We start from the raw sequence: 288,358 nt of genomic DNA on the forward strand, positions 1-288,358 counted from the left end.
GTAACAAGGATTCTACTTTTTGCGCAAGTACCTGTATACAAGTGCATTAGAGCTGAACCTGTGTGTGCTCCTTTACATGCTCATCTGCCACCTGACACTCCACCTGTAAGGATATACCTACACCCCATCTTCACTTGAGCCCACATCCACATATACAACATGTGGGTTGGCTTGAATTAGTGTATAGTGTCTCAGGTATACATGTAGAACTGCATTGTGGAACAAATGTGTCAGTGCAGTGGTGATGGCCTGTTTTTTGTTGTTTAATGTCACTGAACCGTTTTATTAGGTCATCAGAATACAATTTTTTTCAAATGGTGCTCTACATTTCACAGTATGTTATTTTTTATTTGGTTCATACAATGAACTCCAAAAGGGTCAACAAATATTGATTTACTTTCACAGGACAAGGTCCTCCACAGGCTTGCTGTTCAAATACACGACCATTGTAATTTAGTTTCAGCATTATATTACGGATGCTGAGATGAGAGTGAAATCACCAGAAATTGGGTGATAGAGAGTCATAGTAAGAGAGATACTGAAAGAGAATAATGCTTCTCAGAAGCATCACTTCTTGCCTCCCATCTTCGGCAACAATACAGAACATGTTCTCAGTTGCCAGGGCAGGTGGCTTGGTTCCTGATATCTCTCTAGATGACACACTGCTCAGCTTCCTATCCCTGGACTCAAGTGCTGCTCTCGACCAACAGCATGCATCCATTCAGCAACACCTTCCTGCTGAACAACTTACTGTTTTCAACCAGGACCTGATGTCTGCATTGGGAGGGAGCACAAAGGTGGCTTTGGGGGGTGTGGGTGTTGTGGCACTAGTCCTGTCCCTACCCTTTGATGTCTTAGCCCACAAGGTAAAAGGGCAGGGGGACAACGAGAATGCTATGAACCCTACAAAGATGATCTTTGGAATCAGCAATTCCTCAAGAATTGGGTCCCACATACAGTGGGGAAAAAAAGTATTTAGTCAGCCAACAGTTGTGCAAGTTCTCCCACTTAAAAAGATGAGAGATGCCTGTAATTTTCATCATAGGTACACGTCAACTATGACAGAAAAATGGAGGGGAAAAAATCCAGAAAATCACATTGTAGGATTTTTTATGAATTTATTTGCAAATAAATTATGGTGGAAAATAAGTATTTGGTCACCTACAAACAAGCAAGATTTCTGGCTCTCACAGACCTGTAACTTCTTCTTTAAGAGGCTCCTCTGTCCTCCACTCGTTACCTGTATTAATGACACCTGTTTGAACTTGTTATCAGTATAAAAGACACCTGTCCACAACCTCAAACAGTCACACTCCAAACTCCACTATGGCCAAGACCAAAGAGCTGTCAAAGGACACCAGAAACAAAATTGTAGACCTGCACCAGGCTGGGAAGACTGAATCTGCAATAGGTAAGCAGCTTGGTTTGAAGAAATCAACTGTGGGAGCAATTATTAGGAAATGGAAGACATACAAGACCACTGATAATCTCCCTCGATCTGGGGTTCCACGCAAGTTCTTACCCTGTGGGGTCAAAATGATCACAAGAACGGTGAGCAAAAATCCCAGAACCACACGGGGGGACCTAGTGAATGACCTGCAGAGAGCTGGGACCAAAGTAACAAAGCCTACCATCAGTAACACACTACGCCGCCAGGGACTCAAATCCTGCAGTGCCAGACGTGTCCCCCTGCTTAAGCCAGTACATGTTCAGGCCCGTCTGAAGTTTGCTAGAGTGCATTTGGATGATCCAGAAGAGGATTGGGAGAACGTCATATGGTCAGATGAAACCAAAATATAACTTTTTGGTAAAAACTCAAAGAATGCTGAGTTGCATCCAAAGAACACCATACCTACTGTGAAGCATGGGGGTGGAAACATCATGCTTTGGGGCTGTTTTTCTGCAAAGGGACCAGGACGACTGATCCGTGTAAAGGAAAGAATGAATGGGGCCATGTATCGTGAGATTTTGAGTGAAAACCTCCTTCCATCAGCAAGGGCATTGAAGATGAAACGTGGCTGGGTCTTTCAGCATGACAATGATCCCAAACACACCGCCCGGGCAACGCAGGAGTGGCTTCGTAAGAAGCATTTCAAGGTCCTGGAGTGGCCTAGCCAGTCTCCAGATCTCAACCCCATGGAAAATCTTTGGAGGGAGTTGAAAGTCCGTGTTGCCCAGCGACAGCCCCAAAACATCACTGCTCTAGAGGAGATCTGCATGGAGGAATGGGCCAAAATACCAGCAACAGTGTGTGAAAACCTTGTGAAGACTTACAGAAAACGTTTGACCTGTGTCATTGCCAACAAAGGGTTTATAACAAAGTATTGAGAAACTTTTGTTATTGACCAAATACTTATTTTCCACCATAATTTGCAAATAAATTCATAAAAAATCCTACAATGTGATTTTCTGGAAAGAAAATTCTCATTTTGTCTGTCATAGTTGACGTGTACCTATGATGAAAATTACAGGCCTCTCTCATCTTTTTAAGTGGGAGAACTTGCACAATTGGTGGCTGACTAAATACTTTTTTTCCCCACTGTAAGTGAATACCTGAAGCTGGTCCCTGAGAAATCCATTGACATGGACAAGATGGCGGAGGTGACAGAGCTCTATGACCAGTACCTGAAATATGAGCTGATTGACCATTTTGTGAGGATGACCAACAAGAGATGTATGGGGTCAGTGGCCATGAAACAGTGGCTGTGTGGGGCAGCTTTCCACCTGCGTCTCTCCTACAAGACTGCGTTCACCAGCCTGGTCAAGCTCTATACAGCCTAAGTTAGCAAAAATATCCAGGAGACACCACCAGTGCCAGGAGCCGACAGTATGCTAGGGCTCCTGGTCATTGAGCCCTACACAGAGTTCACACACAGAGTTCAACACAGTCTCTGTGAGTCCAAGGTCATTGGAGATGCTCTGCTGACTCTGATCATTGCTGCTCAGGACATTGAAGACAGCAAAGACTTATTTCTGCTGTCTGAATGTGACTTTTATAAACTGATCGACCAACGGGAAGGTTTTAAATTGCAGAAAATAATATGAGAGTGAAACTACAGTTGAAGTCGGAAGTTTAATACACTTAGGTTGGAGTCATTAAAGCTCGTTTTTCAAAATGATGTCATGGCTTTAGAAGCTTCTGATAGGCTAATTGACATCATTTGAGTCAATTGGAGGTGTACCTGAAGATGTATTTCAAGGCCTACCTTCAAACTCAGTGCCTCTTTGCTTGACATCATGGGAAAATCAAAAGAAATCAGTCAAGACCTCAGAAAAATAATTGTATATTTCCAAATGCCTGAAGGTACCACGTTCATCTGTACAAACAATAGTACGCAAGTATAAACACCATGGGACCATGCAGCCGTCATACCGCTCAGGAAGGAGACGCATTCTGTCTCTTAGAGATGAACGTACTTTGGTGCGAAAAGTGCAAATCAAACCCAGAACAACAGCAAAGGACCTTGTGAAGTTGCTGGAGGAAACAGGTACAAAAGTATCTATATCCACAGTAAAACGAGACCTATATCGACATAACCTGAAAAGCCGCTCAGCAAGGAAGAAGCCACTGGTCCAAAACCGCCATAAAAAAGACAGACTACGGTTTGCAACTGCACATGGGGACAAAGATCGTACTTTTTTGAGAAATGTCCTCTGGTCTGATGAAACAAAAATAGAACTGTTTGGCCATAATGACCATTGTTATGTTTGGAGGAAAAAGGGGATACTTGCAAGCCGAAGAACACCATCCCAACCGTGAAGCACGGGGTGGCATCATCATGCTGTGGGGGTGCTTTGCTGCAGGAGGGACTGGTGCACTTCACAAAATAGATGGCATCATGAGGAAGGAAAATTATGTGGATATATTGAAGCAACATCTCAAGACATCAGTCAGGAAGTTAAAGCTTGGTCGCAAATGGGTCTTCCAAATGGACAATGACCCCAAGAAATGCTTCCAAAGTTGTGGCAAAATGGCTTAAGGACAACAAAGTCAAGGTATTGGAGTGGCCATCACAAAGCCCTGACCTCAATCCTATAGAAAATGTGTGGGCAGAACTGAAAAAGCGTGTGCGAGCAAGGAGGCCTACAAACCTGACTCAGTTACACCAGCTCTGTCAGGAGGAATGGGCCAAAATTCACCCAACTTATTGTGGGAAGCTTGTGGAAGGCTACCCGAAACGTTTGACCCAAGTTAAACCATTTAAAGGCAATGCTACCAAATACTAATTGAGTGTATGTAAACTTCTGACCCACAGGGAATGTGATGAAAGAAATAAAAGCTGAAATAAATAATTCTCTCTACTATTATTCTGACATTTCACATTCTTAAAATAAAGTGGTGATCCTAACTGACCTAAGACAGGGAATTTTTACTAGGATTAAATGTCAGGAATTGTGAAAAACTGAGTTTAAATGTATTTGGCTAAGGTGTATGTAAACTTCCGACTTCAACTGTAAGTATGTCAGTGAAATCCATGTTAGTTGTATTTTGATTTCAAACAAGTCAATGCATTACACATGGATTTTTGTAACACATGCGAACACAAACACAGGATATTGTGTCAATAATAGTCTATCATGATTGTAATTAATGTTAGCTGCAATCTGGAAAGGAATGGAGGAAAAGTTCCTTTAAAAGGTGTAGTGGTAGTCTCAAAGGTGATGGTAATATTGCATCATTTGATATGGTAATTTTTGTATTTTAGAATGGCTAGATAAAGAGTGCATTAACAAGGCACTGAGTCTGTGTCAACAACAATGCATGTACTGTTTGTGTCTGCTCTAAAGTCTGCATCAGTCAATGACCTGTTTTTTCATTGGCTGAAAGATTTGCAAACCTTTTCCATTGGATGATGATAATGATAGTTTTTTGCAAGTGGTGTCCTACATTCCGCTGTTTGGTTATTAGATGTTTGTCCTAGCTGGGACAATGTCCTTCAGACTCAGCCCATCATGTTTTTAAATACATAGGTAGTATTTGACAAAGTCTTAGGAAAGAGGAGCGCGTGAGACAGACACCGCAGCCCAAACATGGGTAACAAAGCTTGCAGTCCATCTTCAGAAACCATTAACTGTCTGTTTGATGTAGCCAGCCATGCAGGCATCATTCCAGACATCTCACTGGACAGAACCCTCAACAAATTCCTATCCCTGAACTCGTCTGCTGCTCTGGAACATCAATATGCAGCCATCCAGCAGAATATGTCGGCTGAGCAACTAACATCATTTAACCAGGACCTGAGGTCTGCATTTGGAGGGAGCACCAAGGTGAGCCTGGGAGGTCTGGGGATTGTGGCGCTGGCGCTGTCACTACTCTTTGAGGTCTTGGCTCACCAGATCCAAGGACAAAGGTCGTACATGGATCCCATACAGAGGATTTTTGGAGCGGATCACTCCTCAGAAATCGGCCCTATCATCAGTGAGTACATAAAGCAAGTTCCTAGTATAGCCAATGATAAGAAGAGGATGGCAGAGCTCCTGGAATATTACGACCGGAAGCTTAAACATGAGCTTGAGGACTTCTATGAGAGGTTGGTAATAGAGAGAAGCATGAACTCTGCTGGCGTGAAACAGTGGCTGAATGGGGCAGCTTTCCACATGCACATGCGGATCCATAGGTTTCGTCTAACTGCCTCACCAGAAGGTGCTGTAGATGTGCTGAGCCAGTACTATCAACTCCGTGTCCCTGGCTTGATAAAGACTTATACAGAGTTTCTACAGAGAAATATCCAGGAGACCCCCCCGTTGGCAAAATCCAACAGCATGCCAGGGCTCCTGGTCATTGAGCCCTACAGGAACGTCACACACAGAGTTCAACACCGTCCCTGTGAGTCCAAGGTCATTGGAGATGCTCTGCTGACCCGGATCATTGCTGCTCAGGACATTGAGCAGGGTAAATACTTCTTTCTGCAGACTGAAAGTGAATTTGATGATCTGATCAAGCAACGGGGAGATTTTGAGCTGAAGATATGAAAGACTGAAAGAATATTCATCTGCTTAATGCATAGTGGTAGAAATAATGATGTACAATGAGTATACAAAACATTAGGAACACCTTCCTAATATTGAGTTGCACCCCTTTTGCCCTCAGAACAGCCTCAATTCATCTGGGCATGGACAAGGTGTCAAAAGCGTTCCACAGGGATGCTGGCCAATGTTGACTCCAATGCTTCCCACAGATGTGTCAAGTTGGCTTAATGACCTTTGGGTGGTGGACCATTCTTGATACATACAGGAAACTGTTGAGGGTGAAAAACCCAGCAACATTGCAGTTCTTGTCACACTCAAACCGGTGCGCCTGGCACCTACTACCACACCCTGTTCAAATGCACTTCAATCTTTTGTCTTGCCCATTCACCCTCTGAATGGCACACACACAATCCATGTCTCAATTGTCTCAAGGCTTAAAAATCATTATTTAACCTGTCTCCTCCCCTTCATCTACACTGATTGAAGTGGATTTAACAGGTGACATCAATAAGGGATCATAGCTTTCACCTGGTCAGTCTGTCATAGAAAGAGCAGCTGTTCCTAATGTTTTGTGCACTCAGTGTATACGCTTATAGTTGGCTTATGGCCTGTAATTAATGTATACTCATGTTATAAACATAAAGGATAATTTAATTACCAAAGAATAAAGTAACATAAACATTTAGATAAACCAGCATTCATAATGTTCTCTAGTGATAAAAAAATAAATAACAGAATAGAGCTAAGCACAGGCAAAATCCTAGAGGAAAATCTGAATTCACCTTTCAGCAGGACAATAACCTAAAACACAAGGCCAAATCTACACTGGAGTTGCTTATCAAGAAGACAGTGAATGTTCCTGAGTGGTCGAGTTACCGTTTTGACTTACATCTGCTTGAAATTTATGGCAAGACTTGAAAATGGTTGTCTAGCAATGATCAACAACCAATTTGAAAGAATTTTGAAAAGAATAATTTGCAAATATTGTACTATCCAGGTGTGCAAAGCTCTTAGAGACTCACAGCTGTAATCGCTGCCAAAGGTGATTATAACATATATTGACTCAGATATTTCTCTATTTAATTGTCAATACATTTGCAAACATTTCTACAAACATGTTTTCACTTTGTCATTATGGGGTATTGTGTGTAGATGGGTGAGAAAAATAAATCAATTTAATCGATTTTAAATTCAGGCTGTAACACAACAAAATGTGGAAAAAGTCAAGGGGAATTAATACTTTCTGAAGGCACTGTACAGAGCTTCTGTCCCTGTGCCTCCTTTATCCTTGGTTAGCCACATTGGTTAGCTCCTGCTCAGCCCAGTCAAAGCTCTTCTCTGTCCTGGCACCCCAATGATGTAACCAGCTTCCCCCTGAGGTAGGGTTTCAGATGTTTTCAGAAGATGGGCAGGGACTCTCCCATCTTCTGAAAACATCTGAAACCCTACCTCTTCAAATAGTATCTTAAATAATCCCACAGCACCCCCTCATAAATTGCCTTTTGTGAAATTACACTCACACTTGACCCCCCCCCCCCCCTCTTCTTGCACTGACTTTGCTGATAGCTACTTTGTTGAGAAAAAATGTACTTACTATGACTGAGATATGTGGTTGTCCCACCTAACTATCTTAAGATGAACGCACTAACTGAAAGTCGCTCTGGGTAAGAGCGTCTGCTAAATAACTAAAATGTAAATGTAAATGTTGGGCTGACAGCTATATAAAGTGTGTGTGTGTGCGTGTACAGGGGTGTGGTAAGTACATGCGTGTGTATTTCTGTTTAGGGGGTGCATCCCTGTGTGTTTACATGTAGCTTTGTTTAGGACTGGGCGTATAAATGTTTTTCATTTCTGCCATCCAAAGATGTCTGCGCGGCAGGTCAGCCAGCTCCAGAGAGTCGGCACAGGGCTGTAATTGAAAGTAGAGCAGGTGAGCGGAGCTGCTGTATTGATGAGTGTATCAGGCTCCGTCAGCAGGCCCTGTGTCCACCACGCGTCCCTGGGGAGGGGAGGATGAGCTGTGAGTCTGCCATCTGTTGGAGCAGGCGCCTCACTATGGGGAGGCAGGGAGGCATGGGGTGGGTGGTGCAGGCAGTCTGCAAATATATAAATGTACATGTATTAGCTGCAGATCTGGCCACCAATTAAGGTAGAAATGTAATGGGAGCATGTGTGAGGAGTGCTAATGAAGACAAGTGGGCAAACTAATATAGCAACACGTGTGTGTGTGAGAGAGACAGATCTAGAGTGTGTGTGGAGGGGAGAGGGGGAGGGTTTCGCTACCTAGTGCCAGTAGTACAGCTCTTCAGTGCCACACAGTGGGGTGTGAGGGGGCAGAGCAGCGACTGTTGGCACACACCCTGCCTATATTATTGTGTGTCCTGTCTGTCTGGGGCCTTCTTGGGCTGCTGAGTCTCAGGCTCTTGACTTCTCCACCCTCATTTAGGCAGACCGTAATATTAGTATTTCATTAGTGAGGGTAGCAAAGTTATTGTATATTCCATGTAATGGGAGATATAATTTTGTACATAAGATGTACATGGGAACTAAGTGGAGCCACAATTGAATATAAAATTGTGAATACACATTATGTAAACATTAAATGCAACACTAGTAGCCTATGCATTTAGACACAATTTCTTCATACTACCCAAATTACTATTACAACATCTGAAATGTACTACATTTTACCAAAAACATATTACCATATTAATTTAATTTGATTCTAGAACACAGCAGCAAGTACAGTGAATGAAGTGCAACACAATGAATATTCATACTGACAACAAACGACTTTCAAGGTGTTAGTATAGAGGACATCAATCCAAACCATTTCATAGGCTTACAGTGTGTCACTTCAATGCACATGTTTAAAATTCTTATGCAGTGCCATGATGACACAGTAATGGTCTCAGTTGTTGGAATAGACTGTTAAATCTGCCATAGGCTCCTGCAGAACATAAACCATTCATAAATCTACGAGTCTACTTAATCAACTAGGTGGTCTATCATAAATGATGGCAGATATACGTTTTTTGATTCTTTCGTTGACCTGCATGTGATGGGTTTAATTCCCAGCAAATAGAGATATTACAGGTGACAATTCAGTATATCACCATGGGATATGGAAATAGCTTTCGTGACTATGTATAGCCATAAAACACCATGGACTGCTTAGATTTATGGAATAGCGTGAGAAATAAATGGTAAAATGCAATCACATTATTGCCGTAGTGAAATTCATCTGATAAGAAACCCCTATCAGGTGAAGCTGTGCATGCAGTGCTTTATCTGGACCACTAGTCGTTGCTCTTTCCCTGCAGCAGAGCGGATGGCAAAGCAGGGGGCTTTTCAGTAGTTTAAAAATGTTGGTAGGATTCTGAGCGGGTGCTCTGTTGCGATTGGTTTGAGATCCGCTTTCCGTGATTGGCCACGAGGTGTTAAAGGGGAGTGAGAAGTGCTGTTGAGGGAAGGGGGGCCAAGGTCTATCTCTCATCCCGATTCACTTATCACGTCCATGCCTCATCCTCCAAGTAACCTACTAGGTTTTCAAACATTGCGTACAGTACGGTTTGAAATGTGATTCAACATACGCACTGCTGGAATACTATTCTGTGGCAGCTGAAGGATTTGTGTTTACACCTTTTTAAAAGGCAGAGGAAAGGCAGACCACCTTTGCCATGCCAGTGGATTTGTTAGCGATTTTATGCGTGATTACTACGGTTTACGCAGTGGAAGGTAAATTATTTGAGTTTCTCTCTTTTTAGCTGTGATATTCTATTGCTATGTCTGCGCATTTTAACGCAATGTGGTGCATTAACATTGTTATTGTAAGCGCATGGATGTATTCGTTTCTAAAGGTATGGAAAGCTATTAGGATCTTGGATGGGAACTTTGGAACTGGTTCCGTGGCGCCTCTGATTGATTCAGGCAGAGGTACCCAGGGTCGAGGGTGGGTGTACCACTGCTACTAGACGATGGTGGATGTGTAGTTTTGGGTCACGTATTCCCATCAATCATATACCTTCAATAATTAGACTACAAGATGAGCACTGAATCAATGTATTATTGATTCATATTATAGATCGTCGTTGCTTTATGACGCGTTCATGTCATGTAGAAACTTGGGACCTCCGAGTTAAAAGGAACTTAAGTTATTTGTGTAGAGCTTCCTATTGGTTGATTCTGATACCTCTCAAGTGGGGGGTACTCGGAGCCGACTCTTTCGCCTAGGTTAGCAAGTCCGACATTTCTGAGATTCCGACATGACCTAAACGCTGCATTAGGTTAATTGCTTAAATTAATAGATATTCCACTGGACAATTAAATGCTAATTCAACTACACATAGGCCTAGTGCCCCAATTATTTACACCAATATTATTTGATAGGACATTACCTCCAAAAAATATAGGCTAGTGGAGATGAGGGGAGCCTGCGACACCCAGTCCCCGGCACCCTGGTGTATACAGTCAGTCAGTGCGCCACATAATATTTATTTCAGGTCATGTTTTAGATATCAGGTGACAGACAATGAACCTATACTAATTTATTTTTCCATATCCTCCTAAACCTCCATAAATTATGACTTAATTGAATCTCTTTTTACTTGATGTGAAGCTGTCCATCTCTCTCCTAAATGTTGTCTATTCGAAATAATATGAGAGAAGTTCTGTATGGAGGTTTGTTCCTCTCATGTCCATTATTCTCTCCGGTTTTCAACTAAATAATTGAAAGGTGGATTTTGTCTGTATGGATCTTTTTGAATAGGCTACTCGGACAGAATCCACAGGTTGACTGGTCTCACGAGGTGTATTGATATCATATACCCAGACGCGCTGCATAACGCGTCCTCTGCTATGGATGCGGTGAATAGACTAGCCAAAGTGCGTCAGTGGTGCGCCCAATGACAGTCCGTTAATCAAATGCCCTTGTTTCATGTTTTCTTACTGAGGTTTCTTCTCATGATGAGAAAAAAAACCCTGTATCAAATATTTAATATTTGATTTGACCAGCTTGTTGGTGATGATGAGATACAATATTTCAGGGCAGGTACCAAGGTTTTGGAAAGGCAAAATGGTTACCTATTAAACCTGTACTTGGTATTATAATAATAATAATAATACATGGTATTTAAAGCGCCTTTCAAGAAACCCAAGGACAGTGTACAGCAAAAGAGTAAAAAACAAAACAAGGATAAAACAATAAAAATAAATGAAGCTACAAACCCCCATAGTATGTGGACTAGGGTAGACTGGTCATTTAGTGAGGACCTGGCTAATCAAATCAAATTTTATTCGCCACATGCTTCGTAAACAACAGGTGTAGACCAACAGTGAAATGTTTACTTATGGGCCCTTCCCAACAATGCAGAGAGAAAGAAAATAGATAAATAATAGAAAAGTAAAACACGTAATAATAAAAGTAATAATAAATACACAATGTGTAACGATAACTTTCCTCTATACACAGGGTACTCGTAACGACTCGATGTGCAGGGGTACGAGGTAGTTGAGGTAGATATGTACATATAACTAGGACTAAAAGGACAGATAATAAACAGTAGCAGCAGCGTATGTGATGAGTCAAAAAAGCACTAGAAGATAAAGCAGATTGCATTCTTCATTTCACTTGTTATATTATGAATTTTACCATAGTTCCCCAGAACAGTTGAGCCAGTCACGCGTTTGTTTGTAAATAGCACCACGGGAGAAAGCGGGAGCTGGTGAGTCCATAAAGTTCTATATATATCGGCGAGACTCTGCGCACATGAGGTGATGAAGTTACACTTGTATGCAATTCACTACTAAATGTTTTCCATCAGATATGTTATAATAGCTTTCTGCCAGAAGTGAAAGAGCTCTGGATGAGATATCTCAACAGTTGCCATTATTTCCCTGTTAGCGTCTTTTTCTTCTCCCCGCTGCGCCATGTACACATGCTGCTCTTCCTTCTGAAAAGCATGCATCACAACTCAATTGCACAATTTCTCTCTTTCACTTTCGATTGTAAATGTCCACACTCACAAAAAATGACATTCTGTAGATACTAGCTATGCTTGTATTTATGAGTCTTTGCAATTAGTTTGTTAGTTTCCGCTAGTTAGTATTTAGCTAACAGCGTCTATGTTATTTCACTATCAGTTTGTGCAAATTTTGTTAGCAGTCTGGTAATAGAGGCTCAATGGGATTTTCTTTCTTTTTTAGCGCCCCCCTGTGTGCTATGCCGGTAATACCATAAATCGCGTAATGAGAGAAGAACCATATGACGATTTGAAAATCTGGATACCACCCAAGCCTAGTGTTGGTGTGTTTGGACCAGTGGCAGTCGGTGCCGTTACATTTTTTTAAATGAACATGGCCTTATTTCTATTACAGCATATTGGATGACTGACGTTCATATTCCATTCACTCAGCTCAATGTAACATCGATAGGTTTAGGCTACCACATGATACTCACATTTTCCCTGTACCCGTCATGGTTGCTACAACCTAGCCTATGAATGAAAGTTTACAATGTAGGTGCACAGGTCGAGATAATTTTTAGTAATCAAGGTGACACATTCAATACCGCCTTGCACACTCTTGCCTGCATCTAGCTGATCTAGGATGTAATCATTAGTCCAACAGTTGCAAACGAGAGTTTCTATTGAACAAATTCAGGTATGTATCCCCGTTTCGTTCCATTTAAGACATTTTTTCAACAGAATCGTCGCAATTAATACATCCCTGATCACACGCAAACAGTTCACTTTCATACCAGACACATACAAACAGCTTGTTGTATATATAATTCCTTCTAGCATTTATCTACGCGCTCTCCTCCTCTCACCTTTTCCCTTCGCTTGTAGACTTCAGTGCACAACACATCAGCTGTCTGTAACCAGGCGAACAAACCTTTCCAAGCCAAACCTTCATATCATGGCCGCTAACCGCTACACACAGTCTACATCGTTGTCATGTCATAGTCAACATAGTTAGTAGAACTAATGCGTTAGTAAACCCGCTACAGTGTAGTCAGCAGCAATCAGTTTAGCAGTTACGCTGGATGCAATAAATTAATCAAACCAAAAGCTTACCTTGACTCGGAGGAGTTCCAGTGTTGGATAGCCATAGCCAGCTAGCTAACATAGCATCCCTCTGTTTGAGCCAGGTGTTTGAGTAGGCTAAACTAGCTAACTGAATTTGTCACTAGCTAAGAAAAAATATATACTAAGAAATATCTCTCTCTCTCTCTTACTTCTCCTTACTTTTGAAATAAATTAATTAGTTTAAACGGTTCAACGATTGTCTTTCTTTGAGTCAACTGGATCCTTTCACAGCATTATAAGGCTGCGTTGAGACAATGACTTATCAATGACCCAAGCCCTGCTCAGCTAATCCCTACCATTGTGACGCGGAGTTGTCATAATGCTTCAGCAAATGTACATTACACCAGGGGCGTCGGTAGACACAATATAAGTAACCTAATTTATGTCCCTCTAACTGCCCTGAATGCCTCTGCTGATCCTACAGCTATTGTATGCCGTAATCATGTGCCTAAGAACCAGAATTATACTGTTAGCACTGAGCCGATGTGCCCTAGGAGGAAGTCCACTGTGTGCAGCTCACCCTGTACTAACATAAAGAACATTAGCACATCTACTGCTGCTAAGCTTCCCAGTAAAGCAATAAAAACAAGTAAGCATCCCAGAAGAAAAGTGCTCAAAATAGCCTACATTAACATATGTAGCTTAAGAAACAAGGTTCATGAAATCAATAATTTGCTAGTAACAGATTACGTTCATATTCTCTGAAACTCACTTAGATAATACATTTGATGATACAGTGGTAGCAATACAAGGTTATAACATTTACAGAAATATAGAAATGCCAATGGTGGAGGTGTTGCTGTTTTATATTCAGAACCACATTCCTGTGAAGATTAGAGTGGATCTCATGTTAAATACTGTTGAAGTAATATGGCTACAGGTTCATCTGCCTCACCTATAGCCCATTCTGGTGGGAAGCTGCTATAGACCACCAAGTGCTAACAGTCAGTATCTGGATAACGTGTGAAATGCTTGATAATGTATGTGATATCAATAGAGAGGTATACTTTCTGGGTGATTTTAAATATTGACTGGCTTTCATCAGGCTGCCCGCTCAAGAGAAAGCTTCAAACTGTAACCAGTGCCTGCAACCTAGTTCAGGTTATCAGTCAACCTACCACGGTAGTTAGAAACAGTACAGGAATGAAATCCTCAACATGTATTGATCATATCTTTACTAATGCTGCAGAGATTTGTTTGAAAGCAGTATCCAAATCCATTGGATGTAGTGATCGCAATATAGTAGCCATATCTTGGAAAACCAAAGTTCCAAAGGCTGGGCCTAATATTGTGTATAAGAGGTCATACAATACGTTTTGTAGTGATTCCTATGTTGTTGATGTAAAGAATATATGTTGGTCCGTGGTGTGTAATGAGAAGCAAACAGACACTGCACATGACACATTTATGAAATTGCTTATTCCAGTTACTAATAAGCATGCACCCTGTAAAAACTGTTAAATCCCCGTGGATTGATGAAGAATTGAAAAATTGTATGGTTGAGAGGGATGAGGCAAAAGGAATGGCAAATAAGTCTGGCTGCACAACCGATTAGCAAACGTATTGCAAATTGAGAAATCATGTGACTAAACTGAATAAAAAGAAGAATGAACTACACTATGAAACAAAGATAAATGACAAAGAATGATAGTAAAAAGCTTTGGAGCACCTTAAATGAAATTCATTGAATCAGATGGCTCATTCATTACATAACCAACTGATATTGCCAACTACTTTAATGATTTTTTCATTGGCAAGATTAGCAAACTTAGACATGACATGCCAGCAACAATTGCTGACACTACACATCCAAGTATATCTGACCAAACTATGAGTATATCTGACCAAAAGTGAGTGTGGAAGAGGTGAAAAAATTATTGTTGTCTATCAACAATGACAAGCCACCGGGGTCTGACAACTTGGATGGAAAATTACTGTGGATAATAGCGGATGATATTGCCACTCCTATTTGCCATATTTTCAATTTAAGCCTACTAGAATGTGTGTGCCCCCAGGCAAAGAGGGAAGCAAAAATCATTCCGCTATCTTAGAATAGTAAAGCCCCCTTTACCAACCCTTAGTAAACTATTGTAAAAAATGATGTTTTACCAGATACAATGCTATTTTACAGTAAACCAATTGACAACAAACTTTCAGCATGCTTATAGAGGACATTCAACAAGCACAGCACTTACACAAATGACTGATGATTGGCTGAGAGAAATTGATGATACAAATATTGTGGGGGCTGTTTTGTTAGACTTCAGTGCGGCTTTTGACATTATCGATCATAGTCTGCTGCTGGAAAAACGTATGTGTTATGGTTTTACTCCCCCTGATATATTGTGGATACAGAGTTACCTGTCTAACAGAACACAGAGGGTGTTCTTTAATGGAAGCCGCTCCAACATAATCCAGGTAGAATCAGAAATTCCCCAGGGTAGCTGTCTAGGCCCATTACTTTTTTCAATCTTTACTAATGACATGCCACTGGCTTTGAGTAAAGCCAGAGTGTCTATGTATGCGGATGACTCAACACTATACATGTCAGATACTACAGCGACTGAAATGACTGCAACACTTAACAAAGAGTTGCAGTTAGTTTCAGAGTGGGTGGCAAGGAATAAGTTAGTCCTAAATATTTCTAAAACTAAAACCATTGTATTTGGGACAAATCATTCACTAAACCCTAAACCCCAACTAAATCTTGTAATAAATAATGTGGAAATTGAGCAAGTTGAGGTGACTAAACTGCTTGGAGTAACCCTGGATTGTAGATAGTCATGGTCAAAACATATTGATACAACAGTAGCTAAGATGGGGAGAAGTATGTCCATAATAAAACGCTGCTCTACCTTCTTAACAGCACTATCAACAAGGCAGGGCCTACAGGCCCTAGTTTTGTCGCACCTGGACTACTGTTCAGTCGTGTGGTCAGGTGCCACAAAAAAGGACTTAGGAAAATTGCAATTGGCTCAGAACAGGGCAGCACGGCTGTCCCTTGGCTGTACACAGAGAGCTAATATTAATAATATGCATGTCAATCTCTCCTGGCTCAAAGTGGAGAGATTGACTTCATCACTACTTGTATTTATGAGAGGTATTGACATGTTGAATGCTCCGAGCTGTCTGTTTGAACTACTGGCGCACTGCTTGGACACCCATGTATACCCCACAAGACATGCCACCAGAGGTCTCTTCACAGTCCCCAAGTCCAGAACAGACTATGGGAGGCGCATAGTACTACATAGAGCCATGACTACATGGAACTCTATTCCACATCAAGTAACTGATGCAAGTAGTAAAATTAGATTTAAAAAACAGATTAAAAAAACACCTTATGGAACAGCGGGGACTGTGAAGCAACACAAACATAGGCACAGACACATGCCTACACACACACGATAACATACGCACTATACACACACATACACATGGATTTTGTACTGTAGATATGTGGTAGTGGTGGAGTAGGGGCCTGAGGGCACACAGTAAATTGTGAAATCTATGAATGTATTGTAATGTTTTTAAAATTGTATGAACTGCCTTAATTTTGCTGGACCCCAGGAAGAGTAACTGCTGCCTTGGCAGCAGCTAATGGGGATCCATAATAAATACAAATACAAACTACTCACCACATTCTATGCACTGTAGTGCTAGCTAGCTGTAGCTTATGCTTTCAGTACTAGATTCATTCTCTGATCCTTTGATTGGGTGGAAAACATGTCAGTTCATGCTGCAAGAGCTCTGATAGGTTGGAGGAAGTCTATGGAAGAGGGTGAGAACCATTAGCCTCCTAGGTTTTGTGTTAAAGTCAATGTACCCATAGGAGGACAGAAGCTAGACCATCGCGCTACCCTACAGAGTGCTGCTGAGGCTACTGTAGACCTTCATTGCAAAACAGTGTGTTTTAGTACATTATTTGGTGACATTAATATATTTAGGATAGTTTTATCTAAAAAGGATAACTTTTTTAATGTTTCACTATTTAGATTTTTATTAAATTCACTGAGGAGGATTGTCCTCCCCTTCCTCCTCTGTGGAGCCTCCACTGGTTTGGACCATGATAGTGATGTCGACACAGAGGAGCTTGAAGCTCTCGACCTGCTCCACTACAGCCCCGTCGATGTGGAGGGGGGCGTGCTTGGCCCTCCGTATCCTGCAGTCCACGATCAGCTCCTTTGTCTTGCTCAGGTTGAGGGAGAGGTTGTTGTCCTGACACCACACTGCCAGGTCTCTGACCTCCTCCCTAAAGGCCAGCGGTTCCCAAACTAGGGGTCCCAAACTTGGGGTCGTCTGATATGAAAATAGGGTCGCGGGAGAATTTCCAAAATCCTGGAGAAAAATATATATACAAAAAAAATATATATACTAATATTGTCTTTGTATCTCAATCATGGATAACCTTAAAAATCTAAAAAAATATATATAATAATAATTTATACTATTGCTAGCAATCAAGAGGAAACTGACTGAACGACTCAAAAACTCCCCAGCTTATGCTCTCCAAATGGATGTTAGCTGTGAGGGCCGAGATGTCCATGCATTTACTTTTGTTCGCTATACATGTCAGGGGATGCTGTTCACGAGGACATATTGTTCCTTCTCACGATTCCCGAGCTTGAAACGGCACAGGGGATGTTCAGTGTGTTGTGTGGCTATATTGACGAATAACAGATTCCATGGGATCGAATCGTGGGGTTTTGCACAGATGGGGCTCCATCTGTGGCGGGACGGCGGGCAGGCCTCTGCACTCTAGTTATGAATGTGTCTCCCTCTGCCATATGGACACATTGTATGATACACCGAGAGCAACTGGCGGCAAAGGAGCTAAGCACAGAACTCAGAGATATACTGCAGCGGGTAATTTTGATTGAAAACTACATCAAACCACATCCACTGCGCACACCTGTTCGCAAAACTATGTGGAGATATGGAATCAGAGCATGACAATGTTCTATGTCACACCGAGGCCTGGTGGTTTTCGAGGGGGAGTGTTGGAAATATTTTTCGCATGGAGAGAGGAATTGTTGTCATTCACAATGGATGTAAAAAAAAACAGACTTGGTTGACTTTGTGTAATGAAAAGAAAATGTCTCCTTGCATATGTAACAGATACATTTTGGAAACTGAACGAACTGAACGCAAGCATGCAGGGGAAATACAAAAACATTGTGACCAAATCAGTGGATTCAGAGGAAAGAATTCTTATTGTAGAGAGTGTCTTTCAAAAGCGAACCATGCCCCCTTCCCTTGGCTGTGCATCAGTAAGTGTCCCACACAAGTGATGACTGCTTACCTCCAACGCTTGGAAGAGCACTTTGGGACCTACTTCCCAATCCATTTGACTGTGATCCTGGCTCAGTTGATATGCCGGTAAGTGAAATCGAACACCTACGGAGGAGTTTTGGTTCCTGACTCAAAGGGAATACCTGCCGTCTCCCTCTGGGCATTAATGCCGCGTTCAAAACAACTGGGAACTTGGAACTGGGAAATCTCAGACTTCTGACTTCAGTGCGTTCAAGACAACTGGGATTTATGAAGCCGGTGATTGATGTGATAAACTCCTCAATGCCATCAGATGAATTCCGGAACATATTCCAGTCTGTGCTAGCTAAACAGTCCTGTAGCTTAGCATCCGCTTCATCCATGAGCCAGCCACGATAGAGGACTGCTTAGCTCGCCTATTAGTGGCCAGGCCCTATGAATGAGTTGACCCATGTTTAGGCAGGCATTGTCAAGAAATATCCACAGCTATCCATAAACAATAATAATAATAAAAATAATATGCCATTTAGCAGACGCTTTTATCCAAAGCGACTTACAGTCATGCGTGCATACATTTTTTTTGTGTATGGGTGGTCCCGGGGATCGAACCCACTACCTTGGCGTTACAAGCGCCGTGCTCTACCAGCTGAGCTACAGGGGACCACGCTTTGGCCCATGCCAAATCAGTAAATTGCCTTGGCCTTATTAATGAGCTGGCCCATGCTTTGGCCTTGCCCAACATTGGGTATGGTGTGGCCAATCCTTCAGAAGGACTTCCTCTAACCCAGCCTCTCAGTGCCCTAATTGAAAGTAGGGTCTGTTGCAGGTAAATTGCTGCCTAATGAACTGGGCGATTAAGTCATTAAACGAGGCTCTGTTTATGGGAAACAACTTTATAGTGATGATTAGAGGCCAGAGCATTCCTCTCACAACCTTACAACAGCCGGAGTGCTGCTCTCTGCTTCACTTCATTCTCTCCTTACCATACAATTAGGTATTCATTTCTCTTCTCTCTCCCTGTCTGCTCTTCCTTCATTCTCTCTGCACAGCTAATTGTGTGAATATTTCAACTGTCCTCTGAATTCAGACCGAGACCAAAAACCCAAACATTCAAGTGCTCTGATCTAATCAGCAGTGTGTTTTAATGAGTATTCTCCTTGTCATCTTTCTTCATTTCTCTTTTCATATTTTTCTCTACTCATCCCCCCCTCCTTTTCCCTTTCATTGTATCCACATATTTCTCCCACTAACTGTCCATTTCTATTGTCCTAATTTTCCCATTTTCTCTCATGGTCCCTCTATCACCCTGCGTTTTAATGAGCTCGCATGTAAGTTGTTCATTATTACCAAAATTATTAAATAAATTGACGATATCCCCTAGCCTGTTAATGCAGCCTCTAACTCCCAGGCCTAGCCTTATCTTGACTCTCTCTGAAAAACTCTAACCCTTCACCCAAGCCTGAGAAGATGGATAGGGGGGGGGCGAGAGGATTAGGTAGAAAAATAATTGTGGTGTCGGCTGTTGGAAAAGGGATAGAGAGGAGAGAATGAAAGAGGGAGAGAGGTAGTGAGGGATGTGGAGTATGTAAGTTACTGAGTGAATGGTAGTGGCTATGGTGGCGGTGCTAGGGTGGCATTTGGGGCCCCTCACTTCCTCCCCTAATGAAAGAGGACCCATAGGCCTGGTTGCCATTGGAAAGAGTGGGGTTAGCATAAGGGTAAATGGGCCTCATGTCCGTACAAAGAATCATTGTTATGTCTGCGTGGACCTGCTCCAGGGCCTGTTTCCTCTCTCTCTCTGCCTGTTTCCTCTCTCTCTCTCTCTCTCTCTCTCGCTCTCATATTCAATTAATATTAAACTCAATTAATATTCAATATGCTTTATTGACATGGAGGACAAGGTCAATGTTGCCAAAGCGAAGTGATACACATAAAAAATATGAAAACAATAGGAATAGTAGATATGATGCTCATGGAAAAAAATATACACTATATATACAAAAGTATGTGGACACCCCTTCAAATTAGTGGATTTAGCTATTTCAGCCACACCCGTTGCTGACAGGTGTATAACATTTATCACACAGCCATGCGATCTCCATAGACAAACATTGGCAGTAGAATGGCCTTACTGAAGAGCTCAGTGACATTCAACGTGGCACCGTCATAGGATGCCACCTTTCCAACAAGTCAGTTCGTCAAATTTCTGCCCTGCTAGAGCTACCCCGGTCAACTGTAAGTGCTGTTATTGTGAAGTGGAAACGTCCAGGAGCAACAACGGCTCAGCCGCAAAGTGGTAGGCCACACAAGCTCACAGAACAGGACTGCCGAGTGCTGAAGCACCTAGTGTGTACAAATCGTCTGTCCTCGGTTGCAACACTCACTACAGAGTTCCAAACTGCCTCTGGAAGCAATGTCCGCGGAATAACTGTTCGTCGGGAGTTTCATGAAATGGGTTTTCATGGCCGAGCAGCCGCACACAAGCCTTAGATCACAATATGCAATGCTGAGCGTCGGGTGGAGTGGTGTTAAGCTCTCCGCCATTGGACTCTGGAGCAGTGGAAACGTGTTCTCTGCAGTGATTAATCACGCTTCACCACCTGGCAGTCCGACGGATGAATCTGGGTTTGGCGGATGCCAGGAGAACGCTCCCTGCCCCAATGCATAGTGCAAACTGTAAAGTTTGGTGGGGGAGGAATAATGGTCTGGGGCTGTTTGTCATGGTTCGGGCTAGGCCCCTTAGTTCCAGTAAAGGGAAATTGTAACGCTACAGCATACAATGACATTCTAGATGATTCTGTGCTTCCAACTTTGTGGCAACAGTTTGGGAAGGCCCTTTCCTGTTTCAGCATAACAATGCCCCCTTGCACAAAGCGAGGTCCATACAGAAATGGTTTGTCGATATCGGTGTGGAAGAACTTGACTGGCCTGCGCAGAGCCCTGACCTCAACCCCATCGAACACCTTTGGGATGAATTGGAACGCCGACTGCGAGCCAGGCCTAATCGCCCAACATCAGTGGCCGACCTCACTAATGCTCTTGTGGCTGAATGGAAGCAAGTCCCCGCAGCAATTTTCAACATCTAGTGGAAAGCCTTCCCAGAAGAGTGGAGGCTGTTATAGCAGCAAAGGGGGCACCAACTCCATATTAATGCCCATGATTTTGGAATGCGATGTTTGACGAGCAGGTGTCTACATACTTTTGGTCATGTAGTGTATATAACAAATAAATATACAATTCAGAAATGTAATAATGGTCAAATTTTGGAAGATCATAATTTTTGTTTTGCTAATGCTCACGGTCAGTGCCCAGTTTTTGCAGTAGGCATCTAACACTGACAGGCTATGCTGTAACCCTTGTTCTGTTGGAGACAACAAGACCGGGTCATCTGCATAGAGAAGGAGCTTTGTTTCTTTGTTGTCTAGGAGAAGCCCAGGAGCTGTATATTGCTCCAACTGTTTTGCAAATTCATCAATATAGATATTAAACAATGTTGGGCTCAGATTTGCTGCCCTGGGTGATCCCTTGCCCCTGTCAGATTATTATTTTTTTTAAACAAATTTTAACACAACATATTTTTTCATTGTTAATAACGTCATAGGTTTTTCTCCAATTCCACTTTGGATGAGTTTCAGGAAGAGTCCTTTATGCCAGATTGAAGTAAAAAAAGCAGGCAAATATTTTACCCTTGGTGGATTGATAAACATGTTTTTTGATAAGGGTGTAGATGTAGGAGTTCAGGAGGCCAAAAAAAAAAAGGGTGTAGATGTAGAAGTTCAGGAGCAAAAAAAAAAAAAAAAGTATATATATATATATATATATATATATATATAATATAATTATTGTAAAATTAACTGTGTCCATAAGGTGTAGATAGTAAGTATAGACTGGAAGTAGAGGCCTGGGCATTGTTGTTCACTAATTTACTCCAAGTAGGGAAAGGATGGCGGGGTTGAAAAGTAATAAAGGGGAGTATATATATAAAAAACATGGGGGATTGGAAGTGATGCAGACAATTACATTGATAGAAGATACAATCTATCTGCAATATTAAGCTGATCCATCCCCCCCCCCAAAAAAAGGGTGTAGATGTGGTCAGATGTTTCGGTAGGAAGCCAATTTGACCTGCACTTTTCACCATATTCATCATTTCCAGCACCACCCCAACATCAATGTATGTGAAAATTGCGCGTTTCTATGTTTTGAAGTAAAAAAGATAGAGGAAGATAAGTGTTTCCAATGACATCATCAGTGTGCATTGTGTGATTTTAACCAATTATGACTAGGAATTGCCTCCTAATTGCCAACTAATTGTCTACTAATTGATTGATGATGTCATTGGAAATATTATCTTCCTCTATCTTTTTCACTACAAAACATAGAAATGCGCCATTTTCACACATGTTGATGTTGGGGTGGTGCTGGAGAGGATGAATATGAAAATTTGTAAACACTGTTTTTGTTGAGGAAAGTCTGTATTCTCGTATTTATTATGCTGCAGAAAACCTTCCCTAGATTATTGGTTACGCAGATACCGTGATAATTATTAGGGTCATATTTGTCTTTTGAATATGGACGTTATTATGCCTTTATTCCATATTTCTGGAAAGTATCCCACATTCAGCACCAGATTGAAGTGCTTGAGTATGGCTTTCTACAGCTTAGGCCTGTTTTTCTTCAGCATGACATTGCAGATACTGTCTGGCCCACAGGCTTTACCACACTTGAAGGCTTTGATTTTCTCTTTCATCTCTGTTATTGTGATGGTTATCTAATGGGTTTTGTTGGTCTTTAATGATTGTTTGCCCATTTTTTAATTTATCAACCAATTTGGTCTGAGTCTCGGGTTAATTTCTGGCATTCTGGATTTTCAAATAGTGTTTCAAAGTAGTTTTTCCAGATGCCATTTCAAATAGGGATGTTTTTCTTATTATGTGAGGCATTACTCTCTCTCTCTCTCTCTCTCTCTCTCTCTCTCTCTCTCTCTCTCTCTCTCTCTCTCTCTCTCTCTCTCTCTCTCTCTCTCTCTCTCTCTCTCTCTCTCTCTCTCTCTCTGTGTGTGTCATTCATTCACTCTCCTGGTAATTAAAGTCTTCAGCAGCAGCTCCTGGTGATAGGCGAAGCAGAGCTCTCTATGTGCCTCACAGCCCCCCGGCTAAAATACTAATTGGTTTTTGTTTTGATATTGTGCTTGAAGTTTGAATGTATATGATTATGGGCTTAGCTTTGTGTTTTTTAAACATTCCATTATTACATGGATTATGAGTCAATAGCCATGTTTACAAAGGGACAACGGAGGAGAGTGTTAGGCCAAAGTAGGAAGGAGAAAAGGCAGGCGCGGATTATGTAGGTAGGTAGGGTAGGTGAGTTGCTAAGTGTATTTATTATCTCTCTCTCTCTCTCTCTCTCTCTCTCTCTCTCTCTCTCTCTCTCTCTCTCTCCTAAATACATTGGTGTTTCATAGCATCTTATTTCTGTCCTTTCCCTAGAGGCACCCTTCAAGACAGGGGCACCTCATCTCTAATGTCACGCTAATCTTGGTCCATAAGGTCATAGGTCACATGATGTCTTGCTATGTGGATGTCCATGTGACTAGTTGTGTGTATCTGCAAGTGCCATAAAACAGAAACTATGACCCATCCAGAGCACATTATACAGCAGAATTTGCTTAGCTGCTTTTCAGGACCGTTCAGGCACTGTTCTGTTCTCATATTCTATCTGTGGTGTTCTCTGTTCAGCATGCCCTTATCCCCTCTCATAGTAATGAGAGAAAAACAAGGGACAGGAGTTTTAAGGTAGAAAGCGAGTGAGGAAAAGTTTTTGACTGGCTGTCAATCTGGGCCAGCCTAGTGGGGAAGAGAGAGGGTTCAGCAACTAGTGATGCAAAGCCTGGTGTAGACCAAGTCATACGTTCTCCCTGAGAAAGAAAAGTGTATTTTTGCCGCTGCTCAGTCCAGTTGGATATACACGTATGCCTGCGTCCCAATTGTTATGTGGGCAGCTTGACTCTCCCTTTTCTGTTTCCCTTCCTCCTTGTTTTGTCCCCTCTTTGTCTGTTGTATCTGTATGTGTGTTTGTCCCCATTATGTTGGTGCGTCTGCCGGTGTGTGTCTGGAGTGGATCGGGGGGCGTGCTCAGGATCTGCCTCTCCTGTGCAGCTGCGGGTTGTTTCCAGTGATTCCTGCCTACGCAGCTGCATCCTATTCTCTCATCAACCTGCACTTCTAATTTCTGGGCATGGCTCTCCACCGGCGCCAGATCGTTGTTCTTACTAGAGCGGTAACTTGGCTCACCAGTAGAGTTAAATTGTCTTTGTCTTCAGCCTGGCTCTTTACTCTCCTTAACCTGTCGTTTGTTTTGTCTTCAGTTCAGACATACCTCCCAACCTGCCTGCCTGCCTTCCTGCCTGCCTGCCTGCCTGCCTCAGCCTCTCCTTCCTCCGGAGCTGACTAGCCCACTCTGTTCCTTTTCTTCAGTTGTTTTTGGACTAAGACAAATTGAACTTTTATTAAAATAATTTTTGTTTCTTCCACTCCCTTAGTCGTGTTTTGTTTCTCTGAGTGCTGGGTTTAACCATAGCTTAACAGAACGATCTGGCCATGGACCCAACAGAGAAACAGCACGGGGCAAACAAAGACAGCTTCCAACAAGCTATCCAGGCTCAAGGAACGTTGCTAGGACAGCATGACCAATTGATTCGGACTCTTTTGGAAAATAATCATCAACTGCTGAACCAGGTGACTCAGTTAACAATACAAGTCTCTAAATTGTCTGTTATCAGTTCTCCATCTCTCTCTGACCCCCAGTTTGATGCACCCCAAGTGGTTTCCTCGGACATTATGCAGGCTTCGTTCCATCGGGAACCCCCTGTCACGTCGCCTGAACCGTTCAATGGAGAATTGGACAAGTGCCGGGGATTTTTGCTTCAGTTTGACTTGATTTTTCGGCAGAGACCACTGTCGTTTTCTACTGATTCCTCTAAGGTACATTATGTTCTGGGGCTGTTAAGAGGGAGAGCTCTGGTTTGGGCTGAGGCTGTGTGCTCAAATCAAACTTTGACTGGATTGACTTTTGCTGATTTTTCTGCTAAATTGAAGACTGTTTTTGACCATCCTGACCATGTGGGTGATTCCTCCAAGATACTTTTTAATTTGAGGCAGGGTTCTAACAGTGTGGCTGAGTACTCTATTGAGTTCTGGACTTTGGCAGCGGACTCCAAGTGGTACAATGTGGCACTTCAAGGAGCATTTCTAAACGGTTTGAATGAACGAGCCACATGATTTACATTCTCTCGTTTCCCTGTCCATTAAGCTAGACAACCAGTTGCGGGAGAGGCGTCGGGAGAGAGGCGGTCGGCCACATCTAGGAGGACGAGTTCCCCAGCCTTCAACCACTCGAGTCTCGCCTCCCCGGAGCCGGCAGCTTCTTGTTCCTGATCCCATCCTGAGCACAGAGGAGGAACCAATGCAAGTGGGTCGAGCTCGACTACCTCCAGCAGAGCGGCAACGGCGCCTCCAGGCGGGTGAGTGCCTGTACTGTGGAGACGCCACACACATTCTGGCTACATGCCCTAAGCGACCAAAAGACAAGGCTCGCTCGTAACGGTGGGTCTACTTGCGAGCCCAGAGTTAGATCCTGAACCCATCATTCCCCGATTACAAGTACCTGTAACCTTACGTTTCCAGAGTCATTCCCTGCCACTCTCAGCTCTCATAGACTCAGGTGCAGAAGACAACTTTATTAGCCACCAGTTCGTTACACAAGCTCGTATCCCCGTGGAGCCACTACCTACCCCCATTCGAGTCACAGCCCTTGATGGGCGCCTCCTCGCGGAGATAACTCATCAAACCACCCCCGTTTCCCTAGTGATTTCTGGCAATCATTGTGAAAGCATTCAGTTAAGAGTTATGTCTGGCTCAGCTACCCCCCTAATCCTTGGCTTCCCCTGGTTGGCTCTTCACAACCCACAAATTGATTGGACACGTCACACCATTCTCAGTTGGAGCACTAACTGCCATTCAGAGTGCCTTAGGTCAGCGGTTCCCCCCACTAAGTGTAACCCAACTCATCCCTCAGCTCCTCCCGATCTGTCATCTGTCCCCAAAGAATACCATGACTTAGCTGAGGTTTTCAGTAAGGACAAGGCTCTGTCTCTACCACCACATAGGCCTTATGATTGCCCTATTGAACTGCTTCCTGGTGCTCCCTTGCCCTCTAGTCGCTTATACAATCTGTCCCGACCGGAAAGAGAGGCAATGGAGCAGTATATTGGTGATTCTCTGGCCTCGGGCATAATCCGTCCCTCGTCGTCTCCTTTGGGTGCAGGTTTCTTTTTCGTTGAAAAGAAAGACAAGTCGTTACGCCCCTGTATCGATTTCAGAGGTTTAAACAACATAACTGTTAAAAACAAGTATCCCCTTCCACTCATCAACTCAGCTTTTGAACCTCTGCATGGCGCCACAGTTTTCTCCAAGCTCGACCTCAGGAGCGCTTATCACCTTGTCAGAATCCGAAAGGGAGATGAGTGGAAAACCGCTTTCAACACTCCACTGGGGCATTTTGAGTATTTGGTCATGCCCTTTGGGCTCTCAAACGCCCCTGCTGTATTCCAAGCCATGGTGAACAATGTTCTTAGGGATTTTTTGAACCGTTTTGTCTTTGTATACCTGGATGATATTCTTGTTTTTTCCAAGTCACCCGAGGAGCATGAGTCACACGTCCGTCAAGTCCTTCAACAGCTCTTGGAGAATAAGCTGTACGTCAAAGCAGAAAAGTGTGAGTTCCACAAACAGTCTACATCGTTCCTTGGTTTCATCATTGAGAGCGGGCAGGTGAAGGCGGACCCCGAGAAGATCCGGGCAGTGACGGAATGGCCCACACCCACCACCCGTAAGCAGCTTCAACGATTTTTGGGCTTTGCTAACTTCTACCGTAGATTCATTAAGGGTTTTAGTAAAGTGGTGGCACCCCTTACTAGACTCACATCCCCAAAAGTCCCTTTTCTGTGGTCCCCTGAGGCGGAGCAGGCGGTAGGGGTTTTGAAGGAACTGTTTTCCACCTCCCCCGTGTTGATACACCCCAATACCTCTCTGCAGTTTATTGTGGAGGTGGACGCGTCTGACTCAGGTGTGGGAGCAGTCCTCTCCCAGCGCTCCCACACTGACCAAAAGCTTCACCCCTGTGCTTTTTTCTCCAAGAAATTGTCACCCACAGAACGGAATTACGACGTTGGAAACCGGGACAGACCACAAAAACTTGGCTTACATCCAAGCCACTAAGAGACTCAACTCACGCCAAGCCAGATGGGCCCTGTTTTTTAGTAGGTTAAACTTTATTCTAACATACAGACCGGGGTCAAGAAATGTTAAACCAGATGCTTTGTCCCGCCAGTTTGCTGACCCTTCGGAGACCAGCGAGCCTGAGGCAGTCCTACCTTCCTCATGCGTCGTGGCGGCAGTACAGGGGAGATCGAGTCTCTTGTGAAGACTGCACTTGCCACGGACCCGGGACCGGGTGATGGACCTCCCAACCTACTCTTTGTTCCCGAGACGGTCCGGTCTCAGGTGTTGCAGTGGATTCACACCTCCCGTTTTGCTGGTCACCCTGGAATGAGACGCACGTTGACGCTGTTTAAGAGACATTTTTGGTGGCCTTCAATGGAAACTGACGTTCAGGCTTTTGTGGCAGCCTGTTCATCCTGTGCTCGGGGCAAAGCCTCCCATCAGTCCCCTTCGGGGCTGCTGCTACCCCTCCCAGTTCCCAGCCGTCCCTGGTCCCACATAGCCATGGATTTTGTCACCGGCCTACCCAAGTCTGAAGGTAATGATACTATACTTACCATTGTGGACAGATTCTCTAAATCTGTTCACTATATAGCATTACCAAAATACCGTCTGCCAGTGAGACAGCGGACCTCCTAGTCCAACATGTATTCCGTCCCCATGGAATACCTGTGGACATCGTATCTGATAGAGGCCCACAGTTTACTTCCCGTGTTTGGAAGGTTTTCTGTTCTGCTTTGGGTGCTTCCGTTAGTCTGTCCTCAGGGTTTCATCCCCAGACCAACGGTCAAACAGAAAGAGCCAATCAAGACCTCGAAGCAACCCTTCGTTGTGTGGCTGCTCAACATCCATCATCCTGGGCCAAACATCTGCCTTGGATAGAGTACGCCCACAACTCCCTCACCACCTCTGCCACCGGCCTTTCACCCTTCGAAGTAACCATGGGTTATCAACCCCCTCTGTTTCCTGCTCAGGAGAAGGAATTGGCTGTTCCTTCGGTTCAGGAGAACCTCCGCCGCTGCCAGAGAGTGTGGAGCGACGCTCGGGAAGCGTTGCTTCGGACCACCGACAGGAACAAGACGACAGCGGATAGGAGCAGGACTCCCGCACCTGTGTTTCATCCCGGTCAAGAAGTTTGGCTGTCATCAAAGAACGTACCTCTTCGTACCAAATCACGCAAGCTGTCTCCTCGGTACCTGGGTCCATTTGTGGTGGAGTCCATCGTTAACCCCGCTGCGGTTCGTTTGAAGTTGCCTTCAGCCATGAAGATACACCCTACTTTCCACGTCTCCCAACTGAAACCTGTGTCCTCCAGCCTTTTGTGTCCGCCGGCAGATCCACCTCCACCTGTTCGCCTCATTGACGACCATCCGGCCTACACCGTCAGTAGGCTCCTGGACTCTCGGAGGCGGGGTAGGGGTCTCCAATACCTAGTCGATTGGGAAGGTTATGGACCAGAGGAGAGGTCTTGGGTCCCTAAGCGTTTTGTGTTGGATCCTCAGCTGATCACGGACTTCCATCACGACAACCCTGACAGGCCTGGTGGGTCGCCAGGTGGCGACCATTGAGGGGAGGGGTACTGTTATGTGGGCAGCTTGTCTCTCCCTTTTCTGTTTCCCTTCCTCCTTGTTTTGTCCCCTCTTTGTCTGTTGTATCTGTATGTGTGTTTGTCCCCATTATGTTGGTGCGTCTGCCGGTGTGTGTCTGGAGTGGATCGGGGGGCGTGCTCAGGATCTACCTCTCCTGTGCAGCTCCGGGTTGTTTCCAGTGATTCCTGCCTACGCAGCTGCATCCTATTCTCTCATCAACCTGCACTACTAATTCCTGGGCATGGCTCTCCACCGGCGCCAGATCGTTGTTCTTACTAGAGCGGTAACTTGGCTCACCAGTAGAGTTAAATTGTCTTTGTCTTCAGCCTGGCTCTTTACTCTCCTTAACCTGTCGTTTGTTTTGTCTTCAGTTCAGACATACCTCCCAACCTGCCTTCCTGCCTGCCTGCCTGCCTGCCTGCCTGCCTGCCTCAGCCTCTCCTTCCTCCGGAGCTGACTAGCCCACTCTGTTCCTTTTCTTCAGTTGTTTTTGGACTAAGACAAATTGAACTTTTATTAAAATAATTTTTGTTTCTTCCACTCCCTTAGTCGTGTTTTGTTTCTCTGAGTGCTGGGTTTAACCATAGCTTAACACCAATAGAACAAGCTGATTTGGGGGCAGATAAATACAGAAAAAGGACAGAACTGTACATTTATGAAATTATTTCATTTGGCAGGTGATGTATGGAGTCAAAGTGTTCCCATCTGGGTGAGAGTCTAACCAGGTGCTAGTGCAGTGGAGGGCCAATCTGTAGTTCTGTCATTGTCCTATTTCATTCAGATGTCTAATAATGTAGATGAACAGGAATGAAATGCTTGGTCATCGCTGTTTGGTGGACAATTATGCTGATCATGTGATTTTCAGCCTGCATGTCTTGTAAGGATAGAGACCCTGTGGGTGTGAAAAGATGGACTCACTCTGCCTCCCAGTTCCTTCCCTCCTGATTCACAGCCTCATTATTTTAATATGTGCATCGAAGTTGCAGCCCTTATTTCCTTTTTAAACCCAGGAAACAATGCCATAAAGCTGTTACGTACCTCGTGAATCTTCCTGAGCGGCCATTTTAGATCCCTGTTAGAGCCTTATACGCTTTGTCTTGAGTTTATGACCTCAGGAGTGGACTTATTTTGACTTGAGAGAGAGGAAAGTTGTCATAATTCTGTCATGTTGTTGATGTCTCTTATCAGTCTGTGTATGGAACAACACAGGAATTAACAGTTTAATTAACATTAAACACATGAATTAACAGCCCAATCTTTGATGCATTTCTTATCCTATTGCAAATCCACAAGGCAATAGGGTGATTTGACTGTTTGGGCACTTGGTGATCAGTAAGCTATAGGGGAGATATTGGGGTCGCAATTACCTTGTTGTCAGGGTTGATTTAACAACATCAGGATTAAATTAAATTCCCTCAAGGATAGATATCACATCAATGTTGAAAATGGATTGATAGATGTGCAGACACACACCACCCTGCCTCTCAACGTGCAACATCACTTGTCAGCTCATGTTTAATATAGTCTGGTCATTACTCATTTACCTGACAGCTGACCTCATCATGGGTACTGCTTCTAGCTTATAATCATGTGTGACATTAGTTATTATTGATGAGGAGAGGTCTTTGCTAAAAAAGCATGATCTTGGGTTAAATGGTGCTGGCTGTAACCTAACCAAGGGTTTAAGCACTTACTCTATCACTTAAACCTCCACTGCATGATGTTGTGGTAAACATGGTTAGAAGAGTTGAGCTGTCTTGATTTCACGCCCAAGAGCACACAACACCAAGTTAGTGTGTGGAATTATAAACGAAAGCCTACTTTCTTTCACCGAATTATTTTTTCAGTGTGCACCTTGCTTTGCTGCAGTTGACAGCAATACAAAACAAAGACCATCTAGGAGATCATGAAAGTGTCTTTGGAGCTGATGTTTTTCTGCAGTGAAAAATTGAAAACACAATTAGAGACAAAAGCGATCTGAAGAGCTGAACCACCCAACCTCCCTTTGCAATTTACATAACGAACAGAATTTGATGGCTTTGATTTTAGAAATAGATGATTGTGTTTGAAGAAAAAAAGGCTAATGGGCATTTTGAAGAAAGGGTTCTTTGTTTCTAGTATAAGGCATCATCAGTTTTCTTTTTTTTTCTTTTTGGTATTTCTTTGACTTATTAATATGCTGGATAAGCAGTGCTAGCCAACTGTCACCAGCATACTACACAGCAGGCATGATGTGGGCTCCTTTAGAAATGTTTGAATGTGGCGTTTATTACAGAATACTAATGCGTTATATTTTATGAAAAAAGTTCATTTACGCTTCATTTCACACAGTATTTTGAAACAAAATAGCTCTCCCACAGAGTCAGAGACAAAGACAAATGTTGCTTTTAATGAATATCAAATGCCCCACCAGACCTCAAGGGCCTTTTCACAAGCACTAAATACTGTGTGAGTTGGTTGAGAAAATGGGCCTCAGATTTGCCCGTGTACTATATCAAATCACATTTTACGAGGTCTGTATAAGGTCTGGGTCCTCTCCCTTGCAGCAGGGAGGGACATTACTCCTCTCAGGTTCTTGCTTCATCTGTTACCTGGCCACTGACACAGGAGCATTAGCTGACATAATGGGGAATTATTAGTGGAAGAGCAGGTACTGTATTTAAGGGCAGGCAGTGTGCCAGCCACCTAAGGAGTCTCTCTCTCTGGGCGTATGGCTCCATAAGCAGGTATGACAGATGTTTCAGGAGGATTATCCCAGCAGGGAAGACAGATAGTGAAAGGCAACCAAAGAGAGAGGGAGGATTGTGAAAAGCGTAAAAGCATGGCAAATAACTTAAAAGTGTACGCCCCTCTGTGGTAATGGAGGTTTTTAGTGTGTGTGTTTTTGAAGAAATCTTCCAAGAAGTCTTCAGAAGGATAGTAAAACAAGGAAAATTCGGACAAGAAGGGACATACAAGGAAATAGGCTATTTTAGGTTTAGGGGTTAGGGTTAGGGTTACAATTAGGGTTAAAATTAGGGTTAGGGTTTGTGGTTAAGGTTAAGGTTAGGGTTAGGTTAGGGGTTAGGTAGCGGACTGAACTCTACTCCATGGTGAAGGAAGTTTCTGATGAACTTCACCAACGGCGTGGAGCCAAGACCAGGCTTTGTGGAATCTAGCTCCGACTAGCTCCGATTCTCCCAAGGTCAATACTTAAAATGTTTTTAATTATGAAGCGCCCACCATGTACCTACAGTATGTTTGGCCTCTGTAGTTGCATACCTTTCTTTGTTAGCTAAAATCCATACGTTAATCAAACGCAACTACAGAGGAAAAACATAGGTACAAGGTGGGCGTTTCATAATTTAATATTGACCTTGGGCGAATCGACATAGTCGGAGCTAGATTCCACAAAGCCTGGTCTTGGCTCCACACCGTTGGTGAAGTTCATCAGAAATGTCCTTCTCCATGGAGTGGAATTTAGTCCACAAGGGATTAGGGAAAACAGGATTTTGAATGGGAATCAATTGTTTGGTACAGACAAAGATAGTAAAACAAACGTGTGTGTCAGGTAGGGACAAAGGAAGTATTGTCACGGTTTCGGCCGAGGCTGCTCCTCCTCCTTGTTCGGGCAGGCTTCGGCGGTCGTCGTCTCCGGAGTACTAGCTGCCACCGTTCGTTGTTTTCGATGTTTGTTTGGTTAGGTCTGTTTCGTACACCTGTTCATGTTTAGTGTTGATTATGTGTCCTATAAGTTCTCGTTGTTTCTGTCATGTGTTGTGTGTAATTGTTTTCACCTGTCTGTTGGTGCTCTTCATTTGTTTGGACAGACGCTAGAGTGTACCGTCGCACTTTTATTTTCGTGCGTAGTCGGTTTTGGTATTTTACGCACTGCTGCGTATTGTTCGCCTCCGGGTTAGTTGGACCCGTTTGTACTTGTTTCATTTTTTCAGTAAAGTCAGGTTTGACTGAGCTCCTGTGTCCTGCACTTGATTCCACACTACATTCGCATCAGAACCCTTGACAAGTATTGGCTGATCCAATTAGTGATAATGACCTTTCAATATCTGTTTATTCAGTGGCACTATGATGGATGTAGGGATGGATGAATAGATTATTTAATAAAAATGAGTGCTATTTGTACAGTGAGGGAAAAAACTTATTTGATCCCCTGCTGATTTTGTACGTTTGCCCACTGACAAAGAAATGATCAGTCTATAATTTTTATGGTAGGTTTATTTGAACAGCGAGAGACAGAATAACAACAACAAAATCCAGAAAAACGCATGTCAAAAATGTTATAAATTGATTTGCATTTTAATGAGGGAAATAAGTATTTGACCCCCTCTCAATCAGAAAGATTTCTGGCTCCCATGTGTCTTTTATACAGGTAACGAGCTGAGATTAGGAGCACACTCTTAAATGGAGTGCTCCTAATCTCAGCTTGTTACCTGTATAAAAGACACCTGTCCACAGAAGCAATCAATCAATCAATCAGATTCCAAACTCTCCACCATGGCCAAGACCAAAGAGCTCTCCAAGGATGTCAGGGACAAGATTGTAGACCTACACAAGGCTGGAATGGGCTACAAGACCATCGTCAAGCAGCTTGGTGAGAAGGTAACAACAGTTGGTGCGATTATTCGCAAATGGAAGAAACACAAAATAACTGTCGATCTCCCTCGGCCTGGGGCTCCATGCAAGATCTCACCTCGTGGAGTTGCAATGATCATGAGAACGGTGAGGAATCAGCCCAGAACTACACGGGAGGATCTTGTCAATGATCTCAATGCAGCTGGGACCATAGTCACCAAGAAAACAATTGGTAACACACTACGCTGTGAAGGACTGAAATCCTGCAGCGCCTGCAAGGTCCCCCTGCTCAAGAAAGCACATATACAGGCCCGTCTGAAGTTTGCCAATGAACATCTGAATGATTCAGAGGAGAACTGGGTGAAAGTGTTGTGGTCAGATGAGACCAAAATCGAGCTCTTTGGCATCAACTCAACTCGCCATGTTTGGAGGAGGAGGAATGCTGCCTATGACCCCAAGAACACCATCCCCACCGTCAAACATGGAGGTGGAAACATTATGCTTTGGGGGTGTTTTTCTGCTAAAAGGACAGGACAACTTCACCGCATCAAAGGGACGATGGACGGGGCCATGTACCGTCAAATCTTGGGTGAGAACCTCCTTCCCTCAGCCAGGGCATTGAAAATGGGTCGTGGATGTGTATTCCAGCATGACAATGACCCAAAACACACGGCCAAGGCAACAAAGGAGTGGCTCAAGAAGAAGCACATTAAGGTCTTGGAGTGGCCTAGCCAGTCTCCAGACCTTAATCCCATAGAAAATCTGTGGAGGGAGCTGAAGGTTCGAGTTGCCAAACGTCAGCCTCAAACCCTAATGACTTGGAGAAGATCTGCAAAGAGGAGTGGGACAAAATCCCTCCTGAGATGTGTGCAAACCTGGTGGCCAACTACAAGAAACGTCTGACCTCTGTGATTGCCAACAAGGGTTTTGCCACCGAGTACTAAGTCATGTTTTGCAGAGGGGTCAAATACTTATTTCCCTAATTAAAATGCAAATACATTTTTAACATTTTTGACATGCGTTTTTCTGGATTTTTGTTGTTGTTATTCTGTCTCTCACTGTTCAAATAAACCTACCATTAAAATTATAGACTGATCATGTCTTTGTCAGTGGGCAAACGTACAAAATCAGCAGGGGATCAAATACGTTTTTCCCTCAATGTATATATTGTTTTATTGTTCTGATGAGGAAAATAAAAATATGGATATATCTGTACTTATGTCAAGAAATGTTTATTTTTCTTATTAGAACAAGACTAACAGAAAAAAAACAAGAAAAAACATACAATATGAAAATAATATTTAAAACAAATTAGCCCACCACTCATAGCTGAGGTACACCTCATAGCTAATCAGTCTGTCAAATGACTATATCATTTAATCACTGCTAGAGGTGGCTGAGTGGTTGAACCAGAATCTGTAATGCCAGTATTTGTATGTGTGGTGGTGGATGTTATAGTGCTCAGACTGTACAATCAAAGGGGATCAATCACTGTAAAGAGGGATATGATATGTGAGGACTGGACATGTGTTTTAGGAGTTAAACATCTGGTCCTGACAGGTAGATTTATTGATATGGACGGGGGCGTATTGTTGAGGAGAGTAGCCTAAGCCTACCGGTAATTGAAACTGTGTGTATGTAGCCAACTCTCTGTAACTCAGCGTTAATGGTTGACCATACAGTAGCCCCCCTAATGCAACCCATGCCTTACATCACAGGAGCAGTTCTAACGCCAGCTCTGGTGACAATCCTTTCTTAGAACGCAGGCAGAGAAAGATCAAGTAAAAGAGAACAGGAAAGAGAGAGAGAACAGGAAAGAGAGAGAGAACAGGAAAGAGAGAGAGAACAGGAAGAGAGAGAGAGAGAGAGAGAGAGAGAGAGAGAGAGAGAGAGAGAGAGAGAGAGAGAGAGAGAGAGAGAGAGAGAGAGAGAGAGAGAGAGAGAGAGAGAGAGAGAGAGAGAGAGAGAGAGAGAGAGATTGATTAAAAGAGGATGAGTGTCAAGGGGTGCTGAAGGTGGGTGTGGTGCATGAATCAAGCGCAGGACGCAGAAGCTCAGTCCAAAAGACTTTAGTGCAATATTCACGTAGAAAATAAGCACAATAAGCCCGAAGGCGAAATAACGGCGCGCACAGGCGTCAAACAAACGGCGCACTAACATGTGCGAAAAACCTCTCCAAAACACTGGAGGGAAGTACATAGCTCCAACACGAAACAGAAGAGCAATCACACACAAAGACAAACACACACAACGAGAACTAAATAGGACACTAACGAGGACTAACAAGACACAGGTGTACAACATCAAGACAAAACCAAACGAACATGAAACATAGATCAGTGGCAGCTAGTACTCCGGGGACGACGACCGCCGAAGCCTGCCCGAACCAGGAGGAGGAGCAGCCTCGGCCGAAACCGTGACAATGAGGCACTGAGTGTGCAGTCTCACACTTTTTTGCAACACCTGTCTCTGTCCATTGTCCTCTTGTCTCTGTCCATTGAGCAAGAATGGATTCGGTCTTTTCCTCGTTAAACTGGTTATTTTTTGCCACCCCTGTTTATTTCAGTTCCCTCTCTCCTTATTGAGGTTAGGCCAGTGTTTGGGTATTTTAGAAATGGCTATTACATTGCTCATTGGCTGCGGTGGATTTGGTGCTTATTCTGGCCCCCAGGTTGGTTATGTTGCTTATTAGCACATTTTCCAGCGTGCTGCCATGGAAATGGACAGGGGAGAAAAGTATTGACTTTGGAACTTTCCTGTCATGTGAGGCTGTGATCAGGGATGACAAGCATCTGTCATTTCCTTTCTCCTCACACTCTGAATCAGAGAGAGTGAGTTCTCTATGACAGGACACATATAAAAATAATAAATATAACATATGCCGTTTAGGAGATGCTTTTATCCAAAGCGACTTACAGTCATGTGTGTATCCATTTTACATATGGGTGGCCCCGGGGAATCAAACCCACAATCCTGGCATTGCAAGTGCCATGCTCTACCAACTGAGCAATACAGGACCACATATCACCAACTGACTGACACTGTACTTTCTTTAACAACTTTTAGTTACAGTAGCTACTATTACGTATTAGATATGAAAGAAATCCGATTTTGTACTCCAGCAAAAAGGAAGAAGATTTGACCCAGTGTCTTCTCCCCTACCAGGATGTGATTGATAGACAAAGGATCAAGTAACTGTCTTCAAAGTCTTTCTACAAGCTCTGTTAATGTAGCCTCAGCACTTCATTGGTTCTTAACAAACACGTAAAGCAAACCAATGGGGACCTTTTCCAAAACCTTCTCCATGACCGCTGTTAAGCACGTTTTGACTAATTCAACCTCATTGTCAAAGGTAATTGAATATATCCTTATCTGGTTTCACACTTTATACACATTTATTGAGTAATAGATAACTCAGAATACCTGTAGTGTGTCTAATTAGTTGTTTATTAAGAAAAACCAAAAAGTTTAAAAATTCCATCAATATGTTGCAAAAAAACAAAGCAAGTAGCAATTTTTTTTTTACTGGAATAGTAGGAGATGAGCAAAAGAGCTAAGGTAGACAGACCAAAAAAATCAATCAAATGTTCTGCTGGCGGACACGAGACAAGGGCAGTAGGACCCAACACGGATTTCATCTCACCATTACAACATTTCTTCAATCTTTTCAAAGGTTATGAAACCCAAAAAACACAAGCACACACTCACTCACTCACTTTCTCTGAATGTGTTGGTTTGTGAATGAGATACAGTATGAATGTGTTTGTATTTGCAGTTGCAATTGTGTTTGCAGGTTGTTTGGGGTGGGTGTGCAGTATGCTTGTACTTTTGGGCGATGTGTTTGTGTGTTTGTGCTGTAGGGATGTATGCGTCTGTAAATCTGTGACTATTTTGTGGAGCTCAGTGAGTGACAGTGGCTGTGTAGTCTCTGTGAGGAGCTCAGTCAGGTTTAAATCACTGGACAGACGCGTCTCTGGCAGGATGCCCAATCCTTCTGATTTACACAGATGTGAGTGGATAGGCCCTTCAATCAGAAAGGCCATTCACAAAATCTATGGCAACAAGAGTCTTGCCTTCTCAGTCACCAGTGACATACATTTTCCACCTAAACACACTGTAATTTTTCTCCCTAACTTAGACAGACCCCCTTGCACGCACACACACACACACACGCACACACACACTCCCTTAGCCAGCTGTCTGCCGGGAGGAAGCTATTACAGTCAATAAAACATAGCTCCTTGGCCACGGTCCCAGCACGCTGAACTGCCAGCACGGTCCTTCCCCTGTGGTCATGGAGCTCAATGGTGTCTGCGAGCAGAGCGACCAGAAACTAAAAGCCAGAGGGGAAATGACTCCATTCAGCCTACTGTTAAGGGATGCTGTGTTTGTACATCTACAGTACATATTCTGCTGATAAACACGTCTCAGACCCAGTGGCTACATGCAAGGTAATTGTGGCCGTTTTCTTACTACTGTACTGTTTGTGCAAAATGAGGGTTACGTTGTGCCCTCACCCATGTGTTCTTCTGTAATAGTTTCAGCTTGCTAATTACGTGTGCATACATACACACTACACAGTAATTTCCTCTTTCCCTATTTCCTTTCCTCTCGTTTCCTAATCTGTATTTTATTTCAAATTTCCAAGACACAAACATACACACAAAAGGATTCTTTCCCCTTTTCAATCCTGTAGGATAACTTGAGATCAGGGCATTTACCTGGGAAAACGGAAAGCAATTTGCTTCACCTGGCAAAAACCCATCACAGATTGCTTCAGTACCTGGCCTCCTTGGACTTTCATTAAGATGCTGCTGAACTTTGGGGAGCCCCTGGTAACTGAAAGCAATTCCAGCCATCTCACCAGGCTGCTGAATGAAATGGAGGGCACTGTTTTGGGGAGAAGAGGGGAAAATGGACAGAGATGGAATTTTTACGAAAAGCTATTAAAACGAGCGTCCCTTTTACCATGGGAGGGTTTAAGGTGGGGACGGAGGGAACCCATGGCAGGAGGAGGGGAGATGGACAGAACTGGAGAGTGGAGTTGACGGAGAGAGAAAGGGAGAGTGAAGTGGGCTGTAAAAGGACTAGGTAGATAGGGAAAGATAATATACCATTGGACCAGTCAGACTTTCTACCTCCCTTCTTTCTATCCATCTTTCCACAGAAGCAGTATAGGATTCTCTGTTTGAGTTCTTTCTCCAATAAAAGTACTATTGGACTACTGTGATATTAGAGAAGCTGTGTGCTCCGTGTATCAGATGGTGCGGTGTGTTTAGTTGTGGAGTCTGTGGGCTGACGCCGAGCACTGTCACATGGACTCTATGGCTGTGTCTCAGCTCTCCGTGTATCAGATGGTGCGGTGTGTTTAGTTGTGGAGTCTGTGGGCTGACGCCGAGCACTGTCACATGGACTCTATGGCTGTGTCTCAGCTCTCCGTGTATCAGATGGTGCGGTGTGTTTAGTTGTGGAGTCTGTGGGCTGACGTCGAGCACTGTCACATGGACTCTATGGCTGTGTCTCAGCTCTCCGTGTATCAGATGGTGCGGTGTGTTTAGTTGTGGAGTCTGTGGGCTGACGCCGAGCACTGTCACATGGACTCTATGGCTGTGTCTCAGCTGCTGAGGCTGCTGCTGCAGTGCAGTCCTCCCGCTCTACCCTGCTCTGCCCTGTGGCCTGATCCTTATGAAAGAGGAGCTCTTGTGGGAGGAAGAGAAGTGTGTGCGCCGGCTCTTGACTTGCTCGCCCTCAGAGGGAGGTGCCCTCCTTTTTCCTGCTCCCCCCGTTCAATCATGTTAGATTTATGTTGCTGGCTAAACCCCCCACCCCCCGCCCCCCACCCCCACACCCTCAGTTTGTGGTTGAGTGAGTACCCAAGAGGACGGGTGACGAGCTCTGTTCCTGTCAAAGTGACACTTTGTGTGGTTTACAGACAGTGCTGTCCTTAGCCAAACTCCAATTCCTGGTAGAACAATCCAGAATGTGTCAGTTTGCGGTAAGCATCAGTTCCCCCATATAGGCATGAACACGATGAGATTCATCCAGAGGATGGACCAAGAAAGCAGAAAACGGCAAACAGCTAAATGCATTCGAGCATCATCTGTGCCATTTAGAGAGAATATGGCTTTGTACAGATGAACCTCTTCTCAAGTGGCATAGCTTGTGTGTCTGTTTGCCAGGATTGGAAATAACATTGAAATAATTACCATGTGTTCATTATTCATTAAACCTAATCGAGCAAATGAATGTACCCTGCGGGCCATTGAGAAAATGAATGCATTATCAGACAGACAAAAAAGACGAATGCAATCACTCTATTTTAGATTTGCTGCACAAAACACTAAATTGTGAATGTTACTGATGTGGGATGATCATCTTTGGAGTACCTGGTTGGCATTCTATTTGTTATCTTGAAGGTATACACACACAGAGGATAAGTAAGTGCTTGATTGCAGTCTGCATTGAAAAATCTATTTACATGTGTTTTTTGGGGAATTTACATTTGTTTTTTGGAGCTGCAAATTGGTCTCTGAATTTGTCTGTCTCTTTTCACTGTCACCTGTAGTTTGTTGCTTATCGACTGTGGTGATTATTCCCTTCTCCGAAGAGCAGAGATACAGAAAATGACACCCAACAAATACTACTACTAATAATAATAATATGCCATTTAGCAGATGCTTTTATCCAAAGCGACTTACAGTCATGCGTGAATAACATTTACTCTAGTAATCCAGACAACTCTAGTAACCAACGTTACTACCTCTTCAAAGACCTCCCACTGTAATAGACTCTCCTAATGATTGTGTTGTGTATTACTGCACCATTCATACGGAAGGGAAGTCAAGTCAAGCCATGTAGTAAAGAGCAGGGTCCCAGGGTGTGAGAGTGGATTAGTACTGGCCAGGCTAGCAGCTGATGGCTAACACAGTCCAGTGAGACTTGTCCCCAGCCCAGCCGCCGGCCATCTTTCAGCCACCTGATGGTGGTGGTTTTAAGAGGCTTGATGTTCTGAGGGTGGAAGGTCACTCCTGGAATGTGTGAGAGTGGATCAGGTCAGTCAGAGCAGTTATCCAGAGCCTGTTTGAAGGCTCCACAGCTTTATCTCTATTGTCCCAAATTGCCAAAAGAAGCTTAAGAGGTAATCGGTTCAGGGCTGTGGACAGGGCCCTGGGCTAACCTGTCCCTATGGGCCCTGTCGCCCAGAGGCGCCCGACCCTGATAGGCCCCCCTAAAGGGGTTCAGAGAGAGAGAGAAGGAGGCCACTGAGTTCCAAATGATCAGGGATTACAGCACATAAACCTGTGTTTACCATGGCTCTCCCACAGCCTATGGCCTAATTGCCTTCCCAGACAGCAGTGGGAGGGAGGCTGAGGGAGCAGAGGAAAAGAGATGGAGAGAAAGACTGTTTTGGATGTGATGATGGATGATACTAAGTTAGATTAGGGAGGTACTGTTAATGACACACTCATTCACCCAGATAAAGCTATACAGCTTTCACACCAGCACAACCAGTGCTGTTATCAGGAGTAGCTGGAATGATGTTTCGGTCTATTTTGGTGTCACTGAAGTTCAAGCGATGCAAAGGTATGCTCAGTACCTGGCCTCAGACAGACAGATATAATATGTATTGTGCTTCAGTACTGTGTGTATGTGTGGGGCCCCCATAGAGGGTAATCTCCTCTTTCCTGTTGTTCTGTAATGTCTACACCTGTTGTATTCGGCGCATGTGGCAAATACGATTTGATTTGATTTGAAATCTAGGGATTATGTTTTAAGGTGATTGCTCAAAAGGCAGTCATTGGGAACACCCAAAAGTGTGTACTAAATAATGATTTCAAAACCATTTTGGCACCAAACCCAATAGACTACGTTTAAGGAAAGTCAAATTATCTTGATTTCAGGAAAATATTATTCACGCAACACGTTCTCCAAAACACACCAATTTTAGTGTAATCAAGTGCTTATTACTTTTTGTCAGGCTCTCTTTTGAGGCCCATTTGTAATACTAACCTCATTGTTGTCCCGGTGGTTGAATTCAACCTTGCCTTACTTCCATCAAGTTATTTCAGTCTTTCTGTGTGGAGAGAAAGTGAGGGAGAGATCTAAAGAAAGTGGGTAAGTAAAAAGAGAGAGAGAGTGAGGGAGACTGGTTGTCTGTGTGCTGTATCTTTCTGGGCCGTAGCCGTTGGGAGCCCAGGAGAAGAATGTACCACAGGCCAGGGGCCATTTCACCACTTATATCTACAGCGCCTAACACAACACTCTATAAGCAGTACCCTCATCCACCGACTCTCCCGCTGACCACATAGCTGTATGTCTGCCAGCAACCTCAATTCCCATATCTGTCATAAACACAATTTTCTCTCTTTCTCTCTTTGTTTCTTATTCAAACAACACTGAAATTATAGCTTTGGGGTTTGCCATATGTGGTGTTGAAGTACTCTCTGCTTTCTGTGCCTAGAGCCTATAGTGTTGTTTGATGCAGTACTTCCATAGTAAGGGCTTGTTCTCCCTTAGAGTTGCTTTTCATCATTAGTTCTTTGGAAACCTAGTAGGCCCACTTGTAGCCTATACTCTTAGAAAAAAAGTTGCTAAGTAGAACCATATATTGTTCTTCGGTTTGTCCCCATAGGGGAACCCTTTTTGGTGCTAGGTAATAGAGGGTTCTCCCTAGAACCCTGTATGTAGGGTTCTTCATAGAACCCCCTGTATATGATTCTACCTATAACCCTCTATGAAGGGTTCTGCCTAGAACCCCCTGTGAAGGGTTCTACCAATAACCATTTTATCATCTAAAGGTTCTTCCTAGAACCCTCTGAACAGTTCCACCAGCCTTATTAGCCTTTAAAATTAAATTATTTATAACAATACATTACATATATCATAAGGCTTTTCTTTGAGGGCCCAGTTATACCCTAACACAGATAGGAAACTCCTGGTTTGAAGGCCACATCAGGCCTGCAAGTCACACTATGCTAGCTTGCAAAGTTATGTTTAAATCCTATTGGAATCCAGCCAGAGTTAGGATATCCAACAAGTGGAGTTTTTTTTAGCACCCGCAACCTGCATTCAGAATGACTGCCAGGCTATGGAAGATTGAATACTGAGACTACCTCAATCATCTAAACTCGAACAACCATCTCAGTAACGGGTGCAATAAGTCCAACTACTAACGGATTGGATTAGTTTAGAAAAATGTATGCTATTTATCTCTGTGTAGCATAAAATGTATAAATTAATCAATCAATGTACATGCAAAAACACAGATATTAAAACACACAATTCTGAAAATCACCCTGCAGTAGAGCATGCTGGGAAATATGATATATGGTTCTATGTAGAACCCTTCTTGCCTTCCAAAGAATCTTTCTTGCCTTCCAAAGAATCATCAAAGAACCATTTCTTCTAAAAATGGTTCTTAGGATGTTAAAGTTATTAGGTAGAACCCTTTGCCTTACAAAGAACACTTGTCTTCCAAAATGGGTTCTTCAGATCAAAATGGTTCTTAGTAGAATCCTATCTCTCCGCAAAGAACCCCTTTGGAACTATTTTTGCTAAGAGCGTAGGGTCAGTCAGACATAGTTGACAGGAAGCATAAAGAGAAACACTTTAGTTGACATAACTGCAAAACAATGTTTAAATGTTACCATAGCCTACAGCTCACAAACTCAACTCTGGATCTTGAAGCCAGTTCCACTGTGTTTTTTCATTGTTCCCCCCTAATCAGGGACTGATTTAGACCTGGGACACCAGGTGGGTGCAATTAATTATCCGGGAGAACAGAAAACCAGAAGGCTCCAGATTTCGTAGGGTAAGAGTTGAATACGCCTATAGCGATACACTGAAAAACGATCTGCCAATGCCAAACCAGACTAATTAGCCATAAAGGTGTTCCTGTGAGGAGTGGTGCAGGGTGGTTGATGATCTGATGAGTGAAATAGGGAGTTTGTATTTCATGAATAGTGTACAGCCGCACTTAAAACCCTTCATTATTTCTATTTTAGTGAGTAGCTGCCCTCGAGGCACCTGAGCTGTGCAGTGAATGTTTAAAGGGCCAAAGATTGTACACCAATTTATTCCGGTAGTTACCACCGTTCCCTCAATGCCCCGAGTTTCACTCCTATCAACGAGAGACAAGATACCAGGACTTGCAGGTAATTTAAAACACCATCTGCAGATCGCTGTTGAAGTCGGGGGGAAAGATTGCTGTATCAGCAAGAAGGTGTTACTCAGGGGGAATGAATTAATCGCCGCGTGAGGGGTCACAGGGGAGCATGTGAGGAAACGCACAGCAAATCCTTTATGTGCTGCTGCACTCTAAAGGAACTTTGCTCATGACTGCTGTACAGGAAACCTGTCTTTGTCACAGTTCATTATATTGCTTTTCCATTCAATACCACACAGTCATGCTAGGAGAAGGGGGACTGCTGTTGGTGAATGGCTTAATCAATGAAATAGCCATTGATGTAGTAACAATACACAGGTGACTGGTACTGTGTATTGAACAGCAATAAAAGGCAGTCACCCCTACTGAGAAAAACAACCGTAGAAGAAATATAGCTGTACAGAAACAGGGATCAATTTGCTCAAATTGACTTCAAAATACTCAACTTTTTGCTCCAATGGCTTCAATTTCTTACCGATATATTTCCACTGTATATTAAAAATAAATGCTTTAGTAAAATCACATGTAACCTATCATAACCATACATAAGGAGAAATAACAGATATCAGAAAGCAGTCTGTACCAAACTTTCAGGGTCCTGATAAGAGATCAGTAGAAGTAAGATCACACACCAGCCCCAGGTTCTTAACCTGATTTTATTTTAGAACGCTGTTCTCTGTTCTGTTCCGCTCCACATCCCTGCCTCTCCTGGCTTGGCCTGCTTCCAAAGTAAACAGTCCTGCTTCTGCTTTAAGCCAGTAAACTGATAAAAACCGTTAAAAAACACTCCTGTAGCGTTCAGATTTAGTGAGAATTTGAGAGAGAGATTTTGGGAGGTTGGAATATTCACACCGTCTAAAGGTTAATGTGCCAATAACTCCTGGCTAATGCAGGTGATGTATGTCTATTATGCCACTGACATTCAGGTGGGGAATTACAGCACCAGATTTATACTCAGTAAAGGGCAGAGGTGGTTAGTTAATCTGCAAAGCTTTTCCCATAACATGTATTTTCACAGGCTGCCTCTGTTAGATAATGTTGTTTTTGCTGAGGTCATGTTCGGTGGAGATAAACCACCGTTTTGGGAGAAGAATACCAGTGAGGATAAAAACAAAGAAATGAACAAACAAGCATAGAATGGAATTTACAATTTGACCCAGTTACACATTAGATTTTCACCTCATTCTATCAGAATAACTACATGTGGAAGTATTACGACCTAGTATTATCTAGTCCAGTTGTTCATGTTTCCAGGGTTTGAGTTCCATCTTGTTTGCCCTTGAAGAGTCCTTCGTCAGAGAGCCACAGGGCTACAGTAGGTAAAGATTGTCTGTTGCTCAGGACACATAGTGGAACTCAACCTGAGGGGAATATGAGTGTCAGGATGATCCTGAGTGCAGTTTAGTGCTGCTGCATTATGACAGACAACCTTAGACAATGTCACAATGCAGCGGGTACAGTCTAACCATGCCATGGCCTAACCATGCCATGACCAGTGTTGGGGAAGCTACTCAGAAAATATAGTTTACCATGCTACCAATTACTTCACACTGGAAGAAGTTAAGCTACACTAAAGCTACCCTTAAGAAAAATATAGTTTACTTAACTAAAGTTACTTAGACTACAAATTGCAAGAACAGATCACTCTGGAGTCAGATGTTACCAGAATGTGTAATTTAGCCTATTAACCATAAAACTATGTTTCAAGTAAAAATTAGGCTGATCTGATGCCGAAAAAGAATGGAAATTCTTGCCTACTTTTATTTTATTTTAGCAAAAGAAGTAGTGTGTAGTTCCAGTAGATAGCTACACCGCTACTAAAAACAGTACCACAAGTTGAATTTAGTTCAACTACCACCAAGCTACTGCAAAATGTAGTTACATTTCTAGCTGAACTACATGTAGTTCACTACTCCCCAACACTGTTGTAGACACACCTTGATTCTCTGGGGTGCAGGTTTACCCCTCACTGCTACGAGGGTAGAGAGAGGGTGCCATGAGATCATCTGACTGTAGAGAGGAGAGTGTCCTGTGTGAAGTAATGGAATGAGAGCGAGAGAGAGCGAGAGAGAGAAAATTGAATATAAGTGGAAAGAACAAGGGGGAAAACATCCCCCACCATGCATTTACTGTACATTTAAAATCACCTCTTATCCTCTATTCGGACATTAAGTACACTACCGTTGAAAAGTTTGGGGTCACTTAGAAATTTAGAAATGTCCTTGTTTTCGAAAGAAAGCAATTTTTTTGTCCATTAAAATAACATCAAATTGATCAGAAATACAATGTAGACAATGTTAATGTTGTAAATGGCTATTGTAGCTGGAAACGGCTGATTTTTTTATGGAATATCTATATAGGCGTACAGAGGCCATTATCAGCAACCATCAGTCCTGTGTTCCAATGCCACGTTGTGTTTGCTAATTCAAGTTTATCATTTTAAAAGGCTAATTGATCATTAGAAAACCCTTTTACAATTATGTTAGCACAGCTGAAAACTGTTGTGCTGATTAAATAAGCAATAAATCTGGCCTTCTTGAAACTAGTTGAGTATCTGGAGCATCAGCAATTGTGGGTTCGATTTGTTAAGTTGCGTCAATTCAAATCTGGTATAGGAACAAAAAGAGGTCAATACACGTCTTCTAAAATAGACTAGTATTTTAATTAATGCAAACACTTGAATGGTAAATATGATGTTCATATATACGGGCCCACTGAAAAACCATGCAGGGCAGTCAGAGAACTAACACCGCTGGGTGTGAACCCAAAATAAGAAATTTCAGGGAAATTTAGGATTCCCCCTTTTGACACCCACTAGGGTGTCACTCATTAAAATACAATACAAACAAAAAGAATCACACTTTTATTAATAGGCAATAATGATAATAAAAAATTTAAACCCTCAGTCCTTCCATCTACACCTAACTTGTACTAGGTTGGCTACCAGCCACCCAGGAACTTCAAACCTTCACATAAGGAAAGACAAACATTCACAATGGTTAACTTGATTAATAAAGCATAAAACATAAACAGGGAAGTAAACTTTGGCCCCCTTTAGACACCCACTAGGGTGTCACTTCACCACCTCACCAATAGCAAACCAAGGATCATCCTTTGTCAACCCCAGTTTCTTCCGAAAGCTAGACTCAGTGTCTGCATCCCCTTCTTGAGCCCCTAGGAGGGGCATCATACCAGCCGCATGCACGACATCTGTAACAGACTTTCTCAGACAAGGAATTACACAGGCAGCACAGCACATTAATATTAGAAACACAACTACTAGGGTCAGAAATCCAGTAACCACCAGTGCAGCATACTTACCAAACCACTCCCCCAACCAGGAGAACAGTCCGTTTCCCTCCATTCCAGCCATGCTCTTCATCTCAGCTGATAGTTTATCTAAACTAACCAGGGCTTTAGAGATACTCCCGTCAGGACTGGTATTGTTAGGGATAAACGTACAACAATGGCTTACCATTCTATAGACACCACCCCTTTCTGCCTGATCTAGAGCCAACCTCTTTTTACTAAGTCATAAGAGTGAGATGGCGGATAATTGTTCAAAGATCCCTTCTGTTGCATCCCTAGTCCAGCCAATAAATCGTTGTTGGTTGTAATAGATATAATTAATCCAATTCACAATTTTGTTTATTGTCACCCACCAAAAGAAAGTGGTAGTAAACCCTTCCCCTAATTGTTTCATAGCTCGGTATCCATCCGATACCCCCCTTGGTATCCCAATTGCATCCATCTAAATAGGGCTATTCTCCTTCTTGTTAAAACTCCTCCTACATCTGTTTAATCCTTGGTTCCTGGTGACTAATTCTAACTAGCTGAATCAGTAGAACCAGGGCGCACGTATCTAGCCACCCTTTTGGAATTCTCTGCCTTACACTGCCTTTACTGGCACACGCCCACCACACATCGGTTACAGGGGCTGTAAGGTTCAAAATTCTCTCCTGTGCTTCCGAACTTAAGTCCGTCACATTACTACTATCTCCAATTGATAATTGGTGATGTCTTTGTTTCTCTTTACCCCCCATCCGGATGTTCAGTCCCCCTTGTAAATGTCATATTTCATTTTTTAGCCAATACAATCACGGTTACATCAAATGTTCCCTCCTTTGGCCATTTAGTTACTATCTTTCTGGTCCTTTTTCTCATTTGTTAGAGATATTACCAATATCTTCACTATTTTCTGGGAACCTTCTCTTCATGATTGCTACTGGTGATCCTGCCATCTCTACTTCTGGTGTGGTCTAATGTCTATATTAGGGTGTAAGGTAAATTATTCCTGTTGTCTTTTTCAGCTAAACGTTTTATATCCCTCAGTTAATGGTATTTTCTCCCTAATATATCTTCATACTCTTCCTCTTTCCCTAAATGAGATTTAATCCCTTGCCTTTCCTCTACTATCCTTCTATCATTACTGGATCAATGATAATAACTGTAATAACTATTAATAATAATTGTAATAACTATTTCACATTAAATTGTGCCTTTTTCTGATAATGTTATAATTGTAGCCAATTGCATTACTTTAAAATATAAGTTTGTTTATTTAACAAATCTAGAACCCACTATAGGTTGGTGCTATTCCCTCAGCATAATAGCTAAAGCTACTTGCATCCCCTGGTCCCCGTAACGAAAATAAATTATCGTTCTAGAATTCACCAACTATTTGCATACACCACTGGTGTTAAGCAACCTATCGAATAAAGTAATAACAATTAGAATTTATTAAAGCACTGCCTTCCAGTCAAGTATTTAGACATCTACTTGAAATCTTACAGCTCAATCTAACTCGCTGGACTGTCTCTATTTTTTTTCTCCCGCTAACCAGAGCCATAAATTATTCTCCTTTGTCCTCAACTCAATTTTCACAGCTCTATCGCCATTTCAGTTCGCTATTCAATTTCTTTAACTGTTCTCTCTGATTAGGACCTACTTAATAAAACAAATACTTGCTATCGTTGATAAGCATACATTTAATCCCCTTGCTCCTTCCTACACAACGGGGGAGGCGCGGGGACCTTGTAACATATTTTCATAGACCTTTCTAGAATACTTCTACTTAAGCTATCTAATTCAACCTTTCACATTTCTCAATCCACGTAGTAATCTAGGTCTATAGCCCCAATGCGAGAGATTTACCCACTGTCCCTACCTGGGTTCGAACCAGGGACCCTCTACATACATTGCCAGTCACCCCACACATTCTGCGATCCTTTCAAAGTATATACTTCCAGTTCATAGAGCAAGTGACGTCACCAAATGAAAACCGCACTAGCTCTCACCTCATTCTAAGGTTGCTGGGGCCTCTTTCATTCCCCGCCAATAGATTAGGGAAGGCTATCAGTGGGTACTGGCCCCCTCCTACTCTCTCTCTCTCTCTCTCTCTCTCTCTCTCTCTCTCTCTCTCTCTCTCTCTCTCTCTCTCTCTCTCTCTCTCTCTCTCTCTCTCTCTCTCTCTCTCTCTCTCTCTCTCTCTCTCTCTCTCACTGCTTCTTTAAATTTACCCCTACGCGGTTCTCCCTCCTGTTTCCACTCCCAACAGGTTTTGTCAGTTTTTCGTTTTAACGTAATATTCGTCCGTTATTTAAAGTACGTTAGTCTATTTATTTAAATCAAATTATTCCCACCTAATTAGTTAAAGTCTAAAGTGCATATTTATATTTCAACGATAAACCAAATTATTTCAGTCTAATTATTTAACCAGTATTTTGCAGGGTCAAACATCAAACGTTAAATTAAATAATAAACCAAATTGCTTCAACTTAATTATTTAAAACCAGTATTATGCTATGTCAAACATTAAACGTTACAGTTCAGTTATATCAGTTCAAACGTTTCAGTTTAGTCATACTAGTTATTCATTATTTTTACCTTTATATTCCCAATTGTTATTAACGGGTTATACGGTTTAAGCAACCACAGACTTCTTTAACTCCTAATTAGTTTTCTATCAAGGTAAACAGGTTTATTAATTTTAATAACCCGCATTCACTATTTTATTACGCTGGGATCATTCGCACTCTCATTCATACAACACCCTATACTTTAAAGTGCTCCTCCGATCTGGGCTGTACCCCCAAGTACAACTCCCTGCCGAAGCGCAACACTATAGTGTACTTTAAAGTGCTCCTACGATCCTAGCCGTACTAGTTACGGACCTTGCCGATAGCGCAACACTATCTAAAATTGTAAGTGTCCCTCTGATCCTAGCCGTACCCTCGTAGTTACGATCCTTGCCAGTAGCGCAACACTTTTAATCCAATAATTCCCTATACCCCCAGTTCCCACCCCTGGTGGTCCTAGCCTGAGGATTTCAGTATTTTCCCCGATCCTAGCCGTACCCTCGTAGTTACGGACCTTGCCGGTGGAACAATACTCTATGGTACCATGGTTTAACATCACATTCACCACAGGTTTGCATGTCACAATATGGTGCTTATCTACTCATAATAACTCGTATTATAATTCATAATTTAGTTCACTTACATCAAACAGGTGTTTCACAAAATTGATTTGGATAAAGCCAATGTGCACAACTTTAGTTATATAACAATAGGTGTCTGCTTACCTGTTTTTAGTTGTCCGGACTCTTTGTGAAACACACCGTCCAACGACAGCGATGTCCAATCGGCCGGACAAATACATTAGTGTCTAGTTTGAGAAACAGGTGCCTCACAGGTCCTCAACTGGCAGCTTCATTAAATAGTACCTGCAAAACACCAGTCTCAATGTCAACAGTAATGAGGCGACTCCGGGATGCTGACCTTCAGCCGTTTCCAGCTACAATAGCCATTTACAACATTAACAATGTCTACACTGTATTTCTGATCAATTTGATGTTATTTTAATGGGCAAAAAAATTGCTTTCTTTCGAAAACAAGGACATTTCTAAGTTACCCCAAACTTTTGAACGGTAGTGTACTTTATGTCCGAATAGAGGATAAGAGGTGATTTTAAATGTACAGTAAATGCATGGTGGGGGATGTTTTCCCCCTTGTTCTTTCCACTTACAGTGGGGAAAAAAAAGTATTTAGTCAGCCACCAATTGTGCAAGTTCTCCCACTTAAAAAGATGAGAGAGGCCTGTAATTTTCATCATAGGTACACGTCAACTATGACAGACAAAATGAGATTTTTTTTCTCCAGAAATACACATTGTAGGATTTTTAATGAATTTATTTGCAAATTATGGTGGAAAATAAGTATTTGGTCAATAACAAAAGTTTCTCAATACTTTTTTATATACCCTTGACACAGGTCAATGACACAGGTCAAACGTTTTCTGTAAGTCTTCACAAGGTTTTCACACACTGTTGCTGGTATTTTGGCCCATTCCTCCATGCAGATCTCCTCTAGAGCAGTGATGTTTTGGGGCTGTCGCTGGGCAACACAGACTTTCAACTCCCTCCAAAGATTTTCTATGGGGTTGAGATCTGGAGACTGGCTAGGCCACTCCAGGACCTTGAAATGCTTCTTACGAAGCCACTCCTTCGTTGCCCGGGCGGTGTGTTTGGGATCATTGTCATGCTGAAAGACCCAGCCACGTTTCATCTTCAATGCCCTTGCTGATGGAAGGAGGTTTTCACTCAAAATCTCACAATACATGGCCCCATTCATTCTTTCCTTTACACGGATCAGTCGTCCTGGTCCCTTAGCAGAAAAACATCCCCAAAGCATGATGTTTCCACCCCCATGCTTCACAGTAGGTATGGTGTTCTTTGGATGCAACTAAGCATTCTTTGTCCTCCAAACACGACAAGTTGAGTTTTTACCAAAAAGTTATATTTTGGTTTCATCTGACCATATGACATTCTCCCAATCCTCTTCTGGATCATCCAAATGCACTCTAGCAAACTTCAGACGGGCCTTGACATGTACTGGCTTAAGCAGGGGGACACGTCTGGCACTGCAGGATTTGAGTCCCTGGCGCCGTAGTGTGTTACTGATGGTAGGCTTTGTTACTTTGGTCCCAGCTCTCTGCAGGTCATTCACTAGGTCCCCCCGTGTGGTTCTGGGATTTTTGCTCACCGTTCTTGTGATCATTTTGACCCCACGGGGTGAGATCTTGCGTGTAGCCCCAGATCGAGGGAGATTATCAGTGGTCTTGTATGTCTTCCATTTCCTAATAATTGCTCCCACAGTTGATTTCTTCAAACCAAGCTGCTTACCTATTGCAGATTCAGTCTTCCCAGCCTGGTGCAGGTCTACAATTTTGTTTCTGGTGTCCTTTGACAGCTCTTTGGTCTTGGCCATAGTGGAGTTTGGAGTGTGACTGTTTGAGGTTGTGGACAGGTGTCTTTTATACTGATAACAAGTTCAAACAGGTGCCATTAATACAGGTAACGAGTGGAGGACAAAGGAGCCTCTTAATGAAGAAGTTACAGGTCTGTGAGAGCCAGAAATCTTGCTTGTTTGTAGGTGACCAAATACTTATTTTCCACCATAATTTGCAAATAAATTCATTAAAAATCCTACAATGTGATTTTCTGGATTTATTTTCTCAATTTGTCTGCAATAGTTGACGTGTACCTATGATGAAAATTACAGGCCTCTCTCATCTTTTTAAGTGGGAGAACTTGCACAATTGGTGGCTGACTAAATACTTTTTTCCCCCACTGTATTTTCAATTTTCTCTCTCTCGCTCTCTCTCGCTCTCTCTCACTCTCATTCTCTCACACATATATACATTCTGTAGTCTCCCTCTTGTTGGAATGGAGTCATATCCCTTTATTCAGAAAATAAGAAAATTGCCCCATTATACAGTGCATTCGGAAAGTATTCAGACCCCTTGACTTTTTCCACATTTTGTTATGGTACAGCCTTATTCTAAAATGTATTAAATAATTTTTCCCCCCTCATCAATCTACACACAATATCCCATAATAACAAAGTAAAAACAGGTTTTTAGAAATGTTTGCAAATGTATTAAAAATATTACATTTACATAAGTATTCAGACCCTTTACTCAGTACTTTGTTGAAGCACCTTTGGCAATGATTACAGCCTCGAGTCTTCTTGGGTATGATGCTACAAGCTTGGCAGACCTGTATTTGGGGAGTTTTTTCTCTGCAGATCCTCTCAAGCTCTGTCAGGTTGGATGGGGAGTGTCGCTGCACAGCTATTTTCAGGTCTCTGCAGAGATGTTCGATCGGGTTCAAGTCCGGGCTCTGGCTGGGCCTCCGAAGGATATTCCGAGTTCTTAGGGACCTTCAATGCTGCAGAAATGTTTTGGTACCCTTCCCCAGATCTGTGCCTCGACACAATCCTGTCTCGGAGCGCTATGGACAATTCTTTCGACCTCATGGCTTGGTTTTTGCTCTGACATGCACTGTCAACTGTGGGACCTTATATAGACAGGTGTGTGCCTTTCCAAATCATGTCCAATCAATTGAATTTACCATAGGTGGACTCCAATCAAGTTGTAGAAACATCTCAAGGATGATCAATGGAAACAGGATGCACCTGAGCTCATTTTCGAGTCTGAATACTTATGTAAATAAGGTATTTCTGTTTTAAAGGTTTTATAAATGTGCTAAAATGTCTAAAAACCTGTTTTCGCTTTGTCATTATGGGTTATTGTGTGTAGATTGATGAGGAACATTTTTTATTCAATCAATTTTAGAATAAGGCTGTAACGTAACAAAATGTGGAAAAAGTCAAGGGGTCTGAATACTTTCCGAATGCACTGTATCAATTATCATTCATTGAGGAAATCGCCCAGTTAAATCATGCCAATGCGCAGGTTTAGGTTAAGGCGGAGCAGCTAGTTTCCTAGCTATTGTCACATGATTGTTGATTTTTAATTAACTGATAAAATTGGCCCTTATCATAAGCAATTACTTTCATTGTTGAGCCATTCTTTCAATGGAGCCAAGCTGGATTCCCTATTATTTCATACAGTAGCACACTGTGGAAGTCCTGCTACAGTATATTTTGAGCGTTTGCACCTGCTCAAAGTGTTTGCCTTGAAAACCTTTTAGTCAAAATGTGTTTACCCACAGCAAGTGTGCAAACCGGACTGAAATCTGTTATCAAAAGAAAAACAATGCTCTGTGGACTAAGGAGTGGAATGGAAATGTTTTTCCATCTCTACTGTAAATAAGCTGGCTTACTTTCATGTTACCTTCTATGGCAAAATACAAATAAGTGTGATCTTCTGCTGTTATGTATCATGATTTCACCTGCATCATACAGGGCAGGCTACTGGCTTCATGAAACATGTCTTCCTATGCACATCACTTTCACACTGGGAAGGGGCTGATCTAAGGACTGAACACAACAGTACTAACCTGTTGGGTATCTTGACCACTTCATTTGTGGTGTATAGTATACGTGATGTTCGCCTATACACTAATCTTTTGGGAGTGGCAGAACTAATACACGATGGCTGATTTACATCAACAGTGTAGGTCTATATTATGATAACGTGAATCCATGACCTTAAAAAGTACATTAATCAAAGAGACATTATCAGTTAATAGGATGAGTGATTGACAGTAATAGTCTCCTTAATATCCTTCCAGAACATCAATTTTGCCATGAGGGAATGTCATAATACCTTTATCACAGCAGATTTAGGCTGCAGCTGGCGCTTTAAAGCCTTTCTCATTTTGGCAATACACAACCCTTTTAATTCAGCTTTGAATAGATGTTGTTTTATTGGTGCATAATGTTGTGTGAGAAGACAGGGATATTTCCCTGTGAATTATAGCTCTGTGTGTGATGGTATTGTGTGAAATGTCTGCTGGCAACCTATCACCTGAGATAAAAAGAGGGATTGGAGGCAGATGTCAACCTCAGAACTTGTTTACCTCAGTGGATTAATTGCGTCACTCACTCTGACCGGCAGTTCGAATTTCCTGTGTAAACAAATGCATGAGCATGATTGTGACCCCGTGCACAAATATCATGATGTGCACATGTGATCTTGTGCTACTGCACAATAAATACATGCAGATGTGCATGTGCGTGTGTGACACACACACACACACACACACACACACACACACACACACACACACACACACACACACACACACACACACACACACACACAGAGCACTTTCTCTCACACACCTATAATCCTGTTCAGTGGTCTGAACTCTCTCTCAACCTCTCTCTGTGTATTGTAAACAGAGGCAGCTCTTTATTGCTGATGGTGTGTTTACTGTGGTGTTATTAAAGTTGTCAGCAGCCAGGCCAGCAGCTTACAGAGCAGTGTATTGCCTTCTCAAGTTATGTCACATCTGATTGATGGCTGGCTGGATAGGGGCCCGTGGGGATCGCATCTAAATCGAGAAGAGAGAACAGGAGCACATGCCTCTTTCTCAGGGAAAGAAGAGAGGATAGATTTTAGAGTGGCCGAGTGAAAGAAGAGAGAGAGATAGAGAGGAGGAGTAGTTTTTGGAATGAGCCGCTGAATGAGCGTACGGGAGTATTGTCCCAGGGGACTCATTCTTCCTGAGTGGACGTGAAGTGTTTACAGAGGTATAAATATACCCCTTGCCGGGGGACCACGGCAGCCAGCTGCTCCGAGTCAAGTTTCCCCCAGAGATACTGATAGAGACGTACAGTTGCCTAGCCCTTCTCAGAGTCAGAGGGTTCATGCCTCGAGTCACGGGCCCCCCACCATTGGCCCTCAGTCATAAGGCCCATTGACAGGCCCCTACCTCACTTAACAGCTGCCCAGAGTCAGATTTCTCCCTGAGAGGGCCTATATCAGTACTCCATAACAGCTTGTCTTTTTAGGAAAGCATGGCTTTCCCAGTAGTGATAGACCTCTGAATCTTCAAGCAGCTGCCCTGAGTCAAGTTTCCCTCTACCCTTACGGTACCAAACATACGTCCTACACATCTCCACCTTCCTCTACCTCCATATTCCTTGAATCCCATTACTTCATCCCAACCATCAAATTCCTCAGCCCCTCCTTCTCACATAACACATGACTGGTGACCTTTTTACCTGCTCCCCAGTCCAAATACCTATGACACGCACAGGCACACATGCGTACACACCTGTCTCTGTCCATCTGCACCTGTCAGCCCATAGCCAGGTTAACCCAACGTGACAGGTAATGTAAATAAGCCACATCCATAGGGTAACATGAAATGCCTGTGGAATTTGGCCACCTGTCACTTACATTACATGCACACATGTAACACATGCCACAAGCACACACACACACACACATGATACACACATACATAAAACAGAGCTCAGAGTTCCAACACTCTCACTGCTGAGTTTAGTCTTAAAGGAGATCATACAAACACTGTCTTTATGAACATGAGGGATATTTTCCCCTCTAAACCACCTTTCTTCAAATCCCCCCAAACACTCAACACTCTGCCACTTCACCTGGAGTGTCCGTGAGGTGTTTTCCACAAGTGACCCAGCTTGCCCTTCTGCACTGCCACTCAAGTGGTCTGTGGCCCCTGGCCATATCGTATTTAAAATCCAGACGTTTTAACACAGGGTTAGCGCATGTCTGACAGTCACTTTTCAGGCTGTTCGGGCGGTGACATTTGGTCAGCACTTCTCTTCAGTAGCATTGGTAGCACGCAGAGCTGTCAGCACAGTGGAAGGAGCTCTGCTCAGGGCTCTGGATAGGACAGAGAGCCAATGTTGTTCAGTGGTGTCTACTCAACAGCCTGTCAACACTCTCCTTCACTCTTAGTCAACACACTGTATCAGAAATACATACAAGGACTTGGAGAATGTAGTTTGTCAGCTGGAATTGTTATTGGATAGTTGGATCGGATTTATTTTCTGTCCTCCCAATTTGAGAGAACATGGTTGATAAGTGAGAAGAACTAAACTGTTTTCTCTCGTTTTTTTGCGTTTCCCCACTCTATCACACTTCCCTCTTCCCTCTCAGTAACTCAGTGAAGAATTCCTCACAGGAGCTTAAGATCTGTGCCTATGGCCAAATGTCATTGTGTCTCCTATAGCAGGCAGGCATACTGTATTGAATTTATTTCTGTTGTATATTTACCCAGTGCCACCCTGGGGGTGTATGTTCTGTAGAGGTTTTGTTTCAGGTTACCACACCTCTAAAGATGCTTCTCTCCATGGTAACGGTGTTGTGTTTGATGTGGGTAGAATTATACCTATGTCCCTCTCACTGTTCCTTACCTTAGGAGTACCTTTCAGACTCATATTGTTCCTGTTCTTTAGGGCCATATCATCATGTGCCTCAGGAATCAATACATTCTCCAGACATATCTGTATGGTTGTGAATGGTCTCCTGCAGAAGGCCATACAAGTCGTTCTGTACACAGAGAGAGGGAATATGAAAGAGATGGAGTGAGACAAAGAGAAAGGCTCTCATCCCCTCAACTCAGAGATGGAAGTCATTTGCGGCTGGTTTTGTTCTGAGTCTTACTGATTCCTGGCTAACTACTCACAGCTTCCAGGTGGGGTATTTCAGCAGAGATGGATGCCTGCAATTAACTTTAATCCCATTTCTGTGAGCTACTATCTGAAGCCAGGCTTTTTAAATGACCAGTCAGAGTTATATACCCCATGCACAGGGGAGGACTTAGTCACATGAGTAACACTCCCTTCTATTGATATTTGGTGTAAGTGTAAGATATTAAAGGTTTTTGTCTCAATAGAGACCTTTGCTTTTTATCTCTCTCTCTCACCAGTAACATAGCATTACTTCTATCTGTTCAGAATGACTGTTCGCCTCCCCTGTAGAGGCGTTCACCAAAACTCTTCAGCCCTGCTCAGTGGATCAGCAGATAATTGAACTGTCATCTTCTCAAGTCAAATACGAGGCCGGCAGACTGACAGTATGAAATTCATGCATGTCTCACACAATATACTGAGCTGGAAGTCTGGAGAACTGACAGCAATTACAATGGAATCTAGGGTGTCAAATCTAAATGAATTCAGAATTGAACTATCTGGCATTCTATTCCAGTCTGTTCCAGAGTCCTGTGAGATAATGAAGTCTACACAGAGTTGTGAGGGAGCCAGTAACAGGCCTGTAATGGAGTCCATAATGTGTCGCAACTAAGAGCTGTATATGTATCCCAAGTCTCACTGGGCTCTGTACTGGTTAATGTCCAGTCTTCATGAAGCAGTAATAGGGTCTCTCCTCAGCTAATGTACAGCAGCCAGGTACTCAGGCACAGCTGTGTACAAACCGCCATAGTATAAAATCTGCTGCAGGACTCAATTTACCCAATGATGAGTCTGTAATGGCATGGACCAAAATAGAAAGAGCTATAACTAGAAAGTGTGATTCTGTGATGAAAGCAGATCTAAGGAGTTCACCTTCATCATTTTCGGTGAAATCATTGTAAAATGGACTCTATTTTGTGAATTCATAGGGATGGAGTCTTTCAGAAGGTGCTTTGTCTCATGCTTTGGGCAGTCTGGTCTGTCCTCCATGTTCTCTCATGGCATGTCTATCCACGGCCTGTTCAACTCAGTCAGAGCTCAGTCGCACAAGTCCTCCAATCACACTGATGACATCTATGGTGGGTGAGAGGTACTTAGTGGGTCACCCCCTCTTCACTCCATCATCTTGGGCAAGCAATCATTCAGTGCAACAGGAGAGCCAAGATCTAAGACGAGCTCCTCAGATCACTTTTCACTGTTCTCCACAAGGATGATTCATGTTTTAGGGTCTTATGGCAACATACGTTTTACTTATCTTGTCTTGAATGTGGTGCTGACCCTAATCATCCTTATACTCCTGATTCCTGTGGTGCTCTATGTTGGCGTTTTTATTTGCAGATGTCTCTCTGTCTTTCTCGGTCTGCCTGCTTGATGGCCAACCTACCGTAGAGGAAGGTAATGAATTATTGCCTGGAGAGCAGAAATGATTGCACTCCATCGCTCCCCAGGTTCTCTGCAGGGAGAACAGCAGACAGAGCCTGGCGTAAACTACATCCTGTGTGTGTGTGCGCATGTGCATATGTGTGTATGTGTGTGTAGGACAGTTTTGTGTAACTGTGTACCAGTGCCCTGGGCTGGGGAGGCTGGGTTATGGTGGAAAGGCTGACTGAGCTAATTAAACAATTATCCAGTCAGTGGTGACAAGGCTTCCTTGACCCTGATAGAATGTGTGCTAACATTTGTTTAGGTTTCCCAGTTACTCCCAGTCAAATGCCACTGGTGAAGACTGCGTACAAGAAACGACATCCCCTATACCATTCCAACTCAGTGTGGGTGACACATTTATAATACTGGAACTGTTCCAGTTGTATTTAGAGTGAAGACCAGGCTTTGCATGAACTCTGCAGGTTTTGCATGAACCCCCATGAATCTATCTGATGCGGTCTGGTCAAAAAGAGTACAATGTTGTTGCCGCCAATAGCACTGAATGCAGGGGAAGCCAGCAAGCATTTGGCCTCCCTTAATATTTTTTTCATACAATAATAGCCAATCAGCGTTGAGCTAAGATGAGTGAGCTCAACTGTGAATGGTCTTGGCACACCCCCCAAAAAAAGTGTTGAGAACCCAGTTTAGATTTGACTTTACACCAATCACATCAAAAGTCAAACGTCATTTTTTTTTTATTGTTGCATCTCGCTGTGTTGTTGTCCTCTGGTGGCTAGCTAGCTAACGAGCAAAAATTGGCCCTTTCCTAAATTAGCCATGGATGGAGATAGGGATTTGGACTTGTGGTTTTAGTTAATTCTCCGTACTGGCCAATGATTATAAAAGCGATTCTAATCCAACCATAAATTCATACATTGTGCCTCTGGCCTGAGAGGATGGAAGTTCAATATGTAGCTAGTTGTAGTAGGCTAATGTTAACTAATTGTTGCCCATGAAAGGAAGTTAGGCTCGCGAGCAAGCATAAAAGACCGTTTAGGCAATATGAAAGAGAGGAGGATGGCATTGGCGTTTCTCTACTTACTTACACACACACACAGTCTTGTATAACTAACCTTGTGGGGGGACACAATTCAGTCCCATTCATAATCCTATTTTCCCTAACCCTAACCCTTACCCTAACCCTAAACCTAATTCTAACACTAATTCTAACCTTAACCTTAAACCCCCTAGAAATAGTATTTGACCTTGTGGGGACTAACAAAATGTCCCCAGGTGACTTCTGGACCCCACAAGTATAGTTACACACACACACAGACACAGAAATCAGTAGCATGGACAGCCACATGATATTTAGCTTACGTTGATTGGACTAAATCGTTTTTGGAATAATTTACACTACTGGTCCAAAGTTTTAGAACACCTACTCATTCAAGGGTTTTTCTTTATTTTTTATAATTTTCTACATTGTAGAATAATAGTGAAGACATCAAAACAGTGAAATAACACAAATGGAATCATGTAGTAACCAAAACAGTGTTAAATATATCAAAATATATTTTATATTTGAGATTCTTCAAATAGCCACCCTTTGCCTTGATAACAACGTTGCACACTGTTGGCATTCTGTCAACCAGCTTCATGAGGTAGTCACCTGGAATGCATTTCAATTAACAGGTGTGCCTTGTTAAAAGTTAATTTGTGGAATTTATTTCCTTCTTAATGCGTTTGAGCCAATCAGTTGTGTTGTGACAAGGTAGGGGGGTATACCGAAGATAGCCCTATTTGGTAAAAGACCAAGTCCATATTATGGCAAGAACAGCTCAAATAAGCAAAGAGAAACAACAGTCCATAATTACTTTAAGACATGAAGGTCAGTCAATCCGGAAAATGTCAAGAACTTTGAAAGTTTCTTCAAGTGCAGTCGCAAAAACCATCAAGCGCTATGATGAAACTGGCTCTCATGAGGACCGCCACAGGAATGGAAGACCCAGAGTTACCTCTGCTGCAGAGGATAAGTTCATTAGAGTAACCAGCCCACATAAATGCTTCACAGAGTTCAAGTAACAGACACATCTCAACATCAACTGTTCAGAGGAGACTGTGTGAATCAGGCCTTCATGGTCGTATTGCTGCAAAGAAGCAACTAGTAAAGGACACCAATAATAAGAAGAGACTTGCTTGGGCCAAGAAACACGAGCAATGGACATTAGACTGATAGAAATGTGTCCTTTGGTCTGGAGTCCAAATTTGAGATTTTTGGTTCCAACCGCCGTGTCTTTGTGAGACGCGGTGTGGGTGAACGGATGATCTCTGCATGTGTTTTTCCCACCGTAAAGCATAGAGGAGGAGGTGTTAGGGTGTGGGGGTGCTTTGCTGGTGACACTGTCTGTGATTTATTTAGAATTCAAGGCACACTTAACCAGCATGGCTACCACAGCATTGTCCAGTGATACGCCATCCCATCTGGTTTGGGCTTAGTGGGACTATCATTTGTTTTTACACCTCCAGGCTGTGTAAGGGCTATTTTACCAAGAAGGAGAGTGATGGAGTGCTGCATCAGATGACCTGGCCTCCACAATCCCCCGACCTCAACCAAATTAAGATGATTTGGGATGAGTCGGACCGCAGAGTGAAGGAAAAGCAGCCAACAAGTGCTCAGCATATGTGGGAACTCCTTCAATACTGTTGGAAAAGCATTCCAGGTGAAGCTGGTTGAGAGAATGCCAAGAGTCTGCAAAGCTGTCATCAAGGCAAAGGGTGGCTATTTGAAGAATCTCAAATATAAAATATATTTTGATTTGTTTAACACTTTTTTGGTTACTACATGATTCCATATGCGTTATTTCATAGTTTTGATGTCTTCACTACAATGTAGAAAATAGTAAAAATAAAGAAAAACCCTAAAACTTTAGATCGGTAGTGTAGTTGTCGCTGTATTAGACTGAGCATAGGTGATTTGATGATGTTGAATTTGAAATGGTGCTTGAATAGTGGAGGCAGCTTCTGTTTTCTTTGCAACTTGCGGTAACTTTCCGGTGTTCTAAGTCAATAGTTGTTTAGTAGTCCGAAAATGTTGGAAACATTAACTTAATTGACCATGCTGTAAGTCTTGTAACTGTTTGTTACATGTAATATGCTTTGTGGACTTCACCGGACAGAGGTGGCTCTCTGGTTTTGGGATGAAACAAAGATGTGGTTGAATTTACTCTGCCACTGTGTCTTCTTATTGTCTCTGCCTTAGGCCTATATGCAGTATCACGGTGGCAAGGCATACGTATGAACTAACATGTTAAAGAGCAAACAATGCAATTATCACAGCACATACTGTAGGTTATATTATAGCTTTATTTTCCTGGCTTGGCTTCTCCAGTGATTTTACCCATGCACCGCTACTGGGCACATGTACACAATCCATGTCTCAATTGTCTTGAAGTGGATTTAACATGTGACATCAATAAGGGATCAGGTGTTCGTAATGTTTTGTATACTCAGTGTATATATTACGGTGACCGTGGCCATTTGGCTTACCAATTTCCGTCATCCAAAATCCCATGACCATCACTGTCTTATTTGAGTCGTTTAAACCATTTGTATCGATTGCGAGTGTATGGGGCTATACAGTCACAGCTTGAACGTGGGGTGAGACACTGTGTGAGTGTATTCTTTCACATTTCCCCTTCATGATCAATGCCTGTACCTCTCTGTGTTTGAATTGCACAAATCCATACTCTTGTGTGTTCCTATTGGGAGGAAAATAAGGTTATGATTGGCAGGGCATAAAGAGCGCTCTCTAGAGGCCTTTTAAGGACCCTTTCCGAAATGGACCTGGGGCTTTTCACCGGGACCCGATATGCATGAATAATAATATAGAGACCCGTTCCAAACGGACCCGATGACAACTAGACCCATTCCGTATAGACCTGGTCGGATCCAGGGAAGCAGCAGAAAAGGCAATTTTTAAGGTACTTTATTAACTGGAGCTGATAAAGCATGAGGTAGAGAGAGGTGCCGCTCTAGCAGGGGCCGTGCGTGCTTTGTGTAGGCTACTTTGAGTGAGCGAGTGACATTGGGAGCAGAAAGGAGGGGGGGGGGGGGGAGACGAGAAACAGCAACCAATCAAGCCGACTAACGCTATAGTATAATAACAGCTGCCATAGCTAGGTTATTTATCATCCAATATATTTACGTAGCACCTGTCTTGACTGCATCAAACCGGGAGAAGCTATTTAAGCTAGCTAGCTAGGCTAATTGAGGCTGCATGCGCTTTCTCGTCCTACACAGTTACAAAAAATAACAACTCCATTCAGAATATTAAGTAGCAGCCTACCTATTGGCTCTTGATCACTGTAGCTTTCCTTCTCCTTTAATTCTGTCATTTTAATTCCAATTTCCATTGATTAGATATATTTTAACTCTCGTGAAAAGCAAGAGCAGCAGCATAAATGATACAATTTCTCTCTCTCTTTCTCTCTCTTTTTCTCTCTCTCTCGTTCTACTGCAGCAGTCGCGTTCGGATCGGTACGGGTCTTTCAAATCAAATCAAATCAAATGTTATTTGCCATATGCGCCGAATAAAACATTTGTAGACATTACAGTGAAATGCTTACTTACAAGCCCCTTACCAATAATGCAGTTTAAATAGATAAGTAAAAAATTAAAAATAGCAAATCATTAAAGAGCAGCAGAAAAATAAAGTAACAGTAGATAGGCTATATACAGGGGGTATCGGTACAGAGTCAATGTGTGGGGGCACCAGTTAGTCGAGGTAATTGAGGTAATATGTACATGTGGGTAGAGTTAAAGTGACATAAATAATAAACAGAGTAGCAGCAGCGTAAAAGAGGGTGATGGGGTGGGGTGGCAATGCAAATAGTCCAGGTAGCCATTATTAGCTGTTCAGGAGTCTTATGGCTTGGGGGTAGAAGCTGTTAAGAAGCCTTTTGGACCTAGACCTGGCGCTCCGGTACCGCTTGCCGTGCGGTAGCAGAGAGAACGGTCTATGACTAGGGTGGCTGGAGTCTTTGATAATTTTTAGGGCCTTCCTCTGACACCCCCTGGTATAGAGGTCCTGGATGGCAGGAAGCTTGGCCCCAGTGATGTACTGGACCGTACGCACTACCTTCTGTAGTGCCTTGCGGTCGGTGGCCGAGCAGTTGCCATACCAGGCGGTGATGCAACCAGTCAGGATGCTCTCGATGGTGCAGCTGTAGAACTTTTTGAGGATCTGAGGACCCATGCCAAATTTCAGTCTCCTGAGGGGGAATAGGCTTTGTCGTGCCCTCTTCACGACTGTCTTGGTGATGTGGACACCAAGGAACTTGAAGCTCTCAACCTGTTCCACTACAGTCCCGTCGATGAGAATGGGGGCGTGCTCAGTCCTCTTTTTTTTTTCCTGTAGTCCACAATCATCTCCTTTGTCTTGATCACGTTGAGGGAGAGGTTGTTATCCTGGCACCACATGGCCAGGTCTCTGACTTGTCTTTCCGGACAAGTCAGATAAATTACACATACCCAAGACCCGTGACAATCATATCAGATCCGACCCAGACCCGTGACATTATTTAGAATTCTGGATCTGGACCCTTTCGGGTCGCGGATCGGGTCTCGGGTATTTCGGGTACAGGTGGATCCGTGAAGTCCTCTAGCACTCCCGCCCACAGTCTGTCTAAAGAAACCCCATCTCTGCCCTGAATCCATGGGCAGTCTCCCAAAACAAACCATGTTGATAAATATATTGGGAAAATATGCTTTCAGATAAAGTTGCACATGTGATGTGTTTTTAAAGTGCAATTCCGCCACTTTCCAACCTCATATTCATTATCTCCAGCACCATACCAGTGTCTACATACACTACATGACCAAAAATATGTGGACACCTGCTTGTCGAACATCTCTTTCCAAAATCATGTGCATTAAAATGGAGTTGGTCCCCCCTTTGCTGCTATAACAGCCTCCACTCTTCTGAGAAGGCTTTCCACTAGATGTTGGAACATTGCTGTGGGGACTTGCTTCCATTCAGCCACAAGAGCATTAGTGAGGTCGGGCACTGATGTTGGGCGATTAGGCCTGGCTCACAGTCGGCGTTCCAATTCATCCCAAAGATTGTTCGATGGGGTTGAGGTCAGGGCTATGTGCAGGCCAGTCAAGTTCTTCCACACCGATCTCGACAAACCATTTCTGTATGGACCTCGCTTTGTGCACAGAGGCATTGTCATGCTGAAACAGGAAATGTAATTGTATGCTGTAGCGTTGATTTCCTTCAACTGGAACTAAGGGGCCTAGCCCGAACCATGAAAAACAGCCCCAGACCATTATTCCTCCTCCACCAAACTTTACAGTTGGCACTATGCATTGGGGCAGGTAGCGTTCTCCTGGCATCCACCAAACCCAGATTCTTCCGTCGGACTGCCAGATGGTGAAGCGTGATTCATCACTCCAGAGAACGCGTTTCCACTGCTCCAGAGTCCAACGTTTTCTACCGCTCCAGCCGACGCTTGGCATTGCGCATGGTGATCTTAGGCTTGTGTGGGGCTGCTCGACCATGAAAACCCATTTCATGAAGCTTCCGACGAACAGTTCTTGTGCTGACGTTGCTTCCAGAGGCAGTTTGGTAGTGAGTGTTGCAACTGAGGATGGACGATTTTTATGCGCTACGTGCTTCAGCACTCGGTGGTCCCGTTCTGTGAGCTTGTGTGGCCTAGCACTTCGCGGCTGAGCTGTGGTAGCTCCTAGACGTTTCCACTTCACAATAACAGCACTTACAGTTGACCGGGGCAGCTCTAGCAGGGCAGAAATTTGACGAACTGTCTTGTTGGAAAGGTGGCATCCTATGACCATGCCACTTTGAAAGTCACTGAGCTCTTCAGTAAGGCCATTCTACTGCCAATGTTTGTCTATGGAGATTGCATGGCTGTGTGCTCGATTTTATACACCTGTCAGCAACGGGTGTGGCTGAAATAGCCGAATCCACTAATTTGAAGTGGTGTCCACATACTTTTGTATATATAGTGTATGTGGAAACAGCTTGTTTCTATGATCTGTGGTTAAAAATATAAGAAGAAAGGTCCTAAAAAATGCTTCTCTGTGACATCACAGGGTAGGATTTTAAAGTAAGAAGAACAAGGATTTTCAAAACCTTCAACCAGTTTCTAGAGGGATGGTATTTTCTTGCTCCCCACGTCACCGCAAATGACATAGTGTTTGAAATTCGCTGTTTTTAAAATGTTTTAACTTTTGATGATGCCATCGGGTAGAACTTTATGTTTTCTTTCTACAAAACATCAGTTTTCACATATGTAGACACTGGTTTTGTGCTGGAGATAATGAAAATGAGGTTGAAAAGTAGTGGAATTGCCCTTTAAGGCTATATCTGAGCTGAGGTGAAGGATAGTAGAGGCTGCTGGGTAATTAAAATAGTTCAAGGCCACACTTATTATGTTAGTTGTGGCCATACATATTACTTCAACACTCATCATTTTTCCTCACTGTGTTTATAGATAGAAACAGTTTTATGTAAAGATTTGAACTCACTGAGTGAGGACAATGGCCTACCATCGCTGAACAAAGAGTTATTGATATTGTATCCATATTAGCCTCAGTGTTTCAGTGGGTCAGGCTATTGAATCATGATCTCTACTATTGACTAGATTGTACAGATGTACAGCAACATGCATTGATTGTCCATTCTATAAATACTTTGGCCAAACATAGAATGATCTCTGGCCTTGTATGCTCTCTCTATTGCCATCTCTCCTTTTCCTATTTCAAGCTCCATAGTGGCTAAGGTTGGGGTTACATTTGTATTGAGAGATGATCATCTGGACCATTAGATCTGCCACAGTAGCTGGCCATTTTGGCCAACCATAACAATTAAAGTGTGTCATAGAAGGGTGTTATGTCTCTGCAATATGTTTATCACACTATCACCGAACATGTGCAAGTTTTGAACGTTTCCTGATAGCTGTCTTTACTTTGAACCTTCAGCCTTTCAACCTTTTGAAAGCACTCAAATCTGAGGAGACATACTGTACATAGTAAAAACAGACCATATTTAGATCTCTAGGAGAAAAAATATCTTCAGATCTTGTGTAAAAGAATGCCAGATATATCTATACTTGAAACATTCCTCCATCCTGACAGGTATGTCCAATGAGAATCACTGTATGATCACCTTGTTGTGATTAGAAGTGACAGTGCTTTCATGGTGTAACATGTCATCCAGAGAAGCTTGGCTCTATAAATAAGAACGCCTAGAAATAAATTGGGTCATGCTTGTCATTCTAAAAATAGATCCAGTGGCACACCTACAAAGCATTCACAGTGTAGCCTAGCTTTGGGACACAACATCAGGAGTCTGTGTATTGGTTGGACTCCCTGAGTTGTGCATCGTTCTGGTGGCTGGCGATGGAAAATAACCATACAATGATATAGCCGGCTTCAGCCCCCAAAACATTCCTGTCAACAAAGGCATATGTAGAATCTCTAGGAACTCAATTTAGCAGATGTAAAGTAAAATGTGACCCTCGCTATCAATTAAACATCTGAATCCAACTTTTGTCCGAACCGCACATTATTGCTGTTGTGTAGACGGTAGTAGATTCCACGGTAGGAAGTCTCGCATGAGGTATGTGGTCTAATGGCAGCCCGCTGTCTAACTCAACAGGAATATGGTGCTGTTAGGACAAAAGTTGGATTCAGATGTTTATTTTATAGCGAGGGAGTAGATTCCTAGGGATTCTACATATGCCTTCTACAAACTGATGCTGGCACTGAGACCACACTCAACGAGCTGTATAGGGCCATAAGCAAAAAAGAAAATGCTCATCCAGAGGTGGCGCTATTAGTGGCCAGTGATTTAAATGCAGGAAAACTTAAATCTGTTTTACCTCATTTCTACCAGCATGTCACCTGTGCAACTAGAAGGGGGAAAAACTCTAGATCACATTCACTCCACACACAGAGATGCATACAAAGCTATCCCTCACCCTCCATTTGGCAAATCTGACCATAACTCTATCCTCATGATTCCTGCTTACAAGCAAAAACTCAAACAGTAAGTACCAGTGACACGCTCAATATGTTTCCCTGGCACAAACTGGAATATGTTCTGTGATTCATCCGATGGCATTGAGGAGTTTACCACATCAGTGACCGGCTTCATTAATAAGTGCATCGACGACGTCGTCCCCACAGTGACCGTACTGTACGTACATATCCCAACCAGAAGCCATGGATTACAGGCAACATCCTCACTGAGCTAAAGGCTAGAGCTGCAGCTTTCAAGGAGTGGGACACTAATCCGGATGCTTCTAAGAAATCCTGCTACGCCCTCCGACGAACCATCAAACAGGCAAAGTGTCAATACAGGACTAATATTGAATCCTACTACACCGGCTCTGACACTCATCGGATGTGGCAGGGCTTGCAAACTATCACGGATTACAAAGGGAAACCCGGCCGAGAGCTGCCTAGTGACGTGAGCCTACCAGATGAGCTAAATGCCTTCTATGCTTGCTTCGAGGCAAGCAACACTGAACTATGCGTGAGAGCACCAGCTGTTCCCTGACGACTGTATGATCACGCTTTCCGTAGCCGATGGGAGTAAGACCTTTTAAACAGGTTAACATTCTCAAGGCCGCAGGTCCAGACGAATTACCAGGAGGCGTACTCAGAGCACACGCTGACAAGCTGGCAAGTATCTTCACTGACATTTTCAACCTCTCCCTGACCCAGTCTGTAATCCCTACATTTCAAGAAAACCACCATAGGCCCTGTGCCCAAGAACGCGAAGGTAACCTGTCTAAATGACTACCGCCACATAGCAATCACATCTGTAGCCATGAAATGCTTTGAAAGGCTGGTCATGGCTCACATCAACACCATTATCCCAGAAACCCTGGACCCACTCCTATTCGCATACCGCCCCAACAAATCCACAGATGACGCAATCTCTATTGCACTCCACACTGCCCTTTCCCAGCAGGACAAAAGGAACACCTACCTGAAAATGCTGTTCATTGACTACAGCTCAGCGTTCAACACCATAGTGCCCTCCAAGCTCATCACTAAGCTAAGAACCCTGGGACTGAACACCTCCCTCTGCAACTGGATCCTAGATTTCCTGATGGGCTGCCCCCAGGTGGTGAGGGTAGGCAACCACATCTGCCACTCTGACCCTCAACATGGGGTCCCCTCACAGGTGCGTACTCAGTCCCCTCTTGTACTCCCTGTTCACCCACGACAGCGTGGCCGCGCAACACCATCATTAAGTTTTCCCGACGACACGATGGTGGTAGGCCTATTCACCGACGACGATGAGACAGCCTATAGGGAGGAGGTCAGAGACCTGGTAGTGAGGTGCCAGGACAACAACCTCTCCCTCAATGTGGGCAAGACAAAGGAGCTGATCGTGGACTACAGGAAATGAAGGGCCGAACATGCCCCCATTCACATCGAAGGGGCTGTAGTGAAGCGGGTCGAGAACTTCAAGTTCCTTGCCGTCCACATCACCTAAGGACCTATCATGGTCCAAACACACCAACACAGTCGTGAAGAGGGCACGACAACGTTTCTTCCCCCTCAGGAGGCTGAAAAGATTTGGCATGGGCCTTCAGATCCTCAAAAAGTTCTACAGCTGCACCATTGTGACTGGCTGCGTCACCGCTTGGTATGGTAACTTCTCGGCATCCGACCGCTAGTGTAGTGCGTACGGCCCAGTACATCACTAGGGCCGAACTCCCTGCCATCCAGAACCTCTATACCATGCGGTGTCAGAAGAAGGCCCCAAAAATTGTCAAAGACTCCAGCCACCAAAGTCATAAACTGTTCACTCTGCTACTGCACAGCAAGCAGTACCGGAGCACCAAGTCTGGGACCAAAATGCTCCTGAACAGCTTCTACCCCCAAGCCATAAGTATTATTTATTTATTTATTTATTTATCTTATTAATTTTTTTATACTGACTCTCTTGCACTGGCTCTATGCACGCTCACTTGACTATACCCACGCACTCACACATACTACACTGCCACTCCAACACACACACATACATACACACACACACACACACACACACACACACACACACACACACACACACACACTACATAAGCTCTCACACAAAACACACACACACACACACATGCATATTGACTCCACACACTCACACATAGACACACTTTCACACTCTTCCCAGACACTGCTGCTACTTATTATCCTGATTGCCTAGCCACTTTTAACCCTACCTGCATGTACATACTGTATTATCTCAATTACCTCACTTACCTCATACTCCTGCAAATTGACTCAGTACTTGTACTTCTTGTATTTAGCCTCGTTATAGTTTTTTTGGTGCTACTGTCTCCTTTTTTATTTAGCAAATATTTTTCAGACTTTTTAACTTTTCACTGTTGGGGACGTGCTCGTAAGTAAGCATTTCGCTGTAAAGTCTACACTTCTTGTATTCGATGCATGTGACCAATAAAATTTGATTTGATTTGACACTAACAACATAGGATATTAAAACAGATAAGGAAGTAGGAACAACCAGTGTCCTAAAAATCATATTGAGATTATTATTTTTTATTTTATTTAACCAGGTAAGCCAGTTGAGAACAACTTCTCATTTACAACTGCGACCTGGCCAAGATAAAGCAAAGCAGTGCGATAAAAACAACAACACAGAGTTACATATGGGGTAAACAAAACAAAAGTCAAAAATACAAACAGAAAATATATATACAGTGTGTGCGAGTGTAGTAAGTTATGGAGGTAAGGCCATAGTGGAAAATAGTTAAAATTTCGTATTAACACTGGAATGATAGATGTGCAAAAGATGATGTGCAAATAGAGATACTGGATTACAAATTAGCAAAATAAATAACAATATGGGGATGAGGTAGTTGGGTGGGCTAATTTCAGAATGGCTGTGTACATGTGCAGTGATCGGTAAACTGCTCTGACAACTGACGCTTAAAGTTGGTGAGGGAGATAAGAGTCTCCAGCTTCAGAGATTTTTGCAGTTCGTTCCAGTCATTGGCAGCAGAGAACTGGAAGGAATGGCGGCCAAAGGAGGTGTTGGCTTTGGGGATGACCAAGGAGATATACCTGCTGGAGCGCAGACTACGTGTGGGTGTTGCTATGGTGACCAGTGAGCTAAGGTAAGACGGGGATTTGCCTAGCAGTGATTTATAGATGACCTGGAGCCAGTGGGTTTGGCGACGAATATGTAGTGGGGGCCAGCCAGCGAGAGCGTACAGGTCACAATGGTGGGTAGTATATGGGGCTTTGGTGACAAAACGGATGGTACTGTGATAGACTACATCCAATTTGCTGAGTAGAGTGTTGGAGGCTATTTTGTAAATGACATCGCCGAAGTCAAGGATCGGTAGGATAGTCAGTTTTACGAGGGCATGTTTGGCAGCATGAGTGAAGGAGGCTTTGTTGCGAAATAGGAAGCCGATTCTAGATCTAACTTTTGATTGGAGATGCTTAATGTGAGTCTGGAAGGAGAGTTTACAGTCTAACCAGACACGTAGGTATTTGTAGTTGTCCACATACTCTAGGTCAGACCCGCCGAGAGTAGTGATTCTAGTCAAGTGGGCGGGTGCAAGCAGCGTTCGGTTGAAGAGCATGCATTTAGTTTTACTAGTGTTTAAGAGCTGTTGGAGGCTACGGAAGGAGTGTTGTATGGCGTTGAAGCTCGTTTGGAGGTTTGTTAACACAGTGTCCAATGAAGGGCCAGATGTATACAAAATGGTGTCGTCCGCATAGAGGTGGATCTGAGCTTCACCAGCAGCAAGAGCGACATCATTGATATACACAGAGAATAGAGTCGGCCCGAGAATTGAACCCTGTGGCACCCCATAGAGACGGCCAGAGGTCCAGACAACAGGCCCTCCGATTTGACACATTGAACTCTATCTGAGAAGTAGTTGGTGAACCAGGCGAGGCAGTCATTAGAGAAACCAAGGCTATTTAGTCTGCCAATAAGAATACGGTGGTTGACAGAGTCGAAAGCCTTGGCCAGGTCGATGAAGACGGCTGCGCAGTACTGTCTTTTATCGATCGCGGTTATAATATCGTTTAGGACCTTGAGCGTGGCTGAGGTGCACCCATGACCAGCTCGGAAACCGGATTGCATAGCAGAAAAGGTACGGTGGGATTCGAAATGGTCGGTGATCTGTTTAACTTGGCTTTCAAATACATTCGAAAGGCAGGGCAGGATGGATATAGGTCTGTAACAGTTTGGATCTAGAGTGTCACCCCCTTTGAAGAGGGGGATGACCGCGGCAGCTTTCCAATCTCTGGGGATCTCAGACATTACGAAAGAGAGGTTGAACAGGCTAGTAAAAGGGGTTGCGATAATTTCGGCGGCTAATTTTAGAAAGAAAGGGTCCAGATTGTCTAGCCCAGCTGATTTGTAGGGGTCCAGATTTTTCAGGTCTTTCAGAACATCAGCTGTCTGAATTTGTGTGAAGGACACAAGTTGCAGCGGAGGGTGCAGAGCTGGTGGCCGGGGTAGTGGTAGCCAGGTGGAAAGCATGGCCAGCCGTAGCAAAATGCTTGTTGAAATTCTCGATTATTGTAGATTTATTGGTGATGACAAGATGCACATTTCTGTTTGAAAAAGCTAGCCTTTGCTTTCCTAACTGATTGTGTATATTGGTTCCTGACTTCCCTATAAAGTTGCATATCGCGGGGGCTGTTCGATGCTAATGCAGTACGCCACAGGATGTTTTTGTGCTGGTCAAGGGCAGTCAAGTCTGAGGAGAACCAGGGGCTATATCTGTTCTTAGTTCTGAATTTTTTGAATGGGGCATGCTTATTTAAGATTGAGAGGAAAGCACTTTTAAAGAACAACCAGGCATCCTCTACTGACGGAATGAGGTCAATATCCATCCAGGATACCCGGGCCAGGTCAATTAGAAAGGCCTGCTCGCTAAAGTGTTTTAGGGAGCGTTTGACAGTGATGAGGGGTGGTCGTTTGACCGCGGACCCATTACGGACGCAGGCAATAAGGCAGTGATCGCTGAGATCCTGGTTGAAGACAGCGGAGGTGTATTTAGAGGGTAAATTTGTCAGGATGATATCTATGAGGGTGCCCATGTTTACAGATTTAGGGTTGTACCTGGTAGGTTCGTTGATAATTTGTGTGAGATTGAGGGCATCTAGTTTAGATTGTAGGTTGTCCGGGGTGTTAAGCATATCCCAGTTTAGGTCACCAAGCAGTACGAACTCTGAGAATAGATGGGGGGCAATCAGTTCACATATGGTGTCAAGGGCACAGCTCGGGGCTGAGGGGGGTCTGTAGCAAGTGGCAACAGTGAGAGACTTATTTCTGGAAAGGTGGATTCTTAGAAGTAGAAGCTCAAAGAAAAAAAGGGGCAGGTTTCCGGGCATTGTAGAATAGATTCAGGGCATTATGTACAGAAAAGGATATGGAAGGATATGAGTACAGTGGAGGTAAACCTAAGCGTTGGGTAACGATGAAAGAGATAGCATCAATGGAGGCACCGATTGAGTCGGTCTCCGCGTGTATGGGGGGTGGGACAAAGGAGCTATCTATGGCAGGTTGAGCTGGGCTGGGGGATCTACAGTGAAATAGTACAATAAGAAATAACCGAAACCGCAATAAGCAAGGCATATTGACATGCGAGAGAGGCATAAAGCAATCACAGGTGTTATTCGAGAGAGCTAAGACAACAGCTGATAATGGCGACAAAGTTTGGGCTGAGGCTAAACATAAACAGGATGCGGTACCGTATAAAGGAACAGTCCAGCAGGCATCAGCTGTATAGCTGAGTTATCATAAGGTCCGGTGAACAGCAATAGGAGAGTTCGGAGGTAGTTCGGGGGCTGCTATAGCACTGGCGAGCAAGAGGCCACGGCTAGCGCGTGCTAGCGGGCCGGGGCTAGCAGACGGATCTTCGTGGTCGACGTCGTAACAGGAAACCTGTTGTAATCACTTCAGACGATTTCGTCGGCAGACCAGTCGTGTTGGATCGGTGGGGCTCCGTGTCAACACTAGGAGGTCCCGTCCGGTTGACAGAGAGGTAGATAGCCGGGAGAAGGGCCTGGCTCGCGGCTAGCTCAAGGCTGATTAGCCAACAACAATGTCCATTTGATTGCAACTATCTAGCTACGATGATCCGGTGTTAAAGGTCCAGTGAATCAGTGATTCCGGCAGAAAAAACGATATGTTCTGGGTCGATAACGTGCTGTGCAGACAGTGCAGACTGGCCTATAATAGTCCAGGCTAGAGCTGGCTGGTAGGTAGTGCAGGCCACGGACAATGGTGAGAAACCGCTAACGGTGGCTAATAGCAAGTAGCTAGTTAGCTGGCTACTCCCGTCCGGTAGACAGAAAGGTAGATAGCCGGGATATGGGCCTGGCTCAAGGCTAGCTCAAGGCTAACTGGTGCTTGCTTCAGGGGCATTGGTGATTAGCCAAACAGCAACATCCAATTCGGTTGCGGCTAGCTAGTTGCGATCCAGTGTTAATGTCCAGTGAAAATCCGATGTTCTGGGTGAAAACCGCTAACGGTGGCTAGCTGGTATCAACTGGAGATTCTAGATAAAAGGTAAGTCGATAATAGAATCCGTTCCACATTGAGTGAGGCGGGTTGCAGGAAAGTATATTTTGTAGAAAGATTAAAAGTGTGATAGGGGAATATGTACGAAAAATACAAAAAAATATACAAAAAAATGGCTATTTACACAGACACACAACAAAGACCACGACCGCACTGCTACGCCATCTTGGAACGATATGATTGGTTGTCCTGCCATACAACTGCGTTTTCTGTCAAATGTATCCTTACTCATTTTGTGATGTTGCATTGTGGAATTCATATACATTGTATTGTGTTACTTACTAGTTGGTATTGGGATGTTTTTAAGTATTTTTATAGAGTAGGAATAAATGATGTTGTGAAATTGTTCCGTGGTATTGTTGCTGGCTCATGATGTTGCTGTGTCATAATGTAACAGAGTAAGGTGTTACTCTGGTTTAGTGAAACTGTGTGATGCCATTATGCCACAAAATGAACTTGTAATCTTAAAGGTGCTACAATACCAACCTCTGAGACTACCTATCCCCCAGGTATTGATAGCTGGATGCTAAATAAGTGTGCCATCATTGGAAAGCACAGCTTGCACACTGCTGGGAAATGCAATTGATTTACTTCAACACTGAACACAGATGTTAACGTGTTCTGGCTCATTGCCTTCTCGTCACCCTCCCTCGCCTAACTGCAGAGGAGGGGTAGTGTGACTGTGGTGTGGCTTGTTCTGTGGGTCTCTGTAAAGACAGGCTCGGCATGGCTCCTTTCGTGCTAAAGCCCCAGAACGCTCGGCTGACTGATTGGGCAACTGGCTAGAGCTGTTCTGGAGGCTTCCGTTGTCCCCTGCCCCAGGGATTTTTACTACGCCTGCAGCAGCTTCACATGGTGAATGACAAGCAGATGCCAGGGACAGGCTAGGGATGCATCGCTTCACAGGACATGCTAATCAAAATGGCTATTTCCACTCTGTTTTGCCCCCGCCTAAGCTAACAGCAAATTACTTAAACATGAAAATACAGCTAGGCCCACACACCCTTGTTCCCACAGAAACATCCTGCTGTTACATGTTCTGTATGCTTTAGCTGGTCTTGGAGTGTCTTGTCTACAACGTCTATCCTGAGTGTCAATCTAAAGTGCCTATACTTCCATGCAAAAATCTGAGATTTCCTCTCTGATGATCTGCTAAGACTGAGGAAGTCCTAATAGGATTAATGTGAGGCTTTGAGCTCTGTGGGAGTGAAAGGCATACACCCTGTGGCTGGCCCTGGCCCTGGACCTGCTCGCATCTCCTCTGCCCTGCTCTCCTCTGCTGACTACAGAGAACACCCTCCACAGGCACTGACCTCAGATCAGTGGGCTCAACACTCATTCTGCCAGCCAGTAGTCAGTGTCTCAATGGGACTATGATGAACTGTAACCCTGAAAGAACCCACAACCACAATACAGTTATTGAATAGCATTATGGGTATTGCATTGAGACTAGGAATAAGTAGCTGTATACAGAGAAATAAAGAAATAGAAAAAATACAGGATGGCTTGATGCTACCCTGACCAGTTTGCAGATAAGTGGGAAGGGATCAATGATTTATATATACACTAGATGACTGATAAGGGGCGCTGTGTTGATGCCACCTCAATCTTGGCACTCCCTCACCACCGTAAAAAATATTTTAGAAGCTATAGAAATGCATTTATTAATGTCTACATTTGTTTTTGCCCCATTTATTATATTACAGACACCTTAATGCATACTTTTAAATTATATTATGTGAGCTAGACATACAAATACATTTTGTTAAAATATTAAAAATGTTCCTTAAATTCGAATTTTTTGAAATGACTAATGTTACTGACCCCACTACAACACTACAGAAAATACTTAAATATATGTAATTTTGTCCTTGAAACATTTAATTGAAATACTGTAGAATTTAATTCATTCCTATGGAGGACTGCTCCTACTGTGGAGTGCCAATATGGCCGTCAAGTGTCTCCAAAGCCTCTCAATGGCCAGTACATAGCATCAGGAATCCACGGTTTATATACATCATTGGAGGGGATTGGTTGAGAGCACTTGTAGGAAGATGAGTTGGGGTGAGGGCAATTTTATTTTTTTGCGTTCTGCATCGGGCTGTTGGTTGGCAGGTGATTGGACCAGACCCTCTCTGTAAAATGGCTGCTGTTATCGACTGATGATTTTCCCATGCTGTTGCTGCTGCCTTTCCACCCGCTGATTTTATCGACCCCCAGGAAAATTGTGAAGGAGGATGAGAGCTAGACAGACAGACAGTCAGACTGACAGATAGAGAGTTAGAGGGAGAGAGGTAGATAGTGAGAGACAAAAACATCACAAAGAGATAAGCGTCAATGCTTTGGGAAAAGGAGTCAATAGTCACATCCGAAAAAATATTGTTGTGGTGAAACGACACCAATAGACCAAAATGTGCTGTTTTGTGGCTCTGTGAGCTGTGTTAGTTTTTGTTGCATTTTTAAATAAAATAAAATAAAATCAACCCCTCTGCCTTCGAGCCAGGTGTGGCTGTTGGCATGCACCGGTGTTTGTATACCTGCTGATGCGTTATCACGGACATTATCAATATTTCCTGGGCCATCAATATTTAATGCACTCCTCTGCAGAAATCACCCACCATTACCTATTGATCAGTCCCAGCCCAGACTGTGTGAAAACCACCAGAGAGGGGCAGGAAAACAACAGACTCTTCCAAGGGCAGCAGTTTGCAGTGAAGTCCACAGAGAATGGTTTGTTATGTACTGTATATACTATACCTCTTATCCCAAGCAAAAGTGTTGGTTATCTCCCGCTTTCCCTCAAGAGTGTCAAGAGTGTGGCCTCTCTTCAGACCCAGAGCCTGTTAGAAGTGGAGAGGGGTGATAGATCACCCTAAGTCTCTCAGAGTCAGAGTTTGACAGTAGTGAAATGTGTAGATAAGGCTGTCATCCAGTAGGAACAGTCAAACATCTGTCTGATTCTGTCTGGACCATTGTTAAAGGGCTGATATGCATTTCCAGTAATGAGACATTGAAGCTTTAGCTCATATCAATGGTTTTCAATGGACTGAGAAAAAACAATTATATTACGCAAAAAGTGATGGGGTGAGGTGTTTCACTGTAACAGGTGTTTGCATTACATTGGTAGTAGCAGATGTGTATTAAATCTCTCTTTCTTTGTCTCTTCTACAGAGACAGTGATGGACACGCGGACGGCCACAGCGGAGCTGGGTTGGATAGCGTATCCTGCCTCTGGGGTAAGACCACTCCTCATCTAGACCTCCTTTAAACACTCACCAACCATCCTCTCCTTCCCTCTCCTTGACATCTAAACTTTTCCACAATCTCAAAAAGCATCCCTGAAAGTTGAGTGGTAGTGTATTGTTGATGCCACAGACCAAAGAAAGTGTTCAGATGCCCATAGTCTGCTCTCAGGGCCTAACAACACACTCACCAGCTAACGAGCTCACTTCATTCTGCTGCCCCATGACTGACTGGCTCACAGACAGCCATCTCTGGGAGATGTAGTGATTTGTGACCATGTTCTTCTTCCTCTTATAAATCTATTTGTCATTCATAGGCGCTGGCTGGCAGCTTGGTTCTGAGCTGTAGAACCAAGCACGTTAAGTGGAGAGACAGAATGTGCATCCCCTGTGTCTCATGCAATCAAGAGAAATAATGCATTGCACCGTCAGTGTGTGTACCCCAAGGGAATACTTTAGTTTGAGCACACTTAGATTCCAATTTCAAGCCTGCCAAAAGCTTAATTAAAACACTTAGATCTCGTTCTGAACAATTAAGTTCTACTTATGTGCTACAATAAGTGAAACATTAAACACCAGAGTTGGCCAAATCCAGAGGAGGAAAATAAATGCCAGAGGTCCTTATTTGCATGAACAGTTGTGAGAGCTTTAACGTGTCATCTTTTACACACAACATTAGATTTTGTTGAATGTATGTGCATGCCATTAAGATTCACAAGACAATGCCATATTCATATTGACAGATTGACATTGATAGTGAATTGATAGTGATTTAAATTTCAAGTTCAAACATAAAAAGTCTCATAGTTCGATGATTACAGAAACTGATTTTTTTTCTTTTCTTTTAGATACAAAGTATTTTTAACCAGTGTGTTTTACAAAATGGAAAATTTATAATTTTCTGCAAAATGAGACACATTTAGGCCCTTAAGATTTGGTGTTTATGGTAATGTAATTAATGAGATTAATTTCAATGAATGTAGATTATATGCAGCAATGTTGTATTCTATTGCAATTGTATGTGGTTTCAGGCTGCCCTCTGTCTATTAGTAATTTGTAAATAATGAGTAATTCTCTGAAAGCTGCCACAGGTCTTAGTCATGACAACAATTATTTCATTAGGATATTATGTTCATTTGACAGGCGGAAAATGGCACTAGAAATATGATAGGAAAGTCTGCTCTACGATATTGTCAACAGAAAGATAATATATAATAATGGGGTTCCAAGAGATTATTGAATGTGGGGTTGAATGTAGAATATGCACATGCAGAATGTATATTCAACAGGTAGGTCTGCACTGTTTGGCTCTGCATTAGCTTTGATCCTGTTGCAACCAGCACCTTGCATACAGACAAGCACTGTCTTTCTGTGCATAGATGACAAAATGTATTTGACATTACGATGACACAGTGTTTAGAAATCGTCCCTCTCTCTTTTTCATTAGAGAAAAAAACGTTTTTTGAATAGTCACTTACTCATATGGACACTGAGTCACTATTAATAATAGAGGGAGATGAGGAGATAACAAGGGCTTTCAAAACCAAGAAAAAGGAGGGTCAAAGTGAAGAACAGTGATGTTTCCTCCTTTAGATAGATAGTGTGTGGTGAAACATAGGCAAGTTCCCAGGGCTAGATGCTCTACTACATTAAGCGTTTATTGGGTCAGAGAGAAACAATGAATAGAGCGTGTGGGTGGAGAGGTTCAGATTCTTCTAGCCGTACATGTGAAGCTGAGACTCGTAAAGGTTTGATGATTTGGTAGACATCTGTCATTTATCTCATTCGACAAGGTTGAGAGATACAATTGTGGACTGCCCAGAAGGGAACCAAATTGTTATAGTTTAATGCTCGCCCATGTTATAGTTGTTAAAAAATAAACATGGTCGCGCTATGGAAGACATGCCAAAGTATCTGATGATGTTTAATGCAAAACTGGTCCTTCTGTGCAAATAAAACTCCATCATAACCATTAATTAACCTTTTGCTGAGTATCTATTTGATTGCATACCGTAAATGACTCCTGGATGTCTGATGATGCTATTACTGTAAGTTGCTATGGAGCTGGAGTCAGATTTCTCCTTTCAAATTGAGAGAGGCTATTCATTTCATGATGGCTTGTCATTGTAATTGAATTGTACACTTCTTGGAAATCACAGTGACATTATGAATTATTCAGTTCAAAGGAGAACACTCCCACATACAGTTGAAGTCGGAAGTTTACATACACTTAGGTTGGAGTCATTAAAACTCGTTTTTCAACCACTCCACAAATTTCTTGTTAACAAACTATAGTTTTGGCAAGTCGGTTAGGACATCTACTTTGTTCATGACACAAGTAATTTTTCCAACAATTGTTTACAGAGAGATTATTTCACTTATAATTCACTGTATCACAATTCCAGTAGGTCAGAAGTTTATAAGCTAAATGTAGTTGTATACACTATGGCAAGCCACAACACAAAGGGGAGTAAGAGAAAACAAGAGGATCTAAGAAATGTTGAGTCCGAACTTAAATCTAAAATGGAAGAGAAAACGGTGCGAGTAGGTTGGTAATTTTTTTTCTCATTTTCTAAGTTGACTGTGCCTTTAAACAGCTTGGAAAATTCCAGAAAATGATGCAATGGCTTTAGAAGCTTCTGATAGCCTAACTGACATCATTTGAGTCAATTGGAGGTGTACCTGTGGATGTATTTCAAGGCCTACCTTCAAACTCAGTGCCTCTTTGCTTGATATCATGGGGAAATCAAAAGAAATCAGCCAAGATCTCAGAAAACATGTGTAGACCTCCACAAGTCTGGTTCATCCTTGGGAGCAATTTCCAAACGCCTGAAGGTACCACGTTCATCTGTACAAACAATAGTATGCAAGTATAAGCACCATGGGACCACGCAGCCGTCATACCGCTCAGGATGGAGACTCGTTCTGTCTCCTAGAGATTAACGTACTTTGGTGTGAAAAGTGCAAATCAATCCCAGAACAACAGCAAAGGACCTTGTGAAGATGCTGGAGGAAACAGGTACAAAAGTATCTATATCCACAGTAAAACGAGTCCTATAGCGACATAACCTGAAAGGCCGCTCAGCAAGGAAGAAGCCACTGCTCCAAAACCGCCATAAAAAAGCCAGACTACGGTTTGCAACTGCACGTGGGGACAAAGATGGTACTTTTTGGAGAAATGTCCTCTGGTCTGATGAAACAAAAATAGAACTGTTTGGCCATAATGACCATCGTTATGTTTGGAGGAAAAAGGGGAACGCTTGCAAGCTGAAGAACACCATCCCAACCGTGAAGCACGGGGGTGGCAGCATCATACTGTGGGGGTGCTTTGCTGCAGGAGGGACTGGTGCATTTCACAAACTAGATGGCATCATGAGAAAGGAAAATTATGTGGATATACTGAAGCAACATCTCAAGACTTCAGTCAGGAAGTTAAAGCTTGGTCGCAAATGGGTCTTCCAAATGGACAATGACCCCAAGCAGACTTCCAAAGTTGTGGCGAAATGGCTTAAGGACAACAAAGGTCATAGGTGTATCATGACTGAAACATATCAAACCGTTTGTGGTTTTCAGTGAAAGAAGACCATATAAGAGGCTGAATTAGGCCCAGTACATTCTCCTGGTCAGGGCAGGGCTCTGTAGACACAACAGGTGTCTGGGGGTTACTTGGGTCCACAGTCTTTTCTCTGATCCATAATGGGCTGTGTTCCACATAGAGTCAGAGGCCTGCTGCTATTCTCATCCTCCCCTTCCAGAAACAATGAATATCTGACAGAGAATCCCTGCCCATTAATTCTCATGGAAATACTGGACTGCTCATGCGCCTGTTTAATTTACTATAGAGGAAATGAACTGGAAATGATTAAATTGAGAAGCTGTGTAAGTATATGTGTGCGTGCGTGCTCTCAAACGCATTCATGCATGCGCATGTACCTGTCCACGTGCATACAGGCTTGTTGGGTGTGTACGGGATGTACAGAGATTTGGGTGAGTGTGAGAAAGGAGTGGGAACAGAGGAGACCGCCTGTGGAGAGCCTGTATCATCCCTCCATCCTCTGATCCACCAGGAGGACTCCCTATGGAGTCGAGTTCATCCTCAATCACATTTCCCACCACACTCTCCTCCTCTGCACCTAGCTCTTGTTATGAAGTCTGCTCTCTGCCTCCCCAAAAACATGCACAACATGGATGTTGATCATTATGTGTTTAACCTGTAGACGTGTAATAAAATCAGAAGTTAGATCAGACAGAACTTCCAGCCTCTTTTAGCTATTGCTTATGTTACACAGACGTTTAGAGCCTGGTTCTAACTTTAGTCTAGAACCCATTGTAATTGTATGTAATATATTCTACCACTACATACATAATATACACTGAGTGTACAAAACATTAAGAACACCTTCCTAATATTGAGTTGCCCTCAGAACAGCCTCAAGTTCTTGACACAAACTACCATACCCCTTTCAAAGGCACTTAAATCTTTTGTCTTGCCCATTCACCCTTGAAATGGCACACATACACAATCCATGTCTGAATTGTCTCAAGGCTTAAAAATCCTTCTTTAACCGGTCTCCTCCCCTTCATCTACAATGATTCAAGTGGATTTAACAAGTGACATCAATAAGGGATCATGTCTTTCACATGTCTATGTCATGGAAAGAGCAGGTGATCATAATGATTTATACACTCTGCAATTACTGTTCTTTATGTGTTTTTCAGTAAAGCCAGCACATCTTTACAGATTTTCAGATCTGTAAAGACCATAGCATATTGAGGACTCTGTTTTGAGCTAGCTAATTTGAATCTTTGTGACTTTAAACTCTAACTCCTGCCTTTCTGTCTTTGAGCCCACACATTACCTCTCTGCTGTGATATGTTGCTGGCCCGTATGAGTGGGAACAAACTGTTCCAAAACCCTGCTGTGTTCAAATGTCTTTTTAGTGTTTCATCCATCATTCCTTATACAGCAATCTTCCTATTTATTATTAAAGACAGAACATCGAGAGGAACATATACTGTCTTCTCACTGAAGTAGAGATTAATTTCCAGCTTTTTCCAAACTATCTAATCACACCTACCCCATCCCAGCATGTCTAAAGCAGCCATTAATATCTATACTAAGATTCCCTTCAAGTCGCTCAAAGCAGTAACCACCTTCCACCTCCTAAACCACTTTTTTTTCTTTCATAGATAGCCCAGATTACAGTAATGAGGAGGTAGAGCACTCAAACAGAACCCTGGAGTTCTCTAATTGAAACTACTGGGCTCTCCTGAATATTCCCTTTATTTTGTCAGTCTAAAATAGACACCTGGCTTTTAATCAGCGTCTGGCTGGGTTGGGTTGGGGAGCAGTGGAGGCCTGGACTCTTTTCCCCTGCTGTTTCATTTATACACACTCTGTCTCCTCATTAGGGATGGTACAGGAGAGCCTGTTGATTCAGTGTGTGGCGCTGCCTGCCTGCCGCTGACGGTCTCATTATCACGTCTCTCCTCTTCTCTGCTTCTCCTCCACTCATAGTCACACAGACAGAGGAATCCTGGGAGAGAAGGTGGGGAAGGAGGAGAGGAGAGAGAACGTTAGGGAGGGAGGGCACTGTGACTAGAACGAGGATGAACACAGCGGCCAAGCGGAAAGACAGGGTCCAGTCTGATCATCCCATGTTCACTCACTATGAAACACACAGTACCATACATTAAAAACGTATCCTTTTAAGATAAAACTATACTAAATATATTCACGTCACCAAATAATTGATTAAAATACACTGTTTTGCAATGAAGGTCTACAGTAGCCTCAACAGCACTCTGTAGGGTAGCACCATGATGTAGCCGGAGGACAGCTAGCTTCCGTCCTCCTCTGGGTACATTCACTTCAATACAAAACCTAGGAGGCTCATGGTTCTCACTCCCTTCCATAGACTTACACAGTAATTATGACAACTTCCGGAGGACGTCCTCCAGCCTATTAGAGCTCTTGCAGCATTTAGAGCTCTTGCAGCATGAACTGACATGTTGTTCCCACAAGCAAAGGATCAGAGTACTGAAAGCATAAGCTACAGTGGGGAAAAAAAGTATTTAGTCAGCCACCAATTGTGCAAGTTCTCCCACTTAAAAAGATGAGAGAGGCCTGTAATTTTCATCATAGGTACACGTCAACTATGACAGACAAATTGAGAAAAAAATTCCAGAAAATCACATTGTAGGATTTTTAATGAATTTATTTGCAAATTATGGTGGAAAATAAGTATTTGGTCACCTACAAACAAGCAAGATTTCTGGCTCTCACAGACCTGTAACTTCTTCTTTAAGAGGCTCCTCTGTCCTCCACTCGTTACCTGTATTAATGGCACCTGTTTGAACTTGTTATCAGTATAAAAGACACCTGTCCACAACCTCAAACAGTCACACTCCAAACTCCACTATGGCCAAGACCAAAGAGCTGTCAAAGGACACCAGAAACAAAATTGTAGACCTGCACCAGGCTGGGAAGACTGAATCTGCAATAGGTAAGCAGCTTGGTTTGAAGAAATCAATTGTGGGAGCAATTATTAGGAAATGGAAGACATACAAGACCACTGATAATCTCCCTCGATCTGGGGCTCCACGCAAGATCTCACCCCGTGGGGTCAAAATGATCACAAGAACGGTGAGCAAAAATCCCAGAACCACACGGGGGGACCTAGTGAATGACCTGCAGAGAGCTGGGACCAAAGTAACAAAGCCTACCATCAGTAACACACTACGCCGCCAGGGACTCAAATCCTGCAGTGCCAGACGTGTCCCCCTGCTTAAGCCAGTACATGTCCAGGCCCGTCTGAAGTTTGCTAGAGTGCATTTGGATGATCCAGAAGAGGATTGGGAGAATGTCATATGGTCAGATGAAACCAAAATATAACTTTTTGGTAAAAACTCAACTCGTCGTGTTTGGAGGACAAAGAATGCTGAGTTGCATCCAAAGAACACCATACCTACTGTTAAGCATGGGGGTGGAAACATCATGCTTTGGGGCTGTTTTTCTGCAAAGGGACCAGGACGACTGATCCGTGTAAAGGAAAGAATGAATGGGGCCATGTATCGTGAGATTTTGAGTGAAAACCTCCTTCCATCAGCAAGGGCATTGAAGATGAAACGTGGCTGGGTCTTTCAGCATGACAATGATCCCAAACACACCGCCCGGGCAACGAAGGAGTGGCTTCGTAAGAAGCATTTCAAGGTCCTGGAGTGGCCTAGCCAGTCTCCAGATCTCAACCCCATAGAAAATCTTTGGAGGGAGTTGAAAGTCTGTGTTGCCCAGCGACAGCCCCAAAACATCACTGCTCTAGAGGAGATCTGCATGGAGGAATGGGCCAAAATACCAGCAGCAGTTTGTGAAAACCTTGTGAAGACTTACAGAAAACGTTTGACCTGTGTCATTGCCAACAAAGGGTATATAACAAAGTATTGAGAAACTTTTGTTATTGACCAAATACTTATTTTCCACCATAATTTGCAAATAAATTAATAAAAAATCCTACAATGTGATTTTCTGGATTTTTTTTCCTCATTTTGTCTGACGTGTACCTATGATGAAAATTACAGGCCTCTCTGTCACGCCCTGGCTCTGGGGACACTGTTATGTTGAGCCAGGGTGTGTAGATCTATGTGTTGTGTTTCTTTGTCAGGATTCTATGTATTGTATTTCTGTGTTGGCCAGAGTGGTTCCCAATCAGAGGCAACGAGTGTCAGCTGTTGCTGGTTGTCTCTGATTGGGAGCCATACTTATAGAGGCTGTTTTCCCACATTAGTTGTGGGATCTTGTTCTAGTTGGTTTGTGTTAGACCGTTGACTGTCACGTTATCGTTTTTGTTGTTTTGGTCGTGTATCACTATTAAAGAGTATGTTCGTCTGCAACGCTGCGCCTTGGTCCTCATCTGTTCCCAACGATCGTGACAGAAGATCCCACCAAAACTGGACCAAGCAGCGTGTCCAGGAGCCATCGCCAGGGGAATCGCTAGCAGATCTCCTTGGCAACCTCGACTGGGTCAAGCCTAGTGAAGAGCAGAGAGGGTGGACTTGGGAACAGTGGAGGAAGAGTCTCGACTGGGTCAAGCCAAATGAAGAGCAGAATGGCTGGAGTTGGAAGCAGAAGAGCGAGAGTTGGGCGAGAACTATAGAGGCCTGGCCCACGGGGAGGAGAGACCCCCAGAAATTTTTTAGGGGGGGGCTCACACCGTGGACGACGGGGCAGCAGGAGGCCGCGATGGAGCGGTCCAGCGGGTGTGCAGAGGAGGCCGCCAGGTTAAGGGGGCCACTGGTCACAGAGGAGAGGGAAAGTGTGGAGGCACGGCGAGAGGTACTGGGGTGTGTTACCAGTCCGGTCCGGCCCGTTCCTGATCCCTGCATAGGGCCAGTGGTGTGTGTCCCCAGTACGGTCCGGCCTGTTCCTGTTCCTCGCATCGAGCCTGTGGTGCGTGTCGTCAGCCCGGCCCGGCCTGTTCCTGCTCCCCGCACCGAGCCTATGGTGCGCGTCGCCAGCCCGGCCCGGCCTGTTCCTGCTCCCCGCACCAGGCCAATGGTGCGCGTCGTCAGCCCGGCCCGTCCTGTTCCTGCTCCCCGCACCAGGCCAATGGTGCGCGTCGTCAGCCCGGCCCGTCCTGTTCCTGCTCCCCGCACCAGGCCAATGGTGCGCGTCGCCAGCCCGGCCCGTCCTGTTCCTGCTCCCCGCACCAAGCCAATGGTGCGCGTCGCCAGCCCGGCCCGTCCTGTTCCTGCTCCCCGCACCAGGTCAATGGTGCGCGTCGCCAGCCCGGTCCGGCCCTTTCCTGCTCCCCGCACCAAGCCAATGGTGCGCGTCGCCAGCCCGGTCCGGCCCTTTCCTGCTCCCCGCACCAAGCCAATGGTGCGCGTCGCCAGCCCGGTCCGGCCCGCTATTGCTCCCCGCACCAAGCCAGTGGTGTGCGTCGTCAGTCCGGCACGGCCCGTGCCTGTTCCCCACACCAAGCCAGTGGTGTGCATCGTCAGTCCGGCACGTCCCGTGCCTGGTCCGGCACCGGTCAGATGCTTCACACCGGAGCTAGAGCAATCCGCTCCACCAGTGTGCAGTCCAGCTCCGGCCAGCGGGGTCAGACCGGACCAGGGGTACTTTGGGGGGTTGGAGAGGGAGCGGGGATCAGGCCCGGAGCCGGATCCGCCGCCTAGGCGGAGTGCCCACCCGGTCCCTCCCCTGTGGTATTTGGTTGACGCGGTCGGAGTCCGTGCCTTTAGGGGGGGGTACTGTCACGCCCTGGCTCTGGGGACACTGTTATGTTGAGCCAGGGTGTGTAGATCTATGTGTTGTGTTTCTTTGTCGGGATTCTATGTATTGTATTTCTGTGTTGGCCAGAGTGGTTCCCAATCAGAGGCAACGAGTGTCAGCTGTTGCTGGTTGTCTCTGATTGGGAGCCATACTTATAGAGGCTGTTTTCCCACATTAGTTGTGGGATCTTGTTCTAGTTGGTTTGTGTTAGACCGTTGACTGTCACGTTATCGTTTTTGTTGTTTTGGTCGTGTATCACTAATAAAGAGTATGTTCGTCTGCAACGCTGCGCCTTGGTCCTCATCTGTTCCCGACGATCGTGACACTCTCTCATCTTTTTAAGTGGGAGAACTTGCACAATTGGTGGCTGACTAAATACTTTTTTGCCCCACTGTATCTAGCACTGCAGTGCATAAAATGTGGTGAATAGTTGACTCAAAGAGAGAGAAAGACAATAGTTGAACAGTTTTGAACAAATTAATTTCTTCCAGAATGAAGCAGAAGCGAGAGATAGAGAGAGATTTAGTCTTTTTTTTCCTTCTATTTCACGTACTTAGCTAGCAAATGCAGCTAGCTAGTTTAGCCTACTCAAACACCCTGCTCAAACAGAGGGATGCTATGTTAGTTAGCTGGCTATGACTATCCAACACAACACTGGAACTCTTCCAAGTCAAGCTAAGCTTTTGGTTGTATTAATTTATTGCCACTGGGGCCCGCCGGTGTAAGTGCTAATCTGCTAACTGACTATACACTGTAACGTTACTGCATGATTGTAGCGCGTTTACTGACGCATTAGTTCTATTGGCTATGTTGACTATGACGTTACTTTAGCTAATATGGTGACAACGATGTAGGCTTTGTGTAATGGTATGATATGGTTTGGCTTGGAAAGTTTTTTTTGCCTGGTCACAAACAGCTGATGTGTTGTGCATTGAAGTCCAAAAGCAAAGGGAAAAGGTGAGAGGAGGAGAGCGCCTAGATGCGAGAAGGAATACAACATGGCTGCTATTAAAGTGAACCGTGTTTACTTGTGATCAGGGGTTTATCCATTCCGTGATTCTGTTGAAAAACGTTTCTTAAACAGAAGCAAACAGAACGAAACAGGGATAAACATACCTGAATTTGTCCAATAGAAACTCTTGTTTGCAACTGTTGGACTAATGATTATATCCTAGATCAGCTAGATGCAGGCAAGAGTGTGCAAGGCGGTATTGAATGTGTCACCGTCTGTCCATGTGTCACTGTCGTCACCTCAACATTTTCTCTCGACCTGTGTGCACCTACGTTGTAAACTTTCATTCGTAGGCTAGGTTGTAGCAACCTCATGATGGGTTTAGGGAAAATTTGAGTATCACATACAGTGTGGTCAAAGGTTTTGAGAATGACACAAGTATTGGTCTCCACAAAGTTTGCTGCCTCAGTGTTGATGATGGCAATTTGCATATACTCCAGAATGTCATGAAGAGTGATCAGATGAATTGCAATTAATTGCAAAGTCCCTCTTTGCCATGAAAATGAACTTAATCCCAAAAAAACATTTCCACTGCATTTCAGCCCTGCCACAAATGGACCAGCTGCCATCATGTCAGTGATTGTCTCATTAACACAGGTGAGAGTGTTGACGAGGACAAGGCTGGAGATCACTCTGTCATGCTGATTGAGTCAGAATAACAGACTGGAAGCTTTAAAAGGAGGGTGGTGCTTGAAATCATTGTTCTTCCTCTGTTAACCATGGTTACCTGCAAGGAAACACGTGCCGTCATCATTGCTTTGCACAAAAAGGAATTCACAGGCAAGGATATTGCTGCTAGTAAGATTGCACCTAAATCAACCATTTATCGGATCATCAAGAACTTCAAGGAGAGAGGTTCAATTGTTATGATGAAGGCGTCAGGGCGCCCAAGAAAGTCCAGCAAGCGCCAGGACCGTCTCCTAAAGTTGATTCAGCTGCGGGATCGGGGCACCACCAGTGCAGAGCTTGCTCAGGAATGGGAGCATGCAGGTGTGTGTGCATCTGCACACACAGTGAGGCGAAGACTTTGGATGGCCTGGTGTCAAGAAGGGCAGCAAAGAAGCCACTTCTCTCCAGGAAAAACATCAGGGACAGACTGATATTCTGCAAAAGGTACAGGGATTGGACTGCTGGGGACTGGGGTAGAGTCATTTTCTCGAATGAATCCCCTTTCCGATTGTATGGGCCATCTGGAAAACACCTTGTCCGGAGAAGACAAGGTGAGCGCTACCATCAGTCCTGTGTCTTGCCAACAGTAAAGCATCCTGAGACCATTCATGTGTGGAGTTGCTTCTCAGCCAAGGGAGTGGGCTCACTCACAATTTTTCCTAAGAACACAGCCATGAATAAAGAATGGTACCAACACATCCTCCGAGAGCAACTTCTCCCAACCATCCAAGAACAAATTGGTAAAGACCAATGCCTTTTCCAGCATGATGGAGCACCTTGTCATAAGGACAAAGTGATAACTAAGTGGCTCGGGGAACAAAACATCAACATTTTGGGTCCATGGCCAGGAAACTCCCCAGATCTTAATCCCATTGAGAACTTGTGGTCGATCCTCAAGAGGCGGGTGGACAAACAAAAACCCACAACTTCTGACAAACTCCAAGCATTGATTATGCAAGAATGGGCTGCCATTAGTCAGGATGTGGCCCAGAAGTTAATTTGACAGCATGCCAGGACGGATTGCAGAGGTCTTGAAAAAGAAGGGACAACACTGCAAATATTGACTCTTTGCATAAACTGAATGTCATTGTCATAAACTGAATGTCATTGTCACTTATGGAATACTTTTAATTATACTTCAGTGTACCATAGTAACTACTAACATAAAGATCTAAGAACACTGAAGCAGCAAACTTTGTGGAGACCAATACTTGTGTCATTCTCAAAACTTTTGACCACGACTGTAGTAGCCTAAACCTGTCGCTGTTATATTGAACTGGGCGAATGGAATATGAATGAGAGTCATCTGATATGCTGTAATAGAAATAACGACCTGAGTGGCGCAGCGGTCTAAGGCACTGCATCGCAGTGCTAGAGGCGTCACTACAGATCCGGGTTCAATCCCGGGCTGTGTCGCAGCCGGCCGCGACCGGGAGACCCATGAGGCGGCGCACAATTGGCCCAGTGTCATCCGGGTTAGGGGAGGGTTTGGCCGGCTGGGATGTCTTTGTCCCATTGCGCTCTATCGACTCCTTGTGGCGGCCGGGCGCATGCACGCTGACTTCGGTCGTCAGCTGTACAAGGTTTCCTCCGACATATTGGTGCGGCTGGCTTCCGGGTTAAGCGAGCAGTGTGTCAAGAAGCAGTGCGGCTTGGCGGGGTCGTGTTTCGGAGGACGCATGGCTCTCGACCTTCACCTCTCCGGAGTCCGTATAGGAGTTGCAGCAATGGGACAAGACTGTGTCATGACTCTCCTGGCTGAGGATCCAAAGGCCTCAGATCAGCTTGGCAAATGGCTGACAACAACCAGACCCTCTCATTCACAGAAGAGGAGAAGGGGGGCTGGGCCGGTTTTGACACCTTAACACTTGGTTGTAAATTAGGCAGGAGGGAATTTCTCTCCTGCTCTCCAGTATTGGTAAAGGAATGTGCTTTGTCTCCTGAAGACTTTTGCCACCAAAATGTTTACGTCCAAAAAGTAAACACTGGAACAATATTCCTAACATCCGTACAAAGGAAATAGAAGGTCTAACAGAACCGATAGATAGCAATAAAAACTGTAACATAGAGGCTCAGAATAAATTAGAGGAAAAATTTAAAGAAATTGAGAAAATTAATCAAGAAAGATCAAGTGTAATATATTATTAAAATAAAGCAAACTGGATGGAATATGGGGAAAAATGCACCAAATTCTTTTTTCATCTTCAACATAGAAATGCTACCAAAAAGAATTTACTGAACTGGTTACAAATGACGGAGTCACCCATGATTCACCAAATTATATTTTGAACGAGGAAGCACAGTACTTTTAAGCATATGTTTTTGTTTCAGTCACCTCCATCTCCTCTAACTGAAGCTAACTGTAGTGATTTTTTATTTATTGATAATGTAAAATTAACAGTCAAACAGAAAGACTCATGTGAATGTGAAATTACAGAGGAGGAACTTCTGGATGCAATTAAAGACTTTAAGTCCGGGAAAACTCCAGGGTTGGATGGCATACCAGTCGTGATATACCAAACCTTTTTTGATATACTCAGAGGACCGTTATTAGCATGTTCTAACCACTCCTATGTAAATGGTAGATTATCAGACACTCAAGAAGGTCTGATTTAATTATTACTGAAACAGGATACATGTGGGAAATATAAAGATCCAGTCCATTTAAAAAATTGGAGGCCCCTTACACTTCAGTGTTGTGATGCAAAAATTATAGCAAAATGTATAGCGCATAGAATTAAAAAGGTATTGTTGGACATTATTCATTCTAATCAGACAGGTTTTTTTTACATGGATGATACATTGGAGATAATATAAGGCAAGGATTGGAAAAAATAGAACACTATGAAAAATCTGGGAAACCAGGCCTGCTATTCATAGCAGACTTTGAAAAGGCATTTGATAAAGTACGACTGGAGTTTATATATAAATGCTTGGAGCATTTCAATTTTGGAGAATCTCTTATAAAATGGGTTAAAATCATGTATAGTAACCCTAGGTGTAAAATAGTAAATAATGGCTATTTCTCTGAAAGTTTTAAATTGTCAAGAGGAGTAAAACAAGGTTGTCCACTATCGGCATATCTATCTATTATGGCCATCGAAATGTTAGCTATTAAAATCAGATCCAACAATAATATCAAGGGATTAGAAATCCAGGGCTTAAAAACAAAGGTGTCATTGTATGCAGATGATTCATGGTTTCTTTTAAATCCACAATTGAATCCCTCCACAGCCTCATAGAGGATCTAGATACATTTTCTAAACTCTCTGGATTACAACCAAATTATGCTAAATTTACTATATTACATATTGGATCACTAAAAAATACAATTTTTATATTACCATGTAGTTTACCAATCAAATGGTCTGATGGTAATGTGGATATACTCAGAATACATATTCCAAATGAAATAAATGATCTCACTCCAATACATTTTTATAGAAAGTTAGCAAAAATAGATAAGATCTTGCTACCATGGAAAGGTAAATACCTGTCTATTTGTGGAAAAATCACCCTGATTAACTCTTTAGTATTATCCCAGTTTACCTATTTGCTTATGGACTTGCCTACGCCTAGCGAACAGTTTTTTAAATTATCTGAGAAAAAGAAATATTCCATTTTATTTGGAACGGCAAGCCAGACAAAATTAAGCGGGCCTATTTATATAATGAATATGAATGCAGAGGACAGAAATTATTAAATATTATAGCATTAGACCTATCACTAAAAGCTTCAGTCATACAAAAGTTATACTTAAATCCGAACTGGTTCTCTAGTAAAGTAGTAAGATTGTCTCACCCCATGTTCAAGAATGGCCTTTTTCCCTTTATTCAGATTACAACCTCTCACTTTCAGTTATTTGAAAAGGAAATAATCTCCCAAATATCACTATTTCTAAAACAAGCCGTAGAAAGTTGGTTGCAATTTCAATTTAATCCTCCAGAAACGACAGAACAAATAATGCAACAAATATTGTGGTTAAACTCAAACATACTAATTGATAAAAAAAAACATTATTTTTTGAAAAAATGTTTAAAAAAGGTATAATCTTCGTAAATGATAGCATACTTAGGACTGGTGGAGTTATGCAACTAACAAAAACATATGGAAAGGTCTGCTCTACCCAAAATTACAACCAAATAATTGCAGCATTACCGCAAAAGTGGAAGAGGAAAGTGGAAGGGGGAAAAAGTAAGGATCTTGTCTGTCGGCCCTGCATTAAAGAACATAATTGGGTAAAGAAAATTGTGATAAATAAAAAAGTATACCAGTTTCATTTAAGGACCAAAGGATTGACAGCCGTCCCATATAGATTGCAAGATAGTTGGGAAGAGATTTTTGACGTACTGATTCCATGGCATAGTGTTTATGAACAGATACGCAAAACGATGCCGGATTCAAAACGTATCATTTTTCTATTTAAATTATTATACAAAATTCTTGCTACCAATAGAATGTTATTTATATGGGGGATACAATCTTCCCAGCTCTGCAGATTTTGCTGCGAAGAGACAGAATCATTAGATCGTTTGTTTTGGTACTGTCCATTTGTAGCTTGTTTTTGGTCACAGGTCCAGGAATGGCTGACGGATTGCAATATTTGCCTGGAGCTATCCCTGCAGATAGCATTACTGGGTGATCTGAAAAGTCATAGTCAATCGATCAATAATATAATAATAGTTTTAGCAAAAATGTTTATTTTCAATTTATATTCTGTAGAAACAATGAGAATAGAAGGGTTCAGAACTTTTGTGAAACATCACAGTACATTAGAAAAATATATGGCAAATAGAAATCTAATATGGATGGTGTTAAGAGATAGATGGGAGGTGTTTAATGGAGCTGAAGGATGGGACTAATAACAACAACAAATAACAACACGATATCTAATGTAAAGCATACTGTGTCCATAATAAGTACACTGCTCAAAGAAATAAAGGGAACACTTAAACAACACAATGTAACTCCAAGTCAATCACACTTCTGTGAAATCAAACTGTCCACTTAGGAAGCAACACTGATTGACAATAAATTTCACATGCTGTTGTGCAAATGGAATAGACAACAGGTGGAAATTATAGGCAATTAGCAAGACACCCCCAATAAAGGACTGGTTTTGCAGGTGGTGACCACAGACCACTTCTCAGTTCCTATGCTTCCTGGCTGATGTTTTGGTCACTTTTGAATGCTGGCGGTGCTTTCACTCTAGTGGTAGCATGAGACGGAGTCTACAACCCACACAAGTGGCTCAGGTAGTGCAGCTCATCCAGGATGGCACATCAATGTGAGCTGTGGCAAGAAGGTTTGCTGTGTCTGTCAGCATAGTGTCCAGAGCATGGAGGCGCTACCAGGAGACAGGCCAGTACATCAGGAGACGTGGAGGAGGCCGTAGGAGGGCAACAACCCAGCAGCAGGACTGGTACCTCCGCCTTTGTGCAAGGAGGAGCAGGAGGAGCACTGCCAGAGCCCTGCAAAATGACCTCCAGCAGGCCACAAATGTGCATGTGTCTGCTCAAACGGTCAGAAACAGACTCCATGAGGGTGGTATGAGGGCCCGACGTCCACAGGTGGGGGTTGTGCTTACAGCCCAACACCGTGCAGGACGTTTGGCATTTGCCAGAGAACACCAAGATTGGCAAATTCGCCACTGGCGCCCTGTGCTCTTTACAGATGAAAGCAGGTTCACACTGAGCACATGTGACAGAGTCTGGAGACGCCGTGGAGAACGTTCTGCTGCCTACAACATCCTCCAGCATGACCGGTTTGGCGGTGGGTCAGTCATGGTGTGGGGTGGCATTTCTTTGGGGGGCCTCCATGTGCTCGCCAGAGGTAGCCTGACTGCCATTAGGTACCGAGATGAGATCCTCAGACCCCTTGTGAGACCATATGCTGGTGCGGTTGGCCCTGGGTTCCTCCTAATGCAAGACAATGCTAGACCGCATGTGGCTGGAGTGTGTCAGCAGTTCCTGCAAGAGGAAGGCATTGATGCTATGGACTGGCCCGCCCGTTCCCCAGACCTGAATCCAATTGAGCACATCTGGGACATCATGTCTCGCTCCATCCACCAACGCCACATTGCACCACAGACTGTACAGGAGTTGGCGGATGCTTTAGTCCAGGTCTGGGAGGAGATCCCTCAGGAGACCATCCGCCACCTCATCAGGAGCATGCCCAGGCGTTGTAGGGAGGTCATACAGGCACGTGGAGGCCACACACACTACTGAGCCTCATTTTGACTTGTTTTAAGGACATTACATCAAAGTTGGATCAGCCTGTAGTGTGATTTTCCACTTTAATTTTGAGGGTGACTCCAAATCCAGACCTCCATGGGTTGATAAATTTGATTTCCATTGATAATTTTTGTGTGATTTTGTTGTCAGCACATTCAACTATGTAAAGAAAAAAGTATTTAATAAGATTATTTCATTCATTCAGATCTAGGATGTGTTATTTTAGTGTTCCCTTTATTTTTTTGAGCAGGTTATAGGTGGAGAGCTTTTGTGAAAGAGCACAGTTAGAAAGATATGGCATATCTGGATGGACATCATGAAAATGATTGGAGAGGCTGAGGGTAGAGGAAGTTCAAACAAACAAAATATAATTATTGTAAAATTGACTGTGTCCATAAAATGTATATAGTATGTATAAGCTGGCAGTAGAGGCCTAAGCATTGTTGTTCCCTAGTTTACTCCAATTAGGGAAGGGGTGGTGGGGTTGGAAAGTAATAAAGGGAAATATATAAAAAAATGAATGAATAAAAAAATTCTGAATGTTTGGAATGGTCAGTGGGGATCTAAAGACTAATCATGTCATATTGTTTATTATTTTGTGATGTCATTAAGGATGGTATCAATAAATAACTGTAACTCGGAAAGTGTACACATTCTATCTGTCAAGGTTACACCCAAATGTTGTATAAAATATATGATTAAAGATTAGAGTATTTTTGTTAAGATAGGAATGTGATTTTAGTTTTCTAATGAGATAATTGTTTTTCATGTAAACTATGCACAGTGACTAGCCACGCCCCAAGTGAGCACAGACATCGTGTCGGCGTGATGGAATGCCCCCTTTTTATCAGAGTGCATAAAAAGCCTTGGTAACAAATACCATCAGAGCTGTGGCTATGAAATGGTTAGAACTTTGAATATCAACACGAGGTGAAGCAGATAATCTCACTAAACCAGAATATTGCCAGTCTGCAGCTGTGCGTGTAAAGTGGTCTAGAACTTTGACTAAAGACACGAGGTGGGAATTAGAAAATCCCATCTCAGACCATCATTGGTGCATCTGAAGTATCTGCTCTATTTGAACACTACACTCCAAGCCAGGACAACTAATATGAAGGACATTGTTACCTCTGGTGGACAATCAGAGCCTTACAGCCAGTGATTGGTTTCAACAGAGAGACGACGAACAAAGACATAGACACGTAAATGCATTCATGACTTCTCCGAATGGGCGGTGGTTAGGGTGTTAAGTATTCTGATTACTGTGAGCGTAGTTTCCAACTGTATGTATGATAAGTTTGATTCTCTTTGTCCCTCTCTCCCTCCTTCTTTATCTACCCCTCCCTTTCCTTTGATAACCAAGCAGTCATGTTGTTGTTAGTCCACAATGGACCTTTTCTCATGCATTAAGTATGTATGTATTCTGTGTTATTATTTAGTTTGCTAGTAAATAAATAATTAAGCCAATTTGTGTAGTGCTGAATCATAAGTAAAGCTGGGGTTCTTGCGGATCCAAGGAGTATGCGACGTTCAGAATGAGACTGATGTGAGGTAATGATTGATACGTGACTGTTATCAATATATAGCATATATACAGTGAGGGAAAAAAGTATTTGATCCCCTGCTGATTTTGTACGTTTGCCCACTGACAAAGACATGATCAGTCTATAATTTTAATGGTAGGTTTATTTGAACAGTGAGAGATAGAATAACAACAAAAAATCCAGAAAAACGAATGTCAAAATTTTTATACATTGATTTGCATTTGAATGAGGGAAATATGTATTTGACCCCTCTGCAAAACATGACTTAGTACTTGGTGGCAAAACCCTTGTTGGCAATCACAGAGGTCAGACATTTCTTGTAGTTGGCCACCAGGATTGCACACATCTCAGGAGGGATTTTGTCCCACTCCTCTTTGCAGATCTTCTCCAAGTCATTAAGGTTTTGAGCCTGACGTTTGGCAACTCGAACCTTCAGCTCCCTCCACAGATTTTCTATGGGATTAAGGTCTGGAGACTGGCTAGGCCACTCCAGGACCTTAATGTGCTTCTTCTTGAGCCACTCCTTTGTTGCCTTGGCCGTGTGTTTTGGGTCATTGTCATGCTGGAATACCCACGCACGACCCATTTTCAATGCCCTGGCTGAGGGAAGGAGGTTCTCACCCAAGATTTGACAGTTCATGGCCCTGTCCATCGTCCCTTTGATGCGGTGAAGTTGTCCTGTCCCTTTAGCAGAAAAACACCCCCAAAGCATAATGTTTCCACCTCCATGTTTGACGGTGGGGATAGTGTTCTTGGAGTCATAGGCAGCATTCCTCCTCCTCCAAACACGGCGAGTTGAGTTGATGCCAAAGAGCTCCATTTTGGTCTCATCTGACCACAACACTTTCACCCAGTTCTCCTCTGAATCATTCAGATGTTCATTGGCAAACTTCAGACAGGCATGTATATGTGCTTTCTTGAGCAGGGGGACCTTGCGGGCACTGCAGGATTTCAGTCCTTCACGGCGTAGTGTGTTACCAATTGTTTTCTTGGTGACTATGGTCCCAGCTGCCTTGAGATCATTGACAAGATGCTCCCGTGTAATTCTGGGCTGATTCCTCACCGTTCTCATGATCATTGCAACTCCACGAGGTGAGATCTTGCATGGAGCCCCAGGCCAAGGGAGATTGACAGTTATTTTGTGTTTCTTCCATTTGCGAATAATCGTACCAACTGTTGTCACCTTCTCACCAAGCTGCTTGTCGATGGTCTTGTAGCCCATTCCAGCCTTGTGCAGGTCTACAATCTTGTCCCTGATATCCTTGGAGAGCTCTTTGGTCTTGGCCATGGTGGAGAGTTTGGAATCTGATTGATTGATTGCTTCTGTGGACAGGTGTTTTTTATACAGGTAACAAACTGAGATTAGGAGCAGTCCCTTTAAGAGTGTGCTCCTAATCTCAGCTCGTTACCTGTATAAAAGACACCTGGGAGCCAGAAATCTTTCTGATTGAGAGGGGGTCAAATACTTATATTCCTCATTAAAATGCAAATCAATTTATAACATTTTTGACATGTGTTTTTCTGGATTTTGTTGTTGTTATTCTGTCTCTCACTGTTCAAATAACCCTACCATTAAAATTATAGCCTGATCATTTCTTTGTCAGTGGGCAAACGTACAAAATCAGCAGGGGATCAAATACTTTTTTCCCTCACTGTATCTTTTAGAGTTACATTTGGGAGATGGTAACTATAAACAACTTATTCCGTGGTGCCCCAAATCCTAATGAGTTAATTGTTACATGATTAATTTAATTGACTAACAATTAAACATAGTTAGTTGATTCGATAAATAACAGTAATCATATTAATGAAGGTCACGTCACGACAACTGTAAATACCAATTGGATATCACAAAATTGGGGAGAAAAAGGGGAAAAAGAATAAAAGCCCTCCCTCATCTTAAACGGCACCGACCACCACTGGTACCATCCCATAGTACTGTATGCTATATATGTATGGATTTTATTATAGTATATGTACATACCATAGTATCCCTGCTTAATGTAATATGTTTATATTATTCACTCTTATATGCATTTACACATTAGCTCTCAAAATAATCTCTGTGTGGGTCTTAGGCTTATATTTTGTAGAAATGAATACAGCAGTGGGACCAGATAAGTGAATTACCACTGAGGTGCGGCAGGATGCCCCATTATTTCCCTTATGGACCAGAACCAATGAGGTGCAGCTGAATGCTCTGTTATTTTTACCTGGTGAGGCCGAGGCAATGAGGTGCTCTCTTCTTCTCTATCTATCTAAGATGAGCACAGAGAGGAGGGGATATACACACACAACCACACACAGGTCGTTCCACCTCAAAAAGCCCAAGAAAGAGGATTTTGACAACCACCATCTCAGATTGTTCACCTAATAGCAGGAACAGCACCATCTAGTGGTCAGAACCTTGTAAAATCAGGATTTAGGATGGGACATAAACCTAACAACTTCTATGACTAATTTCTCTGAACAAGGGGGAAGAAAAATCACCAAATTCACTGAGAATACATTACATAGGATGAAGAAATAATACTCAGAGCCGCAGTTCCATACTACTTGTCAGACATTGAGAACTGATACTTTATACTTGTTAGGTTGGGATTGGTGTGGAGTGTGGGGGGTCTGTGGGTGGCTTTTGACCATTTCTTTGGATTCCTCATGTCTTACTCATTGTTAGAAAAAAGTTTTGTCCAAATTCGATGTTAAGTACTATATTAATTGAACATTATATGAATCATATAAATTAAAATCTCAGAGATCAAATTATATTTCAACAAAATAATGTTGCAGGAATGCTAATCTTATCTGTTTCTAACTACAGAAACGATTTAAGATAAATATGAGATGGTGGGTGTGATGGCTTGCTGAAATGACATAGAAACACACACACACACACACACACACACACACACACACACACACACACACAAACGCAAACACAAACAAACATAGAGCGAGAGAGACAGACACCGCATCTGCTCCCAGAGCTGCTTTGTTCTCTCTCAGAAGGACATCCATCCATCCCCACACTCTCTTTACCTATCTGCCTGGCTGGCTAAGAGGTGATGGGGATAATAAAATAGCAAGGCGGTGTTACATATACATAATATAGCCAGAGAGGAAACAGCCTAACTTAATCATCACCACTGATTGGGTTTGCTGGGACGCTCACGACAAGGACATGACAGGCTGTTATTAGAATCCCAAGGGACACTCTGCTTTCTGTTTGGGCTTCTGTTAAAGATAGAGGACCCGACAGCCTAGTTAGGAGGTTCCGGAGCAGCAACAGTTAATCAGTCTGTAGAGCCTAGATCAGGTGCAAAAATAGGTGGTATTTATTTACAGTGCAGGTAATGGAGAAGACTGGATCTAGAGATGTTGCCTATTTATAAAATCACAAACATTATGAGAAATAGTTGTTGACGATTTTCTATTTATTTTTTTACAGTTGGACAATAGCAATATTACTAGTGCTGAGAGATTAGTGCTTTTTGAGGTCGGTTTGATTTTGGTTCGATTATTAAAAAAGAATCATGTTCTTTTCGATTTCGGTTGATATATATATATATATATATATATTTTTTTTTTACATTAAATGCGCTATGCATTATGTGGGTTGAATGCTGTAACAAAAAATAAGAAATCATTGAATTAACATCCCATGATGGTAGTGACTGCCCATTACTGCTTATCACTTATTAACCAACATTTATTCACATTACTTTACTTTAATGAAATATTTGTTTTCCAAGTCATCATCTCATCTCTATAGAGCTGCTGCCAATGCCTGTCTGACAAAATCACAATAAGGAATACTATTATGACAATCAATCACTTAGATCATGTATTTTCAGGTAGAGATACCTCACAAAGCAACTGCTTTCTATCCCTCTCGCTCGTTCTCTCTTGTCTCTGTCGACGAGGTCTCCATGTCTGCTCCACACAGACCAGACAAGTAAGCGGGTGCGCAATGGATTAAACTCACGCCTCTAAGTGGCAGAGCTATATACCTACACAAGCAGCTCTCTATGAATGAGGAGAATGGCATTCTAAAAGGACCTGCCCTAACCTGGTATAAACCATTTAAGTTGTTTCAAGTTGTTTCAAGTTTGAATGTCACATGCACAAGTACTGTGAAATGCCTTTCTTGCAAACTCAAAACCCAACAATGCAATAATCAATAACAATGTAATACTAGAAAAAAACACACGAGAAATAAGAAGAAATATGAAGAACACAATAAGTAAGTAAGTAGGCATACTTTACCATATTTACAATGTGCAGGGATACTGGAGTGATGGAGGTAGATACACTATATATATACAGAAGTATGTGGACACCCCTTAAAATTAGTGGATTTGGCTATTTCAGCCACACCGTTGCTGACAGGTGTATAGAATCAAGCACACCGACATGCAATCTCTATAGACAAACATTGGCAGTAGAATGGCCTTACTGAAGAGCTTCAGTTTCCACTTCAACGTGGCACTGTCATAGGATGCGACCTTTCCAACAAGTCAGTTCGTCAAATTTCTGTCCTGCTATAGCTTCCCTGGTCAATTGTAAGTGCTGTTATTGTGAAGTGGAAATGTCTAGGACCAACAACGGCTCAGCCGTGAAGTGGTTGGCCACACAAGCTCACAGAACAGGACTACCGAGTGCTGAAGCGCATAGCGCGTAAAAATCGTCTGTCCTAGCGCGTAAAAATCATCTGTCCTCAGTTGCAATACTCTCTATCGAGTTCTAAACTGCCTCTGGAAGCAACGTCAGCACAATACTGTTAGTCGGGAGCTTCATAAAATGGGTTTCCATTGCCGAGCAGCCGCACACAAGCCTAAGATCACCATGCGCAATGCCAAGCATCGGCTGGAGTGGTGTAAAGCTAGCCACCATTGGCCTCTGGAGCAGTGGAAATGCGTTCTCTGGAGTGATGAATCACGCTTCACCATCTGGCAGCCCGACTGACAAATCTGGGTTTGGTGGATGCCAGGAGAACGCTACCTGCCCGAATGCATAGTGCCAACTGACCTCAACCCCATTCAACACCTTTGGGATGAATTGGAACGCCGACTGCGAGCCAGGCCTAATCGCCCAACATCAGTGCCCGACCTCACTAATGCTCTTGTGGCTGAATGGAAGAAAGTCCCCTCAGCATTGTTCCAACATCTAGTGGAAAGCCTTCACAGAAGAGTGGAGGCTGTTATAGCAGCAAAGGGGGGACCCTGTTGAAAAACAAATGATAGTCCCACTAATCCCAAACCAGATGGGAAGGCGTATCACTGTAGAATGCTGTGGTAGCCATGCTTGTTAAGTGTGCCTTGAATTCTAAATAAATCACAGACAGTGTCACCAGCAAAGCACCCCCACACCATAACACCTCCTCCTCCATGCTTTACGGTGGGAAATACACATGCAGAGATCATCCGTTCACCCACACTGCGTCTCACAAAGACACGACGGTTGGAACCAAAAATGTCAAATTTGGACTCCAAACCTAACCTGCTACGTTAATTCTCCTAATCTGGTACGTTAGTTCTCCTAACCTACTACGTAAACAAACCATCCGTCCCGACAAACCATCAGTATCTCCACACAGGAACTGACCAATGAAAACGCATTAAGAAACGAAAAAACAACAGTCTTAAATTACTACACACCTTTATAACATTATTCCCACATGGCCATATTTCAATGTTACAGCTTGTTTATGGAAGAGAGACACAAACACCTGTTCTAATTAGCTATCTAGTGTCTCCGAACACCTGTGTGTGGAACATTGTCAGGACAGTGGATACATGGCACAGTTGTTGTGGCACAGCACTTGAAATTAATGTTGATGTCAGACACATAGTCAGACATAGTCTGGGATGCTGTGTAAAATAGGTCATCTGTGGATGGTGGAAACATGGAGGGTCCCCTTAGCTTGGCTCTAGCTGCAATGAGCACCCCCCCCCCCCCCCCCCCCCCCCCCTCTCTCTCTCTCTCTCTCTCTCTCTCTCTCTCTCTCTCTCTCTCTCTCTCTCTCTCTCTCTCTCTCTCTCTCTCTCTGGCTGGAACCTGACTGTATTAATGTCTGCTTGGTGTTGAAAGGGACAGGTCGCTCTAATTCTGATGAATGGTCATCCCAAGGAAGAGGCGCAGAGCGAAGGAGAGACGCTGAGAAAAAAAGATAAGGTTTAATTTGTGTCAGGGCTCTCCGTAAACTCATTAATCATCTCAGCTCTCTGTGATCTGCTCCTCTTCCTGGCCACTGTTTCAACAGGATCTCCCACAATGCACTGCTCCAGTGCTCCCCAGTAGCCACAACTCACCACGTTACCTCCCGTTTCACACAACCCTCGTCTATCGCTTATACACACACACACACACACACACATACACACACACACACACACACACACACACACACACACACACATACACACACACACACACACACACACACACACACACACACACACATACGACAGTGTGTGTGTGTATCTATCTCACCTCCCTAAAGAAGTACTGGCTTGTTGGAGAAAACAATAGCTCTCAGGGATGATGGTGTGTCGGGTACTCTCCACTAGTGTTGCTGTATCCATGCATTCCATCATCTGCCAGACTGTGGGCTGCTATGGCCAATCCACATCCAGTGTGCCTTCTCTTGGTCCATGGTAATAAGGAGACTGTCCTGTGGAGAAGTGGCCGTTTCAACATCATACCATTAGTACATCATAATATTGCACATATACATTATCTCAAACTCGCACACGTATGCACGCACACACACACACACACACACACACACACACACACACACACACACACACACACACACACAAAACACACACTCACACACATTTCTGTTATGATTATAAAGAATTTACCAGTGGTGTTAATGCACAGTAGAAGTGCTCCTGGTCTGTCACATAGATGGTAATGTGTGAATTAATGGTGTAGGGAAAGCATTGACTGTGTTTAAGTCCAATCAGTGCTTTATGGCCGGCTCACAGCCCCCTAACGTGTGTGTGTGTACTGCTTTAAATGCTGACTCCATTAGCTAGGCAGCTGGTTCTGAGGCTATGGGCCATCCTTTCTCTCAGGCTTTAATTCAATACCTTGTATAATCCTGCGTCTGTAATGCACCAAATGTCCTAATGTGGTGAGGCCTTGCACAGTCATGCCTGCCCAAGATTGATTTCAGTTGGGCCACTTATCTGCGGTAGACTGGCTGTGTCTGAGTGGATTGTGGGCCACTAACAGGCAATACCAGCGTTCAGAGAGGTATATTAATACACTGGGAAACGGAGGGAAAACATATGCAGGGCCATACTCTCTGTCTCTCTCACTCTTACTAATCTCTCTCTCTCTCTCTCTCCGTGACTTGGACAGACGTGCTGATTGATTGAAGCCTTGCTCTAACTTGTTGTGTGTCCGTGTGTTCTCCACAGTGGGAGGAGGTGAGTGGCTACGATGAGAACCTCAACACCATCAGGACCTACCAGGTGTGTAACGTGTTCGAGCCCAGCCAGAACAACTGGCTCCTCACCACCTTCATCGACAGACGAGGGACTCAGCGTGTCTATGTGGAGATGCGTTTCACCGTACGTGACTGCAGCTCCATCCCTAGTGTCCCCGGCTCCTGTAAGGAGACTTTCAACCTCTACTACTACGAGACAGACTCGGTCATCGCCACCACCAAGGGAACCTCCTTCTGGATGGAAGCCCCCTACCTGAAGGTGGACACCATCGCGGCCGACGAGAGTTTCTCCCAGGTGGACTTTGGCGGACGATTGATGAAGGTCAACACGGAGGTGCGGAGCTTTGGCCCTCTCTCCCGTAATGGGTTCTACTTGGCCTTCCAGGACTACGGGGCCTGCATGTCCCTGCTGTCAGTACGTGTCTTCCATAAGAAGTGCCCCAGCGTGGTGCAGAACTTCGCCATCTTCCCAGAGACCATGACAGGCGCCGAGAGCACCTCGCTGGTCATCGCCAGAGGCACGTGCATCGCTAACTCAGAGGAGGTGGACGTTCCCATCAAGCTGTACTGCAACGGAGATGGGGAGTGGATGGTTCCCATCGGGAGCTGCACCTGCAAGGCTGGTTTTGAGCCGGACAACGGCAATGTCTGTAGAGGTGAGTTCAGTTCTCCTCACTCATAATAATCCCTATCACGCTTTGTGCTACTGTGTCTTACTGTTCTACTGGAAATTTTAAGGCATTGTGTCTCACTGTGTCTCACTGTGGTGATGATAAACAATGTAAGGGCAGACGCTGGAGCAGAAATTATTTTGTTTCGTCTGGCAATAAGTGCTGTCAGGAGATAGCTATGTGGGCGGCCAGACAATCAAAGACTGTACCGAGGGAAGACTGAATAGACCAGCAGCAGGCATATGATTTGAAAAGTTCATAATTGTAATAATTATTTCCCATCAAGGAACAGGAAAGGGAATGTTCTGTCTACCACCAGTCAGAAGCACAGGGGGAGCAAACTAACAGGTTTCTCTCATGCTGAGATAGCTCTGATTGTATATTATTTTGGAAAATTGGTTTTAAATGTTGGTTATTCTATAAAGAGTAATTTAATTATCATGCTAACAAAGTTATTCAAAGTTAGGTTTTCCATAAACGTTGTTCCGATAGATTTAGCTCTTTGGATTTTCCACTGCAGTATCTACAGTGAGCTACCTGTATGGAATGTTTTCCTCCCCCAGCACTATGTTCAGATTTGATCTTTGTCTCAGAGAAGGAGGATATCTGATGTGTTCCATTCTTTACATTACTTACAGTAGTGACCTCATTCAGGACACACACACACACTCCCTTTTAGACTCCTACCGTATCTTCTCTCACTGATGGTCTGTCTGCCTGTGTAGAGACCAGATAAGGTCGATCGGCAGCCATATGGGCTGATCAATAATATAGATATTAAACCTTTCCTTCTAATATGGAGTGGAGCCTGTTTCACAGATGACCTAGTGGAGTCCTTGACTTGGGAGTCGTTGACTTCGTTCTGCCTCTGAGGTGAGCATTTAGATCGGTTAAAGAGTGGTACAGCAAGAGCTGATTACTGTACTGACGGTCACATAGGTATGTGTCATCTAATAGTGAAGACGTTTATGAAAGTGTCACTATGTCTATAAGAGTGGATATACAGTGGGGGAAAAAAGTATTTAGTCAGCCACCAATTGTGCAAGTTCTCCCACTTAAAAAGATGAGAGAGGCCTGTAATTTTCATCATAGGTACACGTCAACTATGACAGACAAAATGAGGGAAAAAAATCCAGAAAATCACATTGTAGGATTTTTTATGAATTTATTTGCTAATTATGGTGGAAAATAAGTATTTGGTCAATAACAAAAGTTTCTCAATACTTTGTTATATACCCTTTGTTGGCAATGACACAGGTCAAATGTTTTCTGTAAGTCTTCACAAGGTTTTCACACACAGTTGCTGGTATTTTGGTCCATTCCTCCATGCAGATCTCCTCTAGAGCAGTGATGTTTTGGGGTTGTCGCTGGGCAACACAGACTTTCAACTCCCTCCAAAGATTTTCTATGGGGTTGAGATCTGGAGACTGGCTAGGCCACTCCAGGACCTTGAAATGCTTCTTACGAAGCCACTCCTTCGTTGCTCCTTCGTTGCCCCATTCATTCTTTCCTTTACACGGATCAGTCGTCCTGGTCCCTTTGCAGAAAAACAGCCCCAAAGCATGATGTTTCCACCCCCATGCTTCACAGTAGGTATGGTGTTCTTTGGATGCAGCTCAGCATTCTTTGTCCTCCAAACACGACGAGTTGAGTTTTTACCAAAAAGTTATATTTTGGTTTCATCTGACCATATGACATTCTCCCAATCCTCTTCTGGATCATCCAAATGCACTCTAGCAAACTTCAGACGGGCCTGGACATGTACTGGCTTAAGCAGGGGGACACGTCTTGCACTGCAGGATTTGAGTCCCTGGCGGCGTAGTGTGTTACTGATGGTAGGCTTTGTTACTTTGGTCCCAGCTCTCTGCAGGTCATTCACTAGGTCCCCCCGTGTGGTTCTGGGATTTTTGCTCACCGTTCTTGGGATCATTTTGACCCCACGGGGTGAGATCCTGCGTGGAGCCCCAGATCGAGGGAGATTATCAGTGGTCTTGTATGTCTTCCATTTCCTAATAATTGCTCCCACAGTTGATTTCTTCAAACCAAGCTGCTTACCTATTGCAGATTCTGTCTTCCCAGCCTGGTGCAGGTCTACAATTTTGTTTCTGGTGTCCTTTGACAGCTCTTTGGTCTTGGCCATAGTGGAGTTTGGAGTGTGACTGTTTGAGGTTGTGGACAGGTGTCTTTTATACTGATAACAAGTTCAAACAGGTGCCATTAATACAGGTAACGAGTGGAGGACAGAGGAGCCTCTTAAAGAAGAAGTTACAGGTCTGTGAGAGCCAGAAATCTTGCTTGTTTGTAGGTGACCAAATACTTATTTTCCACCATAATTTGCAAATAAATTCATTAAAAATCCTACAATGTGATTTTCTGGAAAAAAAATTCTCAATTTGTCTGTCATAGTTGACGTGTACCTATGATGAAAATTACAGGCCTCTCTCATCTTTTTAAGTGGGAGAACTTGCACAATTGGTGGCTGACTAAATACTTTTTTCCCCCACTGTATGTGACAATAAAGGATCAGATTTGTAATTTTAATACATCGGAATGTTTTCATAAGCTTGCCAGAACACACGTGTATCATTTGTGAGTGACAGATTCTAAAGGTGTTTATTTGGGTTACTGTGACATGTTGCTGCTCTAAAAGCGAGACTTGGCCCTGCTCTGCAATGTATTATTAGCAGCCTGATCCCTTTTTGTCTGGGATGGGTTCTGAAGATACTTCTTTCAGTCGATCTGCTCATACGCTCAATCATGCATCAGTATGTTAGCATTACCTACATGAAATATCTCTCTGATGTTTAGTTATTTGTCAGAAAGTTGAGACATTTCAGATTTTTTGTCACTGCCTACTGCTGGGGATATGTGTCTCATCTGCAAGTGCTTTGGGGCATAAACATGAATTAAACGTCTACAGTCCCCTTTTAACTTAAAGGACTGTGAGTAGTCCAACACATTGGAAAAGCTTTTGAGTGCTTGATGAATGTCTCATTTATCATTATCATTATAAAAAGCCTTGTGAATCCACCCCCAGAAGTGTTAATAAAGATGTGATGGCAGCTCATCAACACCTTGTGGCTGGCCAGAGAACAGTATGTAACTCTACACCCCCCCCCCACCAAACCTCAGGGCTTCCCGATGGTGTAGTGATAACTGCCGGCTTACTGTTGAAACCCTCACATCATAGTGCAAAAAGAAACTGCCACCTGTCACCAGTAGCCACACCTGTCAATCACTGGACCAAAGTGGCACTCTTGAGAAAATCTCTGTGTGAATAAAAAATATTATGAGGAAAGAGATGATGAAGGAAAGGGAGAATAGTGTAGAAGGAGAGGTAGGAGCAGAGAGGGACAGAAATATAGTGAAAAAAGGAGAGAGAGGAGAGAGAAATAGGGGAGAGCAGAGAGAAAGAAGGAGAACGAGAGAGGGAAAGACACAGAGAGAGAGGAAGCTAATTGCAGATGCTACAGTAAATATGTGTGGTGGCCCTATGCTGACACGTGGCCTCCACCAAGCTTGCGTCTGTCAGGTATTTAATAAGAATTTCACAGATCAGCTCAGCAGCATAATTAATCATGAAAATTGGCTCTGCTTGTCAGATTAAAAAGGCTAGTGCCCTCTGCCTCGGCACGTCATATAAGAATTCCTTTTTTCTTGTCCTCCTACGTTCTTTCCCATATTTTTTTCTTATTCTATCCTTTTCCTATAATGTCCCTTTGCTCAATTTTCTCGCGGTATCCAATCATTTCTTACCCTCGAGTCTCTAATCCGTTTTGTTCTCACACCCTTTTGCATCTCCCTCCTCCCTTTATCTGTGCAGCTGGGGCTGGAGGTGGTGGGTGGTGCACATGTGTATATGTCTTTGAATGATATTAAGTGTTCTTATTACATGTTAATTGGCCAAGTATGTTAAAACCAGATTACTTAGCTACAGGCTTAAATCCACCTCATATCTATTCAATGCACATGATTGGAGCGAGAGAGAGAGAAGAGGGGGAGAAAAAAGGAGTAAAAAAGAGTGGTCAAGGCCGCCCGCTATGGTTGGGCTGACTGAATATATTACACAGGAGAGATCATGAGAGAGGCCATATACTCAGAATATAAATGTGGTGACTTATATTCTGTGCAGTTCCTTTGTTCAATGACAGTTGATACTTTGTGCCACAGGGGCACTATAAAGTATAGATTCTGCAGAGGACAAATTCTATATAAATCAGTCCGGTTTCATTTACATTTTACATTTTAGTCATTTAGCAGACGCTCTTATCCAGAGCGACTTACAGTTAGTGAGTGCATACATTATTTTATTTTCAAACTGGCCCCCCTGTGGGAATTGAACCCATGACACATTGATGGATGATTATTTGCTGTGGAAGTGTTCTTAAATTGTGCCAAAGGGTCTACACAGTGGCTGGTGACATTAGCAGAAACTACTGTAAAGTTGAATTTTAAGTGTCAAGTAACCTAGTGTTCCTCATCCTGTGTGACTGTTTGCATCATCGGTACAGCACACATTCATTATTCATTAGATAGGTAGGGAACTCTCGTCTCACTACTGTGCATTATTTCAATGGCCAGATCCCTCGGTGTCTGACTCACTCCATAGCCCCTTTCTTAAGCCATCCCAGAATTCACCTCTCTCTTGCACCAGAGGCACCATACTACTGCTCTGCATATAGATACCAGGCAGGGACAGAATGAAGAGGAGCACCAGGTCTCTCTGGCTTCCAGACACATTGGCATTAATATTTCAAATATTCAAATAACGTTATTTAACATGCAATAGGCTGAAGCAGGGGATGCTAGATTCACTGACAACCTGATTGACTGCTCATACTCAGGACTGACTTATCAGGGGTTGTTATTTATGCAAGATGCCCGATTATCAGCTGGCAGGGCTGGCAGAGGTGGGCACACTGGCACCCCTGCCTGCTGTGGAGGGGACAGGACAGGGGATACAGAGAGAGGGCAAAGCCACTCAAGGGGATGAGGGCAGTTTGTCACAGGCAGAGAGACACTCTTCATTTGGCATTCTGCAGCAACCTCCTCAGAGCCTGGTCTCCAAATGGAACACAGAATTGGATGGAGCCACTCGATATTCCTCTCACTCACTCTTACTCTATGGAGAGGGAATCTGTAGGCATAGCACCACCGAGGGTGATAGGCTGGGAGGTCTGGTGGAGAATGGGGCTATGCCATTTATAAGTCCTGAGGGAAGATTAAGGTCAATCAGGGATGAGAGAATGAGAGAGATATGAAGGTTTAAGGGAGGGAAAATGGTGCCTTCAGAAAATATTCACACCCCTTTACTTTTTCTACATTTTGTTGTGTTACAAAGTGGGATTAAAAATTGATAAAATGTATTGTCAACGATTTATACAAAAGAATCTTTAATGTCAAAGTGGAAGAACAATTCATACAATGTATGAACTGAAACACTATCTGAAGAAGAAACGCCAGAATAATGAGTGCCTGGAAGGGGTGTGTGGGGGGGTGTGTGGGGGGGGGGGTGGAGTGGTTAACCGTGCCCGTAATTGATTTAGGCTTGTCCAAAATTGTTTATTTGCGGTATCAGGTTGATTGTGGAGGTCTGCACACTGCGAAATGTATAGTAATTTAGACAAAAAATGCATTGAGATACCGATCTGTCATTAACATACCACTCGCAACAAAAGCTCCAGCTGAAATGTCATTGCCAGATCCATAAATAAAATTGTGTAATGAGGCATATGTGTAATTGTATGTAGCAAAGGTCTTAAGTTAAAACATTCTACTGCAATGGTTTTACAAGTTGTATATCCAAATTTCAATCAGCTTAATATCCACATTTCAATCCTTTTATTATCCAAATTTCAATCAGCTTAAGACGTCCTTTCCACACTCACACAACTCTAACATCTACATTCACTTAGTACTATTCCCAAACACACTCAGTAATCTCCCTTATTACTCCATGTGCATCTCCAACGATTCTCTTGTCGTTACTTCCTATGCACCATATGTATCTTCAACGGTTCTCTTGCCGCTACTTGCTATACATATAAAATAACACCATGTGCTCAATAACACCTTGTGCTATTAGTAGTGGCTCCAGACCACGTAGAAACTTCAAATAAATGCCTACAGGCAGCTGTCAGCAGGGCTTTTCCATGGTACCTTTTTGCTCTCGCTCTAGCCTTCTCCTAAGACTAGTTCTAGCCTTCTTGTCAAGACTAGTGGTACCTTTTTATGTTTAGTTTTATATTTAATTTTTTATACAAATTAATTTAAATTGACTTACTGACATTCAGTCGCTGTGTCCCTCAATTGTTCGAGGATTATGTGTCTCCTCCTGGGCAGCTCACAGTAAGGGTCTGGTCTGGGCAGGTCCTCATCATCTAATTTCCCTCTCGCTTCATAAAATGCGCCACCGGTTTTCCTCGCAGACCCTCACTGGAAAGCTCCACAGGCAGAATCAATCATCCTCTTTGTGACACCAAATTGTCATGGAAATTCAACACCAGGCACACCAGAAGTCAATACTAAATGAATCATTCTTTATTATCCGCAAGCTGGAGAGGTTCCAACAAACTTAATGCACCTTAGTACACATCGGTCGGGAGCTCCCTCGGGGCAGTCCCGTTAGTTCTCTTATATACGGATATACAAAATAGTCATATAAGCATGATTTACCTTATTCATTATTACATTTACGTCATTTGGCAGACGCTCTTATCCAGAGCGACTTACAGTTAGTGAATGCATACATTATTATTTTATTTTTTTCATACTGGCCCCCCGTGGGAAACGAACCCACATCCCTGCTGGCCAAACCCTCCCCTACCTTGGATGACGCTGGACCAATTGTGCGCTGCCCATGAGTCTCCCGGTCGCGGCCGGCTGCGACAGAGCCTGGACTCGAACCAGGATCTCTTGTGGCACAGCTAGCACTGCGATGCAGTGCCTTAGGCCACTGCGCCACGTCATTAACTTTGATTCCTGCACGTGACTGACTAATACCTCATGAGGCTTCTTCTCTCCAAGCTGAAACCTTGAAACTGAGATACCCCTTTCAGTTCCCCCACAGCAATGTTCTGGGCGTACTGCCAAATTGCTTATACTGACAGTGAGGATTCCTCCATGCACGCTCAATCAGTCACTTGCATGAACCCATCTAATTGCTTATTAGAAAAGCAGCATTGATCTGATACACAAACATAACATTTTCCCTCACACAGGCTTCCTTCTTTTCACTCTGTCAATTAGGTTAGTATTTTGGAGTAACTACAATGTTGTTGATCCGTCCTCAGTTTTCTCCTATCACAGCCATTTAACTTTGTAACTGTTTTAAAGTCACCATTGGCCTCATAGTGAAGTCCCTGAGCGGTTTCCTTCCTCTCCGGCAGCTGAGTTAGGAAGGATGTCTGTATCTTTGTAGGTACTGGTTGTATTGATACGCCATCCAAAGTGTAATTAATAACTTTACCATGCTCAAAGGGATATTCAACGTCTGCTTTTTTTTTTCTTCCATGTAATAATAGGTGCCCTTCTTTGACGAGGCATTGGAAAACCTCCATGGTCTTTGTGGTTGAGTCTGTGTTTGAAATTCACTGCTCGACTGAGAGACCTTACAGATAATTGTATGTATGGGGTACAGAGATGAGGTAGTCATTCAAAAATCATGTTAAACAGTATTATTGCACACAGAGTGAGTCCAACTTATTTAGGCTTGCCATAACATAGAGGTTGAATACTAATTTTCCTTTTTTATTAATTTGTAAACATTTCTAAAAACATAGTTCCACTTTGACATTATGGGGTATTGTGAGTAGACCAGTGACAAAAAAAATCTCAATTTAATCCATTTTAAATTCAGGCTGTAACACAACAAAATGTGGAAAAAGTCAAGGGGTGTGAATACTTTTTGAAGGCACTGTATGTGTGCCTTTGTTTCTGTTTGCATGTGATAAAGAGGGACTTGGTATTTGCGTGAGTCAGACCTGGGTTCAAATGCTATTTAGGGTATTTCAATTACTTTCAAAGACATTTGGAAGTAAGTATTTGGATACTTTTTATTTGGAAACACAAGTAGTTGAATATTGGAATGTATTTGGAAATACACCTGGATTTTTTATTGTGTTCTTTTTTTTCTTTGTAGAGCTTTAATACTGCAGATAGATTGTAGCTTCCATCAATGTAATTGTCTGCATCATTTCCAATTGTCACGATCGTCAGGGAGAGACCAATGCGCAGCGTGATGAACGAACATACTTTAATTAGTTAAAGTGTCAACAAAATACAAAACAAGAAACGACTCGTGAAGTCCACGGTGACAATGACCGAACACGGAACAAAAACCCACAAACACAAAGGGAAAACATACAGTTTAAATATGGCTCCCAATCAGAGACAACCAGCCAACAGCTGACACTCGTTGCCTCTGATTGGGAGTCACTCAGGCAAAACATAGAAATAGACGAACTAGAACCCCCAACATAGAAACAAACACACCCTGGCTCAACAACTAGAGTCCCATAGCCAGGGTGTGACACCAATCCCCCATATATGTTTTGGTAAATATGTATACATACAGTACCAGTCAAAAGTTTGGACACACCTACTCATTCTTTATTTTTACTATTTTCTACATTGTAGAATAATAGTGAAGACATCAAAACTATGAAATAACTCATATGGAATAATGTAGTAACCAAAAAAGTGTTAAACAAATCAAAATATATTTTATATTTTATATTCTTCAAAGTAGCCACCCTTCGCTTTGATGACAGCTTTGCACACTCTTGGCATTCTCTCAACCAGTTCATGAGGAATGCTTTTCTAACAGTCTTGGAGGAGTTCCCACATATGCTGAGCACTTGTTGGCTGCTTTTCCTTCACTCTGTGGTCCAACTCATCCCAAACCATCTCAGTTGGGTTGAGGTTGGGGGATTGTGGAGGCCAGATCATCTAATGCAGCCATCCATCACTCTCCTTGGTCAAATAGCTCTTACATAGCCTGGAGGTGTGTTTTGGGTCATTGTCCTGATGAAAAACAAATGATAGTCCCACTAAGCGCAAATCAGATGGGATTGCGTATCCGCTGCAGAATGCTGTGGTAGCCATGCTGGTTAAGTGTGCCTTGAATTCTAAATGAATCACAGACAGTGTCACCAGCAAAGCACCATCACACCTCCTCCTCCATGCTTCACGGTGGGAACCACACATGCAGAGATCATCTGTTCACCTACTCGGTGTCTCAGAAAGACACAGTGGTTGGAACCAAAAATCTCAAATTTGGACTCATCAGACCAAAGGACAGATTTCCACCAGTCTAATGTCCATTGCTCGTGTTTCTTGGCTCAAACATGTCTCTTCTTCTTATTGGCGTCCTTTAGTAGTGGTTTCTTGCAGCAATTCGACCATGAAGGCCTGATTCACGCAGTCTCCTCTGAACAGTTGATGTTGATATGTGCCTGTTACTTGAACTCTGTGAAGCATTTATTTGGGCTGCAATCTGAGGTGCAGTTAACTCTAATGAACTTATCCTCTGCAGCAGAGGTAACTCTGGATCTTCCTTTCCTGTGGCTGTCCTCATGACAGCCAGTTTCATCATAGCGCTTGATAGTTTTTTGCAACTGCACTTGAAGAGACTTTCAAAGTTCTTGAAATGTTCCGTATTGACTGACCTTCATGTCTTAAAGTAATGATGGACTGTCATTTCTCTTTGTTTATTTGAGCTGTTCTTGCCATAATATGGCATAATATGTCTTTTACCATATAGGGCTATCTTCTGTATACCACCCTTACCTTGTCACAACACAACTGATTGGCTCAAATGTATTAAGAAGGAAATAAATTCCACAAATTAACAAGGCACACCTGTTAATTGAAATGGATTCCAGGTTGACTACTTCATGAAGCTGGTTAAAATATTTGTTCCTTTATTATTTTCCCATAACACTACCACCCCTGCCCTAATTGGAGTAAACTAATGGACAACAACACTTAGGCTTCTACTTCCAGCTTATACATACTATATACATTTTACAGACACAATGTGTTTTACAATAGTCTTTTGTTTGTTTTTAATCCCATCCTTCGGCTACCATCAACCCCTCCCTCTATCTCTGAAGACCATCCAGTTAGATTTCTATTTTGCCATATATTTGGAAAGTATTGGCATGTATTTGAAAACACTCAAATACTGTGTATTTTCAAATGCAAATATATTCTCCCATGCATTTGAAACCCAGGTCTGTTTGGTATTTGAAATAATGAATTTGGAAATAATATTTTCAAATATTTTCAAATTATCGGCTTTTTAGGAAATTATTAGAAAATACTTTCAAATACTTCCAATAGACATAGATAATTTGGGCGACATTATTTGAAAATACTCAAATACACAGAAAATAAGTATTTAAATAAGAAATAATGAAATACAGATATATTTGAACCAAGGTCTGGTGTGAGTGTTTGTCTTTGTGTCTTGCATGCAGACGGTGTCTGTGTGACTTGGCACAGAACATCCCTCTCACTGAGAGAGACAAATTATTGATCCGTCACTGCCCATGCTTTTCTTCCAGGACCACCTGGTGAGGCTGCCCACAAACATTGCCTGCTTGAAAAGATTCTCTTTGAACGAGCGAGTGCGCCAATGTTTCAGTTCAGGGAGAGGCCTGGGGAGAGAGGGGATGAGAGAAACAAAGGGGATGAGAGGGATGGGGTGGGTACGAAAAAATAAATAAATAAATAAAAGTAAGAAAAGAGAGCCAAACGTTGTTTTGTTACACAATTTGTCAGAGGGTGACACAAGACGGTTTCTAATCTAACTGTGACTTCTGAAGGCTCTAGCAAATCTGGCGAACAGCGGGGCGACTACAGAGAGAAATCAGAGCCTGGCCCAGGGAGACATGGATCTGAGACGTGTGAAGTTCCAGGCAGCTCAGCTTCACAGACCCTGGCAGCCTCGGTTCTGTTCTGTGGCTGTCCTCCTCAGTGTCATTCTGTGGCCTTGGCTGCCTGCTCCACAGAGAGCGTGGCCCTGACTTTAAAACCGCCTTGGCTCTGCTCTTCTATTCTAACAGACATTCTTCTCTCTCTCTGTCTCTCTCTCTTTCTGTCTCTCTCTCTCTCTCTCTCTGTCTATCTCTCTCTCTATCCCTCTCTCTTCTTTGATAGGGCCCTTTTAAATTGTGAATGTGCTGGCAGAACACTAGGGTTGGAAAAAGCAGACAGGTGCGTGCGTAGCATTCGCAGAGCGGCAAGGACGGATAATTGAAATGAGATCTGGAGTTCTTTCAGACAAAACAGATATTTTATATTTAAATGAGATGACAAGGTCAAGGTCATTTATTCAATCTGCCAGCACATAGACTGCTGTTTCACCATGGCAACAGTCTTGCTCTCTGCCCCCCACCCTCCCTCTCGCTCGCGGTTTGTCTCTGCCTTCACCCACTGTTCTTCTGTCCAACTGTCAAGGACTCCTCTTCAAACCCCTCTCGTCACTGTTTGTTTGCATTTGCGTGTCTGTGTCTGTCTCTGCAAATCAAATGTGTTCATTCAGTGTGCCGTGTGTGTCTGGGACTCAGGGACTGACTGATGGAGAGTTAGTATGAGCCGCAATATGACTGAAAGACAGAGCTCGACAGGGGCTGTAGTATGGTGGTGATGCGGAGCTCCGTCTCTCAGTGGCTGGCTCTGGTGGGCCATAGGCCTCGGAGGAGGCTCCCAGTCTGGGATGAGTGGATCCACACGTCCCTCTGTTGGTGTTGGACCTGGGAGGGGTGGATGAATGCACTGTGTCTCTCTGGGCCATCCATCTCAGCGTGAGTGTTTTTCCACTCCACCTACCAGGCGAGATAGAGCGCTCTAGGCACCACACTACTCTCCCCGCCCGCCTTCCCGTCAGGAGCCCAGCACAGATTGTCTCACTCGTGCTGGGTTTTCATAGCTTTTCCTTGACTATACAATGCAAAAAGTATTATAAAAGGGCTACTTTACCTTACTTAGATGTAAGTTGGATGTGTGGTATAGTTGGTATCCATTCATTGTACCTGGTGGGCTTCATTTAGCATTAGCATCATTGAATCCTATGTGAACTGTTTTATGATTCTGTAATCTACCACCCTGTCATTAGCACAGAGGAAGTAGATACAGTTAGAAAATATGACCCACTTCCGTGCATTCAGTTTGATGTGTAATGAGTATATGTGAAAGGTAAGGATGTGCATGGGGAGTACTATCCACAGGCGTGATGAAACACTGATAATGATGATCCACATGGGCTCAAACTGGGCTAGTGTTGAATAATTGAAGTTGTGTGTGGCACCCAGCTGAGCGCGGTTGCGTGTAGTGTAGTTGAGTAGTGGATAGCGTGTAGTGTAATGGAACGTGCCTGTATGTCTCGGAGCGTGCTAGCGGCTGCTAATATCCGCGGGGCATGTTTTTGAAGTGCAGGCCCGTGTTGTTGTTTGTTTGTGATTCAGTCCCCTACTGTGGACATCAACAAGACTGGGGCCCTCCTGGGGTTTGTGGATAGAGACAGTCCATTAACGATTCCTACCTCCCTATCTTGGGCACTTAATCAACCAATGAGCAGCAGCAGAGTGGAGTAGGTTTTTTGTCTCTACAAAATGCATTTGCTCATTCTTTCTGCTTATTGTGTCATAGCCTTGCACTACAGTAATTATGCATGGTCCAGCTGTAGTGTCAAATGGAGCACTGAGTTGTATAGCCTCTAAAAGTTGGGCCAGGCTCCCTGGGCTGATGGGGGTGGAGGGGTGCAAGTTATGTGGTGAGTATTTGTACAGATGTTTACTGTAAATGGGTCATAAGGCATGAGAGACAGAATTCCTTTGGTACTGATGGGTTCAGTAACGTAACCATGTACTTTCACCTATTTTAGTTCACAAAAAGTTCAATTGTAATTTGTAATTAGATAAACGAGCTTCATTTACATGGAGTGTTTACATTGTTTTCAGAAAAATCATTTTAATTTGACTTCTCGTTATAGGACAGACATTTGCTTGTCTGCTCCCTTGTTTGTGGCGGTATCAATTGCAGACTTCAGGTAGCTCTGACCTGAGAGCAACTGGATTAAGTGATGCCACACAACCACACTGACACATACATGCAAGCATGTACAATGCCTTCAGAAAGTATTCATATCCCTTGATTTATTCCACATTTTGTTGTGTTACAGCCTGAATTCAAAATATATTAAATATACTTTTTTCTCACCCATCCACACACAATACCCCATAATGACAAAGTGAAAACATGTTTTTAGAAATGTTTGGTGTATGGGGTATTGTGTGTAGGCCAGTGACACAACATCTCAATTTAATCAATTTTAAATTCAGGCTGTAACATAACAAAATGTGGAAAAAGTCAAGGGGTATGAATACTTTCTGAAGGCACTGTACATACACACCCACCCCACTGGGCACAATTCAACGTCTATTTCACATTGGTTCAACCAAATTTCATTGAAATGACATGGAAACAACGTTGATTCAATCAGTGTGTGCTCAGTGGGACTCTTTTTCTCCCTATCTTTCATTCTCTGGCTCTCTTTCTCTGAGCCTCATCATGGTCTCAGTGACTGTTATGACAGAGAGCTCCCTATATAGACTGTAATAGCAGTAACATGGTGGACCTCATCTCAGGATCCAGGTGACTGCGTGACCCTTTGTCCCCCTCATTTGGACTGTGTCTATCCCTCTGATGAGCAGCTCTCTGCAGGGTGCAGAGGGGAAGGCAGAGCCCTGAACTCCTGATCCCCTCCATCTGCTGAGCTAATGGAGGCCAGCCATCTATCCCTTCATCTCTGTTCATTTCCCTGCCTTCTCTCTTCCTCCATCCCTCCATCCACTAGTAACTCACAGGTCAGGTGACAGTGGCATGCCACTCTAATCCTGCTCACCTACCGGCTCTGGCCTGAGCCCTGATCAAAGCCAGTTTCAGGTGCCAATGTCATTTCATTGGACAACACTATGCAGTAGCACACACTTAAATAGGAGAAAGAGAGTGTGTGTGTGTGTGTGTGGATATAAAACATACATCTTCAATCCAGTTCTAGTATGATACTGTCATTTGAGCATTTCAGGCGGCCATTAAGACAAAGCAAAACAGCAGGGCCCTGGATCATAATGACCATGGTGGCAGTAATGGAAATTATTCATTGAAATTTAAGTTATTTATCTATCTCTGCTTTGGAACTCTCTCTCATGGCATTCTCTCCCTGGTATCTCTCTCTCTATCTCTTGCGGTGTGTCTCAGTCAGAGAGAAACAGAGTCACTGTGTGACTGTACAGCATTGTTGAGGGATGAGAGCTCCATGGCTGAGTCTGGCTGAGGTTGCTCTGCTCACTGAATGTTAATGTGTTTCTGTTAGCAGGCTCATCTGTTTGGGCTATGCTGTGTGCTGCTGGCATGCCACCCCCCAATCCCCCTCTCTCCCAAACCTTTGATCACTGGCCAGGCTGGAGGCATCGGGCCCTGCCAGCTTTCCCTGAAACCGAACAAATCCCAGAAGTTTAGGGCTGGCACTGCGTCCTGTCCTCCAGATTTCACAGGCGATACCGTCTGTTGTTGGACCCCACTGTTGTTCAGTATGGAGACCAGGGACGTGCCAGTACAGCACCAGCTGCGACGTAACCATGGTGAATGGGCTTTTGTAAAAGAGACCTGCTTTCCAAGAACATGGGCCCATACACAATTGTACAATGCTTGGATAGAGAGTTGGATAGAGATCAAATCAAATGTTATTTGTCACATGCGCCGAATACTTAGAGTGAAATGCTTACTTACCAACAATGCAGTTTTAAGAAAAATAAGTGTTAAGTAAAAAAATAAAAATAAAAAATAAAAATAAAAAACAAATAACAAATAATGTTTGTGGAAGGGCTATAATAAACCCTAGTTTAACTGAATGTTATTTCATTACAACTGTTATGGTCCTATGAAGGGTCCTCCATAACAGCTCTACACTCATAAAGAATGTCCATCAGTTGATACAGAAAATCCTTTAATAGCAGGTTTTCAGAATAGAACATTGTTTCTAGCCAAGGTGCATATTCAAGTTTGAGTTAAGTATGAAGCCGTATTCCTTAGAGGTTTCTCTTTCTCTGCTTCCAACTCCCTCCTGTTTGCTGAAGCCTTTGGCGTTCTCAAGCAGCATCTTTTCAAGCAGGCGTTGTTTGTGGACAGCCTCACCAGGGGTCCTGGAAAGAGAGCATGGGCAGTGAATGATCAATAAATGGGGCGTGTTCCTCTGCCCAGGTGTTGCTGATGCATGCCAGATCTTACAATGCTTGGATAGGTATTTTACGTATCTGCCAACCACAACATATGTTATAGCAATCGGTCAGTCGATGACACAGTCGATGATGTGGCACGCAACCATTGGTTGATGCATGCAATGTCTGAGCAGGGGAACGCGACCTTTGTCTCTATCAGTGAGAGGGATGGTGCCTGCCAAGCAGGGTTGGGGTCAATTCAAATTGAAGGCAGTCAATTCAGGAAGTGATTTGAATTTGAAATTCAAAAATGGAAAGACTTTTGAAAGAAATAGCTTCTACTTTTCAGTTTATTGAGAAGTCATCGAAAATAAATGTTTTTTTTCAATATTATTGAATAAAAATGTCAGTTTACTTCCTCAATTCGAATTGACCCCAACCCTGCTGCCAAGTCACACAAACATTTTTCCCACCATACAGACACATACACACAAACTAACACAAACACTCCCCTCTCTCTCTAAAGATGTATTACACACACATGCACACACACTTTGGAAATTGTATAAGCAATACAAAATAACCTCCCAGACCAGGTATACGGTGAAAGAGGACAGAGGGAGATACAGGTCACATAAAAAAGAACACTGTGTTGTTTACTAAATGAGCTGCCATCCCCAGTTACTATGTGTGAATTTACCGGTAGACCTAATTTAATGTGCTATAGGTATGGTCATCTAATGTTTCTTCCTGGTGTATTGCACAGTTCATGGTAGTCTCTACTAAAACATTACTTGTAGATCAGACTGAAAACAATATAATACCACTAAATCTTCTATAACTCACCACGCTTATAGGTCATTGGGTGCAAAGTGATGTGGCGTAGTTGAATCGATAACGTAGAATAACCCTGTACAGTATGTCATGAAAGATGATGGTAGAAGGTCACTAGTTAGAGTAGGTCTTCGCTTTGCTATTGATCTGCTCTGGCCTCAGACAGTTTGGCAAGTACAGACTGGGGATCAGTCAGCTTCTATTCTATTACCACAATGGAAAATAAAAGTAAAGAAAACACCATAGAGGGTCCTTGTGTCTACCTGTGTTTTCTCTGACCAGTGACTCATGCCGTCTGGTCTTCTGGGGATTTACTTGGAAAAACCCCATCAGTATTAGAGAGATGGCTGCTGTGTTCATCTTCTCAAAGGCTGGAAAAACACTGGAGGAAATTAGTTAACAGAACAGAATAGCAGGAGCCAAATATCAAGCAAACAAACATTGTGACTTGTGCGAGAGAGGAAGTCGTGATGGCATGATGTCACACAGGGCTTTCTTTAAAGCCCATTTTGTGTAACGTGGCAAGAATATTTAAAGCCATTCGCTGGTTGAAAGATTCTTGGAATCTGTGTGTGTAGCCGGAACAGGTAGGATGACTGACAATAGTGAAGGTGAACAGGTGGTCACGGGTCAGGTGACTGAGAGGAAAGGAGGAGACTGAGGCAGGAATTCCTTTAACCACAAAGTGGTATGTTTACTGGATAGTTTTTTTGTCTGGATTAGACAGAGTAGGGGGAGAAAAAGCAGCGAGGTCGGGCGGTGGCGATTTCCTCCTTTTAATGAGTTGAGCTCTGTCGGACATTTCCACCCAACCTAATTAAAGCGCTCTGGTCCAAGCGCAAGCGGCCATGAATTAAAGGGTGATTCCACCAACTCCATGGTCCTTTTCCACACTGGTTGTATCAGAGGTTGTTCATCTCATATTTCTCACTTGAACTACAGTGTCAAGCGCAAATATGGAAAAATGGTTCACTTCATTTTTTAAGGCAGACTACTAGTACAGCTAGATGTACAGTATATACAGTGAATATAACTGACTGTGTTTGTTTATTTATTTATTTGGTTGTTTGTGTGGATGATATCAACACACACAAACACACCCATGCAAGCAGGTTGGTTTACTATGATAGCAAAGCAAATGTATATAAATGAATAATATGATACGCTTTCAAAGCTATTTTGCTCCTGGACTGCATCTCTCAGTTTATGCTGAGTTTTTCATCTCCTGCTGCAGTGCCCTCTGCTCTGTCATCTCAGAAGGAGAGGCTGCTGGGAGTCCTTAGTCTCCAGATGAGAGGTCAGATAAACAGCAGCCTTATGACCACCGAGATCATATCTGTTGAGAGACTGGAGAAAAGCCATGATTGAGACAGATAGGAGAGGGAAATGGAAGACCATGCCGACATGAATTTGAGTGACAGACTGAATGGAAATGGTTTGTGTGTGTCTGTGTGTGTTTATGTTGGTGTGTGTGTCGCCATGTACAGTGAGGGAAAAAAGTATTTGATCCCCTGCTGATTTTGTACGTTTGCCCATTGACAAAGAATGGGCAAACGTACATCAGTCTATAATTTTAATGGTAGGTTTATTTGAACAGTGAGAGACAGAATAACAACAAAAGAATCCCGAAAAACGCATGTCAAAAATGTTATAAATTGATTTGCATTTTAATGAGGGAAATAAGTATTTGACCCCCTCTCAATCAGAAAGATTTCTGGCTCCCAGGTGTCTTTTATACAGGTAACGAGCTCAGATTAGGAGCACACTCTTAAAGGGAGTTCTCCTAATCTCAGTTTGTTACCTGTATAAAAAACACCTGGCCACAGAAGCAATCAATCAATCAGATTCCAAACTCTTCACAATGGCCAAGACCAAAGAGCTCTCCAAGGATGTCAGGGACAAGATTGTAGACCTACACAAGGCTGGAATGGGCTACAAGACCATTGCCAAGCAGCTTGGTGAGAAAGTGACAACAGTTGGTGCGATTATTCGCAAATGGAAGAAACACAAAATAACTGTCAATCTCCCTCGGCCTGGGGCTCCATGCAAGATCTCACCTCGTGGAGTTGCAATGATCATGAGAACGGTGAGGAATCAGCCCAGAACTACACGGGAGGATCTTGTCAATGATCTCAATCCAGCTGGGACCATAGTCACCAAGAAAACAATTGGTAACACACTACGCCGTGAAGGACTGAAATCCTGCAGCGCCCGCAAGGCCCCCCTGCTCAAGAAAACACATATACAGGGCCGTCTGAAGTTTGCCAATGAACATCTGAATGATTCAGAGGAGAACTGGGTGAAAGTGTTGTGGTCAGATGAGACCAAAATGGAGCTCTTTGGAGAAGGAGGAATGCTGCCTATGACCCCAAGAACACCATCCACACCGTCAAACATTGAGGTGGAAACATTATGCTTTGGGGGTGTTTTTCTGCTAAGGGGACAGGACAACTTCACCGCATCAAAGGGAAGATGGACAGGGCCATGTACCATCAAATCTTGGGTGAGAACCTCCTTCCCTCAGCCAGGGCATTGAAAATGGGTCGTGGATGGGTATTCCAGCATGACAATGACCCAAAACACACGGCCAAGGCAACAAAGGAGTGGCTCAAGAAGAAGCACATTAAGGTCCTGGAGTGGCCTAGCCAGTCTCCAGACCTTAATCCCACAGAACATCTGTGGAGGGAGCTGAAGGTTCGAGTTGCCAAACGTCAGCCTCGAAACCTTAATGACTTGGAGAAGATCTGCAAAGAGGAGTGGGACAAAATCCCTCCTGAGATGTGTGCAAACCTGGTGGCCAACTGCAAGAAACGTCTGACCTCTGTGATTGCCAACAAGGGTTTTGCCACCAAGTACTAAGTCATGTTTAGCAGAGGGGTCAAATACTTATTTCCCTCATTAAAATGCAAATTAATTTATAACATTTTTAACATGCGTTTTTCTGGATTTTTTTGTTGTTATTCTGTCTCTCACTGTTCAAATAAACCTACCATTAAAATTATAGACTGATCATTTATTTGTCAGTGGGCAAACATACAAAATCAGCAGGGGATCAAATACTTTTTTCCCTCACTGTATGAGTCGGCTGGAGTTAGAGGAAACGTGTGGTGATCCATCAGTGCCAGGCGGGGCCCTCAACAGGGCTCTGAGGAGACACGCAATACCATCCTGTGACCCTGAGGATCCGGTCAGCGAGCCCATGCTGCTTTAACTGCAGTTCAGCACAACAAATCATCCAGCTGGTCAAGTGGGGCCACGACCCTTGTCGGCCCCAGCTCCCAGACTGAAGTACTCTGGTGTCTAAGTAGAGGAACAACCTCTCACGGGGTCCTTGGTTGACTACTGTCCTTCCTATAAACCATACATTACATTACCCCTTTTTCACATTTCCTGTTTATGACGCTACTGGCTAGTAACCTGTACCCTCACTGAGACTGATTAACATTCAATTAGATTATTTCTTATGTGAATATTGCCGTTTGGAGTACTTTGGGATTATTAATAGATGCCCATTTTGGTTTCCTTGAGCAAAAGATGCCAACTTATTTTCATGCGTTATATCACAGACACTTTGGCTAACCTGTTGCTCTGCTCTGATGCAGTAAACTATCTACAACCTGCCACATACATGACCTACTATCTCTATAAATCCCCCATTTTCAATTATAAAATGAAATGCAATTATTTGGTATCCCATATAGATTCAAGAAAGCTTCATACAGCTTCCATCAATTCCAGACATGTATGCTGCTGTTCGATACATGGGTCATGTGTGATCTCACTGATTTATGGTCAGCTCTGGGTTTCCATCTGTTTGACCTCTTAGGTCTACAGGCTGATCTCAGGCCTGTGGATTTACAGCTCTCACCATCTGATAGACCAGGTCTGTACGCCGCCATTCATTTTAATCCAATCTGTTTGCTGTCAGCCCTCCACTCGCTCCCCTCTCCTCGTCTCCCCAGGATGAGGCTCCCTCACTCTCCCCTCTCCTCGTCTCCCCAGGATGAGGTTCCCTCACTCTCTCCTCGTCTCCCCAGGATGAGGCTCCCTCACTCTCTCCTCGTCTCCCCAGGATGAGCCTCCCTCACTCTCTCCTCGTCTCCCCAGGATGAGGCTCCCTCACTCTCCCCTCTCCTCGTCTCCACAGGATGAGCCTCCCTCACTCTCCCCTCTCCTCGTCTCCCCAGGATGAGCCTCCCTCACTCTCCCCTCTCCTCGTCTCCCCAGGATGAGCCTCCCTCACTCTCCCCTCTCCTCGTCTCCCCAGGATGAGGCTCCCTCACTCTCCCCTCTCCTCGTCTCCCCAGGATGAGGCTCCCTCACTCCGGCACCTGAGAGGGGGATGATGATAACACACCCTTCTGAAGCCATTGGAATAATTCATTTCTAAGCCTTTACTTTCTCCCATATTTAGCCATGGGCTTTGGTTAGTATTAGCCTTATCTGTAAGGGTCCTATCCTATACTGTGAGTAATGAAGTCCCTCTCAACCTTTGATACAGGAGCTGCATGCACACTGTAGTAGATGGCCATTGTGTCGATGGCCTTGCCCATACAGTGGAATTCTACACAGGAGCACATGCAGTCTTTGGAGTGAGAGATGTGGAGAGGGATGACCTCTGATTCCTCACTGATCCAGGATTCTCTCCCCTGCCTGGCACAAGCTGAAGGTGGATTGGACCCAACCTGAAGGAAATGATATGCAGAGAGGAAAATATTAGCTTAGGCTCGATCAAGTTTCTGTGCTGGCACATCTGAAAATGTTCTGCTGTAATATTTACATTTCTTTGGCTGACTGGATTGTGGGCCGTGCTTTTGTTCCTGGCTGTGCACATTCACAGTGGTTTGCAAGAGCTCAGTGTGTTCTTGGCAGACAGAAGACAATGGGAATGAAAATGTCAAACAAGAATCCTATCTAGTAGGGTCAGACCTGAGCAGAAAATACACATGCAGAGTAAATTAATGTGTGTGTGTGTGTGTGTGTGTCTTGAGAGAAAGAAAGAGATTTCTCATTTTCATGAGATTGAAGGCCAGATCCACTGTTTCACATAAAAACCTTTCCCCCCCCACTCACACTTACAGTCCCTCTCACGCACCACACCATCCCTCTTCTCTGTTTGCGTCTCTCTCTTTCTCCTCCCTCATCCCTCCATCAACACTTCCTTCATCTCTAATCCCTAGCTAACAGATCCCAGAACAAAGAGTGACCCTGAGCTTCTGTTGAGTTCTGCCTTCACCTAAGGAGAGCAAAGAGACACCCTGTGGGCCTGTTCTCTCTTCAATAGACAGCAGAGAGAACACAGTATGACTCTATACCCATCCCTTCCTTTCCTTACTCTGTTTATAAACATTTTTGACAGCTTTGGTGGAATGGATGATATTTAATTCAGTATCTTTTCAAGAGAAGATGGTAGAATATAGCCGTTAGGCTGGCCCCCATGCCATGGCCCATGTGTAGGCTAGACACTGTATCCCTGTCCATGTCCCACGGTGGCAGGGCCAGCTGATATCCTCTCATTGTTGCTCCTCACCGTCCCACTGGTCCCATCTCTATTCTCACCCTTCAGCACTCCACAGCTGTTGTTCTGTATGGAGGCCTTTGATCTGAGTGTCCGTCAGCACTGTGTCCGTATCCTGACCCCTCTCATCAGCTCCTCACTCTGCAAATGGTCTGGTCAACCACTACATACCAATGTATAGACAACTACTATGTTTCCTAACCCTTCCCCAAAACACGTGTAAATATTGGACTATAAATTGTGCCTTCCTGTATTATACTTATGCTCAAATGTTTTATATTCTACTGAGCCATTTACTTTATGTTCATATTCGTATCTTGTATTATTGCTTATTGTTGTTGCATTGTCGAGAAGGAACCTGCAAGTAAGCATTTATACCATGTGTACCCCGTACATACGACTAATAAAACTTGAAACTGAAACTCATGTTGTCAAGCATCTATGTTGTGTCATAACTCTTGCTGCACTATGTGTTTTGCCCCCTGCTCTTATTCCCCACATAAAAAGCAGCAATTATTATATGCAGCATTATAGTTCCAGATGTACTTGATTCTGACCCTCTGAAAAAATAACATACTATAACAAGTACTGCATGTCAGAATGGTGCACCAATGGGGTTATTGGACCAGTGCAGATCCAATTGTTGTCTTCCAGGCCCTGCACATGTCAGTGCAATAGTGATGATATGAAAACTTTAGCGGCAACTACAGAGCATATGGACTCTGGGTTGTGACTGCCCTGGCCAGATGGGTTTAAAAACGAATATCAGTGAGTGGCCTGACTCCACTACTGCAAGACAGTATGGTGTGTCTGTGGGTCCAAACCTTTATTCTTTCAATGACAGACTGTCTTTTTCATCATAATGCTTTAAGATTAGAAATAAATGCCATTTATGACAGCTTAGCTGTCTGTACATGCTTGTTATATATTTCCAAAAAAAAGTGTATAGCTCCCAGGGACAGATTAGCCATTGCAAAATATGACTGAAAAAGAAGAAAGGAAAATAAAAATAGCATGTTGTCATTATGTTGTTTTATAAGTGTGCTGCTTATTGCTTCTTTCTGACTCCACTCTGCTCTGCGGGTGGGCATTAGGCTGGACGTTGGCGCTTGTTTGTGTGGGTAATATGGAAGCCCCTGTGTGCCCGCTACTTAGCACTATTTACCATGCCCCCGCTGTCATAGGCCTGCAGGCTCTGTGTGAGTGGCAAGGCGGGGCAGGACTCAGCAGGGCTCCAACAAACACTTCTAGAGAGAGAGAGTGAAAAGAGCAGCGTCTGAGCTCAGGCCCATGGGCAACAGTATCAGTGGTGTGTAGAATAGGTGTGCTCAAAACAGTGCAGCAGGATCGAGTACTTATCTGAGAGAGAAGAAAAAAAAGGAATTTAATTTAGTGCTCTTATCGGTTCCGTAGTCAGGGTTTTAATTTGGAGGTTGAAATGACTTGAGACGATAGGAAGCAGCTGCACAGTGAACAAGGAGATGTGGGCTATCACACAGATCTGAGGGTACCTGCTAGCCTGCCTGGGATAATAATTTCCAAGAACTGGATAGGCCATCTGATCTGGCTTCCCAAACTTCTTAATAAGTAAATCAATACCATATATGTGACTCACCACCTGGATTTGGTCTCATGTAGCAACATTTGAAATTGTGTTTTTTACATTGGATAAAAGTAGAGACTCAGAGCTACAAAATGGTATATCATACACTGCATTCGAGGAACAATGGGAAAGTAATTCTGCTTTGAAAGTTGATAAACTTGTAAACTCACTTTTTGAGAAAATGGCATTTGAATGTTTTGGTATCTAGTGAAGAGCTCTTCTTTGTCTACACCATTCAGCATCATTCACACGCTCTTAAGCTTTAGCCCCACCCATCTCGTTTCGCTCTCTGAGCGTTCAGAGCCACACTTGACGCCCTGTCCAATGATTTGTTTACCTCTGGATAACATGAAAACAGCCTAACCAGCTCTGTGGCAATAATTTCATTACGCTTTTTTGCCAATGTTTACCGACACATTAGCTTAAGACGTGTAGCTAGCTAGCTAGGTAAACAATAAACCTAGCTAGGTAAACAACGTGTAAGATCACACACGTCACGTAATGTTAGATAACGAGCCAGCCAGCTAACGTTAGCTAGTTAAACAACAATGAACATGGTGCCAAATCATGTCGTTACTATCCTGCATGAATCTGCTGGGAGCTAATGTTAACCAACCAGGTTCAATGTTAGCTAGCTAACATTAGGCTCTAACTAGCAAAGCAAACAGCTCTGGGATACAAATAATAACGTCATACACGTAACGTTAGCTAGGGAGCCAGCCAGCTAACGTTAGCGAGCTAGCTAACAGTACACTTTAGCTTAAGACATGTAGCTAGCTAGCAAGGTAAGCAATGAACCTAGCTAGGTAAACAACGTGTAAGATCATGTACGTCACCAACATTAGCTAACGAGCCAGCCAGCTAACGTTAGCTAGTTAAACAACAATGAACATAGTGCCAAATTATGTCATTACTACCCTGCATTAATCTGCTGGGAACTAACCAACCAGGTTCAATGACGTTAGCTAGCTAACATTAGGCTCTAACTAGCAAAGCAAACGGCTCTGGGATACGAATAATAATGTCATACACGTAACGTTAGCTAGGGAGCCAGCCAGCTAATGTTAGCTAGTTAGCTTGAAATGAAACCACTTTCTGTCAAAATTAGAAATGTGTCATTTTGATTTGGAAAAAAAAAGAAAGTTCAAATGGCTCTCCATTGAAGTCGTGCCTTGCGACATACGCCTAGGTTCCTGAAACGGGTCACATATCTATCTTCATATCGTTTGTAGCAATGCACTCGCTTCCAACCCTTTAATTACATTAGCCCACTTCTGTGTTCGCTGGGAAGGATGTTTGAAAGCCTGTGCTGAGGTAACGGCTTGTAGAGAAAACGATCGTTAAAACCTTTGGCTTAGTAAGAGAGCCAGTGTTCTCTGTTTTAATTGTTGTAGCAGTACATAAGATATGCTTAGGTAAGTTTGATAGTTTCCTCTTGGGATCTACTTTTCATCATATTGAATCTGGTCCTTATTTCTGTCATGCAACATGTCACAATTCCTGTTTTTGGAACAACCTAAGTTTTCTGGAGTAGATAAGAGATTGAAGCATGAATTAAAGTTCCATGAGTCCCCCCCTCCCCAAGGATTCTCTCACTTTCTGCACCTTAGAAAAAAATAAATCTGTCTTTACTCTTATCTGCTGAGCGTGAGAGAGAGGCAATTTAGTAGAGGATAGACTGTTGAGTCATGGTGCAATGCTACTGCAGATTATGAAAATGTGCATTTTGTTCAGGCAATTGATTTCAGAGTGACAGCTCCACACTGGGACCATTCCTAAGTCATGAGATAAGTTAACTTCTACACACAGCTGAATACTTAAACAAGTGATGATTTAATGCCACCATTATGCACCACTTCATATAACTATAGGACAGTGGGTATTACTATCGCTGTGTATCAACTGTAGTTTGGAAGCCCTTTCTTCTGCCTTGGATTCATCTTTGAACAAATCCAGCTGTAGCCGTGCTTCTCAGTTGGGTTGTGCAATCCGTTTAAATGTTGGCTGGAGGGTGCCCAGAATCAGATCAGGAACATGAAGAAAATCCGTTCCTTTGGAGCGCCCGAACTGACTGGTATCGAGTCAAGCTCCCCTGGATGAGGGAAAATAGAAATTCACTCATTTAGCCGCCACATTCACATGCCAATTCACACTCAGAGCGGCAGATGAGCAGTTAGCATTCTCTGTAATGGCTGTTTATGTTATCATGGCTCAGTGTGATTATGCAATCTAGCCTCCATAGCGGTGATTCTTCAAACAGATTATTGTGAACAAACAAACTCATAATTTCCTTACTGTAATTAAGGGACCTATTACAGCCATGTTATTGCTGTGTACTCAGACTGAAATGAAGCGAGGCACCTATTAACCTATCAGATCTGTTGTTCTTTTTGGAGTTAAGTTTTATGACAGTAGAATATGTACTGTAGGTCCACTAAGGCAGAGAGAGCCGTGGTTAAAGTGGTTGAAGGGTGAGTAGACAGTTATTGATGGTTATAGTGAGGCAACTTACATTCTCTTAGTCAACGTTTGGGTAACTTCATCTCCAGGCTATTGCGCAGAAGGAAATGTCTTGTGTGCAAGACTAACCTTTGGTTGGAGTAATGGTAGCCTAAATGTTGGGCCCTGCATACAGTACACTGTGGATGTTGATGAAGAGTCTAAATGCAATTTTCTCTCTGTCTTTTCTTTCTGTCCTCCCTGCAGCGTGTCCCCAGGGAACATTCAAGTCCACCCAGGGGCCAGGGCTGTGTCTGCAGTGCCCCCCCAACAGCCGCTCCACTGTGGAGGCTGCCACCATCTGCGGCTGCCGCAACGGATACTATCGAGGAGACATGGACCTGCCCGAGGCCTCTTGCACCAGTAAGTCTCACATTCCTACTACTCATCAATGGGAAAATGAATGTGTTCATTTTCATTTGGAAAGGGTGTGTTCAATATCAACCGTTAACGTTAGCTAGCTCGCCAAGATTGATGGGAGGCCACCGGATTTTAGCTAGCTAACGTTAGCATTGCTAGCTATTTTTGAGGAACTTTGCTAGCTAATGACAACATTGCCATCTGCCTAAAGTAAATTTGACGACATGATAATGCTGGCAAAGTTGTTTCCTACTAAATATTTGACTACTTTAGCAATGTCATCGTATTTCCAGGCTCTATAGTGTAATCCAGAATGACTGGGCTTATCACCACTGTAGGGCACCACTATGGCGCCGCCGATAGAGGGCGGCTTGAGAACTTTCATAACAATGGCATGACGCAACCGAGTGACGGAGGTGCAACCTATTAATAGGACCCGAGGAACCTGAGGGATGTGTGGTGGGCCACCCCCTCTACCAGCTGAGTTTTAATACTCACACTTTAACGCACTCCAGTCAATGAATTGAGATGGAGAAAGTACTCTCGTATAAACAACTGCAGGACCGGAAGACTTCCATCGATGAATGACTCATCCAATGCATGCAATATTTATTAAGCAACTGAGTGAAATGTATGATTATTTTGGGTCATACCTTTGAATTGCTCTTAGATGGTTGGGTTTGATCGGCCATATTCACCATGAACATAACAGTAGCTGCTAAATACACCTATTTGACAAGCTTATAAAACGAAGTGTCCGTCTTACTGTTTCATCACCTTACTGACACACTACCAATACTCTCCTGTTGACTTTTCTCCAAATGAGAGACTGGGACAGGGGACTTGTACGTATGTAGTGTAGCAGCTGTACTATGTCTCTGTCTGTCTACCCCATTGCCCTAGATCATATCAATATAGGTCGATACATTAATAAGATTTAACTGCTGTCCCTGAGGTTGAGCCAGCCACTCCAACCACTGCCCTAAAACTCCCTGATTAATTTCCCCTCAAACCCACAGAGACAGAGAAAGTGGGACGCTGCACTATGTAGGTGACCTGGATAGACAAGTACTAGGGGAAAATAAGACATGTCCACCCCATTCATAAATAGTGTAATATAAAACTATCTTGTGAATGAAATGTTTTTGGGTCAGGAAACACTGCCTATTGAACCATTGTTATTCTATACAGAACCCCATTTTGTCTTGAACGGATGGTCGGGGGCCCAGAACATAATTACAAATAATTTGTAGATTGAAATTGACCGCAAGAAGCCCAAACAGATATAATATTTGACTAAAACATAATCATTTCAAACCTTGCTTACATTTATATGATCACGTGTCTCTCTATTATGTGTGGGAATACTTGGGAACAGATTTCCAAAATTAAAATCACTTGGAGCAGATTTCTTGGTGTTTTTACAGTCTTTTATGTCAAAAACAAAAACAAAAAAAGAAACGAGAAAAAAACACTATTTTGACTCAGAATACTTGGGGGCCCAAATAAAACCACCCGCGGGCCGCCAGTTGTGGAACCTTTCCTTAGACCTACTATTATAACTAAATATAACTGGTAATATAAATATAAATGGTTCTTCTAACTATTTTGTTGCCTTCAAACTCCATGCAATCGATGCTTCTTAGAGAGACATTTTGGAGACACATTGGAGCTGCTAAGCCCAGGGCTAAAGCATTAGGAGCTGTGTGGCGTGACTTGTCTTTTCTTTCTTTGGCCTCTTATCCTTGATGGTGATGAGGCGTTGGTGAGGGGCTTTTCTCACTCCTTTCATGTGACTTAGCGGTGGCTCAGTGATGAGGCCTGGCCTCCTGCTGGGCCTGGACCTTCAGTGCTGTTACAATCCTCATTACCCCCGCTACCCTCGGGCTTCTCCAGCCAGAGTGGTGGGGCCCCGCTGTGAAACCCTGGAGAAGAGCTTCAGAAAGACCTTTATCCCTCCCTTCTCTCTTCTCTCTCCATCCCTCCATCCCAGCTCCAGCTCCTGTGTTAACGTGATTAGCAGGATGAAGGTAATCTCTCGGGTTGTAGAGTTAGGTCTTCGAAGCATCTTTAGGTCCCGCTGGGCGCGAGAGTGTGTGTGTGTTTGTGTGTTTGAGAGAAAAAGAAAGAGAGAGAGAGAGAGAGAGAGATATAAATACATCTGGTTCCTTTCTCACAACAGTTACACACATTCTTATGTTCACCACCCATCAGCATGCAAACTCTCCCTCTCGCTCCCAATCCCTCTCGTCCTTCCCGATACACATTCTCTCTCTCTCTCTCTCTCTCTCTCTCTCTCTCTCTCTCTCTCTCTCTCTCTCTCTCTCTCTCTCTCTCTCTCTCTCTCTCTCTCTCTCTATCTCTCTCTCTATCTCTATCTATCTCTCTCTCTCTCTCTTTCTCTTTCTCTCTCGTGTCTCTGTCTCGGTCTCTCAGTGTTTCCTCTCTAGTCCACTAGCTGTTAACTCCAGTGATACAGGTTAGTTGAGATGGCGCTGCAGTTCTCTAGCAGCCGTCTTACGGGCTCCTGACTAATTCTGCTATTTTGTGTGTTTTTTTAAGCTGATCTGAACTTTTTTTGTACATAATGTCTCCGCCATCATTTTACTATGACTGAAAACAGCTTCTGGACATCAGAACAGTGATCATTAATCGTAATCCTCGGGACTCGAAAGAGGAAGCTGAGGCAAAAAAGAGGCAGGCGAGGCGGCATCCTGATGAGACTACATTGGCGAACAAATAGACCGCCATTGCCCTCTGTTCTGTTGGCGAACAAGCAATCACTGGAGAACAAACTGGATGAGCTCAGTTTGAGACTATCCTATCAACATGACCTGAAAAACTGTAATATCCTATGTTTCTCAGAGTTGTGGCTGAACGAGGACATGAATGGTTTTTCTATGCATTGTCGAGACCGGAGGGGTGTGTCTCTTTGTTAAGGAAGTCTTGAGTTTTTGCTCGCCTGAGTTAGAATACCTCATGATAAGCTGCATGATAGAATACATCATGATAAAATATTTACCAAGAGAGTTTTCATCTTTCTTAGCTGTCTTTTTACCACCACAAACTGATGCTGGCACTAAGACCGAACTCAACGAGCTGTATAGGGCCAAAGCAAACAAGAAAATGCACATTCAGAGGCGGCATTTCTCATGGCCGGTGATTTTACTGTAGGGGAACTGAAGTCCGTTTTACCTTATTTTTACCATCATGTCACCTGCGCAACTAGAGGCCACCAAACTCTAGATCACCTTTCCTGATTCCTGCTTACAAGCAAAAACTCAAACAGGAAGTACCAGTGACACGCTCAATACGGAAGTGGTCTGATGAAGCGGATGCTAAGCTACAGGACTGTTTTGCTAGCACAGACTGGAATATGTTCCAGGATTCATGCAATAACATTGAAGAATTTACCACATCAGTCATCGACGACGTCGTCCTCACAGTGACCAAAAATACATACCCTAACAAAAAGCCATGGATTACTGGCAACATCTGCACTAAACTAAAGGCTAGAGCTGCCACTTTCAAGGAGCATAACACTAATCCTTATAAGAAATCCATCTACGACCTCCGACGAGACATCAAACAGGACTAAGATTGAATCCTATGCCGGCTCTGACATGCCACGGATGTGGCAGGGCTTGCAAACTATCACAGATTACAAAGGGAAACCCATCCGCGAGCTGCCAAGTGACGCAAGCCTACCAGACGAGCTAAATGCCTTCTATGCTCGCAACATTGAACCATGTATGAGAGCACCAGCTGTTCTGGACGACTGTGTGATCTCACTGTCCGTAGCTGATGTGAGTAAAACCTTTTGAACAGGTTAACATTCGCAAGGCTGCGTGGCCAGACGGAATACCAGGACGCGTACTCAGAGCATCCACTGACCAGCTGGCAAGTGTCTTCACTGACATTTTCAACCTATCCCTGACCCGGTCTGTAATACCAACTTCTTTTAAGCAGACCACCATAGTCCCCGTGCCCAAGAACGCCAAGGTAACCTGCCTAAATGACTATAGCCCTGTAGCACTCACGTCTTTAGCCATGACATGTTTTGAAAAGCTGCTCATGGCTCACATCAACACCATCATCCCAGACACCCTGGACCCACTCCAATTTGCATACCGCCCCAACAGATCCACAGATGATGCAATCTCTATTGCACTCCACACTGCCCTTACCCACCTGGGCAAAATGAATACCTACGTAAGAATGCTGTTCATTAACTACAGCTCAGCATTCAACACCATAGTGCCCTCCAAGCTCATCACCAAGCTCAGGACCCTGGGACTGAACATCTTCCGCTGTAACTGGATCTTGTATTTCCTGACAGGCCATCCCCCAGGTGGTGAGGGTAGGTAACAACACATCCACCACGCTGACCATCAAGGGCCCCTCAGGGGTGTGTGCTTAGTCCCCTCATGTACTCTCTGTTCACCCACAACTGTGTGGCTGCGCATGACTCCAACACCATCATCAAGTTTGCTGACAACACGACAGTGGTAGGACTAATCAATGACGACGATGACGCAGCCTATAGAGAAGAGGTCAGTGACTGGCAGTGTGGTGCCATGACAACAACCTCTCCCTCAACGTCAGTAAGACGAAGGAGCTGATTGTGGACAACAGGAAACGGAGGGGCGTGCACGCCCCCATCCACATCGATTGGTCTGTAGTGGAGCGGGTTGAGAGTTTCAAGTTCCTCAGTGTCCATATCACTAAGGAATTAACATGGTCCACACATACCCACACAGTTGTGAAGAGGGCACGACAGCGCCTCATCCCCCTCAAGAGGCTGAAAAAATGTGGCATTGGCCCTCAAAAAGGTCCACAGCTTCACCATTGAGAGCATCTTGACTGGCTGCATCACCACTTCGTACGCCAACTGCAAGGCACCCGACCGTAGACTGTTCTCTCTGCTACCACACGGCAAGCGGTACCAGTGCACCAAGTCTGGAACCAACAGGACCCTCAACAGCTTCTACCCTCAAGCCATAAGACTGCCCCAAGCCATAAGACTGCTAAACAAGATTGCTAAATAGCTAATCAAATGGCTACCCACTGCTGCTACTGTTCGTTACCTATCCTGTTGCCTGGGAACTTTAACTCTACCTACAGTGCATTCGGGAAGTATCCAGACCCCTTGACTTCTTCAACATTTTGTTACATTACAGCCTTATTCTAAAATGGCTTAAATCATTTCCCCCCATAATCAATCTACACACAATAACCCAATAATGACAAAGCAAAATCAGTTTTTTTTTAAATGTTGCGAATTTATAAAAAATAAAATACTGAAATATCACATTTACGTAAGTATTCAGACCATTTACTCAGTACTTTGTTGAAGCACCTTTGGCAGCGATTACAGCCTCGAGTCTTCTTGGGTATGACGCTACAAGCTTGGCACACCTGTATTTGGGGAGTTTCTCCCATTCTTCTCTGTAGATCCTCTCAAGCTCTGTCAGGTTGGATGGGGAGCGTCGCTGCACAGCTATTTTCAGGTCTCTCCAGAGATGTTAAATTGGATTCAAGTCCGGGCTCTGGCTGGGCCACTCAAGGACATTCAGAGACTTGTCCCGAAGCCCCTCCTGCGTTGTCTTGACTGTGTGCTTAGAGTTGTTGTCCTGTTGGAAGGTGAACCTTCGCCCCAGTCTGAGGTCCTGAGCGCTCTGGAGCAGGTTTTCATCAAGGATCTCTCTGTACTTTGCTCCGTTCATCTTTCCTTCGATCCTGACTAGTCTCCCAGTCCCTGCCGCTGAAAGACATCCCCACAGCATGATCCTGCCACCACCATGCTTCACCGTAGGGATGGTGCCAGGTTTCCTCCAGACGTGACGCTTGGCATTCAGGCCAAAGAGTTCAATCTTGGTTTCATCATACCCGAGAATATTGTTTTTCATGGTCTGAGAGTCCTTTAGGTGCTTTTTGGAAAACTCCAAGCGGGTTGTCATGTGCCTTATACTGAGGAGTGGCTTCCGTCTGGCCACTCTAACATTAAGGCCTGATTGGTGGAGTGTTGCAGAGATGGTTGTCCTTCTGGAATGTTCTCCCATCTCCACAGAGGAACTCTGGAGCTCTGTCAGAGTGACCATCGGGTTCTTGGTCACCTCCCTGACCAAGGCCCTTCTCCCCCGATTGCTCAGTTTGGCCCGGGCGGCCAGCTCTAGGAAGAGTCTTGGTGGTTCCAAACTTCTTCCATTTAAGAATAATGGAGGCCACTGTGGTCTTGGGGACCTTCAATGCTGCAGAACTGTTTTGGTACCCTTCCCCAGATCTGTGCCTCGACACAATCCTGTCTCGGAGCTCTACGGACAATTCCTTCGACCTCATGGCTTGGTTTTTGTTCTGACATGCACTGTGGGACCTTATATAGACAGGTGTGTTCCTTTCCAAATCATGTCCAATCAAATTAATTTACCACAAGTCGACTCCAATCAAGTTGTAGAAACATCTCAAGGATGATCAATGGAAACAGGATGCACCTGAGCTCAATTTCGAGTCTCATAGCAAAGGGTCTGAATACTTATGTAAATAAGTTATTTCTGTTTTTTATGTTTAATAAATTAGCAAAAATGTCTATAAACCTGTTTTCGCTTCGTCATTATGTGGTATTGTGTGTAGATTGATAAGGAAAAACATTTGTTTTATCAATTTAAAAATAAGGCTGTAACGTATCAAAATGTGGAAAAAGTCAATGGGTCTGAATAATTTCCGAATACACTGTATATGAACATAGCTACCTCAATTACCTCGTACACCTGCATATCGACTTGGTACTGGTACTCCCTGTATATAGCCAAGTTATTTTTACTCGTCATTGTTATTAGTTATTCACTGTGTATTTATTCCTCATGTCAGTATTTCTATTTTTTATTTTATCTTAAACTCTGCATTGTTGAAAAAGGACCCGTTACTAAGCTTTTCACTGTTAGTTTACACCTGTTGTTTGTGGGTGTAATTGAACAGGGCTCCTGACTGCAGGCCTCATGTAGAGCCTTTACTCTCACACATGCTTTGTTCCACCACAGCCGTCACATGGGACCCTGTCCCCGTGATCATTAACAAGACATAAACCATCCACACTCACACAAAATGTATTCCTCTCAGTTTTATGGAACGAGAAGGACAAAAAATGAAATGAGGTGACAGAGGAAGAGATGCCGAAGTCAGAGTAAATTAGTTTCTCCGCTTACCTCCCTACAATGACTGTACCATTATTCATACAATTTTATACATTTAGCCAATGTGAGTAGATTTTTGGGTAGTTGTTTGGAATATTATTCAGAAACCAACCTTCACCCTGCCTTTTCAGCTACTCCCACTCACCACTTTGACTGTTAAAAGTGCTCAAAGACACAGACACAGAGACAGCAGCTGCATGGCGAATGATTACAGTGGTGAAGTGTGAATGCAGATATGATTCTGCAGCTGTAATCAATGTAATGAATGCATGGTTGAACCGCAGGGCCCACCCGTGTCCTTATCTTCTCACGGTTTATGTAAAACAGGATGTATCAGCTTAAATAATTAACACCCCCCCTCCCCCCCACTGATATTGAGTGCTTAATTGAGAACAGTGTGAGTTCACTTAAAAGCGCTGCACAGTTGTGGAAGGCAGATCTCTGAGGAAACAGTATGGAGCAGAGCTCCCTGAAGCCAGCCTCGTAGGGGGTGTACATCTAAGCATCCTTGTTACCGTTTGCATGTTATTAACTCACATATTTATTCTACTTACTATTCACCAAATTATCTTATAGATGAAGGGGGATTTCAGAAACACAAACAAACACACCCACCCACACACAAGAACGTAAGCAGTATGCACGCACGCACACACACAGATGTTTGTTTTACTATCCTTGTGGGGACCAAACAATTGATTCCCATTCAAAATCCTCTTTTCCCTAACCCCTAAACTAACGCTAACCCTAAACCTAACCCCTAACCCTAATTTTAACCCTAACCGTAATTGTAACCCTAACCCCTAAGCCTAAATTACCCTTTTTCCTTGTGGGGAAATGTTTTGTTTTACTATCCTTGTGAGGACACACACACACTGTCTCTATGGTTTTCCCCTGCTCACAGACTGTGCAGTAAAGCAGCTGTTAGGATGTGTGTAGTATCAGTAGGTGCTAGGCAAACCGAGGTGTGTGTAGAGTGGGCTGGTGTTCTGCTGCTCCCTCTGTCAGATTAGCAGGGTGATGGATTGATAGGCTCCCCGCTCTGTCAGCAGGAGAGTGACACTATACTGTAACCATGGAGCCTCACTGCTGAGCCCCCTGCTCCTTCAAAAACCTATCACTACTACACCTATTAAACATCAGGTCCCCCTCCATACATCCCTGTTGGAACTCCCTGTACCCCGCTGTATCCCCTCCTGGAAACCTTCATCCGGCCCTATTCTGGGCCTTGCCATATTGCTGGAGAGGAGAACGTTGATGTTTCAATTATTCTAATTGAAGCAGCACCCCTACGGCAAACCAGCAGTGTTGCACAGCGTGTGGACCTGGCAAAACATTGATGCTAATTACCTAGAGTCAGATAGAGAGACAGTAGCTATTACTCCACCTGGGAAAGGAGTGATGAGACCCATCCTACATTCACATATCAGCTCCGCCTCACGCAGAGGCAAGCATGTTAATTTCTGTAGCTGTGAGATTAACTCCTCATATTTAGTCTGTGGTCATTGTGCTCACACATACACAAACACACACACACGCATTATGCACACACACATACACACACATACATGTAAAAAAAGGGGCATGGTCATCTATAGCCCAGAATCACCACTCAGTCTCATGAAATATGCAGGTTGCATACCGACACACACACCCTTTTCCCTTGGCTTTCACACGCAGACATAGACAGCTACAAAAGGTTGTCATGAAAACATAAAAATAAGCTGTTGCTCTAGACGGATTGGAATTGAAATGGCCTCTCATGGGTTTTCCTTGAAAGGCATGGTTGAATGTTAAAGCCGCCTTGGCATCTTTAGAGCAGACAGTTTCAGACTGCTGTGCCCCTTGGGTTTTGATATGGCACATGGCAGAAGCACTGAGTACTGTAGTCTAGAATAGATTGACATGCAAAAAGCAGTTTGTCTCTGAGACATACCCATTAAAACCCTCCTTCGGCTGTTCTTTGTTAGGACATCAAGTCACAGACTCCTGTTTAAATCCAAGGGCCAACACTAATGGTATACTACCAGAATTAATAGCTGCATGTAACTGCCAGAATAATGGAAACACTTGAGTAAATGAGGGAGACAAAGTATATTGAAAGCAGGTGCTTCCACACAGGTGTCTTTCCTGAGTTAATTAAGCAATTAACATCCCATCATGCTCAGGGTCATGTATAAAAAAACTAGGCAGGCCATTATTTTGGCTACCATGGCAATGCCCCCATAGGATGACAATGCCCCAATCCGCAGGGCACGAATGGTCACTGAATAGTTTGATGAGCATGAAAACTATGTAAACCATATTCCATGGCCGTCTCAGTCACCAGATCTCAACCCAATTGAAAACTTATGGGAGATTCTGGAGTGGTGTCTGAGACAGTGTTTTCCACCACCATCAACAAAACCACCAAATGATGGAATTTCTCGTGGAAGAATGGTGTCACATCCCTCCAATAGAGTTCCAGACACTTGTAGAATCTATGCCAAGGTGCATTGAAGCTGTTCTGGCTCGTGGCAGCCCAGTGCCCTATGAATACACTTTATCTTGGTGTTTCCTTTATTTTGGCAGTTATCTATAGATACTCTGTTGCTGTATTATAATAAAATTTAAACGAATGTCCCTGTGGAGAGAACTTTTAATTGAATCATATAATGGCCTTTTCTAAACACTAAAGGGCAGTTTTGTCATGGACCTCTCCACAGCGCATCAGGAATTCCTGATACAGATCACAGTGCGGCCTGTTATTTCCCTCTGTGCGCATTCCAGAGCGGCAAAAGTGGAAAAGAAAGAGAGAAAAATAACTGGTCTGTCCGAAGAAGAAGTGATCCTGGATGTGGATGTGAAGCCTAGCTGTGTAAACAGAGGTGTGATTGTTAGCGTGTGGAGTCGCGTGCCGTCAGACTTCCAGATGGAGTCTTGGTGTGCTGTTGGGTTTAGCCTTTAGCTCTTGGCCTTGCTGGGGTTATCTTTCATGTGATGGGCCTATCTAGTTACTGCAGAATAGTTTGGACAGTCAATAAGCAATATTCCTTTTTTGTACTTATTTTGCTCACTGTTTGCTCACAGAAATGAATACAAACTTTAAAGAGCTTTTTATGTTTTTGATGAATCTACGGAGACTTATTGTATGGACTGAACTATTGTTTCTCCATATGTGAACTGTTATTGTAACTCACAGTTACAGCATGTAAATATGTATTGAGGAGAAAAAAGTCCATTATACACTTTAATTGCATGTTAGCTACAGAATGTTAGCTAACCCTTTGGCTTTTTCACTCTGAGGCCTCCTGGTAGTTTTGTACAGAAGGCTGGTTATCCATCAAAGGCTAGCCAATGGCAAAACGATTACCCCTCGTCGCGTCCCTGATGGCAGGGGGACGAGGCGCAGTTTCAATTACTCTCAAGTTCATTAGTGTCTGCTAAATGACTAAAATTTAAATGTAATTAGCATGGATCTACAGACCGGTCTGGGTGTCGATAACTCAGCTTGGTGTACGGCGGCCCTGTGCCGCTGAGCCAAATCAACCTTGACTCCTGCAGCTGATGGGGCAATGGGGGAGAGAGGGAGAGAACGGTAACTAACGCTGTAGCCAAATTAGATCCCCTCACAAATGAAAGAGGGAAGGCAAGAGTGGCCATAATGGCATGTAAAATTAGCCGTTAAGTGGTGATCACATCAGTCTTCTCAATCCCTCCATAGTTTTTTTTCAAAGCTGAGAAGCAGGTCATAGACATTGGGATCTATTAAACACAGACAGGCTTTTGACTGAAAGGACCAGTGGGGATGGCTGCCGGAGGGGATGGCTGCCGTTTTATGGACTCTTAACCAACCGTGCTATTTTGTTAGTTTTTCCGCATTGTTTATAACTTATTTTGTACATAATGTTGCTGCTACCGTCTCTTATGACCGAAAAGAGCTTCTGGACATCAGAACAGCGATTACTCACCTTGAACTGGACAAATCATTTTTCTTTAATGAGTCGGACGAGAGGGATTTGCTCCAGACACCCGACAGGACCCTCATCCCCGTCATTCGCAGTAGAAAGAAAAAGAGATATCGCGGAAGGAGATCGGGGTGCCTGGTAAGGAGCCGGTGACGAGTGGCTAATCTGCCTTTGCCATCGGTACTATTGGCCAACTTACAATCGCTTGATAATAAAGTGGATGAACTGCAAGCACGTATATCCTACCAACGGGATATTAAAAACTGTAATATTTTATGTTTCACCGAGTCGTGGCTGAACGAAGACATTAATAACATACAGCTGGCTGGTTATACACTGTATCGAAAGGATAGAACAGCAGCCTCTGGTAAGTGGTGGCAGTCTATGTATATTTGTAAACAACAGCTGGTGCACGATATCTAAAGAAGTCTCGAGGTTTTGCTCGCCTGATAAGCTGTAGACCACACTATCTACCAAGAGAGTTTTCATCTATATTCTTTATAGCTGTCTATTTACCACCACAAACCGATGCTGGCACTAAGAGCGCACTCAGTGAACTGTATACGGCCATAAGCAAACAGGAAAACGCTCATCCAGAGGCGGTGCTCCTAGTGGCCGGGGACTTTAATGCAGGGAAACTTAAATCCGTTTTACCTAATTTCTACCAGCATGTTTGATGTGCAACCAGAGGGGAAAAAACTCTAGACCACCTTTACTCCACACACAAGAGACGCGTACAAAGCTCTCCCTCGCCCTCCATTTGGCAAATTTGACCATAATTCTATCCTTCTGTTTCCTGTTTACAAGCAAAAACTAAAGCAGGAAGCACCAGTGACTCAGTCAATATAAAAGTGGTCAGATGAAGCAGATGCTAAGCTACAGGACTGTTTTGCTAGCACAGACTGGAATATGTTCCGGGATTCTTCCGATGGCATTGAGGAGTACACCACATCAGTCACTGGCTTCATCAATAAGTGCATCGATGACGTCGTCCCCACAATGACTGTACGTACATATCCCAACCAGAAGCCATGGATTACAGGCAACATCCGCACTGAGCTTTCAAGGAGCTGGACTCGAACCCAGAAGCTTATAAGAAATCCCGCTATGCCCTCCGACGAACCATCAAACAGGCAAAGCGTCAATACAGGACTAAGATCGAATCATCCTACACCGGCTCCGACGCTCGTCGGATGTGGCAGGGATTGCAAACTATTACAGACTACAAAGGGAAGCACATCCGCGAGCTGCCCAGTGACACGAGCCTACCAGACGAGCTAAATTACTTCTATGCTTGCTTCGAAGGCAAGTAACACTGAAACATGCATGAGAGCATCAGCTATTCCGGACGACGGTGTGATCACGCTCTCCATAGCCGATGTGAGTAAGACCTTTAAACAGGTCAACATTCACAAGGCCGCAGGGCCAGACGGATTATCAGGACGTGTATTCCGAGCATGCGCTGACCAACTGGCAAGTGTCTTCACTGACATTTTCAACCTCTCCCTGTCTGAGTCTGTAATTCCAACATGTTTCAAGCAGACCACCATAGTCCCTGTGCCCAAGAACACTAAGGTAACCTGCCTAAATGACTACCGACCTGTAGCACTCACGTCTGTAGCCATGAAGTGCTTTGAAAGGCTGGTCATGGCTCACATCAACACTATTATCCCAGAAACCCTAGACCCACTCCAATTTGCATACCGCCCCAACAAATCCACAGATGATGCAATCTCTATTGCGCTCCACACTGCCCTTTCACAACTGGACAAAAGGAACACCTATGTGAGAATGCTATTCATTGACTACAGCTCAGCGTTCAACACCATAGTGCCCTCAAAGCTCATCACTAAGCTAGGACCCTGAGACTAAACACCTCCCTCTGCAACTGGATCAAGGACTTCCTGACATGCCGCCCCCAGGTGTTAAGGGTAGGTAACAACACATCCGCCACGCTGATCTTCAACACGGGGGTCCCTCAGGGGTGCATGCTCAGTCCCCTCCTGTACTCCCTATTCACTCATGACTGCATGGCCAGGCACGACTCCAACACCACCATTAAGTTTGCCAATGACACAACAGTGGAAGATCACAGACAACGAGACAGCCTATAGGGAGGAGGTCAGAGACCTGGCCGTGTGGTGCCAGGACAACAACCTCTCCCTCAACGTGATCAAGACAAAGGAGATGATTGTGGACTACAGGAAAAAGAAGAAGACCGAGCACGCCCCCATTCTCATCGACAGGGCTGTAGTGGAGCAGGTTGAGAGCTTCAAGTTCCTTGGTGTCCACATCACCAACAAACTAACATGGTCCAAGCACACCAAGACAGACGTGAAGACGGCACGACAAAACCTATTCTCCCTAAGGAGACTGAAAAGATTTGGCATGGGTCCTCAGATCCTCAAAAAGTTCTACATCTGCACCATCGAGAGCATCCTGACTGGTTGCATCACTGCCTGGTATGGCAACTGCTCGGCCTCCGACCGCAAGGCACTCCAGAGGGTAGTGCGTACGGCCCAGTACATCACTGGGGCCAAGCTTCCTGCCATCCAGGACCTCTATACGAGGCGGTGTCAGAGGAAGGCCCTAAAAATTGTCAAAGACTCCAGCCACCCTAGTCATAGACTGTTCTCTCTGCTACCGCACGGCAAGCAGTACCGGAACGCCAAGTCTAGGTACAAGAGGCTTCTTAACAGCTTCTACCCCCAAGCCATAAGACTCCTGAACATCTAATCAAATGGCTACCCAGACTATTTGCATTGCCCCTCCCCCACCTATTTTACGCTGCTGCTACTCTCTGTTTATTATCTATGCATAGTCACTTTAAAAACACTACCTACATGTACATATTACCCCAATTACCTTGACTACCTGTACCCCCGCACATTGACTCGGTACCGGTACCCCCTGTATATAACCTCACTATTGTTATTTTACTGCTGCTCTTTAATTCTTTGTTACTTTTATTTCGTATTATTTTATATTGTATTTTGTGTGTGATTTTTTTTGGTATTCTTTCTTAAAACTGCATTGTTGGTTAAGGGCTTGTAAGTAAGCATTTCACTGTAAGGTCTACACCTGTTGTATTCGGCGCATGTGACAAATACAATTTGATTTGATTTGATTTGTTATGTGAATTGTGAACCGAGTTATCCCAGCTAAAATAATTTCAAATTAGAGATGGCCACACATGGCAATCAACACCTACTTACAATCATATCAAGATACATCCACATCTACAGTGAGGGAAAAAAGTATTTGATCCCCTGCTGATTTTGTACGTTTGCCCACTGTCAAAGACATGATCAGTCTATAATTTTAATGGTAGGTTTATTTGAACAGCGAGAGACAGAATAACAACAACAAAAATCCAGAAAAACGCATGTCAAAAATGTTATAAATCGATTTGCATTTTAATGAGGGAAATAAGTATTTGACCTCTCTGCAAAACATGACTAAGTACTTGGTGGAAAAACCCTGCAATCACAGAGGTCAGGCATTTCTTGTAGTTGGCCACCAGGTTTGCACACATCTCAGGAGGGATTTTGTCCCACTCCTCTTTGCAGATCTTCTCCAAGACATTAAGGTTTCGAGGCTGACGTTTGGCAACTCGAACCTTCAGCTCCCTCCACAGATTTTCTATGGGATTAAGGTCTGGAGACTGGCTAGGCCACTCCAGGACCTTCATGTGCTTCTTCTTGAGCCACTCCTTTGTTGCCTTGGCCATGTGTTTTGGGTCATTATCATGCTGGAATACCCATCCATGACCCATTTTCAATGCCCTGGCTGAGGGAAGGAGGTTCTCACCTAAGATTTGACGGTACATGGCCCCGTCCATCGTCCCTTTGATGCGGTGAAGTTGTCCTGTCCCCTTAGCAGAAAAACAGCCCCATCTCCATGTTTGCCGGTGGGGATGGTGTTCTTGGGGTCATAGGCAGCATTCCTCCTCCTCCAAACACGGCGAGTTGAGTTGATGCCAAAGAGCTCGATTTTGGTCTCATCTGACCTCAACACTTTCACCCAGTTCTCCTCTGAATCATTCAGCTGTTCATTGGCAAACTTCAGACGGGCCTGTATATGTGCTTTCTTGAGCAGGGGGACCTTGCTGGCACTGCAGGATTTCAGTCCTTCACGGCGTAGTGTGTTACCAATTGTTTTCTTGGTGACTATGGTCCCAGCTGCCTTGAGATCATTGATAAGATCCTCCCGTGTAGTTCTGAGCTGATTCCTCACCGTTCTCATGATCATTGCAACTCCACAAGGTGAGATCTTGCATGGAGCCCCAGGTCGAGGGAGATTGACAGTTCTTTTGTGTTTCTTCCATTTGCGAATAATCGCACCAACTGTTGTCACCTTCTCACCAAGCTGCTTGGCGATGGTCTTGTAGCCCATTCCAGCCTTGTGTAGGTCTACAATCTTGTCCCTGACATCCTTGGAGAGCTCTTTGGTCTTGGCCATTGTGGAGAGTTTGGAATCTGATTGATTGATTGCTTCTGTGGACAGGTGTGTTTTATACAGGTAACAAGCTGAGATTATGAGCACTCCCTTTAAGAGTGTGCTCCTAATCTCAGCTCGTTACCTGTATAAAAGACACCTGGGAGCCAGAAATCTTTCTGATTGAGAGGGGGTTAAATACTTATTTCCCTCATTAAAATGCAAATCAATTTATAACATTTTTGACATGCGTTTTTCTGGATATTTTTGTTGTTATTCTGTCTCTCACTGTTCAAATAAACCTACCATTAAAATTATAGACTGATCATTTCTTTGTCAGTGGGCAAATGTAGAAAATCAGCAGGGGATCAAATACTTTTTTCCCTCACTGTACATAATTAAATGTATAAACAAACAGTAAGCAATGTATGCTCATACATTGCAGAGTTCACAAGAGATCTGTACATATGGCTCTGGTTCACTGTGAGTTATGAGTTATCATAATGTATGGGCTTTTTGAAACCTCCATGCTGCCTCAAACAGCATCTTAATGACATGCATTGGTATATGTATATGGAGAAAGCTATAGGCTCGGTTCTCCTCCTGGGAGAAGCTGATGTTGATGTGTACAAGATCTCCTGAATCCTGCCTGTCGCCCCTCCCTTGGCTAGTCTACTGCTGGCTACTGTAGAGTTGCTGTGTAGAGCACGGCCTCTCTTCTCCCCAGCAGCTGACAATTAGGCAACTGGAGGAGTCCTCAGACTCACACTGCTGGTTCTGCCCCTCACAGCGAGAGAGACTGTGAGGAGGTGGATCAGAAAGAGAGAGAAATATAAAAGAGGGAATATTGACCAATTTGAACACATTCAGATCACAACTGTGACTTAGGTAGAGGAAAAGGAGAAGAGGGAAAAAAGTGCATCAGAGAGAAAGCTGTGTGTACAGGACATGGGCAACCGCTACCAGAAAGGCATATGTTAAATTAGTCAGCCAACCCAATCATCTGTCACCTCTTGATTCACTGGTCGAATGGTCAAATCACTACTGAAGATTGGAGCACCACAGTGATTGTTGTTCCTTTGTGAAATTGTAAACACACACAACAATCAACTATTGTGAAGGTAATCTTGCAAGTTTTGAGAAGCATACAGCCACCATAGCGAAATGTGTGCATAGAAACATGAATGGCAAAAAACTCAGATAATTTTGACTCAAACACAGAGATAGAAACGGTGCACAACAAAACCCAAAGTCCCTAGCAGGGATCACAGAGCCAGTCAGGTCAGATGAAAGGAAAACGTGAAATGTAGGGAAAATGTTTTCAGTGGAGAGATAGAGACCAGTATGTGTGAATGTTGATGAGCAGGAGGATATTGTGTAGGAGGTTGGTTGGAGGGGGTGATTGAGTGGTGTAATTTCTGCTTCCATGATGTGCTCTGTCATGTTAATGGTATTGTAACACTGTTGCAACACGTCAACATCAAAAACACATGGGCTAAATGGCAGCTGCATGACGTGTAATAACAATCAGTAGCGGATCATTTCAGCTAAACGAAGAGCCATACATAGATATATACTATATATCTCTGACGAAATGTAATGCACATTATGTATTTGCCAACATTACAGATGACTAGTAAAACAGTCGGAGTACATTATGTATGTGTGTGTGTGTGTACATTTTCTGACTGAAATGAGCAGTTGTCTTCAGCGCTATAGGGTGATTCCTTGCGAAACTAGATTTTCACGACATTTAATCCATAGAAGGGTAATTTGGAGGAAGGATTGTTGACATACATTTGACATTTGTATCTTAAAGCATAATTGAGAAATAATTAATTGAAGTTGGAATATTTATGACATTTTGGCCTTACCCAGGCTTCCTTTAAGACTCCAAAGGACCGTTCATGGTCTTTTTTCATTCTTTTTTCATGAGGAATCACCCTAAACATTTACATCTGAATTATAATCATTGTTGATCACTATGGTTGATCCTAATATCGCTTTCACATCAGAGTGCAGTGTCTTATTGCAGTGTCATATTACAGTTTTTGTAGGTTGTGGAAACAGTGCTACAGTACAAACCTGCCTAGAGACACCATACTACATACTGTTCAGTATATTAATGTCTGCATTGCATTCCCTGTCCTTTTACAGGTGTCCCCTCTGGTCCCAGGAACGTCATCTCCATCGTCAATGAGACCTCGGTGATCCTGGAGTGGCACCCGCCTAGGGAGACTGGCGCCCGCGATGATGTCACCTACAACATCGTGTGCAGGAAGTGCCGTGCGGACCAGCCGTTGTGCTCCCACTGTGATGACAACGTGGAGTATGTGCCCAGGCAGCAGGGTCTGACGGAGACCAGGGTGTTCATCAGTAACCTGTGGGCCCACACCCCCTACGCCTTTGAGATACACGCTATCAATGGAGTCACCAACAAGAGCCCCTACCCTGCCCAGCACGTGTCCATCAACATCACTACCAACCAGGCTGGTCAGTGGCATTGTACAGCACAATGCTTTGTGTCTCACAACATGCTTTAAAATAGATGTTAATGTACAGGCATTCACAACATGTATTTTTCAGTGGTATACAACTCAAGGTAACTGCAACAAAAAGGTGTGAGGCAGTCTAATGGTCTACAGTCAAGCTTTAGCCCTATACTGTATACAATACATTTTCTCTGTCCTTTAATAAGATGGATGTTCTTGATAGCCGTCTTGTATTCAGACTGAAAGCCCTCCTCACTCATCAACAGAATGAGTCAACAGACTTAACAGAATCCTGTACATTTACATTTTTACATTTTACATTTTAGTCATTTAGTAGACGCTCTTATCCAGAGCGACTTACAGTTAGTGAGTGCATACATTATTTTTATTTTTTATCTTTTCATACTGGCCCCCCATGGGAATCGAACCCACAACCCTGGCATTGCAAACGCCATCCCTGCCGGCCATTCCATCCCCTACCCTGGACGACGCTGGGCCAATTGTGCGCCGCCCCATGGGTCTCCCGGTCGCGGCCGGCTACGACAGAGCCTGGATTGGCTGGATAGTACATTACTATTGATCGGCAGCAATTAAATCCCAAGGTTACATTCTTGTGATTTTTTTCATGTTCCTATTTGTCCATAAGTGAACCTGTTTCACCTGTTGCTGTTAGGTGGGTTTCTATTGAACAGCCTCCCCTGGCAACCATTATAGAGCTTTGTTCTGGGAATCAATGCCTCAAGGCTTATATTTATCTTCTAAATGATGAATGCTATTGCACAACAACACATCAGCGCTACTGGCATTTTTTGTTTTTTAAACATGAGACATTCTAGAACCAAAGGCAAGGCTTTTGATCTTTTGTCAAGACTTCACTTCAGCTGTTTTGGATTATTCGTTACGACTTCAATATTCAAGCATCACAGATTGATTTATTAGTTGTATGTCTCTCACAATACAGACACCACCATTCAGGAGGTAGAATTCAATGTAAGTCATGCAATGTATCTTTCTATCGCTTTATTTTGGTATTGAAAAATCATATGGATTCACAAGTCCTTCCACTTTTAAATATGGCGTCTATCAGAATCTGTCAAACTTCTGTAGGTTGGTGTATTGAAGTGTAATACATGAAGGAGATATTGTTTCATTGGGAAGCCATTCTAGTACTCAGTGGTCCTGTCATACGGTATTTTCCATGGGTAACGCCAGGCCAGCCAATGACGCCTCTCCCTCCAGACATAGGACTCGTTGTTAGGAAGACTTGAAAAAGTTTTCTTGAAAAGGATTCTAATCATGACTCTCTCCAGTGCTCCACTGTGAATGTTCCTGGAGGGACATCAAGATTGTATCTTACGCTGCTATATTGCTTTCACTTAAATGGAACCATGGTTACTGAGCTAACATCGTGTTCAGTCGCATTCAATTAGAATCATGTGTTGAACCAAACAACAGGCTATAGAGAACACCTGGAGTCTACAGTGCCTTCAGAAAGTATTCACACCCCTTGACCTTTTCCACATTTTGTTGTGTTACAGCCTGAATTTAAAATGGATTAAATTGAGATTTCTTGTCACTGGCCTAAATACAATACCCCATAATGTCAAGGTGGAATTATGTTTTTAGACATTTTACAACTTAATTAAAAATGAAAAGCTGAAATGTCTTGAGTCAATAAGTATTCAACCCCTTTGTTATGGTGAAGTTAATTCAAATCAAATCAAATTGTATTAGTCAATGCAAATAGTCCGGGTAGCCATTTGATTAACTGTTCAGCAGTTTTACGGCTTTGGGGTAGAAGCTGTTAAGGAGCCTTTTGGTCCCAGACTTGGCGCTCCGGTACCGCTTGCCATGCGGTAGCTGAGAGAACAGTCTATGACTTGGGTGGCTCTAGCCTTCGTCTGACACCGCCTGGCATAGAGATCCTGGATGGCAGGAAGCTCGGCCCCAGTGAAGTACTGGGCCATACGCACTACCCTCTGTAGCGCCTTGCGGTTGGATGCCGAGCAGTCAGATGCCGAGCAGTTGCCATACCAAGTGGCGATGCAACCAGTCAGGATGCTCATCGATAGTGCAGCTGTATAACTTTTTGAGGATCTGAGGTCTCATACCAAATATTTTCAGCCTCCTGAGGGGGAATAGGCGTTGTCGTACCCTCTTCACGACTGTCTTGCTGTGTTTGGACCATGATAGGTCCTTAGTGATGTGGACACCAAGGAACTTGAAGCTCTCCACCCGCTCCACTACAGCCCCGTCGATGTGAATGGGGACGTGCTTGGCCCGCCTTTTCCTGTAGTCCACAATCAGCTCCTTTGTCTTGCTGACGTTGAGGTCAGGTCTCTGACCTCCTCCCTATAGGCTGTCTCATCGTCGTCTGTGATCAGGCCTACCACCGTTGTGTCGTCGACTAACTTAATGATGGTGTTGGAGTCATGCGTGGCCACACAGTCGTGGGTGAACAGGGAGTACGATCACTGTTAGAATGGCGCCGGAGGAAATGGCTGCCGTTTTACGGGCTCCTAACCAATTGTGCTATTGTGTGTGTTCTTTTGCGTTATTTGTAACTTATTTTGTACATAATGTTTCTGCCACCGTCTCTTATGACCGAAAAGAGCTTCTGGATATCAGGACAGCGATTACTCACCTCGTACTGGACGAAGATTTTTACTTCAACGAGTCGGACACAAAGGATTCTCTTCAAACACCCGACAAGGCCCAAATCCCCGTCATTTGCATGAGAAAGAGACTGAGATATCAGGGACGTAGATCAGGGTGCCTTGTAAATATCCGACAGCGAGTGGGTAATCTGCCTCTATCATCAGTCCTATTAGCCAACGTACAATCATTGGATAACAAAATAGACGAACTACGATCACAGATATCCCACCAACGGGACATTAAAAACTGTAATATCTTATGTTTCACCGAGTCATGGCTGAACGACGACATGGATGACATACAGCTGGTGGGATATATGCTGCATCGGCAAGATAGAACAGCTGCCTCCAGTAAGACAAGGGGTGGCCGTCTGTGTATATTTGTAAACAACAGCTGGTGCACGAAATCTAATATTAAGGAAGTCTCAAGGTTTTGCTCGCCTGAGGTAGAGTATCTCATGATAAGCTGTAGACCACACTATTTACCAAGAGAGTTTTCATATGTATTTTTCGTAGCTGTCTATTTACCACCACAAACCGATACTGGCACTAAGACCGCACTCAATGAGCTGTATAAGGCCATAAGCAAACAGGAAAATGCTCATCCAGAGGCGGCGCTCCTAGTGGCCGGGGACTTTAATGCAGGGAAACTTAAATCCGTTTTACCTCATTTCTACCAGCATGTTAAATGTGCAACCAGAGGAAAACAAACTCTAGACCACCTTTACTCCACACACAGACATGCGTACAAAGCTCTCCCTCACCCTCCATTTGGCAAATCTGACCATAACTCTATCCTCCTGATTCCTGCTTACAAGCAAAAACTAAAGCAGGACACCTACGTGAGAATGCTATTCATTGACTACAGCTCAGCGTTCAACACCATAGTGCCCTCAAAGCTCATCACTAAGCTAAGGACTAAACACCTCCCTCTGCAACTGGACATATCTGCCACACTGATCCTCAACACAGGGGCCCCTCAGGGGTGCATGCTAAGTCCCCTCCTGTACACCCATGACTGCATTTAAGTTTGCCCACGACACAACAGTGGTAGGCCTGATCACCGACAACGATGAGACAGCCTATAGGGAGGAGGTCAGAGACCTGGCCGTGTGGTGCCAGGATAACAACCTCTCCCTCAACGTGATCAAGACAAAGGAGATGATTGTGGACTACAGGAAAAAGAGGACCGAGCACGCCCCCGTTCTCACCGACGGGGCTGTAGTGGAGCAGGTTGAGAGCTTCAAGTTCCTTGGTATCCACATCACCAACAAACTTTCATGGTCCAAACAAACCAAGACAGTCGTGAAGAGGGTACAACAAAGCCCGTTCCTCCTCAGGAGACCGAAAAGATTTGGCATGGGTCCTCAGATCCTCAAAAAGTTCTACATCTGCACCATCGAGAGCATCCTGACTGGTTGCACCACTGCCTGGTATGTCAACTGCTCGGCCTCTGACCGCAATGCACTACAGAGGGTAGTGCGTATGTCCCATTACATCACTGGGGCCAAGCTTCCTGCCATCCAGGACCTCTATACCAGGTGGTGTCAGAGGACGAACCTAAAAATGGTCAAAGACTCCAGCCACCCTAGTCATAGACTGTTGTCTCTGCTACCGCACAGCAAGCGGTACCGGAGCGCCAAGTCTAGGTCCAAAAGGCTCCTTAACAGCTTCTACCCCCAAGCCATAAGACTCCTGAACAGATAATCAAATGGCTATCCGGACTATTTGCGTTGTTCCCCCCCCATCCCCTCTTTTACGCTGCTGCTACTCTGTTAATTATTTATGCATAGTCACTTTAACTCCACCTACAGGTACATATTACCTCAATTACCTCGACTAACCTGTGCCCCCTGTATATAGCCTCTGCTGCTCTTTAATTATTTATATTTTTTAGTTATCTATTTTTTACTTAACACTTATTTTTCTTAAAACTGCATTGTTGGTGAAGGACTTGTAAGCATTTCACTGCTGCTCATGTGACAAATACAATTTGATTTGATTTGATTTGACGTTGTCAATGTACTTATTAAAGAAGCCGGTGACTGATGTGATATACTCCTCAATGCCATCGGATGAATCCCGGAACATATTCCAGTCTGTGCTAGCGAAACAGTCCTGTAGCTTAGGATCCACTTCATCGCACCACTTCTGTATTGAGCGTGTCACTGGTACTTCCTGTTTGAGTTTTTGCTTGTAAGCAGGAATCAGGACGATAGGGTTATGGTCAGGTTTGCCAAATGGAGGGCAAGGGAGAGCTTTGTACGTGACTCTTTGTGTGGAGTAAAGGTGATCTATATATTTTTTCCCTCTAGTTGCACATGTGACATGCTGGTAAATATTAGGTAAAACAGATTTCAGTTTTCCTGGATTAAAGTCCCCGGCCACTAGGAGCGCTGCCTCTGGATGAGCATTTTCTTCTTTGCATATGGCCTTATACAGCTCGTTGAGTGCGGTGTTAGTGCCAGGATCGATTTGTGGTGGTAAATAGACAGCTACGAGGAATATAGAGGAAAACTCTCTTGGTAAATAGTTTGGTCTACAGCTTATCTTGATGTACTCTAACTCAGGCGAGCCAAAACTCAAGACTTCCTTAATATTAGAGATTGCGCACCAGCTGTTATTGACAAAGAAACATACACCACCCCCCTGATCTTACCGGAGGCTGCTGTTCTTTCTTGCCGATGCATGGAAAACCCAGCTAACTGTATTTTATCCATGTCCTTGTTTAGCCACGACTCGGTGAAACATAGGATATTACCGTTTTTAATGTCCCTTTGATAGGATAGTCTCGAACGGAGCTCATCGAGTTTATTCTCCAGTGATTGCACGTTCGCCAGTAGAATATCATTTACATTTTAGTCATTTAGCAGACGCGCTTATCCAGAGCGACTTACAGTTAGTGAGTGCATACATTTTTTTCATACTGGCCCCCCTTGGGAATCCAACCCACAACCCTGGCGTTGCAAGCGCCATGCTCTACCATCTGAGCTACACGGGACACCGCGTGGAGGGTAAAGGCGGATTATCCACTTGCCGATGCAGTCTCGCCAGGCATCTGGCTTTGGGCCTGGTCCGGGAGGAGCAGTACTGTATATCCTTTGCGTCCGACTCATAAAAAAAAATTCCTCGTCCAGTTCGAGGAGAGTAATCGCTGTTCTGATGTCCTGAAGCTCTTTTCGGTCATAAGAAACGATGGCGGAAACATTATGTACAAAAAAAGTAAAAAATAAAGCGCAAAGAAACTACACAAAATAGCACAATTGGTCAGGAACCCGTAAAACGGCGGCCATCACCTCCGGCGCCATTCTCATGAATGGCAAGCCTAGATAAGTTCAGGAGTAAAAATGTGCTTAACAATAAGTTGCATGGACATTTAGCGTTAATGATTACCTCATCTCTGTACCCCACACATACAATTATTTGTAAGGTCCTTAGTTTAATGGCTGTGAAATGAGAAAACTGAGGATGGATCAACAACATTGTAGTTACTCCACAATACTAAAGTAAATGAAAGAGTGAAAAGAAGGAAGCTTTTACAGAATACAAATATTCCAAAACATGCATCTTGTTTGCAATAAGGCACTAAAGTAAAATTGCAAAAAATGTGACAAAGAAATTAACTCTATGTCCTGAATACAAAGTGTTATGTTTGGGGCAACACATCACTGAGTACCACTCTTCATATTGTCAAGCATGGTGGTGGCTGCTTGTCATCGGCAAGGACTAGTGAGTTATTTAGGATAAAACGAAACGGAATAGAGCTAAGCACAGGCAGAATCCTAGAGGAAAACCTGGTTCAGTCTGCTTTCCAACAGACACTGGGAGACAAATTCACCTTTCAGCAGGATAAGAACCTAAAATGCAAGGTCAAATATACACAAGTTGCTTACCAAGACAACATTGAATATTTCTGAGTGGCCTAGTTACAGTTTTGACTTAAATCGGCTTGAAAATCTATGGCAAGACTTGAAAATGGCTGTCCTACAATGGTCAATAACAAACTTGACAGAGATTGAATAATGTTTTAAAGAATAATTTGCAAATATTGTACTATCCAGGTGTGCAAAGCTCTTAGAGACTCACAGCTGTAATCGCTGCCAAAGGTGATTCTAACATGTATTCACTCAGTGGTGTGAATACTTATGCAAATGAGATATTTAATTTTCAATAAATTAGCAAAAATGTCATTTTTGTCATTATGGGGTATTGTGTGTAGATCGGTGAGAATGAAAATATTTTTATCCATTTTGAATTCAGGCTGTAACACAACAAAATGTACAGTAAGTCAAGGGGTATGAATACTTTCTGAACATTGGCTTGTAGAAACAGGATTCAAGCGGACAGATTTAATGCCTGGCCAAAATGGAACGTTCTATGCCGTTTGTGATTAATTTGATCACTTCACATTAGAGGAAAGCGGGGGAAATGAGAACGTAAATGGCATTTATTACCTAGTAGAGTTAATAGACCCCATCATCTTGCGTGACAAGGTAAGTGCTCGACTTGACAGATGGATAAAGATAAATAAATAGATACACCAAATAGCCAATGCCATTGTCTTTTGTAAAAACGGCTGCAGTGGTAATGAGTAAGCTTTTAATTTCACTTCAGAAAACTGGTCAGAGCCATTGTGTTGTTGCCAGGTAATTGGGCCATTTCAGCTGTCCCTGAGAAGAAGCATTTTATGTCATGGCTCTGTAGGGAAATATCTGTCATATGTTTAGAATAGAAGAAGGAGTTGAGAAGCAATGGAGGAGATGGGTATTTAGATAGTTACCTTAAAGCTAGAATCCTTAGTTGCTGCATCCATTTTTGGATGTATAAATGAATGATATATACCCATTGATTCTTGAAGAATATAACTTATAAATGCCTCATGAGCTTAGTTCAACTGTCGTACCACATCAGAACTGAAAATATAAGCTTGGTTTATTTCAAAGTGTAAACATCTTAGGTGTAAACAAACACTGTATAGCCTTTCTCCAGCCCCATCCCATAGCTTTTTAGCAAAACAGTGGCGGGACCACGGGGCGAACGCTTTGTTATTGTTTCAATTAAGGATTCTAGCTGAATGAGTTGGCTAGATCAGGGTTATTCAACCGGGGTCCGTGGACCCCTAGAGCTACTGCTGGGGGTCAGCAAACATTTTTAAATACTTGATTATTCTGTACATAATGTTTCTGCCATCGTCTCTTATAACCAAAAAGAGCTTCTGGATATCAGGACAGCGATTACTCACCTCGTATTGGACGAAGATTTTTTCTTCAACAAGTCGGACGCGAAGGATATCCTACAGACATCCGACAAGGCCCAAATCCCTGTCATTCGCATGAGAAAGAGACAGAGATATCGTGGACGTAGGTCGAGGTGCCTTGTAAGGATCCGACGGCGAGTGAGTAAACTGCCTCTTCCATCAATCCTATTAGCCAATGTTCAATCATTTGAGAATAAATTAGATGACCTAAGATTACGGTTATCCTACCAACAGGACATTAAAAACTGTAATATATTATGTTTCACCGAGTCGTGGCTGAACGCCGACATGGACAACATACAGCTAGCGGGCTATACGCTACATCGGCAGGATAGAACGGCTGACTCCGGTAAGACAAGGGGTGGCGGTCTGTGTATATTTGTAAACAACAGCTGGTGCACAAAATCAAATACTAAGAACGTCTCAAGGTTTTGCTCGCCTGAGTTAGAGTATCTTATGATAAGCTGTAGACCACACTATTTACCAAGAGAGTTTTCATCTATATTTTTCATAGCTGTCTATTTACCACCACAAACCAATGCTGGCATTAAGATTGCACTGAATGAGCTGTATAAGGCCATAAGTGAACAGGAAAACACTAATCCAGAGGCAGCGCTCCTAGTGGCCGGGGACTTTAATGCAGGGAAACTTAAATCAGTTCTACCTAATTTCTACCAGCATGTTAAATGTGCAACTAGAGGAAAAAAAACTCTAGACCACCTTTACTCCACACACAGAGACTCATACAAAGCTCTCCCTCGCCCTCCATTTGGCAAATCTGACCATAACTCTATCCTCCTGATTCCTGCTTACAAGCAAAAACTAAAGCAGGAAGCACCAGTGACTCGGTTAATAAAAAAGTGGTCAGATGACGCAGATGCTAAGCTACAGGACTGTTTTGCTAGCACAGACTGGAACATGTTCCGGGATTCTTCAGATAGCATTGAGGAGTACACCACATCAGTCACTGGCTTCATCAATAAATGCATCGATGACGTCGTCCCTACAGTGACCGTATGTACATACCCCAACCAGAAGCCATGGATTACAGGCAACATGCGCACTGAGCTAAAGGGTAGAGCTGCCGCTTTCAAGGAGAGGGACTCTAACCCGGACGCTTATAAGAAATCCTGCTATGCCCTCTGACGAACCTTCAAACAGGCAAAGAGTCAGTAGAGGACTAAGATTGAATCGTACTACACCAGCTCTGACCCTCGTCGGATGTGGCAGGGCTTGAAAACTATTACAGACTACAAAGGGAAGCACAGCCGCGAGCTGCCCAGTGACACAAGACTTCCAGATGAGCTAAACCACTTCTATGCTCGCTTCGAGGGAAGCAACACTGAAGCATGCATGAGAGCACCAGCTGTTCCGGATGACTCTGTGATCACGCTCTCCGTAGCCAATGTGAGTAAGACTTTTAAGCAGGTCAACATTCACAAGGCTGCAGGGCCAGACGGATTACCAGGACGTGTACTCTGAGCATGTGCTGACCAACTGGCAAGTGTCTTCACTGACATTTTCAACATGTCCCTGACTGAGTCTGTAATACCAACATGTTTCAAGCAGACCACCATAGTCCCTGTGCCCAAGGACACTAAGATAACCTGCCTAAATGACTACCGACCCGTAGCACTGACGTCTGTAGCCATGAAGTGCTTTGAAAGGCTGGTCATGGCTCACATCAACACCATTATCCCAGAAACCCTAGACCCACTCCAATTTGCATACCGCCCCAACAGATCCACAGATGATGCAATCTCTATTGCACTCCACACTGTCCTTTCCCACCTGGACAAGAGGAACACCTACGTGAGAATGCTATTCATTGACTACAGCTCAGCATTCAACACCATAGTGCCCTCAAAGCTCATCACTAAGCTAAGGATCCTGGGACTAAACACCTCCCTCTGCAACTGGATCCTGGACTTCCTGACGGGCCACCCCCAGGTGGTAAGGGTAGGTAACAACACATCTGCCACACTGATCCTCAACACGGGGCCCCTCAGGGGTGCGTGCTCAGTCCCCTCCTGTACTCCCTGTTCACCCATGACTGCATGGCCAGGCACGATTCCAACACCATCATTAAGTTTGCCGACGACACAACAGTGGTAGGCCTGATCACCGACAACGATGAGACAGCCTATAGGGAGGAGGTCAGAGACCTGGCCGTGTGGTGCCAGGATAACAACGTCTCCCTCAACGTGACCAAGACAAAGGAGATGATTGTGGACTACAGGAAAAAAAAGAGGACTGAGCATGCCCCCATTCTCATCAATGGGCTGTAGTGGAACAGGTTGAGAGCTTCAAGTTCCTTGGTGTCCACATCACCAACGAACTATCATGGTCCAAACACACCAAGACAGTCATGAAGAGGGCACGACAAAGCCTATTCCCCCTCAGGAGACTGAAAAGATTTGGCATGGGTCCTCAGATCCTCAAAAGATTCTACAGCTGCACCATCGAGAGCATCCTGACTGGTTGCATCACCGCCTGGTATGGCAACTGCTCGGCCTCCGACTGCAATGCACTACAGAGGGTAGAGCGTACGGCCCAGTACATCACTGGGGCCAAGCTTCCTGCCATTCAGGACCTCTATACCAGGCGGTGTCAGAGGAAGGCCCTCAAAATTGTCAAAGACTCCAGCCACCCTAGTCATAGACTGTTCTCTCTGCTACCGCACGGCAAGCGGTACCGGAATGCCAAGTCTAGGTCCAAAGGACTTCTCAACAGCTTTTACCCCCAAGCCATAAGACTCCTGAACAGCTAATCATGGCTACCCAGACTATTTGCACTTACCCCCCACCCCTACCCCATCTTTTTACGCTGCTTCTACTCTGTTAATGATTTATGTATAGTCACTTTAACTCTACCCACATGTACATATTACCTCAACTACCTCAACTAGCCGGTGCCCCCGCACATTGACTCTGCACCGGTACCCCCCTGTATATATAGCCTCCCTACTGTTATTTTATTTTACTTCTGCTCTTTTTTTCTCAACACTTTTTTGTTGTTGTTTTATTTTACTTTTTTATTAAATATTAAATGCATTGTTGGTTAAGGGCTGTAAGTAAGCATTTCACTGTAATGTCTACACCTGTTGTATTTGGCGCATGTGGCCAATAAAATTTGATTTGATTTGATAAGACAAGACATGGATTTTTTATTTTGCTAACTTATGATGGGGGTCCCTGGGTCACCAATTTGCCTGGGATGGGTCGCTGGGCAAGATAAGGTTGGAAGCTCCCTGGGCTATATTGAAAGGGTAATGGTGTGAGTGGACACCACTGTCCTTTTGGAGGAGTCACAGGGGATGGGAGATTGGTTGAAATAGTGCCACCCCGACGGTTCAGAGTAAAGGAAATCTCTGTTGAGGAGAGAGTTAGTTGTGGTTCAGTGAAGGGACCATTAGACCTTATTCAGGCTGGAGTGACAGAGCTGACAGGAACCCTGATTGATGCACCACTCTGTAACTCCTCTCCTCTCAGACACAGTGGTGTGTATTCTCATGCATACCTGATTTACCACCAACCAAAGATCAGCTTACTTCTTAGAACGTTTCAGTTAAATGTAAAATATGGTATTACACATTAATTTACCATTGCCTTTTACGGTTTATGCATTCTCAACTGTAGGGAATAATGTCTGAGAAAGTCTTTAGGAGAGTGAGTCAGTGGGAGCCATGAATTCAAACAGAGGTGCAGATTTAATGGCATGAAATAAATCAGCTAATGTGGGCAACATATTAACATTTACACTCCTACAGTGAGGGAAAAAAGTATTTGATCCCCTGCTGATTTTGTACGTTTGCCCACTGACAAAGACATGATCAGTCTATAATTTGAATGGTAGGTTTATTTGAACAGTGAGAGACAGAATAACAACAAAAAAATCCAGAAAAATGCATGTCAAAAATGTTATAAATTGATTTGCATTTTAATTAGGGAAATAAGTATTTGACCCCTCTGCAAAACATTACTTAGTACTTGGTGGCAAAACCCTTGTTGGCAATCACAGAGGTCAGACGTTTCTTGTAGTTGGCCACCAGGTTTGCACACAACTCAGGAGGGATTTTGTCCCACTCCTCTTTGCAGATCTTCACCAAGTCATTAAGGTTTCGAGGCTGACGTTTGGCAACTCGAACCTTCAGCTCCCTCCACAGATGTTCTGTGGGATTAAGGTCTGGAGACTGGCTAGGCCACTCCAGGACCTTAATGTGCTTCTTCTTGAGCCACTCCTTTGTTGCCTTGGCCGTGTTTTTTGGGTCATTGTCATGCTGGAATACCCATCCACGACCCATTTTCAATGCCCTGGCTGAGGGAAGGAGGTTCTCACCCAAGATTTGACGGTACATGGCCCCGTCCATCGTCCCTTTGATGCGGTGAAGTTGTCCTGTCCCCTTAGCAGAAAAACACCCCCAAAGCATAATGTTTCCACCTCCATGTTTGACGGTGGGGATGGTGTTCCTGGGGTCATAGGCAGCCTTCCTCCTCCTCCAAACACGGCGAGTTGAGTTGATGCCAAAGAGCTCGATTTTGGTCTCATCTGACCACAACACTTTCACCCAGTTCTCCTCTGAATCATTCAGATGTTCATTGGCAAACTTCAGACGGGCCTGTATATGTGCTTTCTTGAGCAGGGGGACCTTGCAGGCGCTGCAGGATTTCAGTCCTTCATGGCGTAGTCTGTTACCAATTGTTTTCTTGGTGACTATGGTCCCAGCTGCCTTGAGATCATTGACAAGATCCTCCCGTGTAGTTCTGGGCTGATTCCTCACCGTTCTCATGATCATTGCAACTCCACGAGGTGAGATCTTGCATGGAGCCCCAGGCCGAGGGAGATTCACAGTTATTTTGTGTTTCTTCCATTTGCGAATAATCGCACCAACTGTTGTCACCTTCTCACCAAGCTGCTTGGCGATGGTCTTGTAGCCCATTCCAGCCTTGTGTAGGTCTACAATCTTGTCCCTGACATCCTTGGAGAGCTCTTTGGTCTTGGCCATGGTGGAGAGTTTGGAATCTGATTGATTGATTGCTTCTGTGGACAGGTGTCTTTTATACAGGTAACAAGCTGAGATTAGGAGCACTCCCTTAAGAATGTAAATTATTATATAAAATTCTTGCTACCAATAGAATGTTATTTATATAGGGGATACAATCTTCCCAGCTCTGCAGATTTTGCTGTGAAGAGACAGAATCATTAGATCATTTGTTTTGGTTCCGTCCATTTGTAGCTTGTTTTTGGACAGGTCCAGGAATGACTAAAGGATTGCAATATTTACCTGGAGCTAACCTTGCAGATAGCATTACTGGGTGATCTGAAAAGTCATAGTCAATCGATCAATAATATAATAATACTTTTAGCAAAAATGTTTATTTTTAATTCACAATCTGTAGAAACAATGAGAATAGAAAGGTTCAGAACTTCTGTAAAACATCACAGTACAGTTGAAATATATATGGCAAATAGAAATCCTATATGGATGGTGTTAAGAGATAGATGGGAGGTGTTGAATGGAGTTGAAGGATGGGACTAATAACAACTAACAACAAATAATAACAAGATAACTAATAATGTACGCATACTGTGTCCATAATAAGTATATAGGTTGTATGTTGGGAGCTTTTGGGAAAGAGCACAGTTAGAAAGATATGGCATATAGAAGCAAACCGGATGGACATCATGAAAATGATCGGAGAGGTTGAGAGTAGAAGAAGTTCAGGAGAAAAAAACAAACAAAATATAATTATTGTAAAATTGACTGTGTCCATAAAATGTAGATAGTAAGTATAAGCTGGAAGTAGAGGCCTAAGCATTGTTGTTCACTAATTTACCCCAAGTAGGGAAAGGATGGCGGGGTTGAAAAGTAATAAAGGGGAGTATATATATAAAAACATGGGGGATTGGAAGTGATGCAGACAATTACATTAATGGAAGTTACAATCAATTTTTTTTTAAAAAGAAGTGTGCTCCTAATCTCAGCTCGTTACCTGTATAAAAGACACCTGGGAGCCAGAAATATTTCTGATTGAGAGGGGATCAAATACTTATTTCCCTCATTAAAATGCAAATCAATTTATAACATTTTTGACATGCATTTTTCTGGATTTTTTTCATAAAGACTAGTAAATCTTGTCAATTTGTAGAGAGATACTTTGTTCTTTGTTCCATCAGTGGGCACTTTGAGAGTATTTGGATCCATCAGACAGACTCTTGAATTCCGAAGCTGAAAATCTGTCATAGCTCTTTCACAAACTGTACTAATCATTGAACAGCTTCAGACGCTTACTCATAGACATTGCTTGCTACAGTAGTAAAACTGCTTTTCAATTTCTCATGGAATATATTTTCCTGCCGTTTTTAATCTGTGAAGATTCAGAATCACTGCATCAGCTAGTCCCATCCTCCCATGTCACCAGTATTTTGCAGAGTCATAGGGGTCAGTACTTTCTTAATACAGCTCATTCACCCATGACACCATTAGCAGCATACCACCCTACATCCCACTGCTGGCTTGCCTCTGAAGCTAAGCAGGGTTGGTCCTGTTCGGTCCCTGGATGGGAGACCAGATGCTGCTGGAAGTGGTGTTGGAGGGCCAGTAGGTCTAAAAAAAAAGATCCCAATGCCCCAGGGCAGTGATTGGGGACATTGCCCTTGTAGTGGGCCATCTTTCGGATGGGACGTTAAATGGGTATCCTGACTCTCTGTGGTCACTAAAAGATCCCATGGCACTTATCGTAAGAGTAGGGGTGTTAACCCCGGTGCCCTGGCTAAATTCCCAATCTGGCCCATACCATCATGGCCACCTACTCATCCCCAGCTTCCAATTGGCTCATTCATCCCCCCTCCTCTCCCCTGTAACTATTCCCCAGGTCGTTGCTGTAAATGAGAATGTGTTCTCTGACAACTTACCTGGTAAAATAAGGGTAACATTTTTGGGGGGATGAGACAGGAAACGCTTGCAGTGACTGTATTCTTTGCCACCATTTACACATAAGTAAACACCTCAGGAAAATATGGAATAAAATCAAGGTACAAGTATAGCTACAGTAGCCACTGGCAGTTAGCTATATTTAATATCTTATCACAGAAAGCCATGCTCTTGTGTTTTGGTCAGTTTGTCTCCTGTGCCCTATCAGGACATTTGGAAATTGCATCTGAACCAACGTCTGGTAAATAAGAAAACAAGAAACAGATGGAAATATTGCACTAGGCAAGATGACAGGCTATGTCTGGCTATCAGGAGGACTATCTGTCTCTGTGTGAGGGATCCCTGATGCTTCACACTTCCTCTGCCTGAGTAGAGGCGTTATCTAGAGCTATAAAACATTCACACAGAGAGAGAGGGAGAGCGAGAGAGACAGAACAATGCATTCAGAAAGAAAATACAGAGAAAGAAGGACAAAAACAAATTGTAGTACGACCAAAATACTTTCAATTCATGTTGTTTTGATCCAAATTGGTAAAGGAAATGGGGACATCCTCAACATTACATTAATCGTTGGCCTTAATGAGACTTTCCTAATGATGAAGCCTATCTGACAAAAAGGTAACATTGTTTTGTCTGATATATGTGAAGAACTATCTTTGTACTTTTCCTCCAAAAACAAGCTCTGCCTTATTCTTGTGGGAAGCGGTCTTGGGATATGGAGATCCTGCTTCTGTGGGACATTCTTACCTTATGAGGGTGCTCAGGAGATTGGAACTCTGACAGTTTTACCACCCTATCTTGCTTGTTCAAATCCTCCTCTACACATTTCTCTCCTTGTAAATCCACACACATCTTGGAGACATAAAAATAGCAACACGCTGAGGCAGGCCTTTGAGAGCTCTGCTAGTTTACCTCGGCCAATAAAAATGGATCGGTTACAGGAAGCCCAATATTTCAAAAATGATGATGAAGACCTCAATGTCACTGTAGTAACTTAACATCGGCCTCACTCAGTGTCATTGTTTATGGAGATTTTGGAGTCCTTTTTTTGTCAGGGGCAACATCGTATTGATAGTTTCAGCATGACAATCAGAAAAAAAACATGCATTGTAAGTATTAGCAACAAACTATTGAATTTCACGGCTTGCCAGTGGAGGTTGAGGCAGTTAACAGCAGTTGAAAGAGCAACAACCCAGACGCATGTCTTTTTATGTCAGGGATGCGTCACCACACTTAGTAGAGGAAATGTCAGATGGCTTTTTTGTAGAGTTTTTAAATATCCGCTTTGGGGCTGTAACTCAGACAGCCATAATTCTGAGCTGAGCATGAAGTCTAGTCTAGCGTGGCAGATTTATTTTCTTAGAGAACTGACAGTGTTTTTTATTCCTCTCTGATTTGGCTCCTAATTCACTCAGCCTAGTGCCAGCCACAGTCATAGAGGATAGGGAACACACAGACACACACAGCACACACACTCTCACACACGCACACACACACACACACACACACACGTTTGTTTTACTATCCTTGTGGGGACCAAACAATTGATTCCCATTCAATATCCTATTTTCCCTAACCCTTAACCTAACCCAACCTTAACCCCTAACCCTAAGTCCTAACCCTAACCCTACCCCTTAACCTAACCCTAACTTTAACCCTAAACCCCTAAACCTAACCCTACTCCTAACCCTAAACCTCAAACCCTAACCCTAATTCTAAACCTAACCCTAATTGTAACCCTAGACCTAACCCCTAAGCCTAAAATAGCCTTTTTCCTTGTGGGGACCGGTGAAATACCCCCACAGTTTCCTTGTGGGGACCGGTGAAATACCCCCACATTTTCCTTGTGGGGACCGGTGAAATACCCCCACAGTTTCCTTGTGGGGACCGGTGAAATACCCCCACATTTTCCTTGTGGGGACCGGTGAAATACCCCCACATTTTCCTTGTGGAGACCGGTGAAATACCCCCACAGTTTCCTTGTAGTACAACCACACACACATGCACACACACAGTATATATTGCATTACTTGTCATAGTAATAGGGTTTGGCCTGAATCGTTCACCCCTCACCATAAACCCTGTGTGCTCCAAAAATATAAAACATTTGTGTTAGGGAGATTCCAATCCACTTAGCTAGAGTTTCACTCACTAAAATCTAGCACCATATCTCATATTCCAAAAACCAAATCAGCAAATGAAATAAAAAATGAATTGAATTGAATAGAATAAAAATCAGGCCATTTGAGGCAAGGAAAGCAGCACATTTGAAACGGTCTGAATGATAGGATGTGCTGGGGGCCTGTAGACTGCTGCCTCACTGCTAGCCAGGCTCAGCGTAATTGATAACGTGGCGCAAAGCTGGAGCAGCGGTGCGTGAAAGAAAGCCAGAGAGCCTCCTCTCGCTGACTGATGACTATCCACGCTTCTATCAGCCAGAGCAGCAGTGCACAGACAGCCGCTCAACATTACCAACTCTCCCTGCCGCTGCTACAGTAAGGATGCTCAGTCACATAGAACTGTCGGGCTGTAAGACAAACATACAAACAGATACACCATTAAGTGTAATAATGCTTTGGGGGTAATATCCTACACTCCTCTCTCCATCCCTGGTCTAGGGCTTGCTGTCGTGCCCTCCACCCTCCCTGGGTTAAGATGATGGGTTGTTGGAGATGGTGGCCTGGGGGATTATGGTGGTAGCAGAGAGAGAGGGAGGAAATTGAATGGGCTGAGGTTTAATTCATAAAACATGTAATGGGCATTTCAACTTTATTTCTGTCTGTAAGGGGAAAGGAGGGCTACAAATCAAATGTGCTATAAAGTGAGCTCAGTTCGATGCCATATAATTGTTGTAATAGAAATACTATGACCAAGGATACCTCAGTACTGCTTAAAGGAATGGTATGACGACATCATAAATCTGTAGTGTTTCCTAAGAGATTTAAAAGCCATTAAATTAAATGGGACTCTTCAGTCAAGCATGTTCTTTCTTCCTATCAAGGAAAAAAGCTTCAAAGCTTCATACAGTTTCAGCACAGAAGGCCTTTATTTCATAACATTGATCAAACATGTAGGATGGTTGCAATACTAAAGAGTACTAAGGAAGCATCCATACAGTTGACCTTGCCCCTTTTGCCTGTTCCCTTAGCTCCCTCCATGGTTCCCATCATGCACCAGGTCAGCTCCACCATGAAGAGCTTCACGTTGTCATGGCCACAGCCTGAGCAGCCCAATGGAATCATCTTGGACTATGAACTGAGGTACTATGAAAAGGTAAGACAACATTTTAATAATTGATGTCTGTAATAAGAACTAAAATACCTGAGCAGATCATTATGTCCACCAGAGGCATCTACTTTACCTTCAATGGAAAGACACCCAGAAGGTTGTCTCTATTGGGTGAATCTTCTGGACGGGTATTGGTCTACCAAGCTTGTTGAGAATATTAGCCTTTATGCCTTTATCCTTTTCCCCATGGGACTCAATACTCATGTGTCATTATACTTGACACGTTTACTCTAATTATATTGTCCACTCTGATGTTTGAGTCATTCCCCTCATTGCATCTGAGAATGCCTTTGCAACCTTGATAATTATCCATTAATTGCGTTTAACTGGCGTCTTCTTTGGATGAGCACAGAGCACTGGGTTGCTAGGATACTGGCGTGCTTGGACCTAGTTTGTGTGAAAGGTGTCCTCTCAGTCTGGGTCCTTCACCAACCCTGTCTAACCTGTGGCTCCTCCACACAGCCTCTTCTCCACTGAGTAGCGGCAGCACACATAGCCTCTCAGCTTTATATCATTAGGTAGTAAACATGCTTAGTGAGGGCTGCCCTGTGGTCTCTCTAACCTTATATCCACTCCATCGCCCTAGCCTCCCTCTGGCTCTCTCAGCTTCCTCTATACAGTGGGGGAAAAAAGTATTTAGTCAGCCACCAATTGTGCAAGTTCTCCCACTTAAAAATATGAGAGGCCTGTAATTTTCATAATAGGTACACGTCAACTATGACAGACAAGTTGAGAAAAAAAATCCAGAAAATCACATTGTAGGATTTTTTATGAATTTATTTGCAAATTATGGTGGAAAATAAGTATTTGGTCACCTACAAACAAGCAGCATTTCTGGCTCTCACAGACCTGTAACTTCTTCTTTAAGAGGCTCCTCTGTCCTCCACTCGTTACCTGTATTAATGGGACCTGTTTGAACTTGTTATCAGTATAAAAGACACCTGTCCACAACCTCAAACAGTCACACTCCAAACTCCACTATGGCCAAGACCAAAGAGCTGTCAAAGGACACCAGAAACAAAATTGTAGACCTGCACCAGGCTGGGAAGACTGAATCTGCAATAGGTAAGCAGCTTGGTTTGAAGAAATCAACTGTGGGAGCAATTATTAGGAAATGGAAGACATACAAGACCACTGATAATCTCCCTCGATCTGGGGCTCCACGCAAGATCTCACCCCGTGGGGTCAAAATGCAAAAATCCCAGAACCACACGGGGGGACCTAGTGAATGACCTGCAGAGAGCTGGGACCAAAGTAACAAAGCCTACCATCAGTAACACACTACGCCGCCAGGGACTCAAATCCTGCAGTGCCAGACGTGTCCCCCTGCTTAAGCCAGTACATGTCCAGGCCCGTCTGAAGTTTGCTAGAGTGCATTTGGATGATCCAGAAGAGGATTGGGAGAATGTCATATGGTCAGATGAAACCAAAATATAACTTTTTGGTAAAAACTCAACTTGTCGTGTTTGGAGGACAAAGAATGCTGAGTTGCATCCAAAGAACACCATACCTACTGTGAAGCATGGGGGTGGAAACATCATGCTTTGGGGCTGTTTTTCTGCAAAGGGACCAGGACGACTGATCCGTGTAAAGGAAAGAATGAATGGGGCCATGTATCGTGAGATTTTGAGTGAAAACCTCCTTCCATCAGCAAGGGCATTGAAGATGAAACGTGACTGGGTCTTTCAGCATGACAATGATCCCAAACACACCGCCCGGGCAACGAAGGAGTGGCTTCGTAAGAAGCATTTCAAGGTCCTGGAGTGGCCTAGCCAGTCTCCAGATCTCAACCCCATAGAAAATCTTTGGAGGGAGTTGAAAGTCCGTGTTGCCCAGCGACAGCCCCAAAACATCACTGCTCTAGAGGAGATCTGCATGGAGGAATGGGCCAATATACCAGCAACAGTGTGTGAAAACCTTGTGAAGACTTACAGAAAACGTTTGACCTGTGTCATTGCCAACAAAGGGTATATAACAAAGTATTGAGAAACTTTTGTTATTGACCAAATACTTATTTTCCACCATAATTTGCAAATAAATTCATTAAAAATCCTACAATGTGATTTTCTGGAAAGAAAATTCTCATTTTGTCTGTCATAGTTGACGTGTACCTATGATGAAAATTACAGGCCTCTCTCATCTTTTTAAGTGGGAGAACTTGCACAATTGGTGGCTGACTAAATACTTTTCCCCCCCACTGTATCTCCCTCTTTCTCATTGATTTACACTGTTTTTCCATTGTTGTGTCCATTTCCTTTTCATTTTCTCTCTCTGCCTGCTGCACCTCTACAGCCTTCTGTCAGTATCCTTCTCTGGCTCTCTTCTTTTCCTCTCTCATATTGTATGGTCATACCTATGGAGTTAATGGATAGGATGTCACTTGTGGTTTCTATTGAAAAGGCTGTGTTGACAGCACTGTACTCTCATAAAGACTGCATTTACTGTAATAATGTATATTATCCAACATAATGCTGTCAAATTTGCTCTTTCAGAGAGTTTGGTCAAAACCCTCTCTGTCCTCTGATGACTTTGTTGTTTTCTTGGCAATCAGTGAAAGGTTGTTATTAATAAGCACTTCATATGTCCAGTTGTGAGAGCACGAGAAGAGGGAGGCTAGCAACACTGTAGTTGGCCTATTTAAACAGGCTAAGTTGCGTTAAAGATATTGAGTGTTCTGTATGTCAAAGACAACTAGCAATTTTAGCATTTTTACTTTTAATGGACAGGGCCACAATTGTTTTAATCTGTCTGTCTATGTCTGTATTTGGGATGGGCAAACCTTTAGTATGCCTGTGGACAATCAGCAGTCACTCAATTAGCCCATGTTAGCCATTTATTTTAGATTGATAAGTTAGTCTAGGGGCCAGCTATCTAAACTTGTAGTAAGCATGGGCCGATTGATCATCAGTTATCATATTAAAAACTGCAAACATTTGCCTCCATCCTATGGCAAAATGTGTAGAATTGCAGGAAATTAGCTGTAAAATTGCAAATTTTTCTCTCCGCTCAATGGCAAAATGAGTAGAATGGCATGAAATTAGTTATAAAATAACAAAAACTTCTCTCCGCCCCATGGCAAAATGTGTAGAATTGCAGGAAATTAACTTTAAAACGTAAATGTTTTTCTCTTCACTGTCACGGGCGGGCAGCAAAAATGTTTTGCTTTCAAGGTGAGGGGGAGCTTTGGCAGTTTCTGTATTTCTCTTCTGTCCTGAGACAGTAGTTATATTTAAATATAGAGACACACCTTTTTCATCACAGCAGAAGTCACAGGTTTATTTGAGGTGGTTCTGTATTTCAGGACTCCCACAGTGGTTCCATAGACACAACATAGTGCTGAACAAACTAATTTCCTCAGAGACACAATAGTAATATCGTGGAGATGGGGATAGGGATATTTACCTGGACCGCAGCCATACTGCAAAGAAGAGATGACGAGAAAACCAGAGTCCTCAGGGTGGAGAGTCAGAGAAGATGGCCCCACACACACAACACTGGGCTTGGAAGGAGAATAATACATTATACTATTACCCCAGGACCAGGTTACACTCCCCCATAGAGAAGAATGAAGAGAATTCTGGATCAAATTGCAGGAATACGAGTTTGAACGCTTTGTTCTATTTCCATACTTTTTTATCTACCTGGTCTGCCTAATATAATACTATAGCTTTATCACCTCTGTCTGGGCAGCAGGAAAATGTGTCAGAGCAAAAAGTAAAGATGATCAAAATAATTTTTGAAATCATGACATCATCAAAGAGTACCACCACAGTGTGCATGATGCTTTGTGGAGAACTACACATCTTTCATACAAAAAAGAACACAGCCCACAAATAGGGTTCATGCTTGTTGAATATGATAATTATGTATGGAGGGCCAGTGTAACATGCTATTTCCTGTCTGCCACTCCCTTCCTAGTTTCACCACCCCCCGTCCAGTATTTCTGTGTTAAATGCCAGTCGCCCAGCTGCACTCTCCAGGGAATGTCTGGAGCCTTGGGGGTGGTTTGATTTGGGATTGGGCCTGGATTGCACCAATTGGCCAATGAAAGCAGATATAAGATAATCTCTATTCCACCGAAGGTCTTTTTCTTCCTCCTGCAGACAGTGAAGAAGAGGTTGGTTTCCCGGTGGGACAGCACACTGATAATGTCAGCACTCCCTGTCACAATATCCTATTATGTAATACTCTACTCGGTCCGAGTACAAACCCCATTCCGCATTCTCTGCCTGTGTGAGAAGAATTCCATTTGCTAGCCTGTGCTGAGGTAGTGGACGCCATCTTGGCCTTCTTGCTGAGCATCAAAGCTGGTGTGATGATAAGCAGTGAGAATATTGGCGTGATGGCAAGGTGGAGTCTGCTATTGAAAGTGAAATGGCAAGGGCCAACAAGGCATATTTCATCCGTCAGCTTTGACTGAAGTGCCATGGACACTGCCAGGCTGAACACTGCCAGGCTGAACACTGCTAGGCTGTTGAGAGTTCAGTTCACAGTCCCCCTCCACAGCTCTAGGAGTCTACACCCCTCACAAATCTTTAAGAATGCCAGGGGGGGGATAAGGCCAGGGGAGGATGGGTTGGGGTTTCAGAGGGATGGGATTGGGAGATGGGTAAAGGGCGGTTCGCTGGGTATTTCTGGGGAATAGAGATAAGTGGCCTTGGGCATTTAAGGAAAGTCAGGCATTATACAAAGTCCCCCATATCTAATTCTGCACTGGACCTTGTCATTTAGGGAGGGCATGGGCTGAGCGAGGAAGCAGCTATATTTCAGGGGTGAAGTTGCATCTAATTTCTGCTCAGTGTTTTTCTTCTGATAGAGGAAGGTCAGAGCCTCCATTAGCTGAGGAGAGCGCTCCCTTCCTTCCTCTGTCTCTCTCTGTCTCTGTGGGTTGGCTGTTTTTGTGTGTCTGCTGTGTATGCACACATCTTTCCTGTTATAAATGACCACCATGGAGGATACTTACTGTTTCTATGGTCCAGACTGAAAATGCGTTCAGTCTTTATACAAACCAGCAGACCTAACCTGACAAATACGAAGTCACACATTCTCACTAAACACTTACTAAACACATGCTGGACATGTACATAGACTCATGTGTTCTGTAAAAAAAAAAGAGCATACAATCCACATCTCACACAAGCTATTTTCTCCCTGTATCCCTTCACTCTGGTCTGAGGTGAACCTGGACACGTCTCAGTGTTTTTCCACCTCCTGCTCCTGTTTGCTCTCATCCCTCCACAGAGGGAAGAGTCTGGAAAGAGAGACAGACAGAGAGGGATTAAAGCAAACAGAGAAAGAAAAGCAAATGCCATGAGCTCTCCAAGCACACACAATGCCAGTGAAAAGGTGTGTTGTGATGAGCCAACGATCTGAAAGGAGAGATGTGTGTGGTAACTCTGGTTGATGATTGATGATGAATATGTCTATGCATGGATTCTAAAACCAGGATCAGCTACCGATATGCTGCAGCATGATGAAAGATCTAATATGGGGATGTTGTTTGGAACTCTTTTTTCTCAACACCCCACTCATTGCTCGATGTCCCTATTTATTTTATGTGGCCCAATTAAAATTATTCTAAAATTATATACTGTGTGTATGTGAAAAGCCTAATTCACCTCTATGGCTGTTTAAAGAGTGCAACAGTGGAGGCCAATGTGGAAATCCACCATCCAGTATAATCTCATACACAAACATAAGGAGGAAAAGGGGCCATTTTGTTATCTAAGCACACAGGGCAGTATGTAGTGTGTGTATTAGGATTAGGGGTTGACTCGAGTTGTGATACTCCACTGCCTAAAAGCTGCAAGCCCAGTGTGATGAACAGATGTAATATTCTCTAGCTCTTTTTCCCCTCTTTTTCTATCTCTCCCTGATTGTTACAGGACCACACTGAGTTGAATTCAACCATGGTGCGGAGCCAGACCAACACTGCCCGTGTGGAGGGCCTGAGGCCAAGCATCATGTACGTGGTACAGGTCCGTGCCAGGACGGTGGCAGGCTTCGGCAAATACAGCAGCAAGCAGTGCTTCCAAACCCTGACAGATGGTATGCTCCGTGTGTGTATGTGTGTGTGTGTGTGTGCGTGTGACACCGCCATGCGGGTCTTTGTGTCTGTGGACTGGGTGTGGGAGATTGGATATAGTAATAACTTAAAACATTAACTGTCATTACTTCAATACATTGGCATGTGTCGACGCAGAGCAGGTGATGAAAATATTTTATAAAACACATTCCCTTGATATTAGGATTTATTTTTAATATACATATTCCAAAGTCAATGTCCGGATCAAAGTAGTTCCTACCAGAGCCATGTATTTGCAGTGCCTTCAGAAAGTATTCACACCCCTTGACTTTTTCCACATTTTGCTGTTACAAAGTGGGACTAAAATGGATTTCATTGTCATTTTTTGTCAACGATTTACACAATATACTCTGTAATGTCAAAGTGGAAGAACATTTGCCCATTATTCTTTAAAAAATGTGTCAAGCTGTCAAGTTGGTTGTTGATCATTGCTAGACAGCCATTTTCAAGTCTTGCCATAGATTTTCAAGCCGATTTAAGTCAAAACTGTAACTAGGCCACCATTTAATGTCGTCTTGGTAAGTAACTCCAGTGTAGATTTGACCTTGTGTTTTAGGTTATATGGCGCTGGTTCCTATCATCTGACTAATTCCTTTTGTTCGGGGGAAAATGCACATTTGAGGTGTTAGCCATAGTGAGTCTTTGCAGGTGGCACAGCTGCATAGTGTAGTGTAGGAAAGCAGCCAACAGAGAGCCCCTGCATGCTCACAGTGTGGTGTAGGGCATTAAGGGATCTCTAGCAGCAGCGCCTGCTGAAGCCTTGGGGTTGCAGCAGCATCCGTTCCCCCACAAAACAGTTGAGTCATCAGTCTTAGAAAAGTTGTAAAACTCTGAACCCAATAAAAAGTTTAAAAAATCACGCTTTTATGCAAATGTTGCACCAAAATAAGTCTACAATATTTGTTATTGCTAGGAACTATTTTGAAAGCTTCCACAAAATGGTATAAACAATTATAACCCATATGGAAACAACATAATATGAAAAAGGATGCTGTTCATTCAAAACAAAATATTAATGGTTATATGAATGAATATGGATAAATACTGGAGAATGTATGATTCAGTTGGAAATGACAGAACAGCAACACATCCTTTTAATCCGATCCATACATATGAATGTATGGTGTTCCTGTTTACTTTCTTAACTATCCCTCTGACACGTAATAGAGCATTTGTGCTGAGATTAGCAGGCGTTCTTCTGACTCCTATTGAGTGTGTAAGGGGATTAGCTGTGTCAGGAAGCTATGTGTCACTCTGAGGGACTGTCTGTCTGCACAGATACTAGCCCACATGTCTGTGTATTTCACAGAGCCAGTAAAGAAAGATATTTTGACACTGTCCCAATACCATTTAACTGTTCCAATACTCCTGTTTCTCTTCTCTCCCATCCTTTCCTCTCTTCTCCTCTCACCGCTTCACTTTTCACACCTTTTCTCTGACCTCTTTTACCTCGCCTTCAACTCTCTCTCTTTGTCCCTCTCTCTCTCTGTCTCTCTCTGTCTCTCTCTCTCTGTGTGTGTTTTGTTGCAGATGAGTATAAGTCGGAGCTGAGGGAGCAGCTGCCTTTGATTGCAGGCTCAGCGGCTGCAGGAGTGGTCTTCCTTGTGTCATTGGTGGCCATCTCCATTGTCTGCAGCAGGTAACAATCACTTAGTCACTGCTCATACTTGGTGTTACCAGGAATATGTTCAGGGGTTATGCATCCCAGGAATTAAATGGTAATATTACAAACGTTTAATACAGTGCCGTTATATTGTCAAATATGGTTACATAACCGTCTTTCGCTGATTCTTTGCTGCAGGAAGAGATCGTACATGAAGGAGACTATATACAGTGACAAACTGCAGCACTACAGTACAGGCAGAGGTAAGCATACAGCTCTCGTCCCATCCCACACACCCCACTGACCCTCCCACTCCCACGCTCTCCTACCAGTAACTTCACCAGAGGCACCACACAACATCTGACTCCCATCACCCCAGTCTGGCCCTTATATAACATCCTGGCTATTTTGACAGATGATCGATTTAAGACACAGCTCGTTACCTCTCCTCCTCCATCCCCGCCTCCCTGTTCCTCTCCAGTACGTGGATGCTATACAATGGTGCCAGATGAGTTGAGATATCCCAACACAGTGCTTTAGGATGATATACACCTTGTAAATGTACTAATTATTCATTTTTATCATGCTTTCTCTCTCCTTCTTTCTCTCTTCCTCTCTCTCTCTTTCTCTCTCTCGCACTTGCACTCGCACACACACACACACACACGTCTCCTACGTACAGTGGGTTCTGGACCAGGGCAGTGGTCGGGGAATAGGGGTTAAAGCATGTACAAGTTTCACCGTTTTACAGCTAAAATTATTGATATTGGATAACATGCTGCCAATCGAGTGCCTACAGGGCCCTGACCTTTCACAGCTCAATCTGTTACCATGGATTCTGAATCCGGCCTAATTAAGGGTGAATTTCCCCAGAGTCTTATTGCCCTGTTCAGTTACTTCTTCTCTCTCCTCTCTCTCTTCTCTCTCTTCTCTCTCTTCCCTCTCTTCCCTCTCTACCTCTCTCCCTCTCCCTCTCCCTCTCCCTCTCCCTCTCCCTCTCTCTCTCTCAGGATTAATAGCATTAAACTGTCATTCTGTTTGATGGACATTCTAAGCACTCAGATCAGAGAGGCAGAGAATGTTTACATTTAAATCTATTAATTCTCTCAGCCATCCATGAAAGATGGTGCCACAGCACAGGTGAAGATAAAAGAAAACTGCCATTTAAACAAGACATAAAATTATATGTTGCTGATCATAAATTGAATAGATTCTGCACATGTGGTGTGAAAAGATTTGGACGGTGTGCAGATAGACTCTTATAATAGTACAGTCAGTGCTGGTTGCCAAGAAACCCATTATGGGATGGTGAGCTGTTTCTCTTCCCCCAGCGCCTGAGTAAATCCTCTCATTTGAGTGTGTTTGGATTCATTTAATTGTCTATTAAATCTGAGTATCCTATTGGTTCAAAGCAATTAGGACAATGTCAGAATGAGCCAATCCTGTTCCATTGAGAACCAAGCCTTGATCTCCCACAAGGGCCACAGAATAGATGGTCTCAAGTCAACCCTTCTGATTGTCCTTTACCTTCAATAGTTCTATTATTCTTCCATTTTTGTAGTGTAGAATACATGTAGAAATATGCAGATATCTGAAAAATCTATAGTTTACCTTGACCTTAATTATGCAAATCCAGCTAAAGTGTCCAGTTTAAGTTTACTTAGTTTTTTCTCTATCATAAAAGTGAAATGCACACACACATTTAGGGTTTGCTTTGCAGGTGCCTAGGAAATGTAAATAAAAAAGTGATACTGTGCAAGTGCATTGTGTGGGATCTCATTTTTCTCTGAATGTTAAAATTGGATGTCTACTGCAGGAGGTGATATTTCCTGAAATTTTTCATCTTAGTGTGTGTTATGACGCGTTTCCCTCTCTTACGTGGCAATGTTTGCTAGGACTCTGTGAGTCACTCTGATCATCTTATATGTCCCTGGGATCAAAAACATAGTTTGGTCTGCTAGTCTTTTGCTTGATTTCCAGGGACTTTTTCCATCTTGCTTGGAGGAAAAATAAACCAATCTAATCATTTGGTCAGCTTGGCAAAATAGCAAGGGGATGTCTGAGGACAGTTTTGATTACAGAAGAATATATCATCACAGTTCAAATGGAGGCACCAGTGTGTAAGCACCAACATTCAAGCCAAATCCATTTGTGATTTTGATGCACTGTTAGGCTTGATTTTCCTTTCGCAAATCAGATCACGCCTCCATTTTGCTCCTCCCCTCCTATAGCCAGAAACTTCAACAGGAAGTACCTGTAATAATTAAATGTCTTATTCGGGGCGGCTTAAGGGTAGGCCTTGTCAAAGAGGTGGGGCTTTAGGAGGGACTGAAAGGCAATGATGGACTCTGAGTCATGGGTGGCTGGAGGGACATCCAGAGCCTAGGAGCAAGCCTGGAGAAGGCCCTGTCGCCGAAGCTCTGGAGCTTCGACCTGGGGATAGCAAGGTGGCCGGCTGTGGTGGAATGGAGTGTGCGTGTGGGTTGGTAGGGGAGAAGAAGGTCTGAGAGGTAAGTGGGGGCAAGGTGGTGAAGGGCTTTGTAGGTCAGAAGGAGGATCTCATAATCAATGCGTTGGGAGACAGGGAGCCAGTGGAGTTCACGAAGGACAGGGGTGATGTGCTGCCAGGACTTAGTGTGGGTGAGTCAGAATGCAGAATTGTAACCATTTGGAGCTTATGGAGGGAGCTTGAGTTGTTGCCGGAGAGAAGTGAGTTGCAGTAGTCAAGACGGTAGGAGATGAATGCATGTATGAGGGTTTTAGCGGTTTCAGCCCAACGCATCACCGGGGGTACACTGCCTGCCCTCCAGGACATCTACAGCTCCCGGTGTCACAGGAAGGCCAAGAAGATCATCAAGGACCTCAGCCATCTGAGCCACGGCCTGTTCACCCCGCTACCATCTAGAAGCTGGAGACAGTACAGTTGCATCAAAGCTGGGACAGAGAGACTGAAAAAACTTTTATCTCCAGGCCATCAGACTGTTAAATAGTCACCTCTAGCCGGCCTCCGCCCAGTAGCCTGCCCTGAACTTAGTCACTAGCCGGCTACCGTCCGGCATTCTACCCTGCACCTTAGAGACTGCTGCCCTATGTACGTAGTCATTGAATACAGGTCACTAATTATGTTTACATACTGTTTTACCCATTTCATATGTACAGTGCATTCGGAAAGTATTCAGACCCCTTCCCTTTTTCCACATTTTGTTAAGTTACAGCCCTATTCTAAAATTGATTAAATATTTGTTTTGTTTATCAATCTACACAGTACCCCATAATGACAAAGCGAAAACAGGTTTTTAGAAATGTTTGCTAATTTATTAAAAATAAAAACAGAAATACCTTATTTACAGTATTCAGACCCTTTGCTATGAGACTCATATCTGGGGAAGGGTACCAAAAAATGTCTGCAGCATTGAAGGTCCCCAAGAACACAGTGGCCTCCATCATTCTTAAATGGAAGAAGTTTGGAACCACTAAGACTCTTCCTAGAGCTGGACGCCCAGCCAAACTGAGCAATCGGAGGAGAAGGGCCTTGGTCAGGGAGGTGACCAAGAACCCGATGGTCACTCTGACAGAGCTCCAGAGTTCCTCTGTGGAGATGGGAGAACCTTCCAGAAGCACAACCATCTCTGCAGCACTCCACCAATCAGGCATTTATGGTAGAGTGGCCAGACGTAAGCCACTCCTCAGTAAAATGCACATGAAGGACTCTCAGACCATGAGAAACAAGATTCTCTGGTCTGATGAAACCAAGATTGAACTCTTTGTCCTGAATGCCAAACAACACGTCTGGAGGAAACCTGGCACCATCCCTACAGTGAAGCATGGTGGTGGCAGCATCATGCTGTGGGGATGTTTTTCAGCAGCAGGGACTGGGAGACTAGTCAGGATCAAGTGAAAGATGAACGGAGCAAAGTACAGAGAGATCCTTGATGAAAACCTGCTCCAGAGCGCTCAGGACCTCAAACTGGGCTGAAGGTTCACCTTCCAACAGGACAACGACCCTAAGCACACAGCCAAGACAACGCAGGAGTGGCTTCGGGACAAGTCTCTGAATGTCCTTGAGTGGCCCAGCCAGAGCCCGGACTTGAACCCGATCTATCATCTCTGGAGAGACCTGAAAATAGCTGTGAAGTGACACTCCCCATCCAACCTGACAGAGCCGACCAATAAAATTTGATTTGATGAATGTTATGGCCTCATAAAATCGGTTCCAGGACAACAGTCAGGATCAACTCTTCAGTCTAAAAAACACAGCACTTCTCTCACACTAAACAACACAATTATGCCCACTCACACACATACACACTTGCCAAATAACACATATATTTTCGTGAGGGTCTCTGCATTCTGTATTTCTCATTTTTCCATTGCTCCGGACGACAGTAGCACTCAGATTCCAAGCTACTATTGTCAGTGACTCACCCTTATCATCTGTGTAGAGGGTAATGTGATATTGTGTCATTTTTATAAGTTTATGCTCAGTTCCTGAAGGTGGGAGAGAGGAGCTAAGGAAATTGCCTTCCACAGCTATTACGGGAAATAGTTTACATCTGTGTGTGTGTGTGTGTGTGTGTGTGTGTGTGTGTGTGTGTGTGTGTGTGTGTGTGAGAGAGAGAGAGAGAGAGAGAGAGAGAGAGATGGCTGAAAAACACGGAGATGACACGCACACACATACTGTACATACACATAGTCACACACGGACAAACACTGATGAGATATTTGTTTGAGCTTCCCCGTGCTCATCCTAACCTCTCCTCCTTCTCTGTCTCCGTTCCAGAGCTCTCTCTGAGACCAGACATGTCCAACTGCCCTTCCCCCATGGGATGCCCCACCCACTTCTCTGGCTCACCAGGGATTAAGATCTACATCGATCCCTTCACCTACGAGGACCCCAACGAGGCCGTCCGAGAGTTCGCCAAGGAGATCGACGTGTCTTGTGTGAAGATCGAGGAAGTCATTGGTGCAGGTGAATATGGGAAGAGGGGAAACCTAACATTCAGTAAGATGGTGGAAATAGAGTACCTCTGCTGCATCCATGAATCTATATCATTCTCTCCTCCTCTTTCTCTCTACCTGTACAGTATCCAGGTGTTAGCACAGCTATTCTGTTTTTTTTTATACCACTTTAGATAGAGAACCATCTCCACTTCACAGAGATTCTCTCTTTACAGAGGACAATTTTAGCTGCTATCTCAGTAACCGGACCGCCTCCATTCATCTTTAATTCATGCTGATTTTATCTGTCGGGGACATTTATTTTTTACTTGACTTGACATATTCATGCATTCAGCAAAAGAACGATCCTCTCACTGGCTGATGTTTGACGTCTGTAGACTTGTCAGCACAGCACTTGTCTTATGACCCTGAAACTGGGCTCTATGATACTGGGAAGCAGAGGGAGCCAGAGGTTAACACTCTCTTCATCTCTGTGTCTGTGACACATAGTGTTTTATCTTTATGATTGTACATGTGCTATATGTATTAGAATAGGAAGTGAAAATATATGGCATCAGCTTGCATACTGGTAGCTGGCTTTGTAATAAGGTAATCAATCAGTAATCCCATGTCTTTCCCTCCAGGCGAGTTTGGGGAGGTGTATAAGGGTCGTCTAAAGCCGGCTGGGAAGAGGGAGCTGTACGTGGCCATTAAGACCCTGAAGGCGGGCTACGTGGAGAAGCAGAGACGGGACTTCCTGTCTGAGGCCAGCATCATGGGCCAGTTTGACCACCCCAACATCATCCGACTGGAGGGCGTGGTCACTAAGAGCCGGCCAGTCATGATCATCACAGAGTTTATGGAGAACGGGGCCCTGGACTCCTTCCTGAGGGTGAGAGAGGGAGCACTGCTTTGTTATTATGTTTTAACCTCCTCTGTTCAGAACACCAGCCACAGCTTTCACTTAATAGGGCCACTGTGTGGTTTCATACAGTGCCTTCAGAAAGTATTCACACCCATTTACTTTTTCCACATTTTGTTGTTACAAAGTGGGATTAAAATGTATTTAATTGTCATTTTTTGTCAACAATATACACAAAATACTCTGTAATGTCAAGTGGAAGAAGATTATTATATATTGTTTTAATTAACCTCTACGGGATCGGTGTCCCGTATACGGGACGGTTGAGCTAACGTGCACTAATGCGATTAGCATGACTGTTGTAAGTAACAGCAAACTTTACAGGACATAGACATGTCTTATATGGGCAGAAAGCTGAAATTATTGTTAATCTAACCGCACTGTCCAATTTACAGCAGCTATTACAGTGAAAAACGACCATGCTATTGTTTGAGGAGAGTGCACAACAACAAAAAACTTATCACAGCAACTGGTTTGATACATTCACCTCTGAAGGTAAATAATGTACTTACATTCAGTAATCTTGCTCTGATTTGTCATCCTAAGGGTCCCAGAGATAAAATGTATCATAGTTATGTTTGATCAAATCCATTTTTATATTCAAATGTAGGAACTGGGTTCTACATTTTGAACCCCTGCTGTCTCTGGCTCCACACCCACCCCACCCGGCCATCTAGATGTGTGAAAGTTAGTGTATAAGCTAATGATCCATCATGTATGACATTCTTGGGAGTGTGTAAACATACATTTTGTATTACCATATAATTTTTGTATGTTCTCTATAGTTATGTACTTGAAAATGTATAAATTGACCAATTCATCACATTTGGGCAGACTTGATACAAAATAGTTCAGTATTGCAATGCTTCACTGGATCAATCTGAAACTTAACAAACACGCTGATGCCACCTAGTGGCCAAAATCTAAATTGCGCCTGAACTGCAATATTATATTGTGGCCTTTCTCTTGCATTTCAAACATGATGTAATAATTTAATAATGTTAAATTAAAATAATAGAAAATGCATGTTTTTTGTTTGTATTATCTTTTACCAGATCTAATGTGTTATATTCTCCTACATTAATTTCATATTTCCACAAACCTCAAAGTGTTTCCTTTCAAAAGCATATCCTGCTTCAGGTCCTGAGCTACAGGCAGTTCGATTTGGGTATGTCATTTTAGCCGAAAATTGAAAAAAAGGGTCCGATCCTTAAGAGGATAATGGAAAATAAAACACTAATATATCTTCACTAGATAAGTATTCAACCCCCTGAGTCAATACATGTTAGAATCACCTTTGGCAGCGATTACAGCTGTGAGTCTTTCTGGGTAAATCTCTAAGAGCTTTGCACACCTGAATTGTACAATATTTGCCCATTATTCTTTAAAAAATGTGTCAAGCTCTGTCAAGTTGGTTGTTGATCATTGCTAGACAGCCATTTTCAAGTCTTGCCTAGATTTTCAAGCCGATTTAAGTCAAAACTGTAACTAATCCACTCAAGAACATTACATTTCTTCTTGGTAAACAACTCCAGTGTATATTTGGTCTTGTGTTTTAGGTTATTGTCCTGCTGAAAGGTGAATTTGTCTCCCAGTGTCTGTCGGGAAAGCAGACTAAACCAGGTTTTCCTCTAGGATTTTGCATGTGCTTAGCTCTATTCCGTTTATTTAGATCCTAAAAACTCCCTAGATCTTGCCGAAGACAAGCATACCTATAACATGCAGCTACCACCATTCTTGAAAGTATGAAGAATGGTACTCAGTGATGTGTTGGATTTGCCCCAAACATAACGCTTTGTATTCAGGACAAAAAGTTCATTTCTTTGAGACATCTTTTGCAGTATTACTTCAGTGCCTTGCAAACAGGATGTATGTTTTGGAATATTTTTATTCTGTACAGGCTTCCTTTTTTTGTTGTTGGTAATTTGCTGTATGTTAGTATTGTGTTGTTGATCCATCCGCAGTTATCTCCTATCACAGCCATTAAACTCTGTAACTGTTTTAAAATCACCATTGGCCATGGTGAAATCCCTGAGCGGTTTCCTTCCTCTCCGGCAACTGATTTAGGAATGGCGCCTGTATCTTTGTAGTGACAGGGTGTATTAAAACACCATCCAAAGTGTACAATTAATAACTGCACCATGCTCAAAGGGATATTCAATGTCTGCATTTGTATTTATTTTTTCATCTACCAATAGGTGACCTTCTTTAAAAACCATAGGAAAATCTCCCTGGTCTTTGTGATTTAATCGGTGCTGGAAATTCACTGCTTGACTTCACTGCTCGACTTAGGGACTAGTTACAAGACTTGAAATGGCTGTATAGCAATGATCAACAACCAACTTGACAGAGCTGGAAGAATAAAAAAAGACTCACTGCTCTTATCACTGCCAAAGGTGATTCTAACATGTATTGACTCAGGGGTGTGAATACTTATTTAAATGAGATATTTCTGTATTTCATTTTCAATAAATGTGCTAATTTTTCTACAAACATCTTTTCGCTTTGTCATTATGGTGTATTGTGTGTAAATGGGAGAGAAAAAATCTATTGAATCAATTTTGAAGTCATGTAGTATGAATACTTTCTGAAGGCACTGTATGTGGGGTACAGAGATGGTATAGTCATTTAAAAATAATGTAAAACACTATTATTGCACACAAGTTGAGTCCATGCAACTTATTATGTGACTTGTTAAGCACATTTTGAATACTTGTTGACACAAGACATTTCAGCTTTTAATTTTTAATGAATATGTAAATATTTCTGTATTTCATTTTCAATATATTTGCTAACATTTCTACAAACATAATTCCACTTTGACATTATGGGGTATTGTATGTAGAACAGTGACACAAAATGTCAATTGAATCCATTTTAAATTCAGGCTGTAACACAACAAAATTTGGAAAAAGTCAAGGGGTGTGAATACGTTCTGAAGGCACTTTATATCAATCATATTGATCGATCAGCTGAAGCTTTTATAGTTAATTTGACAGTCTCACACAAACAGTGAAGTATGATTATTGAGATTAGTTGGCACAAGGATTATGACAATGGAGATTTCAAGCTACCTGGAGGATTAAGGTTTTTCGATATAGCAGGGAATTGAGATCTGATAAACAACCTTGGCATGAATTGGAAAAAATGTCTAAAGCTTGTGTGTGTAAGCACGATTTATATTTATCAATAATCTTTGATTTCTCCTAATGTAATTCATGAGATTAACGTAAATGCAATTGTTCCACCCAGAGCCCTTTGAGGCAATGTAGCTAATATATTCACAGTGCCCTGATTCAAAGTGCCAGCCTGGCACAGTTTAGTGCTTCTTCTTCCTCCTTGGAAACAGAGAACATGGAACCCAATCAATACGTGGCCTAGTTTTCTAATCCCCCCAACCTGTTTCCTCCTACCGTTTGATCCTTGGCTCGTTTGAAGCGAGGCTTTGAACACCCCTTTGATGTCTGCTCCCTCACCAGGCCCCTCTTCTGAGCCACCGCACTTGACTCCTGCAGCCATCGATTTCTGGGTTGTTTTTCTCCTGGCATGCCCATGTTGGTGGCGCAGGGAGCCAGAGTTGAATGAGCACCCCGCTCTGAATGTTGGAGGTGCCCACTGAGGCCACAGCGGAGGGTCAGACCTGCCGTAACTCATGGGAGGGGGTTATCCACCTTGGTAGGGGCCACTAACAAACATCCAAGCTGGGGATAAGGAGGCAGAGTGAGAGAGATTAAAGACATGGATCCACTGTGGGGCTTAACATATATGTTTTATTTATTGTCACATACACCGGATAGGTGCAGTGGTGGAATGTGTTGTTTTACAGGGACAGCAATAGTATTATGCCTGGCCGGTGTTATGGGCGGGCCTTAGGGGGCCTGACCCGCCCTACCGTACCTCCTTGCCCGTCCAAATAAAATATTAAAATATTGATAATTTATTTGGCCGAGACACGCGCCGACAGAAAGATGCATCAATCTCAGATAAAGCATTTGCGAGAGTGAAACAGCGCCCCTCTGTCTCAGTATGTATAGCCCATGTATCTGATGCTGTCTGGCCAAAAATAGAATGCTATGTCATACTCTTTTTGGCCAGACCGCATCAGATACATGGGCTACATACAGTGGGGGAAAAAAGTATTTAGCCAGCCACCAATTGTGCAAGTTCTCCCACTTAAAAAGATGAGAGAGGCCTGTAATTTTCATCATAGGTACACGTCAACTATGACAGACAAAATGAGAAAAAAAAATCCAGAAAATCACATTGTAGGATTTTTAATGAATTTATTTGCAAATTATGGTGGAAAATAAGTATTTGGTCAATAACAAAAGTTTCTCAATACTTTGTTATATACCCTTTGTTGGCAATGACACAGGTCAAACGTTTTCTGTAAGTCTTCACAAGGTTTTCACACACTGTTGCTGGTATTTTGGCCTATTCCTCCATGCAGATCTCCTCTAGAGCAGTGATGTTTTGGGGCTGTTGCTGGGCAACACGGACTTTCAACTCCCTCCAAAGATTTTCTATGGGGTTGAGATCTGGAGACTGGCTAGGCCACTCCAGGACCTTGAAATTCTTCTTACGAAGCCACTCCTTCGTTGCCCGGGCGGTGTGTTTGGGATCATTGTCATGCTGAAAGACCCAGCCACGTTTCATCTTCAATGCCCTTGATGATGGAAGGACGTTTTCACTCAAAATCTCACGATACATGGCCCCATTCATTCTTTCCTTTACACGGATCAGTCGTCCTGGTCCCTTTGCAGAAAAACAGCCCCAAAGCATGATGTTTCCACCCCATGCTTCACAGTAGGTATGGTGTTCTTTGGATGCAACTCACCATTCTTTGTCCTCCAAACACGACGAGTTGAGTTTTTACCAAAAAGTTCTATTTTGGTTTCATCTGACCATATGACATTCTCCCAATCCTCTTCTGGATCATCCAAATGCACTCTAGCAAACTTCAGACGGGCCTGGACATGTACTGGCTTAAGCAGGGGGACACGTCTGGCACTGCAGGATTTGAGTCCCTGGCGGCGTAGTGTGTTACTGATGGTAGGCTTTGTTACTTTGGTCCCAGCTCTCTGCAGGTCATTCACTAGGTCCCCCCGTGTGGTTTTGGGATTGTTGCTCACCGTTCTTGTGATCATTTTGACCCCACGGTGTGAGATCTTGCGTGGAGCCCCAGATCGAGGGAGATTATCAGTGGTTTTGTATGTCTTCCATTTCCTAATAATTGCTCCCACAGTTGATTTCTTCAAACCAAGCTGCTTACCTAATGCAGATTCAGACTTCCCAGCCTGGTGCAGGTCTACAATTTTGTTTCTGGTGTCCTTTGACAGCTCTTTGGTCTTGGCCATAGTGGAGTTTGGATTGTGACTGTTTGAGGTTGTGGACAGGTGTCTTTTATACTGATAACAAGTTCAAACAGGTGCCATTAATACAGGTAACGAGTGGAGGACAGAGGAGCCTTTTAAATAAGAAGTTACAGGTCTGTGAGAGCCATAAATCTTGCTTGTTTGTAGGTGACCAAATACTTATTTTCCACCATAATTTGCAAATAAATTCATAAAAAATCCTACAATGTGATTTTCTGGATTTTTTTTCTCAATTTGTCTGTCATAGTTGACGTGTTCCTATGATGAAAATTACAGGCCTCTCTCATCTTTTTAAGTGGGAGAACTTGCACAATTGGTGGCTGACTAAATACTTTTTTTCCCCACTGTATAGTAAGACGGGTGCTGTTTCGCTTGCGCGGATGCTTTCTCCGGTGAGAAAGTTTCAGCCACCGTTCGGATGCTGGAATTATTTTGGATGAACGTGCGAAGGTAACCTACTTTTTGAAGTGATTTGTTTGTCAATCAGATGAAAACATCATGACTGGTTGTGTTCATGCCACAGTAACACTAGAACTGCTAAAGCAATCATTTGGACTGCTCATGAATTACATTTTATTACTCTGCATGTTTATAGTCATAAGCATATATAACACACTGTCGTTGTTAGAATCGTAATATCACAAACAGAACTGTTAGAGTTATAATGCCATTTTTAAATGGTTTTCTCTGGTTGCCCCTCCTTCTCCCGACAGTAGGGCCTGATCCCCTGCTTCTACCGGTACCGTGCCCGGTTGATAATCACCCCTAAGGTGCTGTGCCCAATTGATAATCACTCTGATAATTGCCTCGAAACTGAACCTAAACTATATCGAAACTAATCTCACATATCTAACAACAGGTGAAAAACATTATTATGTAATCACCAATTGTGAATGAAGAACAAGGCTGGCCATTCTATTGTATGGATCTATTCTAATTATAATCTCAAAATGGTATGTACCCTATATCAGTCCAATGAATCCAAGCAGTTTTATCAGTCTACTCTGGCCTACACAGTGAAACTGTGCGTAATTTACAATGGCAAAAAGACCAAGACGAATGGATGCACATGCTGCGTTAGCGTTGCTACAAAATCTGAATGAAAATGTCTCAGATAGTGGGGAAGAAATTAATCATGACATCTCTGATGGTTATTCTTCTGATTCTTAGCTTCAGCCTGAACCTACACCTCCAAGGGCTAAGAGCAAAAAAAGCCAGAACGGTGCGCACTGAGCAAGTGCACACGCCACCACCAAATGAAACAGTGAGACAGAAGAGAGGAAGGGACGGCACCGTTTGGATAGACCATACTGGTTACAATGCTACGGGCCATAAATAAACTGTTACCGCATTCCAAAACATATGTTTTCTGTTGCATAGTTGTAACAAAGGCATTCCACAAATAAAATTGATTGAACACCTGAATATTATTTTTATATATTTTTGTACATATAGCCTACAGTATCATAATCTAATACAAATGCTATTGTGTTATTTGAAATGTATATTTTTTCGTATTCTAATGTTACCTAAGACCTTCATAAACACAACCAAATAATTATTTTTTCAATAACATAGGCTATATGAAATGTATTACTGGTAATTACACTGTTAGAATGTTGAAGTCAGAATGTCCCTAGTCCCTTGAGGCCCAGCGGTTTTATTAAAAGGTAATACATTTTTACAGTTAAATTACATGTCTTTACTATGAAACTCATTAAAAAAAGTTGTGAAAAAAGTTGTGCTTGCGAAAGGCACACATAGGACATCCCGTGAAAATATTTGCCCCTCTATGGAAATCAAATTCCCAGCCAACTGATTCGTTCTGGCGCCGTCCCTAGCAGTACGTCTCCCCTGGAGCAAATTAGGGTTAAGTGCCTTGCTCAAGGGCACATCGACAGATTTTTAACCTTGTCGGCTCAAATTATTGGCCCAACGCTCTAACCACTAGGCTACCTGCCACCCTACAAACAAACAAACAAACAAACACACACTCTGTTCCTTACACAGGGCCCAAGTCAAGTGGAACACGTATTACGTCAATGAAGGACAATTTGGTAACATTTGGAAAAGTGCATAGCCTATATGGTGCTATTCCTCAATACTCAACAACTGTTAAATAATTATATATATATATATATATATATATATATATATATATATATATATATATATATATATATATATATATACACTACCGTTCAAAAGTTTGGGGTCACTTAGAAATGTCCTTGTTTTCGGTAGAAAAGCTATTTTTTGGTCCATTAAAATAATTGATCAGAAATACAGTGTAGAGATTGTTAATGTTTGAAATGGCTATTTTAGCTGGAAACGGCTGATTTTTTAAATGGAATATCTACATAGGCGTACAGAGGCCCATTATCAGCAACCATCAGTCCTGTGTTCCAATGGAACATTGTGTTTGCTAATCCAAGTTTATCATTTTAAAAGGCTAATTGATCATTAGAAAACCCTTTTGCAATTATGTTAGCACAGCTGAAAACTGTTGTGCTGATTAAAGAAGCAATACAACTGGCCTTCTTGAGACTAGTTGAGTATCTGGAGCATCAGCAATTGTGGGTTCGATTACAGGCTCAAAATGGCCAGAAACAAATAACTTTCTTCTGAAACTCGTCAGTCTATTCTTGTTCTGAGAAATTAAGGCTATTCCATGCGAGAAATTCCCAAGAAACTGAAAATCTCGTACAACGCTGTGTACTACTCTCTTCACAGAACAGCGCAAACTGGCTCTAACCAGAATAGAAAGAGGAGTGGAAGGCCCTGGTGCACAACTGAGCAAGAGGACAAATACATTAGAGTGTCTAGTTTGAGAAACAGGCGCCTCACAGGTCCTCAACTGGCAGCTTCATTAAATAGTACCCACAAAACACCAGTCTCAACGTCAACAGTGAAGAGGCGACTCTGGGATGCTGACCTTCTAGGCAGAGTTGCAAATATACCCTTTGCCTATATAACAGCTTTGCACACTCTTGGCATTCTCTCAACCGGCTTCATGAGGTAGTCACCTGGAATGCATTTCAATTGAAGCTAGAGACTCTTATCTCCCTCACTAACTTTAAGCATCAGTTGTCAGAGCAGCTTACCGATCACTGCACCTGTACACAGCCCATCTGTAATTAGCCCACCCAACTACCTCATCCCCATATTGTTATTTATTTTGCTCATTTGCACCCCAGTATCTCTATTTGCACACCATCTTCTGCACATCTATCACTCCAGTGTTAATACTAAATTGTAATTATTTTGCACTATGGCCTATTTATTGCCTTACCTCCATAACTTACTACATTTGCACACACTGTATATAGATTTTCTATTGTGTTATTGACTGTACGTTTTGTTTATCCCATATGTATCTCTGTGCTGTTGTTGTTTTTATCGCACTGCTTTGCTTTATCTTGGCCAGGTCGCAGTTGTAAATGAGAACTTGTTCTCAACTGGCTTACCTGGTTAAATAAAGTTGAAATAAATACAAATTAAAATTAACAGGAGTGCCTTCTTAAAAGTGAATTTGTGGAATTTCTTTCCTTCTTAATGCGTTTGAGCCAATCAGTTGTGTTGTGAGAAGGTTGGAGGGTATACAGAAGATTATGGCAAGAACAGCTCAAATAAGCAAAGGGAAACGACAGTCCATCATTACTTGAAGACATGAAGATCAGTCAATACAGAACATTTCAAGGACTTTGAACGTTTCTTCAAGTGCAGTCGCAAAAACCATCAAGCGCTATGATGAAACTGGCTCTCATGAGGACCGCCACAGGAATGGAAGACCCAGAGTTACCTCTGCTGCAGAGGAAAAGTCCATTAGAGTTACCGGCCTTAAGAATTGCAGCCCAAATCAATGCTTCACAGAGTTCAAGTCACAGACATATCTCAACATCAACTGTTCAGAGGGGACTGTGTGAATCAGGCCTACATGGTCGAATTGCTGCAAAGAAACCACTACTAAACGACACCAATAAGAAGAAGAGACCTGCTTGGGCCAAGAAACACGAGCAATGGACATTAGACCGGTGGAAATGTGTCCTTTGGTCTCGAGTCCAAATTTGAGATTTTTGTTTCCAACCGCCGTGGCTTTGTGAGATGCGGTGTGGGTGAACGGATTATCTCCGCATGTGTAGTTCCCACCATAAATCATGGAGGACGAGGTGTTATGGTGTGGGGGTGCTTTGCTGGTGACACTGTCTATGATCTATTTATAATTCAAGGCACACTTAACCAGCATGGCTACCATAGCATTCTGCAGTGATACGCCATCCCATCTGGTTTGGGCTTAGAGGGACTATAATTTGTTTTTCAACAGGACAATGACCCAACACATCTCCAGGCTGTGTAAGGGCTATTTTACCAAGAAGGAGAGTGATGGAGTGCTGCATCAGATGACCTGGCCTCCACAATCCCCCGACCTCAACCCAATTGAGATGGTTTGGGATGAGTCGGACCGCAGAGTGAAGGAAAAGCACCATATGTGGGAACTCCTTCAAGACTGTTGGAAAAGCATTCCAGGTGAAGCTGGTTGAGAGAATGTCAAGAGTGTGCAAAGCTATCATCAAGGCAAAGGGTGGCAATTTGAAGAATATAAAATATAAAATATATTTTGATTTGTTTAACACTTTTTTGGTTACTACATGATTCCATATGTTATTTCATAGTTTTGATGTCTTCACTATTATTCTACAATGTAGAAAATAATAAAAATAAAGAAAAACCCTGAAATGAGTAGGTGTGGCCAAACTTTTGACTGGTACTGTATATATACAGTGGCTTGTGAAAGTATTCACCCCCTTGGCATTTTTCCATTTTGTTGCCTTACAACCTGGAATTAAAATGGATTTTTGGGGGGTTTGTATCATTTGATTCATACAACATTCCTACCACTTTGAAGATGCAAAATAATTTTTTTTGTCAAACAAACAAGAAATAAGACAAAAAAACTGAACACTTGAGCGTGCATAACTATTCACCCCCCCAAAGTCAATACTTTGTAGAGCCACCTTTTGCAGCAATTACAGCTGCAAGTCTCTCGGGGTATGTTGCTTGGTGTTGCCCCTTGCTTAGTGGTGTTGCAGACTCTGGGGCCTTTCAGAACAGGTGTATATACTGAGATCTCGTGACAGATCATGTGACACTTCGATTGCACAAAGGTGGACTTCATTTAACTAATTATGTGACTTCTGAAGGTAATTGTTGCACCAGATCTTATTTAGGGGCTTCATAGCATATGAATACATATGCACGCACCACTTTTCCGTTATTTATCTTTTAGAATTTTTTGAAACAAGTAATTTTTTTCATTTCACTTCACCAATTTGGATATTTTGTGTATGTCCATTACATGAAATCCAAATAAATACAGGTTGTAATGCAACAAAATAGGAAAAACACCAAAGGGGATGAATACTTTTGCAAGGCACTGTATATATGTGTGTGTAGATACACTTAGTGGCCAGTTTATTAGGTACACCCATTTATTAGGACCCCCCTTTGCCACCAGAACAGCCTGAATTCTTTGGGGCATGGAAACGTTGCTCAATTGGTATCAAGGGACCTAACGTGTTCAAGGAAAACATCCCCCACCGCATTACTCCACCGTCAGCAGCCTGTACTATTAACACCAGGCAGGATCGTGCCGTGGACTCATGCTGCTTACTCCAAATCCTGACTCTGCCTTCAGTATGAATCAACAGGAACCGGGATTCGCAAGACCAGGCAATGTTTTTCCACTCCTCAACTGTCCAGTGTAGGTGATTGCGTGCCCACTGGAGCCACTTCTTCTTGTTTTTATCTGATAGGAGTGGAACCCGGTGTGGTTGTCTGCTGCAATAGCCCATCCGTGACAAGGACCAACAAGTTGTGCGTTCCGAGATGCTATTCTGCACATTACTGTTGTACCCTGCCGTTATTTGCCTGTTTGTGGCCCGTCTGTTAGCTTGCACGATTCTTGCCATTCTCCTTCGACCTCTCATCAACTAGCTATTTTTGCCCACAGGACTGCCGTTGACTGGACTTTTTTTGTTTGTTGCGCCATTCTCTGTAAACTTTAGACACTGTTGTGCGTGAAAAGCCCAGGAGGCCATCCTTTTCTGAGATGCTGGAACTGGTGCGCCTGGCACCGACGATCATACCGCGCTCAAAGTCGCTTAGGTCACTCTATTTGCCCATTCTAACGTTAAATCGAACAGTAACTGAATGCCTCGATGCCTGCTTTAAATAGCAAGCCACGGCTACGTGACTCACTGTCTGTAGGAGCGAAACATTTTCGTCAATGGGGTGGTGTACCTAATAAGCTTTATTAGCATAAAGAAACTGCTCCACCAATTTGTTTAACTTTACCTTTGTATCTCCAACACAAGGACATTCTTTATTATGTCATTACCTCTAAAGTGACATAATTTCCTCTTTGCCCCCTGGTCCCTGCCCTGCAGCAAAATGACGGACAGTTCACAGTGATCCAGCTAGTGGGGATGATGCGTGGCAATGCCGCGGGCATGAAGTACCTGGCAGAGATGAACTACGTCCACAGAGACCTGGCCGCCCGCAACATCCTGGTCAACAGCAACCTGGTCTGCAAGGTGTCCGACTTCGGCCTGTCCCGTTACCTACAGGATGACACATCAGACCCCACCTATACTAGCTCCCTGGTGAGTACCCTGTCTGTCAATAGAGTGTTGGGTGATTCAATAGTTGGCCATGGTTATTTATTTGTGTCTGTGGTAAATAGGGATTATACTATGTCAAATGTCACTCTTTTTTCACCAGAATCATATCCTATATCAAAGTCTACAGTATGTATATGAGTATAACTTGCTATAACTGCAGTATTCTGTATTGCACTACTGCAGCAAAATGCACAAGTTGTTGAATTGCAATCTTGATGAGTTCTGAGGACTCGTCTCACAATTCTTTGGTTAGAACTGAAATGCAAAAGAAAAAAAAGTTTCCACAATTCTGTGTGTCTGTCTGGCTGTGTGCAGGAGGCAGAACTTTATAATGAGTTTCCCATAGGGCAGCCTCCACAACAGCTTTAATCAGAACATCAACATTTTGAAAGGAAACAGTACATTTTTCTCTTTCCCGTTTGCAAAATGGACAGTATTATTACACAATGTGGAACTCCAGACATTGGCATTGTGAATGGAATAACAACTAATGTCTGAGATGAGTGTGCATGTCTGCCTATTACATTTACGTCATTTAGCAGACGCTCTTATCCAGAGCGACTTACAAATTGGTGCATTCACCCTATAGCCAGTGGGATAACCACTTTACAATTGTTTTTTTTTTGTTGTTGTTTTTTTTTGGGGGGGGGGGTAGAAGGATTACTTTATCCTATCCCAGGTATTCCTTAAAGAGGTGGGGTTTCAAATGTCTCCGGAAGGTGGTGAGTGACTCCGCTGTCCTGGCGTCGTGAGGGAGCTTGCCTATGCAAAGACACTCTCTCACACGGTCATAGATTATAGAAAATTATTGATTGGTGCTTGCAGGAGCATTGTAATAGACAACCCTGCAAGTATCATCTAAGATTTCTGCTAGGTTACACTGTCCTGCCTCAGAGAGTAGTTGGATTTCATTTGGGTTTGGTTATAAGCTCTTGAGTTGTGCTCTATATTGTAGATTTCCCACTTCGCATTTCCTCCCCTAGAATCAAATCAAATCAAATCACATGCGCCGAATACAACATGTGTAGACCTTACAGTGAAATGCTTACTTACAAGCCCATAACCAACAATGCAGTTTAAGAAAAAAATAAAAATAGCAAATAATTAAAGAGCAGCAGTAAAATAGAATAACAGTAGGGAGGTTATATACAGGGGGTACCGGTACAGAGTCAATGTGCGGGGGCACCGGTTAGTCGAGGTAAATGAGGTAATATGTACATGTGGGTAGAGTTAAAGTGACTATGCATAAATAATAAACAGAGTAGCAGCAGCGTAACCTCTGACACCGCCTGGTATGGAGGTCCTGGATGGCAGGAAGCTTGGCCCCAGTGATGTACTGGGCCGTACACACTACCCTCTGTAGTGCCTTGCGGTCGGAGGCCGAGCAGTTGCCATACCAGGCGGTGATGCAACCAGTCAGGATGCTCTCGATTTTACAGCTGTATAACTCTTCACGACTGTCTTGGTGTGTTTGGACCATGATAGTTTGTTGGTGATGTGGACACCAAGGAACTTGAAGCTCTCAACCTGTTCCAATACAGCCCCGTCGATGAGAATGGGGGCGTGCTCATTCCTATTTTTGGCCAGGTGGCCAGGTCTCGGACCTCATGGCCAGGTCTCGGATGGCCAGGTCTCGGACCTCCTCCCTATAGGCTGTCTCATCATTGTCGGTGTGATCAGGCCTACCACTGTTGTGTCGTCGGCAAACGTAATGATGGTGTTGGAGTCGTGCCTGGCCATGCAGTCATGGGTGAACAGGGAGTACAGGAGGGGACTGAGCACGCACCCCTGAGGGGCCCCCGTGTTGAGGATTAGCGTGGCAGATGTGTTGTTACCTACCCTTACCACCTGGGGGCGGCCCGTCAGGAAGTCCAGGATCCAGTTGCAGAGGGAGGTGTTTAGTCCCAGGGTCCTTAGTTTAGTGATGAGCTTTGAGGGCCCTATGGTGTTGAACGCTGAACTGTAGAATCATCTTCTCCTTAAGAAACCATTGGTGTCTGGGTGTTTGTGGGTGTATATTAAGTGAGAGTGTGCCTGAGTGTGTGGATGTGGGTGAGTACGGCAGAGAGGCAGTGTGTATTGGTCCTGTCATGGTTGGCCCAGAGGGCTGACCCTGTGGTTCTGGGTGGATGGCTGAGGGGGACTGGGGGAGGCTGGGGGGTTATGGCCGTGCTCTGTGCTCTGTTTGCTGCCTGCTAATTAAGACAGTCTTAGCCACTCCTCTCTGTCTATTTAAATGAGCTCTCTCTCCTATAAGATGGGTTTGCTGGGACAAACATGGCAGGGGTAGCTCCAATGCTTCAGTATCTCATCATATCCCAGCTCAACATGAGAAACAAACCTGGCCAACAGGCTAGCTGTTTCCATTACAGAGCTGAGCTGCTCCACTGTTGTTTGAAATGGGAAACAGAGCTATTTGTGCTGGGGTTGCCCTTTTCACCTAACGAGCTCTGCCCTGAGCACCTCAGACTGCACTGCTGAACAACACCATTGATTTATTTATTTCTGTTTGTTTGCCCTTTTAATTCCAGTTCTCCAGCCAATGTTCTGTTGGTTGGCTGTGAAAGGGCTTTTTGAGGTGAAAGGGTTATTTCTTAACCACACCTGATTTAAAAAACAGCCATTGCAGAGGTAAAGCATTTCTCCTACTTCCAACCACAGTTTTTTAGTTGCTGGCTGCAACCCATTGGCAGTAAGGTTACTCATTGAAAAGCATGTTAGATTTCACTGATTAATTGCACTATACATACAATCTAATTGCTAATTGTTTATATCACATATCATACATATATTATAACAAATCTAATATGATGGCTTTGGCCACGAGGGGCTCTTTTATTCACCTTTGTAGGGGAGATTTGTAGTGTGAGTGTCTGCGGTGACGTTTAGGCCTTTGTAAATGTCACACACATCATGGGGAGTGAGAGAGTTGAGACAAAAGAATGTAGAGGCCGAAAGCTGTACAGAACAAGCTATCAAAAGAGCACCAGAACTGCACAGTGAGTGGCTCACCATTTACATTTTCTCATCTAATAATTTATGTCCAGCCCTTCATGGTGTCAGTAGTTCAAAGATGAGAAGTTAAATTAACTCTATCTACGCCAAGCTCCTGGTCCCTGGTACAGTATGTGACTTCAACGTCTCAATATTGACACAAATATAAAGTAGTACGTTTGTCAATATTTAAATAAGTTAGAGCATGAGTTATGCAGGACCCATGGGAATGCTTTATGTTAGGGAGGTATACGTGATAATTAGGTCAGTGCTTAGTTCCTGTTTGTACTGTATCCATCCGTATCTACCCAGTCTGTCTCCACAAACTGTTCTTCAAGAAAATATCAATATAATTTGTACTGCTCTCTAAATTGCCATTGATGCAGGGTTTCCCTGCTTCATGCCATGTAGATAAATATCCTCATGGTTTGGACAGTGTGAACCCACTTGGCTTTAAAAAGGGATGACAGTCACTGGAGACTGAGGGAAAAAGCCTGTTTTGCAGAAATGTCCAAATGATACATATCTGGAGTAGGGCCATATTGATTTGGGTTTAACTGTACTATAAAAACAAGAATGTGAGATGGGAAAAGCCAGCCCTCGATACCCCTGGAGTTTTTTTTTTTTTAACAGAATAAGTGCCATTCTCTTCACCCAATGGGATCATAAACCAAATTATGCCGGCTGGCATGAAATGCATTTTTCATCACCCCTCTGCCATATTAATAGTCTAATTTATCCTTGAAGATTGGAAAAACAAAGTAATCTGGTTAGGCTTCACATTACTATTTATGATTTACTGTGGCAGATTTATGAGCTTACGTTATATGTGTGTAAATGTATACTACATGAAGAGTGTGTGTGTGTGTGTGTGTGTGTGTGTGTGTGTGTGTGTGTGTGTGTGAGGAAGGGAGAGCTGGAGGGAGAGGAAAGGAAACAGGGAGAGAGGTTTGCCTGTGTTTGTGCTAGGGAGAGATACAGGAGAGAGGTTTGCCTGTGTTTGTGCTAGGGAGAGATACAGGAGAGAGGTTTGCCTGTGTTTGTGCTAGGGAGAGATACAGGAGAGAGGTTTGCCTGTGTTTGTGCTAGGGAGAGATACAGGAGAGAGGTTTGCCTGTGTTTGTGCTAGGGAGAGATACAGGAGAGAGGTTTGCCTGTGTTTGTGCTAGGGAGAGATATAGGAGAGTGGTTGTTTCTGTATGTGTTGTATGTAGATTAGTATACCCCTCAAAAAGAAGACACCTATCTCAAATACTTCAATAACTTATTACATGTAATTCTTGTCATTAATTTAAGGAACAGTCATGGAGTAACCAACATAATGAACACGCAGTACCAAAACCCAGCAGATTTTAATTATAGCATCAGTAGTTGTACTGTAAAATGATTCCATTCATTATGCCTTTCTCCACTCCCTACACTAGACATCACACAGTGTCTGGAGCTCTGAAGCTTTGTTGACTATAGACCTTGCTGTAATACTGTCAACACTTTTAAGTTTCATAATTTCATTGTTTCCCTGAGGGAATTCTCTCTTCTCACAGTTTTTATTGGGTAGAGAGAGAAAGTCGACTCTATTCATTATAAACATACAGTGTGCGCCAATCCTATTGTTTGCCTCTGCATTTCAACAATTTGCTTTATTAAAAACCTACGGTTTGGCTGCCTCCCCCACAACGTTAATTATAGGGGATCTGCAATGCAGCCTCAAACGAGCCAACCATTGAAGCATTATAAGTTCAGCAGGAAATGCTGGGATTTGTAGTATTTTTGATGCTGTAGCATTCCTTTCTTCTGTTGTGGAAGAGACATCTGAGCTCGCCTCCAGGAGCCAAAGAACACACAGAGGGAAAGTGGCTCAAAGCGCTGTAAATTAAATGCACAAGAACTGAGAGTCTGATTCAACGCATGCTTCTGAACAATGGTTACTCTCTCATGTTGTCACACTGAATACCCTTCAACATCAAAAATCTTCCTTGTAAAATGGATCCTTAGTAATACATATGTTATTCTTGAGTCAACAACTGACTTGTAAGCATCAGGTCCATTTAGCTGTTGACGGCATGTGAATATTATTTATGGAGGTTTCTCTGCTCAACACTCATCAGGGGTTTTCTCTCAGTCCTGTGAATTTACAGCACAGGCTTTTCAAACCCAAGACTCTAGCCAGAACAATCAGAACAGGGCTTGCGCTTCATGATTTTCAGTCCAGCGCTCCAGACAGAGCTTACAGAGGTCTTTAATTCAACCATCTCCAATAGATGGGATCCACCATCAGCCCAATGTGCTTCGCTAACAGCACACACTCATAAATATGTTCCCTGTAGAGCATGTAGCTAGATCCGGAGGAGGGCTGTGTAAGCCTGCAGTTCCTTTGAAATCAGGCTTATCCAAAAGCGTACACGTCCTGGCCTATTGGTGCTGTTAAGAGTACACTCTTCCAGGAGTTGTAAGAGAAATCACCCCAGGGTGTGCTGTATGCATGGTGGGGAATATGAAATTTGCATCGTTCATCAATGTTAATGAAAATAATTGCATGGTGAGCCAGTGTTGTTGGTACACTCACTCATTACACAAATACCACTAATCTTTTTTCCCAAATACATCAATAGATTTATATAGTCAGCATGTGATTTAAAAAATATGTTTTTCAAAAGAATGTTTATAATGACATATAAATAGTTTGGTTTTAAGTCCGCTGCATATGTTTTTGATATGGAGATTGTAGGTTTTGAATAAATACTTAGATTGGTGGGGTGATTTCAGCAAAGCTCTGTTCTTGATAATGAAGTGTATTTGCAAGAGGAAGCTCACAGAGATGGTTCTAATTCGTCTTTGGCTATGACAGTTTGGCCTTGGCCTTAAAAAGCAGGAAACTGTCAAATGTCATGTCAAACCAGCCAGTGTAAAGAGACACAAGATTACGGTCTAAAAAAAGTCGCTCTTTCTTCCTTGTCTCTGTCTCACTCTCTCTCTTTTTCTCTCTCTCTATTTCTCTCTCTCTCCCCCCAGGGAGGGAAGATCCCGGTGAGGTGGACAGCCCCTGAGGCCATTGCCTACAGGAAGTTCACCTCAGCCAGCGACGTGTGGAGCTACGGCATCGTCATGTGGGAGGTGATGTCATTCGGCGAGCGGCCGTACTGGGACATGAGCAACCAAGACGTGAGTATTATACAACTTCCTGTCCTTTCAGTATTAACAGATACAGTGCCTTCAGAAAGTATACATACCCCTTGCCTTATTCCACATTTTGTTGTGTTACAGCCTGAATTCAAAATTGAATAAATATATGTTTTTTCTCACCCATCTGCACACAATACCACATAATGACAAAGTGAAAACATGTTGTTTTTTTTACACTTTTGCAAATGTATTGAAAATGACATACAGAAATATCTCATTTACATAAGTATTCACACCCCTGAGTCAATACATGTGCAGCAATTACAGCTGCTAGTCTATCTGGGTAAGTCTCTAAGAGCTTTGCACACCTGGATTCTTCAAGCTCTGTCAAGTTGGTTGTTGATCATTGCTTGACAGCCATTTTCAAGTCTTGCCATAGAATTTCAAGCCAATTTAAGTCAAAACTGTAACTATGCCACTCAGGAACATTCAATGTCATCTTGGTAAGCAACTCCAGTGTATATTTTGCCTTGTGTTTTAGGTTATTGTCCTGCTGAAAGGTGAATTTGTCTCCCAGTGCCTGTTTCAAAGCAGGCTGGACCAGGTTTTCCTCTAGGATTTTGCCTGTGCTTAGCTCTATGCCGTTTATTTTGATCCCAAAAAAACAACAAGTCCTTGCCGATGCCAAGCATACCCATAACATGATGCAGCCACCACCATGCTTGAAAATATGAAGAGTAGTGCTCAGTGATGTGTTTTTGGATTTGCCCCAAACAACGCTTTGTTATAACTCTCAGGACATAAAGTTCATTTCTTTGCCACATTTTTTGCAGTTTTACTTTAGTGCCTTATTGCAAACAGGATGCATGTTTTGGAATATTGTTATTCTGTACAGGCTTCCTTCTTTTCACTCTGTCATTTACGTTAGTATTGTGAAGTAACTGCAATGCTGTTGAGCCATCCTCAGTTTTCTCCGACAGTGCCTTGCAAAAGTATTCATCCCCCTTGGCGTTTTTCCTATTTTTTTGCATTACAACCTGTAATTTAAATGGATTTTTATTTGGATTTCATGTAATGGACATACACAAAATAGTCCAAATTGGTGAAGTGAAATGAACAAAATTACTTGTTTAAAAAAATTCTAAAAATTACTAACGGAAAAGTGGTGCGTGCATATGTATTCACCCCATTTGCTATGAAGCCCCTAAATAAGATCTGGTGCAACCACTTACCTTCAAAAGTCGCATAATTAGTTAAATAAAGTCCACCTGTGTGCAATCTAAGTGTCACATGATCTCAGTATAAATACACCTGTTCTGAAAGGCCCCAGAGTCTGCAACACCACTTAGCAAGGGGCACCACCAAGCAAGTGGCACCATGAAGACCAAGGAGCTCTCCAAACAGGTCAGGGACAAGGTTGTGGAGAAGTACAGATCAGGGTTGGGTTATAAATAAAATCTAAATCTTGTAACATCCCACGGAGCACCATTTTAAATCCATTATTAAAAAATGGAAAGTATATGGCACCACAACAAACCTGCCAAGAGAGGGCCGCCCATCAAAACTCACGGACCAGGCAAGGAGGGCATTAATCAGAGAGGCAACAAAGACACCAAAGATAACCCTGAAGGAGCTGCAAAGCTCCACAGCGGATATTGGAGTGTCTGTCCATAGGACCACTTTAAGCCATTCACTCCACAGAGCTGGGCTTAACGGAAGGGTGGCCAGAAAAAAACCATTGCTTAAAGAAAAAAATAAGCAAACACGTTTGGTGTTCGCCAAAAGCCATGTGGGAGACTCCCCAAACATATGGAAGAAGGTACTCTGGTCAGATGAGACTAAAATTGAGCTTTTTGGCCATCAAGGAAAACACTATGTCTGGCGCAAACCCAACACCTCTCATCACCCGAGAACACTGTCCCACACCATGTTTTTCATCGGCAGGGACTGGGAAACTGGTCAGAATTGAAGGAATGATGGATGGCGCTAAATACAGGGAAATTCTTGAGGGAAACCTGTTTCAGTCTTCCAAAGATGTGAGACTGGGATGGAGGTTCACCTTCCAGCAGGATAATGACCCTAAGCATACTGCTAAAGCAACACTCGAGTGGTTTAAGGGGAAACATTTAAATGTCTTGGGATGGCCTAGTCAAAGCCCAGACCTCAATCCAATTGAGAATCTGTGGTATGACTTAAAGATTGCTGTACACCAGCGGAACCCATCCAACTTAAAGGAGCTGGAGCAGTTTTGCCTTGAAGAATGGGCAAAAATCCCAGTGGCTAGATGTGCCAAGCTTATAGAGACATACCCCAAGAGACTTGCATCTGTAATTGCTGCAAAAGGTGTCTCTACAAAGTATTGACTTTGGGGGGGGGGGGGGGGGGGGGGGGGAATAGTTATGCACGCTCAAGTCTTCTGTTTTTTTGTCTTATTTCTTGTTTGTTTCACAAAAAGTGGTAGGCATGTTGTGTAAATCAAATGATACAAACACCGTATCACTGTATCACAGCCATTCAACTCTGTAACTATTTTAAATTCACCATTGCCCTCAAGGTGAAATCCCTGAGCAGTTTCCTTCCTCTCCAGAAACAGAGTTAGGAAGGACACCTGTATCTTTGTAGTGACTGGGTGTATTGATACACCATCCAAAGTGTAATTAGTAACTTCAATATCTGCATTTTTTTTTACCCATATTCTATGCGAGGCAATGGAAAACCTCCCTGGTCTTTGTGGTCGAATCTGTGATTGAAATTCACTGCTCGACCGAGGGACCTTACATATAATTGTATGTGTGGGGTACATAGATGAGGTAGTCGTTCAAAAATCATGTTAAACACTGTTATTGCACACAGAGTGAGTCCATGCAACTTACTATGTGACTTGTTAAGCACATTTGTACTCCTGAACTTATTTAGGCATGCCATAACAAAGTAGTTGAATACTTATTGACTCAAGACATTTCAGCTTTTAATTTTTTATTAATTTGTAAAAATGTATAAAAACATAATTCCACTTTGACATTATGGGGTATTGTGTGTAGGCCAGTGACACAACATTTCAATTTATTCCATTTTAAATTCAGGCTGTAACACAACAAAATGTGGAAAAAGTAAAGGGGTGTGAATACTTTCTGAGTGCACTGTATGTGACTGTAATAAAAAACGGAGAATACCATGATACTGGGCTCATTATTTCATTTAAGGATGTCATTATGGGTGTCCGCTAATTCATATTCATACTCGTTTTATGTCAAACTAACACTGGTCTCCTTAAATCTCCATCACAAATTTTACACTGCAGAATTGTTGTGGATCTGTCTGTCTGCCAGACTCTGCAGTTGTGTGCAGTTTTTATTCAGACCCAGTGTAGTGGCACTGCAGTCTCCACCAGTGCATCTCTCTGTAAGTCCTTGGAGTAACCCATCTAGAGATACTGGAGGATTATAGGTAAAGAAGATTATTGTTGAAAGCACAGCTTCCCATTTGCAACAGTCCTGCCTCAGACACTAACGAGATCTCCCACAGTGAATTCCCAGACAGCAACTCTCTCGCCTGCCACTCTCCTGCAATCAAGGTTGAATAGCCAGGGGGCGGGGGAAGATTTCTTAACACAGACCAGCTCTCGGTATATAGTTAATTAAATTCCCACTCTCTCCTTTTTTTCTATTTTACAAGGAATCAGGCCCCAGCCCCCACAAGGAAGCTGGCTCCTGCCGGTTTCTATGGTAAAGCTGTCTCTTCTTTTGTGGTGCGGGGATTGACGGCTGTCTGGAGAGACCACCCTCTCTCTGATAAAAGAGAAATCATGGAACGGAGATATATCAAAATCCCTTCAGACCGTCCTGTTTTTTAAAGCAATTATCAGCTGTGGTATCCATTGTTCTGCCTGAAGTTCAGCTGCAACACAGAGACCAGGGAAAATCTCCTGAGGATCGTATGGATAGAGAAAATAGATTAATCAAATGGGATGTTACTGTAAACTTTGTTTGACAGATTTGGATGTAGAGTGAAGATACCAGGGTCACTAAGAGTGCAGATTTCGGTGAAGTTGAACGAAACTTTGCACATTGTATTTGGTGCATCTTTCCCCTCCTTACAGCTAGTGTTTACACAAACACAAAGCTAGGTCTTATACAAGCAGTGACAAGCTGTAGGGAAGCTTAAATTGGATATGATGGTATCATTGGAAGTGTGCCAATGAAATCCTATTAGAGCTGGCATCCACTGCTCTGTTATGGTGTTCTAAAACCTCCAATCTGGAAGCAGTTCAGTTGCAGGTGTCTGGAAACATACAGCACATCAAAAACCTTTGTCAATTGATTATGAACTCTTCCATTGTTTAGAACCACCATGGACATTTTCCATATTGGATTTGTGTTTCATATTTAATGTTTTGCTGCCAAACAATGTGTTCAAACCAACACCTTTGTCCGTCCCTGTAGTCTATGTTCTCAGGGGGTCATTTTGATCCTCAGTCTCCCAGTGTGGTCTACTATGTCCCTCTCTGTTTCCTTCATTTCCTGTCTTTAAATGTGCCATCTCTTTCTCCTCTACTCCTGGTACAGGTGATCAATGCCATAGAGCAGGACTACCGGCTGCCCCCTCCCATGGACTGCCCCACAGCACTACACCAGCTGATGCTGGACTGCTGGCAGAAAGACAGAAACGCCCGGCCCAAATTCACTGACATCGTCAATACGCTGGACAAGATGATCCGCAACCCTACCAGCCTCAAAGCTGTGGCCACCATCACTGCAGTGTACGTCTGTAAAAACTGGTTTAACTCTCAACAGAACACACACAGTCATAAACCATATTACTGAAACACTTATCCCATGTTTTCCCCCTCCTGTACCACATCCTTTCACTGTTTCATCCCTCTCCTCTCCTCTCCTCTCTTTTTCTCCACAGGCCTTCTCAGCCCCTGCTGGGCCGCTCCATTCCAGACTTCACCACCTTCACCTCTGTGGAGGACTGGCTAGGTGCCATCAAGATGGGCCAGTATAGAGACACCTTTCTGGGCTCCGGCTTCACCTCCTTACCACTGGTGGCTCAGATCACCTCTGAGTAAGTCCTGACGTCATCATATCCCACCTAATTTTCCCATCTTCTCAGGAGTCTCAGGAGACACCAAACAGTAAAACCCTCCTATCACTATCCACTGTAGCAATAGAATATTTGATCAGCCCTTGATATAATATAATTAGCAGACGCTTTTATCCAAAGCAACTTACAGTCATGCGTGCATACATTTTTTTGTATGGGTGGTCCCGGGGATCGAACCCACTACCTTGGCATTACAAGCGCTGTGCTCTACCAGCTGAGCTACAGAGGACCACAGGCAGATGGTTCCCAATATTACTTTTTTGAGAAATTCCAGTCATGGAATACACACACCTGCCTGCACACGCACGCATGCACACACGCAAACGGGCGCACGCAACACACACATTTGTCACAGATTACAGAAGGTCTCAGAAGTATTATCCCCCTATAATTAGATTTGCACTATTCTAGATGTAGTGTAATGGGGCAGGCTGGAATTAATTTTCAATCAGGTTCACTGAGACAGTCAACCAGCCACACAGGCCATTGCAGTCACACATCCACCTTCAAAAAGCTGTCTCAGAATAATGGGAATCATGCTTCCGGCTTAGACACAGGAATAATCCCTTCAGTAAATGTCCATAGGAGCTCAGGACTGTCATGCTTCAAATCCACCAGGCATTCAGAGCTCTGGATAGGTCTACATCGCCAAGGTCTCTCCGTCTTACTAATCACTTTGATTTGATAGTGGCACGACAAAAAAAGTATTTTAAGTAGGACAAATGATTGGCTTTCCTTTAGTTATAGACAGGTTAGTATTTTTCGTCATGAATCTTGTTCTGGAGGCAGCTCTGCAGAGTGGTCACTAGCTGGCACAGCCACAAAGTCATAACATCTGATTTGAACCCTAACCCTAACCACACTGCTAACCCTAATCTTAAATTAAGACCAAAAAGCAAATTTTTGTTTTCATGAATTTTTACAATATAGTCAATTTTGACTTTGCAGCTGGCTCATCTAAGGAGAAATCGCTCAGTTCTGCCTCCCATGACAAGACTCATGACAATAAATGTAAACCTGCTGGTTGTTCAGACATCAAATAGATGGCCTTTAGGTTGTTGTTGTCCATTTGAATGCTACTGTACAAGTCAGCAACAATTCCCAGCAGTCCTCAACCAATTGTGTCCATTCTGGGCTTACCATTGTAAGTAGAACAGTGTATTACCATATGAATGGGAACAGTAAAAATATATTGTGCTTATCTCTAGCAGGGAGTGAATCTGGCACATTGTTTACTGCGCTGGAAACCATCCCTATATGTTTATCTCTCTGCTCTGCCTCAAGCAGACAAAATATTGTACCATTGTCTTTGTGCATGGTGTGATTGTTTGTCTATGTATTAGTACACGTACAATGACAATATCCATAGCCCAATAATTCCATCCAAGAGCAAACACACAGACATCAGGTACTGTACTGTGAACACCTCCATCTCTCAGCCTTGTTGTTGACACTGTTCCTCCTGTTTGTCAGAGACCTGTTGAGGATAGGAGTGACCCTGGCCGGCCATCAGAAAAAGATCCTGAGCAGTGTCCAGTCTATGAGGGACCAGATGGCCCAGTCGCCCACCTCCATGGCCTGACTACAGGGGGCGCCAACACCACCACCAGGGAACCCATAGTAGAAATCCCGATGACCCAAAAAATACACCAGGGTGGAGACACTAACCTTGATCTAAAGAATGACTGTGTGGCACATTCATAACAACAACATTCACACCCCCAACACACACTTTCTCAAGACCAGAGGGAAAGACACCTGCCCTCTAGTCTACTGAAGGTACAAAGGGATAGAAGGGAAGATTCTGCCTCAAAACAACTTCACTGGTTCAATTACGGCAGTCTATCAAGTTGGCTTCTTTTTTGCTGAAGAAGAGAGCAAGCGGAAATGCAAGGGAGTTTGTTTGCTTGCCGTGACAGATGGTCTTGAAGTGCTAAAGATAAAAGATAAAGAAACCTGTGCTACTTTATGAGGATCAATGGGATGACTTAGCCAAAGAACAGCATCAAACAGTCACCCAAATAAAATAAAAATATACAAAAAATATATTAAAATCAAAACAAGTAGATTGACTTCTTATTTAAATGAATCTTCATATTGAAGATTATTTGTAAATACTATATGGATATTATTTTTCTGCTTGCATTTTTTGCAACAACACAACTAGTTTCACCTGAATAGTTTAGGATTGTTGTAGTCATGAAGGGTTATTTTCTATGGAGGCACTTGGAAGTTCTTCTCAATAGGAGGCAGATCCATGGGGTAAAGACCGACATGACTGATTCTGTATAAAGGATACACTGTTTATATATACATATAAGATATCTCTTTGTAATGTTTTAGACTTTCAGAGACCATATTGACATTGAACCCATACACCTGCTAGAGTCAGTAAGTGTCTAGTGTTGTGCATCGAATACCCAGGGTAAATACATAATGTTACAGGGACAGTGAAGGTTATATGAAATCTTAAAGTTGTATTGACAGTCTCAAGTGCTTTGTGCTTTCACCACACTACTACCCTAGAACATTACCTACCATTTCCGGTTGCTTTTCAAACATGACAACAGAACGTCTTTCCCAGCTTGACGTGTTGTGTTGACCATGCTGTGTTGACTCTGGGCCACTCGAGGCACGTTAAAGAATGTGTCAAAAGCATGTTGTAAGTCAGTGAAGGTTGTTATTATGACAGAGAGAGTGGGCAGATAAGTAACAGGGATGGACTTTGTAAATCTACCTTTTAATTAACACAGGTGACTTCCTCCCACGCCAAGCAATTAAGCGGCAGGAATGAGGTTCAAAACGTCGGGGGAATACTGACCATTGCAGACAGGTCATTCTCCTATCAGATTCTGACATTTCATTGCCTTGTGCTTCCTCTCCTTTTTTAATTAAGTTGATATCTACTAATGATAGACATGATCTATTTGCGATCAGCTCATAATGGTGTGTGGTGATGATGGGGGCTGTTGAAACAGTGCAGGTTAATAGCTTGAAGTGGATGGCTGTGTTCTCCTGGGGACCCAGATGCTAGAACTGAAGCATCAAATTCATTACCCAGCTCAAATATGACGGATTACAGGGTAACAAGTGGGAGCCTTCTAACATAATACCTTTGAAAAAGTGTCTACTGTTCATTTGTGTGCATATTTGTTCAGCAGGCCTTAGACAGCATGTGAAGCTACAGTATGTACAGAGTAACTGCCATCTCCATTACAAATAATTTTGTCTCTCTATCTACGATCACAGTAGGAGCTATCTTCAGCAGTGTCATGGTAACCCCTCACAGTTACAGTTATTGGTGGCAGCAAATAGTTATTATTGACCAGAGCAGACTGTACTGTATGTCAGGGCCCATCAGGTTAAGTGTTACAAAAACACTTTGGCCAAATATGTCTCAACAGTACCTAATGTATATCATAATACAGAGAGTACTGTATCACCTGCACTCAAGCAGAGACTTGAGTGCAGGTGATCCTCTGTAGCTCAATTGGTAGAGCATGGCACTTGTAACGCCAGGGTAGTGGGTTCGATCCCCGGGACCACCCATGCGTAATAATGTATGCACACATGACTGTATGTCGCTTTGGATAAAAGCGTCTGCTAAATGGCATATTAAGAAGAAAGTGTCAATATGGACTTTTAGGTCTTTCTAAATTAGACATCTGTTGGGACATGTAAAAAGTTGCTGTCCTTATTAAAGTTTTCCTTTTTATAATAGCAATTTGGTAGCTGTTGGACATTAGTGTTCAGCTTCACTCCACTGACTCGGATAATAGACTGGTGGAATTGGAAAAAGTGTTGTTATTTTGCTCTCTTACCAAGAGAAGATGAAAGCTGGGAGAAGTTGGAGAACTTGCACAGAATGTGAAAGTAGTCTGACATTGTGAGGTCTCTTATCTGTGTTCTGCATTTAAAGTGCCTTTCTGTAATTCAGACAGTCTCGTTAAAAGTCAAGGTCCAACAGCAAATGCAGACACTCCCAGACTCATTGAGGCAAACTTGGAGATTCCTATAAGTGGACTCATTCCTTATTTAAGTGGACATTCTTTATGGTGGTATTGCTGACTTTCTAGACTGTTTAAATGTCACATTGACTTCACCTCCCCTTGTAATTGTGCCACTTTAAGTAATCCACCAGCAGATAAGAAACTTGCTAGCCCAAACCCTAACTCAAGCTTTCACTCCCTTGCTGTCCTATACTCCTGCCACTTAAACTATCTTGTTTCCAAGGATATTGCTGTTTTTGTCGTGTTGTGAGAAGGTTTTTCTCAGATTTTTTGGGGGTCTGTTTTCAAAATCAGTATTTATCTACATTTTGAGGAATGTGATATTTTCAGCTCGTCAAAAAAAGTAGATTGCTTGGATCAAGACACAGCTTTTCCCATAATGTTCCGAGTACACAATTGTGAAACGGCCCCTTTCTACTTTCAAAGACATCTCACCAGTGGCTCTTTTCTCCAGCCATGTCTCTGGACTGAGACTGGAAAGACACAACATAGCAGCATGAGAACAGACACACTCATCCAACCTACTGTAAATAAGACTTGACACAACCAGGAGGGATCTTTTCATTTGTGTGGGGGTGTCATTGTACAGTTACAAATGTGTTTATTGTGCTGAGTATGTCAGAGTTTGTAGTTGTAACTTTCTGAGAATAATTATTGTATTAAATGCACTCAATAAAGACAAATCAATCAAGCCAGTCCATGGATTCCCCTGGAAGATCGTCAGTCTGCGTGAGATAATCTAAACTGTGGATAACAAATGAACAGCGTGCAGTTGAAAATACAAGTCTGTTAACATACCCTTGAAAAAACATTTAAGTTGAGAAGTTAGAATACAACTTTTTCCTTTTATGTTTCAATAAACCCCTCCGTGAAGTATTGTTGATGCTGACCCCCTGAGCATAAAGTGTGTGTGAGCGATAGAGGTCCTGAAATGACTTTACGCTTCAATGTCCAACATAGGGTAATAAACAATGGCCAAGTGCAATAAGAAAACCACATTATTTGAAGTTTCATATCACACATTTGACATGGGATTTTAAGAGGGATGGAATGAGAGTGTAGGGACCCACAGATGTAATCTTCCTGTATGAGGAATGGATGTTTTAATGTATCACAAACAGAGGCAGGATTTCAAATTTGCCATATTTCCTGTCTCATATAGGACTGGAATGTTTCTGTTTCTTCAACAACAGCACAAAGACACAGGATACGTTAGATTTTACCCATTGTTCCAATATTAGGTTGGTGCTTGAATATTCTCCTGAACTAAAAGCCTTTGGAACATACAAAACGAAATACATTATCTTTATAACTGTATATTATAGCATGACTCCTCCTAGGAACATGCTGCCCCCTCACCTCTGCCCACCCACTTCAATTAAACAAGGTACTTAATCAAATTAATCCCATTAAAGGACAGCATGGCACGTTACATTTCACATGGAATCCCCAGCGGACGTGCAAGAGAGGTTACACTTCACTGTAATTGCATTTCTGCAACTACACCCATTGTCAATTACCCCATTCTAATGACTATTCATAGTCGTAATTATCTTGTTGCTATAGTTTCTGGGGCACAAATTCATTTAATGTGAATTGATGTGCTAACTTTAATCACTTCATATGAAAATGCAGGCTAATCAATTACTCTTTTATTAGTCTTTTAACTTCACAATCAATTTTTCAAGTAATTACCAGCAATAGGAACCAGAGAGTTAGTTTAAGTAATAAGGGAGAGAAAGCAGCGTGGTATGATTGTGGTCTAAGGCACTGCATCGCAGTGCTAGCTGTGCCACTAGAGATCCTGGTTCGAATCCAGGCTCTGTTGTAGACGGCCGCGACCGGGAGACCCATGGGGCAGCGCACAATTGGCCCAGCGTCGTCCAGGGTAGGGGAGGGAATGGCCGGCAGGGATGAAGCTCAGTTGGTAGAGCATGGCGTTTGCAACGCCAGGGTTGTGGGTTTGATTCCCACGGGGGGCAGTATGAAAAATGAAAAAAATTATGTATGCAATCACTAACTGTAAGTCGCTCTGGATAAGAGCGTCTGCTAAATGACTAAAATGTAAATATAATGATTCTTCTACTGGAGGACACATCCTTGAGAACTGGTTACATCCAAAATGATTATTCAGTTGTCCATTACGTAACTGTCGCTAACAAACCCTCTTGACAATGATTGGTTACATGACGCGGGCCACAATGTTATATTGTAGACCTTGAATACAAAATTACACTATTGAAATGGCCTCGCAACATACAATGGACCTGTCATCCAACAGATTGGATGTGTGGTTCTTCATTGCAATAGATGGTGCTGATTGGACAGTTACCCTAACCATAAGATCTAGACTAGGGTTAGGGTTATGGTTACGGTTAGGGTAAGGGTTGAGCCGTGGTGTGGACATGAAGCTAGGGTTAGGTTTGAAGCTAGGGTTGAACTGGGATGAGGCTAGCTTCATGTCCACACCTAATTCATAAGCATACATAGGTTTAAATGTGCATTACGGCATAATACTGCAACCAACCATGCAGTTCTTCCCTCAGACAGCCCAATGTGTGCACAGCAGAAATAACTACAGTTTTCTCAAATATACTGAATTTGATCCCCAGCCTTCCCAGCAGGAAAAGCTGAAATCTGGAAATTCAAAGAGACAGATACAAGACATATTTTGTCATAGTGGGTGAGTCTACGTTAATGCGCTGTTAGCTTGTGTTTACCCATGAAGTGTCCATTATGACACATTGCATTTACATTTTAATTTAATCATTAAATGTACTGGGCATTTATTACATTTTTTACTTGAGCTCACGTGGCTGCAGAGCAGAAACATGAACAAATTACATTAATGAAGCAGCAGAACGATGGAACATCAAATTTAGTACCAGAGGCAACCCTGCGTCTCCCTATGTGCTGTCATTCCTAGAATCTTAACTAATCTATCTCAAACCAGATCTTCCAGGAAAGAGGAGCAGTAGTAGAATGTCATGTCTGCAGCCAGAATGAATCAATCAGCTTTATCTCTGAGCACCCCTGCAATTTAGCTGTCAAACAGGCTGAGTAAATATCAAATGTTTTTGCATATACAAAATATGCAACATACTGTAAAATCTGAAATCTCCATGCGTTTCACACAACAGTATAAATAACTGTACAATAATTAATGTTTTAGTGGTGCTCTAGAATTGGTGGTGATTGAGGATGTTGAGGTGTGTGCGGTAACAGAGTTCCTGTAAGTGAATGAGTATGCAGAGTCTATAAAAGAACATGACATTACATTTACATTTACATTTTCGTCATTTAGCAGACGCTCTTATCCAGAGCGACTTACAAATTAGTGCATTCACCTTATGATAGCCAGTGGGACAACCACTTTACAATATTATTATTTTTTTTGGGGGGGTGGGGTAAGGGGGGGTAGAAGGATTACTTTATCCTATCCCAGGTATTCCTTAAAGAGGTGGGGTTTCAAGTGTCTCCGGAAGGTGGTGAGCGACTCCACTGTCCTGGTGTCGTGAGGGAGCTTGTTCCACCATTGGGGTGCCAGAGCAGCGAACAGTTTTGACTGGGCTGAGCGGGAACTGTGCTTCCGCAGAGGTAGGGGAGCCAGCAGGCCAGAGGTGGATGAACGTAGTGCCCTCGTTTGGGTGTAGGGACTGATCAGAGCCTGAAGGTATGGAGGTGCCGTTCCCCTCACAGCTCCGTAGGCAAGCACCATGGTCTTGTAGCAGATGCGAGCTTCAACTGGAAGCCAGTGGAGTGTGCGGAGGAGCGGGGTGACGTGAGAGAACTTGGGAAGGTCAAACACCAGACGGGCTGCGGCGTTCTGGATGAGTTGTAAGGGTTTAATGGCACAGGCAGGGAGCCCAGCCAACAGCGAGTTGCAGTAATCCAGACGGGAGATGACAAGTGCCTGGATTAGGACCTGTGCCGCTTCCTGTGTAAGGCAGGGTCGTACTCTGCGAATGTTGTAGAGCATGAACCTACAGGATCGGGTCACCGCCTTGATGTTAGCGGAGAATGACAGGGTGTTGTCCAGGGTCATGCCAAGGCTCTTTGCACTCTGGGAGGAGGACACAACAGAGTTGTCAACCGTGATGGCGAGATCATGGAACGGGCAGTACTTCCCCGACATGTAATGCCCTTTCAGAATGGGCTAATAATATGAACACATGCACTAAATGGTCTTCATATGATATGTTCGACGCCGTGCCTGTTGCTGAACCATCCTGTTTAAGATGTTAATGGACTCCCTAAAAAATTGTCAAGCTTGGTGAAGCATGCTTATAGGTCACACACAGCAGGAGCAGGGTATCTTTCAAAAAAGAGCTAAGGAAATAGATGACTGTACTGTATTTAGTAAATGCATTTTCCTAGACAATATACATAAAAAGACACATGGACCACTTTAATAATATATCATAAAATGAGGTGCAATGTCGTGCAGAGAGAGAGAGAGAGAGCGGGGGGGGGGGGGGGATTATGGGTAAGGTTGATGAAATCCCTGGAGAGGGAGTTAAATTCAGGGAACTCACAGCACCACACAGCTCCTCCTCGCCCATGATCCCTGAGCTCCTCTCCCGTCATGCTCTGCATTATTCAGGAGCCGTGGCCCGACAGTGATTTAATAGTGCAATATGTTTTGCACTCCATACTGAAATTCCTAGAGATGGGAGAGACTCTCCTTCCAGTGGTCACGGAAGACTAAAACCAATGCAAGGAAAAAGCCAGTGGTGCAGATGTTGGAATATTGTGGGGAGATTATCATTTATATTTTATTTCCTCTAGTCCGGAGCTTTTCTGGAAGTAGACTGTGGTCCCATTTTACACAGTAATAGGCCTCCTGTGGATAGAAGACTGGGCTTAGAGGACATTGGTTTAACACTTTGTTAAAAATTGCTCATCACTGCTATATATATCTTTGTTGAGTTTAAGTAATGCGTTTAATTCATTTCTCTCAATAGGCTTTACTGTGGATCAGTGGCGGTCGGTGCCGTTTAACATGAAGAAGGACGCTAATTGTTTTATGATCATGACCTTATTTCTATTGCAGCACATTGGATGACTGTCATTCATATTCCATTCACCCAGCTCAATTTAACATCGATAGATTTAGGCTACTACATGATACTCTAATTTCCCTATACCCATCATGGGGTTGCTACAACCTACAGTGCCTTGCAAAAGTATTCATCCCCCTTGGCGTTTTTCCTATTTTGTTGCATTACAACCTGTAATTTAAATGGATTTTTATTTGGATTTCATGTAATGGACATACACAAAATAGTCCAAATTGGTGAAGTGAAATGAAAAAAAGAACTATGCACGCTCAAGTTTTCTGTTTTTTGTCTTATTTCTTGTTTGTTTCACAGAAAAAATATTTTGCATCTTCAAAGTGGTAGGCATGTTGTGTAAATCGAATGTTACAAACCCCCCAAAAATCAATTTTAATTCCAGGTTGTAAGGCAACAAAATAGGAAAAATGCCAAGGGGGGTGAATACTTTCGCAAGCCACTGTAGCTAGCCTATGAATGGTTGAGATAAAGTTTTGTAATCAAGGTGAGAGACAGTGACACATTCAATACCGCCTTGCACACTCTTGCTTGCATCTAGCTGATCTAGGGTGTAATCATTAGTCCCCTGATCACACGCAAACACAGTTCACTTTCATAGCAGCCACATACAAACAGCATGATCACTTTGCTCATTGTAATTCCTTCTTGTATTTACATGCTCTCCTCCTCTCTCACCTTTTCCCTTCGCTTGTGGACTTCAGCGCACAACACATCAGCTGTCTGTGACCAGGCAAAAAAAACTTTCCAAGCCAAACCTTCATTTCATAACCACTTTGGTTTTGGAAGTGGGGGGAGATAACCTGGCTGGGGATCTGGGCATTTAAAGCTCATTTACGGCATTTTTACACAATCCAATATGCCAGCTCCATTTTGAACAAAAAGTAAGCAGTAATGCTACAGTCACCAAGCTAGGTAAGAGATCATTATTAAATATGTTTAAGTGATTAAAAAGACTGAACTAGATCAAAGGTAATTCAATAATAAATATTGTGTTGCACCTTTAACCAATAGCCTAACAAATGAACAACTCTTGACAAAATACAAAGACTTTTGATCATCTTTATTAAGACATCCTCTAAATCAAATTCCAGCCAGACTGACAAGCCAGCCCGAGCCACCTGCACGCCCGGCCCCACCAGTCTAGTCAATAACGCAACTCTCTCCCAACACAATTTCCTTCCAAGTTCACACCTTTAATTTTTTTCATTCCCAAGGGAAAGGTTTCGGAAGAAAAAAATAACACATACACCTCAAATATACATTAACACACAGAAACAGCAAATCCTCCATATAATTAATCTCATAGGACTAATAGTACTGTAGAGCTCTTTTTACTTGCACACAATATAGCTGGGTCGCCCCGTCCTGTCCCTAGGGGTCCACCACCCTGCAGCGCCCCAACCCAACACACCCCACTCAGCTTTAGGTTCTTAGTGATACATTCATTATTGGTTTTGGGTGTGTTAGGCCAAGGCCAAAGTGATAACCCACAGGACGGCAGACCAACAGGGCCAGGACTGAGCAGCCCAGCAGCTAGGGATTGCCTAAATAGGTATCTCCCCTGAAGTGGACATGTTTTCAATACCGACTCCTTTCCATATGAGGAATCCAGACTTTACGAAAGTTGCCCAGCATACCCTTAATCTTGTAATAAATCAAATCTAGTGATACATAACTTGATATTGTGGGAGGATAACCAACCTTCTAATTAACGGCAATGCATTTCTTAGCCGCTATAAATGCTTGGTTACACAGTTTCTTCAGATAACAGTCTCCAGTTTCAACATTTCCAAGCAAACAAAAACAGGGAGAACGGAGAATCTGTAACATGCGGAGATAAAATAACATACTCTTTGCCAGAATTCAGCCAGCCTTCACAAGACCATAACATATGCAAATATGTCCCCTTTTGTGTTTTACACCTCCAGCATAGGAATAAAATTTCTGAGTGCATGTAATTCAGTTTCACTGGCAAATACAGTGCCTTCGGAAAGTATTCAGACCCCTTGACTTTTTCCACATGTTGTTACATTACAGCCTTATTCTAAAATTTATTTGTTTTTAAATCCTCATCAATCTACACACAATACCCCATAATGACGAAGCGAAAACAGGTTTTAATAAATGTTTGCTAATTTATTAAAAATTAAAAACAGAAATACCTTATGTACGTAAGTACATGCTATGAGATTCGAAATTGAGCTCAGGTGCATCCTTTTTCCATTGATCATCCTTGAGATGTTTCTACAACCTGATTGGAGTCCCCCTGTGGTAAATTCAATTGATTGGACATGATTTGGAAAGGCACACACCTGTCTATATAAGGTCCCACAGTTGACAGTGCATGTCAGAGCAAAAATTGTCCGTAGAGCTCCGAGACAGCATTGTGTCGAGGCACAGATCTGGGGAAGGGTACCAAAACATTTCTACAGCATTGAAGGTCCACAAGAACACAGTGGCCTCCATCATTCTTAAATGGAAGAAGTTTGGAACCACCAAGACTCTTCCTAGAGCTGGCCAAACTGAGCAATCGGGGGAGAAAGGCCTTGGTCAGGGAGGTGACCAAGAACCCGATGGTCATTCTGACAGAGCTCCAGAGTTCCTCTGTGGAGATGGGAGAACCTTCCAGAAGGACAACCATCTCTGCAGCACTCCACCAATCAGGCCTTTATGATAGAGTGGCCCACTGGGCTAGAAATGGACCAGCCCATCTGGCATTTGCCTGAAATTCCAGATGGCCAGCCTACCTGACCATTTGGAGGCCACTTTTTGTATCACATTGCAAAAACAGGGGGGGACAAAAAATGCTATTTCAGAATGTGGGGTGGACATAACCCCCCCTGTCCCCAGTGAAAGTTGCTCCCCTGACTGCTGCACACAGCCTACATCATTGTCACCATCTAACATCATAGTCAACATAGCTAATAGAACTAACGCATTAGTAAACATGCTACGATCATGCAGTACAGTGTACAGTCAGCAAGCACTTTAGCAGTTACACCTGCGGGACCCGGTGGCAATAAATTAACACAACCAAAAGCTTACCTTGACTTGGAAGAGTTCCATTGTTGCTTCTCCTTCATTTTTGAAGAAATGCATTTTTTCAAAACTGTTCAACTATTGTCTTTCTCTCTCTTCGAGTCAACTACTCACCAGATGTTATGCACTGCAGTGCTATCTAGCTGTAGCTTATGCTTTCAGTACTATATTCATTCTCTCATCCTTTGATTGGGTGGACAACATGTCAGTTCATGCTGTAAGAGCTCCGATAGGTTTGAGAACGTCCTCCGGATGTTGTCATAATTATTGTGTAAGTCTATGGAAGGGGGTGAGAACCATGAGCTTCCTAGGTCTTGTATTGAAGTTAATGTACCCAGAGGAGGATGGAAACTGGCTGTCCTCCGGCGCACCATGGTATTACCCTACAGAATGCTGTTGAGTCTACTGTAGACCTTCATTGCAAAACAGTGTGTTTTAATCAATTATTTGGTGACGTGAATATATTCTTCTGAGGAACCTCCACAGCTGTGGATAATTGATACACGTGTTTACAGTATTTGGGCAGAATGCTCATTGAAGTGAGTTATTCTGGATTTTCCTGTCCCTAATTTAAGAATGTTTTCTAAGTGCTATAAGTGCTTTATGAATCAAATAATCATTATCATTACCAATCACCATCATCATCATCATCATCATCAATGTTGACCATCCTTCAATACATCTCCACAAGGCTACTTGTCAACCTTATAGCCAAAGTTCACTTCATATTCTTCATGAAAGATGTGTGGCACTGGATATTTGATATAGAGCTAACGCATTATGGGCCGGTGTGGGGGCCTCAAGCAGTCTCACTGCACAGGAAGCATGGCGGACTGGGACCAGAAATCATCCCTGGCATTTCTAACACAACAGCTCATTTATTTCCTTGAGGTCCCCACACCGGACCATTTTTTCCCTTGAGGCCCCCACACCGGCCCATTTCTTTCCTTGAGGATACCATTATTAGCCAGATAATTCTCATTTAACGCTAAAAACCCAAGGCCCACTGGGCTAGAAATGGACCAGCCCATCTGGCATTTGCCTGAAATTCCAGATGGCCAGTCTGCCCCTGACAGTAAATTTATGTATTCTGCTGTTTTGAATATAATCTGTCTATCCTTGATAAATGGTGAAAGAGTCAGGGGCAGGTGTCAGTGTAGCTGTAGGTGGGTGTGGTGGTGGAATCAGGCGCAGGACGCAGAACGTTAGTCCAAAAGACTTTAGTAGATGCACAAAACACAAGCACGAATAAATGCCCTGAGGCGAGAACTCCGCGCGCAGGCGAAAACAAACGGGCGCACAAAACAGGTGCGACAAAACACTCCAAACACTATGGAGAATAGCTCAACCGAGCAAACAGTAGAAGTACTAGCCAACCGCACGACAGTAAAACAAACACACACAACACTTGACAAACACAACGAGAACTTATAGGACACTAATGACACTAAACGATAACAGGTGTAACAACAATCAGACAAAAGCAAACGAACATAGAAACATGCAACGGTGGCAGCTAGTATTCCGGAGACGACGAACGCCGAAGCCTGCCCGAGCAAGGAAGAGAGGCAGCCTCGGCCGAAACCGTGACAGTACCCCCCCCCTTGACGCGCGGCTCCAGACGTGCGCCGACTCCGGCCTCGGGGACGACCAGGAGGACGCGGAGCAGGGTGAGTCGGGTGTCCACGATGGAATTCCGTCAGGAGAGACGGGTCCAAAATGTCTCTCCTCGGAAGACCCAGCACCGTTCCTCCGGGCCGTACCCCTCCCACTCCACTAGATATTGGAGACCCCCCATCCAACGTCTCGAATCCAAGATGGACCGCACGGAGTACGCCGGTGCCCCCTCGATGTCCAATGGGGGCGGAGGAGTCTCCCTGATCTCACTTTCTTGGAGTGGGCCAGCTACCACCGGCCTGAGAAGAGACACATGGAACGAGGGGTTAATACTTTTATACTCAACAGGTAGTTGTAATTTGTAACACACCTCGTTCAATCTTCTCAGGACTTTAAATGGCCCTACAAACCGCCGACCCAGTTTCCGACAGGGCAGGCGGAGGGGCAGGTTTCTGGTAGAGAGCCAGACTCGATCACCAGGTGCGTACACCGGTCCCTCACTGCGGTGGAGATCGGCGCTCGCCTTTTGACGACGGAGGGCCCGCTGCAGGTGGACGTGTGCAGCGTTCCATGTCTCCTCCGAGCGCCGCACCCACTCATCCACCGCAGGAGCCTCGATCTGGCTCTGCTGCCAAGGTGCCAGAACCAGCTGGTAACCTAACACACATTGGAAAGGGGTTAGGTTAGTGGAGGAATGGCGTAGGGAATTCTGGGCCATTTCGGCCCAGGGAACGTACCTTGCCCACTCCTCCGGCCGGTCCTGGCAGTATGTTCTAAGAAACCTACCCACATCCTGGTTCACACGTTCCACCTGCCCATTACTCTCCGGGTGGTAACCCGAGGTGAGGCTCACCGAGACCCCCAACCGCTCCATAAAAGCTCTCCAGACTCTGGAAGTAAATTGGGGACCTCGATCAGACACAATATCCTCGGGTACCCCATAGTGCCGGAACACATGGGTGAATAGCGCTTCGGCGGTTTGCAGGGCAGTAGGAAGGCCCGGCATAGGGAGCAAATGACAGGCCTTAGAAAACCGGTCCACAACGACCAGTATAGTGGTATTCCCCTGTGAAGGAGGAAGGTCAGTGAGGAAATCCACCGAGAGGTGAGACCATGGTCGTTGTGGAACGGGCAGGGGTAGTAACTTACCCCTAGGCAGATGTCTAGGCGCCTTACACTGGGCGCACACCGAGCAGGAGGACACATAAACCCTCACATCCCTCGCCAACGTGGGCCACCAGTACTTGGCACTAAGACAGTGCACTGTCCGGCCGATACCAGGGTGTTCAGAGGAGGGTGACGTGTGAGCCCAATAGATCAATCGATCCCGAACCTCGAGCGGAACGTACTTCCGACCCTCCGGGCATTGAGGTGGACTAGGGTCGGTGCGTAACGCCCGCTCGAGTTCAGCATCGACCTCCCACACTACCGGTGCCACCAGACAAGACTCCGGCAGTATGGGAGTGGGCTCCACGGACCTCTCCTCCGTGTCATACCGCCGAGACAGTGCGTCTGCCTTACCGTTCTGTGACCCAGGGATATACGTGATCTTAAATATGAACCGGGTCAAAAACATATTCCACCTCGCCTGGCGAGGGTTCAGTCTCCTCGCTGCCCGGATGTACTCCAGGTTACGGTGGTCCGTCAAAATGAGGAAAGGGTGTTGAGCCCCCTCAAGCCAGTGCCTCCACACCTTTAGAGGCTGTACCACGGCTAACAGCTCCCTGTCCCCTACGTCATAATTTCGCTCCGCCGGACTGAGCTTCTTGGAATAAAAAGCACAGGGGCGGAGTTTAGGTGGCGCGCCGGACCGTTGCGAAAGCACGGCTCCTATACCGGCCTCTGACGCGTCCACCTCTACCTGAAATGGTAAAGAGGGATCCGGATGCGCCAGCACCGGGGCCGAGGTAAACAGGTCCTTCAGCCTCCCAAACGCCCTGTCCGCCTCGGCTGACCACTGCAGACGCACCGGACCCCCCTTCAAAAGAGACGTTATGGGAGCTGCCACCTGTCCAAAACCCCGGATAAACCTCAGGTAGTAATTCGCAAACCCCAAAAACTGCTGCACCTCCTTCACAGTGGTTGGCGTTTGCCAATTACGCATGGCTGACACCCGGTCTACCTCCATCTTCACCCCTGACGCAGACAACTGATAACCCAAAAAGGAGACCGACTCCTGGAAAAACAGACACTTCTCTGCCTTGACATACAGGTCGTGCTCCAACAGCCTCCGCAACACTCGGCGCACCAGGGCCACATGCTCGACTCGGGTAGGCGAGTACACGAGAATGTCATCTATGTACACGACCACCCCCTGCCCCTGCATGTCCCTGAAGATCTCATCCACGAATGATTGGAAAACTGAAGGAGCGTTCATCAACCCGTATGGCATGACAAGATACTCGTAATGGCCCGAGGTGGTACTAAAGGCTGTCTTCCATTCATCGCCCCCCCTAATGCGCACCAAGTTGTACACGCTCCTGAGATCTAATTTAGTGAAGAAACACGCCCCGTGCAATGACTCCGTCATGGTCGCAATCAGCGGGAGTGGATAACTGTACTTCACCGTGATCTGATTGAGACCACGGTAATCAATGCACGGGCGTAACCCACCATCCTTTTTCTTCACAAAGAAGAAACTCGAGGACGCAGGGGAAGTGGAGGGCCGTATGTATCCTTGTCTCAGAGATTCGTCTATGTAAGTCTCCATAGCTCTCTTCTCCTCCTGAGACAGAGGATACACATGGCTCCGTGGGAGCGCAGCTCCTGCCTGGAGGTCTATCGCACAATCTCCCTGCCTATGGGGAGGCAACTGCGTCGCCCTCGACTTACTGAACACAATAGCCAAATCCCCATACTCAGGGGGAACGTGCAATGCGGGCACCTGGTTTGGACTCTCCACCGAGGTAGCCCCTACGGAAACGCCTAAACATCGACCCACACACTGGGCAGACCACTCCATCAGAGCCCTCTCCTGCCACGAAATAGACGGGTTATGGGTACTCAACCAGGGCATGCCCAGCACCACCGGATACGCAGGCGAGTCGATCAGAAATAGCTGGATCATCTCCTGATGACCCCCCTGCGTACACATCCTAAGTGGCGCCGTGACCTCCCTGATCAAGCCCGCACCCAACGGACGGCTATCTAGGGCATGAACGGGGAAGGGGACGTCAACAGGGAGAAGGGGAATCCCTAAGGCTAAACAAAATCTCTTATCAACAAAATTCCCAGCCGCGCCTGAATCTACCAGCGCCTTATGCTGGGAATGAGGTGCGACCTGTGGAAAACGCACAGGTATACAGAAGTGTGCAACAGAGAGCTCTGGGTGAGTGGGGCGCCTACTCACCTGGAAGGGCTCCCCAGTGCGGGGCCTGTCGTCTTCTCCCCGAGGAGGCCATCCCCAGCACCTAGCCGCGGTGTGTCCTCCCCGACCACAGTTGGTGCAGGAGATGGACCCCCTCATACTCCGACCCCTCCTCTCTCTAGCGCCAGCGCCCCCGAGCTCCATGGGGCACGGCTCGGAGGCGCTGGAGGGTGAAATGGACGGACCCCCCTCGGGACGTCCGCGGGTAGCTAGCAGGGTATCCAGCCTGATGGACATGTCGACTAACTGGTCGAACGAGAGGCTGGTGTCCCGACAGGCCAGCTCCCTACGGACGTCCTCACGTAGACTACAGCGGTAGTGATCAATGAGGGCCCGCTCATTCCACCCTGCATCCGCCGCTAGAGTCCGGAATTCCAATGCGAACTCCTGGGCACTCCTCCTACCCTGCCGGAGGCAGAACAGACGCTCCCCCGCCGCTTTCCCCTCCGGGGGATGGTCAAACACCGCCCTGAAGCGGCGGGAGAACTCGGCGTACGTGATGGTAGTAGCGTCTATTCTCCTCCACTCAGCGTTGGCCCACTCTAACGCTTTGCCGGAAAGGCAGGAGATCAGGGCGGACACGCTCTCGTGTCCCGAGGGCGCCGGGTGCACGGTGGCCAGGTAAAGCTCCACCTGGAGAAGGAAGCCCTGACACCCGGCAGCGGTCCCATCGTAGGCCCTCGGGAGTGAGAGTCGAACTCCTCGGGGTTCCGGAGCGGGAAGGGGCTGACTTGCCGATGGTGAGGGCAGGGAAGATGGCGTTGGGGGCGTCCTGTAGGTGGGTGTGGTGGTGGAATCAGGCGCAGGACGCAGAACGTTAGTCCAAAAGACTTTAGTAGATGCACAAAACACAAGCACGAATAAATGCCCTGAGGCGAGAACTCCGCGCGCAGGCGAAAACAAACGGGCGCACAAAACAGATGCGACAAAACACTCCAAACACAATGGAGAATAGCTCAACCGAGCAAACAGTAGAAGTACTAGCCAACCGCACGACAGTAAAACAAAAACACACAACACTTGACAAACACAACGAGAACTTATAGGACACTAATGACACTAAACGATAACAGGTGTAACAACAATCAGACAAAAGCAAACGAACATAGAAACATGCAACGGTGGCAGCTAGTATTCCGGAGACGACGAACGCCGAAGCCTGCCCGAGCAAGGAAGAGAGGCAGCCTCGGCCGAAACCGTGACAGCAGGGGAAGGAAATTAGTCCACTTAAGTTTCTGGAATAAAAATAAATAATGGAATCCCCCCCCTCAAATATCACTCACTCACAAGTAATTCAACAATTATAATCATTCCTTTAGGTTTACATCAGATTAATAAAATGTGATGTCAATTAAATGTTTGTCTTATTGACATATTATGACAGTTGTTCACAATTTATGAAAGTGTTATGTTGAAATCGACTTTGGGCTGAGAAATGATACAGTGTCTACCCAGAAAACCGGGAACATTCCCAGAACATTAGCTAAGATTACCATTAAGTTCTAGTTAGGGTTTTATCTGACATTAGGATGATAACATCCCAAAAATATTCAAATAATGTTTTTGATAACAAAATGTTAGTTTATTCTTAATAATAAAAAAATATCCTTGGAATGTTCTCCGAACATTCTAACATTTGTAAAAAATAAAAAAATAATGTCATAAGTCTTTCAACACATGATGAAGGAAATAAAACATAAAATACATTGTTACAAGTACAAACCAAATGCAAACTCTACATTGTCAATATATGAAGTGTAAAAAGTGTTTGTATGATTAAATGCTTTTCAAATGTCCTATGAATGAAAATGTAATCCCATCTGTGTCTACAGTGCATTCGGTAAGTATTCAGACCCCTTGGCTTTTTCCACATTTTGTTACTTTACAGCCTTATTCTAAAATTTATGTAATTATTTTTTCCCCTCATCAACCTACACACAATACCCGATAGTGACAAAGCAAAAACAGTTTTTTAGAAATGTTTGCTAATTTATAAAAATTAAAAACTGAAATACCTTATTTACAGTGTTCAGACCCTTTGCTATGAGACTCAACATTCAGCTCAGCTGCATCCTGTTTCCATTGATCATCCTTGAGATGTTTCTACAACTTGATTGGAGTCCACCTGTGGTAAAGTAAATTGATTGGACATGATTTGGAAAGGCACACACCTTTCGATATAACGTCCCACAGTTGACAGTGCATGTCAGAGCAAAAACCAAGCCATGAGGTCGAAGGAATTGGCCCTAGAGCTCCGAGACAGGATTGTGTTGAGGCACAGATCTTGGGAAGGTTACCAAAACATTTCTGCAGCATTGAAGGTCCCCAAGAACACAGTGGCCTCAATCATTCTTAAATGGAAGAAGTTTGGAACCACCAAGACTCTTCCTAGAGCTGGCTGCCCGTCCAATCTGAGCAATTGGGGGAGAAGGGCCTTGGTCAGGGAGGTGACCAAGAACCTGATGGTCACTCTGACAGAGCTCCAGAGTTCCTCTGTGGAGATGGGTGAACCTTCCAGAAGGACAACCATCTCTGCAGCACTCCACCAATCAGGCCTTTATGGTAGAGTGGCCAGATGGAAGCCACTCCTCAGTAAAAAGCACATGACAGCCCGCTTGGAGGCACCTAAAGGACTCTCAGTCCATGATCTGACGAAACCAAGATCGAACTCTTTGGCCTGAATACCAAGCGTCACGTCTGGAGGAAACCTGGCACCATTCCTACGGTGAAGCATGGTGGTGGCAGCATCATGCTGTGGGGATGTTTTTCAGCGGCAGGGACTGGGAGACTAGTCAGGATCGAGGGAACGATGAACAGAGCAAAGTACAGAGATATCCTTGATGAAAACCTTCTCAACGATCCTAAGCACACAGCCAAGACAACGCAGGAGTAGCTTCAGTACAAGTCTCTGAATGTCCATGAGTGACCCAGCCAGAGCCGGGACTTGAACCCGATCTAACATCTCTGGAGAGACCTGAAAATAGCTGTGCAGTGACGCTCCCCATTCAACCTGACAGCGCTTGAGAGGATATGCAGAGAAGAATGGGAGAAACTCCCCAAATACAAGTGTGCCAAGCTTGTAGCGTCATACCCAAGAAGACTTGAGGCTGTAATTGCTGCCAAAGGTGCTTCAGCAAAGTACTTATGTAAATGTTATATTTCCTTCTTTTTTTTTTTTTTTTTTAAGGTCTAAAAACCTGTGTTTGCTTCGTCGTTATGGGGTATTGTGTGTAGATTGATGAGGGGAAAAAACAATTTAATCCATTTTAGAATAAGGCTGTAACGTAGGGGTCTGAATACTTTACGAATGCACTGTATATCACCTTGTAGTGGGCCTACAATCTAATCCTGAAATGCAAATTGCCATTAAATCTGGAGAGAAACATAATGGGGATGTATTCCAATCTGCTTTCTTATGCTTTAAGGCACTAGAAATGTGAGTGCTGAGAATGTTGTGGTAATATTAGGTAAAACTTAAATATAACATTTTCTAAATGGTATTGAAATGTTCTAAGGACCTCTAAGAAAAATTAACATTTATACTGTGTGAACATTAATGGAATATTATGTTAAACCATAAACAAATATGCTATGAACATCATAAAAACAGACTTATTTGGAAATTGTGGAACATTGTGCAACATTGTGGGAATGTTCTGTGCAACCTCTTAAATACAATATGTGAATAGCACAAGAATATGCTTGTAACATCCTAGACAACTCCCATGACTTAATGAAATGTCTGGGAACCTTTAAAGAACTTAGACCAGGTGTTCTGTCAACATTCTTACAACAGGGAATGTCCCGTGCAACCTAACTTAAAACATTTATGAATGTCATCACAACTGAGCATATTTTGTGCCTTGGAAACCTAACTATTGTTATGTACCCACACTGTTCCCACAACTTGATGACATGTTTTGGGAACCTTTAAAGAACTCAGAAAGGCTGTTCTGTCAAAAAATTTGCAACATCCAAGGAATGTTTTGTGCACCCTGATACAAACATTATCTGAATGTCAGCACAACTAGACCGTTTTAGTGGTTTGTGAGCCTATCTCTAGTCATATCCCCACAACGTTCTGAGAACGTTCCGAATGTTTTATTCAAAAATTGTATAATCATCAGCACGACTGGACAGTTGTTTTTGTGTTATGAGAACATTTTCCGCAATCTAACGCATGTTCTGGGAACTTTCACAGAACCAATTTTGGTTTGTTGGGTATTCAAATATTCATTAGTTCATACAGTTGAATTGTATATGTAATCAATATGTTAGCATTAGCATTTGCTTTGTTTTGGTCTTCCTGTGTCACTTTTATATTGCATGTAGAAGATCTACGCTATTTTAGTGGAGTACAGATCTTAATTTGAGCCAGTTTACTACAGCAGGGTTGATACATTTTTCGTAAGTAAGGGAAAATGAAGTCTGACATTTCTAAGTGGAAAAAACAAACTTCAGAAGCATTTTTAGACCTCAAATACACTATACAGTGGGGAGAACAAGTATTTGATACACTGCCGATTTTGCAGGTTTTCCTACTTACAAAGCATGTAGAGGTCTGTAATTTTTATCATAGGTACACTTCAGCTGTGAGAGATGGAATCTAAAAAAAAAAATCAGAAAATCACATTGTATGATTTTAAAGTAATTCATTTGCATTTTATTGCATGACATAACTATTTGATACATCAGAAAAGCAGAACTTAATATTTGGTACAGAAACCTTTGTTTGCAATTACAGAGATCATATGTTTCCTGTAGGTCTTGACCAGGTTTGCACACACTGCAGCAGGGATTTTGGCCCACTCCTCCATACAGACCTTCTCCAGATCCTTCAGGTTTCGGGGCTGTTGCTGGGCAATACAGACTTTCAACTCCCTACAAAGATTTTCTATTGGGTTCAGGTCTGGAGACTGGCTTGGCCACTCCAGGACCTTGACATGCTTCTTACGGAGCCACTCCTTAGTTGCCCTGGCTGTGTGTTTCGGGTCGTTGTCATGCTGGAAGACCCAGCCACAACCCATCTTCAATGCTCTTACTGAGGGAAGGAGGTTGTTGGCCAAGATCTCACGATACATGGCCCCATCCATCCTCCCCTCAATACGGTGCAGTCGTCCTGTCCCCTTTGCAGAAAAGCATCCCCAAAGCATGATGTTTCCACCTCCATGCTTCACGGTTGGGATGGTGTTCTTGGGGTTGTACTCATCCTTCTTCTTCCTCCAAACACGGCGAGTGGAGTTTAGACCAAAAAGCTATATTTTTGTCTCATCAGACCACATGACCTTCTCCCATTCCTCCTCTGGATCATTCAGATGGTCATTGGCAAACTTCAGATGGGCCTGGACATGCGCTGGCTTGAGCAGGGGGACCTTGCGTGCGCTGCAGGATTTTAATCCATGACGGCGTAGTGTGTTACTAATGGTTTTCTTTGAGACTGTGGTCCCAGCTCTCTTCAGGTCATTGACCAGGTCCTGCCGTGCAGTTCTGGGCTGATCCCTCACCTTCCTCATGATCATTGATGCCCCACGAGGTGAGATCTTGCATGGAGCCCCAGACCGAGGGTGATTGACCGTCATCTTGAACTTCTTCCATTTTCTAATAATTGCGCCAACAGTTGTTGCCTTCTCATCAAGCTGCTTGCCTATTGTCCTGTAGCCCATCCCAGCCTTGTGCAGGTCTACAATTTTATCCCTGATGTCCTTACACATCTCTCTGGTCTTGGCCATTGTGGAGAGGTTGGAGTCTGTTTGATTGAGTTTGTGGACAGGTGTATTTTAGACAGGTAACGAGTTCAAACAGGTGCAGTTAATACAGGTAATGAGGGAGAACAGGAGGGCTTCTTAAAGAAAAACGAACAGGTCTGTGAGAGCAGGAATTATTACTGGTTGGTAGGTGATCAAATACTTATGTCATGCAATAAAATGCAAATTAAGTACTTAAAAATCATACAATGTGATTATCTGGATTTTTGTTTTAGATTCCGTCTCTCACAGTTGAAGTGTACCTATGATAAACATTACAGACCTCTACATGCTTTGTAAGTAGGAAAACCTGCAAAATCGGCAGTGTATCAAATACTTGTTCTCCCCACTGTATGTACTGCATTGCAGGGAAGTTCTCCTGCAACAGGGTGATCAAATTAACATCCTACATCTATATGTGCTATTGCTCAGAACACGAAGGGTGTATTATTTTTTGCTTTACTGTGTGAGTAAGTTCATTATAAATCCACTGGATTGTGTCTGTCGTGGAAATTCTACTTTAACAATGAGGAAAGACAAGGTCAATCACCAATCAGGATATTACTTTATTCAAAATGTATTAATAAGGGAGCAGGTCACACCACACACACAAGTGAATAGAGTGAGCGCTCTGCAATAATGAGGCTGGTCGACCAATACTCTTGAGTGTTGGGCCGAGAGCTCTGACATACAGAGATAAACAGACGTCTTATATAGGGGACCTAAAAATGCTTAGTCATGGCTGGTTCCACCCCTCCACGTCAGCTCGGAAGAAAACAAGCTAACTTGTTTTCTTTTCGTGGCTATGTGTATCGGTTCGTAGCGCACAAACAAGTGATAACGTTAGTTCCGTTACTCCCCTCCGTTCAAGCCAGCCTGTTCACCTCACATCCTTACACATCTGTGCCCTTGAAAGATAACAGAAGAACAGGATGAACTGAGACACTGTGGTCACTTCTCAGAGGCTCTTTGTCTTATACCGTGTGACCAAGTTACTCAGAAGCAAAGATTATACAAAACAATTACAAGTTGCTCCTCAAGTTTTATCTCTATCCCGAGTCATAAGTTATCTCTGAGTCACTCCCCATGTCGTTGACGATACGCACAGACACAGTATTGCAAGTTATCAAAATCTCTTTACCAATGTTAAGCATATATTTGTTAACTATTCATATAAAACAAAGCAGGTAATTTTTACTCTCACATGTCTCATGATATTATGAAATATAGCCGACTGGCTGTTAGTTGCCACCAGACGCACTCCATCACATCAAATGGCTTTGTTTATCTGGCTGCTTGTTTATTCTGTGTGATGTTCTGCTTACTGACATTGCTATGAAGGAAATGCAGTACCATGAACATATGTTATGCTCAAACTAATAGGAACCCTCCCATAGAAACAAACTAAAACCTTTACCATTTCAACAGATTCTACATTGAACTAGAGTAAAAAATAAATAGAGAGAATTTTCACTGTCTGGTATGTTTGAGAATATAAACTGTGATCGAAAACAAACCCCAACCCCCTACCACCATGCAATTTTGTCAGGAGCATGCAGCATGCTGCTTCATGTGTACTAGAGTCGAGGTCACATTGTGGGGGGTGATACTCACTCACAGGAAACAACAGTATTTTCCTTGGAGAAACAAGCAAATTCTTCAGACAACAACAAAACAACTACAAAAAAAAACATTATGACATTCCTGCCCATCTTTTAGGAAAAAGGTCAAAGCCCAGACAAAGAGCTTTTACACATTTTTGGACTCAGCAAGGAACAAAGACCTTCACCGTCACCCATTTGTCCTCCTTGCTGACTTTAGCAGTGGCTTAACTTCCCTCTCTTCTCCTCTCTCTTTCCTGAAAGCTATTGTTTATTTTCCCTCAAAGCCTCAGCCTCTATGTTTACAGCATCGTTGTGTATAGAAGACAGCAGACATGCAAGAAAGCTGTTTTCAGTCTTTCTTTGGCAATGTCCCCTCTCTCTCTGTGTGACATTGGAGGTGTAAATACCTCAAATTCCTAACGATTTTGGCCATCGGTTTGATATTTCCTTTGTTACTGAAGAACAGTTGAGGATATCAGGCAATGACTTCAGTCTACTTTCAAGTCTATCTCCACTATGTCGTTGAACACAGCAATAATACAGTAAAAGGCTGTTCTGGTGTAAGATAATTCTCTGCTGTCCTTCATCTAATAAGTCAGCCAGCACAATTGAAATCTATTCACTACCTGTGGAATTTGATTGTTTAACATACTGTACTGTACCCCATAAGTTAATGTATAAAAAAGGAAAAACATGACTCATTTCCCAGTGTGTCAGAGTGGAAGTAACCCTTAGAATGTTTCGTGTGAGTCACACTGTTTGTTCCTGGTCTCGTAAGTGTTTTCATCTACGCTGTGATGTGACAGACTTCAAGACACTTTGTCTGGCGCTTCCTTCCTCTAATAACAGCCTTCTCAATTAGCTTCCTCCTTTATCCACATCCCTAGGAGTCCTCACAATCCTCCATTTAGCTGACTCCATCAGCCATAATGCCTGTTTATCTCTAGGGCCTATTTAGACATGCAATTGATTGTTTTCTGAAGCAAGACAGGTAGTGTGTCTGTCTTCCCCAAGGGACCTAGTGCTATTACAGAGCACTTCCTCAGTACAGTATGTGCTGTGAAGTACAGACACAGGGCTGAGCATAGCTGTACACTAACAAAAAAGGTGCTATCTAGAACCTAAAAGGGTTCTTCGGCTGTCCCCTTAGGGTTCTACATAGGGTTTTACCTGGAACCAAAAAGGGTTATTCAAAGGTGGTTTCAGGTAGAACCCTTTTGGTTCCAGGTAGAACCCTATTGGTTTCCATGTAGAACCCTTTCCACAGAGGATTCTACACGGAACCCGAAAGGGTTCTACCTGGACTCAAAAAGGGTTCTCCTATGGGGACAGCCGAATATCCCTTTTGGAACCCTTTTTTCTAAGAGTGTTGTTTACCATTAGCTCCTACTAGGTAACTGAGTATGCTATTCCAAACTAAAATGAGTTTGCTTGTGTCTAACCCTCTAAGCTTTTAAGCATGCCAATGATTTACCAGAGTGACTAAATTATTTATAACTCTGTTGGAGCAGAATATATTGACACTTGACTTGAGAAAGACCGGTCAAACTCACAGCAGCCAAGCAGATAGAAGTTCATTAAGCTCCTGAGCTCAGAAGTCATTCCGTGCGAAGACAGAGAGAGAAGTAACAACACAGGCTTTAATAGTTACATCAATACCAGATGAAGCAATCTGGCCAGAGGGGTTAGTGAACTGAGCTCATTAACCATACCTGTTAGTTGGGAGACATGCAGAAGAGACACTAATGGACTTCAACAGGCTTTCTCTGTTGCTAACTCCCTTTGCTCCTCTGATTGTCTTTAACTCTGTAGTGTTCGTGTCCGTATCTGTTTACCTATCCCCCCGTTTTGAGCACTGTCAGCCATTAAGCACACCTGCTCTGTATGCAAATTGCATTTTTACCCTGGTGGCAGGGGAGCTTTCAAGCCGACATTCAAAGGCTCAGGTCTGCATGGAGATTAAAAAATGCACAGCTGAGATTCTCTGAAACGGTTCCGGTGTCAGTCATTTTCCTGCTTATCAAAAGTTTCATGTACAGGACATTAGACACCCACGCTGCAACCTGTGGCAACATTCCTGGGGTAATGCCCCAATTTTACATTTCAGCTTGCTTATTAGAATATTAAACCAAAAGGCAGTGATAAAACAAAAAGTGGAGGAAGAGACAAAAAGGGAGGTTGAGTACAGTGTACTACTAGACTAGTTTATACACTTCATGCTTGTTGGTGTGCTTGAATCCCTTTATATATATATACAGTACCAGTCAAACGTTTGGACACACCGACTCATTCAAGGGTTTTTCTTTATTTTTACTATTTTCTACATTGTAGAATAATAGTGAAGACATCAAAACTATGAAATAACACATATTGAATCATATAGTAACCAAAACAGTGTTAAACAAATCAAAATATATTTTATATTTGAAATTCTTCAAAGTAGCCACCCATTGCCTTGATGACAGCTTTACACACTCTTGGCATTCTCTCAACCAGCTTCATGGGGAATGCTTTTCCAACAGTCTAGTCCCCACATATGCTGAGCACTTGTTGGCTGCTTTTCCTTCACTCTGTGGTCCAACTCATCCCAAACCATCTCAATTGGGTTGAGGTCGGGTGATTGTGGAGACCAGGTCATCTGATGCAGCACTCCATCACTCTCCTTGGTCAAATAGCCCTTACACAGCCTGGAGGTGTGTTTTGGGTCATTGTCCTGTTGAAAAACAAATGATAGTCCCACTAAGTGCAAACCAGATGGGATGGCGTATCGCTGCAGAATGCTGTGGTAGCCATGCTGGTTAAGTGTGCCTTGAATTCTAAATAAATCACTGACTTTGTCACCAGCAAAGCACCATCACACCTCCTCCTCCATGCTTCACGGTGGGAACCACACATGAGGAGATCATCCTTTCACCTACTCTGCGTCTCACAAAGACACGGCGGTTGGAACCAAAAATCTCAAATTTGGACTCATCATACCAAAGAACAGATTTCCACCGGTCTAATGTCCGTTGCTCGTGTTTCTTGGCCCAAGCAAGTCTCTTCTTATTGGTGTCCTTTAGTAGTGGTTTCTTTGCAGCAATTCGACCATGAAGGCCTGATTCACGCAGTCTCCTCTGTACAGTTGATGTTGAGATGTCTGTCACAAATTCTGTGAAGCATTTATTTGGGCTGCAATTTCTGAGTCTGGAAACTCTAATGAACGTATCCTCTGCAGCAGAGGTAACTCTGGGTCTTCCTTTCCTGTGGCGGTCCTCATGAGAGGCAGTTTCATCATAGCGCTTGATGGTTTTTGCGACTGCACTTGAAGAAACGTTCAAAGTTCTTGAAATGTTCCATATTGACTGACCTTCAAGTCTTAAAGTAATGATGGACTGTCGTTTCTCTTTGATTATTTGAGCTGTTCTTGCCATAATATGGACTTGGTCTTTTACCAAATAGGGCTATGTTCTGTATACCACCCCCACCTTGTCACAACACAACTGATTGTCTCAAACGCGTAAAGAAGGAAATAAATTCCACAAATTAACTTTTAACAAGGCACACCTGTTAATTCAAATGCATTCCAGGTGACTACCTCATGAAGCTGGTTGAGATAATGCCAAGAGTGTGCAAAGCTGTCATCAAGGCAAAGGGTGGCTACTTTTTTGGTTACTACATGATTCCATACAGTTGAAGTCATTAAAACTCGTTTTTCAACCACTCCACAAATTTCTTGTTAACAAACTATAGTTTTGGCAAGTTGGTTAGGACATCTACTTTGTGCATGACACAAGTCATTTTTCCAACAATTGTTTACAGACAGATTATTTCACTTATAGTTCACTATATCACAATTCCAGTGGGTCAGAAGTTTACATACACTAAGTTGACTGTGCCTTTAAACAGCTTGGACAATTCCAGAAAATGATGTCATGGCTTTAGAAGCTTCTGATAGGCTAATTGACATCATTTGAGTCAATTGGAGGTGTACCTGTGGATGTATTTCAAGGCCTACCTTCAAACTCCGTGCCTCTTTGCTTGACATCATGGGAAAATGAAAAGAAATCAGCCAAGAATTCAGAAAACATGTGTAGACCTCCACAAGTCTGGTTAATCTTTGGGAGCAATTTCCAAATGCCTTAAGGTACCACGTTCATCTGTAAAAATAATAGTATGCAAGTATAAACACCATGGGACCACGCAGCCATCATACCGCTCAGGAAGGAGACACGTGCTGTCTCTATGGTAATATTTTATGTATCATTAAGGAAAATGTTGGGTAGTGTCAAAGATAAAATTTGGTAAACATGATTGACATTTTATAAGTCCAGATGCATGTCTAAATAAGGAATATAGTCAATACAATGTGTAAACATGCTTTGATGAATGTATGTATGTAAAAAGTGTCTGAGCCATGCCACCAATATAATGAGATAAGGGAAAGAGGCAAAAGCGCCCATGGCCTTTTGGAGTAAACAACATGTGTTATTGGACTTTCAAAGATAATAGTGGCGTGGCAGTTAAAGATGTTAATCAGTGATCTTAACGGGAGTAGCTTTGTAAGCTATGTATACATGACTGTGCATTTGTGTGTGTATATAAGAGACCTCTAAGCCAAAGAGAGACAGCCGTTCCATGGAGTGGCTCGGCTGGATTCACAAGCTGGATTCACAAGCTCCAGTCTCTTGAGAGATATTTTTGAGTTGACAATTTTTTTAGTCAAATATTTCTACGACATCTCCTAGAGATGAACGTACTTTGGTGCGAAAAGTGCAAATCAATCCCAGAACAACAGCAAAGGACCTTGTGAAGATGCTGGAGGAAACAGGTACAAAAGTATCTATATCCACAGTAAAATGAGTCCTATATCGACATAACCTGAAAGGCCGCTCAGCAAGGATGAAGCCACTGCTCCAAAACCGCCATAAAAAAGACAGACTACGGTTTGCAACTGCACATGGGGACAAAGATCGTACTTTTTGGAGAAATGTCCTCTGGTCTGATTAAACAAAAATAGAACTGTTTGGCCATAATGACCATCGTTATGTTTGGAGGAAAAAGGGGAACGCTTGCAAGCCGTAGAACACCATTCCAACCATGAAGCATAGGGGTGGCAGCATCATGCTGTGGGGGTGCTTTGCTGCAGGAGGGACTGGTGCAGGGGTGCTTTGCTGCAGGAGGGACTGGTGTACTTCACAAAATAGATGGCATCATGAGGAAGGAAAATTATGTGGATATATTGAAGCAACATCTCAAGACATCAGTCAGGAAGTTAAAGCTTGGTTGCAAATGGGTCTTCCAAATGGACAACGACCCCAAGCATAATTCCAAAGTTGTGGCAAAATGGCTTAAGGACAACAAAGTCAAGGTATTGGAGTGGCCATCACAAAGCCCTGACCTCAATCCTATAGAAAATGTGTGGACAGAACTGAAAAAGCGTGTGTGAGCAAGGAGGCCTACAAACCTGACTCAGTTACACCAGCTCTGTCAGGAGGAATGGGCCAAAATTCACCCAACTTATTGTTGGAAGCTTGTGGAAGGCGACCCGAAACGTTTGACCCAAGTTAAACAATTTAAAGGCAATGCTAAAAAAATACTAATTGAGTGCATGTAAACTTCTGACCCACAGGGAATGTGATGAAAGAAATAAAAGCTGAAATAAATAATTCTCTCTACTATTATTCTGACATTTCACATTCTTAAAATAAAGTGGTGATCCTACCTGACCTAAGACAGGGAATTCTTACTGTCAGGAATTGTGAAAAACTGAGTTTAAATGTATTTGGCTAAGGTGTATTCACTGTATGTGTTATTTCATAGTTTATAAATAGTAAAAATAAAGAAAAACCCTTGAATGAGTAGGTGTGTCCAAACTTTTGACTGGTAGTGTATATAAAAACAATTCCGCTTGTGATTGATCAAGTGAGACATTGAAACGCAATGGCAGTACTAAGTTTAATTGGGTTTAATTTAATTCACTCGCCATATGAATAATTGATATCTAACTCTCATAAGATAATTGTATTTATTTATTCCAATACATGTCCACTTCTATTGAATTCCATTGACTCAGTTTTCAGCATTACATTTTGATTTACACTGTTTTTCACCATTAATTTGTAAATGACCATGGTTGTAGGGCATTGGCATTCGTAGTCATTTATCAACAATCTATTCTGCTGTGTCGCTCTGCAAATTGTAGCAACTTGTAGAAGGAAATATCCCACACTGACACAAAAAACACTGTATAGCAGGAGAAGCAAAGCTTAGTAGACCAAAGATAACAAATATAACCCGCAGTATGTCTTCAAACAAGCCTTACATGCTGATATTGCTCAGTACCAGAAACTATAGAGAGACTGGATTTCCATCCATGTCACCATGGAAACCAGCCACTGAGAAGAAAACCTGTTATCTTCTTTATTATCTTTCAAGAGATATTAGGGTTCAGGGCACCAGGCGATGGAGCTTGTTGCACTGTCTGTGACAAAATTGACCCCAAGAGGCAGAAACAAAAGAAAATGCTTTGTGTTATGTCTTTTGTTTCACTACAGGGCTGAGAAATAGTATTTTATCAGATACTGTGTGTTAGGGTGTGAAGAAAAAAAGTGGGGAAAAAAAGTATTTAGTCAGCCACCAATTGTGCAAGTTCTCCCACTTAAAAAGATGAGAGAGGCCTGTAATTTTCATCATAGGTACACGTCAACTATGACAGACAAACTGAGAATTTTTTTTCCAGAAAATCACATTGTAGGATTTTTAATGAATTTATTTGCAAATTATGGTGGAAAATAAGTATTTGGTCAATAACAAAAGTTTCTCAATACTTTGTTATATACCCTTTGTTGGCAATGACACAGGTCAAGCGTTTTCTGTAAGTCTTCACAAGGTTTTCACACACTGTTGCTGGTATTTTGGCCCATTCCTCCATGCAGATCTCCTCTAGAGCAGTGATGTTTTGGGGCTGTCGCTGGGCAACACAGACTTTCAACTCCCTCCAAAGATTTTCTATGGGGTTGAGATCTGGAGACTGGCTAGGCCACTCCAGGACCTTGAAATGCTTCTTACGAAGCCACTCCTTCGTTGCCCGGGCGGTGTGTTTGGGATCATTGTCATGCTGAAAGACCCAGCCACGTTTCATCTTCAATGCCCTTGCTGATGGAAGGAGGTTTTCACTCAAAATCTCACGATACATGGCCCCATTCATTCTTTCCTTTACACGGATCAGTCGTCCTGGACCCTTTGCAGAAAACAGCCCCAAAGCATGATGTTTCCACCCCCATGCTTCACAGTAGGTATGGTGTTCTTTGGATGCATCTCAGCATTCTTTGTCCTCCAAACACGACGAGTTGAGTTTTTACCAAAAAGTTCTATTTTGGTTTCATCTGACCATATGACATTCTCCCAATCCTCTTCTGGATCATCCAAATGCACTCTAGCAAACTTCAGACGGGCCTGGACATGTACTGGCTTAAGCAGGGGGACACGTCTTCACTGCAGGATTTGAGTCCCTGGCGGCGTAGTGTGTTACTGATGGTAGGCTTTGTTACTTTGGTCCCAGCTCTCTGCAGGTCATTCACTAGGTCCCCCCGTGTGGTTCTGGGATTTTTGCTCACCGTTCTTGTGATAATTTTGACCCCACGGGGTGAGATCTTGCGTGGAGCCCCAGATCGAGGGAGATTATCAGTGGTCTTGTATGTCTTCCATTTCCTAATAATTGCTCCCACAGTTGATTTCTTAAAACCAAGCTGCTTACCTATTGCAGATTCAGTCTTCCCAGCCTGGTGCAGGTCTACAATTTTTGTTTCTGGTGTCCTTTGACAGCTCTTTGGTCTTGGCCATAGTGGAGTTTGGAGTGTGACTGTTTGAGGTTGTTGACAGGTGTCTTTTATACTGATAACAAGTTCAAACAGGTGCCATTAATACAGGTAACGAGTGGAGGACAGAGGAGCCTCTTAAAGAAGAAGTTACAGGTCTGTGAGAGCCAGAAATCTTGCTTGTTTGTAGGTGACCAAATACTTATTTTCCACCATAATTTGCAAATAGATTTATAAAAAATCCTACAATGTGATTTTCTGGATATTTTTTTCTCAATTTGTCTTTCATAGTTGACGTGTACCTATGATGAAAATTACAGGCCTCTCTCATCTTTTTAAGTGGGAGAACTTGCACAATTGGTGGCTGACTAAATACTTTTTTCCCCCACTGTATCCATTTTCTGAAATGTAGCTAAATTAGCTTTTCTGCAGTCAATGACCAAAAGCCCCCCTCTTTGGTGGAATGTTATTAATATTTTTTAGAATTTCAAAATTAATAAAGATTACTTTTTTTTAAACATATGAAAATCTGGTGTTTCTATGTCAAACAGAGTTGTTATATTTCAGTCTTCTGTGATGTATACACTGCTCAAAAAAATAAAGGGAACACTTAAACAGCACAATGTAACTCCAAGTCAATCACACTTCTGTGAAATCAAACTGTCCACTTAGGAAGCAACACTGATTGACAATAAATTTCACATGCTGTTGTGCAAATGGAATAGACAACAGGTGGAAATTATAGGCAATTAGCAAGACACCCCCAATAAAGGAGTGGTTCTGCAGGTGGTGACCACAGACCACTTCTCAGTTCCTATGCTTCCTGGCTGATGTTTTGGTCACTTTTGAATGCTGGCGGTGCTTTCACTCTAGTGGTAGCATGAGACGGAGTCTACAACCCACACAAGTGGCTCAGGTAGTGCAGCTCATCCAGGATGGCACATCAATGCGAGCTGTGGCAAGAAGGTTTGCTGTGTCTGTCAGCGTAGTGTCCAGAGCATGGAGGCGCTACCAGGAGACAGGCCAGTACATCAGGAGACGTGGAGGAGGCCGTAGGAGGGCAACAACCCAGCAGCAGGACCGCTACCTCCGCCTTTGTGCAAGGAGGAGCAGGAGGAGCACTGCCAGAGCCCTGCAAAATGACCTCCAGCAGGCCACAAATGTGCATGTGTCTGCTCAAACGGTCAGAAACAGACTCCATGAGGGTGGTATGAGGGCCCGACATCCACAGGTGGGGGTTGTGCTTACAGCCCAACACCGTGCAGGACGTTTGGCATTTGCCAGAGAACACCAAGATTGGCAAATTCGCCACTGGCGCCCTGTGCTCTTCACAGATGAAAGCAGGTTCACACTGAGCACATGTGACAGAACTGACAGAGTCTGGAGACGCCGTGGAGAACGTTCTGCTGCCTGCAACATCCTCCAGCATGACCGGTTTGGCGGTGGGTCAGTCATGGTGTGGGGTGGCATTTCTTTAGGGGGCCGCACAGCCCTCCATGTGCTCGCCAGAGGTAGCCTGACTGCCATTAGGTACAGAGATGAGATCCTCAGACCCCTTGTGAGACCATATGCTGGTGCGGTTGGCCCTGGGTTCCTCCTAATGCAAGACAATGCTAGACCTCATGTGGCTGGAGTGTGTCAGCAGTTCCTGCAAGAGGAAGGCATTGATGCTATGGACTGGCCCGCCCGTTCCCCAAACCTGAATCCAATTGAGCACATCTGGGACATCATGTCTCGCTCCATCCACCAACGCCACGTTGCACCACAGACTGTCCAGGAGTTGGCGGATGCTTTAGTCCAGGTATGGGAGGAGATACCTCAGGAGACCATCCGCCACCTCATCAGGAGCATGCCCAGGCATTGTAGGGAGGTCATACAGGCACGTGGAGGCCACACACACTACTGAGCCTCATTTTGACTTGTTTTAAGGACATTACATCAAAGTTGGATCAGCCTGTAGTGTGGTTTTCCACTTAAATTTTGAGTGTGACTCCAAATCCAGACTTCCATGGGTTGATAAATTTGATTTCCATTGATAATTTTTGTGTGATTTTGTTGTCAGCACATTCAACTATGTAAAGAAAAAAGTATTTAATAAGATTATTTCATTCATTCAGATCTAGGATGTGTTATTTTAGTGTTCCCTTAATTTTTTTGAGCAGTGCATATAGTGTAATATTGGGATGCAAACTTAAAATGCAATACATTTGAACTCTATGTCTGACATGGTACAGGTGTCTTCTTTTTTTTAAGCCCATAACCATGTGTGTGAAGTGTATACTTTTGTTTCAAAGTCGATTTGTTTAAGACTACCAAGAATCACTCTGTATGACCCTGATTTAGCCCACTGCAGTAAAAGGTTTTAAAGAACTTATGAAAGGAATGTTTTTGTTTTTTTCACCACCTAATCATGGCATGGGGATGTTCAATGACAGACATGTATTTGTTTCAAGTGTATCACTTGATGGTTTTATTTCAGAAAACGCTATATATCCGCCTTACTCTCAGAAATATGTAGTACTGCTAGGTTATTTGTCAAATCCTGCAGCGCACGCAAGGTCCCCCTGCTTAAGCCAGCGTATGTTCAGGCCCGTCTGAAGTTTGCCAATGACCATCTGGATGATCCAGAGGAGGAATGGGAGAAGGTCATGTGGTCTGATGAGACAAAAATAGAGCTTTTTGGTCTAAACTCCACTCGCCGTGTTTGGAGGAAGAAGAAGGATGAGTACAACCCCAAGAACACCATCCCAACCGTGAAGCATGGAGGTGGAAACATCATTCTTTGGGGATGCTTTTCTGCAAAGGGGACAGGACGACTGCACCGTATTGAGGGGAGGATGGATGGGGCCATGTATCGCGAGATCTTGGCCAACAACCTCCTTCCCTCAGTAAGAGCATTGAGAATGGGTCGTGGCTGGGTCTTCCAGCATGACAACGACCCGAAACACACAGCCAGGGCAACTAAGGAGTGGCTCCGTAAGAAGCATCTCAAGGTCCTGGAGTGGCCTAGCCAGTCTCCAGACCTGAAGCCAATAGAAAATCTTTGGAGGGAGCAGAAAGTCCGTATTGCCCAGCGACAGCCCCGAAACCTGAAGGATCTGGAGAAGGTCTGTATGGAGGAGTGGGCCAAAATCCCTGCTGCAGTGTGTGCAAACCTGGTCAAGACCTACAGGAAACATATGATCTCTGTAATTGCAAATAAAGGTTTCTGTACCAAATATTAAGTTCTGCTTTTCTGATGTATCAAATACTTATGTCATGCAATAAAATGCAAATTAATTACTTACAAATCATACAATGTGATTTTCTGGATTTTTGGATTCCGTCTCTCACAGTTGAAGTGTACCTATGATAAAAATTACAGACCTCTACATGCTTTGTAAGTAGGAAAACCTGCAAAATCGGCAGTGTATCAAATACTTGTTCTCCCCACTGTAGATATCAATTTAAATTACAGGTTGTAATACAACAAAATAGGAAAAATGCCAAGGGGGATGAATACTTTTGTAAGGCACTGTATCACAGTCAAATATACAGGATACGAACATTCCATTCCAGCTAAATAATGGATATATAGCGTTTTGCAACAAAACTGATTTTATTACAAATCTATGAATACAAATTCTTAGAATAGTGTAGTATCTAAACAGTTCATGATTTTGCTGACATTTGCAAATGGTGTAATGGATGAACTCTACTCTGCTTTGCTGAAACATCTGGAAAGCATTACTACATAGGTTTCTTGGAATAGAGGAGAGTCTGCTATGTAGAGGCCGGGGATTGGTCTATTAAAATCACGCCATATTATGTTACATAGGATATAAATACTTGGTTGAGACAAAGGAGGACAGCACAACATATTATTTTGGGTCGTTGTTCTCCAGATATTCTGCAGATGTCTGTAAATTGATACTGGAATACTTTGAAATAATAAACCTTTATAATCAAAGTACAGTGTAAGCGGACTTCTTATCATCACAGCATAGATCAGCATCATTGTTTCTGACACCACAATAGTAATACACACACGAGGGTACCCATAAGCAAATATTTCTGATGAAAAAACACGAAATTGTGGATACATTTGTTGGGAACTAAACTATTCATTTGTAGTATAGGATGGTGTCGATTTCAGGCAGTAGACTACAGTTTCAGTAGAGGTTTTTCAGTTGAAATACTCTCTTCTTTCTCACTCTCTTTCTCTCTCTGCCAATGTGAAAATCAAATTGTGCTGTCGCTCATTATCAACATTAAACCTCCATACTGAAACTCTTTGGAGCTCTGAGAGATGGTGCATGAGAGGGAGGAACTATATTGACTTTAATTACCTGACATGCAACTGCATTCTTGAGTAAGCAGTTGGTTATTAAAGATGCAGTCTGGGATGTTAAGCGCTCACAAATTCATAACATATTGTATGAATTGGAATTCCTAACATATCATAAATTACGAATTTCAAAAAAAGACATAACATATCATACGAAATGTCTGACTTAGTACACAATTGTGCACAATTTTTGGGGACCTGTTTTGGATTGTGAGCACTACTTTCAAAACTATTTGCTGAAATTATACAAAAGCTCTGGAGCATCACTTTAAAGGATGCATAGGGCCAAAGTAAATAAGAGGAACAATCCTCTTTACGAAGTGCTTTCCATGATCAGCCAACCGTTTATTGTTTCTACTACTGAAAATGACGTAATGTCAGCCCCTGGAGAGAAGATAAGAGTTTTTACCTTGACAAGCTAATTGTGCACTCGTCAGAGGCTTATTTCAGTGTTTGGTTGCCTGATGTTACGACCAGCTGAATCCCTGGCAGCTCGGACCACACCGCTGTCACAGACAGTGTTCATAGCATGATGATGCTGTACATCCAGGGATGTGATAGAACTCTGTTCGTTTGGATGTTACCTTTGGATGTTATGATGCACTCAGGCAAAGAGGCCATAATCACTCAAGCTGACTTGAGGAGCGCAATTTAAATCTGGGTTGTCACTGGCAACCGCAAACCTGCAGGGTTTATGCACTGATGAGTCTTTGGCTGAGTACCTCTACAGTTGCTTAAAGCAGACATGCTGTCTAAAGCAGTCAGTCACGCCATGCTGATGTCTGATGTTGGGGGATGATCAGTTGTCAGGTTGTCCTCTCAGTAGCTTGCTCCCTCCATTTTTCTTCATAGAACAAAACCTCATTATGAATGGCACAATGGTAACGTATTGGATGGCACTCATCATTACATTTTCATGGACAATCTCCATACTAACCCACTTGGCTCTACTCACTCACACATTCCTCCGATGGTGGACCACCAGGCTTTTCTGGGATTAAATCTCAAAAGATTTAAATCCCAATCGAATCAGGTGGCTCCCTGTTACTTGAAGCTGACGTTTACTCATTTGGAATAAAAATGAGGTGGGTCCAGGCTGGTGTGAGATTTCTCTTCTATCATGGCCATAATGAAGACCCAGGGGGCTAATGTCCTCACACAAAAATAATCCTCCACAAGCCCATTGTCTCACATTTTCAAGATAATTATCTCTTACTCCCTTTGCAAGATAATATTAGTGGGTAAGTCTCCTACTTCCAAAATATAATAGCCATTTGTTATTGTAGAATGTTATGGATGTAACACAACTGCTTTGAACATGCATAATGTGAATAAATACACTTTTGTTAAGGAATCCTATGATTCACATTGTTTTTGTCTTCAAACTCTTCAATTCCAACTCTACTGTCATATTGGACTGGGAAGACCCACTGGGCACAGAAGTCAATTCAATGTATATTTCACATTGTTTCAATGTAATTTCATTGTGTGCCAAGTGGGGAATGACTCATTGATCTAAAGTAAAAGTTAGAGAACGAAACAAGAGTGAGAGCGGCAAGATACATTGAATGCTTCACATAAACCTTCAGTGCATGTTTCCCTCATGGTGGAGATAATGTGAGCGGAGAGAAGAAAAATAGAAAAATACCCTTTCCGTATAATGGCCTAGACACAGGTGTGGAAGAACATGATTCCCTATGGAGCAGACATGACAAAATAATAGTACCACAATCAACCATCAAAGATCCAGAGGAGTGCTGTGAGCACTCTAGGAATGTAGAGCATATGGTCTTAATTGGCTGTTTAAGTGGCAAGAGAGGTGTAATTGTTGAAGTTGGGAGATGTGGTACTATTGAATACTCACACAGACTTCATGTGACTATGAGACATGATTGAAACATCCTTTTAAACTGCAGGAAATAAAGCAACACTCTTGAAGAGTGTATACGTGGTCAGAAAAGAGAGAGCGGTTGGCAGGGGTGAAGCTATTTTCAATTATTCCCTCCATCTCTCCCTGTGCACCAATCTCTTCTACCTCCTCACTCGCACTTACCCATCTGGCAAATGCCTGCCCCCTCTCTCTCTGCTCTCCCTGACACTGTACCTTATCAAATCATCTTATCAACACTGCCCAACCATACAACAAATCAAATATCATTCACAGGCAACAACAAGTATTTTGTATAAGAGTCTATTATGATATTGTTATATTATTGTATTTATTTTATTAGGATAGGTGAAACAGTAAAAAGAACATCCACAAATCCGCACAGTTAAAGTTTTAGATACCAATGTTTGAATGAGTCTTTGAGACAAAACGTGTTCTCTTTCAAATACTTGTTTCAATGTCTCACTATGGGATACGCTGGATAGGAGGATCACTACGGAAGAACCAATTACACAACGTCTGTCACACCTCCCATAATGCCATTCAAGGCTGTGGCCGTACCATGAGCCTTGTGGTGGTGGGAGAAAGGGCACTTAAGTTAAAGGACTATTTTACCCGTGTAATACAGTGGTTTTGTTGTTTTAAGTAGTTCATAGAAGACACATTCCCACTGTGACTTATCCAAACCAAAAACTGTGGATAGATGGCAGCATTTGCACAAACCTGAAAGCGCGAACCACCGCATTTAACCATGGCAAGAAAAACAACATTGAGCTGCCGACGCGGGCCCCCGACGCTCACGAGGACTGTGTGCTCTCGTTCTCCTGGCCGATGTGAGTAAGTAATTTAAGCGTGTTAACCCTCGCAAGGCTGCTGGCCCAGATGGCATCCCAAGCCACATCCTCAGAGCATGTGCAGACCAGCTGGCTGAAGTGTTTACGGACATATTAAATCTCTCCATATCCCATTCTGTTGTCCCCACTTGCTTCAAGAGGTCCACCATTGTTCCTTTACCCAAGAAAGCAAAGGTAACTGAACTAAATGACTATTGCCCTGTAACACTCACTTCTAACGTCATGAATTGCTTTGAGAGGCTAGTTAAGGACCATATCCCCTCCACCTTACACGACACCTTAGACCCACTACAACTCGCATATCGCCCCAACAGATCCACGGACGACGCAATTGCCATTGCACTGCACCCTGCAGTATCCCACCTGGACAAGATAATTATCTACAGTATGTAAGAATGCTGTTCGACTACAGCTCAGCCTTCAACACCATAGTGCCCTCCAAGCTCATACCTAAGCTCAGGGCCCTGGGTCTGAACCCCTCCATGTGCAACTGAGTCCTGGACTTCCTGACGGGCCAACCCCAAGTGGTGAAGGTAGGCAACAACACCTCCGACACGCTGATCCTCAACACAGGGGCATGACAAGGGTGCGTGCTCAGCCCCCTCCTGTACTCCCTGTTCACCCATGACTGCCTGGCCCATGCATGTATCCAATTCAATCATCAGGTTTGCTGAAGACACAACAGTAGTAGGCTTGCTTACCAACAATGACGACACAGCCTACAGGGAGGAGGAGAGAGCCCTGGCAGAGTGGTGCCAGGAAAATATCCTCTCAGTCAATGTCAACAAAATTAAGGAGCTGATTGTGGACTACAGGAGACAGCAGAGAGAGCACGCCCCTATCCACATCGATGGGGCCGCAGTGGAGAGGGTCAAAATCTTCAGGTTCCTCAGCGTACACATCATTGATGACCTGAAATGGTCGCTTCAAACAGATATTGTGATGAAGAAGGCACAACAGTGCCTCTTCAACCTCAGGAGGCTGAAGAAATTAGGCTTGGCCTCGAAGACCCTCACAAACTTCTACAGATGCACCATTGAAAGCATCCTGTCGGGCTGTATCATCGCCTGGTATGGCAATTGCATCGCCTGCAACCACAGGGCTTTCCAGATGGTGGTGCGGTCAGCCCTACGCATCACCGGTGGCACAATGCCTGCCCTCCAAGACATCTACAGCACTCGGTGTCACAGGAAGCCCAAGACGATCATCAAGAACTTCAGCCACTGGAGCCATGGCCTGTTCACCCCACTACCATCTAGGAGGCGGAGACAGTACATGTACATCAAAGCTGGGACCGAGAGACTGATAAACAGCTTCTATCTCTTTTTGCTCTGACATGCACTGTCAACTGTGGGACCTTATATAGACAGGTTTATGCCTTTCCAAATCATGTCCAATCAATTGTATTTACCACAGGTGGACTCCAATCAAGTTGTAGAAACAGCTCAAGGATGATCAATGGAAACAGGATGCATCTGAGCTCAATTTCGAGTCTCATAGCAAAGGGTCTGAATACATGTAATTAAGATATTGCACAAATTTCTAAAAACCTGTTTTCGCTTTGTCATTATGGGGTAGTGTGTGTAGATTGATTAGGGGAAAAAAGTATTTAATCAATTTTAAAATAAGGCTGTAACGTAACTAAATCTGGAACAATTGAAAGGGTCTGAATACTTTCCGAATGCCTTCAGAAAGTATTCAAACATACAGAAATACAGTGCCTTGCAAAAGTGTTCATCCCACTTGGCGTTTTTCCTATTTTGTTGCATTACAACCTGTAATGTAAATGGATTTTTATTTGGATGTCATGTAATGGACATATATAAAATAGTCAACATTTGTGAAGTGAAATTTAAAAAATAACTTGTTTCAAAAAAAATTACAAAATAAATAACGGAAAAGTGGTTTGTGCATATGTATTCACCCCCTTTGCTATGATGCCCCTAAATAAGATCTTGTGCAACCAATTACCTTCAGAAGTCACATAATTAGTTAAATAAAGTCCACCTGTGTGCAATCTAAGTGTCACATGATCTGTCACATGATCTCAGTATATATACACCTGTTCTGAAAGGCCCCAGAGTCTGCAACACCGCTAAGCAAGGGGCACCACCAAGCAAGTGGCACCATGAAGACCAAGGAGCTCTCCAAATAGGTCAGGGACAAAGTTCAGGGTTGGGTTATAAAAAAATATCAGAAACTTTGAACATCCCACGGGACAACATTAAATCCATTATTTAAAAAATGGAAAGAATATGGCACCATAACAAACCTGCCAAGAGAGGGCCGCCGACCAAAACTCACGGACCAGGCAAGGAGGGCAATAATCAGAGAGGTAACAAAGAGACCAAAGGTAACCCTGAAGGAGCTGCAACGCTCCAGAGCGGAGATTAGAGTATCTGTCCATAGGACCACTTTAAGCCGTACACTCCACAGAGTGGCCAGAAAAAAGCCATTGCTTAAAGAAAAAAATAACCAAACACGATTGGTGTTCGCCAAAAGCCATGTGGGAGACTCCCCAAACATATGGAAGAAGGTACTCTGGTCAGATGAGACTAAAATTGAGCTTTTTGGCCATCAAGGAAAACGCTATCTCTGGCGCAAACCCAACACCTCTCATCACCTGAGAATACCATCCCCACAGTGAAGCATGGTGGTGGCAGCATCATGCTGTGGGAATGTTTTTCATCGGCAGGGACTGGGAAACTGGTCAGAATTGAAGGAATGATGGATGGCGCTAAATACCGGGAAATCCTTGAGGGAAACCTGTTTCATTCTTCCAGAGATTTGAGACTGGGACGGAGGTTCACCTTCCAGCAGGACAATGACCCTAAGCATACTGCTAAAGCAACACTCAAGTGGTTTAAGGGGAAACATTTAAATGTCTTGGAATGGTCTAGTCAAAGCCCAGACCTCAATCCAATTGAGAATCTGTGGTATGACTTAAAGATTGCTGTTAACTAGCGGAACCCATCCAACTTGAAGGAGGTGGAGCAGTTTTGCCTTGAAGAATGGGCAAAAATCCCAGTGGCTAGATTTGCCAAGCTTATAGAGACATACCCCAAGAGACTTGCAGCTGTAATTGCTGCAAAAGGTGTCTCTACAATGTATTGACTTTCGGGGGTGGTGAATAGTTATGCATGCTTAAGTTTTCAATTTTTTTGTCTTATTTCTTGTTTTTTTCCAAATAAAAAAGATTTTGCATCTTCAAAGTGGTAGGCATGTTGTGTAAATCAAATGATACAATTAATTTCAGGTTGTAAGGCAACAAAATAGGAAAAATGCCAAGGGGGGTGAAAACTTTCGCAAGCCACTGTACATGATACTCAAATTTTCCCTATATGATGTTGCTATGACCTAGCCTACAAATCAGAGTTCATAATGTAGGTGCACAGGTCGAGAGACAAATTGGAGTAATCAAGGTGACAGACAGTGACACAATCAATACCGCCTTGCACACTCTTGCCTGCGTCTAGCTTATCTAAGGTGTAATCAATAGTTAAAACATTTGCAAGCGAGAGTTTCCATTGGACAAATTCAGGTAGGTTTATCCCCGCTTCGTTCCGTTTGCTTCCGTTTTTAAGAAACGTTTTCAACAGAATCAGCGGAATGAATACACCCCTGATCACCCGCACACAGTGCACTTTCATAGCAGCCACATACAAATGGCATCATCACTTCGCTCATTGTATAATTCCTTATCGCATCTACGTGCTCTCCTCCTCTCACCTTTTCCCTTCACTTGTGGACTTCAGTGCACAACACAACAGCTGTCTGTGACCAGGCCCCCAAAATATCCAACCAAACCTTCATACCATAACCGCTAACCACTTCATACATACATCATTGTGACTATATTAGCTAACATCATAAGGTGTTTCTCAAAATGCATACTACCATGCTCTGAGCACGCAAATTCAAGCACGGGAGGGTTGGAGTATGAGTCCTAATCAAAGTATGCGAAACAGAGCACAGAGGGCACTTCTCGAATGCATACTCCGTTTGTACATATTTTGAAGCATGCATCGAATGCTTCAATGGAAATTATGCACAGAAATATGACGCAACCACGTAAAAAAGGAAGTAAAATCTATTGAAATGAATGGCGGACATTATTTGAGCTGAAGGAATAGAAAATACACTCTACTTCGGAATGAAATGTTGCCTATTCACATCTCATATGTTGCCTGACTACAAAATGTTATCTTGATATGTTAATAAATACATTCTGTGTTAATTTTGGCATGTCTACCTGCGTGCGTAGATCGCAAGCCCATGGTAAGTCAATAGGGCTAACTGGCTACTACTACTGTTAGCTGATAGTTATGAAGTAAAATGTTTGCTTTGTGTTTATCTTGTTTTGTCTCTATTGTTGCCATTGTCCTGACTGGAAGAAGGTTCAGTGAATGGGGAAGTGCAGCGTGAGGTAATACAGTAGGGGAAGTGCGGGTGCTTGTCAAATGTAATGTTTTATATGTTCTCCATACTCTCGTCCTCACAAGAAAGTACTCAACAGAACGTCCTCGGAGAATGCACTCGGAGCATGAGAGTGTGGAGCATATTGAGAAACACCCATAGTCAACATACACTACATGACCAAAAGTATGTGGATCCCTGCTCGTCAAACATCTCATTCCAAAATCATGGGCATTAATATAGAGTTGGTCCCCCCTTTGCTGCTATAACAGCCTCCACTCTTTTGGGAAGTCTTTCCACTAGATGTTGGAACATTGCTGCGGGGACTTGCTTCCATACAGCCACAAGAGCATTAGTGAGGTCGGCACTGATATTGGGCAATTAGGCCTGGCTCACAATCGGCGTTCCAATTCATCCCAAAGGTGTTCGATGGGGTTGAGGTCAGGGCTCTGTGCAGGTCAGTCAAGTTCTTCCACACCGATCTCGACAAACCATTTATGTATGGACCGTGCTCTGTGCACAGGGGCATTGTCATGCAGAAATTTGATGAATTGACTTGTTGCAAAGGTGGCATCCTATGACGGTGCCACGTTGATAGTCACTGAGCTCTTCATTTTGGGCCATTCTACTGACAATATTTGTCTATGGAGATTGCATGGCTTTGTGCTTGATTTGATACACCTGTCAGCAATGGGTGTGGCTGAAATAGCCAAATCCACGAATTTTAAGGGATGTCCACATACTTTTGGCCATTTAGTGTATGTATGCATATTATACAGAAAGGATTTTCAACTCCTGTCCCAGGTCTTAATCAGTCCATGATTAGAGGGGAACAGTGAAAAAATGCAGTGGAACTGGCTTTGAGGTCCAGAGTTTAGCTTGAGGGTCATACAGTATTTATACAACAGGTGGGTCTAATCCTGAATGCTGATTGGTTAAAACCGCATTCCAGCCGGTATATATTCCATAAATTACCACCGTCTAAATCTATGACTTTAACATTCCTATTTACTCTGTTCCATCTGACTGCGCAATCCACTGTCTCATCAGCCCAGCCAGGCAATTTATAAATTTGATCTCCACTTTAAAAAGCATATAGACATTATCTCACATTTCTTTTAGACTAACATTTAGTTTTCAACAGTGGATATTTGTATAAACCTTGCTGTCTGTCTCTCTGACATTTGCAACATTGTTTCAATATTCAAATTCAATCTCCAGCTGTCCCTTAGAAATGAACGTGTCAGGAGTTGGGATGAGACAGACTGGTAGGCAGCTTTTCTCAGCCAGTTGAAATCATGAATCAGCATTATTTGTATGGATATATACAAAAAACAGGTAAAACGAAATGAAGAGCAGCTAGTTTGCAGTCTTTCCAGCTTCAGTTTGAAGTGATTGTGTTAGCTGTGTTGTTGGTTAGCTCCTCTGAACAACAGTGTCCTGACGAGAGAGCACATTTTCTATGCCAGGCGAAATCACCCCTCATTAGCTCATTGTTATGGATGTATGAAAAATAAATGTCACTAGAAAACAGCTTAAACAAATGCAAATGCAGATACTGTTGTTATTCTGGCTGCTCTGTTTGACGTGTCTATAAGTTAGCCGTAGTTGGCTAGCTAGCAAGCAAGGGATAAGAACGTTGGCAGCCAGTATGGCAATGGAACATTTAGAATGAACGACTGTGTTGCGTCCATAGATACAGAACAAAAAGACTGAACGACTGGGTCTCGTCTCTGGCAACCGAACCGATAGAACGAACAACCAGCCGGCTTGGGTAGCAACCGTAGATTTGTGTCGGGACTGTGACTATATCTTGTGGAAGGATGAAATAGTATGAATAAATTAATCAAAATAACGTTTTTAATGAAAATATGTCATTATAAATCATTATTTGAATATATTGGTAACCCGTTGTATAAAAGTGATAATGCCCTCGAAGACGGTATTTGAAGGATATAATGGCATGACTTCATCTCGGGCCTAACAACACCCATGCCAATATATCCTCCAAACACCGGCTTGTCGGGCATTATCACTTAAATACTGCACATGCGACCCAAAATAAGACTAAGTAATTAGCCTATTAAAGTGTTTAGCTGATTCCATAAATATGATTTAGCAATATGCAAGAGACTATAGTTGAGTTACAGTAATAGGCTATCAAGAAAGGTCTGAGAATTGTCTATCAAAGGCAAATAGATGTAATATAATTGTAAAATTAACAATACATTATACAAGGCATAAAGCTAAAGTTACAAGGCAATACTGACATTAACAAAGCATAATTCTAGGCATATAGATCCTAAGGTTAAGTTACAAGACAAAGCATGAACAAAGAGATGCCTACTAGGCCAGAGGCCCAGAAGCCTGGGAAATGAGAAAATATCATACAACTGTTCTTCAATGGACAGCATACAGGATAAGAGAGAGAACAACAGACCTTCATTCCATTTATAACATCTGAAGGTGTAACTTTTTCAAACCAAAACCAACCACCATTGACCAATCAAACGATACCAAGTTTACAGTAACCTGATCACCCAGGCCAATCTCCACAGGGTGTCAGCATTTAAAGGCTTGTATGGGGTATGGACCAATGTAAATAAGACAGAATTTCTGAAAGGACAATAAAACCCCTTTGCATAAATGCATTTAGAGTTCACCCTGTAGAGAGATCATACAGTGGGGAAAAAAAGTATTTAGTCAGCCACCAATTGTGCAAGTTCTCCCACTTAAAAAGATGAGAGAGGCCTGTAATTTTCATCATAGGTACACGTCAACTATGACAGACAAAATGAGAAAAAGAAATCCAGAAAATCACATTGTAGGATTTTTTATGAATTTATTTGCAAATTATGGTGGAAAATAAGTATTTGGTCAATAACAAAAGTTTCTCAATACTTTGTTATATACCCTTTGTTGGCAATGACACAGGTCAAACGTTTTCTGTAAGTCTTCACAAGGTTTCCACACACTGTTACTGGTATTTTGGCCCATTCCTCCAAGCAGATCTCCTCTAGAGCAGTGATGTTTTGGGGCTGTCGCTGGGCAACACGGACTTTCAACTCCCTCCAAAGATTTTCTATGGGGTTGAGATCTGGAGACTGGCTAGGCCACTCCAGGACCTTGAAATGCTTCTTACGAAGCCACTCCTTCGTTGCCCGGGCGGTGTGTTTGGGATCATTGTCATGCTGAAAGACCCAGCCACGTTTCATCTTCAATGCCCTTGCTGATGGAAGGAGGTTTTCACTCAAAATCTCACGATACATGGCCCCATTCATTCTTTCCTTTACACGGATCAGACGTCCTGGTCCCTTTGCAGAAAAACAGCCCCAAAGCATGATGTTTCCACCCCCATGCTTCACAGTAGGTATGGTGTTCTTTGGATGCTACTCAGCATTCTTTGTCCTCCAAACACGACGAGTTAAGTTTTTACCAAAAAGTTATATTTTGGTTTCATCTGACCATATGACATTCTCCCAATCCTCTTCTGGATCATCCAAATGCACTCTAGCAAACTTCAGACGGGCCTGGACATGTACTGGCTTAAGCAGGGGGACACGTCTGGCACTGCAGGATTTGAGTCCGGGCCTGGACATGTACTGGCTTAAGCAGGGGGACACGTCTGGCACTGCAGGATTTGAGTCCCTGGCGGCGTAGTGTGTTACTGATGGTAGGCTTTGTTACTTTGGTCCCAGCTCTCTGCAGGTCATTCACTAGGTCCCCCCGTGTGGTTCTGGGATTTTTGCTCACCGTTCTTGTGATCATTTTGACCCCACGGGGTGAGATCTTGCGTGGAGCCCCAGATCGAGGGAGATTATCAGTGGTCTTGTATGTCTTCCATTTCCTAATAATTGCTCCCACAGTTGATTTCTTCAAACCAAGCTGCTTACCTATTGCAGATTCAGTCTTCCCAGCCTGGTGCAGATCTACAATTTTTGTTTCTGGTGTCCTTTGACAGCTCTTTGGTCTTGGCCATAGTGGAGTTTGGAGTGTGACTGTTTGAGGTTGTGGACATGTGTCTTTTATACTGATAACAAGTTCAAACAGGTGCCATTAATACAGGTAACGAGTGGAGGACAGAGGAGCCTCTTAAAGAAGAAGTTACAGGTCTGTGAGAGCCAGAAATCGTGCTTGTTTGTAGGTGACCAAATACTTATTTTCCACCATAATTTGCAAATAAATTCATAAAAAATCCTACAATGTGATTTTCTGGATTTGTTTTTCTCAATTTGTCTGTCATAGTTGACGTGTACCTATGATGAAAATTACAGGCCTCTCATCTTTTTAAGTGGGAGAACTTGCACAATTGGTGGCTGACTAAATACTTTTTTCCCCCACTGAACATCCAAATAGATGGCAGAGGACATGTTTTAGATACCAAATATGGCTGCTGTAGGATTATTCGATCACACATTCCAGTAATCTATCCTCTGGATCCGACACTCACACACACGCAGAGCCGCCATGAGCTGAGCGCATGCAGAGCGAGCAGCGTGCACGAAGCGGGTATCACACAGAGAGGAGCAGCTAATGGATTTACTAAGGAGGAAGTTATTTCTAATTTCGGGTTCGGGCAGAAGCAATCGGGCCTGGGTACGGTAGGGCCTGAATGTTGTGGGAATGGGAAGGGCTCGGGCTCTAGTAAACATTGGTCACAGAAAATAATTTGAATTACATGCCCTCCGTTGGTTGAACACATATGAACAGCATGAGAGGTGGTGTCAGGTAGTGCGTGCTGCTGTCTGGGAATCGCTGGCATAGAAGAGCAGGGTCGAAGTGCAAAGTCTCACATGGTGATGTACTTTGATGCAGCTATGCAACTTTTTGTCATGGCTTATCCTATATAGCTACTGTTGTATACACCTTTTCTATTCAAATACTGTCCATACTGTCTATACACACCAGTAAGAGGGGTCGGCCAACCTAGAGCTCAGCCCTGGCGGCATGGGAGGATAGTGCACACAGCCTACGGCTCCCTGCCCTACCCACTCCCTCGGGTTTAACGTAAGCCATTCAAAACGCTCTGCTCATATGCCTTGGACTCATTACAAGGTATCCCAGTTTCTGGGACACACTCTGTCCCCTCTGCAGAGTTGTCAGAACCTGGGGTACGCATGACACACTTGCACTGGCTGTTTCAAACCTCTGGGGCGACGCACATTCTTCGCATCTATCCAGACTGTTTCCCAGACTGTTAGCAATGACAGAAATCTTCCTCTTCAGGAGTCATGGCCAGGATAGTGCTGGTTCGCAATATACTAGCTGCGCCCAGGGTAGCACCAGTTGCAACTGCAAACGGTAGATTTTTCATCCTCATTCAGGCACCTAGTCCATACCAAGCTGTCCCATGCCAGGAGGAATCCTAATGTGAAAGGCCAGATATTCAGTACCTTACTGAAGTTCAAGGCAGACCTGGCACCAGGATAAAGTGACCAAGGGGGCAGTTGAAATCAGTGAGGGGGCACAATTTTGGGGGGTTCTTGCATTGGAATTATATTGAATTTGGCTTATATCACACTATACCACAATAAACATAAAGCTCAAATGCAGAGACTCCAAGACCATTGTTTGAGTGCTTTTGAAGTGACAGGTTGGCATGAAATCTGTAGCCTATCTCCGCTGTGCTGTATCAGCATAATGGACAGCGCCCTACCAATGGATGCCAAGGGAAGCCAGGCTTCCCATAAAAACATTACCAAGAAAAAAACATAATATAATGCATCTTTCATCGCTCTGTGTTTTCATAATTTTCCTTCAATTCGCAAGAGGCTGATTGTATCTCACCGGAGAAAGCATCCGAGCGAGCAAACAGCACCCCTCTGTCTCTGTATGTGTTGGCCATCTATCTGATGATGTCTGGTCATAAAGAGTATGACGTTGTTACAGCCCGTAGCATTGAATGCAAGGGAAGCCAGAGAGTATTTGGCCTCCCTTGATATATATATATTTTTTTTTTATAATAGCCAATCAGCATTGAGCTAAACTGAGTGAGCTCAACTGTGAATGGTCCTGGCACACCAAAACAAAGGAAGCCAGTTTGGATTTTGCTTCTCTCCTATCACATCGCATCAAGATAAATACGTCATTGATAGAAACAACTTGAATTGTTGCATCTCGTTGTGTTGTTGTCCTCTGGTGGTTAGTTAGCTAGCAAAAATTGTCCCTTTCCTAAATTAGCCATGGATTGATATAGGGATTCTCCATACTGGCCAATGATTATAACGGCAATACTGATCCAACCCTAAATTCATACATTGTGCCCCTGGATTGAGAGGATGGAAGTTCAATATGTAGCTTAGATGTAGAAGGCTAATGTTAACTACCTAACGTTGCCCATGCAAGGAAGTTAGGCTAGGGAGCAAGCATTTTAGCCAGGTAGCCTAGGACAACAACAAATAAAAGCGTGTACTGTATGACAGAGTGATAGACCATTTCTTCAACATGAAAGAGAGGAGGATGGCATTGCCGTTTCTCTACAAGTACGGTGAGTCAACATGTTTTTCTACTTGCACGGACGCACACATGCACACACACACACAAATCAGAACCATGGACAGCCACATCATATTTAGCTTACGTTGATTGGACTAAATTGTTTTTGGTATCTTTTAGTTGTCACTGTATTAGACTAAGCATAGGTGATTTGATGATGTTGAAATGGTGCTGGAATAGTGGAGGCAGCTCCTGTTTTCTTTGCGACTTGGGGTAACTCTCCGTGTTGGAAACATTAACTTGCTTGACCATGCTGTAGGCAGGGGCGGTGTGTTCATTAGGGCGATATGGGCGACGCACTGCCAAACGGGAAAAGGAAGGGATTTTTTTTCTAATCAATTATATCACGCAACAGTAGTTATCAGTGTTCTAATCTAGACGTCTGATCTGCCACTAAATGTCCAATCAGGCTAAAGTCGTGCTTCAAATGGCCCCGCCCCTTTTGGGGCGATTTCAGTCAGGTTGAAAATCGCCCCAGAAGTATCTCATAGCCTCTCATGTAAAATCTTTTTTTTTCAAATATCAGAGCTTTCAATACAATCTCTATGGGTTTCTGAGGGCTTGCACTTACGCGCTTTCGTCATACGTAACATAACCATGAACGTAACTAAGAAAAGAGCGGGTAGCAGCGTCAATCAATTCACGTACTACTATCAAGATGGCTAGCGTTCAGTGCAACTCGATTGTCTCTTTGAAAGAAGTTCACATCAAAGACCATTCAAAACGAGCTACTGGAGTGTATGCTAGCGGTCATGAGGGAACATATTGTGGAGGAGGTGAAGTCGGCGAACTTCGTAGCTATCCAAGCTGACGAGACCACGGACGTTTCTACACAGACACAGCTGGTGCTTGTGCTGAGGTACATAGATAGCAACCACAAAGTGCAGGAGAGCTTTTTTGAGTTCCTTCCCATCTCGGAATCAACCTCAGTCTCAATCGCCAGTGTGCTTTTGGAGAGACTGAACGGTCTTTTTGCCGACGACGAGAAAGTCAAACTGTGGTGCACTGGCACTGTACCAGGTTCTCATGAGCTACAACCTCCAGGAGACGTTCTCTGAGACTGTGACTCTGTTGAACATCCTCATAACTACTCCCATGACAACAGCTGAAGCTGAGAGATGTTTGTCAACTTTGACACGAGTTAAGACATTCCTGCGAAATTCAATGGGCCAGGAACGTCTGAATGCACTGGCCATGCTTTCCATGGAGAGGGAACTAGTCCTCAGCATGCCTGATTTCAATGAGAAAGTAATTGACCGCTTTGCTGCATTGAAAGAGAGAAGAGAACAGTTTCAGTACAAGTAATGTAGCCTCTCTCTCTCTTTGTCCCTCCCTGTCTGTCTCTTTAACACACACACGCCCAAATCAGTTCACAGTTGATGTTGTTTAAAATAGTTATTTTTCATTTTAAAAAAAGTAAAAAAAATAAAAAAATCTGTTCATGTTCATTTTTACAAATCTATACAATTGGCCAGAATATGGTTGTTCATATTTACAAATCTATACAATTGGCCAGAATATGGTTGTTCATTTTTACAAAGCCATACAGATAGCTGTGTTTACCTTTTCTATAAATTATTTTCAAATTCTGTTTTCAGGCAAAATGTCTATCACTGTTCATTTTCACAAATCTATACAAGAGGGCAGAATATGGAAGTCTATAAAAATTTATTGTTACCAATAACTTGCATCAATGTTTTCAGTAGCCTCTATCAAAAGCTCCTGCTTGCTTGTTGTGAATTATGCTCAGGTGCACATATTTCCAATTCAACCATGAGGCAAAAAATGTGGTAAAAGCTCTTGTTGATCCTGCAATCTGAACAAATACCAAGATGCTGTATTTTCAGCTGATATTTCATTTGTTTATGGAAATGCATATTGTTTATGCAGTGTTGAGGAATGTGAAAGAACACCCTTGATTATTTTTACTGTGATAACTTATTTTGCTTTTGTAAGCCAACACTTTTGAGATCAGTCAATAAATGCTTCTGGCATTGACTTATATGCTGCCCCTGTCTTCATGTTGTTGCTGGACATATCTTTTTTAAAATGTGTGTAGGTCACCTAAATCATCAGAAAAATTGCCCCCCCTGAGAATTTTTTCAGGAGCCGCCACTGGCTGTAGGTCATGTAACTGTTTGTTACATGCAATATGCTTTGTGGACTTCACCGGAAAGAGGTTGCTCTCCGGTTTTGTGATGAAACAAAGGTGTGGTTGAATTTATTCTGACACTGTGTCTTCTTATTGTCTCGGCCATAGGCCTTATAGATCACGGTCGTAAGGCATATGAACTAACAGATTATAGAGCAAACAACGCAATTATCACAACACATGGGTTGTAATAAATTATGCCGCTTTTTTCTGGCTTGGCTTCTCCAGTGATTTTACCCACACACCGCTACTGCCCCTACACACTAAAGCAAGGCCGGTTTGGTAACAAATATAAGCTACAAGATACAGTAGGTAGGGTAATTCACCTATTACAAAAAGCCTATGTGAATGCAGCCGTACACACAGCTGTCTTACCAAAATAATGCTTAAAATAGTAGCTTAGTTATTCATGAATGCAAACAAAAATACTGAATAGCAGTTTGGCTTAGAATACTGACACAACTGTGAATGCGAACAAATTAATGCGAACAGAACAAAACAGTGGTACCAAGTAGGCCTAGTAAACAAAATATCAGATCGATATGACACAATCTATATTTAGACTAGTTACATTAACAGTAAACAAACGCAGTAAACAAAAAGCAAATGGAGATCCAAATAACCAAAACATAGCCTACTACAGTGAGATGTAGCCTTCCACAGCTGTCTTGCCAAACAAATAGGCCTATAGGCCTGCTTCAAACATGGAAAACCATGCCGCTCATGAGTACAGCAACACATTGTGACTGGAGCTTGGCAGCATCATCGCTGCTGGGCTTTGCGGCGGCCTCGGTGGTTTGATGCTGCTGCTGGTGGTCATTGCTCTCCTTCTCCTTTTGGCTTTGTTTAGGTACTTTGGCGAAGCCAATTTCTGATATCCATTGTGGCAGTGGCAGATTAGCTGGTTTGAGCTAGCTAAATAGGCTAAGGCTAATAACACTAACGCTTTTTATAGCTAGCTAAGAAGCTAACTAAACTCTGTAGTGGTGGGGCTTCAGGCAGAGTCGAGTAAAGCAGCTTCAACGGTAAACTTGACCACGCCGCTCAAAATCAAATATTACAGGTGGAGGTATATCACGTTATTCACTTATCCTAAAACAGATGAGAAGCGTTGTTTCCCTCTTTTTATGGAAACCCAAAGGAGTCATACCTAACCATCCCAGTGGCTTTCCATCACCCCCCTACACACACCATGGCACGCTCTGTCCATTGTGCTGACACAACACAGCGGAGACACCTTTTGCACCAACCTTTCACTCAATCATTTGAACTTTTTTGCTATTTTTACATAGGGACATAAAACTAAAACTGAGGGGTCACAAGTTTCACCTTGTGGTTTACCACCTCTGGAGGGCTTATGGGCCATGTTCTCCTCCAGAGAGGTGGCTACTTCATGGGCAGTGCGCTAAGGCATCTCTATTCAGAGATTGGTTTGCAATGGTTGTATACCCCTCAAGGTATAGGTATTTTACGGATGGTGCTGCGCTGTCTCATGGCTTGCTGCCTTTTTCTGTTTAGGCCTCTGGGGATGAGTCTGTCAGGTTACCCTGGCTTCGGAGAGAATTTCTGCGATATGGGACGGCTATACATGTATAACATAGTGAGACATCGAAACAAGTATTTTAAAGAGAACTCAAGGTTCCTCTGAGAATATGAGTGAGATGTCTCAAGAAAGAGAGACATGCTTGAGAATAACCAGATGGTGGGGAGAGTATCGCCTTATAAAGAGGGAGGGCCTCACCTCATTCGGCACTCGACCTGTCTGTCTCCAACAGACGTTGTGTGATTGGTTCCTCTGTAGTGATCAGCCTATCCAGCGAATCCCATAGTGAGACATCTCACTCATATTCTCAGAGAACCGGGGTTATGCAAGTAACCTTGAGTTCTGGGAGCTGAGCTCCAATCTGCAGTGCTGGCTTGTCCTCATCGAAAAAGTAACAGCACTTTGATGGATGACCACAGTTTTAGTTTAATAAGCTGAAGGTTGAGGCTGCAACAAGACTCACTTTATAATGCCAGCAAAGCAGCATTAGAGGTGCAAATCAAAGATATTGCTTTTGCCTAAAAAGGATTTCACACCACTTTTGGTGACTTTCACTATAAGAGTATCTGATTATTACACACAGTAATTAGACCATTAATACTTTTTATTTGCAGGCCACGCACAAATGTAAACACAAATGTAACTAATGTAGTTAGCTTAGTGGTTAAGAGCATTGTGCCAGTACCGAAAGGTCGCTGGTTCTAATCCCCGAGCCAACTAGGTGAAAAATCTGTCGATGTGCCCTTGAGCAAGGCACTTAACCCTAATTGCTCCTTTAAGTCGCTCTGGATAAGAGCGTCTGCTAAATGACTAAAATGTAAATGTATAGCAGATGCAAGGATAAAAGCAAAAATTAAAATGCATTGGAAGTTCTGTAAATCACTGGTTTAACAACAGTCAGAACTTGTATATGTCACGGTTTCGGCCGAGGCGGCTCCTCCTCCTTGTTCGGGCAGGTTTCGCCGGTCGTCGTCTCCGGAGTACTAGCTGCCACCGCTCTATGTTTCTTGTTTGATTGGTTTTGTCTGTTAGTCACACCTGTTTTGTGTTAGGTCTCATTTAGCACCCTATTTAGTTTCCTTGTTGTTAGTTTAGTGTTGTGTGTAATTGTTCTTGTCGTGTTGTTGCGCTACCCGTGTCGGTACGCTATTTTCATAGCTTCCTCCTTGTGTTTAGGAGAGTATTTTCGCACCCGTGTGTGCGCTCGCTTGTTTTACGCCTGTGTGCGTCTTTTTGCCTTCGGGCTGTTTGGATTATTTTGTGTGCTCTAGTAAAGTCTTGTTGGACTTATCCTCTGCTTCCTGCGCCTGATTCTACACCACACCTATCCACAGCAACGTGACAGAATTACACACCATAAATGGAATCAGCAGGAGCACCCGTCGACCTCATGGAGGAGCGTCTCCTTGGTCAAGAGCACCGAATCAACCGGATCGGGCACGCCTTGGAAGGCGTCACGGACACCCTCCGTCGATGGGAAACCAGCGGGGTTCCCACAGCCCCACCTACCGCACCATCACCACCGGACATCCAGCCCGTCCATCTACCGGAACCCAGTGGGATTCGGCTCTCGCTCCCGAGGGCGTACGACGGCACCGCTGCCGGGTGTCAGGGGTTCCTATTACAAGTGGAGCTCTACCTGGCCACCATACACCCGGCGCCCTCGGGATACGAGAGCGTTTCCGCCCTCATCTCCTGTCTCACCGGCAAGGCGTTGGAGTGGGCCAACGCCGAATGGAGGGGAATAGACGCCGCCACAGTCACCTATGCGGAGTTCTCCCGCCGCTTCCGTGCTGTCTTCGACCATCCACCAGAAGGGAAGGCGGCGGGGGAGCGTCTATTCCACCTCCGACAGGGGATGAGGAGCGCTCAAGAGTTTGCGCTGGAGTTCCGGACTCTAGCGGCTGATGCTGGGTGGAATGAGAGGGCCCTCATAGACCACTTCAGATGTAGCCTTCGGGAGGACGTCCGCAGGGAGTTAGCATGCAGGGACACTACACTAACATTTGACCAGCTGGTGGACATGGCCATTCGACTGGACACCCTGCTTGCGACCCGCGGACGTCCCAGGTGGGGGCCTCCCATTCCACCCTCCAGCGCCTCCGAGCAGAGTCCGATGGAGCTTGGAGGTGCTGGCGCTAGAGGGAGGAGAGGTAGGAACCCGAGGGGGGCAGTCTCCTGTACCAAGTGTGGCCGCGGAGGGCACACCGCGGCTAGGTGCTGGGGAGGGTCTCCTGGTGAGGGAGATGGCAGGTCATACATTGGGGAGTCCTCCCAGGTGAGTAGGCGCCCTACTTACCCAGAGCTTTCTGTCGTACACATTACATTACCTGTTTGTTTCCCACAGGTTGCACCTCGTTCCCAGCATAAGGCGCTAGTCGATTCAGGCGCAGCTGGGAATTTTGTAGATCGTAAATTTTGTGTTAAGTTAGGGATTCCCCTCCTTCCAGTCGAAAAGCCTTTTCCTGTACATGCCTTAGATAGTCGTCCGTTAGGATCTGGGTTGATTGGGGAGGTCACAGCGCCACTTAGGATGATGACGCAGGGGGGTCATGAGGAGACGATTCAACTCTATCTGATCGACTCTCCTGCGTATCCTGTGGTACTGGGGCTTCCCTGGTTGATTACCCATGATCCTACTATTTCGTGGCGAGAGAAGGCTCTTAAAGGGTGGTCTGCTCAGTGTGAGGGGTTATGTCTGGGTGTTTCCGTAGGGGCGACCTCGGTGGAGAGTCCGAACCAGATGCCAGCACTGCACATTCCTTCTGAATATGAGGATTTGGCGCTCGTGTTTAGTAAGACCAGAGCGGCACGGTTGCCACCTCATAGACAGGGGGATTGTGCGATTGACCTCCAGACAGAAGCTGCGCATCCGCGGAGCCATGTGTATCCTCTGTCCCAGGAGGAGAAAAGGGCAATGGAGACTTACATTGCCGAGTCTCTGAGACAGGGATACATACGGCCCTCCACTTCTCCCGCGTCCTCGAGCTTCTTTTTTGTGAAGAAAAAGGATGGAGGTTTGCGTCCGTGTATTGATTACCGCGGTCTCAATCAGGTGACTGTGAAATATAGTTATCCACTCCCGCTGATTGGGACCATGACGGAGTCATTACACGGGGCACGGTTCTTCACAAAATTGGACCTCAGGAGCGCATATAACTTGGTGCGCATTAGGGAGGGCGATGAGTGGAAGACAGCATTTAGTACTACCTCCGGCCATTACGAGTATCTCGTCATGCCATATGGGTTAATGAATGCTCCATCAGTCTTCCAATCATTTGTAGATGAAATTTTCCGGGACATGCAGGCGCAGGGAGTAGTGGTGTACATAGATGATATTCTTGTGTACAGTTCTACTCGGGCCGAGCATGTAGCCCTGGTGCGCAGGGTATTGAGGAGACTGTTGGAGCATGACCTGTATGTCAAAGCTGAGAAATGTCTGTTCTTTCAGGAGTCAGTTTCCTTTTTGGGTTACCAGTTGTCTGCGTCAGGGGTGAGAATGGAGGTGGACCGAGTTTCCGCCGTGCGTAATTGGCAAACCCCAACTACGGTTAAAGAGGTGCAACGGTTCTTGGGTTTTGCGAATTACTACCGGAGGTTTATCCGGGGTTTTGGACAGGTGGCAGCTCCCATAACGTCTCTTCTGAAGGGGGGTCCGGTGCGCTTGCAGTGGTCGGCTGAGGCGGACAGGGCTTTTGGGAGACTGAAGGACCTGTTTACCTCGGCTCCGGTGTTGGCGCACCCGGATCCCACTTTACCCTTCCAAGTTGAGGTGGACGCGTCTGAGGCCGGTATCGGGGCAGTTCTTTCTCAACGATCCGGTACACCACCTAAGCTCCGCCCCTGTGCTTTTTATTCTAAGAAGCTCAGTCCGGCGGAGCGGAATTATGACGTAGGGGACAGGGAGCTGTTAGCCGTAGTACAGGCCCTAAAGGTGTGGAGGCATTGGCTTGAGGGGGCTCAGCACCCTTTCCTCATTCTGACCGACCATCGTAACCTGGAATACATTCGGGCAGCTAGGAGACTGAATCCTCGCCAGGCTCGATGGACTATGTTTCTCGCCCGGTTTGTGTTCAAGATCACTTACATCCCTGGGTCCCAGAACGGGAAGGCAGATGCTCTGTCCCGTCGGTATGACACGGAGGAGAGGTGCGTGGAGTCCATTCCCATACTACCGGAGTCGTGTCTGGTGGCACCGGTGGTGTGGGAGGTCGATGCGGATATCGAGCGGGCGTTACGCACCGACCCTAGTCCTCCACAGTGTCCGGTGGGTCGGGCGTACGTACCGCTCGAGGTCCGGGATCGGCTGATTTATTGGGCTCACACGTCCCCCTCCTCTGGACATCCAGGTATTGGCCGGACAGTGCACTGCCTTAGTACGAAGTACTGGTGGCCAACATTAGCCAGGGATGTGAGGGTTTATGTCTCCTCCTGCTCAGTGTGTGCCCAGTGTAAGGCGCCCAGACACTTGCCCAGGGGTAAATTACAGCCCCTTCCCGTTCCACAACGACCCTGGTCTCACCTCTCGGTGGATTTTGTTACCGATCTTCCCTCCTCACAAGGGAATACCACCATCCTGGTCGTTGTGGATCGGTTCTCGAAGGCCTGTCGTCTCCTTCCCATGCCGGGTCTTCCTACTGCCCTACAGACCGCTGAGGCTCTATTTACTCACGTCTTCCGGCATTACGGGGTGCCCGAGGATATAGTGTCCGATCGAGGCCCCCAGTTTACCTCCAGAGTCTGGAGAGCATTTATGGAACGTTTGGGGGTCTCGGTGAGCCTTACCTCGGGTTACCACCCGGAGAGTAATGGGCAGGTCGAACGAGTCAACCAGGATGTGGGTAGGTTGCTGAGGTCATATTGTCAGGGCCGGCCGGAGGAGTGGGCGAGATATGTGCCCTGGGCCGAGATGGCACAGAACTCTCTCCGCCACTCCTCCACGAGACTAACCCCTTTCCAGTGTGTGTTAGGGTACCAGCCGGTTCTGGCACCGTGGCATGAGAGCCAGATCGAGGCCCCCGCTGTGGATGAGTGGGTGCGGCGCTCGGAGGAGACGTGGAACGCTGCACACGTCCATCTGCAGTGTGCCATACGTTGACAGAAGACGAGCGCCGACCTACACCGCAGTGAGGGGCCAGTGTACGCACCTGGAGATCGAGTCTGGCTCTCAACCAGAAACCTGCCCCTCCGCCTGCCCTGCCGGAAGCTGGGTCGGCGGTTTGTGGGGCCTTTTAAAGTCCTGAGGAGATTGAACGAGGTGTGTTACAGGTTAGAACTACCTATTGATTACAAGAATATTAACCCCTCGTTCCATGTGTCTCTCCTCAGGCCGGTGGTAGCTGGTCCACTCCAGGACTTTGAGATTGAGGAGACTCCTCCGCCCCCGTTGGACATCGAGGGGGCTCCGGCGTACACTGTTCGGACCATCCTGGATTCGAGACGCCGGATGGGGACTCTCCAATATCTCGTGGAGTGGGAGGGGTACGGTCCGGAGGAGCGGTGCTGGGTGCCGAGGAGGGACATTCTGGATCCGTCCCTGATGACCGAATTCCATCGTGGTCATCCTACGCGCCCTGCTCCGCGTCGTCCTGGTTGTCCCCGAGGCCGGAGGCGGCGCACGGCTGGAGCCGCACGTCAAGGGGGGGGTACTGTCACGGTTTCGGCCGAGGCGGCTCCTCCTCCTTGTTCGGGCAGATTTCGCCGGTCGTCGTCTCCGGAGTACTAGCTGCCACCGCTCTATGTTTCTTGTTTGATTGGTTTTGTCTGTTAGTCACACCTGTTTTGTGTTAGGTCTCATTTAGCACCCTATTTAGTTTCCTTGTTGTTAGTTTAGTGTTGTGTGTAATTGTTCTTGTCGTGTTGTTGCGCTACCCGTGTCGGTACGCTATTTTCATAGCTTCCTCCTTGTGTTTAGGAGAGTATTTTCGCACCTGTGTGTGCGCTCGCTTGTTTTACGCCTGTGTGCGTCTTTTTGCCTTCGGGCTGTTTGGATTATTTTGTGTGCTCTAGTAAAGTCTTGTTGGACTTATCCTCTGCTTCCTGCGCCTGATTCTACACCACACCTATCCACAGCAACGTGACAGTATATCTCTAAACTGTCAACATGAAACCAAATAAGTGCACCATTACCACAGTGTGCATGCTTCAATGTATTTAGGAAACCCCTTTTTTAATTGGGCCTTCAATAAAAATGAAATACTGTCTTATAGATGAGCTGCATTAAACCAGCTCATTCTTCACTTGGACAATATGTAATTACTCTGAGCTAATAACATTAGCCAAAGCTTTTCATGGGTTTATTTATCTTAACGTACATTTGAAAAGTGTCCTAGGGGGGACGTTTATGTCAAGGGTCCATTTGCGGTTTCCAAAAGCTGTTATTCAAATGGATTGATAATGAGATTTTCATATTGGCATCTCTTCTCCTCATTTTCATGCCTTTGATTAATCACTTCTATATTTCCTCCCTGATCATAAGGTACTTAAACAAATCAGCAGTCATCATTGGTCATTAAGTGCAGTCTCCGTCATGCAACCTTCATCAACAGTGATCCTTATTATGCATACAGATACAGCCCATGTATGACCTTGGACGTTGATGTTGCTATAATGTTTTTTATTAATGTCAAATGGAATCATCCTACCATTGGTTATCATTTCCCTGTGTACTAAATCATTATGAGGAATCTGTCAGATATACAGTGAACTGTTTTTTATTAGCGTCAACCAAACTATTTTTTTGAATGGTTTTTCTTTTGACCCCTTTTTTCTGATATCCAATTGGTAGTAGTCTTGTCCCATCACTGCAACTCCCGTACGGACTCGGGAGAGGAGAAGGTCGAGAGCCATGCGTCCCCCGAAACATGACCCTACCAAGCCGCACTGCTTCTTGACACACTGCTCGCTTAACCCGGAAGCCAGCCACACCAACAACTGGCGACCGAAGTCAGCATGCATGCATGCACCCGGCCCGCCACAAGGAGTCGCTAGAGCGCGATGGGACAAGGACATCCCGGCTGGCCAAACCCTCCACTAACCCGAACGATGCTGGGCCAATTGTGCGGCACCTCATGGGTCTCCCGGTCGCAGCCGGCTGCGACACAGCCTGGGATCGAACCCGGGTCTGTAGTGATGCCTCTAGCACTGCGATGCAGTGCCTTAGACCACTGCGCCACTCGGGCGGCTCGAGTCAACCAAACTTAACCATAGTCAGCCATAATTAATTATTTAAAAAATTGACAGAAGATAGAAAGAGCACAGTTTTAAGTTGTTTTCTTTTACATCTTCCCAGACCCTTTTTTACTGGCTCAAACTTTGTTCAGCCTCTTTGTGCACTAGAACCTACACTGAATCAGTAAAAAGCTACAACATAACAGAAAACTAGGAGAAAGTAGAGTGCTCCAGGATGTTTACTCCATTCCAACTATGTTGGCTAAAATGTATTACCCATGACATTTGACTCAATCTGAAATTGAAAAGTAGAGTGTGCTAATTAGAACAACAACAATATCAACAACTCCGGAAAAGCACAGGGCACAAAACTGTAATGTGAGAGTTGGTTTTCAACAGTATATTGTTGACAGTGGTCATGGTAAATAACATCAGTAGATGAATACACAAGGTGTTGTATTATGGCCATGTTTTGGAACTCGTTATGAGAGCTAATGTGAAAATGTATTGTCCCGTAGGCTACAGTGTGTGCTGTTTTGCACGACCGTGGAAAGGATACATTGCTCTGATATCACCCTCACACTAAGGTAGGCTATACTGTTACTGACACAGCCTGCTATATTCCTATCAAAATGCTACTGGCTTTGTACTAAATAGGATATACAGTGGGGGAAAAAAGTATTTAGTCAGCCACCAATTGTGCAAGTTCTCCCACTTAAAAAGATGAGAGAGGCCTGTAATTTTCATCATAGGTACACGTCAACTATGACAGACAAATTGAGGAAAAAAATCCAGAAAATCACATTGTAGGATTTTTAATGAATTTATTTGCAAATTATGGTGGAAAATAAGTATTTGGTCACCTACAAACAAGCAAGATTTCTGGCTCTCACAGACCTGTAACTTCTTCTTTAAGAGGCTCCTCAGTCCTCCACTCGTTACCTGTATTAATGGCACCTGTTTGAACTTGTTATCAGTATAAAAGACACCTGTCCACAACCTCAAACAGTCACACTCCAAACTCCACTATGGCCAAGACCAAAGAGCTGTCAAAGGACACCAGAAACAAAATTGTAGACCTGCACCAGGCTGGGAAGACTGAATCTGCAATAGGTAAGCAGCTTGGTTTGAAGAAATCAACTGTGGGAGCAATTATTAGGAAATGGAAGACATACAAGACCACTGATAATCTCCCTCGATCTGGGGCTCCACGCAAGATCTCACCCCGTGGGGTCAAAATGATCACAAGAACGGTGAGCAAAAATCCCAGAACCACACGGGGGGACCTAGTGAATGACCTGCAGAGAGCTGGGACCAAAGTAACAAAGCCTACCATCAGTAACACACTACGCCGCCAGGGGCTCAAATCCTGAAGGGCCAGACGTGTCCCCCTGCTTAAGCCAGTACATGTCCAGGCCCGTCTGAAGTTTGCTAGAGTGCATTTGGATGATCCAGAAGAGGATTGGGAGAATGTCATAGGGTCAGATGAAACCAAAATATAACTTTTTGGTAAAAACTCAACTCATTGTGTTTGGAGGACAAAGAATGCTGAGTTGCATCCAAAGAACACCATACCTACTGTGAAGCATGGGGGTGGAAACATCATGCTTTGGGGCTGTTTTTCTGCAAAGGGACCAGGACGACTGATCTGTGTAAAGGAAAGAATGAATGGGGCCATGTATCGTGACATTTTGAGTGAAAACCTCCTTCCATCAGCAAGGGCATTGAAGATGAAACGTGGCTGGGTCTTTCAGCATGACAATGATCCCAAACACACCGCCCGGGCAACGAAGGAGTGGCTTCGTAAGAAGCATTTCAAGGTCCTGGAGTGGCCTAGCCAGTCTCCAGATCTCAACCCCATAGAAAATCTTTGGAGGGAATTGAAAGTCTGTGTTGCCCAGCGACAGCCCCAAAACATCACTGCTCTAGAAGAGATCTGCATGGAGGAATGGGCCAAAATACCAGCAGTGTGTGAAAACCTTGTGAAGACTTACAGAAAACGTTTGATCTGTGTCATTGCCAACAAAGGGTATATAACAAAGTATTGAGAAACTTTTGTTATTGACCAAATACTTATTTTCCACCATAATTTGCAAATAAATTCATTAAAAATCCTAAAATGTGATTTTCTGGATTTTTTTTCCTCATTTTGTCTGTCATAGTTGACGTGTACCTATGATGAAAATTACAGGACTCTCTCATCTTTTTAAGTGGGAGAACTTGCACAATTGGTGGCTGACTAAATACTTTTTTCCCCACTATATTTGATCTGTCTGATCTCCAGTGAGAAAACATCCAGTTCTTTTAAAAGACCTTTACATTGTCTAATGAGTCAAGACAAGAAAAAAATATTTTGTAAAGCTTCAACAAGCAATGAAAGAATTCATAACTATTACAAACATATTCCTTTGCAGGTTTTATGGATTGAAAGGTTTTATGGATTGAAAGGTTTTATGGATTGAAAGATGTGGTTATAACATTTAGTTTGTGCTTCAACCCACTTAGTTTAAAAGGCTGAATGTCTTTTTATTTAATTTAACCCTTATTTTACCAGGTAAATTGACTGAGAACACATTCTCATTTACATCAACAACCTGGGGAATAGTTACAGGGGAGAGGAGAGGGATGATTGAGCCAATTTGTAAGCTGGGGATGATTAGGTGGCCATGATGGTATGAGGGCCAGATTGGGAAATTAGCCAGGACACTAGGATTAACACCCCTACTCTTACGATAAGTGCCATCAGATCTTTAGTGACCACAGAGAGTCAGGACACCTGTTTAACATCCAATCTGAAAGATGGCACCCTACACAGGGCAATGTCCCCAATCACTGCCCTGGGGCAATATTTGTTAGTTTTTTTGACCAGAGCAAAGAGTGCTTCCTACTGCCCCTCCAACACCACTTCCAGCAGCATCTGGTCTCCCATCCAGGGACCGACCAAGACCAACCCTGCTTAGCGTCAGAGGCAAGCAAGCAGTGGGATGCAGGGTGATATGCTTCTGACGCAGGGTGGTATGCTGCTGAATGTCACTTTGAGTCAGAAGGAGTCAGAAGGAGTCAGAAGGAAGCATGTGGATATCAGTTTCAACAGCCCTAGAAATCCTCATGTAAATCACGAAAACACCAAACTAAAATTCTTGGAAATAGTCAAACACCATTACAGTCAATTTCTCCTGAGTATAACATCCAATGTGCTTTTTAATATGCCCACTTGAGTGGAAAGAGTTTTCTACACCCATTTCCACTTTTAGAGTCCGTCAGGACTCAAACTAGATCAGTAAGTCCACACTGACAACACAGCTATCATTCCATAGGATCTCCAGGCCCGAATACGATATCATTAGCAGAGATCCTCCGAGCCAACTCTCATTAAATGTTCATTCCCAGCGTGTTGTAATGATTCCCTTAAATGAAAATCTTCTCATTGATAATTTAGAGGACACTAATGCCTTTCTGGCTCCTGCAAATCGGATAGAAATCTGAATTCTTTAATATTTCATTATTTTCTGTTCAAGTTATTGATGTGATTGGATTTTAATTATGATCCTCCTTTCTGCACACCTGTAAATAGTTCCTGTGGAGCTTGTTTTACTTTGTGTGAAGTGAGTGAATAGATCAACCTATCTCAACATCATCATTAAGTCTACATGTACCGAATCCATACAGAGATCACCTAAATCATGCACTGATGTCAATGGGAGATTTGCTAAGAAAGTTGAGTTATCGACTTGATGAACGACCCTTCAAGTCACAATTTGAAATGGGAAACTCAGAGAATATGTTGTTACCCGAGTTGCGACGTTTCACCACTGACCTGTCCCGTTTCAACCAAAGGATGAGGGTGACAATTGCAAACGTATCAATGTGGATAATGTAGTTGTTTGACCATATTGTCAATGTTAAAGAGTAACTGAACGCACCGATTCCACATGTGTTTCTCTGTTGCTCATTAAGAAAAACAAGATTTCAGTCTTGGGGGTGTGGTTCGATGTGGCAGTTAATGATGTTTGTTCCCATGAGACACCATAGGAACGAAGCCAGTATTACTTCCTCAAAATAGGTTCTGACTAGAGGGAGTAGGCCTACAGCTATGACCAGAAGTGACGTTTTCATAGCAGGTTAGGATAATTAACATGGCAGGTTAAAAAGTCACTTTTGGCCGTAGCTATACTCTAGTAACAGCCCTCAAAATAGTCTGAATGAATCTAAGATAAAATTAATTACTGATTTCTTGAGTTGACGTTTTTGCAAGGAGGTTTTATTCACGCAAATCTATATCTAGCTAAGCTGTTTGGTGCAGTATTTCTCAAGTAAAAAATGTGCAATGTGCAAATTCGGATCCGCTGCGCTGCTGGGCAGGTCTGTCTCACTGTCTATGTGCTCTGCGGTAGAATTGGATAGAGCGCAATCACTGCAGCTTGTGTATCCCCCCGTGTTAGTGGGCAAGTCAGCATTATGGAAATCAAAACCCAACCCTCACAAACTCCATTTTGGACGAGACTGACTTTATGACCAAAATTATCCTATTTACACTTTGTAGTCAATTTTGAGACCAGAATAAATGTTTCTGACTAATATTGATGCCACATAGGCTGTTTTCTATCAGATATGTTTTTTATTGCCTTCAGTTGCGCTTTAAGCAAGCTAGCTAACTTTAATATTAGCAAGGTTATCTATCTTATATTATCTTATTGGTTGAAGAATTGTTCCGACTTCAAAAGCACTTGAACACAATCATGTCGGAATTACGACTTCCCTATGGGGAAGTTTCCCACTTCCAACAAGCACGTGAATGCCCAATAAGTAGGCTACCGGATTCAGCTTTATATGATTCATTCAAGTTATTACCTGTTCAATAACAAACTTTCTGAACAATCAAAAGATTATGAAAATAAGTACAATTACTTATTGAAAATGCAGATGCAAATAATATCAAACATATCACACTGCATGTTATCTGGTGTGGCGTAATGGGAGGAAAGAGGAGTCTTAGAAGAATGTGTTAATGATTATACTTCAAATTAAATTACATACATTTTTGGAATAGCTCTATAAAAGATGATTGGACAGAATTGGACAGAATGTCTGTGTGGTGGAGAATCAAGAATATCATGCAATATGAATTATAATCTGTCAACTGAAGAATCTGCAGAACCTTAAACTTCCCCCTGTACTTAGTAATTAAATATACTGAATGAGGTAGAATGCCAGTTTGATCAAGAATATGGTGCCAAGATGGAGCTAAGTCTCTATTGGATGCATTATTAAATTACACTGGACAGTGTTTTCAATCATTTGAAATGCTAACTAATATGGACCTAGAGGGCCAAAGGGACAGTATGAGAGAATTCTAATTGGTAATGTTGTGCAAATACTGTACTTTTTAGGAATACATGAAATGTTAGTACAGTATACACACTGTACAGTATAGGTCGGAGATCCATAATACTACATATTTGATTATGTAACCGGCTAAATGTCAGAGTTTGTCCTCCGTTCTCATATTGTCTAGAGCATCTGTCTCTGTGTTGATTAATTGGAGTTACAACAGATGACACCTACTTTACCCCTGCTTGACAGATCTAAAGACATCGTAAGTTACTGTCATGTTTGTCTCCAGAAAGTATCAACATTGACAGAGAAAAAAAGGCTCCCTGTAATGAATATGGATGTGTTTCATAAATGACTCTGGGAATCTTGCAAAACAGACTCATTAGCTCCCACTGAAGTTCATTTTTCTCGATATGCAGTGGAGAGCTCCATCACATGTCCCTAGCCATTACTCTGGAATGTCTGCTGTGTTCTCTATGCCAACTAGGAGATGGGAATCATAGCCTGACATTGTCTGTGTATAGGCTCATCACTCACATGGCTTCAGTGGCCACTTTGTCACGGATGAGCAGACATGAGCAGATGCCAACCAGAAAAAAAGTCAAGTGTGTCTGTGCGTGTTCAGTGTATTTCAGGCATCAAATAACTACTGTACACATTATACCTACACGTCATGCAGGTAGTGCTGTTATAAATGACACAAGTTGTGGATTTAATTGTATCATGCAAGGTGGAAGGTCTGAACCTGGGATTTAATACAGAGGAGTCACACACACTGAGGTCACAGTAGGCTCCACTGTTAGTGATGTCACTGCATGTTTATGTTGGAGTGCATCGAGTGCTTGCTACAGTATGTGCGCCTGTTTGTGCTCCCCTGTAACATTTGACCATATGGTCCATGACATCTCCGTGCTGGGTTGTGGAGGGGGATGGATTCCTCATGGCCAGGATGATAAAGAGCTCTCTGGGGTTAGCAACTGAAGATACTGTCAGAGAAACAGAAAAGAGAGGGGAAATGACGAGTGGCGAGAATGTACTAGATAAAGTGAAGATGCATTGAATAGTATGTTGGTATGATGATGGATCACACCATACGTGGCTCATAGGGATGCACTTTGAGATACACTGAATAAGAAGTACACTATTGTCACTGTCTATGCATACTGGGTTGCTTAAATGGCTTGTATATAGCCTGTAAATTCAGGCAAATGGATAAAGAGGCATACCAGTCCTAACTGGTCACTCTTCAGCTATAGAGCTTTTAAATCCGGCTGAGAAATCAGTTACTCTCTCCACCCGATGAGCTATTCAGTCACCTCCTACAGCCTAAGTGCATTGTACCACTGTGCTAATGCCCACTTCCTCCTCAGTTAGACAACTAAAGCAGATGAAACCTGGAGCCATTCTATTATACCAGACAGATACAGATACTGTGCAAGAAACCACTTTCATCCTGCCAACATGCAGTAAGAAACATTACTCCAATCTTTTATTGTCCAAATGTCCTTGAATTGAATTGGTTTAAATCAGTATTTTGGTTAGGAGAAGATACATTAAATAGTGATTTAACTATTCAATCTTAAAATCACTTGAGTTTTTGATGAATCATTCATAGTAGTCCTATTCTGTAGAAGTTCACGATTTATAATAAGTAGGGTTAGTATGAGAGCTGAGTGGCCTGTGCTAGGTGGATGATTTTAATCATCGTCTGTCTGAGAACCAGAGATAATGACCCTGTGACCTCAACATTCACTTACCTTACTGTGTCTTTCTGCTGATGCTCAAGGGGATACATGGAGGGAAGGTGGGGCATGGCGTGTCAGTAAATAAACATGCCACTCAGTCAGACAGAGAGTGTGTTGTTGACAGCTGGTAAGTGCTAGGTTGTGTTCAGTGCAGGTCTAGTGTGACAGCAGAACACACCATCTGTCATACAGAAGTGAGGAGGCATGTGGTTCGGGGCTATGAACTCTCTTCTGTCTCCCCAGGTGTGATGAAAAACAGTCATGAACTGAAATAAGAGGAAGTGGGGATGCTATATAAAAAGACCAGAGGTCTTGTTTCTCACTTTACTATACGTGACCAGAGAGACAAGGTAACAACTACCAACTAACTTTCTCTAGGCTAGACTGGGTTGGTAGGTCTCCCGAGTGGCGCAGTGGTCTAAGGCACTGCATCACAGTGCTAGCTGTGCCACTAGAGATCCTGGTTCGAATCCAGGCTCTGTCGTAGCCGGCCGTGACCGGGAGACCCATGGGGCGGTGCACAATTGGCCCAGGGTAGGGGAGGGAATGGCCGGCAGGGATGTTGGTAGAGCATGGTGTTTGCAACGCCAGGGTTGTGGGTTCGATTCCCGCGGGGGGCCAGTATGAAAAAATAATATATATATGTATGCACTCACTAACTGTAAGTCACTCTGGATAAGAGCGTCTGCTAAATGACTAAAATGTAGGTATAGGCTAGGTCCATTATTGTATGTTTTCTTAACGCTTATTTCACTGTTTTTATTCTATCAGTCAACTTATTTCATGAGCTCTAAGATGTATTTGCACTCGCTCCTTTATGTAGTGGGTAACAAGCTCTCCGGCTTTTTGGACGTGAAGGGCGGCTGTCACGCCCTGGCTCTGGGGACTCATAAATGTTGAGCCAGGGTGTGTATATTTTGTGTTGTGTTTATTTCTATGTTTAGTTTCTAGATCGTTTAGATCTATGTTGGCCAGGGTGGTTCCCAATCAGAGGCAGCTGTAGCTCGTTGTCTCTGATTGGGGACCATACTTAGGCAGCCTTTTGGCACCAGTCAGTTGTGGGATCTTGTTCCGTGTGAGGTATGTTATTTTGTCTACCTTGGACTTCACGGTTCGTTTTGTTGTGTGTTCAGTACGTAAATAAATATGAATACATATCACGCTGCGCCTTGGTCCTTCTCGTTAATGAACGATCGTGACAGAAGATCCCACCAATCCTGGATCAAGCAGCGTGATGAGGAGAGAGGATGGACTTGGGAGGAGATGAGTGAGAGTCTGGCAAGAGGGATGGAGGCCATGATCACGGGGGAGAGACAAGCCCCAAAAAATTAAGGGGGGGACTCACGCCGTGGACGACGAGGCAGCAGGAGGCCGCGATAGAGCGGTTCAGCCGTTTAGCAGAGGAGGCCGCCAGATTAAGGGGGTCATTGGTGCAGAGGGAGCAGAAGGAAAGTGTAGAGTATGGATGATTTTCAAGTACATATGTTGTAGAATTAAACACCTATATGCCTTAAAATGTTTATGGATTGAGAACCAGTTGAAGGGTTAATACAGAGCAGAGACATTTATGTGTTTTTCATAAACTCCCTGCAGCTGGTCTGGGTATGTCAATGACATGTGATGGCTGTGTGGAGATTGGAGTAACAATGGACCTAGTGTTATCATTTGTTTTGCTTATGACCCTATGACCTGACACATGGCCACATGCACATAATCTCAAGGGCCAGGGAGGATGGTAAATGATAAATGCCTTAATGTATGTACGTGTATTATTTGTAAAGAAAGGGTCTGCAACCATATAATGAGATTAGGGAAAGGGTCTGCTACCAATATAATGAGATTAGGGAAGAGGCTTCCTATGGAAAAGCGCCCATGACCTTTTGGAGTAAATTACAGGTGACATCTGGACATTGAAAGATAAGGGTAGAGTGGCACTAAAATAAGTTAATCATTTGCCCTAAGGGGAGGGACTGTATATGCTATGTAACATGATTATGCATTTGTGTGTATAAAAGGGAGCTCTAAGCCAAAGAGAGACAGTTGTTGCTCCATGGAGCAAGCTCGGCTTTGTTATGCAAATAATAAAAGTCTAAATTCACAAGTTCCAGTCTCTTGAGAAATAATTTTAAGTTGACTACTTTTTGAGTCAAATATTTCTACGACATAATTGGCGAGCTAGCCAGGAGTTGAAAAATAGGGACTAGAGACGGTATACATCTGCAGTTGTGAAACGGCTTGGACGGACCATACAAACAAAAGCGGCCGCTTTTAACAGGTAAGCCAAGTTCTTACTTATATAGTATAACGTTTGTGTGGTCCGATCCGGGGCTCGGCAACATCTAAAGAAATACAAAAGTAGGTCTCTCCAAATTTAAGAACCAGAACATTAGAGGCTAGGAGCTTTTGAATTTAAGAATACATGTCGATGTCACTCTGTTGTTTGTCTGAACCGTCTGTTCAATTGATTTGATTCATTTGATTCATTTGATTCATTTGATTCATTTGATTCATTTGATTCATCTTGCTGATCGCTCTGTCTAGGTCATTTCGACATGGGCGGCTGTCCAGCTGGTTGAGCGATCAGACAATAACATGTTAAAAAGACCTACAGATACTGCTCTAGACGTGTAGTGGAAGTGAATCGTCTTGAGGACTGCTTATGTAGGCGAAATCCTGTGCAATAGCGCTCTTTCTCTGTGTCGTGAAAGTGTATCAGAGAAAGAGGGCCGAATTTACAGGTCGCTTAGGAAAGCGTAGTAGAAGTCCAGGTGTGTAGAGGAAGTGTAACACCTGGGCTAAATAAATAGAAATCCTGTGGATGCCGCTTTGGAGAGCTAAAATTAGCACTCCAGAGGTTTGAACGGGCAGGTGGCTAGCTAAATTTGGGACCTACGGTACCGCTCTAATGAGGAATTCATTGTTAGAGGTCTGCTCGGGTAGGTAGGGCATCATCCTGTGTTGTGGTGATGCCAAAATTAGGTAGGGTCGATCAGGTAAAAAAGTTAGGTCATCCGGCGTAGGTGACAGCATAAATTGGAGTAACACCGGTCATCCTGAGTAGGTGAACGGGTTAAATAGCTACAAGGGCTTCAAAATATTGAGAAAGTGTGAAATAGAGTAGGTCTGCTCATCTCGTATGGGTGAATGGGTTGCTTGGGCGGCTGTGAGTTATTCAACTGTCTGATTCATTTGGGCACAAGTGGCTGCTCATCTGTATGAATGAGAATAATAAGAAATCCTGCAGATAACAGCTTATTTTCTGTGTTGAGGAGAGAAGCTGTGTTTGAGGTCGTTTGAAGTGTCGGTGTTTGGTGGAGAAAGGTTGGCGCACCTTTCCTGGACCGTTGTTTGAGTATAACCTGGTAGGAAGGACGCACCCGGTCTCACACCAAGAGAGGAAGAGTGAATGGTGCATGGATATTCATTGACATTTACATTACATTTACATTTTAGTCATTTAGCAGACGCTCTTATCCAGAGCGACTTACAGTTAGTGAATACATATTTTTTTATACTGGCCCCCTGTGTAGAAAAATTCACGTTACCAGGAGGGGTAGAATAAATCCTGTTGGAGGAACAGGTCACGTGTACCGGTGTGGTCATATGACGTCTATGCATTGTATTTTGATAAATCTTTTAGGGTATGTTTCTGACATTATATTTAGAAACTTTAGAGGTGATGTAGTATTATGATAAATTGACTACAGTAAAATAATAACTAGGATAGGGTTAACATTCCAAATTTGGGCCCTTTGATAGAATAAAATATTCCTGTAGGTTATACAAATAGTAATTAAGGGTGTTTGAGAACAACATTGTATAAATATGGAATAAGAGTGGTATAATGATGTAAATTAGTCGCACTCTGAAGTTTGAATGATGAGATATAGAGGTGTGTTTGATAATTATATATACGTTGGAATAATAAGCTTTTCTTGTAAATTATATCTTGGAGTTTCGTACAACAATGCCTGTCATAGAATTTTGTAAGATCAGGGAATAGTGACCAGCATATATGATTCTGGGAGGATTCTATGACTGAGGGGAAGGATTTGGGAAATTTGTTGTTCGTTCCACTGAGACTAGATTGTGATTAACAGATTGTGGCAATAAAGAATAATTAGAAACATGAATGGTTTGGTAGATATGAATATATTGGAATATAATGAATTTTATGTGAGTGTGATTTAATACGAGGGATTGGATAAAATTATAGGTGTTGACTTGCCCAAACACGTAGACGTACGTGGAAATGGGAGAGAGTACATAGGACATGTGGTAGAATTAAGCATTATAATAAACTATCTATTATTTCAGAAGCAGAGGTAAGATAGTCAAGGAATTTTAGTATATTAGGGGAAAATATAATTCATTTGGTTAGGTCGTTAGATCTGTTTCCAAATCAATGAATGTGGGGTTTGACTTGTTGACTGCTAAGTTGATTACGTTGAGCGTGTGAGATCTGTGTCCTTCAAAGCTATTTTCTGATAAGGTGTGGTATGTGCCAGATACTAAAACTACTGACCATTATCATTGGAATAAAGGAGGATTAACTTGTCATTTCAATAAAGCATAGATTCTGCATCGCTGAACAGAGTCTAGGTTTTCTAAGTATAGTTTAGCTATAGTTGTGGGTTGTTTAGATTGAAGGAACAGTCAGGATAAGATTGGAAGATTTAGCAGCCTGAGTCTTTTCAGACTGAATTTATTCTTATTCAACAGGAAAGAAGGAGGAGTGTCTATAGTCTAAATCAGAAAGGACAGTTACATACATTTGAATAGCGGACTGGTAATTGCGATAGAGTTATGGCCATAATTTGAATTGTTTAGGTAGACTGGAATGAAAGTAAGGTCTTTTAATAATATGAATATAAATATATTATTAGTTATTGTTGGGATGTGAATAGACTTTACTAATGACATGAACTAGTTTCCGGTTAAAAGAGAGTCATACTTGCTTGACTGTATCGAGCTGAAAGAGATATTTGAAGCAAGTTTGAATAGTTGGATGGAAAACATTTATTTGACACATTCTAATTGTTATTACTTTATTCTATAGTTTGCGTGACACTAGTGATGTATGCGAATAGTTGAATTCTAGAATGATAATGTATTTTCGTTACGTGAACTAGGGGATGCAAGGAGCTTTGGCTATTATGCTGAGTGAATAGCACCAATTTAGAGTGGGTTCTAGATTTGTTGAATAAACAAACTTATATTTTAAACTAAAGTAATGCAATAGGCTACAATTATAACATTATCAGAAAAAGGCACTATACGCTCATCTGTGGTCCTCTGTAGCTCAGTTGGTAGAGCACGGTGCTTGCAACGCCAGGGTTGAGTGTTCGATTCCCAAGGGGGGCTAGTTTACTTATAAAAATGTATGAGCTCACTAATTGTGCGTCGCTTGGAATAAGAGCATCTGCTAAATGACTAACATGTAAAAATCCTAACGGGTATGGAGAGAAGAGTTCGTGGTAGTAATTTTTAGTCATTGAATAAGGTTTTGCTAGATTAAACGAGTGACAATGGTGGAATATGTCTATAAATAAATTGGATTGTAACAAATGGATGATTTCAATATATGATGGTAAACTACAGCAAGTGTTTGGTGTTACTTGTAGCTTACTTAGAAAGGATAGTTAATTCATTCTGATAATGGCGGAGTGATGGTTTAATTGCGTGGCATGATTTTAGTTGATTACAAGAGAAATAGGATATAGTTTACGACGCATGGAGAAGTGAATGTCTTATATGGTAATAGATCAACTGAACCAAACATGACGTTACTACGGCAATTTAGGATGGTTAATGTTGTTAAGTTAGTTTTTAAACCCTATGATAGAGGTAAATGCAGAATGCTGTTTGAAAGTGTGTTTTATTAGGTCTGCTAGTAAAAATGGAAGAATTTCCATTTTTGTCTGTGGGTGATAAACATTGGGGCTTGCTGAAACGTGAGAATGCTATAAGGGACATTATGGGTTAAGTTAGGTGTACAAGGATCGCGTATTTTGTAGGAAGTCATAGGAGGTTGAATATTATGACTGTAAATCGCTTTGGATAAAAGCGTCTGCTAAATGGCATATTATTATTATTATTATTATTATCGGCAGGAAATTGCTAGCTAGTTAGCGGTGAGAGCTAGTGCGGTTTTCGTTGGGTGACGTCACTTGCTCTATGAACTGGAAGTAGATGCTTTGTGTGGCATTGGTGGAGCGACGGGTAACGGTGCTTCGATGGTGAATGTTGTCGATGTGTGCAGAGGGTCCCTGGTTCGAATCCAGTAAGGGACAGAAAGCAAATCTATTACATTGATGTTATTGATGTGAATTACTGGTTTCATTGATGACATTATAGGAAAGATGTTGTCCTACCAATCCATGTTGGATAGGATAACATAGTAATTAAAATTGCATATTGGTGAATTGGATGTTTTATTGGTTTTTACTATAAATATAAATAATTTGTCATCTGTTGAGGTACCGTTATAAGGGAAATTAGCGGTAGAGTATGATAGATATTGTAGAGGGTTTAAAAAATAAGTTAATTGGGTGATGAGACAGGTTGACTTGATGTTGAATGGGATTGTTTAATAGAAGTAATTATTTCTATTTAGGAGAATGAGAATATGTTATTAGGTAGTATTGCTTTGTGGAGACGATTTACTAATGAAGACCATGTCTCGATAGTTGAATAAGGAACGATATTTGATAATTGATCATTTTATTATGACATTATATAGTTTGTTTAAACAGCAGTGAGTTATGATGATGTTTTATTACTTCAGATAACGATAATTTGTTTATAGTACGTTGAACCTTGGGAGGTAGTTGTTGCTGTTGGCTTGATGGATTAAGTAGACATCTTTTTATGGGTTTTGGATTATGAAACAATAAGTTTATATTTAAAAAAAACATAAATGCAACAGTTTGCGACGTTTAAATTACTAAAAAGGGGTTATAGGTTTATAGTGGAAGGTGTAGTTAACTTAATAAAATGTGTTATTATCTAGTGTCTTCTAAGTGGGAGTTTTCTTTTAAGGATTGATGGGAGTCTCCTATAATATTATGTTAGGGGTAAAGTAGGACACGACGTATCAAACAATTTTAAATCGATGCTGGGGTTAATGATTGTTGATCATATAGGACTGGGGATATATGTATGATGTTTTGTGTGTAATCACTATCTTTGGATTGTTGATTATATGTTAACGACATGTATACTTTCTCTTCCAGGAACATGGGGATTTCTTTATCTCATTGGGATGTTAAAAAAGTCTGTAGGCTAGGGTGGAACTAGTTAGTAAAATTAAGTAGTTTTATTTTTAGGTTGTCATAGGGAGCTACCAAAATAAATAAGGCCTGGCCATTTTTTGTTTGTTTATTGTTTTACTATATGGTGTTCGAATAACCACAAACAAACTACTTAGTATGAAATGTTATTCTATATAAGATTTTATTTCTATTTTGGGTTTTGTGACGAGATGGAAGTGAAATATCTTAAAGGGGCATACACATGTAATTTGGGTTTTATTTACTGAGTGATAAGTAAATATGTGTGATTTATTTTGAAAAGAGCTGTACTAAGGACTAACTGTACACTCGGGATAGAACATTTATGAAATGTTTTGATGGTTATTGATGAGTAGTATACTATTGGATGAAACAATTAATTGAATGATTTCAATGACCTCTGAAATCTGTCCTGGCTTTATAGTGTGACCTGATCACCCGCACTATAAATTCTAGAGGCATGCTGTATTAGGGGGTTAGATATAATAAGGATAATTGTGAAGAAGTTTATAATTTGGACAAAATCCTATATATATATATATATATATTAGTCCAAACAGGACAAGGATGAAGTGAGAGAGTTAGTCCTGAAGGAGAGGTATTCCTTGAATAGTGTTATGGGATACAGTTAAGTAAAGATATGCTCAAGGGTTGTCATTTTCAGTTTAGTTATTATTTTTGGTTTAATAGGCAATATTGTTGTTGTTTTGTTTTTTGAACACATGAATCACGATGTGATGCATGTGTCCAAGGGGGGAAGTTGGGATTACAGAGGTTTTAATGTTTTATTATGGTTTTGTGGGGAAATATGCAAGGTGTATTAAGGATATGAGCAGTAGTAATAATGTGTTATGGGTTAGGTTAAATCATTTTTGTTTTTGTGATAGGAGGCATGGTGTAGAGGTGGTCTGTCTATGAGATAAGTGGACTACAACAAGCTGGAAGCAGGTGTGCTCATAATCTCAAGGCTTCTCTTGACGGATGAGAGGACATAAGTAGCATACTGTGTCTCACCTAACCTAACAATGTTCTTAAGATTGTCTTTTCATGGGTGAAGATAACTCTGCCCAACTGAGTAGGAGAATCTGAGTATTTTCTGTGCCCTGGAGACTATGTGATGGCAAAAGACTACAGAAGAAAGAGCTGGAAAGACCCTATGTGGAGGGGCCTGTACCAGGTGTTGTTGGCTACCTTAATGATGGTAAAAGTGGTGGAGACAGATGCTTAGATCCATGTTTCCCACTATAGGAGTGTTCCAACCTCAGCCATTGGGTAGCATTGTTGTCTTTTGTGTGTGTCTGTGCTTGTGTCTTTGCAGCAGTAACTCCGAGCTTCCCTATGGGTAGGCTGATAGAAGGACACTCATCGCAGACCGATGTCGATAGATTGAGAGGGACTCTGGCTGATCCGGAGACCCTAGTGATGGGAGAAGGTTAACAGCTAAAGGTGACCATACATCATCGTCCCAGTTACACCAACAGCGGTACGGATAGAGGGGAGTGTGATCGGGTATCATCTAAACCATTGTACCAGAGTGAGGGAACTGATGACTAGGAGACCACCGAGACTTCCAAGACCTTCCAGACCGCCGAAAGATTCCAGACCACCGAGAGATTCCAGACATTCAAGATGTTATTACAGATGGTGTTATAATGCATAGTAGAAATAATTTGGTCCAGAGCGGTGTAAACCACAATAAAAACCAAAAGACCTCTACCCGGCTGAAGAGGAACAACAAAGGCGTTGAAGACGTTCCTGTCCGACACCACCTCTGCCAGGAGACCTGAATCCAGCATCAAATCAAGGCAATCAATTGCCTTCTCTTTTGTGCCTTTTCTCTCAGGAATGTGACAGGAGTCCATGTGGAATGAGCAGGAAGTGAGAGGTCTATGCAAATGCAACGTTCTTCATAGGGTATACTGGTTTGCAAATTGACAAAACAGAATGATGGTGGAGGTGGGGCGGCTCAGGGGTGACATTGGAATTGGGACATTGCCATGGGCAATCCAAGATGAACTATGAAGCTATCTGAAGAACATAATGGGCCTGCCAGAAGATTGAGTGCCGGTAGAGTAAGGGAGTGTTAGTTAAGGTAGTATGTTGATTAAGGAGGTATTATACACTGATAAATTTATAGTAATTTAGACTAGGAATGTATTAAGATAATCTGTTGTAATTCTTGTTATGAGGAAGTTAATGCTAGAATTATGATAGTATACATATACATTCTGCCAGTGTCAATATGTGCCAAGGTGAGAGATTTAACTTTGAATGATGGAACCAAAGTGAATAACTAAGAATTGTCATTCTAAATTTGTTTTGGGTAATTCATCTGATAATTACTATGAATTATAAGGTGACTGATTGATTTGAATAAGTTATTAATATGTTAATACCTAATGATGTTGACATTGCAATGAATGGATTAGATATTGATTCTTTTGATTGTTATAATAATTATGATATGGGTAAAAAAAAGGTTATGTAAGCTAAAGATGTTGACACTATTCTTAACATGTCCTAAATATTATGGTTAAAACAAAGTTGCATTTATTTCTTATATATTTTGATGTGTTAGGATACTACCACGTATATTGGAAATACAACAAAACAAAAAGGGGAGCAATGGTTACAAAGCTCAACAGCAACAATTGGAGGTTAGCTTAGAGGGAAACCTTCAAGACTTGTATCCAATACCTGACTGGGCTCTGGGTCCTCATCAGGATAGGTCAAACAAAGAGGAATATATATTGGTTTAAATATATGTATATGAAAAGTAACCACATATGGCAAGGCTAAGAATAAGTAAATGCACAGGCTTACATTCATTTAAAAAAATTATCTTTGTATTATTGGGACATTATTGGAATGTCCCAAAGGGGGGAATATATGGATGATTTTCAAGTACATATGTTGTAGAATTAAACACCTATATGCCTTAAAATGTTTATGGATTGAGAACCAGTTGAAGGGTTAATGCAGAGCATAGACATTTATGTGTTTTTTATAAACTCCCTGCAGCTGGTCTGGGTATGTCAATGACATGTGATGGCTGTGTGGAGATTGGAGTAACAATGGACCTAGTGTTATCATTTGTTTTGCTTATGACCCTATGACCTGACACATGGCCACATGCACATAATCTCAAGGGCCAGGGAGGATGGTAAATGATAAATGCCTTAATGTATGTACGTGTATTATTTGTAAAGAAAGGGTCTGCAACCATATAATGAGATTAGGGAAAGGGTCTGCTACCAATATAATGAGATTAGGGAAGAGGCTTCCTATGGAAAAGCGCCCATGACCTTTTGGAGTAAATTACAGGTGACATCTGGACGTTGAAAGATAAGGGTAGAGTGGCACTAAAATAAGTTAATCATTTGCCCTAAGGGGAGGGACTGTATATGCTATGTAACATGATTATGCATTTGTGTGTATAAAAGGGAGCTCTAAGCCAAAGAGAGACAGTTGTTGCTCCATGGAGCAAGCTCGGCTTTGTTATGCAAATAATAAAAGTCTAAATTCCAGTCTCTTGAGAAATATTTTTAAGTTGACTACTTTTTGAGTCAAATATTTCTACGACAAGAGGTACGGCGAGAGGAGCTGGTTAGGCAGCAGAAGGAGCGGGGGTTAATGAAGGAACCCAGTCCCGCTCCTCGCACCAATCGAGTGGTGCGTGTCGCCAGTCCGGTCCGGCCCGTTCCTGATTCCCACACTAAGCCAGTGGTGGGTGTTCCCAGTATGGTTCGGCCCGTTCCTGCTCCTCGCATCAAGCCGGTGGTGCGCATCGCCAGCCCGGTCTGGCCTGTTCTTGTCCCTCGCACCCAGCGGTGCACGTCGCCAGCCCGGCCTGTTCCTGCTCCCCGCACCAGGCCAGTGGTGCGCGTCGCCAGCCCGGCCCGGCCTGTTCCTGCTCCCCGCACGAGGCCAGTGGTGCGCGTCGTCAGCCCAGTCCGGCCCGTTCCTGTTCCCCGCACCAGGCCAGTGGTGCGCGTCGCCAGTCCGGTACGGCCCGTTCCTGCTCCCCGCACCAAGCCAGTGGTGCGCGTCGTCAGCCCAGTCCGGCCCGTTCCTGCTCCCCGCACCAAGCCAGGGATGCGCGTCGTCAGCCCAGTCCAGCCCGTTCCTGCTCCCCGCACCAAGCCAGTGGTGCGTGTGTCCAGTCCGGCACGGCCCGTGCCTGTTCCACCGGTGCCTTGTCCGGCACCGGTCAGCTGCTCCACTCCGGAGCCAGAGCAATCCGCTCCACCGGGGTCCAGTCCAGCTCCGGTCAGCGGCTCCACTCCGGAGCCAGAGCAGTCCGCTCCACCGGTGCCTGATCCAGTTCCGGTCAGCGGCTCCACCCCGGAGCCAGAGCAGTTCGATCCACCGTCGTCGGGTCCAGCTCCAGTCAGCGGTTCCAGTCCAGACCCAGACGTCAGCCCCTCTCCAGGTTCGGGGTCTCCCACACCAGGGTCCAGACAGGGCGTGGTACTTCGTGGGAGGAAGGAGAGAGGAAGCAGCGCGCCAAGGTCCAGACCAGACCAGGGGCATAACGGGGAGGTGGAGAGTAAGTGGTGGTTACACCCGGAGCCGGATCCGCCTCCGAGGCGGAATGCCCACCCGGCCCCTACCCTGTTAGGTTTATGTGGCGCGGTCGGAGTCCGCACCTTTGGGGGTGGGGGTACTGTCACGCCCTGGCTCTGGGGACTCTTAAATGTTGAGCCAGGGTGTGTATATTTCGTGTTGTGTTTATTTCTATGTTTAGTTTCTAGATCGTTTAGATCTATTGTGGTCCTCTGTAGCTCAGCTGGTAGAGCACGGCGCTTGTAACGCCAAGGTAGTGGGTTCGATCCCCAGGACCACCCATACACAAAAATGTATGCACGCATGACTGTAAGTCGCTTTGGATAAAAGCGTCTGCTAAATGGCATATTATTATTATCTATGTTGGCCAGGGTGGTTCCCAATCAGAGGCAGCTGTAGCTCGTTGTCTCTGATTGGGGACCATACTTAGGCAGCCTTTTGGCACCAGTCAGTTGTGGGATCTTGTTCCGTGTGAGGTATGTTATTTTGTCTACCTTGGACTGTTTTGTTTTGTCGGGTGTTCAGTACGTAAATAAATATGAATACATATCACGCTGCGCCTTGGTCCTTCTCGTTAATGAACGATCGTGACAGCGGCCTATAATGGCAGTCCATTATTGTTGTTATAACTCAGACGGGGCCCGTGCCATCGGCTGCAAAGGTAAGACACAAGTCATTAAATCTAAATGAAACAATATTTTCATTGAGCGCATGAAGGGCTCTCGCTGTGGAAGATTGATGTTGCAGCATTAACCTGGCTCTATGTTGCCTCTTTTTGTCGAGGGTGGATAGAGTAAACTTGTGGAGCTTTCATACTAAAGAAAAAAAGGGCCTAGTAAATTAGCATTCCACTGAAGAAGGAAGATACAGTAAGAGGGGGTAATCTTTACTATTGGCCCACAGCAGATGTTGTCTTTTGACCCATTATCCTCTATCTCCTCTAGGCTTAAAACAATGAGGCTGCTTATTAGTCTTCTCTGATAGAGAGAGAGAGAGAGGGGGGGGGGGGGTAGAGAAAGAGAGTGACCTTGTATATTTTATATGGTCAGAGATTATCCCCTCTCCTGTCCCTATTGTAGACCGTTTAAAATCCTATGTTGTCGGGTCAGCATTGCTCAGCACAGTACCATCGATCCGACTATTGATTTGGCTGTTATTGATTGGAGGGAGGTGTTCAACCAGCTGCTTTGTTGTGTGTTTTAAATTTCCCTCCATCCGTCGGGTCACACAACACTGTGTTATCGTCATATAAACAGCTTCCTCATCATCTGTGTCACTGCATTCCAATAGACTACAGCAAACTGGGACTACCTAGATGGCAAAGCTGGTTGTAATGACATCATTACAACCACAGACCTGGAATGAGTAGAACAGGCATCCCTATTCAAGTCAATAATGCCACAATGGGTGGTTACAACTCATTGTGCTGGCTGGGTACCTTTCTTTTAGACTGGTTGAGTTGGTACTGCCTCTACACTTTGTAGAGGTGTGTGATTTGTGACAGACGTAGTAAACAGCACTGAGTAAGACCTCATACAGTAGTTGAATGGTGTTTAGGTGGTGCATGTCATAAACCTGCTGATGGGGCAGAAGCTGTCTTCATCTGTTGTGGTGCACTGAAATTATGTATTTTTTACAACTCTTCTCTTTCATGTGACATCATATATATTTCATGGGACGGCACCGTGGCATGTTTCCTGAAATATTAATGATCACTTTTATGGCATGGCACGCCACTTAGTTTGTCGAAGTAAACTCTCCGATTTTAATTAGATTTACAATAATGCCCAGCATATCATGTGGATCATGGGCAAAGACATCCATCATCAGACAATGCTTTGTTATTGGTTGATTAAGAATGCAAGTGGCATCACAGTTGTGTATCGAAACATCTCATTTATTTGACTTAATGACCGAATGCATACGTTTTCAAAAGTCCTCATCTCAGGCCAGACATTTTATATAAAAAGCGTATGCAGTATAGATGCTGTCTACGGCAAATGAAATCACATTGCTTTCTAAGGAGCACTTACTGTACGTGCAAACAGTCCTCAGTGTGCTAAGCCTTTAGCCCTGTGTGGCCAGATAAACCTCTTCACATCTACATCTCCACATCTCTAGGAAATGAAAATGTAATGTTATATGGCTTCAAAACCTCAAGGCTATAAACACAGGATATAGAGGCTCAGAAGATCATATATTACATACATACCATCTTAACATGAAAATTTCATTGATAAAAAACAAAAAGGTTGTCTTGAAAGAAAGTCATATTTTTCACAAGAAAACATTGCAGTCTGAAATATTCACCCTGCAAAGACAATGCTTTTTACCAAAACATACATCAGGTACTGACTTGACTTGCCTTGACAAAATAATTTTACTAGATTTATGGACAGAGAAATTCACCCAGACCAACCCTGACACTTCTGAATATCTGAGCTCATTGGTCTCTCTTCAAACAGGAGTAAAATCAGAGGCATCCCAACATATCTGAGGCCAGTCTTTATCAATATCCCCTTGAGGATGTTAATTTAGCCTTGAATAGAAGTTATTAGAAATTACATTTACTGGCTTTAGCCACTGGAGGCCTTCACTTTTGATGTGCACTCTTTTCCTCAGCAGATAACACATGAAAACCACTTAAAACATCATTATGGAAAGGAGATGCTGCGTTTTGTTGTTTTTGTTCTCTGTCACTAATTTGTCTGCCTTTGTGCTGGACGTTATTACAGGAATCATAATTGTAAATTATGAGCACAAAGCAGCACGGTTGCTGTAATTCTGATCTACTGTGGGCTATGACCAATGTCATCAGTTTTTGAGAGCTCGTGGGATTCCAAAGAGTAGATAGAGGCTGCTCACTGCGCATCTGATATTTGATTGATTTGTTAAGAAACATGAAAGCAAAGAGTTGGGCACTGTCCAAGGTGCTGAATACTTATGTCTTATGGTGGTGCTGAATGGACAGCTAAACTCAAATGTTATTGGGCCACACTTTATCCCTTACCCAACAGTTAAACAATTCGTTTATTTTCAAAAGATTACTTCTAAAGTGTCTGAAAACTTCACCCTAAAGGAAACACAATACCATGGAACAGTGCCTGGTAATAAGATACTGTATACTTGAAACTCTTCTCTGGCAGAGGTCTGACTTCACAGTTCACACCACTCAGACAGACAGACAGACAGATAGATAGATATATAGATAGACAGACAGCAGTCTGGCTGCTCTGTTCTGTTGACTCCTGGGGGCTGTGTGTGGAGGCTGCAGGAGCACAGTGATGTGGGAGTCGTTCTTTATCTCTCCCTCCCCTTCCTGTCTGGTAGACGTCTCTCTGATCTCTCTCTATCCATCTACCTGGGCCTACAGCTACCTATAGATCTGTGTCACTGGGGCTCAGGCTGCTGCTGGAAGGGAGCAACACAGAACAACCTGCATCAGAAGACCCAGAAGACAGAAAATATGGCAGAATAGAGAAGCACTTAAAAATAACACAGAGCAGTACCTTAGTAATGGAAACTTTCTAATAAGAATTCACTCCGTTTTATTTGTGATCATATTACTGGTTCATGACATGCACTGCTGTATAACAACCAGAATGCATGTGTTTATATATACAGTATACTGTCCAGAATGTTAGGAATAGCGGAGTGAGTCAGTGAGTGAAAGAGAATAAGAGAGGAGTGTCTCTGGAGGGTGGAGGAAGAGTACATCTGAACGCTGCTTGCGCCTCATTGGCCTTGACATTGAGCTTGAAACCTCATGGACACATACAGACTGAATAAAAAGACATCCGCTCATAAGGAGGAGACGGGAGCTGAGCAAATGGAAGATAATTACACCTATCGGGAGCAATGTCCTTATCCATTCTGCCAAAATAATCATCATCAGCCAGGTTGAGCGGAGTATGGGAAATCCATACCCGTCCACTGTAGAAGAACGGGATCAAGTTAGCATTGAATCCTTATTCAGAAATCAAAATAGGTTATGGCAGGCTGCTTTCCATTCTTCCATTATCTGAGAGCCACGTGATTGTTGACTGGTACTGTATCTTGCTTCATAGATGGTCCATTGTTGTTGATGGTGCAGAGTGGGGATTCTTCAGGATATGTTGGTCTTGTAACCTACAGCAGCTCAATTCTTATTTGTTTCAAATAGAGCTGCTCACTCAATACCTGCTTTGAAGGTGTATTGATCCTCTAAGACCACTCTCTATTTCAAATGGTAATATATTCTCCTGTCTCATTTAACCATCCATCCACAGAATGTTCCGAACCCATACTGAACAAGTCTGTCTTCCTCTCTCTCTATGTCCCACTCTGTGTTTCTCTCTGTTTATCTCTCGGCACACTTCCTCATCCTATTCTGTCTCTGCTTTCTGTCTGATAAACCTAACCTTGACATGTCTAAAGCGGTGACCGGTTGTGGGATATGTAGCTGAACAGTTACTCAGTATTCATTAGCAATATAAAACCAGTAGGTGGATCTTCAACCAACTAGAGCAAAATAAGCTGCTCACAAGAGGCTGGTATCTCAGCGTTCAAAGTTCCGCCCCAGGGTCAGTTTAGCGTCTCCCAGCTCAAATCCCTCTGTGCCCTCTCTCTGTGCAGGTAGATATGAGAGTTTCAAGGCAGAGAACCGGGAGGAAGGACTGTAACACCTCTCAAAGATAGCCTGGGGACATAGCTATAGTTGCTTCCTGCAGATTCTTACTGCTCATAAAATTCTTCATACTGTAACTGCTAAATAAATGTTTTTCACTCGCTCTACTAATTCCTTATTCCCCTCTCTTCCTCTGAGTGATTAGCA

At 43.4% G+C, this 288,358-nt stretch overlaps 1 protein-coding gene across 2 annotated transcripts; it reads left to right on the top strand.

Annotated features, from left to right (window-relative positions):
* Nucleotides 1–7,247: 7,247 nt before the first annotated feature.
* Nucleotides 7,248–205,090, top strand: LOC311130584 (ephrin type-B receptor 1-like; the record flags this gene model as incomplete). Of its 2 annotated transcripts, none has more annotated exons than XM_084163356.1 (16): nucleotides 7,248–9,708; nucleotides 77,507–77,571; nucleotides 103,743–104,427; nucleotides 130,328–130,483; nucleotides 148,212–148,547; nucleotides 166,543–166,667; nucleotides 172,568–172,730; nucleotides 174,298–174,406; nucleotides 174,569–174,633; nucleotides 179,151–179,339; nucleotides 179,953–180,200; nucleotides 192,052–192,267; nucleotides 198,292–198,441; nucleotides 202,968–203,161; nucleotides 203,314–203,469; nucleotides 204,982–205,090. In XM_084163356.1, exons 1-16 carry the CDS (start codon nucleotides 9,651–9,653, stop codon nucleotides 205,088–205,090), a joined length of 3,024 nt encoding a protein of 1,007 aa, XP_084019482.1. In that variant the 5' UTR covers nucleotides 7,248–9,650. The 2 variants fall into 2 exon arrangements, with proteins under 2 accessions (XP_084019482.1, XP_084019483.1); XM_084163357.1 differs by having other exon boundaries at nucleotides 179,169–179,339.
* Between the last annotated feature and the right edge of the window lie 83,268 nt (nucleotides 205,091–288,358).

The sequence above is a fragment of the Coregonus lavaretus genome (genome assembly GCF_964263955.1).
Source record: "Coregonus lavaretus genome assembly, chromosome: 6".
NCBI lineage: Eukaryota > Metazoa > Chordata > Actinopteri > Salmoniformes > Salmonidae > Coregonus > Coregonus lavaretus.